Source organism: Leuresthes tenuis, unplaced genomic scaffold (assembly GCF_036924035.1).
Source record: "Leuresthes tenuis unplaced genomic scaffold, fLeuTen1.0.hap1 SCAF_24, whole genome shotgun sequence".
NCBI classification, from domain to species: Eukaryota; Metazoa; Chordata; class Actinopteri; order Atheriniformes; family Atherinopsidae; genus Leuresthes; species Leuresthes tenuis.
The window spans coordinates 287364-573681 of record NW_027325378.1 but is presented as its reverse complement, the minus strand read 5'-3'; the positions used below and the strand labels follow the sequence as shown (position 1 = coordinate 573681).

General features: G+C 46.4%; 10 protein-coding genes across 13 annotated transcripts; 4 read left to right on the top strand and 6 right to left on the bottom strand.

The window, feature by feature from the left end:
* Nucleotides 1-5111: 5111 nt before the first annotated feature.
* acvr2ba (activin A receptor type 2Ba) lies at nucleotides 5112-34059 on the bottom strand. Its single transcript, XM_072379003.1, has 11 exons — nucleotides 33634-34059; nucleotides 18732-18939; nucleotides 17109-17215; nucleotides 15567-15715; nucleotides 14575-14718; nucleotides 12370-12513; nucleotides 12032-12180; nucleotides 11841-11955; nucleotides 9857-9995; nucleotides 8199-8329; nucleotides 5112-8118 (listed from the first exon to the last, which is right to left on the bottom strand). The coding sequence occupies exons 1-11, from the start codon at nucleotides 33683-33685 to the stop codon at nucleotides 7897-7899; spliced, it is 1560 nt and encodes a 519-aa protein (XP_072235104.1). The 5' UTR covers nucleotides 33686-34059; the 3' UTR covers nucleotides 5112-7896.
* Nucleotides 12520-13458, bottom strand: LOC140284976 (uncharacterized; the record flags this gene model as incomplete). Its single annotated transcript, XM_072379036.1, has 1 exon — nucleotides 12520-13458. A coding segment is annotated over exon 1 (939 nt), but the record flags the coding sequence as incomplete, so codon positions are not given.
* Nucleotides 34060-78823: 44764 nt separating the features above from the next.
* On the bottom strand, nucleotides 78824-104933 carry xylb (xylulokinase homolog (H. influenzae)). The gene is made up of 19 exons (XM_072378924.1): nucleotides 104766-104933; nucleotides 104305-104387; nucleotides 104137-104206; nucleotides 103936-104016; nucleotides 103493-103579; nucleotides 103288-103416; nucleotides 101133-101198; nucleotides 100946-101018; nucleotides 100745-100863; nucleotides 99140-99221; nucleotides 92567-92607; nucleotides 92382-92497; nucleotides 91373-91488; nucleotides 91223-91296; nucleotides 91060-91156; nucleotides 90753-90811; nucleotides 90208-90295; nucleotides 86166-86260; nucleotides 78824-79202 (listed from the first exon to the last, which is right to left on the bottom strand). Exons 1-19 carry the CDS (start codon nucleotides 104820-104822, stop codon nucleotides 79134-79136), a joined length of 1602 nt encoding a protein of 533 aa, XP_072235025.1. The 5' UTR covers nucleotides 104823-104933; the 3' UTR covers nucleotides 78824-79133.
* A 6966-nt stretch (nucleotides 104934-111899) lies between these two features.
* nub1 (negative regulator of ubiquitin-like proteins 1) lies at nucleotides 111900-131075 on the top strand. Its single transcript, XM_072378923.1, has 15 exons — nucleotides 111900-112046; nucleotides 113012-113133; nucleotides 114765-114932; nucleotides 115013-115077; nucleotides 115174-115238; nucleotides 115489-115647; nucleotides 115734-115822; nucleotides 117425-117531; nucleotides 118673-118859; nucleotides 119323-119430; nucleotides 119514-119666; nucleotides 127824-127970; nucleotides 128149-128229; nucleotides 128304-128490; nucleotides 130523-131075. Exons 2-15 carry the CDS (start codon nucleotides 113017-113019, stop codon nucleotides 130663-130665), a joined length of 1776 nt encoding a protein of 591 aa, XP_072235024.1. The 5' UTR covers nucleotides 111900-112046; nucleotides 113012-113016; the 3' UTR covers nucleotides 130666-131075.
* Nucleotides 131076-132096: 1021 nt separating this feature from the next.
* On the bottom strand, nucleotides 132097-136663 carry crygn2 (crystallin, gamma N2). The gene is made up of 4 exons (XM_072378936.1): nucleotides 136459-136663; nucleotides 135802-135958; nucleotides 135235-135380; nucleotides 132097-132277 (listed from the first exon to the last, which is right to left on the bottom strand). The coding sequence occupies exons 1-4, from the start codon at nucleotides 136590-136592 to the stop codon at nucleotides 132142-132144; spliced, it is 573 nt and encodes a 190-aa protein (XP_072235037.1). The 5' UTR covers nucleotides 136593-136663; the 3' UTR covers nucleotides 132097-132141.
* A 2113-nt stretch (nucleotides 136664-138776) lies between these two features.
* rheb (Ras homolog, mTORC1 binding) lies at nucleotides 138777-145811 on the bottom strand. Its single transcript, XM_072378935.1, has 8 exons — nucleotides 145702-145811; nucleotides 144370-144441; nucleotides 144230-144297; nucleotides 144071-144153; nucleotides 142930-142986; nucleotides 142406-142453; nucleotides 140320-140401; nucleotides 138777-140252 (listed from the first exon to the last, which is right to left on the bottom strand). Exons 1-8 carry the CDS (start codon nucleotides 145751-145753, stop codon nucleotides 140160-140162), a joined length of 555 nt encoding a protein of 184 aa, XP_072235036.1. The 5' UTR covers nucleotides 145754-145811; the 3' UTR covers nucleotides 138777-140159.
* A 223-nt stretch (nucleotides 145812-146034) lies between these two features.
* Nucleotides 146035-154817, top strand: eci2 (enoyl-CoA delta isomerase 2). 3 transcript variants are annotated; one of them, XM_072378931.1, is made up of 11 exons: nucleotides 146035-146181; nucleotides 147758-147816; nucleotides 147905-148008; nucleotides 149889-149987; nucleotides 150104-150295; nucleotides 150370-150439; nucleotides 150548-150650; nucleotides 150879-150999; nucleotides 153647-153736; nucleotides 153817-153960; nucleotides 154044-154817. In XM_072378931.1, exons 1-11 carry the CDS (start codon nucleotides 146126-146128, stop codon nucleotides 154197-154199), a joined length of 1194 nt encoding a protein of 397 aa, XP_072235032.1. In that variant the 5' UTR covers nucleotides 146035-146125; the 3' UTR covers nucleotides 154200-154817. The 3 variants fall into 3 exon arrangements, with proteins under 3 accessions (XP_072235032.1, XP_072235031.1, XP_072235030.1); XM_072378930.1 differs by having other exon boundaries at nucleotides 147755-147816; XM_072378929.1 differs by lacking the exon at nucleotides 146035-146181 and adding an exon at nucleotides 146804-147018.
* A 1746-nt stretch (nucleotides 154818-156563) lies between these two features.
* gal3st2 (galactose-3-O-sulfotransferase 2) lies at nucleotides 156564-159487 on the bottom strand. The gene is made up of 3 exons (XM_072379035.1): nucleotides 159447-159487; nucleotides 158873-159239; nucleotides 156564-157390 (listed from the first exon to the last, which is right to left on the bottom strand). The coding sequence occupies exons 1-3, from the start codon at nucleotides 159485-159487 to the stop codon at nucleotides 156566-156568; spliced, it is 1233 nt and encodes a 410-aa protein (XP_072235136.1). The 3' UTR covers nucleotides 156564-156565.
* Nucleotides 159488-174997: 15510 nt separating this feature from the next.
* sugct (succinyl-CoA:glutarate-CoA transferase) lies at nucleotides 174998-265643 on the top strand. 2 transcript variants are annotated; one of them, XM_072378927.1, is made up of 14 exons: nucleotides 174998-175173; nucleotides 175936-175987; nucleotides 176073-176146; nucleotides 176230-176315; nucleotides 176411-176461; nucleotides 177175-177295; nucleotides 181844-181935; nucleotides 182870-183013; nucleotides 190594-190689; nucleotides 198377-198448; nucleotides 198925-199022; nucleotides 199868-199970; nucleotides 256971-257034; nucleotides 265330-265643. In XM_072378927.1, exons 1-14 carry the CDS (start codon nucleotides 175041-175043, stop codon nucleotides 265491-265493), a joined length of 1350 nt encoding a protein of 449 aa, XP_072235028.1. In that variant the 5' UTR covers nucleotides 174998-175040; the 3' UTR covers nucleotides 265494-265643. The 2 variants fall into 2 exon arrangements, with proteins under 2 accessions (XP_072235028.1, XP_072235029.1); XM_072378928.1 differs by lacking the exon at nucleotides 176411-176461.
* Nucleotides 238242-240572, top strand: LOC140284649 (uncharacterized). The gene is made up of 2 exons (XM_072378569.1): nucleotides 238242-238615; nucleotides 240114-240572. Exons 1-2 carry the CDS (start codon nucleotides 238242-238244, stop codon nucleotides 240565-240567), a joined length of 828 nt encoding a protein of 275 aa, XP_072234670.1. The 3' UTR covers nucleotides 240568-240572.
* Nucleotides 265644-286318: the final 20675 nt, after the last annotated feature.

Below are 286318 nucleotides of genomic sequence, written 5' to 3'. Positions count from 1 at the left end.
TTTAGTTTTTTCTCCATTTGATTTAAGCTTTTGTTTTGGCGCGGATGACATAGACAGGAAGTTGGACTTGTGAAACGCAAGAAAATCCGGTTGTTTTTCAAAATAAAACGACTTCCTGCGAGCGCGACGGCTCTGACTTGCTTCCGTTAGATCAAAATGAACACGGTCCCTTTGTACTCTGGTTGTTAATAATTACGATGTAATGGTGAAAATACTTGAAATAGTTTAGGTTTGTTACTATTCTCAGTTAGAGGCTAACGTCTGGAGTCATTTGGCATTTTAACAGTGAATTCTCTCGATACCCACCGTATACCGTCTGAAAGGGAAGAAGAGGGAACGCGTTGCTCTGCAGTTCACCGCCATGCCTCTGGGGGGCGTGGCTGGGTGTTTGTGTGGTTTCTGGTTAAAGCCGAATCCTTTTTCCTTCAGGTCACAGTTAACAGCAGTAACCAACGGCAACTGAGGTGGAGCAGCTGTATTTGCAGCTGGAGATCATCGATACTGAAGAACAAATGCTTAAATTATAAATGTTGAAGCAGGAGACAGAGGAGATATTTGCTGGGGGGGGGTCTGCAGGACCGGCCGAGGCTGAAGGGGTGAATTTACAACCTGGATGAACAAATGCATTTTAGATCATTTCGAATGTCAACGAGCTTCTTGGCCGTGTTCAGCACCTAACCCTAACGAAATGACGTTCTGAGTGGACCAATCACAGCCCTTATTCAGAGGTCAGAGAGGTCCACGGCGACGCAGAAGCATAAACTGGGCTTTACGGGGGGAGGGGTCCACGGCGACGTCGAAATGTCGGAGAAGCATAAACTACGACTTAAGGGCCGCTGCGATGGCTCTGTGAGCTTGATGATGTCACAGTGCGTCACACATACCGGTGCGAGTCGACACGCCAGCAGTCACAATCTTCTCGTGAAGGTTTAGGCTAACTACTCTAAAACGACGAAAGTGGAGAAGAAAACGATGCCCCCGTCAGTTAGAGTAGAGTGTCATCAGTGATCAATGATCAGCTTTCATCAGTGATCAGTGATCAGTGATCAATGATCAATGATCAGCTTTCATCAGTGATCAATGATCAGCTTTCATCAGTGATCAGTGATCAGCTTTCATCAATGATCAATGATCAGCATTCATCAGTGATCAATGATCAGCTTTCATCAATGATCAGTGATCAGCTTTCTCACCTCTGCTTCCATCACAGCCTGCAGAAGCTGAAACGTCAGCAGTTTTCAGCATCATAGTCTGATCTCGTCCTTAGAATATTGTTGCAGGACTTTCAGCGAGTTTCCTTTTCTTTGTTTGTGATGAAATATCTTCAGTGGAATTATCGCCGCGCTGCTTTTTCGATGGCGTGCGCCAGGCGGAAATACGTCATTTTGACATCACGCCATGAGCAACAAGATGCTTCAGTCGGCTCTGAACAGCTGAGGCTGACACCCACGTAAAAACCTCCAGAAAATACACTGAATTCTGTCCGCTGTTGTGAAATGTGCCTTCTTATGTTCTTAATTCTAATTTATCAGACTTATTTCTACCATTAAGTCAGTAATTAAGGAAATGATTGTGAATCTCAAAGTTATGACCTACGAATAACGAACCAAACCAACGTTATTTTCCTTAAATAACGTTAAATAACACGGAATACAAGAAGAAACATCGGTTAACAGTTGCATTACTTCATATAAACGTCCAGTTACTGACTTCATTGGGTTTAAACATTCAGTCTACGGACCACTAGGGGGCAGTGTGGCTCCATGGGCAGGTCAGTCATTTCCCAAAATAATTCCTTCTTCGGTATTCTTCCGAGTACGATCGTGAAAAAGGTCTGAAAACGCAGCTCGTGATTTCTCTGAGAACCTGAAAGAACTTGTACAAAGATACGAAAAACATTTAATACAGTTTCAAGATTGGTTTTAAGTCATTTTGAGATTTCCATCAGCCTTTGGTTTGCTTTTGTCCAGATAAAGTAGTTCAGCACCAAGTCCTTAATGCCGCCGTTTATGGTGCAGGTCTGTGGAAAGAGGGGCTGAGAAAACTCCCCCAAAATGCTTTCATAGGGCAAAGGTTGGTGTAAATTAGACGATCTGGTCTCGTCCCGCCTGGTGAAGAAGGCCCAACTGAGGCTGAAAGGCCTGAACTAAGGCTCTTCTTCCTGAGGAAGCTGAAAAGGCCTGAACTCCCCCCTCAGCCTCTGACAAAGAGCCACAGCAGAGAGCCTCCTGTCTCAGACAGGAAGGACGTGGCCCGTGTGGTCAAGACGGCGTTGTGGGAAGTCCTTTCCCACACCTGGACTGGGACAGCCGGGTCCAAAGGAGGGCCAGAACCCACCAGAACACGACCTGTTTGTGGCTCCCAGAGCTGTAAAACCCATAGACTGATTATTAAAACCCTGCAGACAGACACTCGCAACTTAACTTTTACTATTTTTATTTCATTTAGTTGTCTTTATGTGAAGCTGTGGTTTCAGAGCGGCTGTTCTCCTCTTTCAGCTTCATTTGAACGCATCACGACGGTGAGCAAAGCCTCCAAAGTGTTCCTGCAGGATGAGGCGAGCGTCCCTTCATCTGGGAGGAAACCAAGGTTACAGAAAGATGAGTGGAGGAATAAACTCAACACAGAGGCGGCGTAAAATGATCTGACAGCATTTATTTCCATGTACAAAAAGGTTCAACTGAAATAACTTTCTCCTACAGTGATTTTTACTCGTTTAACAGCTTGTGTGCGTGTGAGGACTGGAACTACATTCATTCATACATTAATGGTCCTGGCACTGAGCGGAGAGAGAACACAGAAGAGTTTATGAAAATAGGTAAGAAAAGAGACGCCGCACACGCACACAAACACGTTTCTAGGCAGATCTAACCAACTCCACAGCTGGAGTTACTCTCTACAAATCACCACAGTAAAAAACAAAGGACAGCTGGTGGGCGGGAGGTCTCAGTCAGCTGTTAAAAATGAATGGGAGGGTCTTTAATTTGGGTCGATTCTGTTTCTCCATCAGCTCCACTGGATACAAACGTTTAGATTCAGATATTTAACAGCTTTTACCCCAGTTGGTTGTTTTTTTTACAGCAACAGAAACCATTTCTCGTCTTTTTATAGCAGAATATTTAAATCAGTAGTTTGTGTCTGTGTTCTACAACGGCGCTTCGACAGTGAAACGAAGTACAAGATTTACAAGATGGCCGCCGCCCGCTTTGGTCCCCACAGCGCTGACATCGTGGGGAAAGAACTGGGCGTGGGAGCGTGAAGCGGCCACCTGTACAAACACACCTGGGAGCGTTCTAAAGTGCCCCCCTCACACCTGTGCGCCCCCCAGCGAGGACACAGACGTGTTCCCTGGCCTCCTCACATCCTCGGACTGAAGTACGGTAACAATTTCCAGGTCTGGGAGGAGGAAGGATGTCAGGAAGCAAGATGAAAAGCAGCTCTGCTTTCAGGTCAAGAAATAAGAAAGGAGTCGTGCGAGTCCTGTTCAAACGTGCGCGACAGCAGCAGTTTGTTCTCAATGACCCCTGGAAACATGCCCGGGAAACCCCTCAGACGACAGCAGCAGTTTGTTCTCAATGACCCCTGGAAACATGCCCGGGAAACCCCTCAGACGACAGCAGCAGTTTGTTCTCAATGACCCCTGGAAACATGCCCGGGAAACCCCTCAGACGACAGCAGCAGTTTGTTCTTAATGACCCCTGGAAACATGCCTGGGAAACCCCTCAGACGACAGCAGCAGTTTGTTCTCAATGACCCCTGGAAACATGCCTGGGAAACCCCTCAGAATTACAGCAGAGCCGGTGCATTGGTCAGGATCAGAAGTTTCACATCTGTAATGAGCCTAAAGGATTATGTTCAACTCTTCTTCCTTAAAGAACCACCTAAAAGATGATGCAATAAGTGATGACATCATCGGTGATGTAATAAGTCTGACGGTATGTGCGCAGGTGACTTGTTCAGTCGTGGTTTCACACAGTTTTACTTTGGAATCTGAGGTTTCCACAAGTCAAGCGGCAGGTTCTGGACCCATGACTTCATATAGATCAGTTTCAGTGTGTTGGCTGGCGAAATAAAGGGTCCGTTCATCGTTTTCTATGTTCAGGAGGAAGGCAACACATGTCAGTGAAAAGCAGACTTTACCCCAGATGTGGATGTTGTGACAGAATGTGTCACTTAGTGTTCATCCAGTGGTTAAACAGCTGCATCATGTACTAACCTCATGCTCTCTGCAGCGAGCCGTTAGCTCAGCTTCATTCAAACAGCAGGAAAAGGGTGTCTTTAAACCCCAGCTGTGCTGAACCGCTCAACTTATTCCTCCATCAGGGTGGAGGGGGGGTGGTTCACTTTGTGGAGAGTGGCAGCATCAGTGCTATTAGTAATGTGGTCAGTTTTCCTACAGCTTCAATCCCAAATACATCACTGTAGGAACATGACCAGGTCAGTGAAGACAGATGTTGTGTCACAGCTGTTGTACCAGACAGTATTAAACTTTAAAGGCACAGGCCTTTAATTTCATGTTACTGAGATCAACCTAAACTCTGTTGGCTACACAGAATCTGTTCGGTAAGAGCATGAAACCAGAATCCACCATTTACCTCCGCTGGCTGTGCTGAAACAAGCCTGTTTCACATGTTCCAGCTGTTCTGGAGACCAACACATCACAGTTTCATCAAACTGAGCACCGTTATAACACAGCAGCCTGGTTCCCCTCCTACGGCACACTGAAAAGGACAAAATTCAGACTATTGATCAGCTGTAGTTGCCAGATGGCTTCAGGCTGCTGAAGATATTCATCCATCATCTTCCTCTTATCTGAGGTCGGGTCAGAACCAACAGGTCCAGGAGTTAAACCCATCCATCCCTCTCCAGCTCCTCCTGGAGGATCCTGAGGTGTTCCCAGGTCAGCTGGGATATATAATCCCTCCAGTGAGTTCTGGTTCTGACCCGGTTCCTCCTCCCAGGAGGCATCCTAACCAGAGGAACCACCTCAGCTGACTCCTTTCTGTGTGGAGGAGCAGCAGCTCTACTCCAAGCTCCTCCCCCTGATGGTGGAGCTCCTCCCCCCGGATGGTGGAGCTCCTCCCCCTGATGGTGGAGCTCCTCCCCCCGGATGGTGGAGCTCCTCCCCCTGAAAGTGGCTTCAGCTGGAATATAGACCCCAACTACAGGTATGTGGCCTCTGCTGACTGCTAATAGTCTTATTTTTGTCCCATTTATGGTACCATATGTCTTTCCAGGTATGTGGTTCCTCTGCGGGATGCTAACTATGCTAACTATATGCCAGATGGCTAAATGCACTGAGACCCCGTCCTGTTTAGTGAGTTCCTTCAAACCTCGCTGAACCAGGCTTCTGGTGCTAATCTGTCCCTGTGAAAATAAGTCTAATCTTGCCTTTTAAATACATTGTTTCCACCTAGGACACTTTAATGAGGTAATACGTCCCTGAAAACACCTGGATTTAAGTTGTTCTGTTGCCATTTTCTGTCCAATACTTTGTGTGCATCTTGACTGAGGTCAGATCAGTCCGAGAGATAAAAGTGTTGGGAAACAGAAGATAAACAAGGAGATAAAAGAGCAAATGATGCAACTTCAACAGCAGGAGCTGAAAGAAACCGAGGAGATGCAGAAAAGTGAGGGAATCAAAGACAGAAAGGAACCTCACGGAATGGAGGGAAGCTAAGAAGGAAAAGAGAGGAACAAGAGATAAACAGAGGCTGAAGATGAGGAAGGAAGTCCAGCCCAGGTGCTTCTCTGATGTTGGCAGTTTAACAGTTTGGAGAACTGATGGAAAAACAGTAACTTTATGATAAAAAGGGTCAAATCCAGAATAAAAAGGATACAATCAGACATTATGTGACTAACAAAACAACTAATATCATCTAGAAACAGAGGTTTCAACACATAGAAAAGTATTCTGAGGTATTTCTGCTGTATTGAGGTGATCTGTGCTCTATCAGCACTTTTCTTTCCAGCTAGTTTTATTTTACAAATTTACGAGTCGTTCACCAATCAGCGGCCCTCTGCCGGCTCCCCGCGCTGCGATGCAGCCAAAGCAAAACTAACGATACAAAAGGAATCACAGAAATATATTCGTCTTTGAATCTTCATCGTCGTGGTGTCAGCAGCATCGTAGACATTCACCGTTACACGTATGGCATCACAGAGAAAACACAAATACAGCACACGGAAAGCAGGTGTTTGCAGTTCACAGCAACAGATCTGAACCCACACGAGTCTTTCTGAGGCGACTGTCCTCGCCGCGGTTTTGGTCCCGATCGAAGGGAAGTGAACGGAGAGGAAAAGGGAGGGCGGGTGACCTCTGACGCCTGCAGCCTTTCATTTCACAGGAAATGGAGATCAGACGCATTTTAAACTGGAAGAGCGGTGACAAAGTGAGCCGGTTGCAGCACCGCAGTCTGAGCAAAGATCCAGATTCAGCTGCTGATGGATCTGTGGCCAGCAGGTGGCGCCGCTCTGAGAGAAGCCCAAACTAAACCAGTTGGAAACGTTTGTTCTCTGGAAGCAGAAACAGCTGATCGATCGATCAATAAAGCCTCTTTTTTAAAATATGTAGTCATGTCCATCAATCTTTTCTGCTGCGACAGGCTCAGAGCTGAGCTGCGATGGCGTTTGTTTGGCTCGGTGCTTTGCTGCCGACTGCAGTGCTGCAGCTCTACCACAGGTCAAAGGTCACGGCCCTCTCACCGACCTCCAGGTGACACAAAGGCAGACAAATAATCAGACAATCAGCAGGTACAGTAGAAAAACATGAAACAGATCAAACATCCGTCACATCATGTGACTGCTCACGCACACACACACACACACACACACACACACACTGACCTGAATGCATAAACACACTATGCACCGTGAGGTCTTGCACCGTTTTTGAGGGGAACACATGTTTCCTCTTGTTTGGGCACCTTGCAAATGTACATATTCAGGACAGCCAATAGGCCTTAAGCACCCTCAGTTAAGCCCCTCCCACCAAAGGCTTTCTTCAGCCACACCTGACATTAGCTCCGCCCCTTCCAGACAGTAGACACCTGCATCCCATCATCGCCCTGGATCCCCTCCCCACTGTACGCCTGGTTACCTGAGAAGTTTCATTTCAGAGCCAACCAAAACGCTGAGGTTGAGCGCAGTCGGCCAATCAAATCTCTGCATGCAAGACGTCTGCCTCCTGGCAGCCAATCACATCAGAGCTCTCACTTTCAAACCAGAACAGCTGAACAGAAAACACGAAGGGAGGGAGCCAGTTTCTCTGCTTTTCCCCCTGACCTCACTTCCTGTTTGGGTGCGACCCGTTGGATCCGAAGGTAACGCTTGGTCACACGAGAACAACGAGTCCAGAAAAAGGTAGAAAAACTAAAACTTTGAGCGCTCGCTGTGGTTTCTCTTTGCTGTGTAACAGTAGCGATGTTCCTACAAAGGTTCTGCAGCATTGAAGTAAAAAAACGTCCCAGCAGCCACCTGACGACAGCCGGTTGCCAGGGGACACCAGGTAGATGGGTAACCTCCAGATGTCCACGACAGCAGAGGGAAGAAATGAGCAAAAACTGAGAAAAGCGGTCGCTGAGGTACCTGAAGAGCATTCACTGAGTCGGGACCTGAATGCGTTCCAGCGTGGGCTTTCCTCCTAAAACGCACACACCTGTGTGAAAAGACACGAATGAGTCATGACTGACGGAAAACTGAGGGAAACCAAGGACGTGCTGGTAGTCTCCGCCCAGAGGACGAAGACAGGAAACCACTGAAAGAGTTAAAAAATACAAGTCCAAAGAGATAAAATAGCAGCTGCTTTCACGCCGGATTTCTGGTTTGGCCGATAAAATTCCGCTGAGAAAAGATGACCTGGCGTGTGTTTTCGAGTCTTTTAGTCGTCAGACCTCCTCATATACTGGACTCTTTGGCCGGCAGGTCCACGTTAGTTACCATGTTGACGGGAGAGATGGTGGAGACCAGCAGGGCCTGGTGGTCGGAGGTAGGCGGGGTGATGGTGGCGGTGAGGCGGCGGATCTGGGAGATCCTCTCCTCCACGCAGCCGGCCGACAGGCGAGCCTCAGCGTCGTGGTCCCAGCACTCCTCCACCGTCTCGCAGATCTGAGCCAGACCCTGCAGAGGCACAAATGGTAAGTTTGAGAGCCGATTTCCTCCCTGAGGACGCAGGATGGGACCGAGCCGGGGAAACTCACGCTGTGTTTGTGCCACAGCTCCTTAAAGACCGGCCGCAGCTTCTTATGGACCACGACTTCCTGCAGGTCCTCCAGTGACGGATGCTGACCGACCTCCTCCTCAAACGGCAGCATGTACTCATCCACCGGACCTGAACACAACCAGAACCCACTTTAACACACACACGCTTTCCTGTGCACGACATCTGCAGTACAAGCTGCAGTTAAAACGGAGCTGATGGGGGATGAATGAGATAATAAGGTTTTAGACTTCATGTATGTTCATAACTGGTTTGAACTGGTCAGAACTGGTTTGAACTGGTCAAAACTGGTTGGAACTGGATTGGAACTGGTTGGAACTGGTTGGAACTGGATTGGAACTGTTTAGAATTGGATTGGAACTGGATTGGAACTGGTTGGAACTGGTTTATAACTGGTTTGTTTACACACAAACCAGTTTTGACTTTGTTTAATGAACAGCTGAAGAATTTCTTTGTGTGACAAACTGGATAACTTGGAACTGGACTATAACTACTGGTTAGAACTGGTTTATAACTGGTTGGAACTGGATTATAACTAGTTGGACACTGGTTTGTAAATGATTGGAACTGGATTATAACTGGTTGGAACTGGATTAGAACTAGTTGTAACTGGTTTGTAAATGATTGGAACTGGTTTATAACTGGTTGGAACTGGATTATAACTAGTTGGACACTGGTTTGTAAATGATTGGAACTGGATTATAACTGGTTGGAACTGGATTAGAACTAGTTGTAACTGGTTTGTAAATGATTGGAACTGGTTTATAACTGGTTGGAACTGGATTATAACTAGTTGGACACTGGTTTGTAAATGATTGGAACTGGATTATAACTGGTTGGAACTGGATTATAACTAGTTGAACAATGGTTTGTAAATGATTGGAACTGGATTATAACTGGTTAGAACTGGATTAGAACTAGTTGTAACTGGTTTGTAAATGATTGGAACTGGATTATAATGGGTTAGAACTGGATTGTAACTGGTTAGAGCTGGTTTGGAACTGGTTGGAGCTGGTTTATAACAGGTTAGAACTGGTTTGTAAATGATTGGAACTGGATTATAACTGGTTAGAACTGGTTTATAATGGGTTAGAACTGGATTATAACTGGTTTGTTTACACACAAACCAGTTTTGACTTTAATGAACTGGCCCCTCACTCATGTAGAACAGCTGAAGACTGAAATGGTGAAGAATTCTTTTGAGTTTAGTTTGTATCAGATACTTGGAACTTCTCTTTAACACAAACCCACATCAGACCAGCTTCTGCCAGTTGGAACAAAAAGTATTTTCCCACTTTGTAACGTTTCCTTCTCCCAACACTTAGAGACGTTCTGACACTGAGGATACCGAGTGATGAAGAGTTGCAGCTGTTATTTTGGTGTACAATCACCTGCTGACACCAGCTATTTGAAATATCAGGAGGATTTTTATGTCATTAAACGCATTAAACTGCCCCTTCCTGACTTTTATGGGACGTGTTGCAGGTCTGAAATGTAAAAATGATGTTTGCTAACAGATGAAATGAAGCTGTTGGGGCACAACAGGAAATATGTTGACTTCAGACTGTATGACAGGAAGTAAAGATCCAGACGTTTTATTTATTCTCCACATGCTTTGTGTGCAGGTGTGTGTGTTACCGTCCACAGCCTTGCAGCGGGACACCAGCTCCCACAGCACCAGGCCCAGGGCGTACATGTCGATTCGCAGGAAGGCGTCTCGCTGGAAGTTGATGGCTCCCTCTAAAACCTCTGGAGCCATGTAACGCCAGGTGCCCACCTGCAGAGCGCACACACCTGTTCACCCACCTGTTCACACACCTGTTCACCCACCTGTTCTCACACCTGTTCACACACCTGTTCACCCACCTGTTTTCACACACCTGTTCTCACACCTGTTCACACACCTGTTCACACACATGTTCACACACACCTGTTCGCACACCTGTTCGCACACGTGTTCGCACACGTGTTCGCACACCTGTTCTCACACCTGTTCACACACCTGTTCACACACCTGTTCACACCTGTTCACACACCTGTTCACACACCTGTTCACACACCTGTTCACCCACCTGTTCACACACCTGTTCACACACCTGTTCACACCTGTTCACACACCTGTTCACACACCTGTTTTCACACACCTGTTCGCACACCTGTTCGCACACGTGTTCGCACACCTGTTCGCACACCTGTTCACACACCTGTTCACACACATGTTCACACACCTGTTCACACACCTGTTCACACACCTGTTCACCCACCTGTTTTCACACACCTGTTCACACACCTGTTCTCACACCTGTTCACACACCTGTTCACCCACCTGTTTTCACACACCTGTTCTCACACCTGTTCACACACCTGTTCACACACATGTTCACACACACCTGTTCGCACACGTGTTCGCACACGTGTTCGCACACCTGTTCTCACACCTGTTCACACACCTGTTCACACCTGTTCACACACCTGTTCACACACCTGTTCACACACCTGTTCACCCACCTGTTCACACACCTGTTCACACCTGTTCACACACCTGTTCACACACCTGTTTTCACACACCTGTTCGCACACCTGTTCGCACACGTGTTCGCACACCTGTTCGCACACCTGTTCACACACCTGTTCACACACCTGTTCACACACCTGTTCACACACCTGTTCACCCACCTGTTTTCACACACCTGTTCACACACCTGTTCACACACCTGTTCACACACCTGTTCACACACCTGTTCACACACCTGTTTTCACCCACCTGTTCACACACCTGTTCACACACCTGTTTTCACACACCTGTTCACACACCTGTTCACACACCTGTTCGCACACGTGTTCGCACACGTGTTCGCACACCTGTTCTCACACCTGTTCACACACCTGTTCACACACCTGTTCACACCTGTTCACACACCTGTTCACCCACCTGTTCACACACCTGTTCACACACCTGTTCACACCTGTTCACACACCTGTTCACACACCTGTTTTCACACACCTGTTCGCACACCTGTTCGCACACGTGTTCGCACACCTGTTCGCACACCTGTTCACACACCTGTTCACACACCTGTTCACACACACCTGTTCACACACCTGTTCACACACCTGTTCACACACATGTTCACACACCTGTTCACACACCTGTTCACACACCTGTTCACACACCTGTTCACCCACCTGTTCACACACCTGTTCACACACCTGTTCACACACCTGTTCTCACACCTGTTCACACACCTGTTCACCCACCTGTTCACACACCTGTTCACACACCTGTTCTCACACCTGTTCACACACCTGTTCTCACACCTGTTCACACACCTGTTCACACACCTGTTCACACACCTGTTCACACACACCTGTTCTCACACCTGTTCGCACACCTGTTCACACACACCTGTTCACACACATCTGTTCACACACATCTGTTCACACACATCTGTTCACACACACCTGTTCACACACCTGTTCGCACACCTGTTGGCACACCTGTTCACACACCTGTTCACACACACCTGTTTTCACACACCTGTTCACACACCTGTTCACACCTGTTCACACACCTTTTCACACACCTGTTTTCACACACATGAAGCGTTCGGCTGCAGCTCACCTGTCCGTGCGTCTCTCCGGGCGGTTTCCCCGGCTCAAAGCAAACGGAGAGGCCAAAGTCTCCGATGACTGCGGTGAGGTCTGAGCGCAGGATGATGTTCTTACTCTTAAAATCCCTGGAAGGAAGAGAAAGGTTGTGAGTCCGGTGTGAGGAAGAATCGGTGGAGATGTTTGAGACGTTCGGAGGCCAACCTGTGAGCAATGGCAGGTTTGTGTTTCTCTCCTTTCAGCCGGGGGATGTCTTCATGCAGGTACGCCAGGCCGCACGCCATCGACTCGGCCATGTGACACAGCTCAGACCAGCTGATCACGTTCCCCTTCAGGAAGTCCGACAGCGAGCCCTGCAGAGACAGAAGGTCTGCGGTCAGTAACCGGCTCACCTGAGAGACACCTGAGAGTCACCTGAGAGAGCTTCACTGTCCAAACTCCACAGGGTCAGCTGTCCAATCAACGAGTCAGTGAACGCATCTCAGCCCCCCCCTCTTCCTCCCCCTCTCCCCCCCCCTCCTCTTCCTCCCCCCCCTCCTCACCCTCTCGTGGAACTCGGTCATGAGCCACAGCTCGGCCTCCAGGTGGCTCCCCCGCCGCTCGGCTCCCATGTACCGCAGGATGTTTTCGTGCCTCATGCCCGGCGTCATGAACACATCTCTCTCGTTCTCCCACGACTCCTTATTCTGTGAGGAAGAGGAGGAGGAGGAGGAAGAGGAAGAGGAAGAGGAGGAGGAAGAAGAGGAAGAAGAAGAAGAGGAAGAGGAGGAGGAAGAGGAAGAAGAGGAGGAGGAGAAGGAGGAGGAGGAGGAAGAAGAGGAGGAGGAGGAGGAGGAGGAGGAAGAAGAGGAGGAGGAGGAAGAGGAGGAGGAGGAGGAGGAAGAAGAGGAAGAGGAGGAGGAGGAGGAAGAAGAGGAAGAGGAGGAGGAGGAGGAAGAAGAGGAAGAGGAGGAAGAAGAAGAGGAGGAGGAAGAGGAGGAAGAAGAAGAGGAGGAGGAAGAGGAAGAGGAGGAGGAAGAAGAGGAGGAGGAGGAGGAGGAGGAGGAAGAAGAGGAGGAAGAAGAAGAGGAGGAGGAGGAAGAGGAGGAGGAAGAAGAGGAAGAGGAGGAAGAAGAGGAGGAGGAGGAGGAGGAGGAGGAGGAGGAAGAGGAGGAGGAAGAGGAGGAGGAAGAGGAGGAGGAAGAGGAGGAAGAAGAGGAGGAGGAAGAGGAGGAAGAAGAGGAGGAGGAGGAGGAGGAGGAGGAGGAAGAAGAGGAAGAGGAGGAAGAAGAAGAGGAGGAGGAGGAGGAGGAGGAGGAGGAAGAAGAGGAAGAGGAGGAAGAAGAAGAGGAGGAGGAGGAAGAGGAGGAGGAAGAAGAGGAAGAGGAGGAAGAAGAGGAGGAGGAGGAGGAGGAGGAGGAGGAAGAAGAGGAGGAGGAGGAGGAGGAGGAAGAAGAGGAAGAGGAGGAAGAAGAAGAGGAGGAAGAGGAAGAGGAGGAGGAAGAGGAGGAGGAAGAGGAGGAGGAAGAGGAGGAAGAAGAGGAGGAGGAAGAGGAGGAAGAAGAGGAGGAGGAAGAGGAGGAAGAAGAGGAGGAAGAAGAGGAGTGAAGTGGAGACACAACAACAACAGGCCGGAGCACCAAATGTGCCATAATCCAAGAAACTTAAGAAAGGCTAAATAAACAAGGTTATATGACTGTAAAAGCTCCTTAAACTCCTTTATTAAATCTAATAATATAGAATGAAGGAAATCATTTTTCTGCTTTCATTCTAAATTGCATTAATTTAAGTTTGTGTAAATGTTGATATTTATTTACTAGTTTTCAGTTTTATTCATTTCTTTGTTTATTTGTTATTTCTGTATTTATTTCCTGAACATCTTATCGATCTATTTATTCCCTGCAAATTATCTATTTCTCTAATTTCAATTTGATTTCAACATACATGTTTGTAAATTACATTTTAGTACCCAATTTAATTCACAGATGGATTTACTTCTGTTAGTTCCCCCTACTTAGTTCCCCACGCCCATATATTTCTACATTTGGGCTTCATTATGCAAATGAGGGGGCGGGGTTTCAGACTGTCACAGGAAGTGGGAAAGGGCTAACAGCATTAGCAGCTAGCTTAACTTGCAGTCAGAACAGCGCAGCCCACATTGTTGCTCAAACTTTAAAGATAACCGTTAGATTTTAATCAGACCAATCAGAGACTAAAGGAACTAAAACTGTCTCAGTCTGTATTTTAGCTTCGATACTGAAAACCACTTTAGGTTTCAGGAACTATCCTCTGAAACCTGATCTGTTCTGATCAGCCCGATAATGCTGAGCTGAGCTCATCACACTCTTTGAAACCCCGCCTTCTTATTAGCATATTGAGGCTGAAAGTAAAACAGAAACATGGAAATAAATGGGCTTAAGGTAATAAACGGGGACAAAATGCAAAAAACAGAAAAGTAAATACATCCATAAATAAAATTAAAAAATGATGGTGGATTCAAAACAAAGAAATAAATAATTTGGAGGGAATAAATAGATTAATATGATGTAACATAAAATAACGCAGAAATAAATAAACAAAGAAATTTAAAAAATACACTAAAATAAGAAATTAAGCTGAAATCTGAGTTTCAGACAAAATAAATGAACACAAACTTAAACAAATGCAGTTTAAAATGAAAGCAGAATTAACATTCTTCTTTTAATTTAAGCAGAATTCATCATCTTATACATCTTTCTATATTTATTCACTCAGAGAGGGAACTCTACCTGGATGGGGAAGATCTTAACGGCCACGTATTCGTTCAGCATCTGGGCCTTCCAGACGCAGCCGAAGCGCCCCCTGGCTTTCACCTCCAGCAGCTGCAGGGGCTTCAGACCCAGCAGGGGGGAGGCCGGGGGAGGGCCGGGATCCTGGAAATATCACCCAAACGACTCAAATAAAGATCACGAGGAGCAGCGGCCCCTGCTGAGGCAATCTGCTGCGTTTCCATGACTCCCACAGGAGCAAAAAGCTGCGTTTTCAAACATGAACACAACATGAACACAGATTTTTTCTGCTGAAGAGGACGCCACCATCCTACAGAAAATAACATCTAGCTGTCAGCCAGAACCGTCTCATGCTGGTTCCTCCTTAGTCCAAAGTATTCACTTTCACCATCTTCCTCTTTCAGTGTTTTCATGTCTGAATTCACATGGAAATGCTTCAGATTCAACTTTAGACACAAACTGAATATTTAAAAGCAGAATATCAAATTAAACTTGGATTGAATGTAAAACTGAAGGATTGAAATGTGTAATTAGACCTTATAAATGAGTAAAAGACATCATAGTGTTTGACTCCTGAGCTGAGCGTCTGCTTTTAAAGATGTTTGGTCATGAAACATGTTGAGATCACCAGAAGAAGTTCCTCCTTATTGCAAAGTATTCACTTTCACCATCTTTCTCTTTCAGTTTCAGATTCAACTTTAGACACAAACTGAATATTTAAAAGCAGAATATCCCATTAAACTTGGATTAAATGTAAAACTGAAGGATTGAAATGTGTAATTAAACCTTATAAATGAGTAAAAGACATGTTGATGAGACCCTGGAACTGGATCACAGTGTTTGACTACAGATGTTTGGTCATGAAACGTGTTGAGATCACCAGAAGAAGAACGACTGGTTCTGCTGCTTTACCACCAGGCAGCCACCAGATGGCGCCCTGACACCACGTTTCCCAGTGAAATGGCAGAAAGGTGTGAGTGTGGCAGCTGCACCTCGGTGACGTCCACATGTCCGTACGGAGGTTTCCGGTGTCGGTACATCCAGACGGCGGTGAGCAGAACGACGGACAGCATCGTGACGGGCAGCAGGCAGTAAATCAGCACGTTTAACGCTTCCACACGGGTGGGCGGGGCTTTGATCACTAACAACACAGAGAACATTGCTTCAGGACAAGCTTCAGTGTCTGGAAACTTCGCTCCTGCTTTTCTTAAATCTGCACAGTTTCACGCACCGGATCAAACCAGAGTTCACAGAAACAGTCACCTGCTTGTCTGAGGGACACCTGTGGGCTCAGGTGTAACTCGCAGTGGTTTCCCACCGAACCTGAAGCCTACAGGAGTTTATAAAATGATGTTAGCTACAAAGAGCTTAATGGAACGGCTCCATCTGCTTGAATGCTTTTGCAAAGGCTTCTGTCCCAACTGGGTCCCTCCGTTGGTCCCAGGATTGTCGTCTAGCAGCTCCTACACCACGCCTAAGACAATCCAAACTCTGTTCATGTGTCGTCCCACGATGGTGGAATGACCTACCGAGCGCTACCAGAACAGGGGCGTCCCTGTCTGTCTTCAAGAAGCTCCTGAAAACCCAGCTCTTCAGAGAGCATCTCCTATCCCAGCACTTACCTTGTACTTCCCTCCCCCCTCTATCTCTGCACTTTATCTTTCTGCACTTCCTTCTATGCCTGCACCCTATCTCTGCTCTGTCCCCTCTGACAGAGTCGGACTCCTGGGTTCCTTCTATGGAGCTTATTGTTAGCTTATTGTTAGCTTATTGTTAGCTTTTTATATAGCTTATTGTTAGCTTATTGTTAGCTTTTTATATAGCTTATTGTTAGCTTATTGTTAGCTTATTGTTAGCTTGTTATAAAGCTGTTATATCTTCATCTGTAAGTGGCTTTGGATAAAAGCGTCTGATAAATACAGAAACACAACGTAAACATAAAATGGTCAAAGATCATTAAAACTAGCGGCTGTGCAGCTGGGCGATCTGTTTGGTTTGATCTATTCATTCAATCAAACTCAGAGAGCAGCAGTCTTATGATGAGCTGAAGAGACGCTTTTTACACTTAGAAACCAAGAAAAATACTTTTTACAGGCCTAGTGTACATTTTCATATCCATACATATGGAGACAAACTGTTGTACTAACAACCGTACAAATGATGATATGAAGACCTCAGAACTCTTATTCCACTCCTTTAACTGCTGTTTTACCAGAGTTCTGCTGAGATCTAACAGCAGAGATCATGTTTCTCCAGTTTTAGCTTCTCTTCATTGGCTCCCTGTTAGATTCAGGATAGAATTTAAGGTTCTTCTCCTCACATATAAAGCTCTTAATGACCGAGCTCCATCACATCTGAACATTTTCTCTGAAACTGGCAGATTTTTAGAAAATAAGGAAGTTTCCTGGAAATGATGCAGAAAAAGTTTTATTCAAAATATACAAACGCTGCTGAATATTTGCACAGAAGCAGTTTGTTTGGAATAAAACTGGAAATGATTCACAGATGAGCTGAACCCAAACACTGAAACTCACCTGGTCTGCTGACATCCGGCAGGTGTGTGAACCTCTCATTGCAGAAGTTTCCTTCGCAGCAGCAGAAGAACACCTGAGGACTCTTCTCTGTCGCCACACAGTCCTGCCTGAGACACAGGAGCAGAGTTTAACATCAAACCTTCCCACGTCTCATCCGTTAAAACGCAGTCAGAGCCTCGGAGCCTCGGAGCCTCGGATCCTCGGAGCCTCGGAGCCTCGGATCCTGAGAGCCTCGGATCCTGAGAGCCTCGGAGCCTCAGAGCCTCGGATCCTCGGATCCTGAGAGCCTCGGATCCTGAGAGCCTCGGATCCTCGGATCCTCGGAGCCTCGGATCCTGAGAGCCTCGGATCCTGAGAGCCTCGGAGCCTCGGAGCCTCAGAGCCTCGGATCCTCGGATCCTGAGAGCCTCAGAGCCTCGGATCCTCGGAGCCTCGGATCCTGAGAGCCTCGGATCCTCGGATCCTCGGAGCCTCGGATCCTCGGATCCTCGGAGCCTCGGAGCCTCGGAGCCTCGGAGCCTCGGAGCCTCGGAGCCTCGGAGCCTCGGAGCCTCGGAGCCTCGGAGCCTCGGATCCTCGGAGCCTCGGAGCCTCGGAGCCTCGGAGCCTCGGAGCCTCGGAGCCTCGGAGCCTCGGAGCCTCGGATCCTCGGAGCCTCGGATCCTGAGAGCCTCGGAGCCTCGGATCCTCGGAGCCTCGGAGCCTCGGAGCCTCGGATCCTCGGATCCTCGGAGCCTCGGAGCCTCGGAGCCTCGGAGCCTCGGATCCTCGGAGCCTCAGAGCCTCGGAGCCTCGGAGCCTCAGAGCCTCAGAGCCTCGGAGCCTCGGATCCTGAGAGCCTCGGATCTTCGGAGCCTCGGAGCCTCGGAGCCTCGGATCCTCGGAGCCTCGGAGCCTCGGAGCCTCGGAGCCTCGGAGCCTCGGGACGGTTTCAGACCGATTCTGTCAACTGCTTCATCACAACAGAGCAGAGGCTCCACAGCATTTATCAACCCAACACAGCCCAAACAGAACCACTGAATGTGAGGATCCAGCATCAGCCACTAGGAGGAGCTGCAGGCAAAACAGCCTCAGAATCGAGTGTTTCTGTCATGAAGGTGGAAGCATTCAAAGATCTGTGCTTCCAGGTCTGTTTTCCTCCATCTCATCTCCACCAGATAGAAACTTTAACCCTTTTATCCACCGTCCCCCTCATTTCAGGCCTTAATGTTTGGGACAGGTGGCTTCCAGGTGTGTTCCACTGCCTGTTTAAGGAGGAATGGGACAAAATAACAGCTGGAACTCAGCATCACCTGGTTTCCTCAGAGTCAGAACGGCTTTAAGTTTAGGCAGAAGGAGACAAAGTGGGAAAAGGTTCACTGACTTTATGGGATGCTGCAGGTCTGAGGTGTAGAAATGATGTTTGTTACCAGATTAAATGAAGCTGAACAGGAAATCTGTTGAGTTCAGACTGACTGACAGGAAGTAAACTGAACTTTTTGTGGTTTGGGGTCGTAGAATTGAGTGAACCAGTCAGGAAAATGTCTGGTTCTGAAGCTCATTGGAGGACTTTAGAGTTCATGAAGGGATTAAACTCATATTAAAACATATTCCTGAAACAGAAACATCTCTGTGAGTTTGTACCTGTCGTAGCAGTTGAAGTCATCCAGCCAGCATCCTTTCTTCACCAGCTCGATGGAGCCTGAGTTGTTCCTCCAGGAGGCGTAGCAGTGCGAGCGTTTGTCCGTCTCGCCCTCGCAGCGCTCCAGTCCGCTCTGATTGGTCTTCTCGATCTCGTAGTTGACGTTGTAGTACAAACACTCGCTGGTGTCGGCCTCCCCGTTGCTCAGCCCTGCAGAAAGAGTCAGAAGAGCTGATGAGTCTGAACAGCAGGGGGCGGAGCCTCAGGCTCTGACCTCAGGCTCTGACCTCAGGCTCTGACCTCAGGCCCTGACCTCAGGCCCTGACCTCAGGCCCTGACCTCAGGCCCTGACCTCAGGCTCTGACCTCAGGCCCTGACCTAAGGCTCTGACCTCAGGCCCTGACCTCAGGCCCTGACCTAAGGCCCTGACCTCAGGCTCTGACCTCAGGCTCTGACCTCAGGCTCTGACCTCAGGCCCTGACCTCAGGCTCTGACCTCAGGCCCTGACCTCAGGCTCTGACCTCAGGCCCTGACCTCAGGCCCTGACCTCAGGCTCTGACCTCAGGCCCTGACCTCAGGCCCTGACCTCAGGCCCTGACCTCAGGCTCTGACCCCTCACCCCATGCAGCGAGCAAAAACAGCAGCAGGAATAAATCACACCGAGAGGGAGGCTCAGTTCTGTCTGGTTCTGATCGCTGAGCTCAGAGGAAGCTGCGTCTCACTGAGAGAAACGTGATGCGAGGTCAGAGGTCAGAGTCAGATCCAGAGTAATCGCTGTAACGCTCCTGCCCTCCTCCTCCTCAGAGAGGAAGAGGATTTTCAGGTGAGCAGCTTTCTGTCCCTGACTCTGAAACCTGAAACTGAACCTTCAGGCACCAGATGTGACCTCTGACCTCTGGGGTCATACATGAATGATTCTTCATCAGAAACGGAGGGAAGAACCTTCCTGATGGAGACACATATCGAGCAGCTTTTGGCAGCGGTTACCACAGATGTTACAATCTATGCATTAACGGTTTCTAGGCAACACAAATGTTGGGACAGGACATCCCAAAGCAAACATGAACATAAACCCAGAATCTGAGGCAGAAACAGAGTTTTTTCTCAGTTCTCAGCAGCTTTAAAGTGAATTTCTGGTCTGAGCTCCTTTATTCTCCAACACAGCCTGAACCCTCTGAGACAAGCTTTCTGTCATTTCTTTAAGGAGTCTTCAGGAATAGTTCTCCAGGCTTCTTGAAGGACATCCCAAAGCTCTTCTTTGGATGTGGGCTGCCTTTTGTTCCGTTCTCTGTCAGATGATCCCACACTGCTTCAATAATGTTGAGGTCCGGGCTCTGGGGAGGATTCATCCCTCCATAAGACCTGTTGCCACTGATTTTCAGTCCACTTCTTGTGTCATTTGGCACAGCTCAGCCTTTTCTCCCTGTTTCCCTTCCTTAAGAACGGCTTCTTGACAGCCACCCTTCCATGGAGCCCATTTCTGATGAGGCTTGGGCCAACAGTAGATGGATCAGCTGAAGGTCCAGATGCATCTCTCAGGTCCTGTCAGGTCACAGCTGGATTTTTTCCTCTTTCTTAAGGACATCACTTTCAGATCCTGTTCATCTGCTGGAGATAGTTTTTTAGGCCTGACACTTCTTCTTTTGTCCTCCACTTGTCCAGTTTCCTCAAATGTTTTAAGGACACACTGCACACCATGCTGAGATATGCCAAGTTTTCAGCTAATAGCTCTTTGGGAATCACCTTGTTGCTGCAGAAATCCTATTTTCTGTCTGTCAAACTGTGTTTTCTTTGCTGTTTTTCATAGATGCAGCTAAAGAAATGGGAACAAATGATGTGTCTTTGTGACAGGCTGCTGGTAACAAAGTGCCTAAAGATCCAGTTTAAAATGGCTTCTTTGCTAAGTTGTCTGTTCTGTGTCGACACAACACTGGTTCATCCCTTGAGTTAGGAGCCTTTTTTCTGCCTGAAGGGTTCATAGCTCAGAGTTAAGTGGCTGAACAAAGAAAAACCTCTGAAAATGTTCAGGTACAAGGACTGAAGATGAGTGAAAAAGCAGAAAATGTCCAAAGAAAAACTGTGAAGAGCTTCAGAAAGCTGCAGAACTGTTGATCAGGACACTTTAAAGGTTTCAGAAAGCTGCAGAACTGTTGATCAGGACACTTTAAAGGTTTCAGAAAGCTGCAGAACTGTTGATCAGGACACTTTAAAGGTTTCAGAAAGCTGCAGAACTATTGATCAGGACACTTTAAAGGTTACAGAAAGCTGCAGAACTGTTGATCAGGACACTTTAAAGGTTTCAGAAAGCTGCAGAACTATTGATCAGGACACTTTAAAGGTTACAGAAAGCTGCAGAACTGTTGATCAGGACACTTTAAAGGTTTCAGAAAGCTGCAGAACTGTTGATCAGGACACTTTAAAGGTTACAGAAAGCTGCAGAACTGTTGATCAGGACACTTTAAAGGTTTCAGAAAGCTGCAGAACTATTGATCAGGACACTTTAAAGGTTACAGAAAGCTGCAGAACTATTGATCAGGACACTTTAAAGGTTTCAGAAAGCTGCAGAACTGTTGATCAGGACACTTTAAAGGTTTCAGAAAGCTGCAGAACTGTTGATCAGGACACTTTAAAGGTTTCAGAAAGCTGCAGAACTGTTGATCAGGACACTTTAAAGGTTTCAGAAAGCTGCAGAACTATTGATCAGGACACTTTAAAGGTTTCAGAAAGCTGCAGAACTGTTGATCAGGACACTTTAAAGGTTACAGAAAGCTGCAGAACTGTTGATCAGGACACTTTAAAGGTTACAGAAAGCTGCAGAACTGTTGATCAGGACACTTTAAAGGTTACAGAAAGCTGCAGAACTGTTGATCAGGACACTTTAAAGGTTTCAGAAAGCTGCAGAACTGTTGATCAGGACACTTTAAAGGTTTCAGAAAGCTGCAGAACTGTTGATCAGGACACTTTAAAGGTTTCAGAAAGCTGCAGAACTGTTGATCAGGACACTTTAAAGGTTTCAGAAAGCTGCAGAACTGTTGATCAGGACACTTTAAAGGTTACAGAAAGCTGCAGAACTATTGATCAGGACACTTTAAAGGTTACAGAAAGCTGCAGAACTGTTGATCAGGACACTTTAAAGGTTACAGAAAGCTGCAGAACTATTGATCAGGACACTTTAAAGGTTACAGAAAGCTGCAGAACTATTGATCAGGACACTTTAAAGGTTACAGAAAGCTGCAGAACTGTTGATCAGGACACTTTAAAGGTTACAGAAAGCTGCAGAACTATTGATCAGGACACTTTAAAGGTTACAGAAAGCTGCAGAACTATTGATCAGGACACTTTAAAGGTTTCAGAAAGCTGCAGAACTATTGATCAGGACACTTTAAAGGTTACAGAAAGCTGCAGAACTGTTGATCAGGACACTTTAAAGGTTACAGAAAGCTGCAGAACTATTGATCAGGACACTTTAAAGGTTACAGAAAGCTGCAGAACTATTGATCAGGACACTTTAAAGGTTTCAGAAAGCTGCAGAACTGTTGATCAGGACACTTTAAAGGTTACAGAAAGCTGCAGAACTGTTGATCAGGACACTTTAAAGGTTTCAGAAAGCTGCAGAACTATTGATCAGGACACTTTAAAGGTTACAGAAAGCTGCAGAACTATTGATCAGGACACTTTAAAGGTTTCAGAAAGCTGCAGAACTGTTGATCAGGACACTTTAAAGGTTTCAGAAAGCTGCAGAACTGTTGATCAGGACACTTTAAAGGTTTCAGAAAGCTGCAGAACTGTTGATCAGGACACTTTAAAGGTTTCAGAAAGCTGCAGAACTATTGATCAGGACACTTTAAAGGTTTCAGAAAGCTGCAGAACTGTTGATCAGGACACTTTAAAGGTTACAGAAAGCTGCAGAACTGTTGATCAGGACACTTTAAAGGTTACAGAAAGCTGCAGAACTGTTGATCAGGACACTTTAAAGGTTACAGAAAGCTGCAGAACTGTTGATCAGGACACTTTAAAGGTTTCAGAAAGCTGCAGAACTGTTGATCAGGACACTTTAAAGGTTTCAGAAAGCTGCAGAACTGTTGATCAGGACACTTTAAAGGTTTCAGAAAGCTGCAGAACTGTTGATCAGGACACTTTAAAGGTTTCAGAAAGCTGCAGAACTGTTGATCAGGACACTTTAAAGGTTACAGAAAGCTGCAGAACTATTGATCAGGACACTTTAAAGGTTACAGAAAGCTGCAGAACTGTTGATCAGGACACTTTAAAGGTTACAGAAAGCTGCAGAACTATTGATCAGGACACTTTAAAGGTTACAGAAAGCTGCAGAACTATTGATCAGGACACTTTAAAGGTTACAGAAAGCTGCAGAACTGTTGATCAGGACACTTTAAAGGTTACAGAAAGCTGCAGAACTATTGATCAGGACACTTTAAAGGTTACAGAAAGCTGCAGAACTATTGATCAGGACACTTTAAAGGTTTCAGAAAGCTGCAGAACTATTGATCAGGACACTTTAAAGGTTACAGAAAGCTGCAGAACTGTTGATCAGGACACTTTACTCTGGATGCAACAGCATTCGGACTCAGTTGGATCAACATTCTTCTTCAAACGTGTGCCTTTAAGAATGAGGTCATCTTCTTTAAGGCAACAAGCATTATTACATCCATGTTTGGTTCTGCAGAATCTAAACAAAATTCATTTATTTCCAGAAAAATACAAACATAGTTTAAAACACTTTAAAAAAAACGATCCTGTTACTGATCTGAGTTTTTATTCATGTTCCAAGCTGCACATTCAGGCATTACAACAGGAACTGATGAAGTGTTTCAAAGCCAAAGCAGGTCTCAGGTGAGAGCTGCGAATGAGATCAGAAAGGAGGCTGCAGCAGGTGGAGTCCTGCACTGGGTTTCTGATGTATGGAAACTCATTCATGCTCCAGTTTTATATCAGAGCAGAAGCAGGATGTGCTGGAAAGCTAAAAAGGAGCCGATGGATTATCACAGTTGGACTCATCAACAGGAACCATGACGCAGAGCCTGGTGAATGATGGGAAACTCCACATTCCACTGCTGCTACTTCTACTCCAACAGTTAGCTGCCGGCTCAGAACCAGCTGGTGACTCACGTCATTTCAACCAGATTCAAGCAGCTGTTTCCATCCATACTGATGAGTCGAAAGCCCCGAGAGGAGATGATCAACTTTCTTAACATCAGTGGAAGATTTTTAGGTCTTTTCCTTTTCTTCTTCTCAGCAGTTTCCCTTCACCAGAAGCAAGAATGGAAAACAACTGCAGAGCAGCTCGGTGTGGGATCATTCGACCCTGCATGTCAACGCATACTCAGGAACACAATATAAATGCTAATCAGCCCTCTGTGTTGGTGGAAGAACAGCTGAGCTGCTGCACATTGCTGCCAGATGTTGTTGCTTTAATCATCTGCTGCTCCACAACCAGCTCATTAATCCACAAGATTATCAAAGTGATATTTGGAGCTTCGACTCGAGCACATACACCGCGTGACTAAACCGTTCCCAGGACCCTTGACCTTTATTTTGTAGTTAAGGTGGTGCTCTGTGGGTGAAGTCTCACATAAATCTGGGCTCCTCAGGACTACTTCATCACCATGAGGAACAGAGCTGAGTAAAGACTACTTCATCACCCTGAGGAACAGAGCTGAGTAAAGACTACTTCATCACACTGAGGAACAGAGCTGAGTAAAGACTACTTCATCACCATATTCAGTTCTCTGGACTGAAAAACCTTTTAGTTTCTACAGCTGAAACTGTTCCTTCAGCTCAGCTTCACTGTTTGCTGAGGATGAAGTGACCATTATGGTCTGTCGGGCATCACAGTCCTACAACATTATTGTGACTTATATTCTGAGGGCATTCGCACCTGATTTAAACCAAAACGTGCCGCTGGCTGCTAATAACGTTCAGGTTTTTCTGTAAACAAATTTTCAGATCAATCAGAGACTAAAAGAACACAAACATTAAATTAACAAGCTGTCGTAACTTCGTTTTTGCTGCCCGATAATCAACCAATAGCTGAGCAGCTGAGCCGGCGACGCACTTTGAAACCCCGCCTCCTTATTTGCATAATGAAGCAGGAACACATGACGAATGTAAAAAGAAAAGTAAATAAATAGAGCGAGAGATGCAAAAGGGAAATAAGAGAAGTAAATACAGCAGTAACAGATAAACAAAGACAAACAAATTCAACTGAAAACTGTCAGAAGTATCAACATTACTCAGTAAAAGTTGTTCTGGAGTCAAAGGAGACGTTTGTGGAACCAACAGCAGCAGCGTTCTCCAAACAGGAAGAAGAGTCCAGGTGAAGTCAGTCGTCCTGAGCGAGGACAGCTGGAGCGCCGCCGTGACGAGTGTGGGAAAGAGCAGAGGCTGACACATCATGCCATCTCCACATTAACATGTCTATGCTGCATATGTGTGAGAGTGTGTGACCTCTGACCTCCTGTGTGTGAGGCAGACGTGAGCGCCATGCAAACGCTCGTGTGTGCGAGCGCCACACTTTCTGATGCAAAACACCAGTTATTAAGAGGCTTTGTGTGGAGCAGACACGGGTCAGAGGTCAGCCTCTCTGATAAAAACGCACATATATGAATATGTAGACACATGCACGCACACATGCACACACACACACACACACGCAGGCATCTGGCAGGCCAACTGTGTGTTAGTGACATCACAGGGCGCCACATGAGAGGCAAAGCCATGGGAACCGTGCACAGACACATCCACACCATTAATTACCTTTGTGATGGTCACACACACACACACGTGCACACACACGTGCACACACACACTGAACGGATGTGATTCGCAGACATTGCTGTGATCATTTGGACCAGTCCAAGGTTTGATGACTGAGGTTCTGACTCTGATGTGAAAATGTTCCACTTCAGACTGAAATGCTGCCGTTTGCGACTCTTTTCTCTTCTCCAGCAGAGTCCTGGCCCCCATCCAGCTGGAAACCCAGCGGGTTTCCCCCTCCCCAAACCCACATTTATAAGCCTGCGCACAGGTCCACCTCAGCTCTGCTGGGCCGTCCTCTCCGAACATGACCAGAAGAAGAGGAGGAGGGGAACACGGGGCTCGTAAAGCCAACACCTTCATGCAGACACTCAGCAGCAGCCATCAGTCAGAGCCTCCTCGGGTCTGACGGCTGCACACAATAGAGCTGACCTCCACCAACAAAGACTCTTCTTCTTCTGCTCATGGAGCACACATCTGAGCCAGTTAAACACTGAGCTGCTGGGTCGGAACCAGAGAGAGGCCGACCGGGAGTTCAGGAAACATCCGAAGAGTGAAGAAAAGTCTGAAGCAAACCAATAACCGATCATTCCATCAGGTCATCGATTGAAACTGATCAGAAAAGCTTTTAAATCACCTTTTAAAAGAGAAAAACTGACATCATGAACCAGCTTTTAGGGCTTAAAATACATATTTATCTCCCTCATATTAATAACATATAGAACAGTAGCTATTAGCTTGCTAGCTAACACCCAGCTGTGTTAACATCTGTTTGCTGCCGTCTCTGAAATCCAAATCCATCCCAACATGGCCGCCTTCTCTAACCAAAGCCTAACCAAAGGCAAACCAAAGGCAAACCAAAGGCTAACCAAAGCCAAACCAAAGGCTAACCAAAGCCAAACCAAAGGCTAACCAAAGGCTAACCAAAGGCAAACCAAAGGCTAACCAAAGCCTAACCAAAGGCTAAACAAAGGCTAACCAAAGGCTAACCAAAGGCTAACCAAACCGGCTTCCTGCTAACATGCAGCCAGCTGTGACCTTCTCTGTAGGAAAAGTCTTCTCGCCAACCTGCAACAGCTGAAAAGTAAAGAACTACGGCGTCCTTTAAAGAAGATGGGGTTTCTCTTTAACTTCCACCTCTGCTATTCAGTTTAAAAACAATTTTTTTCTGTGGGCAGTGAAGGCAGCACGGGAGCAGAGTGTGTTTCTGTGGGCAGTGAAGGCAGAACGGGAGCAGATGTGTTTTTCTGGCAGCAGTGAAGGCAGCACGGGAGCAGAGGTGTTTTTCTGTGGGCAGTGAAGGCAGCACGGGAGCAGAGTGTGTTTCTGGGGGCAGTGAAGGCAGCACGGGAGCAGACGTGTTTTTCTGTGGGCAGTGAAGGCAGCACGGGAGCAGAGTGTGTTTCTGGGGGCAGTGAAGGCAGCACGGGAGCAGAGTGTGTTTCTGTGGGCAGTGAAGGCAGCACGGGAGCAGAGTGTGTTTCTGTGGGCAGTGAAGGCAGCACGGGAGCAGAGTGTGTTTCTGTGGGCAGTGAAGGCAGCACGGGAGCAGCAGGTTCTGCTGATACTGGACAGAAACACAGGTCCATTCGGAAACCTTCAGACTGATCAGTTTCACTGCTGAAATGAGCTGAAAATGATCAGTTTTCATCCAAACATTTCATGGCTTTAGGGTTTGAGTGTAAGTTTCACTCTGAAAACATGAAAATAAACATTTATTGTGTCACTTCCTGTCAGCATCTGCAGCAGGAAAACTAATCAATCTTTAATGAAACACATCAGGTTTATATCCAACTGCTCTCAGTGGTTTTAACTGTTTTACACGGTGCTGATAATGCAGTAAAATGCTCTGAATAGAAGCAGAACAAAGTGTTGCCTCCCCACATCTCCTCCACCCCCCCTCCCCCGGCTCCTTTACAACCCCCCACTCGTAAAGCGGCAGTGACAGCTCGACTCTTCCTGCCGTCTGAGCACAACAAGCCACATAAATCCAACAGATCCAGGGTCGGGACCACCTTTTGGTGCAGTTATTGCAGCTGACGCATCACTGCTGCAAACCCAGACCTGATGTGAAGTTCTGGGTCCTGACAGAACCACCTTAAACCAGAGGAACATCGTGTTGGTGACACACACCTCAGCTGGACTCAGGCTTATTGATCGCTGAGGAAGCAGCTCATCTGAGCTTCTGCCGTTCATTAGATCAATGACTGAAACGCTGCCTGGAAGCAAACAGCCGACCCGTAACAACCCGTAACGACTGGTTCAGATCCAACAGAAGCAGGAAAATCTGAGCTTCAGACCGTTTCTGTGGAGGTTTGATCACCACATGGACTTTATTCCCACTGTACTGGTTGCAGTTTCCCTGCACAGAGACCGGCTCTAAAGGGGCGCCCCATGGCGCTGTGCTCGGACCACTTCTTTTTACTTCCAGGTCACGTTTCACTGCACTGAGCGAACAAAACACTGAAGAAGAAGAAGAAGTTTGAGCGAACATACCTGCAACATGTTGGCTGAACATCTGGATTCACCTCAGATGTTTATGGATCAGATAGATGCAACCAGAATCAGAATGTAATTCAGCAGCTCATGCTAACCCAACAACCAATGAGGTGCTGTCAGCTGAGATCTGACCAATCTGAAGCCATCCTAACCCTGACCCAACCCCAGCTTTACAGAAATGTCTGCTGTAAAGACAAACTGGAGCCGAACTGAGGCCCAGTTTGTCCAGAACTCATTCAGACTGACAGCAACAGAAGGAGGTCAGACGCCATCTTTTAGCTCTGTGCTCAGATTCATTTGACTGGTATCGGGCCCAGTTACAGCATTATAACGCTCCGTCAGAACTGGACCTGAGCGTAATACCGTCTAACCTGGGAGGGTTTACTGTTTAATCCACATTTCCAAGCAGGAAGCCATCTGAGCCTCTGCAGCTACACATTTAGCAGCATTTCTGTCTCACACAGAGGTTTGGAAATGTGTCGGAACGTTGGAGGATGCAGGAGCAGGAATCCAGCGCTCCGATGCCCCCCCCCCGGATCTGCCGCTGGCCCTGTGACTCCCCCTCCTCCTCTTGACCCCATGTCATCAATCTTATGGAAGAAAAAAGGCCCCGGCCCCCTCAATCTGGCCTGTAGCTGAGAGAAACCCATCCCCCACGCTGCACCCTGCCCCCCAGCCTCCTCTGCTGGTGTTCAGGCCCGGTGGGGGGGGGGCAACTCAGAAAAAACAGCAGCAGAGTTTACACTGAGCAGAGGAAGAAACCCAGGCCCAAACGGCCCCGTTCAGCTCAGAATCACTTCAACAGATGCAGATTCACAGCAGGCTCAGCAGAACCTGGTTCTGGAACCGCTGGAGTTCAGTCGGTGTTCTGTTGGTCCAAAATCCAACAGCTCCTCTGTCTAACTGGGACTAAAAAGCTTGATTTTCAGATTTCATTGCTCACTTTCAGGTTCTAAACGGACCGGCACCATCCTCCCTGAACAGCTGATCCAAGTTAATGATTCTTAAAGTTTCTACTGAAACGTTTTACTTTGAAAACACCGGATTTCTGCTTGCTGCTGGATGTTTCAGCTGAGAAACGTCAGTAATACGTCTCACCAGCCCTGAATCCATCCATTTCTTTTAGTTAAAAACCTTTGTTTAGTCTCTGAATGAATCTGGAGCCGCTGACTCTATAAATAATCTAAAATAGTCACTTCAACATCTCCTCACATCTACTTTAAAGGGACAGAAAGAGCTTCATGTTCAGCTGTAACTTCACTGCTATTCTAACACATTAAAGTTAAGATAAAAACAATATCCTGCAAAATAAAGGTGTTAAAAAGGTTTTAAGAGGATAAACCTCACGGTTCTGATGTCCTCCTTCAGAGGTTCTGCAGACAGACGAGAACAGGAACAAAGAACCTTCACTTTTGTTTTTCAGAAGCAACAAATGCAAAGAAAAGCTGAGGCTGCAGAGGCCAACAACAGACTGCAGGAAACACATGTTAAAGTGCTGCAGTGAGAGTCTGACAGAGAACATGAAAACTGACCTGAGAACTGTCTTTAAGATGATCTTCAGAGGGTTTTTGTCCTGATCCAGAGTCTTTAAAGTGTCCTGATCAATAGTTCTGCAGCTTTCTGTAACCTTTAAAGTGTCCTGATCAACAGTTCTGCAGCTTTCTGAAACCTTTAAAGTGTCCTGATCAATAGTTCTGCAGCTTTCTGAAACCTTTAAAGTGTCCTGATCAATAGTTCTGCAGCTTTCTGAAACCTTTAAAGTGTCCTGATCAACAGTTCTGCAGCTTTCTGAAACCTTTAAAGTGTCCTGATCAATAGTTCTGCAGCTTTCTGAAACCTTTAAAGTGTCCTGATCAACAGTTCTGCAGCTTTCTGAAACCTTTAAAGTGTCCTGATCAACAGTTCTGCAGCTTTCTGAAACCTTTAAAGTGTCCTGATCAATAGTTCTGCAGCTTTCTGAAACCTTTAAAGTGTCCTGATCAATAGTTCTGCAGCTTTCTGAAACCTTTAAAGTGTCCTGATCAATAGTTCTGCAGCTTTCTGTAACCTTTAAAGTGTCCTGATCAATAGTTCTGCAGCTTTCTGAAACCTTTAAAGTGTCCTGATCAACAGTTCTGCAGCTTTCTGAAACCTTTAAAGTGTCCTGATCAATAGTTCTGCAGCTTTCTGAAACCTTTAAAGTGTCCTGATCAATAGTTCTGCAGCTTTCTGAAACCTTTAAAGTGTCCTGATCAATAGTTCTGCAGCTTTCTGAAACCTTTAAAGTGTCCTGATCAATAGTTCTGCAGCTTTCTGAAACCTTTAAAGTGTCCTGATCAATAGTTCTGCAGCTTTCTGTAACCTTTAAAGTGTCCTGATCAATAGTTCTGCAGCTTTCTGAAACCTTTAAAGTGTCCTGATCAACAGTTCTGCAGCTTTCTGAAACCTTTAAAGTGTCCTGATCAATAGTTCTGCAGCTTTCTGAAACCTTTAAAGTGTCCTGATCAATAGTTCTGCAGCTTTCTGAAACCTTTAAAGTGTCCTGATCAATAGTTCTGCAGCTTTCTGAAACCTTTAAAGTGTCCTGATCAATAGTTCTGCAGCTTTCTGAAACCTTTAAAGTGTCCTGATCAATAGTTCTGCAGCTTTCTGTAACCTTTAAAGTGTCCTGATCAACAGTTCTGCAGCTTTCTGAAACCTTTAAAGTGTCCTGATCAATAGTTCTGCAGCTTTCTGTAACCTTTAAAGTGTCCTGATCAACAGTTCTGCAGCTTTCTGAAACCTTTAAAGTGTCCTGATCAATAGTTCTGCAGCTTTCTGAAACCTTTAAAGTGTCCTGATCAATAGTTCTGCAGCTTTCTGTAACCTTTAAAGTGTCCTGATCAACAGTTCTGCAGCTTTCTGAAACCTTTAAAGTGTCCTGATCAATAGTTCTGCAGCTTTCTGAAACCTTTAAAGTGTCCTGATCAACAGTTCTGCAGCTTTCTGAAACCTTTAAAGTGTCCTGATCAATAGTTCTGCAGCTTTCTGTAACCTTTAAAGTGTCCTGATCAACAGTTCTGCAGCTTTCTGAAACCTTTAAAGTGTCCTGATCAATAGTTCTGCAGCTTTCTGAAGCTCTTTCACAGTTTTTCTTTGGACATTTTCTGCTTTTTCCCTCATTTTCAGTCCTTGTTCCTGAGCATTTTCAGTGTTTTTTCTTTGTTCAGCCACTTAACTCTGACCTTTGAACCCATTCAGGCAGAAAAAAGGCTCCTAACTCAAGGGATGAACCAGTGTTGTGTCGACACAGAACAGACAACTTAGCAAAGAAGCCATTTTAAACTGGATCTTTAGGCTCTTTGTTACCAGCAGCCTGTCACAAAGACACATCATTTGTTCCCATTTCTTTAGCTGCATCTATGAAAAACAGCAAAGAAAACACAGTTTGACAGACAGAAAATAGGATTTCTGCAGCAACAAGGTGATTCCCAAAGAGCTATTAGCTGAAAACTTGGCATATCTCAGCATGGTGTGCAGTGTGTCCTTAAAACATTTGAGGAAACTGGACAAGTGGAGGACAAAAGAAGAAGTGTCAGGCCTAAAAAACTATCTCCAGCAGATGAACAGGATCTGAAAGTGATGTCCTTAAGAAAGAGGAAAAAATCCAGCTGTGACCTGACAGGACCTGAGAGATGCATCTGGACCTTCAGCTGATCCATCTACTGTTGGCCCAAGCCTCATCAGAAATGGTCTCCATGGAAGGGTGGCTGTCAAGAAGCCGTTCTTAAGGAAGGGAAACAGGGAGAAAAGGCTGAGCTGTGCCAAATGACACAAGAAGTGGACTGAAAATCAGTGGCAACAGGTCTTATGGAGGGATGAATCCTCCCCAGAGCCCGGACCTCAACATTATTGAAGCAGTGTGGGATCATCTGACAGAGAACGGAACAAAAGGCAGCCCACATCCAAAGAAGAGCTTTGGGATGTCCTTCAAGAAGCCTGGAGAACTATTCCTGAAGACTCCTTAAAGAAATGACAGAAAGCTTGTCTCAGAGGGTTCAGGCTGTGTTGGAGAATAAAGGAGCTCAGACCAGAGATTCACTTTAAAGCTGCTGAGAAGATAACTGGGAATCTTTCTGGAGAAAACCTGGTCTGATGAGGCGGCATCCATCCCACTTTGGAAGGAGCGGCTCTCAGTCAGAAGAGGTTGGCTCCTTGGTATAATTCACAGCTGCTTTAAAGCAGACTGAAGAAAGCTGGAGAGACATGTATTCCTTTAACTCTCAGTTAACGCCAACATTTAAACGATCGGTGCAAACAAAGCTGGGCCCAGAGCAGAACCCTGAGGAACACCACAGGACAAAGCTGCTAAAGGTGAGAAGGAAACCGATGTGGCGCTGATCCAGAGACCTCCACCCATGTCCTTAACCTGTCAATCACAATGCCGGCTGTCTCAGACGTGCAGATTCTCACTCTTTCAGGTCCTGGTGCTCCTTCGACTGGACTTTTAGGTTCTTAAACCATCCTCTGATGTGACCCACATTTTCCTGAGTTCATACAAAGGAACAGCACCAAGTCGGACCAAACCAGAGAAGCTCAGGAGAACAGGTGCAAACACACTGTAACTCCATCTGTAGCAGGAGTCTCAAAGGATCTGCTCCAAACACACCAGAACCAGAACCTCAGGTCCAGACTCAGTGGTTCACCTGCAGGAGAAGGGACTCTGAGGACTAAAGTCCACATTCTGGTTCCAAAGAGGAGTCAGAGAAGCATCTGAGTTAAACTGGATCTCTGAACAGGTCTCAGGTATCACCTTGGATCATGTGACCAAAACATCCTCTTTCAGACAGGTAAACACAGGTGAGAATGACCCACAGGTTGTCCAGGTGCTGATCAGCTGATGCTCAGAGCTGAAGAACCTTTCAGATGAGATGTCTTCAAGAGTCAAGAAGAAGAACCTCACTCAGCTGCGAGGGTCAGTAAAAGCTGCAGTTAAATCCACAGAAGAAGAACACTTTTCACCTGCGGTGACCGAACCCAAACTGTGACGTAACCAGAGCATAATGAGAGGGGGGGGGGCATCATCCACCCACAGAGCGCGCACTGTCACCTGCTCCAGGTGAGAATCTCACGCAGACAGATGCGTTCACATGCCTGCACGTGTGAGTATCCGCGTAGTATCTGTCCGGCGAGCACGCGTGCACGCCCCCTCTGCCTACTACGAGGCCGTTCATTCATTCATTCATTCACACGCCCGCGTGTCGTAGTAAGAAGCTCGTGCGTAAAAAGGAGTAAAAATTAAGCGGTAAAAAGAGAGCATGTGAGGCGCGCGCGCGCGCGCTACTGATCGGTTATTGATCCGGATGCAAGCCAGAGCAGACAATGGAGCGGCAGCCTCCGTGCACGCGCGCACGCACGCATACCGAATCCGATTGAAGGCAAATAGCGGGCTGGGTTCAGGTGCCGCTCTCACAAAGGCTGAGAGGGTGCGCGAGGACACGGAACCATCCCGAACAGAACCAGAACCCCGCTGCGTGCGTTCTGAGGTTCGGAGATGATTCTGGTTCCTGCAGAGCAGCAACAGCTCCAATAAACACACAAATGTCCAGAACCTCTCCCCAGCCGGACCCCCCGCCGCGCACACGCGCACACGCGCACAGAGCGGCTCCTCACCTGCACACAGAGCCGCCAGCAGCAGCGCGCAGCTCAGCCGGGACAGCCTCATGTCCTCTGCTCTACTTGGAGGCGCCGCCAGCCTGCCTCGTGCTGTCCTCCGGATCCTCCTCCAACATTTACAGACGGGTCCAACAGGTCCGGGACGCTGCGCGGAACCGCGACCCGCAGAACCGCGACCCGCAGCCAGGCCCCGGGGGTCCGCCGGGCTGCTGGAGCGCGGTGCGGTGTGTAAGTGTGTGTGTTGTAATCCAGCCAGCAGCCTCCGCCTCCCGTTCCTGCAGAACGCAGCAGCTCCGCGGGGAAGTCCTCACCGGGTCGGAACCGCGCAGGGCGGCAGAAGCGGCAGCTCAGCCCGGTCAGGGTCACAGTCTCAGCTCTCCTGCTCTCCTGCTCTCCGGCCTCCGTGCAGCTCTCTCCGCCGCCTCGTCCTCTCTCCCCTCTCTGCTTTGGGCTGCCGGGGAGGAGCAGGCTGGAGGAGTTAGTCAAGCTGCGGCGGCCTCCCGCGCGCCTCCTGCTTCCTGTTTCAGAACAAAAGCCCAGCGGGCGGTGCCGGAGCAGTGGAGCCTCACATGGAGGCTGGTTGTTCTGCTCAGAGACCGAGCATCAGCTGGGGTTCGTCTCCCTTTAACCAGCTGATGTGAGACACCATCGGTGCTGTTCTCAGTTACATTTTAAAAACAGACCACATCGATTTCTAAAAGCAGCACCGTGATCCGTCTCCTTCACACCTCGGTTCCGTCCAGGTGTTGAGACTGATTTCATCTAACCTGAAATCCTGCTGGGTTTGGACCCTGTGGGCTCATTCAGATCCACTCAGACCAAAAACCAAGGTCAGACCTGCAAACTCCCCGTTGGGTTCTGGTCCCGGTCCAGTTCCTCACAGGAGACACATAAATGGGGGCTACTTTTGGACCAGGAATGGCACCGGTGAAAGCTGTGAGAACTGGGTGGATTTACGCTATTTGGGTTGGATCTGAGGCTGAGTTTTGGCATCATTCGAGCTTAATTATGGGCCTCATTCAGAGCAGAGCGGAAAATAACAGAAGAACATTATTAAAGTGGAAATGGAGATAAAACAGGTGTCAGTGAGTTGAAGAAAGAAGTAAAATAAAGCAGAATTCTACATTTAATACGCCAGAGTGAAAGTGTCCCCTGTTGTGTTCACATTTACCTTCAGAAGGTCTCTGCCTGTGAGCGTCATGAGATCAGCTGCTTTTATTTTGATACGCTTGACCGGAAGTTGCAGCTCAGCGTTTTTAAAACTTGACCGTTTCGGTGCAGCCAGCTGAACCGAGTCCAAAATGGCTCCTAAAGAGAGAGACTGGATGTCTAAAAGGCAGGAATGTCACGAAAGAGGAGACATTCTGCTGAGGTCCGCTCACAGACGGCTCGGTTCTGAAAACCGTTCAGCACGTCAGCACAAACCAATCAGAACCGAGTGTTCAACATATCAAGTGTTCTGAGATTCAGCACCACAGAGGAAACAACAGCAGAATGAGAATTACAGTAACAGCATTTCAGCTGCTTTGAACCCTAAAACTGTCGGTGTCTGACTCACACAGAGACTAGGTTTAGGAAAAGGGTTACAGTTAGAGTTAGGGTCACATCAGAGGGTTAGGGTCAAATCAGAGAGTTAGGGTCACCTCAGAGGGTTACAGGGTTAGAGTTAGGGTCACATCAGAGGGTTAGGTTTAGGGTTAGGGTCACCTCAGAGGGTTAGGGTCATATCAGAGGGTTACAGGGTTAGAGTTAGGGTCACATCAGAGGGTTACAGGGTTAGGGTTAGGGTCACATCAGAGGGTTACAGTTAGAGTTAGGGTCACATCAGAGGGTTAGGTTTAGGGTTAGGGTCAAATCAGAGAGTTAGGGTCACCTCAGAGGGTTACAGGGTTAGAGTTAGGGTCACATCAGAGGGTTACAGGGTCACATCAGAGGGTTACAGGGTTAGAGTTAGGGTCACATCAGAGGGTTAGGTTTAGGGTCACATCAGAGGGTTACAGGGTTAGAGTTAGGGTCACATCAGAGGGTTAGGTTTAGGGTCACATCAGAGGGTTACAGGGTCACATCAGAGGGTTACAGGGTTAGGGTTAGGGTCACATCAGAGGGTTAGGGTCACATCAGAGAGTTACAGGGTTAGAGTTAGGGTCACATCAGAGGGTTACAGGGTTAGGGTTAGGGTCACATCAGAGGGTTAAAGGGTTAGAGTTAGGGTCACATCAGAGGGTTAGGTTTAGGGTCACATCAGAGGGTTAGGTTTAGGGTCACATCAGAGGGTTACAGGGTCACATCAGAGGGTTACAGGGTTAGGGTTAGGGTCACATCAGAGGGTTAGGGTCACATCAGAGAGTTACAGGGTTAGAGTTAGGGTCACATCAGAGGGTTACAGGGTTAGGGTTAGGGTCACATCAGAGGGTTAAAGGGTTAGAGTTAGGGTCACATCAGAGGGTTACAGGGTTAGGGTTAGGGTCACATCAGAGGGTTAAAGGGTTAGAGTTAGGGTCACATCAGAGGGTTACAGGGTTAGGGTTAGGGTCACCTCAGAGGGTTACAGGGTTAGGGTTAGGGTCACCTCAGAGGGTTAAAGGGTTAGAGTTAGGGTCACATCAGAGGGTTACAGGGTTAGGGTTAGGGTCACATCAGAGGGTTACAGGGTTAGAGTTAGGGTCACATCAGAGGGTTACAGGGTTAGAGTTAGGGTCACATTACAGGGTTACAGAGTTAGAGTCACATCAGAGGGTTACAGGGTTAGGGTTAGGGTCACCTCAGAGGGTTACAGGGTTAGGGTCACCTCAGAGGGTTAGGGTCACATCAGAGGGTTACAGGGTTAGAGTTAGGGTCACCTCAGAGGGTTACAGGGTTAGAGTTAGGGTCACCTCAGAGGGTTACAGGGTTAGGGTTAGGGTCACCTCAGAGGGTTACAGGGTTAGAGTTAGGGTCACATCAGAGGGTTACAGGGTTAGGGTTAGGGTCACATCAGAGGGTTACAGGGTTAGAGTTAGGGTCACCTCAGAGGGTTAGGGTCACATCAGAGGGTTACAGGGTTAGGGTTAGGGTCACATTAGAGGGTTACAGGGTTAGAGTCACATCAGAGGGTTACAGGGTTAGGGTTAGGGTCACCTCAGAGGGTTACAGGGTTAGAGTTAGGGTCACCTCAGAGGGTTAGGGTCACATCAGAGGGTTACAGGGTTAGGGTTAGGGTCACCTCAGAGGGTTAGGGTCACATCAGAGGGTTACAGGGTTAGAGTTAGGGTCACATCAGAGGGTTACAGGGTTAGAGTTAGGGTCACATCAGAGGGTTACAGGGTTAGAGTTAGGGTCACATCAGAGGGTTACAGGGTTAGGGTTAGGGTCACATCAGAGGGTTACAGGGTTAGGGTTAGGGTCACATCAGAGGGTTACAGGGTTAGGGTTAGCGTCACATCAGAGGGTTAGGGTCACATCAGAGGGTTACAGGGTCACATCAGAGGGTTAGGTTTAGGGTCACATCAGAGGGTTACAGGGTTAGAGTTAGGGTCACATCAGAGGGTTAGGTTTAGGGTCACATCAGAGGGTTACAGGGTCACATCAGAGGGTTACAGGGTTAGGGTTAGGGTCACATCAGAGGGTTAGGGTCACATCAGAGAGTTACAGGGTTAGAGTTAGGGTCACATCAGAGGGTTACAGGGTTAGGGTTAGGGTCACATCAGAGGGTTAAAGGGTTAGAGTTAGGGTCACATCAGAGGGTTAGGTTTAGGGTCACATCAGAGGGTTACAGGGTTAGAGTTAGGGTCACATCAGAGGGTTAGGTTTAGGGTCACATCAGAGGGTTACAGGGTCACATCAGAGGGTTACAGGGTTAGGGTTAGGGTCACATCAGAGGGTTAGGGTCACATCAGAGAGTTACAGGGTTAGAGTTAGGGTCACATCAGAGGGTTACAGGGTTAGGGTTAGGGTCACATCAGAGGGTTAAAGGGTTAGAGTTAGGGTCACATCAGAGGGTTACAGGGTTAGGGTTAGGGTCACATCAGAGGGTTAAAGGGTTAGAGTTAGGGTCACATCAGAGGGTTACAGGGTTAGGGTTAGGGTCACATCAGAGGGTTACAGGGTTAGAGTTAGGGTCACATCAGAGGGTTACAGGGTTAGAGTTAGGGTCACATCAGAGGGTTACAGGGTTAGAGTTAGGGTCACATCAGAGGGTTACAGGGTTAGAGTTAGGGTCACATTAGAGGGTTACAGAGTTAGAGTCACATCAGAGGGTTACAGGGTTAGGGTTAGGGTCACCTCAGAGGGTTACAGGGTTAGGGTTAGGGTCACCTCAGAGGGTTAGGGTCACATCAGAGGGTTACAGGGTTAGAGTTAGGGTCACCTCAGAGGGTTACAGGGTTAGAGTTAGGGTCACATCAGAGGGTTACAGGGTTAGGGTTAGGGTCACATCAGAGGGTTACAGGGTTAGAGTTAGGGTCACCTCAGAGGGTTAGGGTCACATCAGAGGGTTACAGGGTTAGGGTTAGGGTCACATTAGAGGGTTACAAGGTTAGAGTCACATCAGAGGGTTACAGGGTTAGGGTTAGGGTCACCTCAGAGGGTTACAGGGTTAGAGTTAGGGTCACCTCAGAGGGTTAGGGTCACATCAGAGGGTTACAGGGTTAGGGTTAGGGTCACCTCAGAGGGTTAGGGTCACATCAGAGGGTTACAGGGTTAGAGTTAGGGTCACATCAGAGGGTTACAGGGTTAGGGTTAGGGTCACATCAGAGGGTTACAGGGTTAGAGTTAGGGTCACATCAGAGGGTTACAGGGTTAGAGTTAGGGTCACATCAGAGGGTTACAGGGTTAGAGTTAGGGTCACATCAGAGGGTTACAGGGTTAGAGTTAGGGTCACATCAGAGGGTTACAGGGTTAGGGTTAGGGTCACATCAGAGGGTTACAGGGTTAGGGTTAGGGTCACATCAGAGGGTTACAGGGTTAGGGTTAGGGTCACATCAGAGGGTTACAGGGTTAGGGTTAGGGTCACATCAGAGGGTTACAGGGTTAGGGTTAGGGTCACCTCAGAGGGTTACAGGGTTAGGGTTAGGGTCACCTCAGAGGGTTACAGGGTTAGGGTTAGGGTCACATCAGAGGGTTACAGGGTTAGGGTTAGGGTCACCTCAGAGGGTTAGGGTCACATCAGAGGGTTACAGGGTTAGAGTTAGGGTCACATCAGAGGGTTACAGGGTTAGAGTTAGGGTCACATCAGAGGGTTACAGGGTTAGGGTTAGGGTCACATCAGAGGGTTACAGGGTTAGGGTTAGCGTCACATCAGAGGGTTAGGGTCACATCAGAGGGTTACAGGGTCACCTCAGAGGGTTAGGGTCACATCAGAGGGTTAGAGGAACATGGTTGGACCGCTCCCCCGAAGTGAGACGGTAGGTGCACTCTCACCCCTGCCTTTCACTACAGTGTCCCTATAAACATAATTGGGTTTCCATAGGTGATATAGTTATACTCTTTTACTTTCCCTTACTTTCCTTTAATTAGTTTCAAATTAGCATCGATTTAGCTTATTAGCATAGTTTAGCTTTCACACACTTCCTTGGCAACGTTTCGACTGTTCTGTGTCTTCATCAGGCCCCAGTGTGCTCCCCTTTGTTCCGCTTGTTCTCAATTTCCAACTTAATTTAGTTTAGGCACCCCCTGAACTCTCCATTCATATCCACTATAATTAGGGTAGGGGTATAGGTAGGGGGGGAGGTGAGGTTTAGGAATTAGATGGGGATAATTGGGTTAGGGTTAGGGTTACCTCAGAGGGTTACAGGTACCTCAGACCCAGTTACGTCACAGGGTTAGGGTCATATCAGAGGGTTATGGGGTTACCTCAGACCTTTGTTCTGCATATTCCAGTCTGAAAGTGACCCGGAGGCCTGGAGGCTGAGATACAGCAGTTCAGAACATCAGTTTACGTTACGGTACCACAGAACTTACCAGAACCAAGGTGAGAAGACACTCTTGCTGTCATAAACAAGCTAAAAAGGAAAAAAGGATGCCGTTGTCCTGTCTTTTATGTCTGTGGCAGAGTTAGCAGCTCGACTTAATGAGATGCCATTTTATAATGTTAAAACTGGCTAAAATGTTGCTGAACGCTTATTATAAAGTAATGTGAGTTTTAAACAGCTGGATACAAACCAGCTGAAGCATTGAGAGAAAAATGTCAAACAAGAGAGTTTTTGTTTTCTCATTTTCGGTTGGATGATAACTAAAAACAATGAGAAACCTGCTCGTACTTATGAGTTTAATCTTTAACATCACCCAACAGCTGCTGTTTTAAAAGGAAACTTTATAACTTATGTTGCATAAACTGATATAATTTACAGTGGAAACAAACATGCCTGCAGCTGACGCTCATGTTTGGTTTATATTAAATTTAGATTAGATTAAACTGATCTGAGGCAGTTTGGATGTTGTGTTTCCTGCAGGATGAGTGCTTTAAAGCTTCTGGTGCTGACAGCAGCTGTTCCACATCTGTTCCCGCCTCTGATAGGTGGATGGCAGCGTTTATTCTTTATTGATTACTCTGAAGTTATGGCTATAAAATGAGTTTGTGGATAGTTTGATGTTCATGCTGATGAGGGCCACTTGGAGCTGTGGGGTGGGGCCCTTTTGCAGGTTTATGCATTTAGCATTTTATCCAAAGCAGCTTACAGGTAGGCAGATAGGGTAAAGGACCCCTACTGGAGGTAATACCTTTCATGCAGGTGATTTGAACCCAGGTCTCCCACATGAAAGGTGCCAATCTTACCACAGTCCAGGTTAGGGCCCTTAAAATACCGTGCACGCCCCTGCAGGTGAGTGCCACTGATGCAGAGTAAAGGAGAACAGGAACCTCGCAGCTGAGCTGCTACATGAGTTCAGATGAGCAGACATGAAGCAGACAGCTGTGTTATTCCTGGCTCTGCATCAAACGCTCGTATTCACGAGCGTGTCTGAACGCTCCCACTCAGACGTGTGCGGACACCTCCAGCGTGAGGTCGGACTCCTCGTATCGTCGAGCCTCTGCAGAGTCGTCGTCTCAGAGCTGGGACAGGAGAACAGGATTCTCCCTTTTCCTTTGACTTTATCTCCTGTCAGACGGCCTTAAAGACGAATCTGTGACAGACTTTAATGTTTCTCATGTCTGAAAAGAACAAAAGTTACTGAAACCTGTAAAAACTGTGAGCTGCAAACACTGTGTGTGTCAGACAGAGGATTCAAACTCCCAGCAAGCTTTTACTACTGATGGAATCATAATAAGTCAGTCTGACACAACAGCCTGCAGGCATCCTAACAGCCGACACACTCCTACACGTGTACACACAGAACGTAGGAGTGTTCCTAATTCTGTCGGGGAAACAGTGTCTGAATGTGTGTGTTTTCCTGCTGCTTCAGAGCCAGTTCTGGGCTCTGTTTGGACTCCGGTTCAGGTTCAGACAGATGAATGATCGGCTGGATGCTGGGCTCGAAATCTCTGGAAACTTCTGTTTTTATGACCCATCAATGAAACATTTATATCTATTTTTGCTTCCTTTCACACCGGAGAACCATGTTTCTGCCTTAAAATCCTCGTAGAAGAAGAGAAACCTTCAGAGAGATGAAGAAGAAGAAGAAGAAAGTGGAGATTTAACCTGGAAATGTGACGGGAGCACAGTCCCTGTCGGGCCCGGCAGAATATCTGGAGCTCGTTGATGCTGACCTATGACCTCACAGAACAAAACATTTGACCGATAGTTTATTAGATACAGTTCAGTCTGCAGAATCTCCCAGAACTTTGACTCCAGAGCAACTTTTACTGAGTGTGTTGCTGCACCAGATTCTGCATTTGGTTCAAAACAGAGAAGAAAATCACTTCTTTCGACTGTTAAATAAACTAATTACACAACTCTGTGGTAGACAGATAGCTTTACTCATCGCTTTACTCTCATTCTGCCTGATTTGCTCTCAATTTCGTAGACTTTTTGGTCCCGTTTTTGCCTTTTTGTTCACTAAAACTAAAGCTTGGACTTTCGCCCTGTGTGTCGTGTCACTTTCAGTGTCACCTTCCTCCTGAGAGGGATTCAGCCTGTTTGACCAAACACACACATGTGAGAGTTTGACCAGTTTAATCTGTGTCAATATTGAACAGAATGGAGGAAATAATTCCAGCCAAACTAAAAAGATCCTGGCAACCTGCCAGCTAATCACACAAGCTGCTGAAACCCACTTTCCCTGTGCTGTCCAAAAATAAAACGTGTGTGATAGTCTGTATAATGTGCTAAATTCCCTGTAAAGCAGCACAACTTTCAGCCCATCCTGTCTGATGTTGACACCTGTCGACATCTGTTGTGACGCCCCAATGAACGGAGAAGTGAACGTGTCCCTGAATGCAGCATTTTCACTACATGACGCCACATGTCGTGAAATCCTTTTTTCAGTTGAGTATCGTCCAAGAAAGATTGAGTCCAGAGCAGATCCAGAAGAGCAGCAGATGGTGGAAGGAGGTTCCAACCCACCAAAGACCCTCAAAGGAGGAGTGATCTGGATTTTGTCCTGATTGTGGATCAGTGCCGGCTGCTAAAACCTAAGCAGGAACTCAGGGTCTCTGCCGGCTTGTAGACATCTTAGAGTTGCTTCCTTGTGGATGACACTGGCTGAAGTGAGCAGTTCAGGACAATCAGAACATCCCAGTCTGAAGATGTCTCCGGATTCAAAATGACTTGTTGCCTCACGTAAAGGAATCCAAGCATCCTGGTGTTTTATGGCACAAATGAAGGTGGAGGGCCACTTTTAGGGTAATTTTTTATGTAAAACTGTCATTATAACAGCAGTCAAAGGGAGAAAACTAGCTGTTTTCAGCGTGTATCTAACACCTGACCCAGTTCCCTCTCTGGACTGCTGGGATAAGGCTGTCAAAAAATGATTTCCTCTCCATAAGTTACTTTTGTACCCGATGGGCTAATAGTTTGTTTCAATCCAGGAGGATAATGTTAACAATTGAAATCTTGTGATTTCACTGAACAGTTTCTTATGAAATAACACGAACCTAAAGCCTAAAAAGGCTTTTTTTTTACATTTAGCCTACTTCGGGTAAGAGCAAATGCCATTTATCAATGCCAGACTAGCTGGGCTACTCAACCTTACAAAAGGATTCTAGCCTACTTACATTGTTTAAAAACGCTCTGATTCTCTTCTGTCTCATCATTTTGTTTCTTTTTTTCTTGAATTGAAATCATGCAACAACACGTTCCTCTTTAGGAGGATAACCCTAACCCTTTAGGACCCTGGGGAGTCCCTTTGGCGTTCATTTACAGTAAAACTCGGACCTTGGAGCTCGGAACAATGTGACCCAAAGTTCCCAGCCTGACAAACAGACAAAGGCTGGTAAGATTAACCCGACTTTCTGAGCCGGATCCGACTTCACCTGGGGTCCAGATTAAAAATCTGACTTGGATCTAGGAAATTCCGACCTCCGTGTCCAACTGGAACGCATCATTAGTTATACACACAAACGCCTCGATGCAATGTCAATTAGTCAAAGGACCGAGACAGTAATCATTGGTTCGATGTTTGCCCCCTTAAGTACGGACAGATCGGGGTCTCTATGAATCTGGGGGTCAGGTCCCCTCCGTCCCCTCCGTCCCCAGCGGCCCTGAGGACCTGAGGACCTGAGGACCTGAGGACCTGAGGACCTGAGGACCTGAAGACCTGAGGACCTGGGCTGCTTGTTCATAACTGAAAACACTTTGTGATTTTCTCAGAGCTGCAGCTGGAACATCGAAGTTCAGAGGAAGCCGATCCTGAGGTCTTCAGCTATACTGGGTGAGCTATGTTCCAATCCTCCCAACATCCCTGCAGGAATCTCCCTCCACTGAGCTTCAAAGTGTGACCTGGTCCTCCTGGGCGCCTTCCACCGGGGGCTTTGGGCTCATGTTGAAGAGTCGGTGACCAGAGAACGCTGGATGGATTATTCAGTGTATCTCCTCTGGTCTGGGAACACCTCCAGGTCCTCCTGAAGGAGCTGGAAAACATTTCAAAACTTGCCTTCTGTGTGCGTGTGGGTGTGTGCACGTGTTTGGGTGTTTTGGGGGGATTCGAGGTGACTGCAGCATTGTGTTGGTGCAGCTTCACTAATCTTCATTTCTGTAGTGTTTCCTCTATCTGCCATAAAACCGAAGGATTGATGGCAGCAGCAAGATGAACCTGGAGGAGAGTGCATGTACACATGCACGTACACATGCACGCACACATGCACGCACACATGTACACACACACGTCTGTATCCCTGCTGTTAAAATGAATAATAATAATAAGGAGTATCAGGAGTCAGAAATGATGATTGGAGCATTAGACTCCATCACTGAATATAAATGTTTGAGCGATAAACAGACGCACTGAGACACATTTTTACACAACCACAGACAGATATATACATATATATATATATATATATATATATAGCTCTGACTTGTGCAGACGGTTAAACTTTCTCACTCTCTGAAATCCTGATATAGAGTATGATGTGAGATGTAGGAGGCAGGTCTTGGTCAGATTACCTGTAACAAACAAAGTAATGTGGGAACAATAATGTTCATCTTTCAGAAAGGAACAGCAGGAACTCCTTAGAAGTTGGTGTACGTCATCTTCATTAGCTAAGCTGTTAGCGTTAGCTTCAGCTAAAGGAAGAAATAAATCAGTAAATAAACCATGAGGAGTTATTTCATTAGCTAAGCTGTTAGCGTTAGCTGCTGCTAAAGGAAGAAATAAATCAGTAAATAAACCATGAGGAGTTATTTCATTAGCTAAGCTGTTAGCGTTAGCTGCTGCTAAAGGAAGAAATAAATCAGTAAATAAACCATGAGGAGTTATTTCATTAGCTAAGCTGTTAGCGTTAGCTGCTGCTAAAGGAAGAAATAAATCAGTAAATAAACCATGAGGAGTTATTTCATTAGCTAAGCTGTTAGCGTTAGCTGCTGCTAAAGGAAGAAATAAATCAGTAAATAAACCATGAGGAGTTATTTCATTAGCTAAGCTGTTAGCGTTAGCTGCTGCTAAAGGAAGAAATAAATCAGTAAATAAACCATGAGGAGTTATTTCTTCATTAGCTAAGCTGTTAGCGTTAGCTGCTGCTAAAGGAAGAAATAAATCAATAACTAAACCATGAGGAGTTATTTCTGCATTAGCTAAGCTGTTAGCGTTAGCTGTTAGCATTAGCTGCTGCTAATGGAAGAAATAAATCAATAACTAAACCATGAGGAGTTATTTCTGCATTAGCTAAGCTGTTAGCGTTAGCTGTTAGCGTTAGCTGCTGCTAAAGGAAGAAATAAATCAGTAAATAAACCACGAGGAGTTATTTCATTAGCTAAGCTGTTAGCATTAGCTGCTGCTAAAGGAAGAAATAAATCAGTAAATAAACCACGAGGAGTTATTTCATTAGCTAAGCTGTTAGCGTTAGCTGCTGCTAAAGGAAGAAATAAATCAGTAAATAAACCATGAGGAGTTATTTCATTAGCTAAGCTGTTAGCGTTAGCTGCTGCTAAAGGAAGAAATAAATCAGTAAATAAACCATGAGGAGTTATTTCTCAGATGCTTCCATTTCCCTGCTCTGAAGCTCAGGCTCTGAGAGCTGGAACTGATCCTCTTTGTGGCTCAGTTCCTTCAGTCCAGCGTTGAACTGGACCAAGTTGTTAAAACAGTGGGATGAAAAGTGTTTGCTGCACATTCACAGTCTTTAGCTAACTCTGCTGGAACATTAGCCTCAGATATAGTTTATCCACTGGGCTCTTATATCCTCTGAGGCTGCTGCTGGATGGAAGATGCATGCTCCTCAGTGCAGCTGACAGCAGAACATTTCCACCAGAAGCTGGCTTCATCCGTCCAGCAGGGTGGGTGTGAGGGGGTGGGGCTTAGCAGAGGAGGCGGAGCCAACTCTGCAAAGAGTTTTCTTGTTTGTTTAGGTAAGATCCGATTGCTTCCAGCAGATTTCCTGAACATCATACGATGATTTGCTTCCAGACGTCATAGCTCACCGTTCCCAAGCCAATCACCTCTCAGTGTTTTCTGAAACAGTAGATTTCAGGAGCAATAAGATTGTGTTGCCTCCCTTAAACAAAGGAAGAAGCTACATGCAGCAGACTGACATAATGGGAAGAATTAAGATGAAAATGAAAACTTAAAACAAAGGAAGCAGAACAGTAAATATTTCACTGTAAAGTAGAAGAGCCAAAGTGGAAGCACTGATTGTTTTCTCTTCCTCCTCATCGTGTTCAGGCTTCATCGCTGTGTTCTGTCTCTGAGAGATGATGATGATGATGTCACTCCGACTCAGAAGAGAAACTTTTACATCAAAACATCTGTGGGAAACTAAATTAAAATCTTTTTTCAGGGAGCAAAGCATCACTCAGATGTGACCACAGCTTCTGATTCACTTGGCTGAATGAACGTGTTTTTAAATGAACTGCCTGTGGAGGTCCTCAGGGCTCCGTTCTTCACCCCTTTTCATTCTATAATCACAGGATTTATGTCACATAGGCTTTTAATTTTAGTTTAGATGTAAGGAGCTGGATGTCACAACACTTTTTTACAGCTTAACCAGGACAAAACAAAGCTTCTAATAACTGACGACACTTTTTTTACTGAACCAAGAAATTTCACAGTGATTTTTGACATGGATCTAAAAGCTCACTTCTGTAGTGGGAGTTAATGAATCAGCTAATTAAAAGCTCAGCTTTTTTATTTTACATTTCTTTAACTTGTTTTAACAGCTTTGAAATGAGCTGATGAACTGTTAATCCATCCAGATCAGATCCTCATTTAAAGCTCCTCACAAACACTTTTCTGCTTTCATCTTAAGGTTAGCAGAATAATCACAGTCTCTGTGCTGGAGAATAACTTTGTAACGATGCCTTAATTCCAGTTTAAATTAGTCATAAAGTTCCATAAAATTTCCAGTTGCTGCAAACAGCCTGAAAAGATAAAAAGAATTAATGTTTAAATGTGACATTAATTATTATGTTGGTGAGAACCAGCCGAGTGCGGCGTTAGCGATGTTCCATCAGCTGTGAGCAGAAAGCTGAGCTGATGACTAATGCATGGCTTCTCCTCACCAGGACACGTGCACACACGTGCACACACGTGCACACACACTGATTTAAGTTGCCCGGGGGTGCAGAAAGCGAGCATCTTCCACCCACTCATGGTGACAGATGCGTCCGACGGGATGATTGTGGCGTTGTTTTAAAGCTCGTCTGACTTCCTGTCTGCGGAGCAGCAGGTGGAACGTGGAGCTTGGACCTCTTTCAGCAGCGGTTTCTGAGCTTTTTTCAGGAATGTTCCTCCTGTGATGTTTTTATAAGCCAAGGACCCCAAACAGAGCATATCATTTTGGAGGGAAAAGGCTGAAAGAAAAGACTTCAGTGTCTGATTTATTTAACTTTTTAACTAAAAAAAACACTTTTAAATTCCAAATATGAGACATAAAAACCTATTTGATGCTTTTTAAAGGTTAACTGAGTAACCTTGACTTAACGAAGCTCATCTCCTCGCTGCTGTTGTAACATCATGTGACACAGGACCCATTTCCTGGATCTCAGCGCCTCCCAGTGTGTGACATGTTGGGCTTTTCTGTTTTAATGGACCCCCCCACGGCCCGTCACTGATATCCAGAAGAAGAAAAATGTCTTCTCCTCTGGTTTTCCCCTCCAGACTTTTGCAGAATAGTTTGTGCTCATAAATAACAACAAGTTGTGTTTCCACTGAAATCTGAGGATTCATCCAGCAGGAGAAACAAACAACTTCCCATTAGATCTATATTTATATCAGTCAGTGGGTCCACATGATGAGATTAACTGAAGCTACAGTTGGGTCCTTATCTGAGGGTAATTATCCTTGGATATATGGCGGTGAATGAATGGAATCACTGGCACAAAGCATGTCATACCCCGGTACCATAGGTGGCGCTGTCCCCATTTCAGCTATCGCTAATAGAGCCACTTCCTGTTGACGTCTTCACCACCAACAACAACAAACTCAGGCATTCAGAAAAATGGCGAACGCAGAGCGACGTGAAGCTGCGTCCCTCTCCATCTGTGATGAGCTGGTTATGGAACAGACGATGCACAACGGCGCATTCTCCATCGCCTTGTTTCTTTCTTTCTGACGACAGCAGGAATATCGTCTCCTTCCACTTCCGGGTGACGATCGCGGGAAAAATCTAGGAGCATGCGCAGAACGCTCGATGCGATCCGCTGTCGTCTGTTTGGATGGAGTTTTCTCGGGATTTTAACCCGATCCGATCTGTTTTTTTTGTCAGATTAAGCTTGTTACATGAGCTGAATAACTCAGTTTTATCATAATTTAGCCTTTAATAAGTGTTTGATTGATAAATGCAGCAGAAGTCAGCAGGAAGCAGCTTTTCTCGCTCCAGCTGGAAACAAAGACTCCACATAAGAAGCCTCCAGGGCTTCGGCTGATAATCCAACTATGATACAGTCAAATGAGTGATTTAAAAAAGAAAAAGGCTCATTCATAAAAACTGTGATCCTGACATTACTTTTGACTTTATATCAGCTGATAGAAGCACATGGACAAGGGATTACTGTGGAAACCTTTGTCCAGCACCACAATACAGAGTTCCATTCACAAGCTTTACTGTGCAGGAAAGAAGCCTGATGTTAACCTCGTCCACTTCTCTGGGCTCGGAGGCGTCTGGGATGGACCGTCACACTTTAGGTGTTGGGAGAAGGAAACATTATGATGAGTTCAGACTGTCAGACAGGAAGTAAAAGCAAATGGAGGAATATCTGTGGATGTTTCAGACATGAGGATTAACTCCAAACTCACATCAGTTCTCAGACACAGTCTCATCCCTGAGGTCCTCCATCGTGTTACAGAACATTTCTGTGTCACTGAGTCTGGGTTTCGATGACGCCGCACTGCCACCATCAGGCCACACTGTGAATTACACCAGCAGCTCATGAAATAACAACTTCTCCTCCCTCAGGTTTACAACGACTCTGTGATCCCAAAGAGCTGAGTTTTTATTAGTTTTTGGACTTAAAACACAGTTAGAATAAAGAATCCAGGTTTTAGGCTCAGTCAGTCCTAAAGGAAGCAGGTTACTGCAGAAAGATGATGATTTTTCCTCCCTTTCACATCCTCCTGTGTCCTCCTCTTCCTCACCTCCCCCCCCTCTCTTCATTCATCCTATAGCTCCTGTCAGCTGCTTATATAACAGCTTTATGTAACAGCATATAAGATGCTGGCCTTGTGACAGCGACAGATAGGGAGGAAGATGAAGTGTTCCCATTAAGCTGTGAAGATCAACAGACACATGAAAAGAAACACTCATCTCCCCAAGGACTGAGGGTCCAGAAAGTGGACCTGAAACAGCAAAATGTGACTTTTAATATAAATCTGACTCCCTGAACGTCACAGATATGAAAGATCTAATGAGTATTTTCCATGTGCTGATACTGAGGCTGGTCTCCTGCCTTGACCTGATTACCGCCTCTGATTCGCTCTTTAATGTGAGCGTAAACGCCGCAGCAGACGCCACGTTTCCACAGGAGCAGCAGCTCGATGAAGAGCTGCATGTGGAGGCCTCCAAACACAGATCTGCGGTATTAAAGCGCCTCGGCGGGGGGTCTGATCATCAGAATCCATCCTGCAGCTGGACCCGGACATCCATCCTCAGGCTGAGCCCAACATTCACCTGAATACGGCGGCGTTTTCATCCAAGAATACGGCGGCGTTTTCATCCAAGAAGAAGAGACCAAAAGTGGAGGAGGCCAAAACTAGAGCCCAAGGACAGACTGTTTTACCACAGCTCTGAGGTACGTGTGACCAAAGCTCTCTTCTTCTACTCTTCTATACCCGCTGAATCCAACTCATCAAACCCTCACTTATGGTCATGAGCTGTGAAAGAAAGAAAGAAAGAAAGAAAGAAAGAAAGAAAGAAAGAAAGAAAGAAAGAAAGAAAGAAAGAAAGAAAGAAAGAAAGAAAGAAAGAAAGAAAGAAAGAAAGAAAGAAAGAAAGAAAGAAAGAAAGAAAGAAAGAAAGAAAGAAAGAAAGAAAGAAAGAAAGAAAGAAAGAAAGAAAGAAAGAAATTCAACTTTATTTATAAAGCGCCAGATTACAACAATTGTCATCTCAAGGTACTTAAATAATAAAGTCCAATTCAAGCCAATTAGAATTCAATTCATTGTAATCATAATCCAATTAATTCATATAGAGCCAATTCAAAAATAATATCCGAGCTAAGGAAACCAACAGATTGGACCAGAACTTGTCTTCAGTCCAATCTCCCGTCCTGAGCCTGAGGGACTGTGGAAAGGAACGACTCCCTTTTACAGGAAGAAACCTCTGGCAGAACCAGAACCAGGAAGAAACCTCTGGCAGAACCAGAACCAGGAAGAAACCTCTGGCAGAACCAGAACCAGGAAGGAACCTCTGGCAGAACCAGGAAGAAACCTCTGGCAGAACCAGAACCAGGAAGAAACCTCTGGCAGAACCAGAACCAGGAAGAAACCTCTGGCAGAACCAGGAAGAAACCTCTGGAAGAACCAGAACCAGGAAGGAACCTCTGGCAGAACCAGAACCAGGAAGAAACCTCTGGCAGAACCAGAACCAGGAAGGAACCTCTGGCAGAACCAGAACCAGGAAAAAACCTCTGGCAGAACCAGGAAGAAACCTCTGGAAGAACCAGAACCAGGAAGAAACCTCTGGCAGAACCAGGAAGAAACCTCTGGAAGAACCAGAACCAGGAAGGAACCTCTGGCAGAACCAGGAAGAAACCTCTGGCAGAACCAGAACCAGGAAGAAACCTCTGGCAGAACCAGAACCAGGAAGAAACCTCTGGCAGAACCAGGAAGAAACCTCTGGAAGAACCAGAACCAGGAAGGAACCTCTGGCAGAACCAGAACCAGGAAGAAACCTCTGGCAGAACCAGAACCAGGAAGGAACCTCTGGCAGAACCAGAACCAGGAAAAAACCTCTGGCAGAACCAGGAAGAAACCTCTGGAAGAACCAGAACCAGGAAGAAACCTCTGGCAGAACCAGGAAGAAACCTCTGGAAGAACCAGAACCAGGAAGGAACCTCTGGCAGAACCAGAACCAGGAAGAAACCTCTGGAAGAACCAGAACCAGGAAGGAACCTCTGGCAGAACCAGAACCAGGAAGAAACCTCTGGCAGAACCAGGAAGAAACCTCTGGCAGAACCAGGAAGAAACCTCTGGCAGAACCAGAACCAGGAAGAAACCTCTGGCAGAACCAGAACCAGGAAGAAACCTCTGGAAGAACCAGAACCAGGAAGGAACCTCTGGCAGAACCAGAACCAGGAAGAAACATCTGGCAGAACCAGGAAGAAACCTCTGGCAGAACCAGAACCAGGAAGAAACCTCTGGCAGAACCAGGAAGAAACCTCTGGCAGAACCAGAACCAGGAAGAAACCTCTGGCAGAACCAGAACCAGGAAGAAACCTCTGGAAGAACCAGAACCAGGAAGGAACCTCTGGCAGAACCAGAACCAGGAAGAAACCTCTGGCAGAACCAGAACCAGGAAGAAACCTCTGGCAGAACCAGGAAGAAACCTCTGGCAGAACCAGAACCGGGAAGAAACCTCTGGCAGAACCAGGAAGAAACCTCTGACAGAACCAGACTCAGGAAGAAACCTCTGGCAGAACCAGGAAGAAACCTCTGGCAGAACCAGAACCAGAACCAGGAAGAAACCTCTGACAGAACCAGACTCAGGAAGAAACCTCTGGCAGAACCAGGAAGAAACCTCTGGCAGAACCAGAACCAGGAAGGAACCTCTGGCAGAACCAGAACCGGGAAGAAACCTCTGGCAGAACCAGAACCAGGAAGAAACCTCTGGCAGAACCAGAACCAGGAAGAAACCTCTGGAAGAACCAGAACCAGGAAGAAACCTCTGGAAGAACCAGAACCAGGAAGAAACCTCTGGCAGAACCAGGAAGAAACCTCTGGCAGAACCAGAACCAGGAAGAAACCTCTGGCAGAACCAGGAAGAAACCTCTGGCAGAACCAGAACCAGGAAGAAACCTCTGGAAGAACCAGAACCAGGAAGAAACCTCTGGCAGAACCAGAACCAGGAAGGAACCTCTGGCAGAACCAGAACCAGGAAGAAACCTCTGGCAGAACCAGGAAGAAACCTCTGGCAGAACCAGAACCAGGAAGAAACCTCTGGCAGAACCAGGAAGAAACCTCTGGCAGAACCAGAACCGGGAAGAAACCTCTGGCAGAACCAGAACGAAACCTCTGGCAGAACCAGAACCAGGAAGAAACCTCTGGCAGAACCAGAACGAAACCTCTGGCAGAACCAGAACCGGGAAGAAACCTCTGGCAGAACCAGAACCAGGAAGAAACCTCTGGCAGAACCAGAACCAGGAAGAAACCTCTGGAAGAACCAGAACCAGGAAGGAACCTCTGGCAGAACCAGAACCAGGAAGAAACCTCTGGCAGAACCAGGAAGAAACCTCTGGCAGAACCAGAACCAGGAAGAAACCTCTGGAAGAACCAGAACCAGGAAGGAACCTCTGGCAGAACCAGAACCAGGAAGAAACCTCTGGCAGAACCAGGAAGAAACCTCTGGCAGAACCAGAACCAGGAAGAAACCTCTGGCAGAACCAGGAAGAAACCTCTGGCAGAACCAGAACCAGGAAGAAACCTCTGGAAGAACCAGAACCAGGAAGAAACCTCTGGCAGAACCAGAACCAGGAAGGAACCTCTGGCAGAACCAGAACCAGGAAGAAACCTCTGGCAGAACCAGGAAGAAACCTCTGGCAGAACCAGAACCAGGAAGAAACCTCTGGCAGAACCAGGAAGAAACCTCTGGCAGAACCAGAACCGGGAAGAAACCTCTGGCAGAACCAGAACGAAACCTCTGGCAGAACCAGAACCAGGAAGAAACCTCTGGCAGAACCAGAACGAAACCTCTGGCAGAACCAGAACCGGGAAGAAACCTCTGGCAGAACCAGAACCAGGAAGAAACCTCTGGCAGAACCAGAACCAGGAAGAAACCTCTGGAAGAACCAGAACCAGGAAGGAACCTCTGGCAGAACCAGAACCAGGAAGAAACCTCTGGCAGAACCAGGAAGAAACCTCTGGCAGAACCAGAACCAGGAAGAAACCTCTGGCAGAACCAGAACGAAACCTCTGGCAGAACCAGAACCGGGAAGAAACCTCTGGCAGAACCAGAACCAGGAAGAAACCTCTGGCAGAACCAGAACCAGGAAGAAACCTCTGGAAGAACCAGAACCAGGAAGAAACCTCTGGCAGAACCAGAACCAGGAAGAAACCTCTGGCAGAACCAGAACCAGGAAGAAACCTCTGGCAGAACCAGAACCAGGAAGAAACCTCTGGCAGAACCAGGAAGAAACCTCTGGCAGAACCAGAACCGGGAAGAAACCTCTGGCAGAACCAGAACGAAACCTCTGGCAGAACCAGAACCAGGAAGAAACCTCTGGCAGAACCAGAACGAAACCTCTGGCAGAACCAGAACCGGGAAGAAACCTCTGGCAGAACCAGAACCAGGAAGAAACCTCTGGCAGAACCAGAACCAGGAAGAAACCTCTGGAAGAACCAGAACCAGGAAGGAACCTCTGGCAGAACCAGAACCAGGAAGAAACCTCTGGCAGAACCAGGAAGAAACCTCTGGCAGAACCAGAACCAGGAAGAAACCTCTGGCAGAACCAGAACGAAACCTCTGGCAGAACCAGAACCGGGAAGAAACCTCTGGCAGAACCAGAACCAGGAAGAAACCTCTGGCAGAACCAGAACCAGGAAGAAACCTCTGGAAGAACCAGAACCAGGAAGAAACCTCTGGCAGAACCAGAACCAGGAAGAAACCTCTGGCAGAACCAGAACCAGGAAGAAACCTCTGGCAGAACCAGGAAGAAACCTCTGGCAGAACCAGAACCAGGAAGAAACCTCTGGAAGAACCAGAACCAGGAAGGAACCTCTGGCAGAACCAGAACCAGGAAGAAACCTCTGGCAGAACCAGGAAGAAACCTCTGGCAGAACCAGAACCAGGAAGAAACCTCTGGCAGAACCAGGAAGAAACCTCTGGCAGAACCAGAACCGGGAAGAAACCTCTGGCAGAACCAGAACGAAACCTCTGGCAGAACCAGAACCAGGAAGAAACCTCTGGCAGAACCAGAACGAAACCTCTGGCAGAACCAGAACCGGGAAGAAACCTCTGGCAGAACCAGAACCAGGAAGAAACCTCTGGCAGAACCAGAACCAGGAAGAAACCTCTGACAGAACCAGACTCAGGAAGAAACCTCTGGCAGAACCAGGAAGAAACCTCTGGCAGAACCAGAACCGGGAAGAAACCTCTGGCAGAACCAGAACCAGAACCAGGAAGAAACCTCTGACAGAACCAGACTCAGGAAGAAACCTCTGGCAGAACCAGGAAGAAACCTCTGGCAGAACTAGAACCAGGAAGAAACCTCTGGAAGAACCAGAACCAGGAAGGAACCTCTGGCAGAACCAGAACCAGGAAGAAACCTCTGGCAGAACCAGGAAGAAACCTCTGGCAAAACCAGGAAGAAACCTCTGGCAGAACCAGAACCAGGAAGAAACCTCTGGCAGAACCAGAACCAGGAAGAAACCTCTGGCAGAACCAGAACCAGGAAGAAACCTCTGGCAGAACCAGAACCAGGAAGGGTGTCCATCCGCCTGGACCAGCTGGGGTTTGAGAAGACAGAAAAGAGGGAAAAGAGGGGGGAAAAACACCATAACACCATTCAAAGGATACCTGCTGGAACAGGGAAACACAAGTTAATAACCACAATAATGTCACAGGGACAGAAAATCATTTGAGAAATTAAACGGGGAAAAAAGAGAGGAAAGTGAGGAAAGGTGTGACAGATGAGCTCCCCCAGCAGTCTGGGCCTATAGCAGCAGAACTATGGGATGTTTCAGGGTCATGAATACAAGCAGCAGAAATGTTTCCTTTGGTTTGAAGGGAGCTTCCTGCTCCTCCATCACAGGTTGAGGAGGTTTCAGAAGGCCTCGGGTCCAGGACCTGCTTTACAGCCCGGATTAGAGGCATGTTTCTAACATACGACTTCTTACCTCAGTGATCTGTTTCTGTCTGAATAAATGGCTGCAGAAGATGATGAGTGGGAATCACCTCAAGCAGTCTGACCTCTGTGAGCCTCAGACTCTCCTCTGAATTAGTCTGAAGGCATTTCTGCTTTTATTGAACAGTTTGGATCTCAGAGGGAGGAAGAGTGGGTGTGCTGAGCCCATCCATCCTCTGATGAATGAGGGCGAAAGAGAATATAATGGAGGTGAGAGGAAAGGGAGCAGAGGAGGGACAGAAAAGGAGATTAAAGGGAAGCGAAAGAGGGAGGATGGAGAGGAAATGTGAACATGTGACGTTAGCGTTTATAAAGTAAAGATGAGAAGAGAAAGCTCCTGGATAGACTTCAGCCAAAGACTCCCATGCAAACAGGACATGGAACTGGTTCATTGGTTAATTATTCTGTTGGAAACATACTGAACCATTGACCACAGCAGGAGACGGTGTAAAACGGACATATTAACAGTGGTTTGGGGGGGAAAAGGCTCAGTGGAATTGGTTCTCATTGACTTTTGTGTTTCTTCATAGACAGAATTTCATGTAAATGGTTTTCTAAACTGAGACTGTTCCTAAACAGGCTCTAAACCATCCAACATCCACAGAGGCAGATCAGAAAATACCATAAATCTGTTGAGATCACAAATTTAAAGCTTCCATATTGTATAAAAACCCTCTTTCTGTTCCTGGGAGCATATATCAGGGCGTCTGAAGTCACCAATAAGTGTAAAACTCGTTCTGATTTTCATTCCTAAAGTACGTCGCTCCTTAAGTTGGCTCCGCCTCCTCTGCTAAGCCCCGCCCACTCAGATCCACCCTGCTGGGCGGATGAAGCCAGCTTCTGGTGGAAATGTTCTGCTGTCAGCTGCACTGAGGAGCATGCATCTTCCATCCAGCAGCAGCCTCAGAGGATATAAGAGCCCAGTGGATAAACTATATCTGAGGCTAATGTTCCAGCAGAGTTAGCTAAAGACTGTGAATGTGCAGCAAACACTTTTCATCCCACTGTTTTAACAACTTGGTCTCCGGCTTGGTCCATTACTGCTGATGAGAAAGCATTGTTTGCTAGCATCTGCTGCTAACTTACAGCTAACTGATAACTTACAGCTAACTGCTAACTTACAGGTAACTGCTAACTTACTGCTAACTGCTAACTTACAGGTAACTGCTAACTTACTGCTAACTGCTAACTTACAGCTAACTGCTAACTTACAGGTAACTGCTAACTTACTGCTAACTGCTAACTTACAGGTAACTGCTAACTTACTGCTAACTTACTGCTAACTTACAGCTAACTGCTAACTTACAGGTAACTGCTAACTTACTGCTAACTGCTAACTTACTGCTAACTGCTAACTTACTGCTAACTGGTTGGTTAGTTAATATATAACTTATAACGCAGTAATTAACGGTACACATGCATTACTACGAGCTACGCTGTGCACCCTTCACCAACGTCCTGTTGAAGCTCTGATGGTCGAACCTCAGCAGGAGCTCTTTCTTCTTCAGGGTTTGACTCTGGTTCACACTGACAGAGATGCTCTGTTCAGTGAAACTCTTTCTGTTTGCCAAGGCTCTTCCTCCCCTGATGTTTGCACAGCTGTTGTCATGGTAAAGAAGGCATGAAGAACCCCAGGCAGCAGGGGGGTGGGCAGAGTGAGTTTTGCTGTTTCAGTTTGGCTGAGAGAAGGACCACAGCTTATAAACAGGTAATCTGAGGAAACTCTGTCTCATACATACAACCGGACCTCAGGGAATAGTTTAAATGATTTAACAAAGAGCACAAAAAGTACTGGAGGAGCATTATGATCATGCTCGATAACATCAAGCCAAAAGCAAGAACTAAAGAGTTAAAACCGATGTACAGTGAAAGCATCATCACCTGCAGCTGAAGTCAGGTGGAGATCCAGATGGAGGAAGTTTTTTCACTTGCAGTAAGTCCATCATTTGTCCCCATTAACCCTGAGCCTGGGCTCACATCCTTCCTGATTTAGGGCTCAAATCCTTCCTGATTTAGGGCTCACATCCTTCCTGATTTAGGGCTCACATCCTTCCTGATTTAGGGCTCACATCCTTCCTGATTTAGGGCTCACATCCTTCCTGATTTAGGGCTCACATCCTTCCTGATTTAGGGCTCACATCCTTCCTGATTTAGGGCTCACATCCTTCCTGATTTAGGGCTCACATCCTTCCTGATTTAGGGCTCACATCCTTCCTGATTTAGGGCTCACATCCTTCCTGATTTAGGGCTCACATCCTTCCTGATTTAGGGCTCACATCCTTCCTGATTTAGGGCTCAAATCCTTCCTGATTTAGGGCTCACATCCTTCCTGATTTAGGGCTCAAATCCTTCCTGATTTAGGGCTCACATCCTTCCTGATTTAGGGCTCACATCCTTCCTGATTTAGGGCTCACATCCTTCCTGATTTAGGGCTCAAATCCTTCCTGATTTAGGGCTCAAATCCTTCCTGATTTAGGGCTCACATCCTTCCTGATTTAGGGCTCACATCCTTCCTGATTTAGGGCTCACACCCTTCCTGATTTAGGGCTCACACCCTTCCTGATTTAGGGCTCACATCCTTCCTGATTTAGGGCTCACATCCTTCCTGATTTAGGGCTCACATCCTTCCAGATTTAGGGCTCACATCCTTCCTGATTTAGGGCTCAAATCCTTCCTGATTTAGGGCTCACATCCTTCCTGATTTAGGGCTCACATCCTTCCTGATTTAGGGCTCAAATCCTTCCTGATTTAGGGCTCAAATCCTTCCTGATTTAGGGCTCACATCCTTCCTGATTTAGGGCTCACACCCTTCCTGATTTAGGGCTCACATCCTTCCTGATTTAGGGCTCACATCCTTCCTGATTTAGGGCTCACATCCTTCCTGATTTAGGGCTCACATCCTTCCTGATTTAGGGCTCACATCCTTCCTGATTTAGGGCTCACACCCTTCCTGATTTAGGGCTCACACCCTTCCTGATTTAGGGCTCACACCCTTCCTGATTTAGGGCTCACATCCTTCCTGATTTAGGGCTCAAATCCTTCCTGATTTAGGGCTCGAATCCTTCCTGATTTAGGGCTCGAATCCTTCCTGATTTAGGGCTCACATCCTTCCTGATTTAGGGCTCAAATCCTTCCTGATTTAGGGCTCAAATCCTTCCTGATTTAGGGCTCACATCCTTCCTGATTTAGGGCTCACACCCTTCCTGATTTAGGGCTCAAATCCTTCCTGATTTAGGGGTGTAGGAGTGAAACATGTTGTGTCTCTGAGGATATGAAGAGCTTCCTGGGCAGCCGGAGCTGAAACTGACCGGATAAAGCAACATAAATCTGACAATTTTCTCTCTGGGAACCCACTTCTTCCTCTCTGTGACCTCACAGATGTGGGATCTGTGCAGCGTTTGAGTTCAGGGAAAAGGAAGAACTGAGTAACTTTACCCATGGACGAAGATGTTTTCATCCAAATTGTAACAAACCTCTCAGTTAGGAGTGATAAATAAAAGCAGAACTACATCATTTCACTGAAGTGTGAGAGGCTGACCGATGAGGAGCAGCTGGGATCCAAGTCCAGACCAGGAACCGTTCCAGATGAAGTTCTGTTGGGGTTCTCGGGTTACGCTGAGTGGTTCGCGTTGGTTTCAGCGCCCACGCTCTGCCTCAGCCTCCTGAGTGATGTGGAGCAGGTCAGGCTGGGCTGATTACTGCTTCGTCTTCAGGCAGCACCACCGCACACTGATTGCTGATTGCATTAAAATACTCAGCTCATATTTAGCAACACTTGATGCTGAGAGGTAAATGAGTCAGAAGGAGGATGCTCTCACAGAAAGGTGGAAGCAAACCAAACGTTGGCTCCGGTCTGATTAGCACGAAAACCTTCTCCTTGACTTTTTACCGTGTGCTGGAAGCTCTGATGGAGAGATTTGATTTGTTTAGGTTGAAAAGGAGTAAAAAATAAAGCTTAATTCCTCTGAAAAGGTCCAATCTGATGAGTCTGAGGGGAAGACACTGGACTTCCATCACAAACACATGAACTCTGCCAGCTCCCAGCTGTGATGCAGCGCTGCAGCCACACTTCATGCTTCTGGCTGTTTTTAAAGTCTTCTCACATACAAAGACATCGGAAAGCTTCATTTAAATCGACTGGAAATGTTTACAGGCGGCATGAAGTGGGTCAATAGGAGTTTTAAAAAGAGGCTCATCTGGATGCCATCAGACTTCAGGGTCTGTTAGATAAAGTTCAGACAAACCAGGAGCTGCTGGAGCTGCTCAGTCCAAACAGCAGCAGGTGGTACTGAAACATTAAAACTGTCCCCCAAAGTCCTTGAAACCTTTGGAAAGTAGGTCTCTGGGGTCCAACAGCTGGCTCTCGTGTCTTTCCTCTTTTTCTTTAAAGGTGTGAAATGATGCATGAGGACTGGTTTGAGATCATTGTTTCTTTTACTGACAGTTTAGTTGGTTTCAGAATCCCTTCTCCTCATTTGGGTTGAGGGTTTCTGTCTTGTTTTCATAATCTGATGCTTCAGTAAAGACCGTTTCACCGTGTTTATCAGGCATGTTGGAAAATGCTGCTAAAGACCAGATGAAATGACCCCATCAGAGCTGAAACTTCAGGTTTCAGAGCTGAAACTTCTGGTTTCAGAGCTGAAACTTCAGGTTCCAGAGCTGAAACTTCTGGTTTCAGAGCTGAAACTTCAGGTTTCAGAGCTGAAACTTCTGGTTTCAGAGCTGAAACTTCTGGTTTCAGAGCTGAAACTTCAGGTTTCAGAGCTGAAACTTCAGGTTTCAGAGCTGAAACTTCAGGTTTCAGAGCTGAAATTTCAGGTTTCAGAGCTGAAACTTCAGGTTTCAGAGCTGAAACTTCAGGTTTCAGAGCTGAAACTTCAGGTTTCAGAGCTGAAACTTCAGGTTTCAGAGCTGAAACTTCAGGTTTCAGAGCTGAAACTTCAGGTTTCAGAGCTGAAACTTCAGGTTTCAGAGCTGAAACTTCAGGTTTCATGATTTCAGTTTGATGGTTCGGATCCATATTTTGCTTTAAAGTCAGTGATAACTGAGGATGAAGAGGCAGATTTGTGATATAATGCCAGGTTAGAATGGTCTTTAGAATCAAACCTTGAGAAAACTCCAGCAGCTGCTTTAACGTTGAATCATTTGTTACAGATTTAAATGTTGCTTTCACCCAAGATGATGGAAAAATGTCAAAGATCCACTGAAAAAAAGCACAAAAAGTCCTGTGTTTGACGGCCACTGTACAAACATGAGCCCTCTTGCCCTGGGGTCCTCTCCATCCTCTCATTCCTCCATCATTCGACCCGGCACTCTGCAGATGAACCCATTTTCTCTGTTTGTTCGAGCTGTAAAAGTTTAATGTGGGTTTTGGTGTTCTGTTTGCAAAGGGTCGAACGAAGAATGAGAATCAAACAGGACGGTTAACAAGGAGAAAAGGATGGAAAGAAGCAAAACTTTCAGGGAACATGAGTCAGACTCAGAAAACTGTGTTCATCCCAGAGCTCAGACTGGCAGGAAGTCCTCAGTTAAAATTAACATCTAAATTCATAATAAAGACTAAAAAAACATCCCCTATACATATACAAAGGAAAGTTCATATTTATTAGGTTACTACCTTGTGTGAAGTCTGTATTGTTTGTGGTTGTCACAGCAACCGTGCCTGTACTCCACTTCCTGTTTACACTAAACCTATGTTGTCTGATTCCTGTACGTCTCTCATTACTGGCGCTGGATCAGTCACAGCAAGCCTTTCTGCGTCCTCTCTGTACACTTTACGTTTGGCGTTTTAGCCGAGCTGACAGGCAGAAGAGCAGACGAGTAAATGGAAATCCGTTGTTAGCGCCCAGATAAGCACAGTATGGCTCGACACAAATTGCTCTCTAACTATGTCAGGAGACTTACAACAGAGCCACCAGATGCAGCCGGACCGGCGACATCACATCTGTCAGCACCTGCTCCGGCTAGGCAAGCTATAAGCTAGGCAAGCTATAAGCTAGGTAAGCTATAAGCTAGGTAAGCTATAAGCAAGGCAAGCTATAATATAGGCAAGCTATAAGCTAGGCAAGCTATAAGCAAGGCAAGCTATAATATAGGCAAGCTATAAGCTAGGTAAGCTATAAGCAAGGCAAGCTATAAGCTAGGTAAGCTATAAGCAAGGCAAGCTATAAGCTAGGCAAGCTATAAGCAAGGCAAGCTATAAGCTAGGCAAGCTATAAGCTAGGTAAGCTATAAGCAAGGCAAGCTATAATATAGGCAAGCTATAAGCTAGGTAAACTATAAGCAAGGCAAGCTATAAGCAAGGCAAGCTATAAGCAAGGCAAGCTATAAGCAAGGCAAGCTATAATATAGGCAAGCTATAAGCTAGGTAAGCTATAATATAGGCAAGCTATAAGCTAGGTAAGCTATAAGCAAGGCAAGCTATAAGCAAGGCAAGCTATAAGCAAGGTAAGCTATAAGCAAGGCAAGCTATAAGCAAGGCAAGCTATAAGCAAGGCAAGCTATAATATAGGCAAGCTATAAGCTAGGTAAGCTATAAGCAAGGCAAGCTATAAGCAAGGCAAGCTATAAGCAAGGTAAGCTATAAGCAAGGCAAGCTATAAGCAAGGCAAGCTATAATATAGGCAAGCTATAAGCTAGGTAAGCTATAAGCAAGGCAAGCTATAAGCAAGGCAAGCTATAAGCAAGGTAAGCTATAAGCAAGGCAAGCTATAAGCAAGGCAAGCTATAAGCAAGGCAAGCTATAAGCAAGGCAAGCTATAAGCTAGGTAAGCTATAGGCAAGGCAAGCTATAAGCAAGGCAAGCTATAAGCAAGGTAAACTATAAGCAAGGCAAGCTATAAGATAGGCAAGCTATAAGCTAGGTAAACTATTAGCTAGGCAAGCTATAAGATAGGTAAGCTATAAGCTAGGTAAGCTATAAGCAAGGTAAGCTAGGTAAGCTATAAGCAAGGTAAGCTATATGCTAGGCAAGCTATAAGCTAGGCAAGCTATAAGCTAGGTAAGCTATAAGCAAGGTAAGCTAGGCAAGCTATAAGATAGGCAAGCTATAAGCAGCCCACAGCATGATGCTGCCGCCCTCGTACTTCACACTTGGGATGGTGGTTTGAGGCCTTCGAGCTTCTGCCTTTTCCTCCAAATATAGCTGTAGGGTTGCTGGTGGTGAAGCTTGCTGGTCACCGGCAGGTAAAACTGAGAGCTGCTGGTCACCGGCAGGTAAAACCGAGAGCTGCTGGTCATCGGCAGGTGAAACTGAGAGCTGCTGGTCACATAAAGTCACATAAAGAGCATTTGATTAGAAAATTACAGTGAAATGAACACATAGACACATCCAGACTTTGAAAGAGAAAATGATTATTAACCTCGAATGAAAGAAGAAGAGCAGAAGAAGAGCAGAGAAACACTGAGTGAGGCTGAGTGAACACAATGCTGCCGGCAGCTCTGACAGGATGTATGCCAGCAAGAAACTAAAGCTCATCGTGTTGCAGCACAGTTAGTTTGTGTTGCAGTTAGTTTGGATGATGGATGGATGGATGGATGGATGATGGATGGATGGATGATGGATGGATGGATGATGGATGGATGATGGGTGGATGGATGGATGGATGTTGGATGGATGATGGATGGATGATGGATGATGGATGGATGGATGATGGATGGATGATGGGTGGATGGATGGATGGATGTTGGATGGATGATGGATGGATGATGGATGATGGATGGATGGATGGATGGATGATGGGTGGATGGATGGATGGATGGATGATGGATAGATGATGGATGGATGGATGATGGATAGATGATGGATGGATGGATGATGGATGATGGATGATGGATGATGGATGGATGGATGGATGGATGATGGATGATGGGTGGATGATGGATGGATGGATGATGGATGATGGATGATGGATGGATGGATGATGGATGGATGATGGATGGATGATGGATGATGGATGGATGGATGATGGATGGATGATGGATGATGGATGATGGATGATGGATGGATGATGGATGGATGGATGATGGATGATGGATGGATGGATGATGGATGGATGGATGATGGATGATGGATGATGGATGGATGGATGATGGATGGATGATGGATGGATGATGGATGGATGGATGATGGATGATGGATGATGGATGGATGGATGATGGATGGATGATGGATGGATGATGGATGATGGATGATGGATGATGGATGGATGGATGGATGATGGATGGATGATGGATGATGGATGATGGATGGATGGATGGATGATGGATGGATGATGGATGATGGATGATGGGTGGATGATGGATGATGGATGGATGGATGATGGATGGATGGATGATGGATGATGGGTGGATGATGGATGGATGGATGATGGATGATGGATGATGGATGATGGATGGATGGATGATGGATGGATGATGGATGGATGATGGATGGATGGATGATGGATGATGGATGATGGATGATGGATGATGGATGGATGGATGGATGATGGATGGATGATGGATGATGGATGGATGGATGATGGATGGATGGATGATGGATGATGGGTGGATGATGGATGGATGGATGATGGATGGATGATGGATGGATGATGGATGGATGGATGATGGATGATGGATGATGGATGGATGGATGATGGATGGATGGATGATGGATGATGGATGGATGGATGGATGATGGATGATGGATGGATGGATGATGGATGGATGGATGATGGATGATGGATGGATGATGGATGGATGATGGATGATGGATGGATGGATGATGATGGATGGATGATGGATGGATGATGGATGATGGATGATGGATGGATGATGGATGATGGATGGATGGATGGATGATGGATGATGGATGGATGGATGATGGATGGATGGATGATGGGTGGATGATGGATGGATGGATGATGGATGATGGATGATGGATGATGGATGGATGATGGATGGATGATGGATGATGGATGGATGGATGATGATGGATGGATGATGGATGGATGATGGATGGATGATGGATGATGGATGATGGATGGATGATGGATGATGGATGGATGATGGATGGATGGATGATGATGGATGGATGATGGATGGATGATGGATGGATGATGGATGGATGGATGATGGATGGATGATGGATGGATGGATGATGGATGGATGGATGATGGATGATGGATGGATGGATGATGGATGGATGGATGATGGATGATGGATGATGGATGATGGATGATGGATGATGGATGGATGGATGATGGATGGATGATGGATGGATGGATGATGGATGATGGATGATGGATGATGGATGATGGATGGATGGATGATGGATGGATGATGGATGGATGGATGATGGATGGATGGATGATGGATGGATGGATGGATGATGGATGGATGATGGATGATGGATGATGGATGATGGATGATGGATGGATGGATGGATGATGGATGGATGATGGATGATGGATGATGGGTGGATGATGGATGATGGATGGATGGATGATGGATGGATGGATGATGGATGATGGGTGGATGGATGATGGATGATGGGTGGATGATGGATGATGGATGGATGGATGATGGATGATGGATGATGGATGATGGATGGATGGATGATGGATGATGGATGGATGGATGATGGATGATGGATGATGGATGATGGATGATGGATGGATGGATGATGGATGGATGATGGATGATGGATGGATGGATGATGGATGGATGATGGATGGATGATGGATGGATGGATGATGGATGGATGATGGATGGATGATGGATGGATGATGGATGGATGATGGATGGATGGATGATGGATGATGGGTGGATGATGGATGGATGGATGATGGATGATGGATGATGGATGATGGATGGATGATGGATGGATGATGGATGATGGATGGATGGATGATGATAGATGGATGATGGATGATGGATGATGGATGGATGGATGATGGATGGATGATGGATGATGGATGATGGATGATGGATGATGGATGGATGGATGGATGATGGATGATGGATGATGGATGGATGATGGATGGATGATGGATGGATGGATGGATGATGGATGGATGGATGGATGATGGATGATGGATGATGGATGATGGATGGATGATGGATGGATGATGGATGGATGGATGATGGATGATGGATGATGGATGGATGGATGGATGATGGATGATGGATGATGGATGATGGATGGATGATGGATGGATGATGGATGGATGGATGATGGATGATGGATGATGGATGATGGATGATGGATGGATGGATGGATGATGGATGATGGATGATGGATGATGGATGATGGATGGATGGATGATGGATGGATGATGGATGGATGATGGATGGATGGATGATGGATGATGGATGATGGATGATGGATGGATGGATGATGGATGGATGGATGATGGATGATGGATGGATGATGGATGGATGGATGATGGATGGATGGATGGATGATGGATGGATGATGGATGGATGATGGATGATGGGTGGATGATGGATGATGGATGGATGGATGATGGATGGATGGATGATGGATGATGGGTGGATGATGGATGGATGGATGATGGATGATGGATGATGGATGATGGATGATGGATGATGGATGGATGGATGATGGATGGATGATGAATGGATGATGGATGGATGGATGATGGATGATGGATGATGGATGATGGATGATGGATGATGGATGGATGGATGGATGATGGATGGATGATGGATGATGGATGGATGGATGATGGATGGATGATGGATGGATGATGGATGGATGATGGATGGATGGATGATGGATGGATGATGGATGATGGATGGATGGATGATGGATGGATGATGGATGGATGATGGATGGATGATGGATGGATGGATGATGGATGATGGATGATGGATGATGGATGGATGATGGATGGATGATGGATGATGGATGATGGATGATGGATGGATGGATGGATGATGGATGATGGATGATGGATGGATGGATGGATGATGGATGATGGATGATGGATGATGGATGATGGATGGATGATGGATGGATGGATGATGGATGATGGATGATGGATGATGGATGATGGATGATGGATGATGGATGATGGATGATGGATGGATGGATGGATGATGGATGATGGATGATGGATGATGGATGATGGATGGATGGATGGATGATGGATGATGGATGATGGATGATGGATGATGGATGGATGGATGATGGATGGATGATGGATGGATGATGGATGGATGATGGATGGATGGATGATGGATGATGGATGATGGATGATGGATGATGGATGGATGATGGATGGATGGATGATGGATGATGGATGGATGATGGATGGATGGATGATGGGTGGATGATGGATGATGGATGGATGGATGATGGATGGATGGATGATGGATGATGGGTGGATGATGGATGGATGGATGATGGATGATGGATGATGGATGATGGATGGATGGATGATGGATGGATGATGGATGGATGATGGATGGATGGATGATGGATGATGGATGATGGATGATGGATGATGGATGGATGGATGGATGATGGATGGATGATGGATGGATGGATGATGGATGGATGATGGATGGATGATGGATGGATGGATGATGGATGGATGATGGATGATGGATGGATGGATGATGGATGGATGATGGATGGATGATGGATGGATGATGGATGGATGATGGATGGATGGATGATGGATGATGGATGATGGATGATGGATGGATGATGGATGGATGATGGATGATGGATGATGGATGGATGGATGGATGATGGATGATGGATGGATGGATGGATGATGGATGATGGATGATGGATGATGGATGATGGATGATGGATGGATGATGGATGGATGGATGATGGATGATGGATGATGGATGGATGATGGATGGATGATGGATGATGGATGATGGATGATGGATGGATGGATGGATGATGGATGATGGATGGATGGATGATGGATGATGGATGATGGATGGATGGATGGATGATGGATGATGGATGATGGATGGATGATGGATGATGGATGATGGATGATGGATGATGGATGATGGATGGATGATGGATGATGGATGATGGATGGATGGATGATGGATGGATGATGGATGATGGATGATGGATGGATGGATGGATGATGGATGATGGATGATGGATGGATGGATGGATGATGGATGATGGATGATGGATGGATGGATGGATGATGGATGATGGATGATGGATGATGGATGGATGATGGATGGATGGATGATGGATGATGGATGATGGATGATGGATGGATGGATGATGGATGATGGATGGATGTTGGATGGATGGATGGATGGATGGATGGATGGATGGATGGATGATGGATGGATGGATGGATGGATGATGGATGATGGATGGATGGATGGATGATGGATGATGGATGATGGATGGATGGATGGATGATGGATGATGGATGATGGATGATGGATGATGGATGGATGATGGATGATGGATGATGGATGATGGATGGATGATGGATGGATGATGGATGGATGATGGATGGATGATGGATGATGGATGATGGATGATGGATGATGGATGATGGATGGATGATGGATGATGGATGATGGATGGATGATGGATGATGGATGATGGATGATGGATGATGGATGGATGATGGATGATGGATGATGGATGATGGATGGATGGATGGATGATGGATGATGGATGATGGATGGATGGATGGATGATGGATGATGGATGATGGATGGATGGATGGATGGATGATGGATGATGGATGATGGATGGATGATGGATGGATGGATGATGGATGATGGATGATGGATGATGGATGATGGATGGATGGATGATGGATGATGGATGGATGGATGGATGGATGGATGGATGGATGGATGATGGATGGATGGATGGATGGATGATGGATGATGGATGGATGATGGATGATGGATGGATGATGGATGATGGATGGATGATGGATGGATGGATGTTGGATGGATGATGGATGGATGGATGATGGATGATGGATGGATGGATGATGGATGGATGGATGGATGGATGGATGGATGGATGGATGGATGGATGATGGATGGATGGATGGATGGATGATGGATGATGGATGGATGATGGATGGATGATGGATGATGGATGGATGATGGATGGATGGATGTTGGATGGATGGATGGATGGATGGATGGATGGATGGATGATGGATGATGGATGATGGATGATGGATGATGGATGGATGATGGATGATGGATGATGGATGGATGGATGGATGATGGATGATGGATGGATGATGGATGGATGATGGATGATGGATGATGGATGATGGATGATGGATGGATGGATGGATGATGGATGATGGATGATGGATGGATGGATGGATGATGGATGATGGATGATGGATGATGGATGATGGATGGATGATGGATGGATGGATGATGGATGATGGATGATGGATGATGGATGGATGATGGATGATGGATGATGGATGATGGATGATGGATGATGGATGATGGATGGATGATGGATGATGGATGATGGATGATGGATGGATGGATGGATGATGGATGATGGATGATGGATGGATGGATGGATGATGGATGATGGATGATGGATGATGGATGGATGATGGATGGATGGATGATGGATGATGGATGATGGATGATGGATGGATGATGGATGGATGATGGATGGATGATGGATGATGGATGATGGATGATGGATGATGGATGGATGATGGATGATGGATGATGGATGGATGATGGATGATGGATGATGGATGATGGATGATGGATGATGGATGGATGATGGATGGATGATGGATGATGGATGATGGATGATGGATGGATGATGGATGATGGATGATGGATGGATGATGGATGATGGATGATGGATGGATGATGGATGATGGATGATGGATGATGGATGGATGATGGATGATGGATGGATGATGGATGATGGATGATGGATGATGGATGATGGATGATGGATGGATGATGGATGGATGATGGATGATGGATGATGGATGATGGATGGATGGATGGATGATGGATGATGGATGATGGATGGATGGATGGATGATGGATGATGGATGATGGATGGATGGATGGATGATGGATGATGGATGATGGATGATGGATGGATGATGGATGGATGGATGATGGATGATGGATGATGGATGATGGATGGATGGATGATGGATGATGGATGGATGTTGGATGGATGGATGGATGGATGGATGGATGGATGGATGATGGATGGATGGATGGATGGATGATGGATGATGGATGGATGGATGGATGATGGATGATGGATGATGGATGGATGGATGGATGATGGATGATGGATGATGGATGATGGATGATGGATGGATGATGGATGATGGATGATGGATGATGGATGGATGATGGATGGATGATGGATGGATGATGGATGATGGATGATGGATGATGGATGATGGATGATGGATGGATGATGGATGATGGATGATGGATGGATGATGGATGATGGATGATGGATGATGGATGATGGATGATGGATGGATGATGGATGATGGATGATGGATGATGGATGGATGGATGGATGATGGATGATGGATGATGGATGGATGGATGGATGATGGATGATGGATGATGGATGGATGGATGGATGATGGATGATGGATGATGGATGGATGATGGATGGATGGATGATGGATGATGGATGATGGATGATGGATGATGGATGGATGGATGATGGATGATGGATGGATGGATGGATGGATGGATGGATGATGGATGGATGGATGGATGGATGATGGATGATGGATGGATGATGGATGATGGATGGATGATGGATGATGGATGGATGATGGATGGATGGATGTTGTATGGATGATGGATGGATGGATGATGGATGGATGGATGGATGGATGGATGGATGGATGGATGGATGGATGATGGATGGATGGATGGATGGATGATGGATGATGGATGGATGATGGATGATGGATGGATGATGGATGATGGATGGATGATGGATGGATGGATGTTGGATGGATGGATGGATGGATGGATGGATGGATGGATGATGGATGGATGGATGGATGGATGATGGATGATGGATGGATGATGGATGATATATAGATGGATGGATGATGGATGGATGATGGATGGATGGATGATGGATGGATGATGGATGATGGATGGATGATGGATGGATGATGGATGGATGATGGATGGATGATGGTGAATAAATTTACTGTACGATCAGCAGGTGTAATTTTCTCATCATTTCGCTCTGAATCCTTGCTGCTCTCATGCTGAAGTGATGGTGTTTCCTCTCTTCTGGGAGGATACTGAGAGGAAGGTCTGCTCCACCTTCAGGGTGTGGAGCCGGTCAGACTGATAGTAGCTTTAACCCCAGAGGACGATGAAGACAGTAATGAAAACATCTGCATGTTATTTCCCGTCCATCGCGGGCGTCTCAGTTCGCCCTTCCTGCGTCTTTCAGCTGCTGCACTCAGCAGGTCGGATGAAAGTCAGGGTTCAAAGGAGCTGAGGGGCTGTAAATCTTCATGGAGGACACGCTAAGGTCAGCAAACACACAGGTAACCGTGGTGACGCACCGCCCTGCATGCAGCTGTCGATGGAGATCACCTCCGTGTGAGTTAGTCAGTTCATTCCTTAACGAGCTGCTTTAATTAAATCATCCATCTGCTTGTTAATGTGTGTGTTTGGCAAATGACATCCACCCAATTAGCACCAGCCACCCCCAACTCACCCCCAGATGATCAATTAGGCTTAATTAGACAAATGCACAAAGCGTTTTAATTGAGAACATTTACAGTGTCCTAATTGACCAAATTAGGATCCGACTCTGACGGCTGCAGGCGGTCAGCCGGGTGGAACAATGTTTCTGCCTCTGTGGAGGAAGTGTGGCTTTCTGTGAGTGTGTGGAGGTGGGAGGCAGCAGCAAGTGGTTGTTGCTAGGCATCCAGAGTCATCCTCATCGTCTCATTTAGGCTGTAATTTCCTGAGCTGAGGTCTAATGGACTCCACAGGAGCAAACAGCAGACGACTGAAGGACAGACACGCAGGAGGTGGCTTTTTAATAATGGCAGCTAATAATCTGGGACATTTTTCACACAGAGGAGAGCTGTCCTGCGGCCTGCAGATGAACCTGAACACATCACGCACGAAACCTGCCAGCAAGCAGGTGGTAGAACACCTAGAGTCAGACAAAAGAGTCAGAACGCCTGAACTCAGCACCAAAAACTGCCCTCAGGAGAAAATCAGGGCACAGACAGAACATTTCAGGGTTTAGCTTCACATACTTTGGAAAATATTATTTATTTCAGCAGTTTTTATGAATAAATTTCAGTTTTAGTTCTTTTGCATCAATCTGCATGTTTCGCTTTTCATGTTTGGACGTTTTTATTCAAAATGTTTTTGATATTTTTCTTTTCTTTTGCAAATTATTTTGCAGGTTTGGACTATTTTCTGAAAAAAATGTAGCTTTGTTTGCATTATTTATTCATTTAATTTACACATTTAAGTTCTTTTGTTTCATTTATCTCTTCTGTAAATAAGTCTTTTAGTCAGTCGTAAGTATTCTGTGAGAAACTTTCTCTCATTTAGTGATGAAACGTACCGAGGCTCGTCTCTGAGGTCTTTAACATGTTAGCAGCACGATGTCAAGGTGTCGGGTCAGAAAACCTTTACTAAACCAAACTGTTACAGCATGTTTAAACAGGCCTGAAGTCATTCATCAGAGCATTTGTATCAGAATCAGAATCCATTTACCCCAGTGATGATGTTACGATTCATTGCAATTCTTCATTATTACTTATTAATGTGCAAACTGTCTGTAATGTTAATGGATCGGCTGTTTTCACAGATAAATCCACATGAATTACACCGGACCATAAGACCAATAAGTCTAAGAAAAAGATAAAGATCAATTCTGTCAAAAGTCCCAGAACTCAAGACAAGGACAAGTCTAAATCCTGGGTCAGGTACCAGGAGAAAAAACCCACGAGAGAGGAGGGAATCAAGTCAAAGTCTCCTGAGACTGAGAGGAGTTTGAGTTAGGATCTGAGAATAGAGTCAGACCAGTCAGGCTGAGATGACTTCGAGTGACGAAGGAGCCACAAAACTGAGACAAGTTGGAGATAAAAGAGCTAAAATGCCCACAGGTCCAGCTCCATCCCGGTCAGAGTGAGTCTGAACCCAGGAGTTGCTGCTCTGCAGACAGGTTTCTGCTGTATGACTCAAAGGTTGTGAACCTGAACGCCTCTTATTCACAGCCAGCTCTGGAAAAGCTTTTTATTTTCACTTATCTCCTCTGAATGGTTACAGAAGGCGGAGAGGTCACCGAGCTGAGAGCCTCAAGCTCACAAAACACACGGAGAGCTCTCACATTCACTATTCTGCCTGCATCCTCCTGCTTTTTGCATGTTCTGGAGCTGCAGGATCTCACATATCAGAGATAAAACTTTATTCTAAAGCTCATTCCTTTGGTCCACATCTTTATCCAGAGGAATCACCGTCAGTACGACCTCATAAAGGAGATCATCCGGTGCGTAATCTGGGAGTCCAGACGGGTCAGATTGGAGCTTGGACCAACGCCTTCTGCCCACCGCCCCAGTGTGTGACCCTGTGCACGTGCACGTGCACGTGTGTGTCACCTGGATGGGTTAAAAGGACAAATTTCACGTGTATGACAATAAATCTGATCTTAATCTTACTCTCTTCGTGCTTTTCTTTCTTCCAGATTGACTGTTTTCACAGGTCTCAGCAGCACATTTTGGGCATAAAGCTGCCAACAGAACCATCAGAACCATCAGAACCATCTCAAAGCTCACATCTTTACACGGCTTCATGGTCCAGTTTCAGCTGGTGTCCTCCTGCACAGAGCCCAGATGGTCGGGCTCCTGCTGATCTTCTGAACTTTTAAAGCCAGACCACAGCAGCTGGACTCTCAGGTCCTCTGATCAGGGTCTGCGGGTTGGACTGAGCTCCAGAATCAGAACCAAAGGGGACTGAGCGGTCAGGTTCTAGCTCTGGAACTGTGTTTGTATCCGTGCCTGTTTAAGGTCGGACCTGCTGTCGTTAAGCTGCTTTTAGATCGACTTTACTCACTTCACTGAACCAGAGAATCTCAGCGATCTCAGTCTCAGAACCAGTGGATCTTCTGGACTTTCACCACAGCAGAGCTGACCCTGAATGAGAAACCTCCAGCGAGCTGCAGTTCAGCTCTGAGGTGGATGGACAGCAGCAGCTGAGGCCACGCCGACCTCCGGCGCCGTCAGCCGGGAGCAGGAATCTGAGGCTGCTTCACAGGAAACTGGACGAAATGAGCCTGATGACCTGCCCTCCGGCAGCAGTCCAGCCTGCTGCTGTATTTTCCTCCTCCTTATTTTAACTTTAGTTTAAACAAACAGAATGAGTACAGAGGTTCATTCAATGCCCAGAGACGGCTCAACAGCTGCAGTCAGTTCTGCTGGAATGACAGCAGCCCGGCTGAAAGGCTGAGTTTACTGATCCAACCGAGAAAAACAGGGTTCAGCTGGGGTGAATTAAAAGGATGAAGAAGACTCCAATACAGCAAGCAGCCATGTGTGGATTAGTAATCACTGATTAACCGGTTTATCTGCTTTATTTTAGCCCCATTTCCAACTAAATAAGAGTGTTATGTAAACCTTTTCAGGTTTTATTTAAGTGAAAACGATGCAAATAAAAGAATATCAAATGTTGAAACTGCTTTTGTTCTCCATCAGAACCAGAACCAGGAAGAAACCTCCATCAGAACCAGAACCAGGAAGGGTCCATCTGCCTGGACCAGCTGGGGCTGAGAGGACAGGAAAGAGGGGACAACAAGCAGCGTAACACCAGGCCAGAGACACCTGCTGAGAGAGAGAAACACAAGTTAATGACAGCAATGATGTCATCTGTACATGGAGGGAGGAGAGGTGCATCATGGGATGCATCTGGGGTGTGACATCATATATGGGGTGTGACATCATATCTGGGGAGTGACATCATATCTGTGGTGTGACATCATATCTGTGGTGTGACATCATATCTGGGGTGTGACATCATTTCTGGGGTGTGACATCATATCTGGGGAGTGACATCATATCTGTGGTGTGACATCATATCTGTGGTGTGACATCATATCTGGGGTGTGACATCATATCTGGGGTGTGACATCATATCTGTGGTGTGACATCATTTCTGGGGTGTGACATCATATCTGGGGTGTGACATCATTTCTGGGGTGTGACATATCTGTGGTGTGACATCATTTCTGGGGTGTGACATCATATCTGGGGTGTGACATCATTTCTGGGGTGTGACATCATATCTGGGGTGTGACATCATATCTGGGGAGTGACATCATATCTGGGGTGTGACATCATTTCTGGGGTGTGACATCATATCTGGGAATACTCCGGTCCGTCAGTTTATACCTGAAACAGCTGCTGAGTCACATCATTTTAATCAGATTCAGAGTTGTTTCCACTCTGATGTGCATCAAGTCTTCTTTGAAACAGACAAAGAAACCTACATATACACATTTATCTTTATTATTTCTATTGGTCTTTTCTTATTCCCATTCCTCAGAATGAGTGCACGAGAACGGAAACCGTGGAAGTGTTTTCCAGTGATGCACATGCAGGAGCTGCACCGGGGTTTATGGGGATTTGTGGGGATACAGAAGGCATCCGAGGACAAGTGGAGGCCACGCCCACTTCCACTCGCCACCAGCAGCTTTACTGGGTGAGCAGCTCAGGACAGAGCCCCCCCCCCCAGCCTGTAAACACACCGAATACACACTGATCCCGTCGCTGCAGTGCCCGAATCCTCGCGTGAACCCGTTCTTCTGTGCTGCATTAAACCCACACACGTGCACGTGCACGTGCACACACACAGGTTTCAATAAAAGTCAATCTCTCATGTCTGAGGCGTTCGTTACCAGGGAGAAAGTGGCGTGCACACACAGCCGCTGACCTTTACCAACCTCTGGTCATAACTCTGATGACGTCACTGAGTGTAAAGACAGAGTGGAGGAGGGAGAGAAAGAGATGAAGAGTAGACCGAGGAAGAAGAAGGACACTGTCCTCCTCCAAAAGCATCTGTGAGGCGTCTGTTCATGTTTCATTTAAAAGAATCAACCTCGAGCATTGTGCGAACATGTGCACGTGAAATTTTATGATACATGAGAAGTTTTCTGTGGTTAGTGTCAGTTTAACTTAGATCTATAAGACCAAGATACTGGTTATGTGTATTACATCACATCTATGGGGAATTTTTATGGAAAAATCTAATTTTTTCTGCTCCTGGGAGCAGATATCAGGGCGTCTGAAGTCACCAGCAGGTGTAAAACTCCCCAAAAACACAACCCTGGGGTTTATTTAGTTCCCTTTGTGTGAAAGTTCCTCATTTAACGAGCCGTTCTGATTTTCATTTCTAAAGTACGTCACTCCTTAAGTTGGCTCCGCCTCCTCTGCTAAGCCCCGCCCACTCACATCCACCCTGCTGGACGGATGAAGCCAGCTTCTGGTGGAAATGTTCTGCTGTCAGCTGCACTGAGGAGCATTCATCTTCCATCCAGCAGCAGCCTCAGAGGATATAAGAGCCCAGTGGATAAACTATATCTGATGCTAATGTTCCAGCAGAGTTAGCTAAAGACTGTGAATGTGCAGCAGACACTTTTCATCCCACTGTTTTAACAACTTGGTCCAGTTCAACGCTGGACTGAAGGAACTGAGCCACAAAGAGGATCAGTTCCAACTCTCAGAGCCTGAACTTCAGAGCAGGGAAATGGAAGCATCTGAGAAATAACTCCTCCTGGTTTATTTACTGATTTATCTCTTCCTTTAGCAGCAGCTAACGCTAACAGCTGAGCTAATGAAATAACTCCTCATGGTTTATTTACTGATTTATCTCTTCCTTTAGCAGCAGCTAACGCTAACAGCTTAGCTAATGAAATAACTCCTCATGGTTTATTTACTGATTTATTTCTTCCTTTAGCAGCAGCTAACGCTAACAGCTTAGCTAATGAAATAACTCCTCATGGTTTATTTACTGATTTATTTCTTCCTTTAGCAGCAGCTAACGCTAACAGCTGAGCTAATGAAATAACTCCTCATGGTTTATTTACTGATTTATTTCTTCCTTTAGCAGCAGCTAACGCTAACAGCTTAGCTAATGAAATAACTCATGGTTTATTTACTGATTTATTTCTTCCTTTAGCAGCAGCTAACGCTAACAGCTAACGCTAGCAGCTAACGCTAACAGCTTAGCTAATGAAGAAATAACTCCTCATGGTTTATTTACTGATTTATTTCTTCCTTTAGCAGCAGCTAACGCTAACAGCTGAGCTAATGAAATAACTCCTCATGGTTTATTTACTGATTTATCTCTTCCTTTAGCAGCAGCTAACGCTAACAGCTTAGCTAATGAAATAACTCCTCATGGTTTATTTACTGATTTATTTCTTCCTTTAGCAGCAGCTAACGCTAACAGCTAACGCTAGCAGCTAACGCTAACAGCTTAGCTAATGCAGAAATAACTCCTCATGGTTTATTTACTGATTTATTTCTTCCTTTAGCTGAAGCTAACGCTAACAGCTTAGCTAATGAAGATGACGTACACCAACTTCTAAGGAGTTACTGCTGTTCCTTTCTGAAAGATGAACATTATTGTTCCCACATTACTTTGTTAGCAGAAGCTAACGCTAACAGCTTAGCTAATGAAGATGCTTTTCTCAGTGTCCACCTCTCCGAACAGACTGATCTAAGCAATACTGTTTCAGTGTAGCTGAGAGGAGGACCGCTGTGTTTAAACTAACAGGTATTCTGACCAAAGTTTGTCTCAAAAAATTGTGTCAACTTGTTAAGAAAGGGCAGAATATGTCATTTTGAACCATGCTAACAGCACAAGAAGTTCCCCAGCTAAAACAATCCAAAGGTCGTTAGGTCATAGGTTCAAATACGACCCATTACAAAGTCCTTTAAACCTCCGTTCCTACGGTGGAGCTAAAGTATCACCCGCATTAAATGCAAAATGTGTAAAAAAACGCTCTAAACAAACACAGGATAAAGCATAAATACATTCCTGTCCTAATGACAGCTTTTTCAACACTTTGTATTCGGTTAATTGGGTTTGAGGACTTGAAAAACACACAATAAGAGCTGAAAAGGAAGCTGCGTTTGTTTGGTCCTTCTGCTGCTGCAGGGTGATGGAAACAAACAGCTGCTGAACCTCAGCAGGAGAAGTGTGTGCGTGTCCTGCAGCTCAGACAGAGTTCAAATGAGGTGATGTGTTAATCCGCCAGGAGTGAGAATTACAGTTTGTAGCTGACTGCAGCTGCACAGCTCTGCAGGGAGACCAGGAGCTCACTATTTAAGCAAATCATGTAACCTTGGTGAGGTCAAGGTTTCTAATGTTCAGAGGCATGTTGTTATTGATCAAAAGTTGCATCACAGTGATGAAATATTGGAGAATGAGTGGATGGAGGTCGCGTTTCTGGATGTTTTAGGCAACAAAAGCTCAATTCTTTACAATCTTACGGGTCCAAAGTCCCATTGAGATACAAGATCTCTTCTTCCAGGAAATCCTGGTCGAGATGGCAGCATAAAAGAGGATTTTACCTTTCCAACCATTTCTAAAACCCTGTTTTCGCTTAGTCATTATGGGTTAGTGAGTGAAGATTAATGAGAAATAATGATTTAAAGTGTTGTAGCAGCAGGCTGCAACACTTTAAATGATGCAGTTTTCTCCATCTGATGGAAACTTTAATAAAAGTGGAAACTGCTTTCTAATTAATTCTATCTGTAAGATCTGAATGAGAGAAAAACCTCACAGCAGCAGGAGTTAACCTGACTAACTTTAACCTCCAAACACACATCTAACCTCAACAACAATAAACACAAGAAAAAGAATCCTTTAGTCCTCAATGAGACACTTTATTGAAATGAATAGTTGAAGTTGTGCCTAATTAATCAGTGGAATGAGCCTCGAGGCTGCAGGTTATTATCATTCTGCACACAGAACACAAATGAGTGACTTTAGCTGGAAAAAGTGTTTGTTTCTCTTAAAACTAATTTATGAAAATAATCTCCTGAAATCTGCTGCTTTTTTGGCATCTTTCAGCTTACAAAGTAGATAGAAATGCATCTGAAAAGAGCTCAACACCCCCATCGTGCTTTTATTTTGAAGAAATGCAGCCACATCACGAGCTGATTGGTCCGTACCCCCCCCCCCATCCTCCAGTCCTCTGGTGGTTAAATCTGATCCAGCTGTTTCCTCTCTGGGTCAAATGTCTGCTTCCCTCGTCTCGTGCTCAAACTTTTTCATTCTCCGTCTTATTCTACGTCTATATCTACGATCCAACTTAAAAATGGGGGTTTGTCCGGGATCTGTTGAGCTTGTGGAAGATTTAATTTAAATAAGATTTAATAAAAGAGAAGAATTACATCAGTCAGTTTATCTGAACTATTCAGACTCTAAAAATGAAAATTCAAACTACTTTTCTTTAGTGAAGATCAGTTTTAACAGAGCTTTTAGAGTTAATCTGTTCCAACATCAGCAGTGAAACCATAGAAACATGCATTAAATAATACTGAGTGGTCTCAGTTCTGGTGTTAAAGCTCTGAAACTTTAAGGTTTAGTTCAATTCAAACTAAAAATGAAGTTAACCGGAACATGAAGTCAGTAAAGAGCAAAGATATCCAAACCTACAGAAGCTGATTGTTTGATTTAAAGCTTCGAGAGTTCTTCCGGTGAGATGCTGACGTCCAATCAGAGCGTCCCTGAGCAACGTGCTGCCGTTAAACTGCTGGTTTCTGAGCCTAATATTCAGCATAATAAAAAGCTCCAAAATAAATGTGGGTCTTACTATTTGGTTCCAGATCTGCGTCGTTTAGATTTAAATATGAAGGTTTAGGCGCTCCAAGAGTTTATTTTCCACCTTTCTTCAGTGGGTGAGAATGAAGGATTTTAGTGAAAGTTGATGATTCTGTCAAATCTTCCAGGAAACTCTCAGGATTTGGAACATTTTTCAAAAGGCACAAATGTTAGTGGTATAATACGATGTTTGGCTTTGTGGTCTTTCTGCTTCCAAATATCTTAAAATCTGATTGAGATTAAAATACAACAGCTGATTCTCATAGATCGTTTAACTTTAATTTAACTTTTGAATTAATTTCTTAAAAAGAAAACCGACTGCAGTTTGTTGTTTTATACGAACTGACATTAATTCATTAAAATTCAAATCAGAGGTCTTTACAATTCAAGTAAAAGTAAAATGATCAAAAGAATATGAAGTGATTGTGTTTCCGTCTCATTCTGCAGAAACCATCACCGAGACGAGGCCTGGTGTAGTCAAACATGAGTGAGAAATGCTCTGCCAGAAGGCGAAAGACTCTTCGTTCCTTTACATTTGATCGCCTCAGCTGATTGGTCGGCAGCAGCTCAGGTGCAGGCCTTCTGCAGGACTCTGTCCTCCAGTCGGGCGAAACGCTTCAGCATCTGATCGTACACCTGCAGAACAGGCAGAGGAAGACATCAGCAGCCTCGTATCGTTTGATTTCCTATTTTCTAAGGTGTGAAACATCCAGCTGATCCACCAACCCCAGTGTGACCTTAAGCCCCGCCCCTTTCCTGATGCTAGTGGATCATCAGAGAGACTTTCCTCATTCGACTTCATTTGAAATAAAAATAAGAAAAACACTTTATTCTCCCAGCCTGTGAAACCTCTGCAGATGGTCCAGAACGCGGCGGGGCGTCTGGTCTTGGATCAGCCTAAAAGAACACGCCCCCCCTCTGTTCATTGAGCTCCTCTGGCTGCCCTTAGCCGCCCGCATCAGATCCAAGTCCCTGATGTTAGCTACAAAGAGCTTAATGGAGCGGCTCCATCTACTTGAATGCTCTTGCAAAGGCTTCTGTCCCAACTGGGTCCCTCCGTTGGTCCCAGGATTGTCGTCTAGCAGCTCCTACACCACGCCTAAGACAATCCAAACTCTGTTCATGTGTCGTCCCACGATGGTGGAATGACCTACCGAGCGCTACCAGAACAGGGGCGTCCCTGTCTATCTTCAAGAAGCTCCTGAAAACCCAGCTCTTCAGAGAGCATCTCCTATCCCAGCACTTACCTTGTACTTCCCTCCCCCCTCTATCTCTGCACTTTATCTTTCTGCTCTTCCTTCTATGCCTGCACCCTATCTCTACTCTGTCCCCTCTGACAGAGTCGGACTCCTGGGTTCCTTCTATGGAGCTTATTGTTAGCTTTTTATAAAGCTGTAATATCTTGATTTGTAAGCCGATTTGGATAAAAGCGTCTGATAAATACAGAAATATAAACTCTATGCTTGATCGAGTAGTTCATAACACATTTTTCTGCAGTTATTTCAGTTTTACTCTGACTTTAAGGTCAATATTGAGAATCCTGGCACCCAAAAGAAAATCCTCGGTGCAAGTAGGACCCGAAAATTAGCCAAAATTCTACAAGAAAAGGTCACATTTTGTCTAAAAATGGATTTATCAACCAACATTTAACAATGATGTGGTTGATGATGCGCCTTTATGACAACATCTGCACTTAAATTAACCAAATAACAGCTAAAACGTGAATAATAAAGTCTTTCTGCTCTTCCTTCTATGCCTGCACCCTATCTCTACTCTGTCCCCTCTGACAGAGTCGGACTCCTGGGTTCCTTCTAAGGAGCTTATTGTTAGCTTTTTATAAAGCTGTTATATCTTCATTTGTAAGTCTCTTTGGATAAAAGCGTCTGATAAATACAGAAACAGAAACGTAAACATAAACTTTATTCATCTCAGAGGTTATAACGTAGCAGTACTGTTTTTCATTAACCATCACAAGCTTTCGTTATGAAAATGCTGGCAGGAAGGACCTCCTGCATCTCTCTGTGTTACGGTGGTGCTAAAGACAGCTCTGACTGAGCACATTCTGGTGTTTCTTTACTGCGTTTACACTGAAGGACCTGAGCTTCATTAAAAAGCAGCCAAGACAACCTCACAGAGAAGGAGGGATCAGCTGCAGCCACCAACACTGCAGCACCTCTGGTTGCTCTGGACCTGTGAACCGTTTCAGCCGAACTCCCAAAAAACCAAACCTGAAGCCAAACCTTCTTCAGCCTGATGAAGAGGGCGACCCTCAGACCTCTTCAGGTTAAGGTGGTTATTCAAAGGAGGTACTCGGGTTTTTGGACTTAAACGTTTGTTCTTTTAACAGTAAATTTTGGTTTAATGTTTTCATATTCTGTGTAAACCACCAAGTTGTTAAACTGTACAACATAAATACATTTGTGTTGCCTTGTGCCTGTTAAATAAAGGTTTTTCAGTGATTTTCAGTGAGTATCTTCCACATATTCAGAGGAAAACATTTAGATTATTCTCATCACACGGCTGAGAACATTCTGTCGCCTGTTGTTTCATATTCAATCCACTGCTGCAGAGTCAGAATAAATAGAACACCAGCAGAGTGCATGTCCTCCTCAGAGGTGTTCCTGCAGAGCTCGTTATCTATTTACAGGCATTATAAAGCACAAACATGGCTTCAGTGCACACACAGCTCCATCAGAATAACATGGACCCCTGCAGAGTGACACTAATGAAGATAACGGGACCTTGATGATACCCGAGAGCTGAAATGTCTGAAAGAAACATCCCACTCAGAAACTAATGGATGTAGACCTAATGCTGTCGGTTCTTCCATCGTACCTTCCTTCTTTCTTTTAATAATTGCAGTTTTTGAGTCCGTTTTGTGTTGTTTATCATAAAGTTGTTCCAGTTCCACCGGGTTCAGATCCAGTTCCACCGGGTTCAGATCCAGTTCCACTGGGTTCAGATCCAGTTCCACCGGGTTCAGAGGTGGGTTGGTGGACATAAAGTTGTTCCAGTTCCACCGGGTTCAGAGGTGGGTTGGTGGACATAAAGTTGTTCCAGTTCCACTGGGTTCAGATCCAGTTCCACGGGGTTCAGAGGTGGGTTGGTGGACATAAAGTTGTTCCAGTTCCACTGGGTTCAGATCCAGTTCCACGGGGTTCAGAGGTGGGTTGGTGGACATAAAGTTGTTCCAGTTCCACCGGGTTCAGAGGTGGGTTGGTGGACATAAAGTTGTTCCAGTTCCACCGGGTTCAGAGGTGGGTTGGTGGACATAAAGTTGTTCCAGTTCCACCGGGTTCAGATCCAGTTCCACTGGGTTCAGATCCAGTTCCACCGGGTTCAGAGGTGGGTTGGTGGACATAAAGTTGTTCCAGTTCCACTGGGTTCAGAGGTGGGTTGGTGGACATGCAGTTGTTCCAGTTCCACTGGGTTCAGAGGTGGGTTGGTGGACATAAAGTTGTTCCAGTTCCACTGGGTTCAGATCCAGTTCCACGGGGTTCAGAGGTGGGTTGGTGGACATAAAGTTGTTCCAGTTCCACCGGGTTCAGAGGTGGGTTGGTGGACATAAAGTTGTTCCAGTTCCACTGGGTTCAGAGGTGGGTTGGTGGACATAAAGTTGTTCCAGTTCCACCGGGTTCAGATCCAGTTCCACTGGGTTCAGATCCAGTTCCACCGGGTTCAGAGGTGGGTTGGTGGACATAAAGTTGTTCCAGTTCCACTGGGTTCAGAGGTGGGTTGGTGGACATGCAGTTGTTCCAGTTCCACTGGGTTCAGAGGTGGGTTGGTGGACATAAAGTTGTTCCAGTTCCACTGGGTTCAGAGGTGGGTTGGTGGACAGAAAGTTGTTCCAGTTCCACTGGGTTCAGAGGTGGGTTGGTGGACAGAAAGTTGTTCCAGTTCCACCGGGTTCAGAGGTGGGTTGGTGGACATAAAGTTGTTCCAGTTCCACTGGGTTCAGAGCGTTTGGAAAGCATCAGTTAATGAAGCTGAAGACAATCCCCACAGTCACTAAATCTTTCTTTAAGGCTGAACAATGTTGGATCATAACTGGGACTCATGGTGACTTTTTATCTGGTTCCAACCTCACAGAACCATCACAACGTTTGTTCAGGAGCTATGTTTCGGGGTCCGATGTGGTTTTAGCTGATATCCTGCTCTCTTCCACTGGATTTTAGCAGGTTTTAGGAACAATCCTTGGGTCCGGTCTTTACTCGATTTTACTTAAATATCACTGACAACAACCTGACCTTTAATTCAGTCTCACGCCTCTGTTTTTAAATCACAAGCTTTGTGGTTTTAATGTCAGGCTTTTATGAGAATATTTTCCTGTTTTATTGAATCTGGTCTTAATTCTCCTTTGTTGGCAGATTTGGGTTATTGTCTCTTCCTGCAGGGAACTGGATGTGCCGTAAAACTTCTCGTATATCCCTTTATGATCCTCCTCGTGTTTATATGGCTCAGCCTGTGCTGTACGGCCATCAGCTGCAGAGCTAACAGAACGTGTTCCTGCTGGCTTCGGACTTTTAAATGATTCTATGTGCTTTTTATCGTTGTTTTTGTTCTGGACCCTCGTCTTCATCACCTCAGTTTCTCTCCTCTTATGTTTGCAGACAGCAGCCTTTCATTAGTGGTGCAAACCCCAGAGAAACGAAGTGTGGAAACGAGTCAAAATTAGACTTTTGATTTGAAGTGTGAATAAATCCAACCACACAAGCTGATGTGATGACAGTTTCTAAAAAGTTGTCTTTAAATTCTATCTTAGATTTAACAGGGAGGACATTTCTCTTCATTGGATGCTGTGCTGCTGGCAGACAGAAACCTGCTCAGAGGAGTTTTAACCATTAACACCGAAAGGTTGGAAGTTAGGAAGCATGTACAACACCATCCAACCGTGTCACCACAGAAGAAGATGTTTGGGTTTAAACCCTTTCTTTGTCTGATCATCACAGGAAATGTGAGTAAATCATCAAAGTCGAACAATGTGTGTGTTTGATGAAGTTCATGTTGTGTTGTTGTGTTATTAAACCCTCCTGCTGCCTGCTCTTATGCATCCTGACCTGTAAGATCTGCCTTCCGAAGCCTGGGCTGAGAGAGAGCCGCTGTGCCCGTCTCATACATCTCAAAAAGACCTCAGAAAACTGGCTCACATTGTTAAAAAGAGCCAAATATGTCCTGTTTAAAGATCCAGCTTCACATTTCTCTGCCTCACAGACTTAAACATTCATCCAGATGAAGCCGCTGACATTTTTACGAGGTGGACGTCTGACACGAACTAATCAGACAAACAGCTGCTTATCTACATGAAGAAGTTTGTTCTTCTCCACCTGACCCTTTGTTTCCCACCTGAGACTCAACAGTTGCAGTTATTTTCATTGCAGAAGAACGGCAGGAGCTGCTGCTTTAATAATACCCACAGGTGTCTCTCATTAACACTCTCATTGAGGCTAAAAGGCCTGAGATCAGTCCCGCCCACACACAAGCCTTCACAACCTCTGGAGTGATGAGCCCAGCGTCTGTGAGTGTGGGAGGGAACACTGCAGGGAAATATGAGGCTCCATAAACCAGTAAAACAAACGCTCACTGTGACTAATTTAATAAATACTAATTATACTGCTGAAGAACAAAGTGTGTGGGTTTAAGTGTTTGTGTGGACAAACGGTGGCAAGAAAAGAGAAAAGGCGTTTCTGCACTTTGGGTTTAAGGTTCAGAGTTATGAGATTCTTTCAGACATCAACCCTAAGAGAGAAGGTTGGGATAATAAAACAGATATTCTTCCATTTCTTTTTACTTCACTTCCTGTCAGACAGTCTGAAGTCAACATGTTTCCTGTTCAGCTTCATTTAATCTGGTAACAAACATCATTTCTACACCTCAGACCTGCAGCATCCCATAAAGTCAGTGAACCTTTTCCCACTTTGTTTCCTTCTGCCAACACTTAAAGCCGTTCTGACTCTGAGGAAACCAGGTGATGCAGAGTTCCAGCTGTTATTTTGTCCCATTCCTCCTTAAACAGGTCTTAAGGTGTGCAGCAGGGCGGGGGGGTGGTTGTTTCTCTGCTGGGGACAGGTCAGGACTGCAGGCAGCCAGTCCAGCACCCGTACCTCTTCTTCCTCAGCCAGGCCTTTGGACTGTGGCAGAATGTGGTTTTCCATGGTCTGCTTGAACAATGCTGGGACGTCCCAGGAAAAGATGTGGCCTTGAAGGCAGCATATGTTGCTGTAAAATCTCAGGGAGCTTTTCTGCATTAATGCTGCCGTCACAGAAGTGGAAATGAGCTTTGCCCCCTGATCCAACCCCATACCATCACAGAGCCTGGCTGCAGGGACTGGTTGCTGACAGCAGGCTGGATGCTGCTTTTGCTCTTTGCTCCATTTCTTCCAGCAAAGATGTGGAATACTGATGGGTCTGACCACAGCACACGTTTCCACCGTGTGACGGTCCATCCCAGACGCCTCCGAGCCCAGAGAAGTGGACGGTCCATCCCAGACGCCTCCGAGCCCAGAGAAGTGGACAGTCCATCCCAGAGGAATCAAGTTTGCTGGACTAATGGATTGTATATTTAATTACTTTGAAGCAATCCCAGATAAATATATACATTATACCCCATAATTATGCTGATATTATTCTGTTTAACTTAAATTATGCACTAACTGAAGGTGACTCTGCTTATAACAAGGCCAATGCCTGGACTGCTGAACATAACCGGAGCTCCAGACTGCACACATATAAGCGTCAAAGGGTTTCTGCACAATACTGCCCTGATCGAGGGTCTCCCACCACCTGAACCAGCCCAGGCAGACCAGAAGGTGCCAGAAGACCCCCGTGGACCATCTAAGTGCCTTCATGATGAGGCAACAGCTGATTGGGCTTTAGCTGCAGCCATCGAGCGTCTGGCCATGGCGAGACGTTTTTTTAAGCCATTTTCATATCAAAGCACCAAGAACTACAGCTGACAGGGATTAACTCGTAACTGCTTTCTTTGCTTCAGCAGGTCCTGTAATTCCTCTGCTGACACTGACAGATTTCCCTTTTTGTCTCTGAAAGCAGAACTTCAGTCTCAGAAAGTTGGTCTTTCTGCACCTTGATGCTGTTCTCAGGACTCAACACTTCCTGGCACAGCAGAGAGGAAGCGTGGCCTTATATGGTGTGATTGTGGGCGTGGACTATGCAAATTTGTTGAATCTGACGCGGCGTGTTCATACTTACAAAGAAAGTGAGAGAAATTTAGAACTGAAATAGGAAAATAGTTCTGCAGGAACAATGTTTTTAACACATTTGTGGACAAACTGGAGATCCTCTGAACATCTTTGCTGCTCAGACACTCATGGTTGCATGGTTACAGTCGCCTGCTTTAAATATCTCATTACTGGGGCTAAATTGTCCCATTATATATGTTATAATATATATATTTATATAGAATTATATTTAGCCTGAAATGTAACAATGGATGCATAAAAACAGAAGAACTGAAGCTGACGAGACAAAAATCAGCATAAGGAGATAAAAGTTCAAGGGAAAGCTTCTTTTGTTATTGTTGGTTTCTTGTCAGAATAAACTTCTTTCTTATCTTGGGTCGTAAACAAAAATCAGCAGGTCTACCTGCTTCGCTGCCGGGTTCGGGGTGACGGCGAGTTGTGGTTCTGGAGCGTTCTTCACCGCCTCAAAGAAGGAGACTCCAGATTCTGCCAACACGCCTGAAAAAACAATGAGCCAATCAGAGAGTTAGGTTCATGCAGCGCTAAAACAATGAACCAATCAGAGAGTTAGGTTCACGCAGCACTGAAACAATGAACCAATCAGAGAGTTAGGTTCACGCAGCACTGAAACAATGAACCAATCAGAGAGTTAGGTTCACGCAGCGTTAAAACAATGAGCCAATCAGAGAGTTAGGTTCAGGCAGCGCTAAAACAATGAACCAATCAGAGAGTTAGGTTCACGCAGCACTAAAACAATGAACCAATCAGAGAGTTAGGTTCACGCAGCACTGAAACAATGAACCAATCAGAGAGTTAGGTTCACGCAGCGTTAAAACAATGAACCAATCAGAGAGTTAGGTTCACGCAGCACTAACCAATGAGATGGTGAGATTGACAGGGTCATCTGGAGTAAATCTGAAGATTTTCTTCCCTCAAACTGCTGTTATCAACATGTAAAGAGTCAGTAACTAACAGTACACAGTAACTAACCCAACAGCTGGTGAGATAACCAGTGAGGTGGTCACTATAACCATTAGATGAGTTATGACCAATCAATCGATCTTGAGATCTTGTTGTACTGTTGTTAACCTGTTAGTTAACTAGAAGGTAATTTGCTTATCGGATAATCTGTGTTGTTGGGTTAGTTAACTGGTAACAGGCTACTGAACCAGTTCCCACAATGTTAACCAAACAGCAACTTTTACCAGCTAATGACTCTCTACTGTTACGTTAGATTATCGCCAATCAGAAGACTGGTTCAAAGGTTAATTACCTTTAAACCAGGTTCATTAGTTACTTACTAATTAACCAGTAATACTTTTCATTTCAGCACCACTAACCAATCAGTACTTTAGAGATTTATGTGTTGATAACTAACCCAGGTTAGTTCTCTGGTACATTAACTGACCAGAGGATGTTAGTAAGAGACTCATTAACCAGTCAAAATGAGTTTTTTTTCCATTTTTAACCAAACAGATGATTAGTTGTTGGGTCAATAAAAGCAGGAGTTTCCTCTCCTTCCATTAACCAAACAACAAGCATCATTCCCAGTTTGGTCCTTAACTCATCAGAGGTGTAACAACTGGTTCATCCGGTCAAAGAGGCCATTTATTAATCTGTAAACCAGTAACTCAGTTGGTTAGTTGTATCAGTGACTGAACAATTGAACCATTAAGTTTAGTCGCAGAGTTGTGAATGGTTTCCACGCTGTTAATCAGTCTGTTACTCAGCAGGTTAATGAGAGAATCCTCAGTCAGAAAGTTATTGATTTTAACAACTCAGACGGTTCATTTGTTCTTTGGTAACCAAAAGACATTTAGTTTCTGGGTCATTAACAAGTGATGCAGCAAAATTGGCCGCATCACTAACCAGTTAGTTAGTTAGTTAGTTAGTTAGTTAGTTGGTTAGATAGTTAGTTGACCAGGCAGGACATTTAGTCACATTATGGAAAGAAAACTAACCTGTGCTGAATCTTTAGCTTCCTTATAAGAGGAAGGCGTTTTACATTTCTAACATGGTTTAAGTTTGGTTAGTCACAGGCGTAAGTACTGGGGGGACGTGCCCCCCCCACAATATTAAACTCATTCCTAAGCCCTTGTGGGTAGTTTATGTGTAAGTCAGTCAAGAAACAGGAAAGCATGCACACATATTCACACATGTGAGAGTTAGACACTCAGTTTCTGCACAGTTGTCCAATCAGATTATCAGAAGACTGTCAAATATCATGAAGTAATCTTCAGATGATCAATAATTCCTGTTTGTTAATCAACCAGAGCAGTAAAGCAGCAACACAACAGCCTCCTGAGTTCAGCCACCTCCAGTCAGACTGAACTTTCAGCTCGTTCCATCCGTGCTCACTTCCCCTATAACCGTTAGCATTTGTAAGCTAAACAGGCTTTGTACGAAACAAAGAGGATCGCCTTAAAGCCAAGGTGCAGCTTGTTTCTGTGCCTGGTTACCAGTTCCAGACACACAGCGAGGCGGCTGAATGTGAAGCGAAGGTCAGGACTGCTGAGGAAGCTGAGCAACATAAATAAAAAGGTCGACGGGAGAACTTTGTGTCGCGCCCTCACGCAGCAGAGCGCCGTCTTCCCATCATGCACTCTGTGTAACCTGCCTCACCTCCTCTGAGCACAAAGCACACTGAGGCAGGGCTCTGAGGCCGCTTTCACGCCCCTGCATCCCCTTTCTGATGCAGCTGCATCGATCCTGAGCAGACAAATCATCCAGCGACAGCCGCAGCCTCGTTAGCGCCGCTGAGTTTTAACAGCGGCGGGCAAAAGCACTCCTGAGAGGTCAAAGGTTTTCACTTCCTCAAGGTCACGTTGTGGAAAAAACTTTTTTCTGTTCTTGGGAGCATCTGTTAGAGCTGCCCCCCCCCCTTTGCTCCATAAGATCATCTTTTAATAAATAACAAAGCGCCTTCACAGCGTTGGCTGCAGAGTATTAATTCCTCTGCTGCAGCTTTTAGGGAACTTTATGTGAGGCGACACAGCTTCAGTAAAGAATTACTGCTGAGCACAGCAGTTTTTGTCTGATAAACTCAACCGGTTTGTCTTTGTGGATGTTTTGTGACGTCTTTGCTTATTCGGCTTCAGGCTGTCACAAAGAAAGCCAGCGCTTTAAGGCAGAGAACCACGGCCCCCCCACCCACCGCTGTGCAGGTAAAGCCAAAGACAAGGTCTTCCTTTCTTTGCCATGGAAGGAAACTGCTTTGGATGCTTCAGCCTCTGCTTTGCGTTTACTGGGAGCCCCATTAAAAACTTATCCATGTTAGCAGAGTCATTTATTGATCGATTCATTCCCCCAGTTTGGGAAACACTGGGTTAGAGTTTCTGAGGTCACCAGCAGGTGTAAAACTCCCCAAAAACACAGCCCTGGTATTTATTTAGTTCCCTTTGTGTGAAAGTTCCTCATTTAACGAGCCGTTCTGATTTTCATTCCTAAAGTACGTCACTCCTTAAGTTGGCTCCGCCTCCTCTGCTAAGCCACGCCTCCCCTGCTAAGCCCCGCCCACTCACCTCCACCCTGCTGGACGGATGAAGCCAGCTTCAGGTGGAAATGTTCTGCTGTCAGCTGCACTGAGGAGCATGCATCTTCCATCCAGCAGCAGCCTCAGAGGATATAAGAGCCCAGTGGATAAACTATATCTGAGGCTAATGTTCCAGCAGAGTTAGCTAAAGACTGGGAATGTGCAGCAGACACTTTTCATCCCACTGTTTTAACAACTTGGTCCAGTTCAACGCTGGACTGAAGGAACTGAGCCACAAAGAGGATCAGTTCCAACTCTCAGAGCCTGAACTCCAGAGCAGGGAAATGGAAGAATCTGAGAAATAACTCCTCATGGTTTATTTACTGATTTATTTCCTCCTTTAGCAGCAGCTAACGCTAACAGCTTAGCTACTGAAATAACTCCTGGTTTATTTACTGATTTATTTCCTCCTTTAGCAGCAGCTAACGCTAACAGCTTAGCTAATGAAATAACTCCTCATGGTTTATTTACTGATTTATTTCTTCCTTTAGCAGCAGCTAACGCTAACAGCTTAGCTAATGAAATAACTCCTCATGGTTTATTTACTGATTTATTTCTTCCTTTAGCAGCAGCTAACGCTAACAGCTTAGCTAATGAAATAACTCTTTATTTCTTCCTTTAGCAGCAGCTAACGCTAACAGCTTAGCTAATGAAATAACTCTTTATTTCTTCCTTTAGCAGCAGCTAACGCTAACAGCTTAGCTAATGAAATAACTCCTCATGGTTTATTTACTGATCTTTCCTTTATCTGAGTTGTTGCTGCTCAGTTTGAGTCCTAAAGTTTTATTTCCTTCTTCTTTCCTGCAGCTGATCTAAAATCTGTTTGATACAAACTGAGCTGAACTTAAACCAGGAGGGAGTCTCTGGGCAGGTGTCAGTGGTGGTATCAGTGGTGCTGGTGAGGGTGTGTTACCATGCAGAGCTCTGTAGGCTGATCCCAGACAGGCGGAGTTGGACACATCAATGGTGTAAACCGGGACACCGAACACATCAGACAGAACCTGGCGAGGAATCACACGACAGACACATCAGCCGACTGTGGATCTGCGGCAGATTCCCAAAGAACCGTTAATGAAGCCGTTAATGAAGCAACAGCAGACTGTGAGGATCACGTTATTGCAGTTTGAGCACTTTGATGTTTGGTTGAATAATCATAAAGAAGATTATAGCACACACAGGTAAACTCTTCCACCTTTATCTGACTCTTTTTCCTTCTACAGAAACCAAAGGTGACGTCTGACCTCAGAAAGGTCGACCAATAAAACGTCAGCATCAGAGACTTCCCTGCCAAAGGTTCGTGTGTTTAAAACTAAAAAGATCAACTAATTATTCAAAGTTTTACATGTTTTTTGGACAAACTGAAAACACAACAAATGATAAGAAAACAAGCATTTAGGAAAGTGGAACAATGAGAAAAGTAAAGCTGTTAATATTAGATCAGATTGGATCAGAACCGACCTGCAGGATCTCTTTATTGGACGAAGCTCCTCCAGTGGCCAAAACTCTGCTCCCTGAAACTGAAAACACACCGGATGCTTTACACCAGCAGCCAGAGCTCAACCCGTGAGCACTTCTGTTGTTTTACAGTGAGTTCTGTTCCTTTAACGATCACTTTCCTGTTTATGTGCCGTTTTCAGGTCCATGTAAAGGTTCTGCTGCAGATTGTGAAGCTCTTTCTGAGTTAAATGTTCTGTATTTCCCTCTGATGGATGCACAGCTCTTTATGAAATCTAACCGCCAATAAAAAGCTAGACGGTGGTCTTACTGATGGAGTATCCCAGCCTCTCAGCGTGAAGCCTCCTGGACAGAAACTGACCCTCCACCAGAGCCCGGACCTCCACCCGAGGACTCCAGGACTCCACCTGCAGGACAGGTGAGACACATTCAGTCTGACGCTCTTCAGCTGACGTTTAAAACAGCGAACTGACCTCACTGTCGCCTGAGTCGAAGCGGTGAACGCCCACCGCAGGGGGGGTGATCTCCATGGTGTCAAAGTAGAACCCTGGAAACATGATCCACCAATCAGAGAGAGGAAGGAGGGAGGGAGGGACAGAAGTCAGGAAGAAAGGAAGATTCACCGATGTTTCCGCCGTTTCCGAGCGGCGTCTCTCTCAGAATGGCAGAAAAAGTCTCCCATGATCCTCCAGCACACTGGTTCCTGATCCGTTCTCTGGTCAAAGATCCGTTCTTGAAGCTGCGGGCGAAAAGACATCTGAACACTTTGGGTTCTGAGCAACAGAGCGGACCGGCTTTCATTTTAAATTTTACCTGATGGGACAGTAACAAACAGAAAGAACGCATCTGTTCCCATCCCTCATTTCCTGCTATTACCAGGAAAACAGATCAGCTTCTGCTGCACCTGTGCTGTGAGGAGGTTTGAGATTTAACTGCGTTTAAACGCGTTAAAATAGGTTTTAAACACCTTAGATGCTTTTAGGCTAAAAGAAATGATGCATGTTTCAGTATTTCAAAGCATAAGGAACTCATTTTATCCTGACAAACACTAAGAAATGAGTGATCCGTTCATACGTTTCTTGGTTTTTGCTTCAAAGATGAGTTAAAGAACATGTTTTTGGTTGTGAACGTTGGCCCTCCTCAGCCTCCCCAAAGACGCAGCTGTCAGAGGAAAAGGTTCGGATGTGTTCGCTAAGCTTCACAGACTTAAAAACAAGAACCAGCCCGACTCTGGCGCTGCTGGGAGGCTGGAGCTGAAAGTCGAGGCTGTTCCAACACTAAAAGGACACGAGTCTGAGCTGTGAGAGGAACTGCTCCAAACATCTGTGTAGAAACATGGATAACCATGGCAGCTAAAGGGGAGAACGGTACGTCAGAAATGTATCCAGAAGACCGCTGAACGTGTCCTTTTGTTGCTTCCATCTCAGAGTTACTGAATGAAAGGCTGGCTGCCTTCATGGCTGAGCTGACGCACTTTTAGCTCAGAGAGTCGCTGACAGTGACACTGAAACTCTGCAGATGTTTCTGTTGGACAATAAGTCCAGAGAGGAACTCTTTCTGATTTATTAACGTGTTAAAGGCTCCAGCTGAACAACACTGAGGAGGAAACAGAAAACCGGGGGGGAGTTGTACCACAGCAGAGCCATGAACGCCTGCAGGTCCACTGGGCTGCAGAAGATGTGGCCCTCGAGGGCCGGCCGAGGCTCCTGGATCCACAGAAACACCGTGTCACTGGTCCCCAGACTCACCTGCAAACACACACACCCTCAGCGTGACGCACACACACCGACGCCAAGCTGCGAGGGGGCGGGACTTACTGCCACGTCTCCCTGCTGGAGCCTCATCCCCGCCAGAGACGCTGAGGAAGACAAACACTTCTTCATCACTTCTGAAGCGGCGTGGAAACGTCACAGAGCGACACAAACGTCACAAACATCACAGAGCGACACAAACATCACAGAGCGACACAAACGTCACAGAGCGACACAAACATAGAGCGACACAAACGTCACAGAGCGACACAAACGTCACAGAGCGACACAAACGTCACAGAGCGACACAAACATCACAGAACAAAACAAACGTCACAGAGCGACACAAACATCAAAGAGCGACACAAACGTCACAGAACAAAACAAACGTCACAGAGCGACACAAACGTCACAGAACAAAACAAACATCAAAGAGCGACACAAACATCACAGAGCGACACAAACGTCACAGAGCGACACAAACGTCACAGAACAAAACAAACGTCACAGAGCGACACAAACGTCACAGAGCGACACAAACATCACAGAGCGACACAAATGTCACAGAACAAAACAAACGTCACAGAGCGACACAAACGTCACAGAGCGACACAAACATCACAGAGCGACACAAACGTCACAGAACAAAACAAACATCACAGAGCGACACAAACATCACAGAGCGACACAAACGTCACAGAGCGACACAAACGTCACAGAGCGACACAAACATCACAGAGCGACACAAACGTCACAGAGCGACACAAACGTCACAGAGCGACACAAACGTCACAGAACAAAACAAACATCAAAGAGCGACACAAACATCACAGAGCGACACAAACGTCACAGAGCGACACAAACGTCACAGAACAAAACAAACGTCACAGAGCGACACAAACGTCACAGAGCGACACAAACGTCACAGAGCGACACAAACGTCACAGAACAAAACAAACATCAAAGAGCGACACAAACATCACAGAGCGACACAAACGTCACAGAGCGACACAAACGTCACAGAACAAAACAAACGTCACAGAGCGACACAAACGTCACAGAGCGACACAAACGTCACAGAACAAAACAAACGTCACAGAGCGACACAAACATCACAGAGCGACACAAACATCACAGAGCGACACAAACATCACAGAGCGACACAAACATAGAGCGACACAAACATCAAAGAGCGACACAAACATCAAAGAGCGACACAAACGTCACAGAACAAAACAAACATCACAGAGCGACACAAACGTCACAGAGCGACACAAACATCACAGAGCGACACAAACATCACAGAGCGACACAAACATCACAGAGCGACACAAACATAGAGCGACACAAACATCAAAGAGCGACACAAACGTCACAGAGCGACACAAACATCACAGAGCAACACAAACGTCACAGAGCGACACAAACATAGAGCGACACAAACATCAAAGAGCGACACAAACATCAAAGAGCGACACAAACATAGAGCGACACAAACATCAAAGAGCGACACAAACATAGAGCGACACAAACATCAAAGAGCGACACAAACATCACAGAGCGACACACACGTCACAGAGCGACACGAACGTCACAGAGCGACACAAAAAGAGCGACACAAACATCACAGAGCGACACAAACATAGAGCGACACAAACACAGAGCAACAAAAACGTCACAGAGCGACACAAACGTCACAGAGCGACACACAAAGAGCGACACAAACGTCACAGAGCGACACAAACGTCACAGAGCGACACACAAAGAGCGACACAAACGTCACAGAGCGACATAAACATCAAAGAGCGACACAAACGTCACAGAGCGACACAAACATCACAGAGCAACACAAACGTCACAGAGCGACACAAACATCACAGAGCGACACAAACGTCACAGAGCGACACAAACAGAGCGACACAAACATCACAGAGCGACACAAACATAGAGCGACACAAACATCAAAGAGCGACACAAACATCAAAGAGCGACACAAACATCAAAGAGCGACACAAACATAGAGCGACACAAACATCAAAGAGCGACACAAACATAGAGCGACACAAACATCAAAGAGCGACACAAACATAGAGCGACACAAACATCAAAGAGCGACACAAACATCAAAGAGCGACACAAACATCAAAGAGCGACACAAACATCAAAGAGCGACACAAACATCAAAGAGCGACACAAACGTCACAGAGCGACACACACGTCACAGAGCGACACGAACGTCACAGAGCGACACAAAAAGAGCGACACAAACATCACAGAGCGACACAAACACAGAGCAACAAAAACGTCACAGAGCGACACAAACGTCACAGAGCGACACAAACGTCACAGAGCGACACAAACGTCACAGAGCGACACAAACGTCACAGAACAAAACAAACATCAAAGAGCGACACAAACATCACAGAGCGACACAAACGTCACAGAGCGACACAAACGTCACAGAACAAAACAAACGTCACAGAGCGACACAAACGTCACAGAACAAAACAAACGTCACAGAGCGACACAAACATCACAGAGCGACACAAACATCACAGAGCGACACAAACATCACAGAGCGACACAAACATAGAGCGACACAAACATCAAAGAGCGACACAAACATCAAAGAGCGACACAAACGTCACAGAACAAAACAAACATCACAGAGCGACACAAACGTCACAGAGCGACACAAACATCACAGAGCGACACAAACATCACAGAGCGACACAAACATCACAGAGCGACACAAACATAGAGCGACACAAACATCAAAGAGCGACACAAACGTCACAGAGCGACACAAACATCACAGAGCAACACAAACGTCACAGAGCGACACAAACATAGAGCGACACAAACATCAAAGAGCGACACAAACATCAAAGAGCGACACAAACATAGAGCGACACAAACATCAAAGAGCGACACAAACATAGAGCGACACAAACATCAAAGAGCGACACAAACATCACAGAGCGACACACACGTCACAGAGCGACACGAACGTCACAGAGCGACACAAAAAGAGCGACACAAACATCACAGAGCGACACAAACATAGAGCGACACAAACACAGAGCAACAAAAACGTCACAGAGCGACACAAACGTCACAGAGCGACACACAAAGAGCGACACAAACGTCACAGAGCGACACAAACGTCACAGAGCGACACACAAAGAGCGACACAAACGTCACAGAGCGACACAAACGTCACAGAGCGACACAAACATCACAGAGCAACACAAACGTCACAGAGCGACACAAACATCACAGAGCGACACAAACGTCACAGAGCGACACAAACAGAGCGACACAAACATCACAGAGCAACACAAACCTCACAGAGCGACACAAACGTCACAGAGCGACACAAACAGAGCGACACAAACATCACAGAGCAACACAAACCTCACAGAGCGACACAAACGTCACAGAGCGACACAAACGTCACAGAGCGACACAAACGTCACAGAGCGACACAAACATCAAAGAGCGACACAAACATCACAGAGCGACACAAACATCAAAGAGCGACACAAACATCACAGAGCGACACAAACATCAAAGAGCGACACAAACATCACAGAGCGACACAAACATAGAGCGACACAAACATCAAAGAGCGACACAAACATCACAGAGCGACACACACGTCACAGAGCGACACGAACGTCACAGAGCGACACAAAAAGAGCGACACAAACATCACAGAGCGACACAAACACAGAGCAACAAAAACGTCACAGAGCGACACAAACGTCACAGAGCGACACACAAAGAGCGACACAAACGTCACAGAGCGACACAAACGTCACAGAGCGACACACAAAGAGCGACACAAACGTCACAGAGCGACACAAACATCAAAGAGCGACACAAACGTCACAGAGCGACACAAACATCACAGAGCAACACAAACGTCACAGAGCGACACAAACATCACAGAGCGACACAAACAGAGCGACACAAACATCACAGAGCAACACAAACCTCACAGAGCGACACAAACGTCACAGAGCGACACAAACAGAGCGACACAAACATCACAGAGCAACACAAACCTCACAGAGCGACACAAACGTCACAGAGCGACACAAACGTCACAGAGCGACACAAACGTCACAGAGCGACACAAACGTCACAGAGCGACACAAACATCAAAGAGCGACACAAACATCACAGAGCGACACAAACATCAAAGAGCGACACAAACATCACAGAGCGACACAAACATCAAAGAGCGACACAAACTTCACAGAGCGACACAAACATCACAGAGCGACACAAACGTCACAGAGCGACACAAACGTCACAGAGCGACACAAACGTCACAGAGCGACACAAACATCAAAGAGCAACACAAACATCACAGAGCGACACAAACGTCACAGAGCGACACAAACGTCAAAGAGCAACACAAACGTCACAGAGCGACACAAACGTCACAGAGCGACACAAACATCAAAGAGCGACACAAACATCACAGAGCGACACAAACATCAAAGAGCGACACAAACATCACAGAGCGACACAAACATCAAAGAGCGACACAAACTTCACAGAGCGACACAAACATCACAGAGCGACACAAACGTCACAGAGCGACACAAACGTCACAGAGCGACACAAACGTCACAGAGCGACACAAACAGAGCAACACAAACGTCACAGAGCGACACAAACATCAAAGAGCGACACAAACATCAAAGAGCGACACAAACGTCACAGAGCGACAAACGTCACAGAGCGACACAAACATCAAAGAGCGACACAAACGTCAAAGAGCGACACAAACGTCACAGAGCGACACAAACGTCAAAGAGCGACACAAACGTCACAGAGCGACACAAACGTCAAAGAGCGACACAAACATCACAGAGCGACACAAACGTCACAGAGCGACACAAACGTCACAGAGCGACACAAACGTCACAGAGCGACACAAACGTCACAGAGCGACACAAACGTCAAAGAGCGACACAAACGTCACAGAGCGACACAAACGTCAAAGAGCGACACAAACATCACAGAGCGACACAAACGTCACAGAGCGACACAAACGTCACAGAGCGACACAAACATCACAGAGCGACACGACCACCGCCTTCAAACAGCTGGTCGTCTCACAGCTAAATGAGTTAGTTTATGTAAGTTTAATCTTATTTTACATCTAATTTAATAACCTTTTTATTTCTGCTTCATAAGAAATCAAATTATTTTTTAAAAATGATTTCATTCTAATCGGTTATTCTGTTTTATTATATTTCCTTATAGTTTTAGTAAGCTTTTGTTTGATTTGACCTTTATTAAGATGATTAGTTGGTCCTCTTACAGTTTTATTCAGGTTAAAGCAGCAAACTGATGTGGAAAAACAGACGATTTCATGTTTAATTTACAACGAAATGCCAAAATATTATGGAAGGATTTGAGCATTAATCCCTGCATTATGATCCAGCTTCAAAGTAAGTGTTTAACTTCAGTATCACAGCTGTTCCAGCTGTTCCTCAGCCTGTTTAAAGGGAACAAACATGCTGCTGTGACCTTTGCTTTAACCGCTCTGATCACGGACCAGAGGAAGGAGACGGGAGATGTCCGTGTTAAAGGCTGAAAAACCATCTAGGAGCAGCTTCCTGTTCCTGTGAGCACAGCAGCCAGTTTTATTAAAACGTATAGAGCTGGTGGGACTGTGGCCGAGGAAATAAAACCCAGGCTGATCAGAGGGAAAGTGGATGGAAGAAAGAGATGAACGTCAGGGGAAGAACTCCCAGGAACAGATGAGAGAATATTCCTAAATTACCCTCCATGAACCGATCTGATGAGGATCAAACTTCCTGCTGGATGACACAACACCTTTTTATTCAATAATTCAACATGAATAATATATCTGTGATAAATATGGAACAAACAATAAGGGGCAGTAACAGGTTTATTCCACATTATCTCCATCTTCAGCCACTGTTTCCTGGGTGTGATGCAGACAGAAGTGAAGCCCCCGGCCCTCCTTACAGATAACCCCCCCCCAGACCCCTGATCACACAGTGAACCCAAACTCCAGCTCACTTCTTTCAGCTCTGAAACTCCTCTTCAGATACAGGAGAAGTCTCTTTAAGCTGTTTAACCGAACACAGCAGATGGATAAAATACATCTGTGTGTCCAGAACAAGATTCTTTTTCAGTCCAACATGTAGTTTTCACACAGTGAGTGTTTGAGGCTCTCATTTCATTTAATCTGTGTCTGAATTCTTCTTCACTTCCAAAGGTTGTTTCTTCAGTAGAAAAGAGAAACCTTTCAGGCTGCTGTTGAGATTCTCTGTGAGGAAACTGATGGCTTTAATGGCTTTAAGGTGTGATGAAGAGTGTTACAGGCAGCAGGAAACTGGACTGACTGAAGGAAACAGCAGAAAACTGAATGAAAGAGGTCCATTAAGGTGGATTAACTGAAGAGGGAAAGAGTGAAGCAACAGCACCATCTAGTGTTCACGCTGTAGACACACAGGGTTAAAAATACAATCACATATTTGGGAATAAATCAACTACATTTTTCCAGTATTTACTCCTGTCAGCTCAAAGTTACACCTGGGAAATAAACCTGATGTTTAATGTTTTATAACATTATAAGTTATTTCCTACCTGGGTTGTCTCCAGTGAAAGCCACCACCCTGCAGCTCTCAGAAAAACCATAGCGACGCACAAAGTAGGAGGAGACAGGACCCTGCAACAGCAGAGGACCAGAATGAACCGGTACAGGCTCCACAGTTATAGACCAATATCGACAAGTAGGAACCAGTATCGAACAGTAGGAACCAGTATCGAACAGTAGGAACCAGTATCGACCAGTAGGAACCAGTATCGAACAGTAGGAACCAGTAGGAACCAGTATAGACCAGTCGGAACCAGTATCGACCAGTAGGAACCAGTATCGACCAGTAGGAACCAGTAGGAACCAGTATAGACCAGTCGGAACCAGTATCGACCAGTAGGAACCAGTATCGACCAGTAGGAACCAGTATCGACCAGTAGGAACCAGTATCGAACAGTAGGAACCAGTAGGAACCAGTATAGACCAGTAGGAACCAGTATCGACCAGTAGGAACCAGTATCGACCAGTAGGAACCAGTATCGACCAGTAGGAACCAGTATCGACCAGTAGGAACCAGTATCGACCAGTAGGAACCAGTATCGACCAGTAGGAACCAGTATCGACCAGTAGGAACCAGTAGGAACCAGTATAGACCAGTCGGAACCAGTATCGACCAGTAGGAACCAGTATCGACCAGTAGGGACCAGTATCGAACAGTAGGAACCAGTAGGAACCAGTATAGACCAGTCGGAACCAGTATCGACCAGTAGGAACCAGTATCGACCAGTAGGAACCAGTATCGACCAGTAGGAACCAGTAGGAACCAGTATCGAACAGTAGGAACCAGTAGGAACCAGTACAGGCTACAGTCCACAGTTACAGACCAGTATCGAACAGTAGGAACAAGTATCGACCAGTCGGAACCAGTACCGACCAGTAGGAACCAGTATCGACCAGTAGGAACCAGTATCGACCAGTAGGGACCAGTATCGAACAGTAGGAACCAGTAGGAACCAGTATAGACCAGTCGGAACCAGTATCGACCAGTAGGAACCAGTATCGACCAGTAGGAACCAGTATCGACCAGTAGGAACCAGTAGGAACCAGTACAGGCTACAGTCCACAGTTACAGACCAGTATCGAACAGTAGGAACAAGTATCGAACAGTAGGAACCAGTATCGACCAGTCGGAACCAGTACCGACCAGTAGGAACCAGTACCGACCAGTAGGAACCAGTATCGACCAGTAGGAACCAGTAGGAACCAGTATCGAACAGTAGGAACCAGTAGGAACCAGTATCGACCAGTCGGAACCAGTATCGACCAGTAGGAACCAGTATCGACCAGTAGGAACCAGTACCGACCAGTAGGAACCAGTAGGAACCAGTACCGACCAGTAGGAACCAGTACCGACCAGTAGGAACCAGTACCGAGCAGTAGGAACCAGTACCGAGCAGTAGGAACCAGTACCGACCAGTAGAGACCATCAGAAACCGGTAAAGACCAGTATGGACCACTTGAGATAAGAATGGTTCAGTCCCATATGGACCGGTGTGAACCAGCATGGTTCCGTACAGACTATGATTCGAGCTCGGACCAGTACAGAATCCTTTATCCATACGAATCGATAATGAACCATTATGGATTAGTCTCACCAGCACAGACATGGATGGCACTGGAGCTCCCAGGAGTTGGTCCAGATGAGGAGCAGTGGCTTCCAGGCAGATCTCAGACCAGCTTCTCCTCCTGATGTCCAACAGATTCATCCCAGAACCTGAGCACCGATCAGTCAGTGAGTTCATGGATCGGCTGATTGATCCGGTTTATTTTAGCAGAAAATGGATCACAGAACAAACCGTCGCTGTAGTCGATGGCAGCGTAACCACCGAGAAAGAGGGAGGCTGCGAAGCTGCTGACCAGCGAGATCCTCTGAAAGCAAACACACAAACTCACGTTGATGGAAAGTGAGAGAACACCTGAGCAGGTGGAGGCTGCAGGTGGAGGCTGCAGGTGGAGGCTGCAGGTGGAGGCTGCAGCTCTGACCTCAGTGCTGTCGAAGTCTTCCTCTCTGGTCCCACGCAGTTTGGAAATCTGGTTTCCTGTGAAGCGCTGCACAAAGAACAAAGAACGGTTCTTCAGAGGTGCTTTAAAAGACAAATGATAGACAGGTGGACAGACAGGTGGACAGACAGGTGGACGGAGAGGTGGACAGACAGGTGGACGGACAGGTGGACAGACAGGTGGACGGAGAGGTGGACAGACAGGTGGACGGAGAGGTGGACGGACAGGTAGACTGACAGGTAGACGGACAGGTAGACGGACAGGTGGACGGACAGGTAGACTGACAGGTAGACGGACAGGTGGACGGACAGGTAGACGGACAGGTGGACGGACAGGTAGACGGACAGGTGGACGGACAGATGGACGGACAGGTAGACAGACAGGTGGACGGACAGGTAGACAGACAGGTAGACGGACAGGTAGACGGACAGGTAGACGGACAGGTGGACGGACAGATGGACGGACAGATGGACGGACAGGTGGACGGACAGATGGACGGACAGGTGGACGGACAGGTAGACGGACAGGTGGACGGACAGGTAGACGGACAGGTGGACGGAGAGGTGGACGGACAGGTAGAAAGACAGGTGGACGGACAGGTAGACGGACAGGTAGACGGACAGGTGGACGGACAGGTGGACGGACAGGTAGACAGACAGGTGGACAGACAGGTGGACGGACAGGTGGACGGACAGGTGGACGGACAGGTGGACGGACAGGTGGACAGACAGGTGGACGGACAGGTGGACGGACAGGTGGACGGACAGGTGGACGGACAGGTAGACGGACAGGTGGACGGACAGGTAGACGGACAGGTAGACGGACAGGTGGACGGACAGGTGGACGGACAGGTGGACAGACAGGTAGACGGACAGGTGGACGGAAAGGTGGACGGACAGGTGGACGGACAGGTGGACGGACAGGTGGACAGACAGGTAGACGGACAGGTGGACGGACAGGTGGACGGACAGGTGGACGGACAGGTAGACAGACAGGTGGACAGACAGGTGGACGGACAGGTGGACGGACAGGTGGACGGACAGGTGGACGGACAGGTGGACGGACAGGTGGACGGACAGGTGGACGGACAGGTAGACGGACAGGTGGACGGACAGGTAGACGGACAGGTAGACGGACAGGTGGACGGACAGGTAGACGGACAGGTAGACGGACAGGTGGACGGACAGGTAGACGGACAGGTAGACGGACAGGTGGACGGACAGGTGGACGGACAGGTGGACAGACAGGTAGACGGACAGGTGGACGGAAAGGTGGACGGACAGGTGGACGGACAGGTGGACGGACAGGTGGACAGACAGGTAGACGGACAGGTGGACGGACAGATGGACGGACAGATGGACGGACAGGTGGACGGACAGATGGACGGACAGGTGGACGGACAGGTAGACGGACAGGTGGACGGACAGGTAGACGGACAGGTGGACGGAGAGGTGGACGGACAGGTAGAAAGACAGGTGGACGGACAGGTAGACGGACAGGTAGACGGACAGGTGGACGGACAGGTGGACGGACAGGTGGACGGACAGGTAGACGGACAGGTGGACGGACAGGTAGACGGACAGGTGGACGGACAGGTAGACGGACAGGTAGACGGACAGGTGGACGGACAGGTAGACGGACAGGTAGACGGACAGGTGGACGGACAGGTGGACAGACAGGTAGACGGACAGGTAGACGGACAGGTAGACGGACAGGTGGACGGACAGGTGGACGGACAGGTGGACGGACAGGTGGACAGACAGGTAGACGGACAGGTGGACGGACAGGTGGACGGACAGGTGGACGGACAGGTGGACGGAAAGGTGGACGGAAAGGTGGACGGACAGGTGGACGGAAAGGTGGACGGACAGGTGGACGGAAAGGTGGACGGACAGGTGGACGGACAGGTGGACGGACAGGTAGACAGACAGGTGGACAGACAGGTGGACGGACAGGTGGACGGACAGGTGGACGGACAGGTGGACGGACAGGTGGACAGACAGGTGGACAGACAGGTGGACGGACAGGTGGACGGACAGGTGGACGGACAGGTGGACGGACAGGTAGACGGACAGGTGGACGGACAGGTGGACGGACAGGTGGACGGACAGGTGGACAGACAGGTGCGTGCCAGGACCTCGTAGGCCCTGGACCCGGTGATGTCCGCCAGCCTCAGGGCGCCCCCTGCTGCCGCCTGCAGGGCCTGACACTGCTGGCTGCTGCTGGAGTCCATCCACACCGGACCGTCCGGCACCGAGAAGCCGTCCTGCGGACAGATCAGCGCGGCTGGGTGAGCCGGAGCGTGGAACCACACCGGGTTAGTTACTGAGACCCAAACCCACCTGCAGCAGCTGGTGCAGGCTCTGCTCCGGGTCCAGCTGGTTCAGAGTCTGAGACGCTCCTCTCCTCCAGAACACGCTGCCATGTTGCTGAGAGGAGCAGAATCTGTGAGTGTCAGCATCAAACAGCCCCCCCTGCAGGCCAGGTGTCGGCACCTGGCAAACCGGGACTTTTACTCTGAAAGAGCCTTTCCAGGTAGTTTCAGGTCGTTTTTCACTGTTGTTATAAACCTGAAGTGACTTTCTTCAGCTCTTTTTCTACACATTTTCCTTTCCACTGACAGCTGTGACAGTTTCTGTTTCATGGAAACTGAATATTACTCAGATTCTGTCAGTTTTGTCCTGACGACTCGATCCTAAATCTAAGCCTTTGATTCGTCTCTGTTCATTTTGTTCTGATTCTAGCAGGAAATAAAAGCTGAAGGTGAGAAGAAAGCAGGCCTCACCTGGCCACTGCCCGACAGCGCTTTGACCCGGGAGAAGTCAAGCCCCGCCCCCTTCATCTTGTCCAGCAGCAGGTCCAGAGCCTGAAGACGGCCAATCGTGAGCCAGAACATGTGATTAGTCAGAGGTCACATGACGACCCTCCCAGTGAGTTAATATGTAAAGTTAGAGAGTGAAGGAACAGCTGCATCATCATGACTCACCTTCACCCACATCAGCACAGGTGAGGTGACCGTCAGCCTGTCAGCGTGGATGTGAACTCCTCCCTGGGTCCTGAACGCAACAAACAAACAAACAAACAAACAAACAAACAAACAAACAACAGGTTCAAAGAGCCCGGCTCAGCCCATGCTAACACAAGTAAAACTCACCTGAATTCTGGCAGGTCAGAGTCAAACAGCACCGCGTCCTGATGGACCACCCGGAGGTTTCCATCCACGGCCACCACCTTCAGCTGCACGTGCACGCGCACGCGCACACACACACACACACACACACACACACTGTGAGCAGGTTAAAGACACAGCAGCACAACAACAGCACAGGAGCCTGTGGCTGCAGTAACTGGATCAGAACCAACATGAAACATGAGTCACTGGATCAATAAGCTGATTGATCCGATCCATCAGAGATCTGATCACTTCCGGTGTCCACAGACAAACCTGCGCGCGCTTTTCAGTTCCACAACCACAGAAAAACAAACATCACAAAGTCTTGTTCCGCGTCTGCGCAGTACCGTCCGCGTGCACGCGAGCCTCGCCGTACAGCACGCCACGCGGAGGCGGCGGCCGCGGCGCAGGTGAGCGGAGGGCCAGGACCGGTTCTGCTTTACCTGCTGAGTGCTGAAGTCCAGGCCCAGGTAGAGAGGAGAGTCCGGAGCGGCGGCCATGACGAGAAACACGCGCGCGCGCGCACACTGAGCGTAAGAGGAGGGGCGGACATTTAAAGACACACGCGCTCAGGACGGGTTCCGCTCCACAGGTGGTTGAACCACGAGGGCGACCTTCTGAGCCCGAAAATAATTCGACCAATCAGTGAGCAGAGATTCCCTTTTCCGGCTGGTCTTTGAACGCACCGTTTTTGGGACTTTAACCTGTGTTTGATCAGGAAGAACGGATAATAATCGGATCTTCTCTGCAGAAAAAGTAGAAGAAACTCATTTAATAACATGTGCAAAGTGGCCTGTTAGCTTTAAATTAGCTTTTTATTGATAATCTGTTGTTTTAACTGTCCTCATGTAAAGTTTATCTTATTTTTTATTTTATAGATGTGGAACTATGGAGCTCATTATAATAAACTACCATCAGCTTTCTCTTTTCTATTTCCACCCTATCAGAGCCTGACTTTCCTTCTTAGCTTATTGTCCCATTTGTAAGCTGCTTTGGATGAAACCATAAAGAAAGACACCAGACATCTTTCATTAGTGCAACCGACAGCAAAGGGAGCACAAAGAATAAAATATATGACAAATGTCCTGAAGGTTCGGGAGGGTGGTTCTGAAGGTCCGCTCAGCTGAGCCGGGGGCAGCTAAAAAAAGGTAAAAATGTCATATTTTATTCTTCTTTTTGAACAGAGGCTGTTTAAACAGATTTAATTACCAGAATCATACAATAAAATAACCTGCAACACAGAACTCATTTAGATTTTTGTTAAAATAAATGTCAGAAAAGACTTTTCACCCCCAAACACTTCGGATCAGTTCTGACCTCCTTAACTTCTTCAGATACACTGATTTAGTTGGAGGAAGAGAGTTTTCTCCAGTCCAGTTGGTGGTACTGTGCCTTTAAGCAGAGGCAGTGAGATGGACCCGTTCCAAAGAGCAGAACATCAGCAGAGATTCGTCTGTTTTCTCCCTGTTTATGGAGTTTTTCTGGAGATTTGAAGCAGCGATGGAAGTTTGCACCACAGGTGAGTTTCCATCCTCAGAGGGTCCGGTTCAGTCGTCCCGTTTGGACCGACATGGTCCACACGAAGCGGTGTTGGTGGTCCGGTTTGATGTGTTGGTGGGAGACCTGAGCAGAAGATCAAGGAGCTGATCTGAAGCAGGAGTCATTGAGCTCCAGAGGTCCTGGTCCGGAGGAAAGATGGAACCCGGATGACAGATGCTTTGCTGTGGCTGAATCAAACCTGGAGAAGCTGGAAGGGTTACAGTTTGTTCTAGAGCCCTGAGAACATCTCCAGTATAGAATATTCTGCCAGGCTGCTGGGAGCAGAAACTTGGTGAGTGTTGGTGATGCAGAAAGTGCTGAATTACACCATATTACCAAAGATAATCCATCCAGATGATTAAATCCAGGTGTTTCAGTCACTTTCATGACCACAGGTGCAGAAACTAAAGCACCTCAGCTGCAGAGCTGCTACGAACATCTGAGAAAGAACGGCTCTCAGCAGCTCAGTGAATCCCAGCCTGGTGCCGTGACTGGAGGCCACCTGGGCAACAAGTCCAGTCCTGAAACGTCCTGCTAAATGTTCCACAGCCAGCTGTCAGCGGGATTATAACAGAGTGGAAACGACTGCAGCTCAGCCAGGAAGTGGAAGGTCAGGTAAGATGACAGAGCGGGGTCAGAGGTCGCAGAGTTTCTGCAGAGTCGGTCGCTGCAAACCTCCAGCCTTCATGTGGCTTCAGATCAGCTCCAGAACAGAGCGTAGAGAGCTTCATGGAGTGGGTTTCCATGGTAACTGCATCCAAGCCACACGTCACCAGGTGCAAAGCGTCAGTAAAGCCGCCGCCGCTGGACTCTAAAGCAGGTGAGACGCGTTCTCTGGAGGGACCAATCACGCTTCTCCACCTGGTAAACTGATGGAGGAGTCTGGGTTTGGCGGTTGCCACGGGAACGGTGCTCATCTGACTGCATTGGGCCGAGTGTAAAGTTTGGTGGAGGTGGGATTATGGTGTGGGGCTGTTGTTCAGGAGCTGGGCTCGGCCCGTTAGTCCCAGAGAAAGGAACTAAGAAGGAACCGAGAGATGGAATCTATTCACTGCAGTTTATAAACTTTTAGCTCGAGTTTTTGAGGTTGTGAATATCTCCAGTCTCTGGTAGAACCTGTTCACTGCAAAGCAGAACAACCTGAGGGCATTAAGAAAGGAACCTGAACACATTCCATCTGAATCCTGCTGCGGAGCCTTTATTGATCCGTCCTGACAGCATTAGTTACATTTTTATCTCTAAAGCAGGTTTAAAGTGGAAAAGAAACTAGATTCAGCCCCACAGACTCATCTGAATGATGCAGCTCGACCCATTCAGGCTCATCAGGACTTAAGCATTGATCTCTGTCTGTGTTACACATTTCTGACGTTGTTCTGATTCTTTACTCCGGCGGCTCGGACCTCTGGCCCCGCCGCGCCCCGCGCCCCTCAGCAGAGTACATTCCCAGCCTCCGGGCGGCCTCAGAGATCCTTGGCGTCTTCCTGCTGGGGAAGGGGAAGTGGTTCTGGGAGGGCGAGCTCAGCTGCCTGCTGAACCTGTCGGTTCTGCTCTCTGCAGACCGGTTCTGCTCCCGGTGGAGGCGGCTGCCGGGGGCCTCGGGCCCCTGAGAACCCCTGACCGGGCTCTCTGTGGTCGTCCTGGAGGCGCCACCAGGAGGATCCTCCCTCAGGTGTAGCTCAGAGGGACTCTGGACCTGAGCCACCCTGCGGGTTCTGGAGGAGCCCCCACTTGGACCGTCACAGTCTGGATGAGGATCATCTTCTCGTTCCTGTTGGGCGCCGCGGACCTCGGGGGACGACCTGCAGAGAAACACAACAGACCTTCTTCTACCGCCCAGAGATGGAAGCACAAAGTCCAGAAAACACCAAGAAACCGGCAGCTTTCAGGGAGGAAAAACACTGAAAATGCTCTTTATCGTGTGGTGACGCCAGCAGTTTGAGGACCAGTGGGTTCTCCCTGAAAAATAAATAATAACTCGTCTGAAAAATAAAAAATAACTCGTCTGAAAAATAAATAACAACTCGTCTGAAAGCTGGTTGGAGGAGCTTCTGAACGGCTTTACCAGCGAGGGGCGGAGCTGCTGCTCTGGGTGGAGCGCCGGTGGAGGTCCAGGTGGACGTGCCACGGGTCGCACATCCTCCGGTCCGGGTCAAATGGGTCGGTCGGGGTGTTTGGCACACCTGGTGACGTCACACCGGATGACGACACACCTGGTGATGTCACACCGGATGACGTCACACCTGGTGATGTCACACCGGATGACGTCACACCTGGTGATGTCACACCTGGGGACGTCACACCTGGTGATGTCACACCGGATGACGACACACCTGGTGATGTCACACCGGATGACGTCACACCTGGTGATGTCACACCGGATGACGACACACCTGGTGATGTCACACCGGATGACGTCACACCTGGTGATGTCACACCGGATGACGTCACACCTGGTGATGTCACACCTGGGGACGTCACACCTGGTGATGTCACACCGGATGACGTCACACCTGGTGATGTCACACCGGATGACGTCACACCTGGTGATGTCACACCTGGGGACGTCACACCGGATGACGTCACACCTGGTGATGTCACACCGGATGACGTCACACCTGGTGACGTCACACCTGGTGACGTCACACCGGATGATGTCACACCTGGTGATGTCACACCTGGTGATGTCACACCTGGTGATGTCACATCCTGAGCGACGGGGACGGTCCCGATGGCTCTTTGGAGACTGCAAACAGAGTTTAAACTCAGTTTAGCATTGGACCAGCAGGCAGTTTTTACAGGAAGTGCTTATCATATGCGTCGATTATCAAAATAAAAGCTCTGTTTCATAAAAAAAAAAAAAAAAAAACAATCTTTACAAAAAGATAAAACCAGATTTTAAAAGCTTGGAGCCATGAGATGCAGGACCCGTCTCAGCTGGTATTCTTTAGAATTCTGTTACTTTAAAATGTTTTCAACATGAAGTGAGAGCTAAGCAAATAAAACACTGATGATGAATAAAGGCACTTCCGGAAGCCGAGGACTCAGCTCAGACTTAGTTTCAGGTGTTAATGAGACAGTGGAGCAGCTGGAAACCCAGAGAAACAGCGCCCCCTGCTGCCAGGATGAGGTTTCTGTTAATCAGAGGAGTTCAAATGTCTGGAGACTGCAGCCAGAGTTCAGAGACGGAACCAAGAGTCCAATTCATTCAGGAACCTTCTTACTGAGTGAAAGGAGCTGGAAGAATGTGACGATCAGAGCTGCCTGAATCCTCCAAAACAAGGAAATGAGCTGCGATGCTTCCTTAATGAGCTCCTTCAGCAGGAGATGCATCTTTAATTAGAGTATCCGTGATTATAAACACTTTACAGCCCTTTATTCACCTTTAAATCTTTGCTCTGATGATAAATATTCTGTTTTACCTGAGATATATATATATATATATATATATATATATATTACCTGAGATAACCTTCCTGTACCAACAGGATCAGATCCAGCTGCAGCTGTTTCTGCAGAATATTTACCGAACATCTGGAGTTTCAGACCCAGCTGTTCGCCTTCCCTCCATCTGACTGTAAAACTGCTTTTTTAATTCTTCCACCTGCGTTTCATTTCTCAATACTTATCGACCCGCTGTTTAAGGGTTCGTTGTTCTCCGGACCTCGTGCCTCTGAGCAGGTAACCGAACAGGTTCTGGTTCCGCTCACCTGCGCCGAACAGCAGCAGCTGCGCGTGTCTGCTCTGCCTCTCTCTGCTGCTCCTGTACTGCTCCCTCAGCAGAGACACGTCCATCTTCCTCCTCTGAGAACAGCCGCGGCTTCTTCCGGATGCACGCGCGAGCAGACGGACACGCGGCGGCTCCGATCAGCTGAGCTCCAGTTCCTGATTCTCTCTGATCAAGGCGTCATTTCAAATGAACTGAGAGGAAACACGAAGCAGTGTGAAAAAGGCAGCTGAGCACGTTCAGAGGAATGTGTTTCTGAACTCTGACCTTTGACCCATTCAGGCAGGAAACAGACTTTATTCTATAATATATGAGAACTATTCCTGAAGACTCCTTAAAGAAATGACACAAAGCTGGTCTCAGAGGGTTCAGGCTGTGTTGGAGAATAAAGGAGCTCAGACCAGAGATTCACTTTAAAGCTGCTGAGAACTGATAAAAAACTCTGGTTCTGCCTCAGATTCTGGGTTTATGTTCATGTTTGAACACGTTTCAGTGAACTCTGACCATGCATGGGTCAAAGGTCAGGGTTCAGGCTGTGCTGGAGGATAAAGGAGCTCAGAGCAGAGACTCACTTTTTGACTTATTTGCTGTATTTTATTCATGTTTGAGGATGTTTTCCTGCAGGTTTGTTTAATGAGCTGTAAGATGCATCTGAATATGTGAAACTTTAAGGTTTCATCTGCATCTGTCGGCCCTTTTTGATGAAAACTGCAGTCTTTGCTTCATTTAAACTGAAGTTAATCAGACAGATGAGATATTTAACCTTTGATTCTGACTCAAGTTTAAGGAGGCAGTGAAATAGAATGAAAACCTTCAGAGTATTTAACATGAAAACATGCTGACTGCTGTATCCTCTGATGCTTTGGTGGTTAAATAAGGAGAAGTCGGCTTCTGTTCCCTGAAGCTATCAGCTGAACGACATTCAGGTGTGTTATCTTCCAGCAGCAGGAGGAGCAGGACATCCTGTTGGCAGCAGCTCACCTGCTGCAGGTGTGATGGAAACACACAACACTGCGTTATTCCCTGGCTTTTATATGACTTTAGACATATAAAGTCATATATACCCAGCATCAACTCTGCTGCCAAATACTGGATAAATCTGTAATTTCATATAAAAACTCCATTTTCAACCCAAAGAAGGTCGTCACAGGTGTCCAAAAATGTGTTTTCATTGGTGGTCTGTGAGACCCGTTTGGGTCTGAGTGTAACTTTTAAACTGTGAAGGTGTCAGGAGGTGAGGCATGTGTGACAATAACAAGGATTTATGAGAAAAAATGATTCAAAACAGTTTCTATTAGTATCTAAAAGCTTTGCTGAATGGTTTTATTCCTGTAAAATGGAGCATATTACACAGATTACACAGTGAGTGGACTGTTTTTGAGAAGACTGCTATCCCAGCTCTGACCACCAGGTGTCAGTATTTCAACAACGTTTCTCAGCTCGGGTCACTTTTGCTGTCTTTGGTGATCTTTGTATCTTTTGGTCTGATGAGGTCCCTGAAAGTCTTTGGGTGCTGCAGTGAGACTGTGATGCTGGACCCGGTGAAAACTAATTTTATATTTTTATTTTTTGTTTGTAGCAGCTTATGTATTTTTGATTTTAAATGGTTATGGATCATGATGTGAAAATATGTTTTATTTAATGTGGAGGATGCATTATGGCTGGAAAAAAACCCATTTGACTCTTCAGGGATGGTTTTGTTTGTCCTAAAAGTCTAAACTGTCTAAACATGACATTTAGACACAATATTTGGGGTTAAACTCTACTGTAAATAAATCCATACAATGAAAGTAGAATTTTTTTCACTGGATGACTCCATTTTTGTCCTTTTTATTTGTGTTTGACTTTATTTAGTCTGACTGTTTGATGATTTTTAAGTTGATGCTTTTTAATATTTTGTTGTCATATCGTCTTCATTTCTGTTTATTGCCGTTTAATTTGTTTAATTTCATTACTTTTTCTCGTCATGTTTTTATTTCTTTGTTCTATCGCTGTCTTTTATTTTCATAAATTTTACTTCATCATATTACATTTTATTCTTTTCTTTTCAATTTTATATTTATTTCATAATCTTTGAATAACTGTCTTTTTATTTTCATAAATATGTAAAATTTTACATTAATTCATGTCATTATTTCCTCTTCTTCGCCATATCTTTCAAAGAGGATCCGCGTGACTTTTGACCCTCGTAAGGCACCGTCTTGCAGCAAAGATCGTCTATTTACAGAAAGATGTCTTTACATTGACGTTCCGCCTGGTTCCGATGAGCTTCCGGATCCCTTTCATTAGCTTCAGTTCCTCGGATCGTGAAAACAAATCAGAGTGAGACCTCTTCACCTCCTTCAGAATTGCCTGATTCATGAAAACAACAACATCGAGCTCCAGACTCGGAGTCTTTAACGGAGATTTAACGACATTTGTCGCCGCACAGCTCTTCGTCATCGAGTTGTATCGCATCAAGGTAACTCTCAAACAGTTTGGACACCAACAGCAACCGATATCAGCATTTAGCAGCTGTCAGAAAGCTTCGTGCAGCTAACTGAGCTGTTAGCCGACTCTGCTGCTTAATTTCTACCTTAACACGCTTTAATTTCTACCTTAACACGTTTTAATTTCTACCTTAATACGTTCTGTTAAACGCATTAAACACTTTCACAGTCCGCTGCAGCTGATCGACCTTTCCAAAAACTCAAACTGTGACCCGGAAACCTGTCATTTAGCTCGTTAGCAGCTGGCGGTGCGACACCAGGCAGGTTCCGGTATTTATTAAACTGTTCCGGACACTCCTGAGCGAACAAAAGTGGGTAAAATCAGGTGACATTTACTGCTGTGCGAGTCCCCCCCACAGTACACCGGATCCTACATTTCCCAGAATGCACCGGGACTGTCTTCCACCTTTTTGTTGTTTGTTTTTTTTAAATTTAAGTAAAGTTTCTGATAAAAATGATCCAATGAGAGCAGGATCAGATATGAAACTTAACCGGGGGATAATCAACAAAAATGGAAGGTTTATTTGTTTATTCATGTTTAGACCAAAAATATGTCCCTTAGATCATTCTGTGAAGAATTGAGAGCTTAGATTAATGTTGAACCAAAACCTCCTGAAACACTTTAAAGGAAGTCTTCTTCAGAGGGAAACGGCTCCTCCAAGCTCCGCCCAGCTGGGGTTTAGCTCCGCCCAGCTGTGGTTTTAGCTCCGCCCGGCTGGGATTTAGCTCCGCCCAGCTGGGGGGGGGGGTAGCTCCGCCCAGCTGGGGGTTAGCTCCTCCAAGCTCCGCCCAGCTGGGTGTTAGCTCCGCCCAGCTGGGGGTTAGCTCCTCCAAGCTCCGCCCAGCTAGGGTTTAGCTCCGCCCAGCTGATGGTTTCCTCCGGCTGTTCGCAGCTTTCCCTCCGGCTCCCTTTGAGTTGTGTTGCTGCTGTTTTCAGACAGGATGGCCCAGCAGAACACGGAGGCGAAGCTGAAGAACCTGCTGAAGCAGGAGAAGATCCAGCTGTGGAACCCGCCGTACACCGACGAGCAAAACCAGTCGGGACAGCAGCACATGCAGGTATAACTGAACATTTATATCACGGGTTCTTTCTAAATTATATCGGTTTCACGGTATCTGACAGTATCTATTTTTCTGAAGCGGGTGTTAACCTAAATTTCTAATAATTTCGAATAATTACTGCAGTAAATATTTTACTGTCCTGAGGAGTGAATATTGTAGAAAAATATTAATGTCCACCTGAGTATTAATGAAGTGAAGGAATCAGACTGAAAAAACTGAACAAAAGAACTGAACATCCATCAATAATATTGAAACGAATAAATAGAAAAGGTTCAGCTTCATGCAGATTAATGGAGCCGGTTACTTATGTCTTATGTAATATAAACAGAGCAGGTGATGCATATCAGTAACATGCAGAAATAGTTTTTTACAGGTTTAACTTGAAAGATTAATTTTCATGCAGGAGCCAAAAAGCATCTGGAAAGTATGATGAAAATATGACTAAAATACAGAAACACAGTAAAAGTGGGTGATAATGATAAATATAAATGAATAATAAGTAAAGAAAAGGTTATCAACACAAGGTTTAGGGTCAATTACCCAAATACATTTTTACATATTTTTGTTGATATATCAGTTTACTTTGAGACATTTTCTGTCTTTAATTTGTCAGTTTGGGTCCTTCAGCCGTGGATTTATTATCCTGTCGATTATTATTATTTAGTATTATTTATTATTATGTTTATGATGTTTATGTTTATGCACATAACAACATATGTAATGAAGAAGTATTTATAAGTTGTACAAATACATTAATAATGATAAAGAAAGGCTTCAGTCTCGTGGTTCCTTACTTCAGTCTCGTGGTTCCTTACTTCAGTCTCGTGGTTCCTTACTTCAGTCTCGTGGTTCCTTACTTCAGTCTCGTGGTTCCTTACTTCAGTCTCGTGGTTCCTTACTTCAGTCTCGTGGTTCCTTACTTCAGTCTCGTGGTTCCTTACTTCAGTCTCGTGGTTCCTTACTTCAGTCTCGTGGTTCCTTACTTCAGTCTCGTGGTTCCTTACTTCAGTATCGTGGTTCCTTACTTCAGTATCGTGGTTCCTTACTTCAGTATCGTGGTTCCTTACTTCAGTATCGTGGTTCCTTACTTCAGTATCGTGGTTCCTTACTTCAGTCTCGTGGTTCCTTACTTCAGTATCGTGGTTCCTTACTTCAGTCTCGTGGTTCCTTACTTCAGTCTCGTGGTTCCTTACTTCAGTCTCGTGGTTCCTTACTTCAGTCTCGTGGTTCCTTACTTCAGTCTCGTGGTTCCTTACGTCAGTCTCGTGGTTCCTTACTTCAGTCTCGTGGTTCCTTACTTCAGTATCGTGGTTCCTTACTTCAGTATCGTGGTTCCTTACTTCAGTATCGTGGTTCCTTACTTCAGTCTCGTGGTTCCTTACTTCAGTCTCGTGGTTCCTTACGTCAGTCTCGTGGTTCCTTACTTCAGTCTCGTGGTTCCTTACTTCAGTCTCGTGGTTCCTTACTTCAGTCTCGTGGTTCCTTACTTCAGTCTCGTGGTTCCTTACTTCAGTCTCGTGGTTCCTTACTTCAGTATCGTGGTTCCTTACTTCAGTCTCGTGGTTCCTTACTTCAGTCTCGTTCAGCTGACCCTGACAGATTTAACCGTGTTGTGGTTCTGCCGTCAGGAGCTGGCGGAGCGCTACGCCCCGCTGGTGTCTCTGCCGGCGGCGGAGGTGGCGGGCGCCCTGGAGACGATCCGAGCTCAGGCGGTGAACAGAGGCAAAGGAAACAAGACGTTCAGGGAGACGAGCGTCGCCACGCTGGAGCTGCTGCTGCCCAGAGACAGCAAGAAGGTGGAGGCTCAGCCCGCCGCTCAGAGCTGGTGAAATGTTGTCTTTTACTGTTCCTCACAAAGGCAGCTTTTCCTTTTCAGGACCCCAAGAGGAAGAACTACCTGGAGACCAGGCTGGACGTGCCGGTGCAGCAGGTGGTGGACAGGTAACCGCATCCAGCAGCCGCGGCGCCACGTTTTCAGCGTTTTCAGGCTGCAGGCGGCGTGCTGAGCGGCGTGCTGAGTGTGTTTGTGTGCTGCAGGATCGGGGAGGAGTTCAGTCTGAAGCACATCAAGCTGATCCTGAACGGGAGGACTCTGTGTGCAGGTCAGCGCAGGTTCTGCTTCATTTAAAGCTGTTTCTGAGGCCTCAGAACCTGTTGCTTTCAGCACAGCGTTCGGACTCCTCTTTCTTAACAGGTGGAGACTCAGCAGGAGCTCAGCTCCACCCTTTCTGTCAGCTTCTGCTCCTGCAGTCAGACCAAAAACAGCCTTTTTTATCCCCATTCTGTCCATAAAGCTAAGAATAAAGCCACTGCTGCTGTTCTGAGGGCATGTTTTATGTCTGCTCCCTGCAGACCAGCGCCTGGACCAGCAGGGCGTGAAGAACCACAGCAAGATGATGGTGCTGAAGGTGAGTGACGCCGAGCAGGTGAGCAGGGAGGAGGAGGAGAAGAAGAACCAGAGTGAGAGCCTGCAGAGGACAAAGAAAGGCTTCCAGATCCTGTCTGAGAGAGGTGCTCACTCTGCTTTCCCATCTCTGTCTGTCATGGAGCTTTTCTGCTGCACACGATTAATTTTTATGAACCGATCTGTTTGTCAGACGGCAGCGAGGATCCAGACACCACGCCTTACCTGGAGATCGCAGACCAGAGGGGAAACCCTCTGAAGATCCCCCACCAGGAGAAGAAGGTAGAACAGCTGAGTGGCGTCTTTCTACTTTAGATTCATTAACTTTAACACCAGGAAGAAGACGGTCCGCTGGATTGGGTCGAGCTCCTGGAGGTCTGTGTGACGTTCTAGTTTCCTTTTAGACATCTGATCGTACTACGGGCCACTTTGGGCTGAACTGAAGCCAAACTGGCAGCTGGTTCCACAGAGAGGCGCCTGATAACTGAAGGCTCTGCCTCCCATTCTGCTTTTAGGGGCCTGATAACTGAAGGCTCTGCCTCCCATTCTGCTTTTAGGGGCCTGATAACTGAAGGCTCTGCCTCCCATTCTGCTTTTAGGGGCCTGATAACTGAAGGCTCTGCCTCCCATTCTGCTTTTAGGGGCCTGATAACTGAAGGCTCTGCCTCCCATTCTGCTTTTAGGGGCCTGATAACTGAAGGCTCTGCCTCCCATTCTACTTTTAGGGGCCTGATAACTGAAGGCTCTGCCTCCCATTCTGCTTTTAGGGGCCTGATAACTGAAGGCTCTGCCTCCCATTCTGCTTTTAGGGGCCTGATAACTGAAGGCTCTGCCTCCCATTCTGCTTTTAGGGGCCTGATAACTGAAGGCTCTGCCTCCCATTCTGCTTTTAGGGGCCTGATAACTGAAGTCTCTGCCTCCCAGTCTGCTTTTAGGGGCCTGATAACTGATGGCTCTGCCTCCCATTCTGCTTTTAGGGGCCTGATAACTGAAGGCTCTGCCTCCCATTCTGCTTTTAGGGGCCTGATAACTGAAGGCTCTGCCTCCCATTCTGCTTTTAGGGGCCTGATAACTGAAGGCTCTGCCTCCCATTCTGCTTTTAGGGGCCTGATAACTGAAGGCTCTGCCTCCCATTCTGCTTTTAGGGGCCTGATAACTGAAGGCTCTGCCTCCCATTCTGCTTTTAGGGGCCTGATAACTGAAGGCTCTGCCTCCCATTCTGCTTTTAGGGGCCTGATAACTGAAGGCTCTGCCTCCCATTCTGCTTTTAGGGGCCTGATAACTGAAGGCTCTGCCTCCCATTCTGCTTTTAGGGGCCTGATAACTGAAGGCTCTGCCTCCCATTCTGCTTTTAGGGGCCTGATAACTGAAGGCTCTGCCTCCCATTCTGCTTTTAGGGGCCTGATAACTGAAGGCCCTGCCTCCCATTCTGCTTTTAGGGGCCTGATAACTGAAGGCTCTGCCTCCCATTCTGCTTTTAGGGGCCTGATAACTGAAGGCTCTGCCTCCCGTTCTGCTTTTAGGGGCCTGATAACTGAAGGCTCTGCCTCCCATTCTGCTTTTAGGGGCCTGATAATTGAAGGCTCTGCCTCCCATTCTGCTTTTAGAAACTCTGGGAACCACAAGGAAACCTGCAGCCTGAGAGCAAAGTGCTCTGTTGGGGAAATATCCAACTGTGAGATCTTTAAGATGTGATGGAGCTCGGTCATTAAGAGCTTTATATGTGAGGAGAAGAATCTTAAATTCTATTCTGAATTTAACAGGGAGCCAATGAAGAGAAGCTAAAACTGTTTAAAGTAGTTTTACATTAGAAAGTAGAGTCAGAATCACAGGAATAAGGTGGGGGGCGCTGCTGGCTGTCTGACTTCCCTTTGCTGTGTTCAGGCGCTGATTCTGGCCATGGGCTTCCACGAGAAAGGCCGCTCTCTGATGAAGAGGAAGCAGTACGACAACGCGCTGTGTCACCTGCTGCAGGCCGACCAGCAGTTCAGGTACAGCTCTGTCTTTAGGTTAGAAAGTTCTGCTCCAGAACCGACTCTTTGAGCTGCCATGATCCGAAATAAATAAAAAAAATATGGAAATGACTGAATAAATAACTAATTTAATAATAACTAATAATAAATGATCGTAAATGCGACTGAAATTAAGTTAAAAACATTATTTATGCAAAAATAATTCAGTAGAAAGTTAAATAAATGCTTTTTTCTGCTGTGATTTTCATCCTTTAAAGTTTTTATTTAAATTTAATTATTTAAATTCTTTGTTTATTTATTTTTGTATTATTTTTCTTTCCATCATATTGATCTATTTTTTCACTAAACATTTCAGAATAAAATTATGTATTTTCTTTGCTCTTTGCATATTCTCCTCCAGTTTATTACCTTTTTATTTCCATGTTTTCATGCATTTTGTTCTGCTTCTTTATGCAAATGAGGGGGCGGTCTTTCAGAGTGCATCATTGACTCAGCTCCTCACCTATTGGCTGATCATCCGGCTGCAAAAATCATATTTTAAAACCTGGGGATTGATTCCCGGATTATTTAAAAAGACGGTAACAGTTTGTTCTCTTCGTCTCTGATTGGTTTCCCTAAAATTTCGCACTTTCTTTATAAAGTTTGAACAAAAAGCTTCGCTAACTTGATTTAGTTGTTGTCCTGGCAGTAAGTTAAGCTAACCGCTAACGCTGTTAGCCACTTCCTCAGGTCTCCATGGCGACACAATACAATAAATAGAACAAATTACCCAAGTTAAATACAAACTGTATGATGAAATCAAACGATGTAAAGGAAAGTTACGCAGAAATAAAAAGTAAAGACATTAAATGTTAAATAAAATGAAAAACTGAGTTGCAAAGTAAATAAACGGCAACGTAAAATATACTAAATAAAAATGAATCCAGTTTAAAAGTAAAGCAGAAACATGAATTTTAGTCGCATTTATTCTCATCTTAACTTATTTGTTCGGCCATTTCTATATTTTTGTATCTATTTCAGATTATTAGGTCAGATGTTTGGAGTGTAAACTCAGATTAAAGCTGCAGAGACCTTCTCTGTAGCGATTAGAGCGAGTCAGCGTTGTTGTGGCGGCTCCCAGCAGCCGGTCAGTGATGCGTTGGCGTCTCTGTGTGGGCAGTAAGTGCGGCTCGGCGCTGCTCAGCTCGGTGGATAACTTCGCCGTGCTGCAGCTGGACATCGTGTGGTGCTACCGGGCGCTGGAGGCGCTGTCCTGCCTGGACGACAGCCGCAGCCGCCTGCAGAGGGCCGAGGACGGCTTCCTCAAGTGTTACGGCGAGCAGCAGCAGAGGCTGCTCATGATCAAGGTGAGGCGAGTGATTTCAGGCAGTTTCACATGTTTATTCACTTTGTCATTTAATATTTATTCATTCAAAATGCAAAATGATACCAAATAAAATCATCTAAATGAATGCATTTGATGTGTTTTCTTTATTTAACACATTTTAATGTGAAAATAAGGCACAAATGAAACAAAAAGAATGCATAAGGCTTAAAATTAGAGCAGAAATATAAACTCATGTCCCGTTTAACACTGTTTGCTGGTTAATTGAATATATTTCTATGATTTATTGACATATCTGTGGATGAAATCCACATAGCTTCAGTTAAACTCAGTTTAAATTGATTATCAGTGACAGGAAACGCTCTTAAATAAACCTTTAGCACCTGAAGTTGAGGAGGTTACGCGTTCTTTGAGCGCTGCAGTACCAGGTTCTGCCACCAGGTGCTTAAAAAGACGTCCTCAGGTGTGTTGACGCTTGTTTTCAGGGTAACTCGGGCAGAGAGGAGGTGCTGTTCCTCCGGCTGTACCTCCTGCAGAGCCTCCTCTCATACGTCGAAGGAAACGACTCTCAGGCTCGACTGCAGCTGTCCAAAGTACGTCCAGATGTTCGGTGAAGGAGCACAGCTGCACAGCTCCTCCTGCAGCCTGAGCTCACCTGTTCGTTGTCCTCCGTCAGGTGGAGTCTCTGTACGGCCGTCTGTGTCTGGACTCGGAGAAGATGGCTCAGCTGATGGCACTGGGTTTCACCGAGAGAGAAGCTCGGCTGGGACTCAGGGCGTGTCAGGGAGACCTGCAGGAAGCCGCCATCCACATCAGCAACCGCAGACAGGTGACGCTTTCAGCCTTTCAGCCTATAAAAGTCTTACTTTATCGCTCTCAGGGGGGAAATGATGGATGGTAATGAGTGGGGGGGTAGACATTCCTGATGTTTCACAGCAGTTCAGAGACTGTTTTCTTCTGTTTTCTTCTGTCATTTTAACGGCTCAGTTGGGCTCCCCCTGGTGGCAGAGAACAGAATCACAGAAACAAACACTAAATAAACCTTTATTTTTTTAATTTGTCAGACTTAGTCTGACTAATCAGATCAGTAACTGTGAGGTTTTGGTCCACGTTAGGACCTTGTTAGGACCTTGTTAGGACCTTGTTAGGACCTTGTTAGGACCTTGTTAGGACCATGTTAGGACCTTGTTAGGACCTTGTTAGGACCTTGTTAGGACCTTGTTAGGACCATGTTAGGACCTTGTTAGGACCTTGTTAGGACCTTGTTAGGACCATGTTAGGACCATGTTAGGACCATGTTAGGACCATGTTAGGACCATGTTAGGACCTTGTTAGGACCGTGTTAGGACCGTGTTAGGACCATGTTAGGACCGTGTTAGGACCGTGTTAGGACCTTGTTAGGACCGTGTTAGGACCGTGTTAGGACCATGTTAGGACCTTGTTAGGACCGTGTTAGGACCTTGTTAGGACCTTGTTAGGACCTTGTTAGGACCATGTTAGGACCATGTTAGGACCTTGTTAGGACCGTGTTAGGACCGTGTTAGGACCGTGTTAGGACCGTGTTAGGACCATGTTAGGACCATGTTAGGACCTTGTTAGGACCTTGTTAGGACCTTGTTAGGACCTTGTTAGGACCATGTTAGGACCATGTTAGGACCATGTTAGGACCTTGTTAGGACCGTGTTAGGACCATGTTAGGACCATGTTAGGACCGTGTTAGGACCGTGTTAGGACTGTGTTAGGACCGTGTTAGGACCGTGTTAGGACCTTGTTAGGACCGTGTTAGGACCTTGTTAGGACCATGTTAGGACCTTGTTAGGACCATGTTAGGACCATGTTAGGACCATGTTAGGACCTTGTTAGGACCTTGTTTGGACCTTGTTAGGACCTTGTTAGGACCTTGTTAGGACCATGTTAGGACCTTGTTAGGACCTTGTTAGGACCTTGTTAGGACCATGTTAGGACCTTGTTAGGACCATGTTAGGACCATGTTAGGACCTTGTTAGGACCTTGTTAGGACCTTGTTAGGACCATGTTAGGACCATGTTAGGACCTTGTTAGGACCTTGTTAGGACCTTGTTAGGACCATGTTAGGACCATGTTAGGACCTTGTTAGGACCTTGTTTGGACCTTGTTAGGACCTTGTTAGGACCTTGTTAGGACCATGTTAGGACCATGTTAGGACCTTGTTAGGACCGTGTTAGGACCTTGTTAGGACCATGTTAGGACCTTGTTAGGACCTTGTTTGGACCTTGTTAGGACCTTGTTAGGACCTTGTTAGGACCATGTTAGGACCATGTTAGGACCTTGTTAGGACCATGTTAGGACCTTGTTAGGACCATGTTAGGACCTTGTTAGGACCTTGTTAGGACCTTGTTAGGACCATGTTAGGACCATGTTAGGACCTTGTTAGGACCTTGTTTGGACCTTGTTAGGACCTTGTTAGGACCATGTTAGGACCTTGTTAGGACCATGTTAGGACCATGTTAGGACCTTGTTAGGACCTTGTTTGGACCTTGTTAGGACCTTGTTAGGACCTTGTTAGGACCATGTTAGGACCTTGTTAGGACCGTGTTAGGACCGTGTTAGGACCATGTTAGGACCGTGTTAGGACCGTGTTAGGACCGTGTTAGGACCTTGTTAGGACCGTGTTAGGACCATGTTAGGACCATGTTAGGACCTTGTTAGGACCGTGTTAGGACCTTGTTAGGACCTTGTTAGGACCATGTTAGGACCATGTTAGGACCATGTTAGGACCATGTTAGGACCATGTTAGGACCTTGTTTGGACCTTGTTAGGACCATGTTAGGACCATGTTAGGACCTTGTTAGGACCTTGTTTGGACCTTGTTAGGACCTTGTTAGGACCTTGTTAGGACCATGTTAGGACCTTGTTAGGACCTTGTTAGGACCTTGTTAGGACCATGTTAGGACCATGTTAGGACCATGTTAGGACCATGTTAGGACCTTGTTAGGACCTTGTTTGGACCTTGTTAGGACCTTGTTAGGACCGTGTTAGGACCGTGTTAGGACCGTGTTAGGACCTTGTTAGGACCGTGTTAGGACCATGTTAGGACCATGTTAGGACCTTGTTAGGACCTTGTTAGGACCTTGTTAGGACCTTGTTAGGACCATGTTAGGACCATGTTAGGACCATGTTAGGACCTTGTTAGGACCGTGTTAGGACCGTGTTAGGACCGTGTTAGGACCGTGTTAGGACCGTGTTAGGACCGTGTTAGGACCGTGTTAGGACCGTGTTAGGACCTTGTTAGGACCGTGTTAGGACCTTGTTAGGACCATGTTAGGACCTTGTTAGGACCATGTTAGGACCATGTTAGGACCATGTTAGGACCTTGTTAGGACCTTGTTTGGACCTTGTTAGGACCTTGTTAGGACCTTGTTAGGACCATGTTAGGACCTTGTTAGGACCTTGTTAGGACCTTGTTAGGACCTTGTTAGGACCATGTTAGGACCTTGTTAGGACCATGTTAGGACCATGTTAGGACCTTGTTAGGACCTTGTTAGGACCTTGTTAGGACCATGTTAGGACCATGTTAGGACCTTGTTAGGACCTTGTTAGGACCTTGTTAGGACCATGTTAGGACCATGTTAGGACCTTGTTAGGACCTTGTTTGGACCTTGTTAGGACCTTGTTAGGACCTTGTTAGGACCATGTTAGGACCATGTTAGGACCTTGTTAGGACCGTGTTAGGACCTTGTTAGGACCTTGTTAGGACCATGTTAGGACCATGTTAGGACCATGTTAGGACCATGTTAGGACCTTGTTTGGACCTTGTTAGGACCATGTTAGGACCATGTTAGGACCTTGTTAGGACCTTGTTTGGACCTTGTTAGGACCTTGTTAGGACCTTGTTAGGACCATGTTAGGACCTTGTTAGGACCTTGTTAGGACCTTGTTAGGACCATGTTAGGACCATGTTAGGACCATGTTAGGACCATGTTAGGACCTTGTTAGGACCTTGTTTGGACCTTGTTAGGACCTTGTTTGGACCTTGTTAGGACCTTGTTAGGACCTTGTTAGGACCATGTTAGGACCTTGTTAGGACCTTGTTAGGACCTTGTTAGGACCTTGTTAGGACCATGTTAGGACCTTGTTAGGACCATGTTAGGACCATGTTAGGACCTTGTTAGGACCTTGTTAGGACCATGTTAGGACCATGTTAGGACCATGTTAGGACCTTGTTAGGACCGTGTTAGGACCATGTTAGGACCATGTTAGGACCTTGTTAGGACCTTGTTAGGACCTTGTTAGGACCATGTTAGGACCATGTTAGGACCTTGTTAGGACCTTGTTAGGACCGTGTTAGGACCGTGTTAGGACCATGTTAGGACCTTGTTAGGACCTTGTTAGGACCTTGTTAGGACCATGTTAGGACCATGTTAGGACCTTGTTAGGACCTTGTTTGGACCTTGTTAGGACCTTGTTAGGACCTTGTTAGGACCATGTTAGGACCATGTTAGGACCTTGTTAGGACCGTGTTAGGACCTTGTTAGGACCATGTTAGGACCTTGTTAGGACCTTGTTTGGACCTTGTTAGGACCTTGTTAGGACCTTGTTAGGACCATGTTAGGACCATGTTAGGACCTTGTTAGGACCATGTTAGGACCTTGTTAGGACCATGTTAGGACCTTGTTAGGACCTTGTTAGGACCATGTTAGGACCATGTTAGGACCTTGTTAGGACCTTGTTTGGACCTTGTTAGGACCTTGTTAGGACCATGTTAGGACCTTGTTAGGACCATGTTAGGACCTTGTTAGGACCTTGTTTGGACCTTGTTAGGACCTTGTTAGGACCTTGTTAGGACCTTGTTAGGACCATGTTAGGACCATGTTAGGACCTTGTTAGGACCGTGTTAGGACCGTGTTAGGACCGTGTTAGGACCTTGTTAGGACCGTGTTAGGACCGTGTTAGGACCATGTTAGGACCTTGTTAGGACCTTGTTAGGACCTTGTTAGGACCTTGTTAGGACCATGTTAGGACCATGTTAGGACCATGTTAGGACCTTGTTAGGACCTTGTTAGGACCTTGTTAGGACCATGTTAGGACCATGTTAGGACTTTGTTTGGACCTTGTTAGGACCATGTTAGGACCATGTTAGGACCATGTTAGGACCTTGTTAGGACCTTGTTAGGACCTTGTTAGGACCTTGTTAGGACCGTGTTAGGACCGTGTTAGGACCGTGTTAGGACCTTGTTAGGACCGTGTTAGGACCGTGTTAGGACCATGTTAGGACCTTGTTAGGACCATGTTAGGACCATGTTAGGACCTTGTTAGGATCGTGTTAGGACCGTGTTAGGACCGTGTTAGGACCGTGTTAGGACCGTGTTAGGACCATGTTAGGACCATGTTAGGACCTTGTTAGGACCTTGTTTGGACCATGTTAGGACCTTGTTAGGACCGTGTTAGGACCTTGTTAGGACCGTGTTAGGACCTTGTTAGGACCGTGTTAGGACCTTGTTAGGACCATGTTAGGACCTTGTTAGGACCGTGTTAGGACCGTGTTAGGACCATGTTAGGACCTTGTTAGGACCGTGTTAGGACCGTGTTAGGACCGTGTTAGGACCTTGTTAGGACCATGTTAGGACCATGTTAGGACCATGTTAGGACCTTGTTAGGACCTTGTTTGGACCATGTTAGGACCTTGTTAGGACCTTGTTTGGACCGTGTTAGGACCTTGTTAGGACCTTGTTAGGACCGTGTTAGGACCTTGTTAGGACCGTGTTAGGACCTTGTTAGGACCGTGTTAGGACCTTGTTAGGACCGTGTTAGGACCGTGTTAGGACCGTGTTAGGACCTTGTTAGGACCGTGTTAGGACCGTGTTAGGACCTTGTTAGGACCTTGTTTGGACCGTGTTAGGACCTTGTTAGGACCTTGTTCGGACCATGTTAGGACCTTGTTAGGACCATGTTAGGACCATGTTAGGACCTTGTTAGGACCATGTTAGGACCATGTTAGGACCTTGTTAGGACCATGTTAGGACCATGTTAGGACCTTGTTAGGACCTTGTTAGGACCTTGTTAGGACCTTGTTTGGACCATGTTAGGACCTTGTTAGGACCTTGTTAGGACCATGTTAGGACCTTGTTAGGACCATGTTAGGACCATGTTAGGACCATGTTAGGACCATGTTAGGACCATGCTAGGACCTTGTTAGGACCTTGTTAGGACCATGTTAGGACCATGTTAGGACCTTGTTAGGACCGTGTTAGGACCTTGTTAGGACCATGTTAGGACCTTGTTAGGACCTTGTTTGGACCTTGTTAGGACCTTGTTAGGACCTTGTTAGGACCATGTTAGGACCATGTTAGGACCTTGTTAGGACCATGTTAGGACCTTGTTAGGACCATGTTAGGACCTTGTTAGGACCTTGTTAGGACCATGTTAGGACCATGTTAGGACCTTGTTAGGACCTTGTTTGGACCTTGTTAGGACCTTGTTAGGACCATGTTAGGACCTTGTTAGGACCATGTTAGGACCTTGTTAGGACCTTGTTTGGACCTTGTTAGGACCTTGTTAGGACCTTGTTAGGACCTTGTTAGGACCATGTTAGGACCATGTTAGGACCTTGTTAGGACCGTGTTAGGACCGTGTTAGGACCGTGTTAGGACCTTGTTAGGACCGTGTTAGGACCGTGTTAGGACCTTGTTAGGACCTTGTTAGGACCTTGTTAGGACCTTGTTAGGACCATGTTAGGACCATGTTAGGACCATGTTAGGACCTTGTTAGGACCTTGTTAGGACCTTGTTAGGACCATGTTAGGACCATGTTAGGACTTTGTTTGGACCTTGTTAGGACCATGTTAGGACCATGTTAGGACCATGTTAGGACCTTGTTAGGACCTTGTTAGGACCTTGTTAGGACCTTGTTAGGACCGTGTTAGGACCGTGTTAGGACCGTGTTAGGACCTTGTTAGGACCGTGTTAGGACCGTGTTAGGACCGTGTTAGGACCATGTTAGGACCTTGTTAGGACCATGTTAGGACCATGTTAGGACCTTGTTAGGATCGTGTTAGGACCGTGTTAGGACCGTGTTAGGACCGTGTTAGGACCGTGTTAGGACCATGTTAGGACCATGTTAGGACCTTGTTAGGACCTTGTTTGGACCATGTTAGGACCTTGTTAGGACCGTGTTAGGACCTTGTTAGGACCGTGTTAGGACCTTGTTAGGACCGTGTTAGGACCTTGTTAGGACCATGTTAGGACCTTGTTAGGACCGTGTTAGGACCGTGTTAGGACCATGTTAGGACCTTGTTAGGACCGTGTTAGGACCGTGTTAGGACCGTGTTAGGACCTTGTTAGGACCATGTTAGGACCATGTTAGGACCATGTTAGGACCTTGTTAGGACCTTGTTTGGACCATGTTAGGACCTTGTTAGGACCTTGTTTGGACCGTGTTAGGACCTTGTTAGGACCTTGTTAGGACCGTGTTAGGACCTTGTTAGGACCGTGTTAGGACCTTGTTAGGACCGTGTTAGGACCTTGTTAGGACCGTGTTAGGACCGTGTTAGGACCGTGTTAGGACCTTGTTAGGACCGTGTTAGGACCGTGTTAGGACCTTGTTAGGACCTTGTTTGGACCGTGTTAGGACCTTGTTAGGACCTTGTTCGGACCATGTTAGGACCTTGTTAGGACCATGTTAGGACCATGTTAGGACCTTGTTAGGACCATGTTAGGACCATGTTAGGACCTTGTTAGGACCATGTTAGGACCATGTTAGGACCTTGTTAGGACCTTGTTAGGACCTTGTTAGGACCTTGTTTGGACCATGTTAGGACCTTGTTAGGACCTTGTTAGGACCATGTTAGGACCTTGTTAGGACCATGTTAGGACCATGTTAGGACCATGTTAGGACCATGCTAGGACCTTGTTAGGACCACGTTAGGACCACGTTAGGACCGTGTTAGGACCGTGTTAGGACCATGTTAGGACCGTGTTAGGACCTTGTTAGGACCGTGTTAGGACCTTGTTAGGACCATGTTAGGACCATGTTAGGACCGTGTTAGGACCGTGTTAGGACCATGTTAGGACCTTGTTAGGACCATGTTAGGACCATGTTAGGACCTTGTTAGGACCTTGTTAGGACCTTGTTAGGACCATGTTAGGACCGTGTTAGGACCATGTTAGGACCATGTTAGGACCTTGTTAGGACCGTGTTAGGACCTTGTTAGGACCGTGTTAGGACCTTATTAGGACCTTGTTAGGACCATGTTAGGACCATGTTAGGACCATGTTAGGACCTTGTTAGGACCTTGTTAGGACCTTGTTAGGACCATGTTAGGACCATGTTAGGACCTTGTTCGGACCATGTTAGGACCTTGTTAGGACCATGTTAGGACCATGTTAGGACCTTGTTAGGACCATGTTAGGACCATGTTAGGACCTTGTTAGGACCATGTTAGGACCATGTTAGGACCTTGTTAGGACCTTGTTAGGACCTTGTTAGGACCATGTTAGGACCTTGTTAGGACCTTGTTAGGACCATGTTAGGACCTTGTTAGGACCATGTTAGGACCATGTTAGGACCATGTTAGGACCATGTTAGGACCATGCTAGGACCTTGTTAGGACCATGTTAGGACCACGTTAGGACCGTGTTAGGACCGTGTTAGGACCATGTTAGGACCATGTTAGGACCTTGTTAGGACCGTGTTAGGACCTTGTTAGGACCGTGTTAGGACCTTGTTAGGACCTTGTTAGGACCATGTTAGGACCATGTTAGGACCATGTTAGGACCTTGTTAGGACCTTGTTAGGACCATGTTAGGACCACGTTAGGACCTTGTTAGGACCATGTTAGGACCATGCTAGGACCATGTTAGGACCATGTTAGGACCTTGTTAGGACCATGTTAGGACCTTGTTAGGACCTTGTTAGGACCATGCTAGGACCATGCTAGGACCATGTTAGGACCTTGTTAGGACCGTTCCTCTGCCTGTGAAAGTGATGCCGTTGTGTTTGCTGCGTTCAGGAGCGTCAGGAGCTGATGAACCGCGAGAGGCAGAAGAGGAGGACCAGGATGGACGCCATCTCCACCCTGATGGAGCTGGGATTCTCCCGGAGAGACGCTGCCAGAGCTCTGCACCACGCCGAGGGAAATGTGGACAAAGCTTACGCCGTCAGTGGCTTCCTGTCTTCATACTTTCCTTCAGCTCATTCATAAATCAGTGTTTCACAGAAGGGAAAGGCAGATAATCAGAATCTGTAGAAGAAGCAGTATATTTGACACTTTGAATGTAGTTGTTCAGTATTTTCCTGCCTCTCGGGGGACTCTGACGCTGTGTCACTGTTCTCAGATCCTGCTGGACTCCAGCCAGGCTGCTCAGGCCACCAACAACAACACCGAGGGGACGGTCAGTCCAGAGAAGGTGGAGCAGGTGGGACTTCTTTCCAGATGCTGTGTTCCCTGTTAAAGCTAGCTGTGCTCATCCAGCTGTTTGTGTGCCTGCAGCTGCTGTATTTGGGTTTCGAGAGGGACTCGTCTGAAGCGGCGCTCAGACTGACAGCCGGAGACGTTCCATCTGCAGCTCAGCTGCTGCTGGACAACCAGGGGGTGCTGTCCTCCGAGCTGCTGTCCCCACCCTCCACCTCCTCCTCCCCATCCTCCGAGGAGCCCAGCACCTCCTCCAACTCCCCAGGTGAAGCGCACACCTGAGCGGCTTCTGTGCATCCATCAAACTTTCTTCATAGAAACCTTCATCAGGCTCGTCTCCATCACTTTGTAGTAAATAAGTGTTTCTGTACCGCGAGCAGCAGGTGGCGCTGTGGGCTGCGTCTCACATGTCTGTACAGGAAACTGAAAAAAAAACAGTCCAGACGCACTTTTATCGTTCCAACCATGTGTTCTGGTTTAGTTGATCAGTAGCACAGGCCAGAGGACAGCCAGAACCAGAACCAGGCCCAGACCCAGAACCAGGCCCAGGCCAAGACCCAGAACCAGGCCCAGAACCAGGCCCAGAACCAGACCCAGAACCAGAACCAGGCCCAGGTCAAGACCCAGAACCAGGCCCAGGCCCAGACCCAGACCCAGACCCAGAACCAGGCCAAGACCCAGACCCAGAACCAGGCCCAGACCCAGACCCAGAACCAGGCCCAGACCCAGACCCAGACCCAGAACCAGACCCATAACCAGACCCAGAACCAGAACCAGACCCAGAACCAGGCCAAGACCCAGACCCAGAACCAGGCCCAGGCCCAGGCCCAGACCCAGACCCAGAACCAGGCCCAGGCAAAGACCCAGGCCCAGGCCAAGGCCAAGACCCAGAACCAGGCCCAGAACCAGGCCCAGACCCAGAACCAGACCCAGAACCAGACCCAGACATCAGGAAAAATAAAATAAAAAAATGTATTCCTAAAAATGATTAAAAAAACAAACAAATTAATAGAAAATTAAATAAATAAACACACTCAAACAGCTCATGCTCCTCCTCGGCACACGGTCAGCAGCATAGCGGTGGTCCATAAAAATTCTGAACAGACTGAAGTTTCAGGCTCATAAAGGGCCTGAAACCTGATTATCGCTGAGAGGAAAATGTCTGTGGTAACATAGACCGATAACTTGCTACTTAACTTGCGACCGAAGCGTTAACTTGCTGCTTACTCATATTGCTAGCTGTAAATGCTAACATTAGCGATGAATTAGCCTTAGCACAGATATTTCATGTGTTTTCTGTAACGTTATAAAACTGATGTGTTTGAATAGGAACGCTAATGTTTTCTAAAGCTAAAAACTAACTTTCATCTTCAATGGACGGCTTTGTTTCAAAGCTAGCTACATGCACACCTCAGCAAGCAAATCTCCTGACTGAGTCCAAACTGAACATGTTGCTGTTCTATTCGAGTCAGTGAGACCAAAACCTTTAGTGAATAATTCCTTAGTTTCAGGTGCCTCATCTGATTTAAATGTGTTTGATGCCAGAGACGAATGAAGGAAAGAAAAACCTAAAAAACCTTAAGTATTTATTTTTGTGTGTTTGCTTCACAGTTAAATAACTGTTTGTTGCAACAAGCTACATATTTAATCAAAGGATTAATGAACTATGATATTAATTGTCTTTTTTTTAGTTAGCATCTACCTTAAACACTCCAAGCAAGCTGAAAGCTAATGATGGTTATATAAGAGCAGCTGCATCCTGGTGCGATAAGCTGCATGTTTTACATTCGATATACGATCCGATTAGTCGACTATTAAAATAATAGTTTGTGGCAGCCCTAATGGAAACGCCACCCTGTATGACCTCATTATTATTCGGTTATTACAGCATTTATGGCACCATATTACCATTGTTCTTATTTCTACAGTGTTACCACATCACAGCTCTTTATTCCCGTTACTTCTGCCCTCTTATGCCTCGATGTAGCCTGGTTTGGACCTGGTTATTACTTTGTTATTACCTGGTTATTACCTGGTTATTACCTGGTTATTACTTTGTTATTACCTGGTTATTACCTGGTTATTACTTTGTTATTACCTGGTTATTACCTGGTTATTACCTGGTTATTACCTGGTTATTACCTGGTTATTACGTTGTTATTACCTGGTTATTACGTTGTTATTACCTGGTTATTACCTGGTTATTACCTGGTTATTACCTCGTCACTTGGTGTAATTCAAAGTGCAGCTTTTGTTTATCGATTTGTGTGACAGAAATGTTCCTGTTTTGCCTTCAGAGGACAACGAGTTGGTCAACGAGGTGTTGGAGGACATTTCCCGCCATGAGGAGGACTATCTGGACCTGACGCTGGAGGAGGAGAGCGAGCTCATCGCCGTCATGAAGACCTACCTGAACCGAGAGCCCAGCCACACCGTGTGACACGCTCACCGTGGAGGACCCTCATCGACAGAAGGCCTTTAACCAGCACCCTGTTCCAGCCTAAAGCCAAATCTGAACCCCTAAAAACTCCTCACATGCAGCTCCAGTGTTCTGACCCTCTGCAGGTGTTTCAGTGCAGAAGTTAAACAGTAAAGTGCCAAAGCAGGCCTCAGAATAACCACCAATAACTCTGAAAGCTTGTTTCTTCCTGTGGTTGGAGGGTTTAAACTGTTCAGACTGATGAGGCATGAACAGATGATCGGCTCTGTGTGCCAGATGTTGTGCTCTGGGTCGACCACAGGAGGCGACGTTGTTTTATTGCTGGAAGCGAAGCCGCGTTTTCTGTTGATTTCCTTTCAGGCTGAGTTTTGTGTCTCGTGCTGCCAATAAAAAATTAAGGTTTTTGTTTAGCTGATTTGTCTGAGAAGCTGAAATGTGTTCAGAGTTGGCCCAGTTGGCCCAGTTGGCCCAGTTGTTTGGTCACAGCTGGAGCAGCTGAACGGTTCCAGTTCGGAGCTCCAGGCTTATTCTGTGTCCTCAGAGAAGTTTTTAAAACCTTTTAAAAAAGTCTTCACTGGTTAAACTCAACCAAATGAGCACTGAAAGCCTAATAAATACTGGCTGCTCCCTCAGGTGTGTTGGACACGAACAACACGTCCGACGCCATGACAGCAGAAAATATTCTGTTTCCACGGCGACCAGGTGGGGATGCAACCAGAGCCCCTGAACAGCAGCAGGTGATGCTGCTTAAATGTACATCAGATTGTTTGAGGAGAAATGTTTTAAATGAGCATGTGATGGAGTTCCACAGCTGGTGTTCGTTAATGAGCCTCTTTAAACTCTTTAAACCAGCGGAGCTGAGCCTGAACTCTAACTCTTTCAACTCTTTAAACCCTTTCAACCCTTTCAACCCTTTAAATCCTTTAAACTCTTTCAACTCTTTCAACTCTTTCAACCCTTTAAACCCTTTAAACCCTTTAAACTCTTTAAACCCTTTAAATCCTTTAAACTCTTTCAACTCTTTCAACCCTTTCAACTCTTTCAACTCTTTCAACCCTTTAAACCCTTTAAACCCTTTAAACTCTTTCAACTCTTTTAACTCTTTAAACCCTTTCAACTCTTTTAACTCTTTAAACCCTTTAAACTCTTTCAACCCTTTAAACCCTTTAAACTCTTTTAACTCTTTAAACCCTTTCAACTCTTTAAACCCTTTTAACTCTTCCAACTCTTCCAACTATTTTAACTCTTTCAACTCTCTGCCAGCGGAGCTGAGCCTGAACTCTAACCCTTTTAAACCCTTTAAACTCTTTCAACTCTTTCAACTCTAACCAGGAACATGTGTTGGGTGTGTCTGGGTGAGGTGTGGCCACACAAATCAACGCTCACAGTGTTTGATAAAAAACCTCTTTTCTTATCTCGGGGTTTATTTATTGTACATGATTAGGCACTGGTCACCGGGGGGGGAGCCCACGGGGTTTAGAAGTAGTTGACGACTCTGCGGATGGACTGGATGTTGGGGTTCTGGGCCTGCCACTCGTTGTGGCTGCAGTAGTTTCCACGCTCCACGATGTACATGCGACCACGGAAGTTTGGCTCCTCGTACATCACCCAGCTGAGGAGGGAAGACATGTGGCTTAATGACGGTTTGATGCTTCACTTCAGCACAGAAAACATGCTTCTGCTTCGGTTTTTAAAGCACATTCACTTTTAATCACTGTTTTTCTCTGAGCCTCTCTGACCTTCCTTTAAATGATAGAAACATCTTCCTGATGACCTTCCTTTAAATGATAGAAACATCTTCCTGATGACCTTCCTTTAAATGATAGAAACATCTTCCTGATGACCTTCCTTTAAATGTCAGAAACATCTTCCTGATGACCTTCCTTTAAATGTCAGAAACATCTTCCTGATGACCTTTAAATGATAGAAACATCTTCCTGATGACCTTCCTTTAAATGTCAGAAACACCTTCCTTTAAATGTCAGAAACATCTTCCTTTAAATGTTAGAAACATCTTCCTTTAAATGTTAGAAACATCTTCCTGATGACCTTCCTTTAAATGTCAGAAACATCTTCCTGATGACCTTCCTTTAAATGATAGAAACATCTTCCTGATGACCTTCCTTTAAATGATAGAAACATCTTCCTGATGACCTTCCTTTAAATGATAGAAACATCTTCCTGATGACCTTCCTTTAAATGATAGAAACATCTTCCTGATGACCTTCCTTTAAATGATAGAAACATCTTCCTGATGACCTTCCTTTAAATGTTAGAAACATCTTCCTGATGACCTTTAAATGATAGAAACATCTTCCTGATGACCTTCCTTTAAATGATAGAAACATCTTCCTGATGACCTTCCTTTAAATGATAGAAACATCTTCCTGATGACCTTCCTTTAAATGATAGAAACATCTTCCTGATGACCTTCCTTTAAATGATAGAAACATCTTCCTGATGACCTTCCTTTAAATGATAGAAACATCTTCCTGATGACCTTCCTTTAAATGTCAGAAACATCTTCCTGATGACCTTCCTTTAAATGTCAGAAACATCTTCCTGATGACCTTCCTTTAAATGTTAGAAACATCTTCCTGATGACCTTCCTTTAAATGTCAGAAACATCTTCCTGATGACCTTCCTTTAAATGTCAGAAACATCTTCCTGATGACCTTCCTTTAAATGTTAGAAACATCTTCCTGATGACCTTCCTTTAAATGTCAGAAACATCTTCCTGATGACCTTCCTTTAAATGATAGAAACATCTTCCTGATGACCTTCCTTTAAATGATAGAAACATCTTCCTGATGACCTTCCTTTAAATGATAGAAACATCTTCCTGATGACCTTCCTTTAAATGATAGAAACATCTTCCTGATGACCTTCCTTTAAATGTCAGAAACATCTTCCTGATGACCTTCCTTTAAATGTTAGAAACATCTTCCTGATGACCTTCCTTTAAATGACAGAAACATCTTCCTGATGACCTTCCTTTAAATATCAGAAACACCTTCCTTTAAATGACAGAAACATCTTCCTGATGACCTTCCTTTAAATGATAGAAACATCTTCCTGATGACCTTCCTTTAAATGATAGAAACATCTTCCTGATGACCTTCCTTTAAATGATAGAAACATCTTCCTGATGACCTTCCTTTAAATGATAGAAACATCTTCCTGATGACCTTCCTTTAAATGATAGAAACATCTTCCTGATGACCTTCCTTTAAATGATAGAAACATCTTCCTGATGACCTTCCTTTAAATGATAGAAACATCTTCCTGATGACCTTCCTTTAAATGATAGAAACATCTTCCTGATGACCTTCCTTTAAATGATAGAAACATCTTCCTGATGACCTTCCTTTAAATGATAGAAACATCTTCCTGATGACCTTCCTTTAAATGATAGAAACATCTTCCTGATGACCTTCCTTTAAATGATAGAAACATCTTCCTGATGACCTTCCTTTAAATGTCAGAAACATCTTCCTGATGACCTTCCTTTAAATGATAGAAACATCTTCCTGATGACCTTCCTTTAAATGTCAGAAACATCTTCCTGATGACCTTCCTTTAAATGATAGAAACATCTTCCTGATGACCTTCCTTTAAATGATAGAAACATCTTCCTGATGACCTTCCTTTAAATGATAGAAACATCTTCCTGATGACCTTCCTTTAAATGATAGAAACATCTTCCTGATGACCTTCCTTTAAATGATAGAAACATCTTCCTGATGACCTTCCTTTAAATGTTAGAAACATCTTCCTGATGACCTTCCTTTAAATGTCAGAAACATCTTCCTGATGACCTTCCTTTAAATGATAGAAACATCTTCCTGATGACCTTCCTTTAAATGTCAGAAACATCTTCCTGATGACCTTCCTTTAAATGATAGAAACATCTTCCTGATGACCTTCCTTTAAATGTCAGAAACATCTTCCTGATGACCTTCCTTTAAATGATAGAAACATCTTCCTGATGACCTTCCTTTAAATGATAGAAACATCTTCATGATGACCTTCCTTTAAATGATAGAAACATCTTCCTGATGACCTTCCTTTAAATGTCAGAAACACCTTCCTTTAAATGATAGAAACATCTTCCTGATGACCTTCCTTTAAATGTCAGAAACATCTTCCTGATGACCTTCCTTTAAATGATAGAAACATCTTCCTTTAAATGTCAGAAACATCTTCCTGATGACCTTCCTTTAAATGTTAGAAACATCTTCCTTTAAATGTCAGAAACATCTTCCTGATGACCTTCCTTTAAATGTTAGAAACATCTTCCTGATGACCTTCCTTTAAATGATAGAAACATCTTCCTGATGACCTTCCTTTAAATGTCAGAAACATCTTCCTGATGACCTTCCTTTAAATGTCAGAACACATAAAAACTGCTGCTTCTTCCTGTTTTATGTGAAGGTTTTGTCTAAATGAAACGAGGAACCTTCCCAACAGGAATGTTCTCGGTTCTTTTCAGGATTATCTGGATTATCTCAGGTGAGTTTCAGTGAAAGCTGAGTGAGTGAAGTGTGTCGCTGTGTGTGCTGCACTCACGCTCCGTCTCCATAGACCCTGATGGAGTTGATGCAGTTTGAGGGGTAGCCGCGGCTCTGCAGGAAGGGACAGTCGTCGCAGATCTCCACGCACTGACCGGAGTAGTTGCAGCTCTCGAACAGCTCAATGCGGTAGTGCTCTCCGTGCTGGGGGCAGAAACAGGAGGACAGGGGGTGAAGTTTCTGACTCAACAGGTTCCAGCTGGAGGTAAAAACTCATCAAAACTAAGGATTCATTTCCTGTTCTTTTGGGTTTTGTCTGACTTAAGTTTAAACTTTGGTCCAAACTGAGTGCAAACATTAACCAAAGCTGCAGAAATGTGTTTGCAGCCCATCCGGCTGCATGTAAGCAGACTTTCATTTGACCCACGAACACAAACGCAGGCCTGAAGGAACTCTTTCATGCTGTGCTTTTGGTCATTTTGTGTTGCTCTAATGTTCCTGAGGCAGAGCTGAACTCAGGACAGACGGCGAGCTGCTGCTCGGTGTTTAAATCTGAACAGCTGATCCTCTGAGGAGCATCACACAGTTCCTGCTGTGTTGGCTGAAAACGGTACGAGGGGTTTACCATGCGGATAGGCTTGCAGGATCCCATGTGGTCGTTGTGGGAGTTCCACCTCTGGAATTCTGGGTACTCGCCATGCTCCAGGATGTACTGCTGGCCCCTGAAGTCGGGGTGGTCAAAGCAGATCCAGGCGCCGCTCTCCACACGGATGGAGTTCACTCTGAAACACACAAACGTGACACTTTAGCGCTTTTCAAACACTGGCAGCTTCTTATTCCCGCCGTCAGACGCATCGAACAGCGGCGTCTCAGCCTGGCATCAGCGTGTGCTGATGAGTTCGATGCCGCCGGCTTAGAGAAGCCGTCCCTTTCTGCCGATGCACAGCAGCAGATTCAGCTCGACCCACATGGATGAGCTGACTGTCGGCCGTGATAATGAGCCACGGTTAGCGTTTCTTCCTCTTCTGTGAGCAGAACTCTGCTTCCAGCCACACTGAGCTACACTCCTGCTGCTTCTCCCCAGAACCAAGCTGCTGATCCTCAGTCCGATAAACTCTCTGTGAGCATAAAGAGGTTCTAACAGGATGAACCAGCAGGGCCCTGCTGTCTCTGCCTGTTTAAAGGACTCCTTTTAGCTTAAATTCTGTCAAAACTCGATGTGCCTCAGCAGAAGGTCTTTGTGTGGGTTCATGGGTGAAAGTGAACATAAACTGAGCTTTACCTGTTCATGAAGCCACGGTCCTGGAAGTTATCACAGTCACCTCTGACCTCCAGCTTCCTGCCGGTGAAGCATTTCCCCTCGTAGAAGGTAATCTGCAGAGAGAACAGAGGCATTATTCCACATGAAACCCACATGAGAGATGGAAATGTTAAAGGCTTTGGCCTCGATGTGAGTCAGAAACGATGCCGAGACACTTTGGGTTCGACCAGTTTGACGCCTTCTCAAACAAACATCTACTCCAGCTGTGCTGAACATCTGCGTCGAGCTGCAGTTCGTTTAAAACAAAGCCAAGAAACGTCTGATTTTAGCAAGTTATCAGAAACAAATGTGTGAAATGGGAAGTTTAAAGTGCAGCTCAGTTCAGTTCCTGAGAATTAAAAAGACATAAACGCTGGGTCCAGTCATCTGAAAGTGTAAAATAAAGACTTCACACAGATTTAAAAAGAAAATTAAATAGAAAAAACCTATTTCAGTGATTATAAATTAATTATAAATTAGCCAACCTCCCCAGTCTTAAACGACTAACTCGTTTGTTTTAAAGTTAAAGCATTCGTCATGAAATTGATTAGAAGACAAATCCATAAAGTTTCCACCCTGTAAAGAAATAAGATTCATCTCAACAAACCACAGAAGCTACACATTACTTAGCTTGTTGCTTAAAATAAGTAATCATCAACAGCATCAACAACCATTTTATCACTGAAACTGAGAAAAAGATCAGCGATTTCGCTCATTAGTGCTGTTTGTCACAAATATTTTAACGTTAGTCCCGCCCAAAAGGCTCAGCCTGCTCTGATTGGTCAGCTCCAGTGGCCTGATCAGGCCCCGCCCACATTCTTTAAATATCTAATTGGTTATAAAGTTAGTACACCCTGCTGAGTTGGATAAAGCAGGTAAAGAAATGAATGGATGGACTTTCAAACGCATTTAAAACACCTACAAACGGTTTTTCTGTTTGGTTTGTGACACAGAATGCAAATAAAAACCTTTTAAACACTTAAATCTAAAAACGACGAGAACAAAAAAAAGTATTTTTCTTTATGTTCGTGTCTTTGGCTTCTCAGAATTTAAATGTAAGAAGATAAACCCTGGAAAGCTAAAGCTAAAAGCTGCTGATTTCTTTTTAAAACTCCAGATGAGCCGAACTTCAGCCTTCAGTCTACTCACCTTTCCAGAGTACTGCGACATTTTAGCCCACTGGATGTCGTCCAAGCTGTCCCACAACCACACACACAGTGTAACAGAGAGAAAGTTGGACACCCCAATATATACGGCAGGGGGGCCAGCGCCCGGCGGGGCACAAAGCAGGCGGCTTTAAAGCTTTCTGCTGCCTCGGCGCTTTGCCTTCATCCCGATATGTCTGCTGATTCTGCTGCATGTGTGTGTGTGTGTGTGGTCTCAATGGAAAGTGCTTTGGCCACAGCTTTGCAGGTCAATGGTAATGCACATGCCACGTTTCTGCAGGACAAACAGGCGCTGAAAGGCAGCACCTTCACCGCAGTGTTCAAACGCTCTGACACAACAAAGAAGTTTCATCAGGACCGTTTAAATCAGCTGATCGATCATTTATCCCAGAGTTATGGGAGCAGACTGAAATATGATGAAACCTTCAGCTGTTTCCTCTTATTTTTATACATCTGAATTATTAAATTAACTCAAGAATGGACAGTTTGTCATGAGCTGAAGTGAAAAGTGACATAAAAACAGGTTAATTCATGTAAAGAGTGAGTGAGAGAACAGATATTAACAATAAAGAATCGTCATCCTGGTGGGAGTCATGGGGGCGGAGCCTATCTAATCCGCGGTGGATGACCTCTGATCGCTGCCCCAGTGGTCGTCTGCTGTCTTTGTTAAAGTGTCAAATGTTCTGATTTTTAAAACATTTCTAAATTATTTAAATGATCTTTTACACTTTTATTTCGACCCATAAAGTAAGAACTAAGCAGTCCTCACTGGTACAGATGGAATAAATGAGACTTATTCTGATAAAACATGAAAGAATAACATATTAGTGACATATTGCTTTAATATTAGCGGCACTTTTTCTTTTAAAACAAAGTAAGTGAACTTTATTTACTGATCAAACATGTAAATTAGTTCATACATTTACTTATCAGCAGAGTTCCGTCTCATTTCTTCACCATTTACAGGGGATTTAGAGGGAAATCTGAATGTCTGAGTCTTTTTAATGGTGCAGAAACAGTGAAACATGAGCAATAAATGAGGTTTTACCCTGAAGTGAAGTCTGCTGCTGCCCCCTGGTGGATGTTCCAGCTTTAACAACTTTATTAAACAACTGAATGTTTGGATTATTTGTAAGTTCTTGATTAAGAAAAGTCCAAAACGGTTCTGCTTCTTAGTCGAAGAAGCAGATTAATGTGCAGCTTGTCTTTGTGTTTAGTGACAAAATACTGAAGATGGACAGAAAACGAGAGAAATCAGAACCACAGGTTTCTGAGTTTATGTTTCAGGCTGCAGGTTTAACACAGATCAGGTGAAAATGACACATTCAGAGCCTGATTATAGCTAAAGGTCCTGTCCTCCAGGTGCGTCTTCAGCCAGAAAATGTCCCAGGTTTTTAGCACAGCTTTACTGATTCAATCATAGAAACAGAAATAGTTGTTCTTCACATATAAAAAGGTGGGATCAGCTGAGGGTTCAGGCAGCAGCTCTCACAGAATCCAACAGTCAGGTTGGATCAAAACCAAAGGGTCAAAGGTCTTTTATTCATGCAAAGAAAAGTACTTCCAGGCCACGTTTCACTGCAACAAAACACAATTCATTGGGATGTTTCAGCTCACGGTGGGTCAGAGGAGGCAGAATGCGTTAAACATGAAGAGCTTTGGGGTGTTGGTCCTGTGATGGAGGTTTGGAAAAGTAATGAAAATGATTCTTAAAGAAAATAAGAGCAAACATGCAAACTTTCTGTCTCTCATCATGTCTCAGGTTGTATCTGCCTCCAGCTCCTGGTATAGTTGTCCTGTTACGAACATCCACGTGTCACAGATTCTCTGTGGGGTGCCCCAAGGCGCCACACTGGGCCCCCTCTCTTTGTAAGATACACCACTCTGGTGATAGTCTCTCTGAGGAAGCTGCTGTGGATAAAAGCATCAGCTGAGCGAATGTGAGTCCAACAGCTCCCAAATGTGCAAAGAAAACAGTTAAAACACACACAGATTGAATCTCGTACACTCAGTGAACCCCACGCTGATGTTTTCTTATCATGTTCTGGTTCCACTGATGGGACAAACGTCCGATTCCAGTTCGTTCTGAATATAGAGCTAACGTCACCAAACTCCATTTGAAAATCTGTTCATTTAAAGTTTTCTTGCAATTTGCCACTAAAACCAGTTTGACTGTTTGCCTCCGACAGTCTAACAGAGAATGTAGCTTAACAGTAACACCGAATAAACGTTTTATTACATTAAAACTGTCTTTTCAATCTACTTACGAACAGCTTTGGGTGTTTATTCAGGGAGGGACAAGTTTAAACACCAGAAGCGTCGCCCCTAAATGTCTCAGCTGAGCTGCAGCAGACCCTGAGCTCATGTGTCCAGGATCGTTCTCTTGGAGTTTCCACGACGACAGAAAATCTCAGGATTTTTTGGAAAGCCAACGTTAAATCTACAGATTTGTGAACAGAGTCTTGTGTGACCTGAGGAGGAAACAGAACGGCAGGAGTCTCCGGTCGGTGGGAGGAGCTACATCATGGAGCAGGGGGGCCGGACCTGTGGCTGGCCTGCCTCCATCTTCTCCACCTCCAGGATCATCCTCCTGAACACCTCCACCGCCGTCTGAGGGGGCAGCAGAAGGTTAGAGGGAGCGTCCTCGGGCCTCGACTGTGTGAATTTTTGTCCTCACCTGGTTTTCTTTGGCTGAAGACTCCAGAAAGGCAGCGTTCCACGACTCCGCCAGAGCTTTCCCCTCCTCATAGCTGATCACTCTAATCAACAACAACAACAGAAAAGATGTGTTCGTCCTCCTCTTTGCACCTCAGTCTGTAAACCTGAGCATCAGGAGGTATTTCCTAACATCTTCCTACAGATGGACACGGACAGATAAATCTGAGGCTCAGAGCTCTGAGCAGAACATGCTGGTGGGATTTAAACTAAATTATTTATCTGAAGAGCCCTAAATTGAGTAAAATGGAGACTGATGGTCACACTGACTGAGCTGGAGTTTCCACCATCACTGGAAGCCTCTCTTCAGTGCCAAACACATGAAAGCCTGCTTGGAGTTAGCATCTGAAGGACTCAAACTGTGAGACACAACATTCTCTGGTCTAATGAAACCAAGATTTGTTTTGTCTCAAACATTAAAAATCCTGAATAAATATTAACATCTGATGTGTTTTATCTGAATTATCCCTGAATTAAGGTGTCTTCATACTCAAAACGTTCCAGTAAACTGATGAATGAAATAAAACACTGTATCAGTGACGCCGTTAGCTCACAGCTAACAGGAAGTGTTTGGCCGTTAGCTTATGCAGCTAACAGGAAGTGTTTGGCCGTTAGCTCATGCAGCTAACAGGACGTGTTTGGCCGTTAGCTCATGCAGCTAACAGGAAGTGTTTGGCCGTTAGCTCATGCAGCTAACAGGAAGTGTTCGACCGTTAGCTCATGCAGCTAACAGGAAGTGTTCGGCCGTTAGCTCATGCAGCTAACAGGAAGTGTTCGGCCGTTAGCTCATGCAGCTAACAGGAAGTGTTTGGCCGTTAGCTCATTCAGCTAACAGGAAGTGTTTGGCCGTTAGCTCATGCAGCTAACAGGAAGTGTTTGGCCGTTAGCTCATGCAGCTAACAGGAAGTGTTCGACCGTTAGCTCATGCAGCTAACAGGAAGTGTTCGGCCGTTAGCTCATGCAGCTAACAGGAAGTGTTCGGCCGTTAGCTCATGCAGCTAACAGGAAGTGTTTGGCCGTTAGCTCATTCAGCTAACAGGAAGTGTTTGGCCGTTAGCTCATGCAGCTAACAGGAAAGTGTTTGGCCGTTAGCTCCTGCAGCTGACAGGAAGTGTTTATATGGAAGATGTCCGGGTGAAATTTAGAGCCTGATGAAGTGAACCAGGGGGATCAGACACTCTGATGTTGGCTGTCAAGGAGACAGATGTGAGAGATGCTGAGCCCACTGAGCTGTTGTTCCTCTTCCTAACTGATGATTTCTAACAGATGAAACTAACAGATATGAACACCAGTTCTTGGCCACTCAGACACTGAAGCCAGAATCTGACTCATCTTGAACAGATCAAGATTCTGACTTTGCTCAGAATATCTGTTGGTTTAAGCTCTCTGTCCATTTCTTCCATTTCCTGCTCTGAAGTTCAGGCTCTGAGAGCTGGAACTGATCCTCTTTGTGGCTCAGTTCCTTCAGTCCAGCGTTGAACTGGACCAAGTTGTTAAAACAGTGGGATGAAAAGTGTTTGCTGCACATTCACAGTCTTTAGCTAACTCTGCTGGAACATTAGCCTCAGATATAGTTTATCCACTGGGCTCTTATATCCTCTGAGGCTGCTGCTGGATGGAAGATGCATGCTCCTCAGTGCAGCTGACAGCAGAACAATTCCACCAGAAGCTGGCTTCATCCGTCCAGCAGGGGGGATTGGAGTGGGCGGGGCTTAGCAGAGGAGGCGGGGCCAACTTAAGGAGTGACGTACTTTAGAAATGAAAATCAGAACGGCTCGTTAAAGGAGGAACTTTCACACAAAGGGGAACTAAATAAACCCCAGGGTTGTGTGTTTGGGGAGTTTTACACCTGCTGGTGACCTCAGACGCCCTGATATATGCTCCCAGGAGCAGGAAGAAGGAGTTTTACACTTCAGACGCCCTGATATCTGCTCCCAGGATAATATATTATGACACGAGTCAGAAGCACATAGTTTTATGGTTCTCAAACTTCTTGAGTCTTGTTTTAGGAACTAGAAAATAAAGGTAAGTGTGATCAGGTGCCTTACCTCTCCATGTGTAAGTCTTTCTTGTTCCCAACCAAAATAATCGGGACTCTGAAGAGAAATAGAGAGGATGTCTGTTAACCTCCGAGTTACAGATGCACATCAGCATCCTCTCACAGATTTAAGTTTGGTTAATAAATGAATATGTATGTTACGTCGGACTGAATTAAAACGAGATTTGGGTCGTAAATCACTGAGTGTTCAGTCATAAGAAAGGAAACCTTTGTCCAAAATAAATAAAAAAGTTAATAATTAAAAAGCAAACATGCCTATGAGATGATTAAAGGTATCAGGTAACAGAACAACACCTGTAAGGAAGGTGTAATACCACTAGCTGCCACTAGGTGCTGTTTATAACGTGTTTATAATAATTCTATAAATTCATATGTTTTACATTTGTTTTAAGTGTCTCTCTCCAGGACGGCTGAAACGATTCCTCAAATAACTCGATTATAAAAAAATGTTTCTAAGAAATAAACAGTTCAGTCTGTGTGTGCACGTGTGTGTGCACGTGAGTGTGCACGTACTGGACGTTTCCCACCATGTCCAGCAGCTTCTCGTGGATCACTCTGACCACCTCGAAGCTGAACACAGACACAGAAAAACATTCAAAGACATTTCAAACTCACTGGTGCAAACAGAATAAAGCAGAAAGTGATTTAATGGATAGTTTTTACAACCAGGAACTCATTTGAGTTACATTCAGAGGTTTGACTCGAACGTTTCACTTAAAGGGAAGAAACCACGAGTCAAATCCGAGAGAAGTTTGATCTTAGGGAGGCACAATTAATCAAGCTTTAATCTCGATCTTGATTCTGAATTCCTACGATTAAACAAACGCGATCATCCTGTTTAAAATGCAACGCAAAGCAAAAGTAGGTGAAGCGCTGCCTGCTGACCACGAGCCTGCATGAGCCAATCAGAGCTGGTCCTGACCCAGAGCAGGAAGAAGGTTCCTGGATGAAGTTTGGACGGGCTGCAAAATGAGGATCAAACATCTGGCACAGCGGAGCTGGTTCTGTCATCTGTTGGTTGGATTCAGGGCGAGTGAAGCTAACCAGGAACCAGAGTTACTGAAGCATCTGAAAAGCAGTCCGATGGCTTTGAACTGAACGGTCCAACATCAGCCAGCACCGACCCTGTTTCCTACAGCTTTGAGTCCTTTAAACAGGCAGAGACAGCAGGGCCCTGCTGGTTCATCCTGTAAGAACCTCTTTATGCTCACAGAGAGTTTATGGGACTGAGGATCAGCAGCTTGGTTCTGAGGAGAAGAAGCAGGAGTGTAGCTCAGTGTTTTATGGAAGCAGAGTTCTGCTCACAGAAGAGGAAGAAACGCTCTGAATAACCGCGGCTCATCCCCACCGAGGTAAACAGAAACCCTTTTAAAGGTTTGCTGTGGTGAGAAAGTACCGAAGTTAATATGCTGCTGGATGGATGCCAGAACCTCAAGTTAACACCGGTGCTTCTACAGCCTACAGGGACCATTTGTGGACTGATGTCTGGGCGATCTGAGCAGGAAGCCCCCCCTCCGGCCGTGGTGGATGAGCGTCTACACCCTGAGGATCTTTGTAATGAAAGCAGAAGGTTGGAGATCCTCCTCGTATTCTGTCGTCTTTCAGCTCAGAGTTTGACTGAGGAAGTAAACTGGAAATAATGAGGAAAGGTTACCTTTTGTAGGACGTTACAGAGTAGATGAGGATGTACCCATCGACGTCGATGGTGTAACTCTGAGGAAAGATGGAGTACTCGTCCTGCAACACACAGACACCGATTAACAGCTTCTCTTCCAGCACAAACTGAGGATTTCAGGAAGGAAGGTGGTCTCACCTGACCGGCCGTGTCCACCAGCTGCAGGTTGTACTCCTGACCATTTACGGTCATCGTCTTGGTAAATGCTGACGAACACAAAGAAGGAATCGTTAGAGCAGAAGTCGTGCAGGGTGGCAGGAGGACTGAGGCAGACTTACTGTTCTCTATGGTGGGATCGTAGGAGTCGACAAACTGGCCCTCCACAAACTGGATGGTGAGGGAAGACTTCCCTGAAAGCACACACAGAGCAGAGGTTAGGCATCGTAACTCTCCGGTCTCCGTAACCCTCAGAGATGGTTTAGAGCCGTTCAGTCTGATACGTTTAAGGCTTTCAGACCGAACAGTTCTGAGGCTTTTGAGGACAGGGAGTTCCTGAAGGACGATGTTCTATCAAGGGATTTTTCTACGGTTGCCTTCAGGTGATCCATAAAGCCTGAGACAGCTGCTCCAGGCAGATGGACCCTTCCTGGTTCTGGTTCTGATGGAGGTTTCTTCCTGGTTCTGATGGAGGTTTCTTCCTGGTTCTGGTTCTGATGGAGGTTTCTTCCTGGTTCTGGTTCTGATGGAGGTTTCTTCCTGGTTCTGGTTCTGATGGAGGTTTCTTCCTGTTAAAGGGAGTTTTTTCTCTCCACAGTCGCCTCCTGCAGCTCAGGATCAGAGAGAAGTTTCAGTGGAATCTGTTGGTTTCCTGAGCTCAGAAACTGTTTTAACTGGTTCTGTATGAATTGGACTCGCTCCACCTGTCAGTGATGTTATAACTGATCAGTTAGATGATGTCACTGATGTTCAGAAATGGAGAATAACTTCCCTCAGGACGGGTTTTGTTGCATCCTGTTGGTTTCCTTAGCTGGGATCCTCTGTCTTTAATTGGCTCTGTATGAATTGGACTCATTTGAAATGGAATTAATTTGATTGTATTACAATGAATTGGACTGTAGCCTTGAGATGACATTTGTTGTGATTTGGTGCTATATTAATAAAACTGAACCGACCTAATTGCAGCCTTTATTAATGCTGCAGAAAGCAGGTTCTGTTTGGGCTGAAAAGCCAAACCTTAAACTATTTTCTATCCTTTAAGTTGTTTTGAACAGATTGGTGTTCACTCCTGATTTAAAGTGATTTCTGCAGCACTGTGGGATCCAGGTAAAACACAGCAGCCATGATGCTCCCAGCCCAGCATCAGGACCACACCTGCCACATCACCTGATTGGCTGTCTGTTGACCAATCCCAGCTTTAAGCCAATTATAGTTTTAAGTTTTAAGCTTTAAGTTTGGTTTAAACACATTTAGTCACATACTTATGATCCACAGCCAGATGGTGACGACTGAGAGGCGTTTAAGCCTCATGTGAAGTTGTGAGAGAATGTACAGACAGATGTTCCTGCTGCAGAACAACCTGACAGGAGGCTGGCCTCAGACGGACATGCGCCTGAGGGAATCACCGCCCAATGCGGCTATTTCTGGCTGGTTATAATATGACGAGGACTTACCCACCGACCTGTAGCCCAGCACAGCGATTTTCCGGGATTTGGGCTGCGGCATGTTCTTATTTCCAGCTTCCAGACGGGTGGACGGAGTCTTACAACCTCTGCATCATCTTTCCTCGAAGCACTGCGTTATTAATGAACCCTCAACGCTGATTGGATACGCACACGTTTGGAGGCGGGATCTCGTTGCCACCGCTTGTTCCGTTTGGTTTAAAGCAGACAGCTGCTCCATAACCCTCCAATCATTGGACACATTAGAATATGATGCTCCCTTTCGACCAATAGGAGAGCAGAAGGTGGAGTGGGCGGGACCAGAGGTGTAAACAGCAGCTCCGCCGATCTGAACGTTTTGTAGCCGAAGCGGAGAAGCTAGTTTCCGGATCTCTGACCGTCCTTCCGATCTTCGGACCTCCCAACTTGTGATTAAATGGCCGGCGTCGTCCTGAAGTTGTCCGCGTCCTGGCGTTTGGTGAAATTAAGAAGGTGATATTTGAATATTTAGTGTGCCAATGAACGTTATTGCTGTTATCGCGATACTTCAGAAACCAGGGAAGAAATGTATGTAGCAGTTAGCTGTTAGCATCCAGAAGAGTTTAATTACTTTTAACCTTCGTGAAATTGGACTGAAACATCAGCCAGACTGTGTTGAACCGTTATATGTCTAAATCTTAGCTTAGTGTTAAGCTTTATTCTTCTCTTGGTTTATCACTGGAGTGGAGAACTTTGAAAATATAAGCAGTTTAAGTTAGCTGCGACCTTTGCTCCAGATTGGCAGAGCAGCCTCAGAGCTGACACGACCCGTCAGGATATAATGATTAAAAAGAATAATATCAGGTGTTAAAACTCAGTAAATCCAGCCTCAGATGGACATATGACATATTACACTGTGTTATTATTTATGGACAAAACACAGAAGCAGTGTGTGAGAAACTAAGTGAACCCTTCCTGCTGCCACAGGAACTAAGAAGCAGCCAGGAGCTGCTGATCAATACTCTGATTAACTGATCAATGCTCTGATTAACTGATCAATGCTCTGATTAACTGATCAATGCTCTGATTAACTGATCATCAGTCAGTGTGAGCAGCTCCATAAAAGCAGGAGTTCTGTCAGTTTAACACGATGCCAAGGAGGAAAGACACCAGCAATGATCTCAGAGAAGCAGCTGCTGCTGCCCATCAGTCTGGGAAGGGTTATAAGGCCATTTCCAGACTATCTGGAGTCCATCATTCTACAGAGAGAAAGATTATTCACAAGTGGAAAACATTCAGGACAGCTGTCAATCTTCCCAGGAGTGGACGTCCCAGCAAGGTCACCCCAAGGTGAAGAAGCCCAGAGCTACATCTCAGACTCTACAGGCCTCAGTTAGCATGTTAAAGGTTAAAGGTCACCCCAAGGTGAAGAAGCCCAGAGCTACATCTCAGACTCTACAGGCCTCAGTTAGCATGCTAAAGGTTAAAGGTCACCCCAAGGTGAAAAAGCCCAGAGCTACATCTCAGACTCTACAGGCCTCAGTTAGCATGCTAAAGGTTAAAGGTCACCCCAAGGTGAAGAAGCCCAGAGCTACATCTCAGACTCTACAGGCCTCAGTTAGCATGCTAAAGGCTAAAGGTCACCCCAAGGTGAAAAAGCCCAGAGCTACATCTCAGACTCTACAGGCCTCAGTTAGCATGCTAAAGGTTAAAGGTCACCCCAAGGTGAAGAAGCCCAGAGCTACATCTCAGACTCTACAGGCCTCAGTTAGCATGTTAAAGGTTAAAGTTCACCCCAAGGTGAAAAAGCCCAGAGCTACATCTCAGACTCTACAGGCCTCAGTTAGCATGTTAAAGGTTAAAGGTCATGACAGCACAGTTAGAAAAAGACTGAACAAGGATGGCTTGTTTGGAAGGGCTGCAGGAGAAAGCCTCTTCTCTCTAAAAAGAACAAGGTTTGCAAAGGTTTGAGACTAACAGACTTTATCGGTGGGTCGTCTGATTGTTTTGGTGAGTTTGTGAATCCGACGGCTTCACAGCAGGTCGGTGGTTCTTCAGAACCTCTGAATGTCTCCTTCTCTGTCAGCAGTTTGGTCAGATCCAGTGTTTCCAGTCTGAAGTTCCACACCGCAGCGTCTCCTCTCATGGGTGAGTTTCTGCTGGAAAAAGGTGTTTTCAGTAGCTGCGTTTAGTGATGATCTGATTGGCTGGTGATGATGATGTCACGTGTTTGCAGGTGTGACGGTGGAGCAGTTCGAGCAGGCGAAGAGCCAACTGTCGGCGCTGCAGAACGACCCGGGAAACGAGGTCAAACTGAAGATCTACGCTCTCTTCAAACAGGTGGGAGGACCTTTGCCTGGATTCACATGTTAGGATTCACATGTTAGGATTCACATGTTAGGATTCACATGTTAGGATTCACATGGATTCACACGTTAGGATTCACATGTTAGGATTCACATGTTAGGATTCACATGTTAGGATTCACATGTTAGGATTCACATGTTAGGATTCACATGTTAGGATTCACATGGATTCACATGTTAGGATTCACATGTTAGGATTCACATGTTAGGATTCACATGTTAGGATTCACATGTTAGGATTCACATGTTGGGATTCACATGTTGGGATTCACATGTTAGGATTCACATGTTAGGATTCACATGTTAGGATTCACATGTTAGGATTCACATGGATTCACATGTTAGGATTCACACGTTAGGATTCACATGTTAGGATTCACATGTTGGGATTCACATGTTAGGATTCACATGTTAGGATTCACACGTTAGGATTCACATGTTAGGATTCACATGTTGGGATTCACATGTTGGGATTCACATGTTAGGATTCACATGTTAGGATTCACATGTTGGGATTCACATGTTAGGATTCACATGGATTCACATGTTAGGATTCACATGTTGGGATTCACTTGTTAGGATTCACATGTTAGGATTCACATGTTGGGATTCACATGTTGGGATTCACATGTTAGGATTCACATGTTAGGATTCACATGTTAGGATTCACATGTTGGGATTCACATGTTGGGATTCACATGTTGGGATTCACATGTTAGGATTCACATGGATTCACATGTTAGGATTCACACGTTAGGATTCACATGTTAGGATTCACATGTTAGGATTCACATGTTGGGATTCACATGTTAGGATTCACATGTTAGGATTCACATGTTAGGATTCACATGTTAGGATTCACATGTTGGGATTCACATGTTGGGATTCACATGTTGGGATTCACATGTTGGGATTCACATGTTGGGATACACATGTTAGGATTCACATGGATTCACATGTTAGGATTCACAAGTTAGGATTCACATGTTAGGATTCACATGTTGGGATTCACATGTTAGGATTCACATGTTAGGATTCACATGTTAGGATTCACATGTTAGGATTCACATGTTAGGATTCACATGTTAGGATTCACATGTTAGGATTCACATGTTAGGATTCACATGTTGGGATTCACATGTTGGGATTCACATGTTGGGATTCACATGTTGGGATTCACATGTTAGGATTCACATGTTAGGATTCACATGTTAGGATTCACATGTTGGGATTCACATGTTAGGATTCACATGTTAGGATTCACATGTTAGGATTCACATGTTAGGATTCACATGTTAGGATTCACATGTTGGGATACACATGTTAGGATTCACATGTTAGGATTCACATGTTGGGATTCACATGTTGGGATTCACACGTTGGGATTCACACGTTGGGATTCACATGTTAGGATTCACATGTTAGGATTCACATGTTAGGATTCACATGTTAGGATTCACATGTTAGGATTCACATGTTAGGATTCACATGTTAGGATTCACATGTTAGGATTCACATGTTGGGATTCACATGTTAGGATTCACACGTTGGGATTCACACGTTAGGATTCACACGTTAGGATTCACATGTTAGGATTCACATGTTAGGATTCACATGTTAGGATTCACATGTTGGGATTCACATGTTGGGATTCACATGTTGGGATTCACATGTTGGGATTCACATGTTGGGATTCACATGTTAGGATTCACATGTTGGGATTCACATGTTAGGATTCACATGTTAGGATTCACATGTTAGGATTCACATGTTGGGATTCACATGTTAGGATTCACATGTTTGACTTTCAGTGTTCCAACCCTTCTCCTCTTCTTCCTCTTCTTCCCTCCTCAGGCCACTCAGGGTCCCTGCAACACCCCCAAACCAGGGATGCTGGACTTTGTCAACAAGGTTAAGTGGGACGCGTGGAAGTCTCTGGGCGCCATTTCTCAGGTGTTGTTCTGCTTCTGTTCTTTTCTGAAACTAAAACTAGCAGCTGGAAGCCCTGATCTCTTCTTTCCCAACCCCTTCTCCTTCAACATCTGTAAACAAACATCTGCATCTCTCAGGATGAAGCCAGGCAGCAGTACTGCGACCTGATTGGCTCCCTGGTGGCAGCAGAGGGTGGGAGCTCCGCCCAGGTTGCAGCAAAGCCTGCTGGGGGCGCAGCGACGTACGAGACACTCTTGGTCACCACGGAGGATGACATCACCACCATCCAACTGAACCGCCCAGCCAAGAAGAACGCCATCACGACAGAGGTGGGCGTGCGCCCGAGGTGCCGGAGCGAAACAGGAAGTCGGGTTAAAGTGACATCATCCGTGTTTTCTTTCAGATGTACAACGAGATCATCGCTGCTCTGGAGCAGGCGGCGAAAGACGACTCGGTCATCACCGTGTTTACTGGTATGGAAACACTTCCTGTTCACCGGAACAGTTTTTAAAAACAGACCTTGGTCTTTCATTGAGTCCGTGTTTGAACACGAATAAAAGCGTCGCGTTTGTTCGCTGCAGGTGCCGGCGATTTCTACTGCAGCGGAAACGACCTCACAAACTTCACCAAGATCCCCGAGGGAGGGGTGGAGGCGATGGCCAAGAGTGGAGGAGAGCTGCTCAGGTGACTGATTGAGTTATTGGTAAAAGAAGCAGCTGAAACGCTCTGTGCTGTCGTCAGACATTAGCCAACAAAGCCAGTCTGAAGGTAATGAACTCGGCTCCCTGGTGTCACCACAGGGGGGCGCTACAGGCTGTCAGTGATTCAGCAGAAGAAGTAGTTGTCCTGTGGAGCAGGAGGAGAAACAACGAGCGAAGCCTGGTTTCTGAAGGATGTTTTTCTCCTCTACAGGAAGTATGTGAAGGCTTATATCGACTTCCCAAAACCGCTGGTTGCCGTGGTGAACGGACCGGCTGTCGGCGTCTCCGTCACCGTGTTGGGACTCTTTGACCTGGTCTACGCCACAGAGCGGGTACAAACACACACATTTTCTGGGTCTCTGCCATCATGTGGCGTCTGTCTGCGACGGCGCTCACTCTGATTGGCTACAAACACTCTTTGGTCTCCTTTACGTACGCACTACCGCCCCCTGCTGCACGGGAGAGTTCTTCTTCCTGTGCAGGTGTGGCTCGTTTGTCCTGTTCGGCTGTTTGTTTGGTGTCATGTCTGCCTGGTTTCTACGAGCCTTTAAAGGTGACATAATGTGTAAAAACCCGTCTTCCTGACCCTGGGAGCATAAATCAGGGCGTCTGGAGTCACTAAGTCGTGTAAAACTCCCCAGAAACACAACCCTGGGATATGAAATTGGGAAAAAAGGCAGAATATGTCACCTTTAAACTGAGCTGGACTGGAACGCCGGCTGTAAAGGAAGCTTCTGTCAAACAGGAGATAATAAAGCTTCGTGTTCTGATGCAGATTTTAATCAGAACAAAACCACCAGCTGTTAGCTCCAGCTGTGAGCTCCAGATGTGAGCTCCAGCTTTGAGCTCCAGCTTTGAGCTCCAGCTGTGAGCTCCAGATGTGAGCTCCAGCTTTGAGCTCCAGCTTTGAGCTCCAGCTTTGAGTTCCAGCTGTCAGCTCCAGCTGTGAGCTCCAGCTGTGAGCTCCAGCTGTGAGCTCCAGCTGTTAGCTCCAGCTGTGAGCTCCAGCTGTGAGCTCCAGCTGTCAGCTCCAGGTGTGAGCTCCAGGTGTGAGCTCCAGCTGTCAGCTCCAGCTGTGAGCTCCAGGTGTGAGCTCCAGCTGTGAGCTCCAGCTGTCAGCTCCAGATGTGAGCTCCAGCTGTCAGCTCCAGCTGTCAGCTCCAGATGTGAGCTCCAGCTGTCAGCTCCAGCTGTGAGCTCCAGCTGTTAGCTCCAGCTGTGAGCTCCAGCTGTGAGCTCCAGCTGTGAGCTCCAGCTGTGAGCTCCAGCTGTTAGCTCCAGCTGTGAGCTCCAGCTGTGAGCTCCAGCTGTGAGCTCCAGCTGTGAGCTCCAGATGTCAGCTCCAGATGTCAGCTCCAGCTGTGAGCTCCAGCTGTCAGCTCCAGCTGTGAGCTCCAGCTGTCAGCTCCAGCTGTCAGCTCCAGCTGTCAGCTCCAGCTGTGAGCTCCAGCTGTCAGCTCCAGCTGTGAGCTCCAGCTGTCAGCTCCAGCTGTCCTGCTCCAGCTGTGAGCTCCAGCTGTGAGCTCCAGCTGTCAGCTCCAGCTGTCAGCTCCAGCTGTCAGCTCCAGCTGTCCTGCTCCAGCTGTGAGCTCCAGCTGTCAGCTCCAGCTGTCAGCTCCAGCTGTGAGCTCCAGCTGTGAGCTCCAGCTGTCAGCTCCAGCTGTCAGCTCCAGCTGTCAGCTCCAGCTGTCCTGCTCCAGCTGTGAGCTCCAGCTGTCAGCTCCAGCTGTCAGCTCCAGATGTGAGCTCCAGCTGTCAGCTCCAGCTGTCAGCTCCAGCTGTCAGCTCCAGCTGTCAGCTCCAGCTGTCAGCTCCAGCTGTGAGCTCCAGCTGTGAGCTCCAGCTGTCAGCTCCAGGTGTGAGCTCCAGGTGTGAGCTCCAGCTGTCAGCTCCAGCTGTGAGCTCCAGCTGTGAGCTCCAGCTGTGAGCTCCAGCTGTGAGCTCCAGCTGTCAGCTCCAGCTGTCAGCTCCAGCTGTCAGCTCCAGCTGTGAGCTCCAGCTGTGAGCTCCAGCTGTCAGCTCCAGCTGTCAGCTCCAGCTGTCAGCTCCAGCTGTCAGCTCCAGCTGTGAGCTCCAGCTGTCAGCTCCAGCTGTCAGCTCCAGCTGTCAGCTCCAGCTGTGAGCTCCAGCTGTGAGCTCCAGCTGTCAGCTCCAGCTGTCAGCTCCAGCTGTCAGCTCCAGCTGTCCTGCTCCAGCTGTGAGCTCCAGCTGTTAGCTCCAGCTGTGAGCTCCAGCTGTGAGCTCCAGCTGTGAACTCCAGCTGTCAGCTCCAGCTGTGAACTCCAGCTGTGAGCTCCAGCTGTCAGCTCCAGCTGTCAGGTCCAGCTGTCAGGTCCAGCTGTCAGCTCCAGCTGTGAGCTCCAGCTGTGAGCTCCAGCTGTTAGCTCCAGCTGTCAGCTCCAGCTGTCAGCTCCAGCTGTCAGCTCCAGCTGTGAGCTCCAGCTGTCAGCTCCAGCTGTCAGGTCCAGCTGTCAGCTCCAGCTGTGAGTTCCAGCTGTGAGCTCCAGCTGTGAGCTCCAGCTGTGAGCTCCAGCTGTGAGCTCCAGCTGTGAGCTCCAGCTGTCAGCTCCAGCTGTCAGCTCCAGCTGTCAGCTCCAGCTGTGAGCTCCAGCTGTTAGCTCCAGCTGTCAGCTCCAGCTGTGAGTTCCAGCTGTGAGCTCCAGCTGTCAGCTCCAGCTGTCAGCTCCAGCTGTGAGCTCCAGCTGTCAGCTCCAGCTGTCAGCTCCAGCTGTCAGCTCCAGCTGTGAGCTCCAGCTGTCAGCTCCAGCTGTGAGCTCCAGCTGTGAGCTCCAGCTGTCAGCTCCAGCTGTCAGCTCCAGCTGTGAGCTCCAGCTGTGAGCTCCAGCTGTGAGCTCCAGCTGTCAGCTCCAGCTGTCAGCTCCAGCTGTGAGCTCCAGCTGTCAGCTCCAGCTGTGAGCTCCAGCTGTCAGCTCCAGCTGTGAGCTCCAGATGTTCATTCCTGTCGTCTTTGTCTCTCAGGCCACCTTCCACACTCCCTTCAGCCAGCTGGGTCAGAGCGCCGAGGGCTGCTCCTCCTACACCTTCCCCAAAATGATGGGCAACGCCAAGGTACCCGCCCCCCGCCCCCCTCAGGTTGCACGATCTGCTGTGAGCAGGAACTTTCTCTGATACTGACGCCGTCTCCTCAGGCCAACGAGATGCTGCTGTTCAACAAGAAGCTGACGGCGGTGCAGGCCTGCGAACTCGGGCTGGTCACCGAGGTTTTCCCCGACAGCAGCTTCCAGTCGGAGGTCTGGACCCGGCTGAAGGCCTACGCCAAGCTGCCCCGTGATGTACGTGTTCTTCTTCTGTTGTTGAGGCTTCCTGGGGTGCAGCGCTGCAGCGTTAAATGAAACCGTTTCTGTGTCCCTGTCAGTCTCTGGCTCTGTCCAAGCAGCTGATCCGATCCCTGGAGAAGGAGCGCCTCCACGCTGTGAACGACGCCGAGGTGGAGCGCCTGATGGAGCGCTGGACGTCAGAGGAGTGCTTCAGCGCCGTCATGAGCTTCTTCCAGGCCAGGGCCAAGCTCTGACCGACACATGAAGAGGGGTGAATCAGAACCTCTGGGGTGGAAACCTAAAGTGCTTTTCATTGTGTTCTCATCTCAGAATCCCGTGGAAATATCCCTGGTTTCAGCACCTGGCTGAGGCCTGTGAGCAGAATGAAAAGCACTTTGGATCTCCTGACGGGAGCAGCTGGGATCACAGGGAGAACCGAACTCGTGTTCGGATCCTCAGGCTCGTTCTGACGCCGCTGAACACCTGAAATCTGGGGCCGGGTGAACGAAACGCCTCAGGTTTTCTGCTCCTGTGACGGTGGACGATTCCTCCGGGACATCAAATCATGACATAAAAAGTAGATTTCCTTAAATCACACCAGAAACATTCGGTTAGAGGAAGATTAATTTTATCGTTGTTCAACTCTCACAAATAGTTGTTAAAGTAGTTTCAGGGATTTTTGGACAGAAACAGCAGAACCTGCCTTCGCTTCTCTTCCTTCGGACCGAACTCTGATCTGAGGCTTTTCGGTCGGGACAACATAAAAACACTCTGGACTTAAAGTGCCTTCGACTCACAGAAAAAGGTTTAGGTCGACGCTGCTAATCACATTTGTTCTTCTGCTGTTGACTTTAATAAAAACACCTTCATAATTTAACGGTTTGTCCAGTTTGTTTGAAAGAGAGTTTGGATCAGTGTCTCTGACGATGAGATCTGCATCTTCAAGATAAAGGTGACAATCAGGAGCAAAATGGCCTTTTAACAGGAAGAACCCTGATAACTGGCTCCGCCTCCCGTTCTACCGAAAGTAAGCCTGCATACATCCAGGTCTGATAGAGAGAAAATGTTTAAACGCAGTAATTAACGGTTCACATGCACTACTACGAGCTACGCTGTGCACATCTCCGGCTTGGTCCATTACTGTTGATGAGAAAGCATTGTTTGCTAGCATCTGCTGCTAACTTACAGCTAACTGCTAACTTACAGCTAACTGCTAACTTACAGCTAACAACTAACTTACTGCTAACTTACAGCTAACTACTAACTTACAGCTAACTGCTAACCTACAGCTAACTGCTAACTTACAGCTAACTGCTAACTGCTAACTTACAGCTAACTGCTAACCTACAGCTAACTGCTAACCTACAGCTAACTGCTAACTTACAGCTAACTTACAGCTAACTGCTAACTCACAGTTAACTGTTAACATACAGCTAAATGCTAACTTACAGCTAACAGCTAACTTACTGCTAACTTACAGCTAACTTACAGCTAACAGCTAGCTAACTGCTAACCTGTTTCCCTCTGGGATCAGTAACTATCTGTATCTACAGAGCTGGAGTGTTTCTGACTGCAGGAACAGCTTCATTCTGTCTGTGTTTCTGCATTAAATCTCAGCAGGTGTCCAGCTGTTGATGAGGTAACGTACAGAAACACACCTGAACGCTCCACAGCAGCATGACGGCGTGTCCTCAGCTAACGGACAGAAACTGACCCGTCACCAACGTCCTGCTGGAGCTCTGATGGTTGAACCTCAGCAGGAGCTGCTTCTGGTTCTGAGGAACTCTCTTCCTTCCCTGCAGGTGTCATGATGAGGAGAAGCAGACGAACCTCAGGAAGGGAGGTTGGTCTGGTCTGAGCAGTAGGACTGAGCCACTGACCAAAGCCTGTTTCAAACAGTAAGACCTCAGGAAACGTGTTAACTCGTTAAAAAAGAGCAGAATACGTCACCTTTAAGTCCTAAAGTTCCTGTGTAACTGTCACAGTTCAGGTGAGAAAGAGGATTAAATGCAGGTGAAGAAATAATATTTAACAGAAACAAAAATGCAAAGAGGCAGGAGTAGAAATATTCTGAACAGGTTTAACTCGGCTGTCTGAACGCAAGCTAATGCTAACTGAGGCTGTACAGAGCAGGAAAGTGAATAAGAAAAAGTCCAGCCTCAGAACCAGAGAAACATCCCAGAACCACAGCTGATAGAAAGATTTAATATTTAATAAATGATTCAAATCCAAACTGAACATCCTCAGCATGCTCTGCACCAGCCTTCACAGCCAGCACCAGAACCGGGTTTGAGTGGACTTTATAATGCTTCCAGCCTTCACAGCCAGCACCAGAACCGGGTTTGAGTGGACTTTATATTACTTCCAGCCTTCACAGCCAGCACCAGAACCGGGTTTGAGTGGACTTTATAATGCTTCCAGTCATCTGAGCAGCTCTTACAGTTACTCCGGTCTGGTTCTTGGTTCCTGCCTCAGAACCCGGTGAAAAGCACCGAGGTTCATTTAAAGGAACCGGGTTGAAAAGGCTGCATCTTACAGAGGGTCAGAGGTCAGAACCGCAGCCGGGAACCCAAAGTTTCTGGACTTAATCGCCTTCCTCTCTGCTGGAGGCGTCTGAGCATCAGGCCGAGGCTTTGGCTCCCTGGCCGAGCCTCGCCGCCACCTCTGGGAACTGCCGTGTGAACAGCTGATTTGTGTACTGCAGCTCAGGAGTTATGAGCCTCTGACATCTGGTCCTGGTGGGTCCGTCCAGCTGTGGCTTCAGGTTATAGCCCTGAATCACAGCTGCTCCGTACTGGAACGGCTTCAGCTCTGCGTCTTCCACCCTCGACGGGTCCACTGCTCCCCCATCTGTAAGGCAAGTGTTTGCCAGCCTGGCCTGCAGCCCTCTGAGCTGAGACACCTCCCGCTTCATCTGCTCCTGCCCCACCAGGAGCTCCACTTTGTGCCAGAAGCTGGTGTTGAAGTGCAGGTAAATCCTCCAGTCCAAAGCGTTCCACCTCTGGATTTTCTCCGCCGTCTCTGGGGACGGTTGGCGGCGAGTTCGTTGGCTGCGACTGTTCAGCCTGAAGGAAACGACGTCTTCCAGCGACCAGCAGAGGGCGTGCCTGAGCAGGACCACGGACTCCTCGAAGTAGTCCGAGATGAGAACAAGGTGGAAGTCCCGCTCTATGGCTGCTATGGCGGCGCTGGCGCTCTCCTCCAGGTCTTCCTCTGCCACGTTGTTGTCAAAGCCGAAGTCGAAGGCCAGAACGTTGTGGGCGTAGTGGTTGTTGCTCACCGAGGAGTTGAAGGTCCTCCAGCTGCTGTCCAAGAAGCTGTCCAGGCTGGGAGTCTTACGGAAGGCCGGGATGCTCTTGTAGTAAGTGAAGATGGACTCCATCATGGCCGCCGGATGTCTCAGAACCGAAAAGTAGAAGGCGTCCCGAGGCATCACTTTTTCCACCTGAAAGAGAAAAAGCTGAAGTTGAGGAACATTTTCAACATTTCACTGCTGACAACAGACTGTTTGAACTCATCAGCTTCATTTGATCTGTTAGGCATCAGCGTAGTTCAGGGGTTAAAGTTCACAGCGGGCTGCCGGCCAGAACACCAACATAAGCCCAATCAGACTGGGTCCAAATGAAGAGAACAGTTCAGCTGGTTTATTGCTTTCCTGAGCAGGCAAACAGGTCATTTCTATCAAAAGAACAAGAACAAATGAAGGAATGAAGCTCTTAATCTCTAATAAACATAATATAGGAGTGAAATCATTCTCTATTGGGCTCTAATTCCCTCTGGGATGGACCGTCCACTTCTCTGGGCTCGGAGGCGTCTGGGATGGACCGTCACACGGTGGAAACGTGTGCTGTGGTCAGACCCATCAGTATTCCACATCTTTGCTGGAAGAAATGGAGCAAAGAGCAAAAGCAGCATCCAGCCTGCTGTCAGCAACCAGTCCCTGCAGCCAGGCTCTGTGATGGTATGGGGTTGGATCAGGGGGCAAAGCTCATTTCCACCTCTGTGACGGCAGCATTAATGCAGAAAAGCTCACTGAGATTTTACAGCAACATATGCTGCCTTCAAGGCCACATCTTTTCCTGGGACGTCCCAGCATTGTTCAAGCAGACCATGGAAAACCACATTCTGCCACAGTCCAAAGGCCTGGCTGAGGAAGAAGAGGTACGGGTGCTGGACTGGCTGCCTGCAGTCCTGACCTGTCCCCAGCAGAGAAACAACCACCCCCCCGCACTGCTGCACACCTTAAGACCTGTTTAAGGAGGAATGGGACAAAATAACAGCTGGAACTCTGCATCACCTGGTTTCCTCAGAGTCAGAACGGCTTTAAGTGTTGGCAGAAGGAAACAAAGTGGGAAAAGGTTCACTGACTTTATGGGATGCTGCAGGTCTGAGGTGTAGAAATGATGTTTGTTACCAGATTAAATGAAGCTGAACAGGAAATCTGTTGAGTTCAGACTGACTGATATGTAACAAATGTATTTAAAAATCACTGCGTTATTTGGACCCGTTTGGACCCATTTGGACCCGTTTGGACCCGTTTGGGCCCCTTTGGACCCGTTTTGACCCATTTGGGCCCGTTTGGACCCATTTGGACCCGTTTGGGCCCCTTTGGACCCGTTTTGACCCATTTGGACCCGTTTGGACCCATTTGGACCCGTTTGGACCCGTTTGGGCCCCTTTGGACCCGTTTGGACCCGTTTGGACCCGTTTGGACCAGTTGTTTGGACCCATTTGGACCCGTTTGGACCCCTTTGGACCCGTTTGGACCCATTTGGACCCGTTTGGACCAGTTGTTTGGACCCGTTTGGGCCCGTTTGGACCAGTTGTTTGGACCCGTTTGGACCCCTTTAACACCGTTTAACACTGTTTTGCTCTGATAATCTCGGCTGTAACTGACCACACAGACAGACACAACCTGGATCCTCACCTCAGACTTTCTGAACCTCATGTGGTTGCACATGATGTGGAAGCGTCTGAGGCTCCGGCTGCCGGCGCCTTCAACGAAGTGAGAGGCGAAGAAGAGCGGGTAGAACAGCTGGCTGTGCTTTTTCACCGGCAGGGCGAAGGTCAGGTTCCTGCTCTCGCCGTACCGGTACAAAATGTTCAGGATGCTGCTGCTCGCCGTTTTGTGCGTCTTCAGGAAAACGATGTGAGACTTTGGGCGGCAGGTTGCTCTGCTGTCGCCGGTTCTTTGGCTTTGTGTGGATCCCGTGTTCTGATTCGCTGAGTTTGGAAGAGTCGGACTCGGCTTCTGTTTGCTGACCCAAGACGTCAGTCCCAGCAGCTTCACTCCCCTGGAAAAAAGCCCAGAACACAGTCAGTGTGAGAGCCTCTAAACACTCGTTCAGAAGCTTCAGGATCGATATAAAATGAGCTTTTAAAGAAGCTGCTGGAGGAGACGACTCCATGCCACTTATTCTGGAAGAAACACCTCAAAGATGTGGCTAAATGTTGAAAAAGATCTTTATTTTCATGGCACTCTGACGGTTTCAGCTCATTACAGAGCGACTGGAGTCCAGTTCCACTTTACACCTGCAGTCATTGTCCCCCCCCCCACAGCAAACTTAAATAATGAATACATTAACGCAGCAGGTGGCGTCGTTTAGCCCACAATATTAGTCAAAAACAACCATCTAATGACAAGAAATGTCATTAAAAACCCAAAGCCTGCCTCATACATCTCAATAAGACGTAAAACAGAGAAATGTGTCTGTTCAGAGACTAAAAACAACACAAACGGATTCTTTCCATGAGTCACAGGAAAAGCTGCTGTTTTTAGTTAACGTTTCAGCTGGCGAACAGATCCAAGATTAGCCTCAGAGGGTCTGTGTTTGAGGAAGAGTGACCTCACCTGGCATGGCGGATGAAGAAAGCCTGGATGGTGATGCAGACGACCAGCAGGATGAGCAGCATCCACAGACAGTGGCGCCTCCTGGTGGACCTGCAGGGGGCGCCACACCCGCAGACAGACAGGGGAAGGGAAGCAGTTTGATTGATGAAAACAGTCAGATAAATATATTTTCCATCGGCTTCACCAAAAAGAGCTGAACAATGAATGTTCTGAACATATTTTGGGATGGAAAGCTTCTCCATCACAGCTGCCTCTGAGTGGACAAATAAGGCTTTTTTCCACCTCTGCCGTCTTTATTCTGATAACTTTGCATGCTTCAGGTTGAAAAAATGCTCTTGTTTACTTTATGTGACGCTGGCTCATTCAGCCACGCTCCCTTTGGGCCAAAAGCAAGTGGAGCTGGTTCTTAATAAATCAGGCCAAAGTTAAGGAGTTGCAGATTCCTGGAGGAGAGGATCCGGTCCAGAAGTCAGGCTGTGTCTGAGCAACAAAACAAAAACTCTCCAACTATTAGTGTGGTTAAAGACATAAAAATAGGCTTAAACAGCAGGAATATCTCAGGACAGATGTGGATTCGGATCCAGGAGGTTTGCTCCAGATAAAGTCTGAGACAGATCACTGTGAAGATATTTCATGTTCCAGACATTCAAAGTGACTGATCTCACAGTAAAGTGAGCCATGACAGAGTCGGTCAGTAATCTCCTCCTCATCAACCGTGAAACAAACCAGATCTAACTTTCCTTTGACTTCTATTTCCCTGCAGACAGTCTGAACTCAACATGTTTCCGGTTCTGCTTCATCAGCTTCGTTTAATCTGTTGATAAACATCCAGATTTCAGACATTTTCACCGAGTGATGAAGAGTTTCAGGTGGACAGTCCGGTCTGGCACCTGCATCCTCTGCTTCCTCACAATAATAACGATGGATTATTCCCTGGAAAGTGTCACAGAGAGAAGCAACCGACCCACTAATGGTGCCACTGTGTCAGTAAGAGAGACAGGAAACCTCCCCGTGACACTGAAAATAACAGATATCACCTGAATCTGTCTCCATGGCGGGCTTCACCCTCAGTATTCAGGCTCAAACCGAGGCTGTGGTGAAGTGCAGTAGAGCTTTTCTGCTTACTTTCTATCTTCTGAAGCAGAAACTCGCCAGAAAACATCAGGAGATTTCATTTCTAATGTGAAGCATCTGAGCAGGAAGAGCTGAGTTTCTTATTTATTATAAGTCTGTTTCTTCTTCCAACAATAACCTCACTGAACCGAATCTGAACTGAACCTTGAATTATCTCCACCAGGACTGGAGTTATTTCCAGTTTCAGCTGCACAGAACTATCGCTATCGGACTGATTCATCTTTCCTTTTATGGCCAGTTTTCCAGCTGAATTTCTTTTCTTTCTTATGTATTCAAACATCCATCTTCTATACCCGCTTAATCCGTTGGTCGGGTGGTGGGGGGGTGGAGCCTATCCCAGCGGGGTGGAGCCTATCCCAGCGGTCATCGGGCGAGGAACCCGGAGAGAACCCACGCATAAACGGGGAGAACATGCAGACTCCACTCTGACAGAACCAGCCGGGGTTGAATTAAACTAAATCAGAGTTTAGTATCTCAAACAGCAGAAGTTTACAGTTATCAGACCAACCACCTTATATAGACATAAGAAAACAAAAGCTTTATACAGGTAATGCCTTCATTTTCATACCTAGACATGTGCTGGGAACCTTACAGCCTGAAATCACTTTATTTTGAAAGTCCACTGCTTCCTTTCCAGCTGGCCACTCCCCCAAATTTCCACATCAAACCAGTGTTTTGACAGCAGTGGTCCTGAGATCGATCCCTGAGGAACTCCACATGTAACAGTTTTGAATTGTGTGTAAATATCCTTCCTTTGTCCAACCTGCTTTAGTTGTTTAAGATAACAGGTGGTAAGGATCTTTGATGTGCCTCCATCCTTAGATCTGATATAAAAACCAGATGAACCGCAGCAACGAGACGCCAAAACCAGAGTGAAAGGGAATGAATGCAGTCTGGTGATGTCACTTCCTGCCAGAAAAAATAAGGTTGACATATATTTTATATCAGAGGCAGTTTTAAAACACTTTTTACTCTCGTATTTGGTGAATTACTGTTTGTTAATTGATATAAACATGATGATTGAGCATCATATCGATGACATATTGCTTTAATATTAGTGGGAAGTAAGTAAACTTTCTTTTACTGATCAAACATGAATTAGTTCATACACAACCTGAATACTTTAAGTCCTTCCACTCTGACATAAAAGTACAATAAATACACTTTTTATTTACATTGAAATAGGCTGAGAACAGTAAACTTTAAGTGAACTGGTCATTCGGTCTGACTTCAGGTTCACTGTGAAATGGAGCTGCTTTTGTTTGCCTTAATGTTGATTTAAAAAGCTTCTGCTTTATATTCAGAAGGTGTTTTTTACAGTATTAGTTCCTCAGTGCGTTTAATACCAGCTTTCCATTACAGTTCAGTGTATTTTCATAGTGTTTGTTGCTTCATGCCACATCTGATCCGCTTTTTCTTTTCATCATTAATGTCATTTTAATCCGTTTACTTGCTTCTGCTCCAGCTCTGAACTAAACACCCATGTAGTAGTACCTGGTAGATGAACGGACAAATCTGTAATTCTGACTATGATACCAGGAAGAAAACATCTGCTGCTTCTGTGGATGATTCTTCACCTGCTTTTATAAAAGGGTGACCACAGGTTTCCCTCTGAATTCGGTCCAATTCAGTCCTGACTGAGCTCAAACCTGTACTTCTGAAACCAGATATTTCACAGATTTCCTAAAGAAAGTCGCTGCTCTCCACAATATTAGCAAAGTAACGCAGAGTTTAACAGGAGTGGATGAACTGAGCTCAAACTGATGCATGTTAAAGTACTGATTTATTTACACAAACACTCTCAGACACTTTAGGAGAATCGTGGTGAAACCTGAGCATGGATCGATCCCAGTTCTACACTAAAAGCTTTTTTCAGTTCAGAGCTTCATTGATTTTTCCTTTCAGTCCAGAATCAGGTTTGATTTATGTCTGAGACTGGCTGCATGTGTCAGATAGATGAACCACATACAGGGTTAAGTATCATGACCAGTTAGAGACACCCTAACAGAAAGCGTTTCTACAAGGTGAAGAAGCCCAGAGCTACATCTCAGACTCTACAGGCCTCAGTTAGCATGCTAAAGGTTAAAGGTCACCCCAAGGTGAAAAAGCCCAGAGCTACATCTCAGACTCTACAGGCCTCAGTTAGCATGTTAAAGGTTAAAGGTCACCCCAAGGTGAAAAAGCCCAGAGCTACATCTCAGACTCTACAGGCCCCAGTTAGCATGCTAAAGGTTAAAGGTCACCCCAAGGTGAAAAAGCCCAGAGCTACATCTCAGACTCTCCAGGCCTCAGTTAGCATGTTAAAGGTTAAAGGTCACCTCAAGGTGAAAAAGCCCAGAGCTACATCTCAGACTCTCCAGGCCTCAGTTAGCATGTTAAAGGTTAAAGGTCACCCCAAGGTGAAAAAGCCCAGAGCTACATCTCAGACTCTACAGGCCTCAGTTAGCATGCTAAAGGTTAAAGGTCACCCCAAGGTGAAAAAGCCCAGAGCTACATCTCAGACTCTACAGGCCTCAGTTAGCATGTTAAAGGTTAAAGGTCACCCCAAGGTGAAAAAGCCCAGAGCTACATCTCAGACTCTCCAGGCCTCAGTTAGCATGTTAAAGGTCAAAGGTCATGACAGCACAGTTAGAAAAAGACTGAACAAGGATGGCTTGTTTGGAAGGGCTGCAGGAGAAAGCCTCTTCTCTCTAAAAAGAACATGGCAGCACAGCTTAGGTTTGCAAAGCTGCATCTGAACAAAGCTCAAGACTTCTGGAACAATGTCCTTTGGACAGACCAGAGCAAAGTGGAGATGTTCACTTAGCACAGCTTGCAAAAGCAGCGAGTTCACATATCGAGTCCAAACACAAGGGAACATTTCACGTTAGCATTTTAATGGAAACCAGTCGGCTTGTTAGCTGCGAAGGATTCTAATAATGATGGGATTATCGATAGAATACAGGAAGTGGAGCTAAATAATCTGCCTGAGATGTGGCGTGGACTGTGATGCAGATTTGAGCTGAATTTTATATGTTTATATGTGTATTTTGGTGCAGGCTGTGGGTTTCCAGTCCAAGTCCAGACTTGTTTGACCTGTAAAAATCCTTCTGCTTCACATTTCCAACTTGTTTCTCTCCTAAGTTTCAGGCTTCTTTTGTTTTGTGAAATCACACTGGAGCAACGCACTGAAATTTTACCAACACTATCTTATATTTTGACTTGATCAGCAGAAAAGTTCATAAAGACTCTTTTGTGTTAGCAGACATCCAGCCGGCTCCTCTCATGGGCCTCTTTCTGCTGCACACACAGACCTCTAACCTCTCTGTGAAAGGTAAGATGCAGCATGGAGGTAGAATTTCAGGTATTCTTCTGTTTGCCCTGGACACAGATCCACAGGCCCTGTGAGCGCAGGTTTCAATCAGACTTTTAAAATGCACGCTAGTCTGCCTGAAATCATTTCAAATCAACTGTCACATCCAGATAATGGAGCTTCTCCTGCAGGTAAACAAAATAAATGTTCTTAAATTTCAGCATGTCTGAGCCTACCTGCAGCCAACTGGTCCTCAGTCCTAAACTTAAAGTGTGCGAATGATCACTTAACTTAAAGTTTACTATTCTGGAACAACTAGTTTATTCTAGTTGTAGTTAAATGGCAGAAAAGCAGAATTTGAAGTGTATTTATTGCACTTTTATAGTATATTTAGTACACACCACACACATACTTTGTTCTATACTAAACAGTTATTGTAAAGTGCCCCTAATATTCAGACAATATGTCATTAATATGTTCAGATCTTATTAATGTTGTGCTCATTCATCACATTTTTATCAATAAAAAGGAGTTTTTAACCCTAACTCACCAGTGTGCTTTGTTCTTATTTTATGGGTTGAAATAAAAAGTTCCCTTTAAGATAAACTAAAACTTTAAGTTCACTGTTACGATAATAACTCGGAGAATAACATTAATACATATTAGATATGTTTAACAGAAAATACATTTCAGTAACTGCAGATAACTTTAACTTAGAATATATTTTCCTGTGAACTAAAGAAATATTTTAAAGTGTGAAATCAGCATATTTCTTATTTATTTAAATATTTAACAGTTTTTGTTAATAAATTGTTAAAAATGTGACTATAATAAATATGTAAAGTACATAAAGTATATTTAAATTTCAGATGGCCCCAGCTGCTCTGTTCATGCTCAAAACTTCCATCTTTCTGCATCTTTCAGTAAACAGTAAATGTATATTAATCCAGCTGAATTCAGTTGGACTCACAGAATCACAGTTAAAGTAGCTCAAAGACAGCGTCTGCGCAGTGAACTCAGCTGGACTTACAGAATCACCGTTAAAGTAGCTCAAAGACAGCGTCTGCGCAGTGAACTCAGCTGGACTCACAGAATCACCGTTAAAGTAGCTCAAAGACAGCGTCTGCGCAGTAAACTCAGCTGGACTCACAGAATCACCGTTAAAGTAGCTCAAAGACAGCGTCTGCGCAGTGAACTCAGCTGGACTTACAGAATCACCGTTAAAGTAGCTCAAAGACAGCGTCTGCAGTGAACTCAGCTGGACTTACAGAATCACCGTTAAAGCAGCTCAAAGACAGCGTCTGTGCAGTGAACTCAGCTGGACTCACAGAATCACCGTTAAAGTAGCTCAAAGACAGCGTCTGCGCAGTGAACTCAGCTGGACTTACAGAATCACCGTTAAAGTAGCTCAAAGACAGCGTCTGGGCAGTGAACTCAGCTGGACTTACAGAATCACTGTTAAAGTAGCTCAAAGACAGCGTCTGCGCAGTGAACTCAGCTGGACTTACAGAATCACCGTTAAAGCAGCTCAAAGACAGCGTCTGTGCAGTGAACTCAGCTGGACTCACAGAATCACCGTTAAAGTAGCTCAAAGACAGCGTCTGCGCAGTGAACTCAGCTGGACTTACAGAATCACCGTTAAAGTAGCTCAAAGACAGCGTCTGGGCAGTGAACTCAGCTGGACTCACAGAATCACCGTTAAAGCAGCTCAAAGACAGCGTCTGCGCAGTGAACTCAGCTGGACTTACAGAATCACCGTTAAAGTAGCTCAAAGACAGCGTCTGCGCAGTGAACTCAGATGGACTTACAGAATCACCGTTAAAGCAGCTCAAAGACAGCGTCTGTGCAGTGAACTCAGCTGGACTTACAGAATAACCGTTAAAGTAGCTCAAAGACAGCGTCTGCGCAGTGAACTCAGCTGGACTTACAGAATCACTGTTAAAGCAGCTCAAAGACAGCGTCTGCGCAGTGAACTCAGCTGGACTTACAGAATCACCGTTAAAGTAGCTCAAAGACAGCGTCTGCGCAGTGAACTCAGCTGGACTTACAGAATCACCGTTAAAGCAGCTCAAAGACAGCGTCTGTGCAGTGAACTCAGCTGGACTTACAGAATAACCGTTAAAGTAGCTCAAAGACAGCGTCTGCGCAGTGAACTCAGCTGGACTTACAGAATCACTGTTAAAGTAGCTCAAAGACAGCGTCTGCGCAGTGAACTCAGCTGGACTTACAGAATCACCGTTAAAGTAGCTCAAAGACAGCGTCTGCAGTGAACTCAGCTGGACTTACAGAATCACTGTTAAAGTAGCTCAAAGACAGCGTCTGCGCAGTGAACTCAGCTGGACTCACAGAATCACTGTTAAAGTAGCTCAAAGACAGCGTCTGCGCAGTGAACTCAGCTGGACTTACAGAATCACCGTTAAAGTAGCTCAAAGACAGCGTCTGCGCAGTGAACTCAGCTGGACTCACAGAATCACTGTTAAAGTAGCTCAAAGACAGCATCTGCGCAGTGAACTCAGCTGGACTTACAGAATCACTGTTAAAGTAGCTCAAAGACAGCGTCTGCGCAGTGAACTCAGCTGGACTCACCGAATCACCGTTAAAGTAGCTCAAAGACAGCGTCTGCGCAGTGAACTCAGCAGGACTTACAGAATCACCGTTAAAGTAGCTCAAAGACAGCATCTGCAGTGAACTCAGCAGGACTTACAGAATAACCGTTAAAGTAGCTCAAAGACAGCGTCTGCGCAGTGAACTCAGCAGGACTTACAGAATCACCGTTAAAGTAGCTCAAAGACAGCGTCTGCGCAGTGAACTCAGCTGGACTTACAGAATCACCGTTAAAGTAGCTCAAAGACAGCGTCTGCAGTGAATTCAGCTGGACTTACAGAATCACCGTTAAAGCAGCTCAAAGACAGCGTCTGCAGTGAATTCAGCTGGACTTACAGAATCACCGTTAAAGTAGCTCAAAGACGGCGTCTGCGCAGTGAACTCAGCTGGACTTACAGAATCACCGTTAAAGTAGCTCAAAGACGGCGTCTGCGCAGTGAACTTAGCTGGACTCACAGAATCACCGTTAAAGTAGCTCAAAGACAGCGTCTGCGCAGTGAACTCAGCTGGACTCACAGAATCACCGTTAAAGCAGCTCAAAGACAGCGTCTGCGCAGTGAACACAGCTGGACTTACAGAATCACCGTTAAAGTAGCTCAAAGACAGCTTCTGCGCAGTGAACTCAGCTGGACTTACAGAATCACTGTTAAAGTAGCTCAAAGACAGCGTCTGCGCAGTGAACTCAGCTGGACTTACAGAATCACTGTTAAAGTAGCTCAAAGACAGCGTCTGCGCAGTGAACTCAGCTGGACTTACAGAATCACTGTTAAAGTAGCTCAAAGACAGCATCTGCGCAGTGAACTCAGCTGGACTTACAGAATCACTGTTAAAGTAGCTCAAAGACAGCATCTGCGCAGTGAACTCAGCTGGACTTACAGAATCACTGTTAAAGTAGCTCAAAGACAGCATCTGCAGTGAACTCAGCTGGACTTACAGAATCACTGTTAAAGTAGCTCAAAGACAGCATCTGCAGTGAACTCAGCTGGACTTACAGAATCACTGTTAAAGTAGCTCAAAGACAGCGTCTGTGCAGTGAACTCAGCTGGACTTACAGAATCACCGTTAAAGTAGCTCAAAGACAGCGTCTGCAGTGAACTCAGCTGGACTTACAGAATCACCGTTAAAGTAGCTCAAAGACAGCGTCTGCAGTGAACTCAGCTGGACTTACAGAATCACCGTTAAAGTAGCTCAAAGACAGCGTCTGCGCAGTGAACTCAGCTGGACTTACAGAATCATCGTTAAAGCAGCTCAAAGACAGCGTCTGCGCAGTGAACTCAGCTGGACTTACAGAATCACCGTTAAAGTAGCTCAAAGACAGCGTCTGCGCAGTGAACTCAGCTGAACTTACAGAATCACAGTTAAAGTAGCTCAAAGACAGCGTCTGCGCAGTGAACTCAGCTGAACTTACAGAATCACCGTTAAAGTAGCTCAAAGACAGCGTCTGTGCAGTGAACTCAGCTGGACTCACAGAATCACAGTTAAAGTAGCTCAAAGACAGCGTCTGTGCAGTGAATTCAGCTGGACTTACAGAATCACCGTTAAAGTAGCTCAAAGACAGCGTCTGCGCAGTGAACTCAGCTGGACTTACAGAATCACCGTTAAAGTAGCTCAAAGACAGCGTCTGCAGTGAACTCAGCTGGACTCACAGAATCACCGTTAAAGTAGCTCAAAGACAGCGTCTGCGCAGTGAACTCATCTGGACTTACAGAATCACCGTTAAAGCAGCTCAAAGACAGCGTCTGTGCAGTGAACTCAGCTGGACTTACAGAATCACCGTTAAAGTAGCTCAAAGACAGCGTCTGCAGTGAACTCAGCTGGACTTACAGAATCACCGTTAAAGTAGCTCAAAGACAGCGTCTGCAGTGAACTCAGCTGGACTTACAGAATCACCGTTAAAGTAGCTCAAAGACAGCGTCTGCGCAGTGAACTCAGCTGGACTTACAGAATCACTGTTAAAGTAGCTCAAAGACAGCGTCTGCAGTGAACTCAGCTGGACTTACAGAATCACCGTTAAAGTAGCTCAAAGACAGCGTCTGCGCAGTGAACTCAGCTGGACTTACAGAATCACTGTTAAAGTAGCTCAAAGACAGCGTCTGCAGTGAACTCAGCTGGACTTCCAGAATCACCGTTAAAGTAGCTCAAAGACAGCGTCTGCGCAGTGAACTCAGCTGAACTTACAGAATCACCGTTAAAGTAGCTCAAAGACAGCGTCTGTGCAGTGAACTCAGCTGGACTCACAGAATCACAGTTAAAGTAGCTCAAAGACAGCGTCTGTGCAGTGAATTCAGCTGGACTTACAGAATCACCGTTAAAGTAGCTCAAAGACAGCGTCTGCGCAGTGAACTCAGCTGGACTTACAGAATCACCGTTAAAGTAGCTCAAAGACAGCGTCTGCAGTGAACTCAGCTGGACTCACAGAATCACCGTTAAAGTAGCTCAAAGACAGCGTCTGCGCAGTGAACTCATCTGGACTTACAGAATCACCGTTAAAGCAGCTCAAAGACAGCGTCTGTGCAGTGAACTCAGCTGGACTTACAGAATCACCGTTAAAGTAGCTCAAAGACAGCGTCTGCAGTGAACTCAGCTGGACTTACAGAATCACCGTTAAAGTAGCTCAAAGACAGCGTCTGCAGTGAACTCAGCTGGACTTACAGAATCACCGTTAAAGTAGCTCAAAGACAGCGTCTGCGCAGTGAACTCAGCTGGACTTACAGAATCACTGTTAAAGTAGCTCAAAGACAGCGTCTGCAGTGAACTCAGCTGGACTTACAGAATCACCGTTAAAGTAGCTCAAAGACAGCGTCTGCGCAGTGAACTCAGCTGGACTTACAGAATCACTGTTAAAGTAGCTCAAAGACAGCGTCTGCAGTGAACTCAGCTGGACTTCCAGAATCACCGTTAAAGTAGCTCAAAGACAGCGTCTGCGCAGTGAACTCAGCTGGACTCACAGAATCACCGTTAAAGTAGCTCAAAGACAGCATCTGCAGTGAACTCAGCTGGACTTACAGAATCACTGTTAAAGTAGCTCAAAGACAGCGTCTGTGCAGTGAACTCAGCTGGACTTACAGAATCACTGTTAAAGTAGCTCAAAGACAGCGTCTGTGCAGTGAACTCAGCTGGACTTACAGAATCACCGTTAAAGTAGCTCAAAGACAGCGTCTGCAGTGAACTCAGCTGGACTTACAGAATCACCGTTAAAGTAGCTCAAAGACAGCGTCTGCGCAGTGAACTCAGCTGGACTTACAGAATCACTGTTAAAGTAGCTCAAAGACAGCGTCTGCGCAGTGAACTCAGCTGGACTTACAGAATCACCGTTAAAGTAGCTCAAAGACAGCGTCTGCGCAGTGAACTCAGCTGGACTTACAGAATCACCGTTAAAGTAGCTCAAAGACAGCGTCTGCAGTGAACTCAGCTGGACTTACAGAATCACCGTTAAAGTAGCTCAAAGACAGCGTCTGTGCAGTGAACTCAGCTGGACTTACAGAATCACTGTTAAAGTAGCTCAAAGACAGCATCTGCAGTGAACTCAGCTGGACTTACAGAATCACTGTTAAAGTAGCTCAAAGACAGCGTCTGTGCAGTGAACTCAGCAGGACTTACAGAATCACCGTTAAAGCAGCTCAAAGACAGCGTCTGTGCAGTGAACTCAGCTGGACTTACAGAATCACCGTTAAAGTAGCTCAAAGACAGCGTCTGTGCAGTGAACTCAGCTGGACTTACAGAATCACCGTTAAAGTAGCTCAAAGACGGCGTCTGCGCAGTGAACTCAGCTGGACTTACAGAATCACCGTTAAAGTAGCTCAAAGACAGCGTCTGCAGTGAACTCAGCTGGACTTACAGAATCACCGTTAAAGCAGCTCAAAGACAGCGTCTGTGCAGTGAACTCAGCTGGACTTACAGAATTACCGTTAAAGTAGCTCAAAGACAGCGTCTGCGCAGTGAACTCAGCTGGACTCACAGAATCACCGTTAAAGTAGCTCAAAGACAGCGTCTGCGCAGTGAACTCAGCTGGACTCACAGAATCACCGTTAAAGTAGCTCAAAGACAGCGTCTGCGCAGTGAACTCAGCTGGACTCACAGAATCACCGTTAAAGTAGCTCAAAGACAGCGTCTGCAGTGAACTCAGCTGGACTTACAGAATCACCGTTAAAGTAGCTCAAAGACAGCATCTGCAGTGAACTCAGCTGGACTTACAGAATCACCGTTAAAGTAGCTCAAAGACAGCGTCTGCGCAGTGAACTCAGCTGGACTCACAGAATCACCGTTAAAGTAGCTCAAAGACAGCGTCTGCGCAGTGAACTCAGCTGGACTCACAGAATCACCGTTAAAGTAGCTCAAAGACAGCGTCTGCGCAGTGAACTCAGCTGGACTCACAGAATCACCGTTAAAGTAGCTCAAAGACAGCGTCTGCAGTGAACTCAGCTGGACTTACAGAATCACCGTTAAAGCAGCTCAAAGACAGCGTCTGCGCAGTGAACTCAGCTGGACTTACAGAATTACCGTTAAAGTAGCTCAAAGACAGCGTCTGCGCAGTGAACTCAGCTGGACTCACAGAATCACCGTTAAAGTAGCTCAAAGACAGCGTCTGCAGTGAACTCAGCTGGACTTACACGCACCAGGACCTCCCACAGAGGAGGTTAGAGGCAGCAGGATGTCTGGAGGCTTTTCTCTCAGAGTCCACAGCATTCGTCATGGTTTGGTTAATAACTGACACACTTCACTGTTCAGATGAGAAAATAAGTCCCACTTCTTCAAACTTAAGGAGTGAAAAGCGCAGCAGTGTCACAGGACCGGTGCACTAACCTGGAACACTTCCAGTATCCAGTCCAATGAGCGGCGGGGATCTGATTCGGACATTTGACACTTCTTGTTACCTGAGACGTGATCAGCATCAACCTGGTTCATTTGAGGATGGACTCAGATAGTCTCAAGGCTCCATTAAGGATCTTAATTCATGTCACTGAGCAGAAATATATCAGTGGGATAAAAATCCTGAACACAGTTTATGCTGGGAGAACAACAGAGATGGAGGGTGGGTGTTGGACTCAGACGGGTCAACACCAGAACCAGATCAGGAGTAAATGTTACATTTCAAACTCAATTTCGCTTTAATATGGCTGTTTTCAGCCGTGGGTTATGTGGGAATAGTTCACATGAATTCATGCTACTTTTATTCAACTCTCCGAGCATCAGAACTGAAGTCCAACTCTTAGCTTTGAACACTGAACAGAACCAGCACACAGACCCTCATGATCCTTTAAAACATGATAAATATCTCATATTAATACAGTTAAAACAGAGTTAAAACTGAGCCTCCTTTATATGGATGTGCACGTTGTAAAAATCACATTTTTCTCCTTATCGAACATCTGGTTCCGTGCACCTTCCTCTGAATGTTCTCTCGTTACAGAAGCTCGTGTTGATCAGCACCGGAACCAGAGTCTTTATTCACATTTTCATGGGGAATGAAGTGAAATCCGTGTGATGACGCAGTTCTCCACCTGCACCCAAAACCAGCTGCATTCATGGGTGTGAGACATCCACAAGCCTGACAGCAGTCTCAGAGCTCCGCGCACACGCACGCACGCACGCATGCAATCGATCCCTGTGCGCTGTAACCCGATCCGTGCGTGTCAGGCCGTGCACAGAGAACTTTTCCAGACTGAAAATATTCCCATCTGTGAGGTCGGAGATAAAAATCTGTGTCTGATGGGTTCAGCCTCTATTAAAATCATCTGTTAGAGGAACTTTTCTTAATTTCTGTGCGACCTGAATCATTTCAGGGGATAAAATGCGGACTTCAGTCAGATCAGAGCGCAGCAGCAACATAAGGTGGACTTACGGGGTGATGAAGCTCGGAGGAAACTTCCTGATCCATCTCCTCGGCGCTGGCAGCATCTCCCCGAACCATCCGACGCAACTTTCGCTCCGATGGCCTCTGGTCTGCTCTGCTCCCCCAGAGCTCCGCGAAGCTGTCCGGACTCCTCCCACCGAACCCTCCTCAGCCGCGGACACAGGACATCCAGTGCTGGGCCGGACACCTGACGCACCGGGGATTTCACCCGGTTATTCCCTGGTTCAGCTGTTATTACTGTCGGCTTAAAACTAATCATGACGTTCATGGAGCGCATTTCATCACGTTCTGTGCAAAATAAGGTTTCATCTCAGAAGGCATCAGTGGGTGTTTCTGCAGTCAGATTGATCCTGAATAAAGTGTGATCACAACTGATCAGGTTTATCAGACAAAAAGACAAGAAATATCGGAAGAACTTCTTTTACATTTCTTATTTCAAGAAGAAAGTACAAATACTTCCAGAATAAAGTAAAAATACTTTAGAAATACTCCCAGAATAAAGTAGAGATACTTCCAGAGTAAAGTAGAAATACTTCCAGAGTAAAGTAGAAATACTTCCAGAGTAAAGTAGAGATACTTTAGAAATACTTCCAGAGTAAAGTAGAAATACTTCCAGAGTAAAGTAGAGATACTTTAGAAATACTTCCAGAGTAAAGTAGAAATACTTCCAGAATAAAGTAGAAATACTTTAGAAATACTTCCAGAATAAAGTAGAAATACTTCCAGAGTAAAGTAGAGATACTTTAGAAATACTTCCAGAGTAAAGTAGAAATACTTCCAGAATAAAGTAGAAATACTTTAGAAATACTCCCAGAATAAAGTAGAAATACTTTAGAAATACTTCCAGAATAAAGTAGAAATACTTCCAGAGTAAAGTAGAGATACTTTAGAAATACTTCCAGAGTAAAGTAGAAATACTTCCAGAGTAAAGTAGAGATACTTTAGAAATACTTCCAGAGTAAAGTAGAAATACTTCCAGAGTAAAGTAGAGATACTTTAGAAATACTTCCAGAGTAAAGTAGAAATACTTCCAGAATAAAGTAGAAATACTTTAGAAATACTTCCAGAGTAAAGTAGAGATACTTTAGAAATACTTCCAGAGTAAAGTAGAAATACTTTAGAAATACTCCCAGAATAAAGTAGAAATACTTCCAGAGTAAAGTAGAGATACTTTAGAAATACTTCCAGAGTAAAGTAGAAATACTTCCAGAATAAAGTAGAAATACTTTAGAAATACTCCCAGAATAAAGTAGAAATACTTTAGAAATACTTCCAGAATAAAGTAGAAATACTTCCAGAGTAAAGTAGAGATAAATGTTCAAACCAAACCTAACTTTATGAGCGATGTTACGTCAGATCAAGTTGACCTAAATGAAACAACCTTTTCCCAGGTTAATTGTAATTTTGACAGGGTTCCTTTTCTTTTGAGCTCTTTTATTATTCACATAGTGTTGGTTTTTTCTGTGATAGCTGTACAGTTGCCTGCTGAGAAGGGATCTCTTGTAAGACTGAAATACTTGGACTCAGGGGGCAGATGGAGACAGAAACCTCTTTAAAGATGTTCAGTGTGATTAAAAATGTAGAAAACCAGCCGGAGAAGTTGAAGCCACTGGGATGCAAACTGGAAATGATGATATTCAACAGAATTTTGGCTCCAGGCCCAGAAATGTGCAGAACAAGGTTCAGTGTACTGCAAATCGAGTCAGAAACACATCGTTTTAAGGTTCACAAACTTCTCTAATGTTGCTTCATACTTTCCCAAAGCAGCTCTTCTTTTACAGAAGAGTGAAAAATGACTGAAAGTCAACTAAATTCTTGTTTCTTTTGGAGTTCTGAGCCCAAGTTTTAATGGACTGACGTCAGTATTAAACCACTTGGTCCAGTTCTGAGCTGCTGCTCCCAGTTTAGCATCAATAATGACGGATCTCTTTGGGGCGTTTTAAGGTTCACAAACTTCTCTCGTGTTGCTTTCCCAAACCTCAACTCTTCTTTTACAGAAATCTCAGGGGGCGTTTCACCTCTCCTCTGAGAGGCTTCTTCAGGCCTGACTGATTGCAGTGAAATGCATACTTTGTAGATGTCACATGAGTCATTCTGAAGGTCATTTTTGTCACCTGTGAGTTGTTTGTCAACATGTTGGTCACGTGACTCCAGGTGTGAATCTCCTGAGGAGGGGGGTCATTGTAAGTGTTGGGAAGCTGATACCTTCTGTTGAAAGTGCTGCTCGGTGTGTGTTTGGGGGACTTTGAACTGCTTTCTTGACGTGCTTGTGTTTTTCAGCCATCTCCATCTTTTACTTTGAAAGAGCCGCCCGGATGTACATTTGCGGTGGTTTTAGCTTGAAGCTAACAGGTGGGACGATGTCGGCGACTTTTAGAGTTTTAAACAGCCGCCTCACGGCTCTCTGTCCAGCTGGTTTAAAGTCGCTGCTACAGAGAAATCAGCCGACGAAGAGTCCAGTCTGCGGCCGCTGGATGTCCAACACAAACACAGGTAGCGTCCCGCAGCGACAGCTAGCAGGCTAATGTTAGCCTCCTGCTGCGTGAGGGGATCGATCAGCTAATCGATAAAAAGAGTACACACCGCGTGTATCCTCGCAAGATAATAACTCAGTCTGTTTAACACTTAATTAAATGCATATCCCAGGCAACACGACTCACATTTAACACTTTAATTATGTGTTTAATATTTAACCAACGTGTTGGTCAAAGTCTTCTTCGTGTAAGTCAAGTTACCGGAAACAGTTGGCTTCAAACCGGAAGTGGGTTTACGGTCAGATTTAAACTCAAATTAGCTTTGTGTAGTCACGGACTAACGTTAAAACAACCAACACAGTCACCAAATGAATCATTTCTGTGGAAATAAGAGATTTTTTTAAATACATATGCGTGTTTCCTGATTACAGAGTTCAGTTCATGTTTGTCACGGCATCGAAACATTTAAATGTAGAAGCAGTGACGTATTATCAGTAGAAAAAGAGAGTTAAATGGCTAACTTCAGCTGTAAGGATGGCAGTTAATGATCGTGACAGTCTCATGCATAATTTGACTCGTTGTTCAGGGTTCAGATGACATCAGAGAGCTGAAAACATCCATAATCAGTTGAAAAAGGGGAACATCTTTAACTCCAGCTGTGTCAGACTCTGTCAGGTTTCACATCTGCACAGATATTATCTTTAAAACCACTACATTTTGAGACAGTGAGTCAGAAAAAGTTTGAATTGTCCTTATTTCTGCCCTCTGAATCTAATTTCAGAAGCAGAAAGTCTTCGGCCACTAGAGGGCGTCAGAGTCTTAGACCTGACGAGGTGAGTCTTTCTCTGGAGGATTCCTCGCTGCTCGTGTACTTTTCATTCCTCTGGATTGAAGGTAAAGTTTTCTGTTGGTTTGCAGAGTTCTGGCGGGTCCGTTCGCCACCATGATCCTGGGAGACCTGGGAGCCGAGGTGATCAAAGTGGAGAGACCGGGTGAGTTCACGGCTCGTTCCTGCCCAGCTACGAGTGAAGGATTGTGGGAAACCTGACGCTTTTCGGTTGGATTTGTTGAGCAGGTGCAGGCGATGACACCAGAGCCTGGGGTCCTCCGTTTGTCGGCTCAGAGAGCGTCTACTTTCTCAGCGTCAACCGGAATAAGAAGGTGAGCTTCCACCTCCACCCTGGAAAGAACCAGTTAAAGAGAAACAGAAATATGAGCGTTTGGTGGTAACTTTCTGATGAACTGTGTGGTTTCAGAGTATTGCTGTGGACCTGAAACATCGTAGAGGAGCAGAGGTCATCCAACAGGTACGGAGCTCAGAACATCACGCCAAATCAGGCCTTTTTCAAAGTACAAAAGTGCTCCTCGATCAGGTTCCAGTGTGATCAGATTGGTTTAATTTCACCTGAGGTTCTGACTGGGTTTGAACAGATCTGCTGGCCCTGAACACATCATCAGTCTTCTGAAAGCCTCCTGTTCACAGTTATTTTGGGACATTGTGCAGCAGCACAGGCAGGGACCCCCTTACTCTGAGTTAGTGTCAGTTTTAGCTAGTTTCACTGGATTTTCTTGTTGTTCTGAGTTATTTCCTTTATCCAGCTGAGCAGCACTAACATATCAGACCAGGATTGATGTTAAATTCAGTTCCTTTCTGCCAGGATATGAGGCTGGAAGCAATCAAAGAAAACTCGATGACATCACAAGCGCTAACACCTTCAATATGAGTCAGAACCGAATTCAAAGGAGAGCGGTGGTTAAAAACAGATGTGGAAAAACAAACATCTGATAGTGAAATAAATCCTTAACAAGGATGGGGGATGGATTCCAAAGTAGATGTGATGCAGGCTGACCTCACAGGTGAAGGTGGGATATCATTGGCTCCATAAAGCCTGTCTGAAACCCAGAGGAGGGCTAAAAACTTATTCATGCCTTCAGGTTTCTTTATATTCGCCTTTATGCCTGTTCCATCGACTGATTTAAGAAGAACCGGACCGGGTTTCACAGTCCTGTTGTGTTTCAGCTTGCAGGAGTGTGTGACGTGCTGGTAGAGAACTACCTGCCGGGGAAACTCCCTCAGATGGGTTTAGGATACGATCAGCTGAGCCGAGTGAACCCGGGGCTCATCTACTGCTCAATATCAGGTACCGCTTCACCTCTGAGTGCCGACAACAGGTCTTTAATGTCATTATCACAGGTAAACAATGAGGTTAAAGTGCTCTGCAGTCAGTGCATCGTTCAGTGTTTGCATGAGAATATCAAATAGATAAATAATAAATAGAAACATAAAGCAACCTAAAGACAAACAGTATGAACATCTGCAGACATTCATACTTTCTGTCACATTCAGATTCCATTTTGCACATTATTATCATGTTTCTGCAGCACTGAGGTGCAGTGACCGTCACCTGTCTGTGAAATCACTTTAAATAAAAGTTACTTTACCAGGGAACATACAGGAGACTCAAATCTGAATCATTTTCATCAGAATCTTCATCAAACTCCGGCTCAAACACATGAAAACAGTGGTGGGCCAGTGGCCTCCTGCAGTTCTGCCCTTTAACCACTAGATGTCGTCGGACTCCACGGTAACTCGGCTCTCCTCCTCGCTCTGATGGTCGGGTCAGAACTCTGCTTTGGGTTTGTTGAGGTTCGCTGCCAGAAACACTCGTGGTTCAGTCTGGGTTTGATACGGCCTCAACATCCAGAGGAGGCTCCGCCCCCTTCGCACGACCCCCACCTTTGTCCAAGGTTGTATTTGTTGTCCCTGACCTGGCCTCCAGCCACCTTTTCACAGTAAAGTCTGAGGAAAGATGGAAGAAACGGTGCTTGAGGAGCTCTCAGCTGTGATGTGGCTCTGAAACTCCAGATGTTCGGTAAATATTCTGCAGAATATTCTGCAGCTTCGTGGTCAGCAGAAAGCTCAGTTTCAGTAGAGGCTGTCGGGTAATTAGAATATTTAATGGTTTCCATCCAAACTGCCATTAACTTTGCACCTTTAAAGGGAGATTTTTTAATTTCACTCCCAGCTGGAAGTTTTCCTTTAACCTCAGTTTTAAATGGCGCTGATCCAACACATTCCTGCTGATCTCCTCCAGAAGAATCAATAAGCTGCTAAGAAAGACAACATATAAGCCCTAATGATGTGTGAATGTGTGGCGTTTAAAGCTTCAGATGCAGGGAAACTGTTCAGGCTGTGAAACCCACAACATTAAAGGCCTTAAACACCAGATCTCACCATGAGACCCAAACACATGTCAGACTTTGGTTTCATGGTCCTCCCGCAGAATTCTTCCCTCTGTTCCCTTTCTTCTTCTTTCCTCATCATTTATTCATCCAAAGTGTTCTTTCAGCCCTTGTTTAAACTCACTGCTGTAAGTTTTCTCTACCTGGTCTGAAAGTGTCCGTAAAGACTGTAGCTTACAGCTGAAAGGACACATGTGAAGCAGCAGTTTCTGCAGGCGGGCAGCAGATTATAGTCATCTGTCAGAGAGGAACCGTGAGAGCAGGGGTTTGCTCTGCGTCACAGGAAATGATTTATTTATTTTTCAGGGAAAATTTACTGTAAAACAATGAGATTTGATTCACTGATTCAAACAAACAGCTTTTTGTTGATAGAAACTTTAAAATGACACCAAACCTGCTCAGTTACTGTGATTAAAAAGAAAAACTCTCAGATTCTGTATCTTTCCTGCTGTTAAACACCTCTTTGGGATTTCATCACAGTTTTTAATGCAGAAATCCAACAAACAGCGACTGAAATCACAATGAAACAGCAGCTGAAACCTAAAGAGACGTCTCAAAGTCACGTAAAACGTTGGCTGGAATGGGGTCAGACCACCACCCAAACATTTAGAAATGTGATAAATGTGTTTCTGTTTTCATTAACGGAGGAAATCATGTTTCTGGGCAGAAATCAGCTGTTGGTGATAAACTGTAAAGCACCTGAAACGCAGGCATCATGGCCTCTGGTCTCTAATACAGCGTTATTTACTAATATATGGATTTTAACAGCATTCTGTAAGTATAAGAGATGAGAAGGAAGGCTGAGACAGCTGCTGATTGGTCGAAGGCTGAGACAGCTGCTGATTGGTCGAAGGCTGAGACAGCTGCTGATTGGTCGAAGGCTGAGACAGCTGCTGATTGGTCGAAGGGTGAGACCGCTGCTGATTGGTCGTCACCTGTCTGAAACCACAGCAGCCGGTTCTGGGTTATTGGAAGCAGCTGAGAGCTCAAACAAAGAGTTTTCTTGTGGAATGAAATGAGTCACATTTGATTAAAAAAGGATTAAAGCGCATCAAGTTCATCAATGAAATCATTTCACAGATGCCTGCTCTGATAGTTCAGTTGCATTTTGTTGTGGCGGCCAGAGACGTGTTGAACGCAGATGGTGAATCCTGTACCTCCTATGCCTCCTGTACCTCCTGTACCTCCTATGCCTCCTGTACCTCCTGTACCTCCTATGCCTCCTGTACCTCCTGTACCTCCTATGCCTCCTGTACCTCCTGTACCTCCTATGCCTCCTGTACCTCCTGTACCTCCTATTCCTCCTGTACCTCCTGTACCTCCTATGCCTCCTGTACCTCCTGTACCTCCTATTCCTCCTGTATCTTCTGTACCTCCTATGCCTCCTATGCCTCCTGTACCTCCTTTACCTCCTGTACCTCCTGTACCTCCTATGCCTCCTGTACCTCCTGTACCTCCTATGCCTCCTGTACCTCCTGTACCTCCTATGCCTCCTGTACCTCCTGTACCTCCTATGCCTCCTGTACCTCCTGTACCTCCTATGCCTCCTGTACCTCCTGTACCTCCTATGCCTCCTGTACCTCCTGTACCTCCTATTCCTCCTGTACCTCCTGTACCTCCTATGCCTCCTGTATCTTCTGTACCTCCTATGCCTCCTGTACCTCCTTTACCTCCTGTACCTCCTGTACCTCCTATGCCTCCTGTACCTCCTGTACCTCCTATTCCTCCTGTATCTTCTGTACCTCCTATGCCTCCTGTACCTCCTTTACCTCCTGTATCTCCTGTACCTCCTATGCCTCCTATGCCTCCTATCATCCTGTACCTCCTGTACCTCCTATGCCTCCTATGCCTCCTGTACCTCCTGTACCTCCTGTACCTCCTATGCCTCCTATGCCTCCTGTACCTCCTGTACCTCCATTCCTCCTGTATCTCCTGTACCTCCTTTACCTCCTATGCCTCCTGTACCTCCTTTACCTCCATTCCTCCTGTATCTCCTGTACCTCCTTTACCTCCTATGCCTCCTGTACCTCCTTTACCTCCTATGCCTCCTATGCTTCCTGTATCTCCTGTATCTCCTGTACCTCCTGTACCTCCTATGCCTCCTGTACCTCCTTTACCTCCTATGCCTCCTATCATCCTGTACCTCCTGTACCTCCTATGCCTCCTATGCCTCCTGTACCTCCTGTACCTCCTGTACCTCCTATGCCTCCTATCATCCTGTACCTCCTGTACCTCCTATGCCTCCTATGCCTCCTGTATCTCCTGTATCTCCTGTACCTCCTTTACCTCCTATGCCTCCTATGCTTCCTGTATCTCCTGTATCTCCTGTACCTCCTTTACCTCCTATGCCTCCTGTACCTCCTTTACCTCCTATGCCTCCTATCATCCTGTACCTCCTGTACCTCCTATGCCTCCTATGCCTCCTGTACCTCCTGTACCTCCTGTACCTCCTATGCCTCCTGTACCTCCTGTACCTCCTGTACCTCCTATGCCTCCTATGCTTCCTGTATCTCCTATGCCTCCATTCCTCCTGTATCTCCTGTATCTCCTGTACCTCCTTTACCTCCATTCCTCCTGTATCTCCTGTACCTCCTATGCCTCCTATGCCTCCTATATCTCCTGTACCTCCTATGCCTCCTATGCCTCCTATATCTCCTGTACCTCCTATGCCTCCTATGCCTCCTATCATCCTGTATCTCCTGTACCTCCTTTACCTCCTATGCCTCCTGTATCTCCTTTACCTCCTTTACCTCCTATGCCTCCTATGCCTCCTGTACCTCCTTTACCTCCTGTACCTCCTGTACCTCCTGTAACTCCTGTACCTCCTATGCCTCCTGTACCTCCTGTACCTCCTGTACCTCCTATGCCTCCTATGCTTCCTGTATCTCCTATGCCTCCTATGCCTCCATTCCTCCTGTATCTCCTGTATCTCCTGTACCTCCTTTACCTCCATTCCTCCTGTATCTCCTGTACCTCCTTTACCTCCTATGCCTCCTGTATCTCCTTTACCTCCTTTACCTCCTATGCCTCCTATGCCTCCTGTACCTCCTTTACCTCCTGTACCTCCTTTACCTCCTGTACCTCCTTTACCTCCTTTACCTCCTATGCCTCCTATCATCCTGTACCTCCTATTCCTCCTGTATCTCCTGACAGTTTTCTTTCCTCTCCTGTTTTATTATTTTCTGAGCTTTTCTGGGGATTTAGTCCTTATTTGGATGAAGGAGTCTTTGCAACACTCTGAGTTCCTCCTCAGTTTCAGTATCTCTGGCTAAACATGATGCTGACAGCAGAGAGTCGGTGGGAATGTTTTTATGAGCTGAACTCTTCAGGTAATCAGTCAGGTTGTTTAGTCAGAGTTAGACTCAACACTTAGCTGGAATGTAATATTTCTCCTCAGGTCAGATCAGCCCAGCACCCCCCAGGCAGTAACCTGTGTTTGTGTTCAGGTTATGGACAGACCGGGCCTCAGTCCCAGAGTCCAGGCTACGACTCCATCGCTTCAGCAGTGTCGGGGATGATGCACATCACCGGCCCAGAGGTCAGAATCTCTCCGTCTGTCACTCTGTCCGACCAGCCTGAGCTTTGCCTTTAGCACCACCTTCAGGATAAAAGTCTCATTGTTACAAGAAGATCCATCTGTGGCCTGTTAGATGTCAAATTAAAACAAGTCACACACACAGTTTTTGGAGGCAGAACTGGTCTTTCAGCCTCGCAGATTCTGACAGATCATATGATCTGGAAGTTTCTATTTGGCACACAGATCATTTGGGAATCTTTATTTCAGGGTTTTATGAGATGAGATGAAGCCACAGCTCTGCGTCAGGCTCATTGAACCAGTGTTATCTGACTGAGAGGAAACTAAATCTGCCCTCAACTCCCAGCTCATTATCACTTGTTTCTGTCTCATTCTGTCTCATTCTGTCATTTGGAAAACTTCACGTTACGCCACTGTTGAATCGGATTGACTTTGGTATTAATTACTGTCGTATGAATGAATTTCTGAGGTTGCTCTCCACCCAAAAACATGTTTAATGAGAGAACTATGAGCACACATAAAGAAGCGATGCTGGCCTGTGTGGAGACGGTACTTTAGAGCTTCCTGTCTCAAGCATTGTTGAAAAAAGGATGGATATGAGCGGCTGAGCTGCTCCCAGACATCTGGAGGGAAGTGTAAGAGACACCTGACCAAGGATCCACCTTCTGACGCCTTCTGCTGTTTCAGATATTGCAACAGAAGCATTTACTCCTCCATAGTGGAGTAAAAACTCCAAACAACACACTCCTGGGTTGCCATTACAGCTGTAAACATGAAAGCTTGTACCAGAGAGTCCTCCGCCAAGTTTAGACTCTTTAAAAACACAACCAAGAACACCTACAAGGGCCAATCGGATTTCTTTAATACTGAATCAACAGACAACTCGATCTCCACAGTTTTATCTGAACCTCCCATAATGCACTGCTTCTGCCAGCAGGACGGAGAGCCGGTGCGTCCAGGTGTTGCCATGACGGACCTGGCAACGGGGCTGTATGCACACGGAGCCGTCATGGCTGCCCTGCTGCAGCGACACAAGACGGGGAGAGGAGTTCACATCGACTGCAACCTGCTGTCCTCACAGGTGAGTTGGTGATGTCACGCAGAGAACCGGCCAATCAGCTCACAGTCTGCCCTACAACGCTGACAATGTTGAGATTACATAGGTTTATTTACTGATTTATTTCTTCCTTTAGCAGCAGCTAATGCTAACAGCTTAGCTAATGAAATAACTCCTCATGGTTTATTTACTGATTTATTTCTTCCTTTAGCAGCAGCTAACGCTAACAGCTTAGCTAATGAAATAACTCCTCATGGTTTATTTATTGATTTATTTCTTCCTTTAGCAGCAGCTAACGCTAACAGCTTAGCTAATGAAATAACTCCTCATGGTTTATTTACTGATTTATTTCTTCCTTTAGCAGCAGCTAACGCTAACAGCTTAGCTAATGAAGATGACGTACACCAACTTCTAAGGAGTTACTGCTGTTCCTTTCTGAAAGATGAACATTATTGTTCCCACATTACTTTGTTAGCTGAAGCTAACGCTAACAGCTTAGCTAATGAAGATGACGTACACCAACTTCTAAGGAGTTACTGCTGTTCCTTTCTGAAAGATGAACATTATTGTTCCCACATTACTTTGTTAGCTGAAGCTTTCTAGCTGAACGGTTCCGTTCTGTAACTCAGACAACCTGCAGCTGTGTTTAAGGTGTGTTTCCAACACAACACCGGTCCTCTCCTCACTCTCGCTGTGCTAACGTTACATTATCAGCATGTTTCTGATAAAGATGGAGGTCTCCAGGTACAACTGTTTAATGAGGTTAATATATCCAAACTGTTTAAAAGCAGTAATTAACGGTTCACTTGCATTACTATGAGTTACGCTGTGCACATCTCCGGCTTGGTCCATTACTGCTGATGAGAAAGCATTGTTTGCTAGCATCTGCTGCTAACTTACAGCTAACAGCTAACTTACAGCTAACAGCTAGCTAACAGCTAACTTACAGCTAACTGCTAACTTACAGTTAACTGCTAACCTGTTTCCCTCTGGGATCAATAGAGTAACAAACCAGCAGAATCCTGCCTGAAACTCTCAGGCTGGGAAGATGACAGAGGAGTCGAGCCACCTTTAAGTCTTCAGCTCAACCCTCTAAAACTGAGCTGATGTGGATTTATTTCTGAGTTTGTTTTCAGTCTCGCTGCTGAATTTTCTACAATTTGGACCCAATAAAACCTCATTAGATTAATCCAGCAGTCAGGAAGTAACAGCATCATCTAATTGGTTATCAGTTATCTTCATCATCACAAAGAAACGAGACAAACCAGGTTCAACTTCAGTTTTGTGTCTGACACGGCAGCAGCTGATCGTTAATTATAGGATCCCAGATAACAGATGGAAACCAGCAGCACTTTACTGTGATGTCAGAGATAAACAGACAAGAAAAACAACAGCATTTAACCATCAGAATAATCAATCAACTGAATCTCTGAGAAATGAATCAAATCAGATAAGTTCAGCAGAGTAAAAAGAGGGATGATTACTGATAAAATCTGTAAATCAGCTGGAATTAGGACCTGAAACCTTTTTAAATGCATTTTTGGAGCTTTCCTCACAGACTTCAACTCATAAGTTCTGGAGGAATTTTCTTCTGTTCATAACGAACACGTTTTTCTTTAATCTCATAAAAATGAGCCTCAGCTCCCTGAGAGCGGAATAAACCAGCCACAGGTTTGTCCCTGAATGCACCACCACTGCAGCTCCTTGTGCTGATTCAGTGTTGTGTTTGGTGTCTGCTGTAAATCACAGCACTGAGGCCGAGTGTCCGGTTCCATGTAGATCAATGAGATGTTTTTGTCTGCAGATAAAAGCAGGAGTCTGTTACCAAACCAGAAAACCTGCAGGTATTCAAACAAGCTGCTGCTTCATCCTGAAAAGCACGGCGGCTGTAAACACGGCCAACGGTATTTCTCTGAGAGTTTAAACAAATCAGCGATTTGAGACCCTAAAACTGTCAGCGGTTCAGAGACAGATGGGACCAGGTGTGGTTTTGGACTCTGAAGACTCGGGGTGCGTTTGATTTGCTGTGTCAGGACATGCTGCTTGTGTGACAGTGTTGCCTTTAAACCTGTTTTATGTGTCTCCTTTCCTTATTCCTCACCACTGTGGCTGCGACATGACGGCTCGGCTCATTTAGCAACTTTACTGCCTCCGGATAGGAATTCAGTTTATACACAGAGCTTAGAATGAAAACCCAGAAGCCACTGACTGATGTGGGAAACGTTGCAGCAGCTCAGAGGGTCGTGGAAGAAGTCTGAACTCCAGACGGCTGGGAAACAGACAGATGAAGATGCAGCGATAGGTTAAATCGAATAAGATGAACATTTCTGGGTAGAGTCACAGATTAAAGATGGATGATAGATAGATAACACAGACCTGGACCTGGAAACTAAAAGCACTGCCTCCCAATCTGGTCAGAACTCTTAGAATGAAGCCACCTGATTGGTCGGAACAGTTAGGTTACTGATATAAAAGCTCCATATAAGGGGCTCCATATGAGCAGCATTTTGGATCAACCAAAAGGTTTTAATGGGATTATTGGGACATCTAGCTGAAATGCTACAGCAGTAATCCAGACGAGACGTTTTTAAGCATCTCTTTGGGACAGGATGCACCGGATTTTGGTGATTTTCTGCAGATGAACATTAAATATCTGAAGTAAAAGACAGTGCGGGTCAACAATGACTCCAAGGCTCCCCACAGTATTTCTGGAAACCAGTGTGATATCATTCAAGGTTACTGAAAAAATGTTCTAATAAGCTTTTTTCCTGCAAAGAAATGCAGCCTTTAAAACATTTTACTTGTTACATTGGATGCTGAGCTGCTGGAAGGACTTCTGCAGGTCGTGTTTTACATCTGTTATGATGCGTAACCATGGCAACGGGGTAGTTGTTTGCATGTTGGAGCATCTAACTGAGCTTTTTAAAGCCCAAGTATTGCCTGGAATCAGAGCCCAAATCCAGATTAATTGAAGAGGAGACATCTTGCCATCATTTCAAGCATTTATAGTTTATATTTATAGAAAACAAAAGTGGTCCCAGTCCAGAACCATGTGGAACTCCACAGCTAACCCAGGTTGGTTTACAAACTGGAACGTGGCTTAAATCGTTCTACAGCAGGAATCTCGATCCAGATGTTGTGGACAGTTTTGTCAGATGCAGCTCGAACAGAACCAGAGAACATGTCCATGGTGGACTCCAGAGTGAAACTGCAAACCATCCATTTTAAAATACCTTTTTTCTGTTAAATATGGGTGTGTTTGACCCACATTGTGCTTTTTAAACAGTGGATTTGTTAACAGCTGCTTTAGAGGAACATATCCAGTCAGAGACGGATTGACCCGATCGGTACTCCAACACAAACCGTGAAGTTGTTGCCTGCGATTGCTTTTCCAGGCTGAAAAGGTCTCGATCCCTGCGGTCGACTCCTGGAGCTGCTGCACACAAGTTACCCACAATCCACCTCTCCTCCCTCCCCACGCAGCCACAGGCATGCCGGCACAGTGCGAATCCACCAGGAGGCCACATGTGGACGGCTTTGAGCTGAGTTTGGGTTGAGCATCAGGGGAAATCTGATGGTTTCGGCTCCACACTGAAGGATGATTGTGGTGTGTCAGCGAGTCAGAAGAAGGGAAATACTTTTTTAATACTTTGAGACGTTCTGGGTCTCCTCTGCGATGGTTCAGATTCTGAACTGTTCCACAGGCGGAGCCCTGCTGGGCCTCCAGTTTAAACAGTATAATGTTGGTTTCTAAACAGAGAGGAGATGGACAGCACCGCCCATTCCTCTGATGTTCTGCTCCTTCTTCCTCTTCTCCATCAGCACCATTTTACTCTGAATTAGTCTGAGTTTAAAGCTTCAGGTCGGACTGTTTCCAGTTGTCAGATTAAGACATCAAGGTACCTAAAAGTCTGGGATCTTGGGTCCACATTGCTGAGAGTTTATTGAAGCCGACGTCACTCTTGATGAAGGATTCGTGTTATTTAGTCTGGGAGCAGGAAAGTAATCACTGACGTCTGTAACTGGGGCAGAACCACAGTGGTTTTCCTGGTTCTGCAGAACAAAATCATCCAGAACTTTGAAGAAATGTTCTGTTTGATTCATGTCAAGAATTATGAGTAAAAGGTTTATTTATAAAAGCTCATTCTGGGTCTTTACATGGTTTTACATGTTAATACTAAAATAAATTAAATTCAACATCAAGATTACAAACAAATTAACTTTAAAACCATTTTAATGGGAAAATAAATGCATCTTACAGAAGAGTTTTCAGCTCCTCCGACAGAACGTCGAGTAAAACGGTGCAGGGCTGGAAACCGAAGCTGAAGAAGGGCGGTTTCAGACTGACTGAGACCTCCATCTTTATCAGAAACATGCCGATAATGTAACGTTAGCACAGCGAGAGTGAGGAGAGGACCGGTGTTGTGTTGGAAACACACCTTAAACACAGCTGCAGGTTGTCTGAGTTACAGAACGGAACCGTTCAGCTAGAAAGCTTCAGCTAACAAAGTAATGTGGGAACAATAATGTTCATCTTTCAGAAAGGAGCAGCAGTAACTCATCTTCATTAGCTAAGCTGTTAGCGTTAGCTTCAGCTAACAAAGTAATGTGGGAACAATAATGTTCATCTTTCAGAAAGGAACAGCAGTAACTCCTTAGAAGTTGGTGTACGTCATCTTCATTAGCTAAGCTGTTAGCGTTAGCTGCTGCTAACAAAGTAATGTGGGAACAATAATGTTCATCTTTCAGAAAGGAGCAGCAGTAACTCATCTTCATTAGCTAAGCTGTTAGCGTTAGCTTCAGCTAACAAAGTAATGTGGGAACAATAATGTTCATCTTTCAGAAAGGAACAGCAGTAACTCCTTAGAAGTTGGTGTACGTCATCTTCATTAGCTAAGCTGTTAGCGTTAGCTTCAGCTAACAAAGTAATGTGGGAACAATAATGTTCATCTTTCAGAAAGGAGCAGCAGTAACTCCTTAGAAGTTGCTGTACGTCATCTTCATTAGCTAAGCTGTTAGCGTTAGCTTCAGCTAACAAAGTAATGTGGGAACAATAATGTTCATCTTTCAGAAAGGAACAGCAGTAACTCCTTAGAAGTTGGTGTACGTCATCTTCATTAGCTAAGCTGTTAGCGTTAGCTTCAGCTAACAAAGTAATGTGGGAACAATAATGTTCATCTTTCAGAAAGGAACAGCAGTAACTCCTTAGAAGTTGGTGCACGTCATCTTCATTAGCTAAGCTGTTAGCGTTAGCTTCAGCTAACAAAGTAATGTGGGAACAATAATGTTCATCTTTCAGAAAGTAACAGCAGTAACTGCTTAGAAGTTGGTGTACGTCATCTTCATTAGCTAAGCTGTTAGCGTTAGCTTCAGCTAACAAAGTAATGTGGGAACAATAATGTTCATCTTTCAGAAAGGAATAGCAGTAACTCCTTAGAAGTTGGTGTACGTCATCTTCATTAGCTAAGCTGTTAGCGTTAGCTGTTAGCGTTAGCTGCTGCTAAAGGAAGAAATAAATCAGTAAATAAACCATGAGGAGTTATTTCATTAGCTAAGCTGTTAGCGTTAGCTGCTAGCATTAGCTGTTAGCGTTAGCTGCTGCTAAAGGAAGAAATAAATCAGGAAATAAACCATGAGGAGTTATTTCATTAGCTTAGCTGTTAGCGTTAGCTGCTGCTAAAGGAGGAAATAAATCAGTAAATAAAGCATGAGGAGTTATTTCATTAGCTAAGCTGTTAGCGTTAGCTGCTGCTAAAGGAAGAAATAAATCAGTAAATAAACCATGAGGAGTTATTTCATTAGCTTAGCTGTTAGCGTTAGCTGCTGCTAAAGGAGGAAATAAATCAGTAAATAAACCATGAGGAGTTATTTTATTAGCTAAGCTGTTAGCGTTAGCTGCTGCTAAAGGAAGAAATAAATCAGTAAATAAACCATGAGGAGTTATTTTATTAGCTAAGCTGTTAGCGTTAGCTGCTGCTAAAGGAAGAAATAAATCAGTAAATAAACCATGAGGAGTTATTTCATCAGCTAAGCTGTTAGCGTTAGCTGCTGCTAAAGGAAGAAATAAATCAGTAAATAAACCATGAGGAGTTATTTCATTAGCTAAGCTGTTAGCGTTAGCTGCTGCTAAAGGAGGAAATAAATCAGTAAATAAACCATGAGGAGTTATTTCATTAGCTAAGCTGTTAGCGTTAGCTGCTGCTAAAGGAAGAAATAAATCAGTAAATAAACCATGAGGAGTTATTTCATTAGCTTAGCTGTTAGCGTTAGCTGCTGCTAAAGGAGGAAATAAATCAGTAAATAAACCATGAGGAGTTATTTTATTAGCTAAGCTGTTAGCGTTAGCTGCTGCTAAAGGAGGAAATAAATCAGTAAATAAACCATGAGGAGTTATTTTATTAGCTAAGCTGTTAGCATTAGCTGCTGCTAAAGGAAGAAATAAATCAGTAAATAAACCATGAGGAGTTATTTCATCAGCTAAGCTGTTAGCGTTAGCTGCTGCTAAAGGAAGAAATAAATCAGTAAATAAACCATGAGGAGTTATTTCATTAGCTAAGCTGTTAGCGTTAGCTGCTGCTAAAGGAAGAAATAAATCAGTAAATAAACCATGAGGAGTTATTTCATTAGCTAAGCTGTTAGCGTTAGCTGCTGCTAAAGGAAGAAATAAATCAGTAAATAAACCATGAGGAGTTACTTCATTAGCTAAGCTGTTAGCGTTAGCTGCTGCTAAAGGAGGATATAAATCAGTAAATAAACCATGAGGAGTTATTTCTCAGATGCTTCCATTTCCCTGCTCTGAAGTTCAGGCTCTGAGAGTTGGAACTGATCCTCTTTGGGGCTCAGTTCCTTCAGTCCAGCGTTGAACTGGACCAAGTTGTTAAAGTTAAAGAGAGCTGGTTAAACGAGGAACTTTCTGTCGAACCTTCTTGAGTTTTTCTGTGAGTTAAATTGGTAAAAACTCAAAAATCTCCTGCATTTCTCCTCCTTTCTGAACAACATAACTCTGGATCTGATTCTGACATAATGCTAATAAGTGTGGAGCTCACAGGGTGACACTGAGGGGAGTAAGAAGTAATTAATGTTATCATGACTTAATTTACGATGATGTCGCCGCAGAACTGTTCCAGATGTGGAAGTTGTTCACTTTATCCAACAGATCCATAAAGGTTCTTATGCTGAAAACAGAGAAAACTACCAATAATATTAGTTTAAATGTGCAGCTTTGACTGTAGAAACCCATCCATCCATCCTCTTTCTGCAGGTTTCATCCTGTTCAGGGTCGTTCCCTCTGATCTAAAGACACTTAAAGGGCTTTTATCTGAAAGCAGTGACTCTTAAACACTGACAGCAGCTGATAAACAGGCTGAACTGTGAGCTAACTGATCATTTCCTGTTCATCCTGTCAGGATATCTGACACAATAAAACGATGTTTAGCAGAAGCTGAGCTGCCCGGGAGGCTGTGAGCTTCATCCTATGAGCCGTATGGCAGCCTGTCGGGCTCAGAATGTGGAGCACGACTGGTCAGAACAGGGTCAAAGGTCAGCCTCTGGTCCTTCTGCAGCTCAGATTAACAGCTCAGTCTCACCTCTCCCCTCACTGCCAGGTTTCCTGCCTCAGCCACATAGCTGCCAACTACCTGAACGGCGGGAAGGAGGCGAGGCGCTGGGGGACGGCCCACGAGAGCATCGTACCTTACCAGGTAACCAGGTAACCAGGTAACCAGGTAACCAGGTAACCAGGTAACCAGGTCCCGACTGTCCATCCGAGCCTCTGAGCCGACAAAGGGAAGGAAAAGCCTCCAAATGGACGAAGTCACAGACAGTAAAAGCATCAAACTGGCTCATCTGAACCTATTTTAGTCACTTTTTGGTGTTTTTTAATGATATAAAGCAGGAAAGGTTCCCACATCAGAAGGGAAGCGTCTGAAGTCACATTCACACAATTATACGACACTTAGAGCCGATTAGTGTCAGACAGGCTGACGGTTGTGATGTGGGACGCCGGGTTCCTCTGAGTTTCCTTTAATCGCAGACGTTTGCGGCTGTTAATCGTTTTCATCCATTCAGAAACAGACGATCGCTCGGATGCAGATAAGTTCATTAAAGCTGGAGTTAAACACGTCTCTGTGGCCTCGTTAAACATGAGTTATCTGCTCTCTGCACGGCACAAACTCAGAGGGCGTCGCCTGGAAGTCTGACAGGAGTTTCCCCGGCCTCGGGTTCTGCTGCTCTGCTCCACGCCGCGGCGGCCGGGTCGTGCTGATCGAGCTGGAACGGGTCAGAGATGCATCCAACAGGTCTGAGGCACACTCTCTGGACTGTTTGAGTCTGAATAAAAACTCTGAGGAGCAGAGAAGGAGCTCAGAGGAAGGGCAGCCTGGTGTATCAGGGCCTTAGACCTAAAGCAGCAGGATGGACCTTTATCTGGAGGAAGTGACATCATGAAGCTGCAGCTGAGACCCCAGGTCTGTTGGAGCTGACTGAAGCCGACTAACAGAAACACTAAGTGCAGACAGCTGTGTTTGTGGCAGACAGGAAGAAGGTGGCGGTGCGTTTCCTCCCCTCTTCTTCTTCTTCTGTTCTGTCTGAGAGCTTCATTCCAGGGAAATGAACATTTCAATCTTCTGCAAATGGAAACAAGAAGTTGGCTCCAGCGTCTGCTTCAGATTACCCAGAGGGAGCCTGAGGGAGATGTTCCCGCTGAGGTTCATGACTCACATGTGGACTTCAAACACGCTGCTCCTGATGCCTGCCTTCTTCCTTCGGTGTCAACGCCGCGGCGGCGGCTCCATTCTTGTGGTCCCGGCCGCAGCTTTATTGTCCCACGTTGGGATGTGATCCTCATGTGGACGGCGCTCCCTCCCCTCCACCCCGTCCTCACCCCCCGGCCACGGCAGATGAAAGCCGGGCGGACGGGTTCGCCGGAGATCGGCACAGTCCAAACAACAGAATTAGCGGCGCTGCGGTCGCAGCTTTGGGAGGACGATGCTGGAGCTGAGGGAGGCGATCCCTCAAACTGAGACATCCACCGTGTCAAAGAGGAGGCACATGAGAGGCCTGATGGCTCAGAGCCTGGAGATGGAGCAGCTCGGCTGTTTCAACCCAAACCCACATTAACACAGATCTTAATCCGTGTCATCAGACAAAAGAGAACCGGCCTGTCCACGCTTCCCTCTCTGACCGGCACAGAACAAGAGCCTCCAGAGGAAGAAGAAGAAGAAGAAAGTTTACTACAGGGGCGTCTCTGGGATGTGGGGTCGGGGGGGCTTAGCCCTCAGGAGATGGATCTTAAAAATAACAGAATCATTTCTACATCTCAGACCTGCAACACGTTCCTTTTCCCACTTTGTTTCCTTCTGCCAACACTTAAAGCCGCTCTGACTCTGAGGAAACCAGGTGATGCAGAGTTCCAGCTGTTATTTTGTCCCATTCTTCCTTAAACAGGTCTGAATACCAATAATGACCAAATTACACCAAATAATGACCAAATTATACCAAATAATGACCAAATTATACCAAATAATGACCGAATTACACCAAATAATGACCGAATTACACCAAATAATGTCCGAATTACACTAAATAATGACCAAATTATACAAAATTATGACCAAATATACCAAATAATGATCAAAATATACCAAATAATGACCAAATATACCAAATAATGACCAAATTATACCAAATAATGACCAAATTATACCAAATAATGACCGAATTACACCAAATAATGACCAAATTACACCAAATAATGACCAAATTACACCAAATAATGACCAAATTACACCAAATAATGACCAAATTACACCAAATAATGACCAAGTTACACCAAATAATGACCAAATTACACCAAATAATGACCAAATTACACCAAATAATGACCAAATTACACCAAATAATGACCAAATTACACCAAATAATGACCAAATTACACCAAATAATGACCGAATTACACCAAATAATGTCCGAATTACACTAAATAATGACCAAATTATACAAAATTATGACCAAATATACCAAATAATGACCAAATATACCAAATAATGATCAAAATATACCAAATAATGACCAAATATACCAAATAATGACCAAATTACACCAAATAATGACCAAATTACACCAAATAATGACCAAATTACACCAAATAATGACCAAACACTTTGTTTCCTTCTGCCAACACTTAAAGCCGTTCTGACTCTGAGGAAACCAGGTGATGCAGAGTTCCAGCTGTTATTTTGTCCCATTCTTCCTTAAACAGGTCTGAATACCAATAATGACCAAATTACACCAAATAATGTCCGAATTACACCAAATAATGACCAAATTACACCAAATAATGACCAAATTACACCAAATAATGACCAAATTACACCAAATAATGACCAAATTACACCAAATAATGACCGAATTACACCAAATAATGTCCGAATTACACTAAATAATGACCAAATTATACAAAATTATGACCAAATATACCAAATAATGACCAAATATACCAAATAATGATCAAAATATACCAAATAATGACCAAATATACCAAATAATGACCAAATTACACCAAATAATGACCAAATTACACCAAATAATGACCAAATTACACCAAATAATGATCAAAATATACCAAATAATGACCGAATTACACCAAATAATGACCGAATTACACCAAATAATGTCCGAATTACACTAAATAATGACCAAATTATACAAAATTATGACCAAATATACCAAATAATGATCAAAATATACCAAATAATGACCAAATATACCAAATAATGACCAAATTATACCAAATAATGACCAAATTATACCAAATAATGACCGAATTACACCAAATAATGACCGAATTACACCAAATAATGTCCGAATTACACTAAATAATGACCAAATTATACAAAATTATGACCAAATATACCAAATAATGATCAAAATATACCAAATAATGACCAAATATACCAAATAATGACCAAATTATACCAAATAATGACCAAATTATACCAAATAATGACCGAATTACACCAAATAATGTCCGAATTACACTAAATAATGACCAAATTATACAAAATTATGACCAAATATACCAAATAATGACCAAATATACCAAATAATGATCAAAATATACCAAATAATGACCAAATTATACCAAATAATGACCAAATTATACCAAATAATGACCAAATTATACCAAATAATGACCGAATTACACCAAATAATGACCAAATTACACTAAATAATGACCAAATTATACAAAATTATGACCAAATATACCAAATAATGACCAAATTACACCAAATAATGATCAAAATATACCAAATAATGACCAAACACTTTGTTTCCTTCTGCCAACACTTAAAGCCGCTCTGACTCTGAGGAAACCAGGTGATGCAGAGTTCCAGCTGTTATTTTGTCCCATTCTTCCTTAAACAGGTCTTAAGGTGTGCAGCAGTGCGGGGGGGTGGTTGTATGTGTTGATTTTCAGCCTTTACTCATTCTGTCAACCCCATAAACAGACTAAACTGATCAGTTTTACATGTTATAACATTCCTAAAAGGCTTAAAATAACTTTTACAGCCACAAATTGGAAAAACTTGGGATAGTTTTCTGCAAAAGCAGATGAAGAAAACAGTTATTTTGATCTTTTCTCTTACTTTTACTTCCTGTCAGACAGTCTGAACTCAACAGATTTCCTGTTCAGCTTCATTTAATCTGTGAACAAACATCATTTCTACACCTCAGACCTGCAGCATCCCATAAAGTCAGTGAACCTTTTCCCACTTTGTGTCCTTCTGCCAACACTTAAAGCCGTTCTGACTCTGAGGAAACCAGGTGATGCAGAGTTCCAGCTGTTATTTTGTCCCATTCCTCCTTAAACAGGTCTTAAGGTGTGCAGCAGGGCGGGGGGGTGGTTGTTTCTCTGCTGGGGACAGGTCAGGACTGCAGGCAGCAGTGCGGGGGGGCGGTTGTTTCTCTGCTGGGGACAGGTCAGGACTGCAGGCAGCCAGTCCAGCACCCGTACCTCTTCTTCCTCAGCCAGGCCTTTGGACTGTGGCAGAATGTGGTTTTCCATGGTCTGCTTGAACAATGCTGGGACGTCCCAGGAAAAGATGTGGCCTTGAAGGCAGCATCTGTTGCTGTAAAATCTCAGGGAACTTTTCTGCATTAATGCTGCCGTCACAGAAGTGGAAATGAGCTTTGCCCCCTGATCCAACCCCATACCATCACAGAGCCTGGCTGCAGGGACTGGCTGCTGACAGCAGGCTGGATGCTGCTTTTGCTCTTTGCTCCATTTCTTCCAGCAAAGATGTGGAATACTGATGGGTCTGACCACAGCACACGTTTCCACCGTGTGACGGTCCATCCCAGACGCCTCCGAGCCCAGAGAAGTGGACGAGGTTAACATCAGGCTTCTTTCCTGCACAGTAATCCCTTGTCCAGGTGCTTCAGAGGTTGTTTTTTACCTCATTACAGCTCTTAAGTTGTACTTTTCAAACTGTTTTTGGAACGTGTTGCAGGTCTGAAATGTAAACATGGAGGTTTATTTATAGATTAAATGAAGCTAATGAGACAGAACAGAGTTCAGTTTGTCTGACAGGAAGTAAAAGTCAAAGTTTTAGTTTTTTTTGTCCAATGAGGTTGGAGGCATTTACTGGAGCTGGAGCAGATGTTTCGAAGGACGAGTTTCCGCTCTGCTCTCGTAGATCTGACCTCCCGTCGCTTCTCTCAGCCTGGATCAGCTGTGATTGGTCAAGCCTGATTGACTTTAGCTTTGGGATCACGTTGGATGGAGTTGGTTTGGGCGTTGATTCCAGTTTCCACCACCATCAGAAAAATCGGGTTAGGGTTTGAAATGAAGCTTTGATGCTTTGAAATGAGCTTTAGAGGAAATGTTTGATTCTGGATCCACTCGGGCGGCGCTCCAGGTGTGTTACAGCCGAGCGCCTCCTGCCTGAGCAGCTGAGGTCTCCGTCAGCTGAGGTCTCCATCAGCTGAGGTCTCCATCAGCTGAGGTCTCCATCAGCTGAGGTCTCCACCAGCTGAGGTCTCCGTCAGCTGAGGTTTCCATCAGCTGAGGTCTCCGTCAGCTGAGGTTTCCATCAGCTGAGGTCTCCACCAGCTGAGGTCTCCATCAGCTGAGGTCTCCATCAGCTGAGGTCTCCGTCAGCTGAGGTCTCCATCAGCTGAGGTCTCCGTCAGCTGAGTGGCGAGCTGCTGGAGGTGATTACAGCCAGCAGGGGGCGGCGGCCTCCCTGCTGGGACCTGACCGCTCAGCGCGCCCTGCCCCAGGACGGTTGGGGGTTTGTGGCTGAAGCCCCCGTGAGGACGGCGTTACCCACAGTTCCCCGAGGCGGGGGATGAAAGCGAGGCTGCGGTCGGAGCGCAGCGCTGAGAGCCGTGTGACCGCGGGGTTAGCGGTCTGAGCCGAGTGTGTGTGGCGCTGCTCTGCTTTCATGTGGCGAGGAGTTTTATCACCAGCAATTGTGAGAGAGGAAGAAAGAAATGTGACTGGAGGGAAGGAAAGATGAGGAGGAAAATTAAGGAGGAATTAGCCGTGGCCTTTCAAGCAGGCTTCCTCTGGAGGACTTCAGGTTATTAAACCTAAACCCTCATCATCTCACCCTGAACTCGCCTGGAAGATGGGAATAAATCTCATATCTACCTGCTGGGAGGGATCAAGCTAATAAAAACGATTCTAAGCCCCGAGGTCCACAGCACGAAGCCAGCCTCTCTGCTACCTCTCAGCTGCAGGAGTCAGATTTCCATCTAAATCCGCTGCAGATGTCCAGGAAGGTCTGTGTGAAAGAATGCTTGTTGACTGCTGGATGGAGATAAAGCAGGTGCTAACTCTCCAGGCAGCGCGGCGAGACCACCACAGAAGAAGAGCCAGCAACAGATTTAAAGCTGAGGCGGTGAAAATAAGAGTTTCCTCACCACATCTGATGTTTTCAGGCCTTCACTGGAAGCTTCTGAGGCACCAGATTCATGCTGGTTATCAGTTACTCTGCTGGGTTGAAGCGGTTATGAGCTGCAGGCTGCTTTCTTTAAAGAGAAGAAGAAGAAGTTCAAACTGCTTTTAGGCTGATAAAAAGAAACGTCACATTTATAATATAGTTATGTGGAGGAGCTGCTTTCTTTAAAGAGAAGAAGAAGAAGTTCAAACTGCTTTTAGGCTGATAAAAAGATGAAAAATCACGTCAGATTTATAATTCTGGAACGACATCACAGCTCAGAGTAAATGAATCAGTTCTACTGTCAAATAAAGAGTGAAGTCAGAACTCATCACAGTTACTTTTGTGATTTTTATCCGGCTGTCAGAACCCTCCAGAACTTATTTAGGAGCAGAACTGCTCCAGATAACACAGTCGCTTCTGGATGAAAGTGTCCAGAAGTCCTGATCAGCCTCATTTCTTTATTTAGTTCCATAAAACCAGGAAGCAGCTGCAGAGATTCACTGAAACATGTTAAACCTGAACATAAACCCAGAATCTGAGGCAGAAACAGAGTTTTTTCTCAGTTCTCAGCAGCTTTAAAGTGAATCTCTGGTCTGAGCTCCTTTATTCTCCAACACAGCCTGAACCCTCTGAGACCAGCTTTCTGTCATTTCTTTAAGGAGTCTTCAGGAATAGTTCTCCAGGCTTCTTGAAGGACATCCCAAAGCTCTTCTTTGGATGTGGGCTGCCTTTTGTTCCGTTCTCTGTCAGATGATCCCACACTGCTTCAATAATGTTGAGGTCCGGGCTCTGGGGAGGATTCATCCCTCCATAAGACCTGTTGCCACTGATTTTCAGTCCACTTCTTGTGTCATTTGGCACAGCTCAGCCTTTTCTCCCTGTTTCCCTTCCTTAAGAACGGCTTCTTGACAGCCACCCTTCCATGGAGACCATTTCTGATGAGGCTTGGGCCAACAGTAGATGGATCAGCTGAAGGTCCAGATGCATCTCTCAGGTCCTGTCAGGTCACAGCTGGATTTTTTCCTCTTTCTTAAGGACATCACTTTCAGATCCTGTTCATCTGCTGGAGATAGTTTTTTAGGCCTGACACTTCTTCTTTTGTCCTCCACTTGTCCAGTTTCCTCAAATGTTTTAAGGACACACTGCACACCATGCTGAGATATGTCAAGTTTTCAGCTAATAGCTCTTTGGGAATCACCTTGTTGCTGCAGAAATCCTATTTTCTGTCTGTCAAACTGTGTTTTCTTTGCTGTTTTTCATAGATGCAGCTAAAGAAATGGGAACAAATGATGTGTCTTTGTGACAGGCTGCTGGTAACAAAGTGCCTTTATTGCTTTTATGAATTGTCCCTTTAAAATAAACTCCTAATAATCCACATGTTTTGGTTCTTGCAGCAGTTTCTCAGATGGTGTTTGATGTTCGGTTTCTGTTTCTGTTTCAGGGCTTCAGAACCAAAGACGGACACATTGTTGTAGCTGCAGGAAACGACAAGCAGTTTGTCGAAGTGTGTCGAGTAAGTCGAGCTTCACAGACGATCGTGTTGTTACCTGAAAGCATGTTTCAGAGATCTGGGGTGTCCTGGTTCTCTTAAGGTTTCCTATCAGTCACCGACACCTGGGAAAAAACTAGTTTAGCTGGTCTGAAACCTTCCAGATGCCTTCCAGATGTTTTCCTGGACATGGTCCACTGGGAGGAGACCAGACCAGCAGAGATTATATCAGTTCTGGCTGTAGAGATGATGATCTATGGATCAGACGTTCCTCTCCAGTTCTGGCAGAAAGCAGGTGGATGGAAACAGTGAAGTTGGACACTGAAAATCTTCTTCTTGTTCTGATAGAAAAAGGCCCAAAATCTACAAATTAAAAATTTTTTTGACAAAAAAACCCCCAAAACTTCCCAACTTTTTGGGTTTATTGGGTTTATAGTGGATCATCAGTCTGGGTTGGAGACGCAGTTCTGTACATAAAGTGCTGTTGGTACTGTGTTCAGGTTCTGGAGCTGAAGGATCTCACAGAGGAGCCACGATACAAAACCAACCAGCTGAGAGTCCAGAACCGCAAAGAGCTGCTGCAGACACTGTCACAGAGGTACACACCATCCCAGATCCTGACCGGATCCTGAAGGGATCCTGAACCGGATCCTGAACCGGATCCTGAACCGGATCCTGAAGGGATCCTGAACCGGATCCTGAACTGGATCCTGAACCGGATCCTGAAGGGATCCTGAAGGGATCCTGAACCAGATCCTGGAGGGATCCTGACTGGATCCTGAACTGGATCCTGAACCAGATCCTGAAGGAATCCTGAAGGGATTCTGAAGGGATCCTTAACCGGATCCTGAACCGGATCCTGAACCAGATCCTGGAGGGATCCTGACTGGATCCTGAACTGGATCCTGAACCAGATCCTGAAGGAATCCTGAAGGGATCCTGAAGGGATCCTTAACCGGATCCTGAAGGAATCCTGAAGGGATCCTGAAGGGATCCTTAACCGGATCCTGAACGGATCCTGAAGGGATCCTGAACCGGATCCTGAACCGGATCCTGACCGGATCCTGAAGGGATCCTGAACCGGATCCTGAACCAGATCCTGAACGGATCCTGAAGGGATCCTGAACTGGATCCTGAACTGGATCCTGAACCGGATCCTGAAGGGATCCTGAACTGGATCCTGAACCGGATCCTGAACCGGATCCTGAACCGGATCCTGAACGGATCCTGAAGGGATCCTGAACCGGATCCTGAACCGGATCCTGAAGGGATCCTGAACCGGATCCTGAACCGGATCAGGATACGATCCACAAACTCACAGCTTCAGGGATGTTTCTCATGATTTTCTCAGTCGTTTATAGAAAATATTTGCAAACACTTCTGACTGGTTTCTTGTCTAAAAATCCAAAATTTGATCGTAATTAATCATCATGTTGCTATCAGGTTCCTGCAGGAGAAGACAGCTGATTGGCTGAGAAGGTTTGAGGCGTCAGGTGTTCCTGTTGGACCAATCAACAGCATCCAGGAAGTGTTCTCCGAGCCACAGGTCAGTCCATGTTCATGACAGATGTGTAAGGTTCATCCTGAGCCCTGAGTCGTGTCTGGTTCCCTGGTTCCCTGGTTCCATGGTTCTCTGGTTCCATGGTTCTCTGGTTCCCTTGATTCCCTGGTTCTCTGGTTCCATGGTTCTCTGGTTCCCTGGTTCCATGGTTCTCTGGTTCCATGGTTCTCTGGTTCTCTGGTTCCCTTGATTCTCTGGTTCTCTGGTTCCATGGTTCTCTGGTTCCCTGGTTCCATGGTTCTCTGGTTCCATGGTTCTCTGGTTCCCTTGATTCCCTGGTTCTCTGGTTCCATGGTTCTCTGGTTCCCTGGTTCCATGGTTCTCTGGTTCCATGGTTCTCTGGTTCCCTTGATTCCCTGGTTCTCTGGTTCCATGGTTCTCTGGTTCCCTGGTTCCATGGTTCTCTGGTTCCATGGTTCTCTGGTTCCCTTGATTCCCTGGTTTTCTGGTTCCATGGTTCTCTGGTTCCCTGGTTCCATGGTTCTCTGGTTCCATGGTTCCATGGTTCTCTGGTTCCATGGTTCTCTGGTTCCCTGGTTCCCTGGTTCCATGGTTCTCTGGTTCCATGGTTCTCTGGTTCTCTGGTTCCATGGTTCTCTGGTTCCCTTGATTCCCTGGTTCTCTGGTTCCATGGTTCTCTGGCTCCCTGGTTCCATGGTTCTCTGGTTCCCTTGATTCCCTGGTTCTCTGGTTCCATGGTTCTCTGGTTCCCTGGTTCCATGGTTCTCTGGTTCCATGGTTCCATGGTTCTCTGGTTCCCTTGATTCCCTGGTTCTCTGGTTCCATGGTTCTCTGGTTCCCTGGTTCCATGGTTCTCTGGTTCCATGGTTCCATGGTTCTCTGGTTCCATGGTTCTCTGATTCCCTGGTTCCCTGGTTCCATGGTTCTCTGGTTCCATGGTTCTCTGGTTCTCTGGTTCCATGGTTCTCTGGTTCCCTTGATTCCCTGGTTCTCTGGTTCCATGGTTCTCTGGCTCCCTGGTTCCATGGTTCTCTGGTTCTCTGGTTCCATGGTTCTCTGGTTCCCTTGATTCCCTGGTTCTCTGGTTCCATGGTTCCATGGTTCTCTGGTTCCATGGTTCTCTGGTTCCCCTGATTCCCTTGATTCTCTGGTTCTCTGGTTCCCTGGTTCTCTGGTTCCCTTGATTCTCTGGTTCTCTGGTTCCCTGGTTCTCTGGTTCCCTTGATTCCCTTGATTCTCTGGTTCCCTGGTTCTTTGGTTCCGTGGTTCTTTGGTTCCATGGTTCTCTGGTTCCCTGGTTCTCTGGTTCCCTGGATCTCTGGTTCCATGGTTCTCTGGTTCCCTGGTTCTTTAGTTCTCTGGTTCCCTGGTTCTCTGGTTCCCTGGTTCTCTGGTATTCTATACTATCAGTTTCTGGTCTCAGAGTTGAGTTATTTTCAGAACATCTAAACTTTTCCTCCTCAGACTGGTGAAAATGGAGTCCCTCAGAGGTCGATACAGGAGCTCCTTTTATTTCTGAGAATTGATTTTTATTTAAACTGTAACACAAATATTAAAGACGTGGACATCAGATCATCTAATGAGGTTTTATTGGGTCCAAATTGTAGAAAATTCAGCAGCGAGACTGAAAACAAAACTCAGAAATAAATCCACATCAGCTCAGTTTTATTGATCAATCATGACGGATCCGTCTGCTGTGAGGACAGGAAGCTGCAGGTTCCACGACGGCCGGCCTGCTAAATGGACAAAAGGTCGCCCACACTGAAGAAAATGAGGAATAAACTGAACAGTGTGGCTTTGCCAGCTGTGTACTCCTGTCACTGTTCTATCTGACTGTGATCATAACTAAAAACACGACTTCCTCCCCCTGATTCTGATCTTTGCTCTGGAGCTGAATTCCCAGCAATAAATCCCAGCAGCTGCTGCAGCCTGAAACATCTCCTGATCCTGTGATGTGACTCAGTGGCTCTACAGCTTGGGTTAATGGGCTGAGACGTGTAAACCCAGCAGTGTGTCCCTGTAACGCTGTAAAGCTGCAGCTTTGTGCCACACAGCAGCTCTGAGTGCGTATCTGAGAGCTGGAAATCATTTGGAAAAACTCGCCTCACATCTGTCTCACTGCTTATGCTGTAATATCATAATCTCGCTGCCATTTTCCGTTTGTTTGAGATCTAAAGTCGGACAGCTGCTGAGTCCTGAATCTTTATTCAAACATGCAGCAGTGCAGCGATGCCAAAGGCTAACGGCTGAGTGAAGCTAACCAGTCGGGTCTCCCTGTTACTTCGCTGTTTAGCTGCATTTCCACTGCAGGACCTCAGGACTAAAGACCTGGAGTCTCTGGTTCAGCCTGAACCGACTGAGCTTTAAGACTTTCTACTTGTTTATGAAAGTTTGTGGCGATGACAGTACTCCTGAAATGAAGTATTTCTGCCTTCATGGAGGCGTTCTGCAGCATTCTCAGCCTCCGCTCAGCTACCAACGCACAGGCTCTGCAGATGAAACGAAGCACACAGTAAATATATATGGATACAGTCATTGTCCCTTTCCAACATCAGTAAATGTTCCGGTTGTATCTGACTCCTCTGGTTCTGGTTCATCCCTACAAACAAAGCAGTCCCAGTCCAGAATGTTCCAGCGACCAAATGTGTTTGTATGTGTGTTTTTTCTTTGTTCAGCCACTTAACTCTGACCTTTGACCCATTCAGGCAGAAAAAAGGCTCCTAACTCAAGGGATGAACCAGTGTTGTGTCGACACAGAACAGACAACTTAGCAAAGAAGCCATTTTAAACTGGATCTTTAGGCTCTTTGTTACCAGCAGCCTGTCACGAAGACACATAATTTGTTCCCATTTCTTTAGCTGCATCTATGAAAAACAGCAAAGAAAACACAGTTTGACAGACAGAAAATAGGATTTCTGCAGCAACAAGGTGATTCAAAGAGCTATTAGCTGAAAACTTGGCATATCTCAGCATGGTGTGCAGTGTGTCCTTAAAACATTTGAGGAAACTGGACAAGTGGAGGACAAAAGAAGAAGTGTCAGGCCTAAAAAAACTATCTACAGCAGATGAACAGGATCTGAAAGTGATGTCCTTAAGAAAGAGGAAAAAATCCAGCTGTGACCTGACAGGACCTGAGAGATGCATCTGGACCTTCAGCTGATCCATCTACTGTTGGCCCAAGCCTCATCAGAAATGGGCTCCATGGAAGGGTGGCTGTCAAGAAGCCGTTCTTAAGGAAGGGAAACAGGGAGAAAAGGCTGAGCTGTGCCAAATGACACAAGAAGTGGACTGAAAATCAGTGGCAACAGGTCTTATGGAGGGATGAATCCTCCCCAGAGCCCGGACCTCAACATTATTGAAGCAGTGTGGGATCATCTGACAGAGAACGGAACAAAAGGCAGCCCACATCCAAAGAAGAGCTTTGGGATGTCCTTCAAGAAGCCTGGAGAACTATTCCTGAAGACTCCTTAAAGAAATGACACAAGAAGTGGACTGAAAGTCTTGTTGAAAGAAAGGAGAGAGAAGATGAAGAAGAATAAAACTTCCAGAGATGCACAAAAAGAACGAGGATGAAAAGAGAAGAAGAGTAAAGGAGGAGGGGAAGGGAAAGAGAGAATAAAACAGCAGCAAAAAAGAGGTAAAACACTAAAAGAAGAAGGAAAGTCATGGAGGGAAAAAACAGGAAGAAAACAGAGAAAAGAGGAGTGGAACTGAGGGAAGGAAAGGAGGAAAAAGGAGGACTCTCCCTGTCTCTGACTACCAATAAAACCTCGTATCTGTGTCCTCAAACAACCTCACAGCGACTGAAGCTGACTTTTACTTTCTCTGAACACCTGACAGCTCAGCGTCCGCGGCTCTGACTCTGGAGCTGCTCTCTGAGCGGCGTGGAGCTGCTGGCCTTCCATCGTAACCCGCCTCAGCGCAGTGTTTCCGTCTCTCTGAGCGGCGTGGAGCTGCTGGCCTTCCATCGTAACCCGCCTCAGCGCAGTGTTTCCGTCTCTCTGACACAGCGGCGTGGAGCTGCTGGCCTTCCATCGTAACCCGCCGTGGAAGCCAAACATTTCCAGAGAGCCTCAGAAACTCCTTCAGCTCTGATGCACGGTGAACACGGCGTGGCGGGGACAGCGCCGGCAGCTGCAGTAACGCTTGGACCGTGTTGGATCTCCTGATTCCTACCAGCAGGACACGGAGCTGCATGCTGTCTTTGTCCCACTCTGATAACATTTGTGGTGACAAACAGAGCTGAAAAGGCTTCATTCAAGGCTTCGGAGGCGTTTAAAGCGATCAAAGCTCGCAGGTGGAACCCATCAGGCTCAAATGAATGATTTACTGTGAGTCTGTGCAGCTAGAAGTGATTGATGAGTCTGACTTGGAACGATTGTGCAAGAAAAACCGACAAGAAACATGGAGTCTGGGAGAATGGTGCAGAAATATTCCACAAGGCCTCCGCCTTTGTAACTCAATCTCTTTCATACTTTTCAGGCTCTGTCATGTCTTGGTTATTATTTCCTGCTTTTTATTGTTGTTCCCTGCTACATCCTCACTGTTTTTTCTATCTTTCGTGTCTTTTTTTACACACGTTTTCACATCTTGAAGTTCTCACAGTCGTTTCTCCGCGTCCAAATCCTTGTTTTTACAACCTCAGACCCCCCTGGGCAGCGTCCAGGCCCTGTGAGGATATCCAGCCGAACATGGCTTTAATATCCTGACTACTGGAGGTGCGCTTGATCTGTCCCAGCCGAGGCCGGACCCGCCTCTGAGGTGGATACCCAACATGTGCGACCAGGCTGAAGCCGCCTCGCTCCACCTCTAACAGGGAGAATAATGGGCTCTGTCTTGTTGTACTGGAAGCTGGGAGTTGAACTCTCAACCCTGGTGACTTAGAGCACTTATCTGACAGTTAAAGCTTCTTTAATCTTTTCTTTGCATCATATTTAACTTCTGTTTAAGTTTGGAGCTGAAATAAAACTGTTTGAATGAGGATTTAATGCTTTGATGCTAATACCTGCTAATGCTAACGTCTGAAAGTGCTGCCTCTCATTCAGATGATTTAAATTTATTCAATTCAGCACCAAATCACAACAAATGAAGTCATGTGGAGAGAAAAAACTCCCTTTAACAGGAAGAAACCTCCATCAGAACCAGAACCAGGAAGGGTCCATCTGCCTGGACCAGCTGGGGCTGAGAGGACAGGAAAGAGGGGACAACAAGCAGCGTAACACCAGGCCAGAGACACCTGCTGAGAGAGAGAAACACAAGTTAATGACAGCAATGATGTCATCTGTACATGGAGGGAGGAGAGGTGCATCATGGGAGCTCCCCCAGCAGGCTGGGCCTATAGCAGCAGAACTATGGGATGTTTCAGGCTCACCTGAGCCATCCCTAACTATAAGCTTTATCAGAAAGGAAAGTTTCAGCCTGATCTTAAAGGTAGAGAGGGTGTCTGCTTCCTGAAGCCAAACTGGCAGCTGGTTCCACAGAGAGGGGCCTGATAACTGAAGGCTCTGCCTCCCATTCTGCTTTTAGGGGCCTGATAACTGAAGGCTCTGCCTCCCATTCTGCTTTTAGGGGCCTGATAACTGAAGGCTCTGCCTCCCATTCTGCTTTTAGGGGCCTGATAACTGAAGGCTCTGCCTCCCATTCTGCTTTTAGGGGGCTGATAACTGAAGGCTCTGCCTCCCATTCTGCTTTTAGGGGCCTGATAACTGAAGGCTCTGCCTCCCATTCTGCTTTTAGGGGCCTGATAATTGAAGGCTCTGCCTCCCATTCTGCTTTTAGGGGCCTGATAACTGAAGGCTCTGCCTCCCATTCTGCTTTTAGGGGCCTGATAACTGAAGGCTCTGCCTCCCATTCTGCTTTTAGGGGCCTGATAACTGAAGGCTCTGCCTCCCATTCTGCTTTTAGGGGCCTGATAACTGAAGGCTCTGCCTCCCATTCTGCTTTTAGGGGCCTGATAACTGAAGGCTCTGCCTCCCATTCTGCTTTTAGGGGCCTGATAACTGAAGGCTCTGCCTCCCATGATAACTGAAGGCTCTGCCTCCCATTCTGCTTTTAGGGGCCTGATAACTGAAGGCTCTGCCTCCCATTCTACTTTTAGGGGCCTGATAACTGAAGGCTCTGCCTCCCATTCTGCTTTTAGGGGCCTGATAACTGAAGGCTCTGCCTCCCATTCTGCTTTTAGGGGCCTGATAACTGAAGGCTCTGCCTCCCATTCTGCTTTTAGGGGCCTGATAACTGAAGGCTCTGCCTCCCATTCTGCTTTTAGGGGCCTGATAACTGAAGGCTCTGCCTCCCATTCTGCTTTTAGGGGCCTGATAACTGAAGGCTCTGCCTCCCATTCTGCTTTTAGGGGCCTGATAACTGAAGGCTCTGCCTCCCATTCTGCTTTTAGGGGCCTGATAACTGAAGGCTCTGCCTCCCATGATAACTGAAGGCTCTGCCTCCCATTCTGCTTTTAGGGGCCTGATAACTGAAGGCTCTGCCTCCCATTCTACTTTTAGGGGCCTGATAACTGAAGGCTCTGCCTCCCATTCTGCTTTTAGGGGCCTGATAACTGAAGGCTCTGCCTCCCATTCTGCTTTTAGGGGCCTGATAACTGAAGGCTCTGCCTCCCATTCTGCTTTTAGGGGCCTGATAACTGAAGGCTCTGCCTCCCATTCTGCTTTTAGGAGCCTGATAACTGAAGGCTCTGCCTCCCATTCTGCTTTTAGGGGCCTGATAACTGAAGGCTCTGCCTCCCATTCTGCTTTTAGGGGCCTGATAACTGAAGGCTCTGCCTCCCATTCTGCTTTTAGGGGCCTGATAACTGAAGGCTCTGCCTCCCATTCTGCTTTTAGGGGCCTGATAACTGAAGGCTCTGCCTCCCATTCTGCTTTTAGGGGCCTGATAACTGAAGGCTCTGCCTCCCATTCTGCTTTTAGGGGCCTGATAACTGAAGGCTCTGCCTCCCATTCTGCTTTTAGGGGCCTGATAACTGAAGGCTCTGCCTCCCATTCTGCTTTTAGGGGCCTGATAACTGAAGGCTCTGCCTCCCATTCTGCTTTTAGGGGCCTGATAACTGAAGGCTCTGCCTCCCATTCTGCTTTTAGGGGCCTGATAACTGAAGGCTCTGCCTCCCATTCTGCTTTTAGGGGCCTGATAACTGAAGGCTCTGCCTCCCATTCTGCTTTTAGGGGCCTGATAACTGAAGGCTCTGCCTCCCATTCTGCTTTTAGGGGCCTGATAACTGAAGGCTCTGCCTCCCATTCTGCTTTTAGAAACTCTGGGAACCACAAGAAAACCTGCAGCCTGAGAGCTCAGCTTTGAGCTCGTTTTCTGACTTTTTAACAAACAAAACAGTCCGTTATTTGAGAAATAGACCTTCAAAGATTGAAATGATGTGACTCAGCGGCTGTTAAACTAAACTCCTGATAGGATATAATATCCCAGATATTCCTCAGAAAGAGCTCTCTCCTCTTGTGGATGTCCACCACAGTTGTTGTTTTTTTTAATTTCCTGTTAGATCAGCTACTTCTTCTGCTGAATTCCAACTAATAACGCAGCCTGGAGCGCCCCCCTGTGGTGACCCCACACAGCGGAGTTATTTCACTCTGGTCTGGTTTCAGATTCCCTTTGTTAGTGGAAACAAACTCGACTGCATCTCATGTGAAGTTCGACCTCCCAGCTGTTGGAATAGTGTCTGATGACTTGATCCGAGGGACAAATCAAAGGTTGATTGTTGCTGCGTTCGGTTATTTAAACTAAACAGATGCTTATCAGTCAGGACAGGACTCGGATCACGCTGTAGTTTTACCTTTGGACAGTTGGGGTCTCGTATCCTTAGCAGACAGAGTTTGGCTTCTTCTGTGCTGTTGCACCGGGGCGTCACTGTGGATTTGAAACCTCGAAACTTGGCAAGCTAGCTGCTCTTTGAGGGTTTCTGAACACTGGACTCCTTGTCTTGGCTTCTTTTCTTGGGAATTCACCTTAAAACTCTGGCTGCGTTCATCTATCTTCTGTCTTTGTCCATTTTATTGATGAAATACGGCCCTTTTTGTCATCTTTAGAGACTAAAGTGTCTTTGTTTGCTCAAAGGTTGTGTAAATAACCTTTATTGCTGTCTGGAAAGTGTCAAGTGGAAGCCGGACGACGCCACTTTTCCAGCTAACTGCCAGGAGCTCCCGCTGTCTGCTGGAAAGTGAGCCTGAGCCACGTCTGAGGGCTGAAGGTGTGAAGGTTTGAGCTTCATCCATCATCTCAGGACACCCAGACTCTTCTTCAACCTGTCAGCTGTTTGACAGGAAGATAATGTGCAACTCCTGCATGTCAGATTTGTTCCATACTTATAAAGCGTGGCGGTGTTTCTGCCTCTGAGATGGATCTGACAGGTTCTGCCGGTCCGGACTCATCCTCTGAAGTGCAGAAGGTTCGCTGCACCTGATGTGATTGAGTTTTCCCCACAGAGCGGATGAGCCGCCTGCAGGGAGGATGGATGGCTGAATGGGATGAGAAACCTTTAAATCTCAGACAGTTTAAGTGTCAATATTCAGTCATATCAAGAGCAGATTTGTCAGATTTGGCTCATAAATACCAGCAGTGGGCAGCATCACCGTTCCACATCCAGAGATCCATCATCTGCAGCTCAGAGTGGAAAACAGAGAGCTGTCAGAGGTTATCTTCAAGGTGGGCTGGATTTAGAGTCAGGTTGACAGACTCCATAAAGCCTCCAGGTCACGTAAACCCGTTTGTTCCCAGATAACCCAGAGGAACCGCAGGCTGACAGCTGAGCGCAGCTCCGGGGAAATCTGTTTCTGCTCCGGATGAGTGACGAGCTGAGCTGATGAAGGTGGAGGTGTGTCGGGGATTGATGACTCACTTTCTCTTCAAAATGAGTTTTCCACTGTTCACCTCTGCTTGATATAACAGCATCTGCTGACTTAAACTGGTTCCTGTGAATGTTTCACAGAAAAACTGAACCTTTCTCTGCTGCCTGTTTACTTTGCTGTTGTTCTCACTTACTTTTAAGTCTAAATTCTTACTGTAGTCTGTTCTTTTGGGGTTGCAGTCTGTGTGGGTCATTATATCAAAAACTTAAAGGTGTCATATTGTGTAAAACTCCTTCTTCCTGTTCCTGGGAGCAGATATCAGGGCGTCTGAGGTCACCAGCAGGTGTAAAACTCCCCAAAAACACAACCCTGGGATTTATTTAGTTCCCCTTTGTTTTAAAGTTCCTCATTTAACGAGCCGTTCTGATTTTCATTCCTAAAGTACATCACTCCTTAAGTTGGCTCCGCCTCCTCTGCTAAGCCCCGCCCACTCACCTCCACCCTGCTGGACGGATGAAGCCAGCTTCTGGTGGAAATGTTCTGCTGTCAGCTGCACTGAGGAGCATGCATCTTCCATCCAGCAGCAGCCTCAGAGGATATAAGAGCCCAGTGGATAAACTATATCTGAGGCTAATGTTCCAGCAGAGTTAGCTAAAGACTGGGAATGTGCTAATAACGCAGTAATTAACGGGTTCACATGCATTACTACGAGTTACGCTGTGCACGTCTCCGGCTTGGTCCATTACTGCTGATGAGAAAGCATTGTTTGCTAGCATCTGCTGCTAACTCACAGCTAACAGCTAATTTACAGCTAACTGCTAACTTACTGCTAACTGCTAACTTACAGCTAACTGCTAACTTACAGCTAACTGCTAACTTACTGCTAACTGCTAACTTACAGCTGACTGCTAACTTACAGCTAACTGCTAACTTACAGCTAACTGTTAACTTACGGCTAACTGCTAACTTACAGCTAACAGCTAACTTACAGCTGACTACTAACTTACAGCTAACTGCTAACTTACAGCTAACTGCTAACTTACAGCTAACTGTTAACTTACGGCTAACTGCTAACTCACAGCTAACTGCTAACTTACTGCTAACTGCTAACTTACTGCTTACTTACAGCTAACTGCTAACTTACGGCTAACTGCTAGCTTACAGCTAACCGCTAACTTACAGCTAACAGCTAACTTGCAGCTAACTGCTACCTTACAGCTACCTGCTAGCTTACAGCTAACAGCTAACTTACAGCTAACTGCTAACTTACAGCTAACTGCTAACTCACAGCTACCTGCTAACTCACAGCTAACTGCTAGCTTACAGCTAACCGCTAACTTACAGCTAACAGCTAACTTGCAGCTAACTGCTACCTTACAGCTAGCTGCTAACTTACAGCTAGCTGCCAACTTACAGCTAACAGCTAACTTGCAGCTAACTGCTAGCTTACAGCTACCTGCTAACTTACAGCTAACTGCTAACCTGTTTCCCTCTGGGATCAGTAACTATCTGTATCTATAGAGCTGGAGTGTTTCTGACTGCAGGAACAGCTTCATTCTGTCTGTGTTTCTGCATTAAATCTCAGCAGGTGTCCAGGTGTTGATGAGGTAACGTACAGAAACACAGCGTAACGCTCCACAGCAGCATGACGGCGTGTCCTCAGCTAACGGACAGAAACTGACCCTTCACCAACGTCCTGCTGGAGCTCTGATGCTGGAATCTCAGCAGGAGCTCTCTGACTGACTCAAACTGATATAAATCGATGGTTTTGTCAAAGAGGTCAGAAACTTTCTTTGTTGTGTAGAGAGCAGCTGATTATCAGCTGGGAAGGTTTGGTATGGTAAGGTTTGGGTGAGTAACTACCAGCCTCATCACTTCAAATGAAGAGCCTGAAGTGCTTGAACCAGCAGCTAATTTAACCAAAGCCTGCCTCCTGCAGCTCAGTCAGACCTTATATGAACATATGGCACAGTGTCTGATCTATATGTGTCAGACCTGCAGCCCCCGGCCCAGCTAAACCCTGCTCTGTTGATTTTGCTCATTGTAACTGCTGATATCAGCAGCTGTTGGCAGCAGCTTCCGGAGGTCTCTGAATAAAACTCACGTCAGCTCTGCTTCGTTTGTGCTCTCTGGGAGTTTTGGTGGTCTGGAAGTGGCCCAGTTGGTCTGTTCTGCAGCAGATAAACGGTCAGACGATGAATCGCTGTTATCAGAAGGACTGCTGAGTCGGCTCCTCATAACTCTGCCGTGAGGGAGGTTTGGCTGCACGGCAGCATTCTTGTGTAATAAACCCAACGAGGAGAATTAATCACAAAGAGAAGTGATGAGGAAGCTCGCATGTAGGTAAACGCTTTGCTGAGACTTCCTGCTCTGGTTCTTCTCCTGGGTGGGAGATCCATCACTTCAAATAGAAATCACAGACGATGAAGAGCAGCCTGACCCAAACACAGAGCAGCTTTATGGCGGCATCTTAAAGTCCAGAGTAGAGTTCAGCAGCCCGAGAGGCTCCACGCGACCTGAGGAAGAACTTATTCTCACAGAAAAAGATCTTTGAAAGATGTTCTGTGGGATTCGGCCGATATTAAGACAGAGATCAGCTGATCTGCTGCTTACTGGCACTGTGGTGAAATCACTGGACCTCCAAATGAGAAACATGATTCTTTTTTTAATTTCCCGTGGATCACAGCTGGCTGTTTATAAAGTGTAGCTGCAGCAACATTATTTGCTGTAATCTCGTTACTAATTTCTCATTTCTGGAGTAATAAACAGAGTTTATTCCACTCAGCCTGTAAGTTCCTGCAGACTGAAACTGTGTCCAGAGGCTCATCTCAGTCAGCTGTTCGGTGCTGTTGGTCCTCTTTAAAGGAAGGTCATGTGACCAAAACATTTAAATACAGCCACCTAAGAAGAATTGTCTGGGTCAACAAACAATAAACTCTGATTATATTTAGCCCAGATATGGCCGTAATTCCACCACAATCCTCCAGATTAGTTTCCTGGACGACTGAAATCTGCTCTCTGATCACAGCCTTAAAGAACTTTGACTGAGCACAGGTAGAAGTAGCTCCTCCAGCTTCCTCAGTATATCCAACGGTGTTCCTCAGGGCTCAGTCCTTGGGCCACTTCGTTCATTTTCATATACAAACAATCTCAAAATGTAACAAATGCCAGAGTCTATTTTTTTCTATTTAATTTCCCGTGGATCACAGCTGGCTGTTTATAAAGTGTAGCTGCAGCAGCATTATTTGCTGTGGTCTCGGCACTAATTTCTCATTTCTGGAGTGATAAAAAGAGTTTATTCCACTCAGATTGTAAGTTCCTGCAGACTGAAACATGGCTCATCTCAGTCAGCTGTTCGGTGCTGTTGGTCCTCTTTAAAAGAAGGTCATGTGACCAAAACATTTAAATACAGCCACCTAAGAAGAATTGACTGGGTCAACAAACAATAAACTCTGATTTTATTTAGCCCAGATATGACCGTAATTCCACCACAATCCTCCAGATTAGTTTCCTGGACGACTGAAATCTGCTCTCTGATCACAGCCTTAAAGAACTTTGACTGAGCACAGGTAGAAGTAGCTCCTCCAGCTTCCTCAGTATATCCAACGGTGTTCCTCAGGGCTCAGCCCTTGGGCCACTTCGTTCATTTTCATATACAAACAATCTCAAAATGTAACAAATGCCAGATTCTATTTTTATGCTGATGATACGGTGATGAACTGTTCTTCATCTTCACCTGAAGAGGCCCTCTGTGGGCTCCGACCTGTTTAACTGTTTTTTAATGCCAAGGAAAGAAAACTCACGCCTGGTGTCGTCACACAGGGTCCCAATACAGACATGCAGGAATCCAAGTGGAGGATTATCTCTCCTTTATACATCAAACCTGGCAACCTGAAGTTGAATGGGTTATTTTGAGGCCTAGAAGAAGCCTGCCGCCACCATTTTTCCGTGATTAACTGGATGAGGTCTACAGAGCTCCACCGTGTGCTCCAGCTGGGTGGCTGACCTCGTCCTTTCAAAGATTCAAACATCGCCTTATTCTCATTTCTATTCTTGGTCAGAACATCTTTCAGAAAAGTACAGGAAGTTATTGTCTCCGTTTAAAATAATGATTCCTTTTATCTGAGGTGGGGAAAAGGCCTCATTATAGCAATTTAAGCACATTTTAAACCTCGTAGAGGCAGATATATCCGACCGTCCTGCCCCTGACTGGCCTGTTATGTCTGTGAGTTTAAGATGTTTTAAAATATGTTACTTATATTACTTCTGGAGTAGAGTGTGTGTGTTGTTGGTCTATCTTGCCCAGATGCTCTTGGAGAAGAGATAAAGAGTTTTATTCCTGGTTAAAGACAGGTTTGAATGAATGAACGAGCCTGTCAGCGCGTCCTTTCAGAGATGCTGAGTGATCTCAGCTCGTCCTCCTTCATTCACAGCCAAGTGTTGCCTCTGATGCTCGCTGCTGCACACTTTGTTCCCTCTTCACAGTAATTGGCCTCCATTTATTTCTGAACACACTTGAAGTTTGAGTAACTTGTCATGGAGCATCGGTCATGGTTTCCATCAGAAACAGCTCGCAGTAAAGAACCTCTGAGTTCTGATGGCGTTTCCTGCTGTTTTTAATCATCACAGCACGTAAATGCTGTTGTAATTCTTCTCGTGAAGGATTCATTAGAGGCTAAAGATGGGAAGCTGCAGGAGCTCCTCTGCTATTTTTTCCTAAAGATGTCATATTCTGCCTTTTCTAAGTATGTATGAGACAGACTTTGGAGCTCTTTGGGGGACAGAGATCACTCTTGCCAGCAGATCGACACCTAGCTGTTAGCAGTTAGCTGTAAGTTAGCTGTAAGCAGTTAGCTGTAAGTTAGCTGCAAGGTGTTAGCTGTAAGCAGTTAGCTGTAAGTTAGCTGTTAGCAGTTAGCTGTAAGCAGTTATCTGTAAGTTAGCTGTAAGCTGTAAGCAGTTAGCTGTAAGTTAGCTGTTAGCTGTAAGCAGTTATCTGCAAGTTAGATGTAAGCAGTTAGCTGTAAGTTAGCTGTTGGCTGTAAGCAGTTAGCTGTAAGTTAGCTGTAAGTTAGCTGTAAGTTAGCAGTTAGCTGTAAGCTGTTAGCTGTAAGTTAGCTGTAAGCAGTTAGCTGTAAGTTAGCTGTTAGCAGTTAGCTGTAAACTGTAAGCAGTTAGCTGTTAGCAGTTAGCTGTAAGCAGTAAGCAGTAAGCAGTAAGCAGTAAGCAGTTAGCTGTAAGTTTGCAGTTAGCTGTAAGTAGTTAGCTGTTAGTTAGCTGTAAGCAGTTAGCTGTAAGTTAGCTGTTGGCTGTAAGCAGTTAGCTGTAAGTTAGCTGTTAGCAGTTAGCTGTAAGCAGTTATCTGTAAGTTAGCTGTAAGCTGTAAGCAGTTAGCTGTAAGTTAGCTGTTAGCTGTAAGCAGTTAGCTGCAAGTTAGATGTAAGCAGTTAGCTGTAAGTTAGCTGTAAGTTAGTTGTTGGCTGTAAGCAGTTAGCTGTAAGTTAGCTGTAAGTTAGCAGCAAATGCTAGTAAACACTGCTTTCTCATCAACAGTAATGGACCGAGTCTTCCTGTGAAAGACCAACGGTTTCTCTCAGTTGGTGTCGAAGCACAGATTGTGTTCGGCTGAGGAAGAACGGCGATAAATATGAGTCGATTAATTTATCGATTGTTGCTTTGCAGCTCTCTGAATCTCCCGTCATGACAGCTGTTTAAGTTTGAAAGCAGGCCACAGGAGGGGGATCCCTTCCTGGAAACACCTGCAGCACTTGAATTCTTTTATGTGGCTTTCCAGGAATGAAGACTTCAGAATTTATAGGTCCCAGAAATGAAATGTTTTGATACTTTGGTTCCAGTTAAAATGAAAGACTTTAGTTTTATTTGCTTCTGTCCTCCCTTTCCTTCCTCTCCATCAGCTGGTCCTTCAGTGGTTCAGTTTCTTCCTCCTGAGGACAGCAGTCTGACATGGAGCAGGATTATTGATGGTAGTTCCCTCATCCAGGGTCCAGGGCGTGTGCACGTTGCCTCTGAGCTCTCTTGTCGGATTCGTCAGCGGTCGAAGTTCGCGCTCCGATTGCAGGCGACCGGCCAACGGCCTGAAGACGCAGCCGCTTTTTGATGAAACTTTATTTATCCAGGGAGGGCTGACAGGGCTCTGCTCTGCTTCAAACGCCCACATGTTGAAGGGGGAGCTGACCACTGTTTCCACTGAAGCTGAGGTCGCTAACGAGAGGAAACCCGGGAATTACCAACTCTGAATTGTTTGATTGCTTCCTGGAGCGCAATGTTCAGATACCAGGGTCAGCCTGTGAGAGCCTGACCTCCTGAGACTCTCCCTTTCCACTTCTTGGATTCAACGCCAGCAGGTTGTAGCTCCCGGGGGGGACCCGAGGACGGCCTGGATACAGCATCGGGAATCCTGCTCCGTAGATATGTTGGTTATCTGACCCTCTCTGACACGACCGTCAGATTGGATCTTTAAAAAAATCTCTATTCTGAGAAGTGAGACACTGTCAGTCGCTGGCATTTAAGAAGTTAAGGCTGTATGTTGATCAGGTGGATCCCTGCTGGAATTACAGGTGATGAAGAAATATCTCAGTCGATCGACTACAGCTGAAAACAGTTGTAGCTCCACCATCCAGGGGAGGAGCTTCACCATCCGGGGGGAGGAGCTCCACCATCCAGGGGAGGAGCGCCACCATCCAGGGGGAGGAGCTCCACCATCCAGGGGGAGGGGCGCCACCATCCAGGGGGAGGAGCTCCACCATCCAGGGGGAGGAGCTTCACCATCCGGGAGGAGGAGCTCCACCACCCAGGGAAGGGAGGAGCTCCACCATCCAGGGGGAGGAGCTCCACCATCCAGGGGGAGGAGCTCCACCATCCGGGGGGAGGGGCGCCACCATCCAGGGGGAGGAGCTCCACCATCCAGGGGGAGGAGCTTCACCATCCGGGAGGAGGAGCTCCACCATCCAGGGGGAGGAGCTCCACCATCCGGGGGGAGGAACTCCACCATCCGGGGGGAGGAGCTCCACCATCCGGGGGGAGGAACTCCACCATCCAGGGGAGGAACTCCACCATCCGGGGGAGGAGCTCCACCATCCGGGGGAGGAGCTCCACCATCCGGGGGGAGGAGCTCCACCATCCAGGGGAGGAGCTCCACCATCCAGGGGAGGAGCTCCACCATCCGGGGGGAGGAACTCCACCATCCGGGGGAGGAACTCCACCATCCAGGGGAGGAACTCCACCATCCGGGGGAGGAGCTCCACCATCCGGGGGGAGGAACTCCACCATCCAGGGGAGGAACTCCACCATCCGGGGGAGGAGCTCCACCATCCAGGGGAGGAACTCCACCATCCAGGGGGAGGAGCTCCACCATCCGGGGGGAGGAGCTCCACCATCCAGGGGAGGAGCGCCACCATCCAGGGGGAGGAGCGCCACCATCCAGGGGGAGGAGCTCCACCATCCAGGGGGAGGAGCTTCACCATCCGGGAGGAGGAGCTCCACCACCCAGGGAAGGGAGGAGCTCCACCATCCGGGGGGAGGAACTCCACCATCCGGGGGGAGGAGCTCCACCATCCAGGGGAGGAGCTCCACCATCCGGGGGGAGGAGCTCCACCATCCAGGGGGAGGAGCTTCACCATCCGGGAGGAGGAGCTCCACCATCCAGGGGGAGGAGCTCCACCATCCGGGGGGAGGAACTCCACCATCCGGGGGGAGGAGCTCCACCATCCGGGGGGAGGAACTCCACCATCCAGGGGAGGAACTCCACCATCCGGGGGAGGAGCTCCACCATCCGGGGGAGGAGCTCCACCATCCGGGGGGAGGAGCTCCACCATCCAGGGGAGGAGCTCCACCATCCAGGGGAGGAACTCCACCATCCGGGGGGAGGAACTCCACCATCCGGGGGAGGAGCTCCACCATCCGGGGGAGGAGCTCCACCATCCGGGGGGAGGAACTCCACCATCCAGGGGAGGAACTCCACCATCCGGGGGAGGAGCTCCACCATCCAGGGGAGGAACTCCACCATCCAGGGGGAGGAGCTCCACCATCCGGGGGGAGGAGCTCCACCATCCAGGGGAGGAGCGCCACCATCCAGGGGGAGGAGCGCCACCATCCAGGGGGAGGAGCGCCACCATCCAGGGGGAGGAGCTCCACCATCCGGGAGGAGGAGCTCCACCACCCAGGGAAGGGAGGAGCTCCACCATCCGGGGGGAGGAACTCCACCATCCGGGGGAGGAGCTCGGAGTAGAGCCGCTGCTCCTCCACATAGAAAGGAGTCAGCTGAGGTGGTTCCTCTGGTTAGGATGCCTCCTGGGAGGAGGAACCGGGTCAGAACCAGAACTCACTGGAGGGATTATATATCCCATCAGACCTGGGAACACCTCAGGACCCCCCAGGAGGAGCTGGAGAGGCTCGCTGACCTTCTGCCCTTAAATTGATGATGATGGATGGAAAAGTCACTGAGTTGGTGAAGGCTGAGCAGACCAAGAAGTAAAAACGGCAGCGTGGTTAGGTTCTGAAATACTTTAAAACTGTTCATATAATCAAAGTTTTCCTGACATTAAAGACAAAAACAATCTGTATCAAACGGTCAGTGCGGCGCTTAGTTTTAAAGTAATTCCACAGTCCCTGAAGCCCTGATAATTACTCATCTTTACACTGTCTGCAGGAATGATCCATGGGGCTGTTTCTGAGAAAAGCTTCATCAGATTTCATAAAGACCCACAAACGTGATGGTTGGTCCGCCGTAGGGAGGCTGAGGTTTGTGTGGGTCTGCAGACCAGCCCTTAGAGTGCAGTTACTGTTAGTAAAGAAGGGTACAAATGAAAGTTTAGGAATATCCGATTCAGGCAAAGTGTTCAAGAAGCTTCGACCCTTCAAGGCTTTACAGGCTAATTCCATTAAAGAGGCTGCAGAACATGTCTGTTCTTCATCTGATCAGGATGCAACATTTATTAGACCTTTTATGGTGAGTGGGTCAGATGTGTGGAACTGTGCTGTGGCCTCTGAATGACCGAATGGAGGTGGAATGGACTTTGGTTGATGATAATCGGAGTGGGTGGAGGATGTGATGGAGCTGGGGGGGAGTGATGTCAGGAAACAATCAGAAGAAAGCCCCAGTGGTCGATGGAAGGGAGCTCTGACATCTGGGAAAGTTAAAGAGGCGGGTTTGATAAAGTCCAGGTACGCTGTACAGTACAATGGAAATATACGACTAAAAGTAGCAGCCTCATGTCATAAAGAATGAGTCTGAGCAGCAAAGATGTTCAGAGGAGCTCCAGTTTGAGTTTAAAACAATGTTCCTCAGAGAAAGACTGGAAGGGATCTGCATATTTCTGCCTCTACAGAGCAGAATATCATCAAAGCATTCAGGGAACCTGGAGGAGTTTCAGTGTAAAGGACGAGGGAGCAAGCCTGAGCTGGACCCCGTGACCTCTGACCCCTCAGATGCTGCATCAAGAACCGTCCTTCATCAGCAGCTGATAGAAGCACATGGACAAGGGATTACTGTGGAAACCTTTGTCCAGCACCACAATACAGAGTTCCATTCACAAGCTTTACTGTGCAGGAAAGAAGCCTGATGTTAACCTCGTCCACTTCTCTGGGCTCGGAGGCGTCTGGGATGGACCGTCACACGGTGGAAACGTGTGCTGTGGTCAGACCCATCAGTATTCCACATCTTTGTTGGAAGAAATGGAGCAAAGAGCAAAAGCAGCATCCAGCCTGCTGTCAGCAGCCAGTCCCTGCAGCCAGGCTCTGTGATGGTATGGGGTTGGATCAGGGGGCAAAGCTCATTTCCACTTCTGTGACGGCAGCATTAATGCAGAAAAGCTCTCTGAGATTTTACAGCAACATATGCTGCCTTCAAGGCCACATCTTTTCCTGGGACGTCCCAGCATTGTTCAAGCAGACCATGGAAAACCACATTCTGCCACAGTCCAAAGGCCTGGCTGAGGAAGAAGAGGTACGGGTGCTGGACTGGCTGCCTGCAGTCCTGACCTGTCCCCAGCAGAGAAACAACCACCCCCCCGCACTGCTGCACACCTTAAGACCTGTTTAAGGAGGAATGGGACAAAATAACAGCTGGAACTCTGCATCACCTGGTTTCCTCAGAGTCAGAGCGGCTTTAAGTGTTGGCAGAAGGAAACAAAGTGGGAAAAGGTTCACTGACTTTATGGGATGCTGCAGGTCTGAGGTGTAAAAATGATGTTTGTTACCAGATGAAATGAAGCTGAACAGGAAATATGTCGACTTCAGACTGTCTGACAGGAAGTAAAAGTCAAAGAATTTATAAGAATCACCAAATATTCCACACACTCCCAACTTTCTCCGATCTGGGCCATAAAACAGAACAATTGACCTAAAACGTACTGCTAATGCTAATGCTAATGCTAATGCTAATGCTAACCTGAGCAGGTGCATCGTTAACCATATTCACCGAGTGAGTCCGTCTGTTTCATTTATGCAGAGCAGAGGGGCCCTGAGCCTTTTCATCACCCCTACCTACATGACCTGTAGTCATGGTAACAACATAAAGGTGAGAGAGCTCTTTAATCATAGTTTCAGCAAAGTCACCTGCCTCAGGTAAGAAATGGGATCCGACTGTGTGGCACAGAAACAGAGCGTTTGTTACCTCGCCAGCTTCCTTTCATAACTTTAAACATGATTTAAGAAAACAATCCCACCTTTTGTTACGGTTGGTTCAGACCTCTGCTAAATCAGACAGAAACGCTGTGGGAAATGTTTGGGAACGTTAACAGAGACGAGGAGATAAGAGACGAGAGGCCGTCGGATTATTTTCACAAAGTCACTTAAACGAGAAGTGAAATCGTTCCTGGAAGACAGAAATGATTTCCTGGAGCCTGATTGTGTGAAGGCCTGATCACTTTCCTGCCAAAACAACCAGAACTTCATCTTCTTTGTTAGTCCAAGCAGAAGGTTGACATGTTTCTGTTTGACACTGATAACCACAACAAGATAGTTCTCAGAGCGGCTGTAATCTGATGCAGAAAGGTTCAGTCTGAGCTCACACTCCCAAACCTCTCACCGCACCGAGGCAGTTTAAAGGAGGGGATAAAACATGAAATCAGCCGATAAATCACAGCATCAACAGCATTTACAGGACAGGAACCAGGAAACAAGCCTGAGTAACAGTAACAGGTGGGAGAGTTTGGATGATGAAGAGGCACACGGCTCTGAAATAGTTTGTAAGACGGCCAAAGAACAAGTTATTAAACCACATAGATCCAGATATCTGACTGGATTACCGCCACCGATGCTAACTGTAATGAAAGGTTGGTCCATAGGTCCAAAGATAAAGTCGGTTCATGTTCCCTAAACGCACAGCTTCAGTTTGTATCCATGAGGATGTCGAGGTCTCCATGTTTATCTAAACGATGCACATCTCTGTAGAGCTTCTTCTGAGGGCGAAGGTGGTCCAAAGCGTGGTGATGTCCCGAATAACAACAGTTTCCTATTGTTTTTACAACCTCAGCTGCGTAAACGGTGAATAAAATCATTATTTTATCCACAATATGACTTAGAAAACATATCAACAGCTGAGATGTTTTCCTCAAAAGAGTTGGGACAACAAAAGCACTCAGCTGGCGAATCAGCAACAGGTCAGGAACGTGATTTTACCCAAGTAGAACTGTCTCAACGGACCTCAGGTCCAGCAGAACCAGGCAGTCACTGCATGGGCTCAGGAACCCAGTTCGCTGTTCTGGGGCAGGTTTGTTTAGCTCCACCCATCATCCCCTCAGTACTGACCAACTTCCTGATGAAAACCGTCCCGACAGCATGATGCTGTCACCACCGTGCTTCACTGCTGGGATGCTGTTCTTGCTGTTTCCCTAAGTTCAGTTTTAGTCTAATTTGACCAGAGGACCTTCTCCCAGGTGTTTGGACCGTCTCCCAGGTGTTTGGCCCTTCCCCCAGGTGTTTGGACCTTCTCCCAGGTGTTTGGACCTTCTCCCAGGTGTTTGGACCGTCTCCCAGGTGTTTGGGCCGTCTCCCAGGTGTTTGGACCGTCTCCCAGGTGTTTGAACCTTCTCCCAGGTGTTTGAACCTTCTCCCAGGTGTTTGGGCCTTCTCCCAGGTGTTTGGACCGTCTCCCAGTTGTTTGGACCTTGTCCCAGGTGTTTGGACCTTCTCCCAGGTGTTTGGGCCTTCTCCCAGGTGTTTGGACCGTCTCCCAGGTGTTTGGGCCTTCTCCCAGGTGTTTGGACCGTCTCCCAGGTGTTTGGACCATCTCCCAGGTGTTTGGACCTTGTCCCAGGTGTTTGGACCATCTCCCAGGTGTTTGGACCATCTTCCAGGTGTTTGGACCTTGTCCCAAGTGTTTGAACTTTCTCCCAGGTGTTTGGACCGTCTCCCAGGTGTTTGGACCTTGTCCCAGGTGTTTGGACCGTCTCCCAGGTGTTTGGGCCTTCTCCCAGGTGTTTGGACCTTCTCCCAGGTGCTTGGACCGTCTCCCAGGTGTTTGGACCGTCTCCCAGGTGTTTGAACCTTCTCCCAGGTGTTTGAACCTTCTCCCAGGTGTTTGGGCCTTCTCCCAGGTGTTTGGACCGTCTCCCAGTTGTTTGGACCTTGTCCCAGGTGTTTGGACCTTCTCCCAGGTGTTTGGGCCTTCTCCCAGGTGTTTGGACCGTCTCCCAGGTGTTTGGGCCTTCTCCCAGGTGTTTGGACCGTCTCCCAGGTGTTTGGACCATCTCCCAGGTGTTTGGACCTTGTCCCAGGTGTTTGGACCATCTCCCAGGTGTTTGGACCATCTTCCAGGTGTTTGGACCTTGTCCCAAGTGTTTGAACTTTCTCCCAGGTGTTTGGACCGTCTCCCAGGTGTTTGGACCTTGTCCCAGGTGTTTGGACCGTCTCCCAGGTGTTTGGGCCTTCTCCCAGGTGTTTGGACCTTCTCCCAGGTGCTTGGACCGTCTCCCAGGTGTTTGGACCTTGTCCCAGGTGTTTGAACCTTCTCCCAGGTGTTTGGGCCTTCTCCCAGGTGTTTGAACTTTCTCCCAGGTGTTTGGGCCGTCTCCCAGGTGTTTGGACCGTCTCCCAGTTGTTTGGACCTTGTCCCAGGTGTTTGAACCTTCTCCCAGGTGTTTGGACCTTCTCCCAGGTGTTTGGACCTTCTCCCAGGTGTTTGGACCGTCTCCCAGGTGTTTGGACCGTCTCCCAGGTGTTTGGGCCTTCTCCCAGGTGTTTGGACCGTCTCCCAGGTGTTTGGGCCGTCTCCCAGGTGTTTGGACCGTCTCCCAGTTGTTTGGACATTGTCCCAGGTGTTTGGACCTTGTCCCAGGTGTTTGGACCTTCTCCCAGGTGTTTGGACCTTCTCCAAGGTGTTTGGACCTTGTCCCAGGTGTTTGGACCTTCTCCCAGGTGTTTGGACCGTCTCCCAGGTGTTTGGGCCTTCTCCCAGGTGTTTGGCCCTTCTCCCAGGTGTTTGGACCTTGTCCCAGGTGTTTGAACCTTCTCCCAGGTGTTTGGACCTTCTCCCAGGAGTTTGGCCCTTCTCCCAGGTGCTTGGACCGTCTCCCAGGTGTTTGAACCTTCTCCCAGGTGTTTGAACTTTCTCCCAGGTGATTGGACCGTCTCCCAGGTGATTGGCCCTTCTCCCAGGAGTTTGGCCCTTCTCCCAGGAGTTTGGCCCTTCTCCCAGGTGTTTGGACCGTCTCCCAGGTGTTTGAACCTTCTCCCAGGTGTTTGAACTTTCTCCCAGGTGCTTGGACCGTCTCCCAGGTGTTTGAACCTTCTCCCAGGGGCCTTTTGGTGAACTTTTCTGGAAGCAGTGGCTTGTTTCTGGCCTCCCTTCAGTAAAGCCCAGCTCTGTGGAGCTTTCCAGCTCCTTCAGAGTTACCTTTGATCCATATATATATATATAAATCTCGCCTGGGTTCAGACTCGGTGCTAACCTTTAGCTGCTCGGGCCTCACCTGACGGCTCCTTCCAGGCAGCATCAATGAGCTTCCCTTCTCATTAACTTGCTGCACACAGCACACCATGCTGAGATATGCCAAGTTTTCAGCTAACAGCTCTTTGGGAATCACCTTGTTGCTGCAGAAATCCTATTTTCTGTCTGTCAAACTGTGTTTTCTTTGCTGTTTTTCATAGATGCAGCTAAAGAAATGGGAACAAATGATGTGTCTTTGTGACAAAGTGCCTAAAGATCCAGTTTAAAACGGCTTCTTTGCTAAGTTGTCTGTTCTGTGTCGACACAACACTGGTTCATCCCTTGAGTTAGGAGCCTTTTTTCTGCCTGAAGGGTTCAAAGGTCAGAGTTCAGTGGCCCTGACTCTTTCACCTGTTTTTGAATCCTCTCCATAGTTTCAGCAGGTTGAACTCATTTTGTATTCTCACACTCTTTAACCCTCCTGATCTGGAGAATAATTCTCATGAATTAAAACAGTTATTTGTGTAGGGACACCGGCTGCCTGTAGGGGGCGTCTGTGCACCTCCTCTGCACTGACACACACTGAGTTTGATTGGCTCATTAACTGTCTGAATGTGCAGAGTCCTGAAGATTTCCTGTGCGTAACGAGCTGAGCGAAAAACAACCTGTAAGGTTGGTGGAAGCTTGCATCCAGCCCTCCGCCCTGCGCTCCTCACATCGTCTGTTTGTCGGAGCAGGAATGCAGCGAAGCATAGTTTGGTTTGAGAGCCATAATCAAATCAAAATGTGTCTGCATACTTTCCCATGGGGACGGAGGAGGAGGAGCAGGGGCGTCCAATTAAACAGTGACACTCCGAGCCGGAGAGATAAACAGACGGATAATAATCAGGAATGGACAGAGTTTCAAACAAAAGCAGGGCGCAGGAAGGAGGGAAATATGTGGGCAGCCGCTGGTATTTCATGTTATTTTTGGATGGCTTTAGGAGCCGAAACGTGTTTTTGTGTAACTCTTCATAAAGCAGCAGCTAACGAGCTAAAATGCCAAAATGCATTTGAAAGAGGAGATCAAACGGAGAGTTTAATCTGAAGCTCCATCTGCGGCTCATTACGCAGACAACACCTTTTAATTCCACCTCTCATTACCGGCCGCCGCCGCCACACTTTGTGTCATTAGAGTCAGGAAAATGTTTATATTTACTTTACTTGATGATGTTGAATGTTTCAGGGTCAGATGGATAATTATGGCAGCTCTGGTTTAACATGAAGCAGACTAATTGAGTGTGTGAGGGTCGCTCTGTTCACACAAGCTAAATGTTCGGTTTCTGAGCCCACTCTGAGCTCTGATTGGTCGGGAGCTGAGGCCAGCCAATCAGAGCTCAGAGTTCGTGTCGTTAATAAATAGCTGATTAATAAAGGTTTGTCCAGAGCAGCTTTCCAGGGCGCCTGCAGATGAAGTTCACTTTGTGGGGAAGGAATTTTTATTGCTGTCTGAGTCTCATCCAGAAAATCACTCGTCCGTTCACAGATTTGTCTCGTTGGCTGTCTGAGCTCGCTGTTTTATTTCCTTTACGGGTCACATGTGAAGACGACCCGGGCCTCTAAATCACTCCAGTATATGTTGCACGAGAGATGAGTAAAAACACGATGTGGAATCCACTTTAAACACGACTCGGAGCTGTTTGCTGCCATGGTTTCACATGTTGTTCCTCACAGCTTCTCCTATCCTTTAGCTTTATTATGTGAGTTTTACTCTGTTTCATCTGCTGTTAAACGTTCAGAAAGCATGCAAACATGCAACAAAAACCTGAATCAGTAACTTTAGGTAAGTAAGAACCCTAAAATATATTTCCTCACCTGAGGAAGGTGCTTCTGTCCCATGTGGTCAGTACAGATCAGCAGTTTTTTCCAGAAAGGTCGGTAATCCTATGAAATTAAATCTGTAAGATGATTTTTTGTGTTTTTCTGACTAATTTAATTGTATTTAGAAACAAATCAGAGTCCGACGCAGCATCAAATTTAGTAAAAGTCTAGTTTGTGGTTCAAAACTTGACGTAAAATTCACTTTAAACACGACTCGAAGCTGCTTTTCAACTTATTATCATATTATGTTCCTCACAGCTTCTCTTATCCTTTAGGTTTATTGGACATATATGTGAGTGTTACTCAGCCTGGTTTCATCTGCTGTTAAACGTTCAGAAAGCCCTCAAACATGCAACAAAAAGCTGAATCAGTAACTTCTTCATTAGTTTGAACCTTTATGTAACAAACAAGAACCCTAAAATATATTTCCAGCCTCTTTTTTTCCAACCTCCCGGAGCTCACCTGAGGAAGGTGACTCAGCAACTTTTCCAGAAAGGTCGGTAATCCTATGAAATTAAATCTGTAAGATGATTTTTAGTGTTTTTCTGACTAATTTAATTGTATTTGGAAACAAATCAGAGTCCGACGCAGCATCAAATTTAGTAAAAGTCTAGTTTGTGGGTCAAAACTTGACGTAGAATTCACTTTAAACACGACTCGAAGCTGCTTTTCTCACCACAGGGATGAACAAACAACTTATTATCAGGTGTTCCTCACAGCTTCTCTTATCCTTTAGCTTTATTATGTGAGTTTTACTCTGTTTCATCTGCTGTTAAACGTTCAGAAAGCCTGCAAACATGCAACAAAAAGCTGAATCAGTAACTTCTTCATTAGTTTGAACCTTTATGTAACAAACAAGAACCCTAAAATATATTTCCTGCCTCTTCACTGACCAACAGAACCAAAAGTAGAATCTGAAGCTGTTCTGGAGCCAAAGAAAGACAGAAAGTTTATAGAATCTACAGCAACAGCTTCTGGAGCTTCTCCAAGCAGCAGGTTACCTGCTGACAGGTGAGGGTGTCAGGATTGGGTATAAAAGCAGCTTCCACCAAAGGTTCAGCCTCTCCAACAAGGATGGGTCGTGGCTCACCGCTTTGGGCCAAACTCCATCAGAGAATCATCAATAAGTTCAGGAAATATTCCTCAGAGTCAGACTGTAAAGAACTTTGGTCTTTCAGCATCTACAGAGCAGGATATTGGGAACAGATTCAGGGAGTCTGGGGAAGTCTCAGTGTGGAAAGTTGCTGTGAAACTCACCCACGGCTGCTCAGATGTGTGTTTTATTACTTTGGTTTCAAGCTTTAATTTGCTTTAAACGCCAACAACGAGATAAAAACCCTCAGAAACACAGTTAAAACAGTTAAAACAGTAAAAAACAATCAAAAATCAGCCCCAGAGTCAGACACAGCAGCAAGAAAAGTGTCACAGGAAGTGAAGAAGAAGAGAAGGAAGACAACAGGAAGTGAAGAAGAAGAGAAGGAAGACAACAGGAAGTGAAGAAGAAGAGAAGGAAGACCAGAATAAGCATCAGATGCTGGAGAGATCAGAGGAAAAGACAGAAGCAGAGAGAAAGAATTCTTTCTTCTAACATAAGCTGGAACCTTATCGTCTGTTAGCTCCAGTTTTATCTCATTTCACTCAGAAATCTAGTTTTCAGCCTTTCAAAATGTTCTTTCCAATCTCACACTGACACATATCGAATGAGAGAAAAACATTTCATCCTCCTGTTTTGTCTTTTCTGAGCAGGTTTAAGCTGCTTCACTGACCAATTTTTATGTATTTGGAAAATCAAAAGAAATCTAGTTTAATGCAGCAAAACACTCTAAAAGCTGCTGTAGAGTCAAAGAAAGACAGAAAGTTTATAGAATCTACAGCAACAGCTTCTGGAGCTTCTCCAAGCAGCAGGTTACCTGCTGACAGGTGAGGGTGTCAGGATTGGGTATAAAAGCAGCTTCCACCAAAGGTTCAGCCTCTCCAACAAGGATGGGTCGTGGCTCACCGCTTTGGGCCAAACTCCATCAGAGAATCATCAATAAGTTCAGGAAATATTCCTCAGAGTCAGACTGGAAAGAACTTTGGTCTTTCAGCATCTACAGAGCAGAATATTGGGAACAGGTTCAGGGAGTCTGGGGAAGTCTCAGTGTGGAAAGGCCAAGGACAGAAAGCCCTGCTGGATGAGCTCGGAGCCCTCAGGCAGCACTGCAGGAGAAACCGTCAGGCCACCATGATCCATACAGCCACATGGGCTCAGGAGGAGCTGGGAAAAGCATTTCCACTCAACACAGTCCACGGCTGCATCCAGAAATGTGAGCTGAAGCTGCATCACACCAGGAGGAAGCCATATATCAGCTCTGAGCAGAACCACGGCCCAGTTCTCTGGACTCCAGCTCATCTCAGAGGGACAGAAAGACAGTGGACACGTGTTCTGTGGGCAGATGAGTCCACGTTTCAGCTGCTTCTGGGGAAAACTGCTGAGAAAGAGCATCCAGCTGTTCTCAGAGGAAGGTTTAAAGCCAGCGTCTGTGATGGTCTGGGGCTGCAGCAGAGTCCAGGGCATGGAGGGCTTCATCTGGGTGAAGGTACCACTGATGCACAGCTGGATGTTGGAGTTCTGGAGAGACAGATGCTGCCATCAAGGTGCCGTCTTTTCCCGGGAGGTCCGTGGTTATTTCAGCAGGACGATGCCAGACCTCATTCTGCAGGACTTCCAGCAGCTTCAGACACACAGAGTGTGTGAGCTCGGCTGCTGCCTGCAGTCCACATCTGTCTCCTGCTGCAGATGTTGGAGCATCATGAAGAGGAGAACCAGACACCAGCAACCAGGGACTGCTGAGCAGCTGGAATCTGGGATTCAGCAGGAATGGACTCAGATTCCTGTGAAAAACTCAGTTCAAAGCATTAAAAAGCGTCATTAAAGGAAGCTGAAGGATGGAAACATGAGTCTGGAGCAGCTTCCACTGAGTGGTGCTGCTGCAGGTTCTGGTTCTGGTTCTGAAGGTCAGAGGAGATGCTGGAAATCATCTGTTGTTGCAGCTGTTCAATAAAGGTTGAACCTTTCTGAAGATGCTTTACTCTCAGGTTGTTTTAAGGAGCTGAGGCACAGATTAAATGTTTCTCAGCTCAGGAGCATCGGCCCAACAAAGAAGAAGAAAACTTTATTTAAAGTAGAGAAGCGCAGTTTCAGCTCTGCTCTGAAAGTCATTATATCGGATTTATTTGCTTATAGCCTGAACTAAACTGTTTTTCACAGAGGGGATGTGGTCACATGATGCATGTCAGCGTGTTTGTTTGGGCAGATGGAGACACACAACAGCTGCTTGCTTTGGCCAAACCTGGTTTTAATGATCCGGAGGATTCATCAGATCCTTCCTCAGCTCTTTGTGCATCCTGGACGCCGTTGAATGGCATTCTGGGAGATGGAGGAGAGGATTTGCTGCAGTTTGAGGGGGAATGATGTCAGTTAATGTCGGTGGGAACTGAGGATGGAGAACCTGGTGCTGCCTCTGGCTCTTCCTGGTTCTCCGTTGTTCTTCAGCTCTTCCTGGTTCTCCGTTGTTCTTCAGCTCTTCCTGGTTCTCCGTTGTTCTTCAGCTGGTGCTGCCTCTGGCTCTTCCTGGTTCTCCGTTGTTCTTCAGCTCTTCCTGGTTCTCTGTTGTTCTTCAGCTGGTGCTGCCTCTGGCTCTTCCTGGTTCTCCGTTGTTCTTCAGCTCTTCCTGGTTCTCTGTTGTTCTTCAGCTCTTCTTGGTTCTCCGTTGTTTTCCAGCTGGTGCTGCCTCTGGCTCTTCCTGGTTCTCCGTTGTTCTTCAGCTCTTCCTGGTTCTCTGTTGTTCTTCAGCTCTTCCTGGTTCTCCGTTGTTCTTCAGCTGGTGCTGCCTCTGGCTCTTCCTGGTTCTCCGTTGTTCTTCAGCTGGTGCTGCCTCTGGCTCTTCCTGGTTCTCTGTTGTTCTTCAGCTGGTGCTGCCTCTGGCTCTTCCTGGTTCTCTGTTGTTCTTCAGCTCTTCCTGGTTCTCCGTTGTTCTTCAGCTGGTGCTGCCTCTGGCTCTTCCTGGTTCTCCGTTGTTCTTCAGCTGGTGCTGCCTCTGGCTCTTCCTGGTTCTCCGTTGTTCTTCAGCTGGTGCTGCCTCTGGCTCTTCCTGGTTCTCTGTTGTTCTTCAGCTGGTGCTGCCTCTGGCTCTTCCTGGTTCTCCGTTGTTCTTCAGCTGGTGCTGCCTCTGGCTCTTCCTGGTTCTCTGTTGTTCTTCAGCTCTTCTTGGTTCTCCGTTGTTCTTCAGCTGGTGCTGCCTCTGGCTCTTCCTGGTTCTCTGTTGTTCTTCAGCTCTTCCTGGTTCTCTGTTGTTCTTCAGCTGGTGCTGCCTCTGGCTCTTCCTGGTTCTCCGTTGTTCTTCAGCTGGTGCTGCCTCTGGCTCTTCCTGGTTCTCTGTTGTTCTTCAGCTCTTCCTGGTTCTCCGTTGTTCTTCAGCTGGTGCTGCCTCTGGCTTTTCCTGGTTCTCCGTTGTTCTTCAGCTGGTGCTGCCTCTGGCTCTTCCTGGTTCTCCGTTGTTCTTCAGCTGGTGCTGCCTCTGGCTCTTCCTGGTTCTCTGTTGTTCTTCAGCTCTTCTTGGTTCTCCGTTGTTTTCCAGCTGGTGCTGCCTCTGGCTCTTCCTGGTTCTCCGTTGTTCTTCAGCTCTTCCTGGTTCTCTGTTGTTCTTCAGCTCTTCCTGGTTCTCCGTTGTTCTTCAGCTGGTGCTGCCTCTGGCTCTTCCTGGTTCTCCGTTGTTCTTCAGCTGGTGCTGCCTCTGGCTCTTCCTGGTTCTCCGTTGTTCTTCAGCTGGCGGTGCCTCTGGCTCTTCCTGGTTCTCTGTTGTTCTTCAGCTCTTCCTGGTTCTCTGTTGTTCTTCAGCTGGTGCTGCCTCTGGCTCTTCCTGGTTCTCTGTTGTTCTTCAGCTCTTCCTGGTTCTCTGTTGTTCTTCAGCTCTTCCTGGTTCTCCGTTGTTCTTCAGCTGGTGCTGCCTCTGGCTCTTCCTGGTTCTCCGTTGTTCTTCAGCTGGCGGTGCCTCTGGCTCTTCCTGGTTCTCTGTTGTTCTTCAGCTCTTCTTGGTTCTCTGTTGTTCTTCAGCTGGTGCTGCCTCTGGCTCTTCCTGGTTCTCCGTTGTTCTTCAGCTCTTCCTGGTTCTCTGTTGTTTTCCAGCTGGTGCTGCCTCTGGCTCTTCCTGGTTCTCCGTTGTTCTTCAGCTCTTCCTGGTTCTCCGTTGTTTTCCAGCTGGTGCTGCCTCTGGCTCTTCCTGGTTCTCCGTTGTTCTTCAGCTGGTGCTGCCTCTGGCTCTTCCTGGTTCTCCGTTGTTCTTCAGCTCTTCCTGGTTCTCCGTTGTTCTTCAGCTGGTGCTGCCTCTGGCTCTTCCTGGTTCTCCGTTGTTCTTCAGCTGGTGCTGCCTCTGGCTCTTCCTGGTTCTCTGTTGTTCTTCAGCTCTTCCTGGTTCTCTGTTGTTCTTCAGCTGGTGCTGCCTCTGGCTCTTCCTGGTTCTCTGTTGTTCTTCAGCTCTTCCTGGTTCTCCGTTGTTCTTCAGCTGGTGCTGCCTCTGGCTCTTCCTGGTTCTCCGTTGTTCTTCAGCTGGTGCTGCCTCTGGCTCTTCCTGGTTCTCCGTTGTTCTTCAGCTGGTGCTGCCTCTGGCTCTTCCTGGTTCTCCGTTGTTCTTCAGCTGGTGCTGCCTCTGGCTCTTCCTGGTTCTCCGTTGTTCTTCAGCTGGTGCTGCCTCTGGCTCTTCCTGGTTCTCTGTTGTTCTTCAGCTCTTCTTGGTTCTCTGTTGTTCTTCAGCTGGCGGTGCCTCTGGCTCTTCCTGGTTCTCTGTTGTTCTTCAGCTCTTCCTGGTTCTCTGTTGTTCTTCAGCTGGTGCTGCCTCTGGCTCTTCCTGGTTCTCTGTTGTTCTTCAGCTCTTCCTGGTTCTCCGTTGTTCTTCAGCTGGTGCTGCCTCTGGCTTTTCCTGGTTCTCCGTTGTTCTTCAGCTGGTGCTGCCTCTGGCTCTTCCTGGTTCTCCGTTGTTCTTCAGCTGGTGCTGCCTCTGGCTCTTCCTGGTTCTCTGTTGTTCTTCAGCTCTTCTTGGTTCTCCGTTGTTTTCCAGCTGGTGCTGCCTCTGGCTCTTCCTGGTTCTCCGTTGTTCTTCAGCTCTTCCTGGTTCTCTGTTGTTCTTCAGCTCTTCCTGGTTCTCCGTTGTTCTTCAGCTGGTGCTGCCTCTGGCTCTTCCTGGTTCTCCGTTGTTCTTCAGCTGGTGCTGCCTCTGGCTCTTCCTGGTTCTCCGTTGTTCTTCAGCTGGCGGTGCCTCTGGCTCTTCCTGGTTCTCTGTTGTTCTTCAGCTCTTCCTGGTTCTCTGTTGTTCTTCAGCTGGTGCTGCCTCTGGCTCTTCCTGGTTCTCTGTTGTTCTTCAGCTCTTCCTGGTTCTCTGTTGTTCTTCAGCTGGTGCTGCCTCTGGCTCTTCCTGGTTCTCCGTTGTTCTTCAGCTGGTGCTGCCTCTGGCTCTTCCTGGTTCTCCGTTGTTCTTCAGCTCTTCCTGGTTCTCCGTTGTTCTTCAGCTGGTGCTGCCTCTGGCTCTTCCTGGTTCTCCGTTGTTCTTCAGCTCTTCCTGGTTCTCTGTTGTTCTTCAGCTCTTCCTGGTTCTCCGTTGTTCTTCAGCTGGTGCTGCCTCTGGCTCTTCCTGGTTCTCCGTTGTTCTTCAGCTGGTGCTGCCTCTGGCTCTTCCTGGTTCTCCGTTGTTCTTCAGCTCTTCTTGGTTCTCTGTTGTTCTTCAGCTCTTCTTGGTTCTCCGTTGTTCTTCAGCTGGTGGTTCTGGGCTCCACTTTGGACCCATTTTAAACTAAACCTGATGAACTGCAGCAGCATTTTCTTCCGCAGGAGTTAATCCTCTTGGTTTGTCGTCCTTTGACTTGTGTTTCTGTGGTTTTATCGACCTGCAGTCTCGGTGATGCGTTCAGTAACCTCCGGTGGGTCAGAACCAGCCCCAGAGATGGGCGGCCTGGGCAGGGCACGTGCACACGTGCACATTTACAGTCTCCCTGTGAAATGATCCTGCTCTTACTCTTTGGTTTGTTCGACTGGAACCTTCTGATCAGGAGGTGTTTGTCTGGTGCTGATGGTGTCGGCTTTGAACCCATCAGAACCAGAACCAGCAGGCTTTGAACTGGCTTCATGTTGGTGTGAGAGCAGAGGCTGATGCGGCGTTTCCTTTATGTAAAGATGTTTCTGTAACCATTAGAAGTTTGGATGCTGCTCAGTAATGTAATCTTCTCCTGATTTAACTAGACAGCAGCAGTCATGCAAATCTGCAGCTCAGTGTCTGATCTTCGCTCATCAGCAGCAGCTGGCAGATGAGGCTCGGCCCGGAGAACCAGCAGAAACATGATGCTGCAGGTGGAACCGGAGCCGCTGCTTTCAGAACATTTATTCTGAGCTGGCGTCTGCACCCAGAAAATATGAATAAATTACAGCTGGAAGACATTTGGGACCAGAGTGGACCCCCAGCCGCGGGTCGGATGGATCGATCCAGCGTAGGGATGGGTTCCAAACAGAACCGGTGTGAGTCAGGGTTCTGGATCGGATGGGTTCCAAACAGAACTGGTGTGAGTCAGGGTTCTGGATCGGATGGGTTCCAAACAGAACTGGTGTGATTCAGGGTTCTGGATCGGATGGATTCCAAACAGAACTGGTGTGATTCAGGGTTCTGGATCGGATGGGTTCCAAACAGAACTGGTGTGATTCAGGGTTCTGGTTAGGATGGGTTCCAAACAGAACCTGTGTGAATCAGGGTTCTGGTTAGGATGGGTTCCAAACAGAACCTGTGTGAATCAGGGTTCTGGATCGGATGGGTTCCACACAGAACCGGTGTGAGTCAGGGTTCTGGTTCGGATGGGTTCCAGACAGAACCTGTGTGATTCAGGGTTTTGGTTTGGATGGATTCCAAACAGAACTGGTGTGATTCAGGGTTCTGGATCGGATGGGTTCCAAACAGAACTGGTGTGATTCAGGGTTCTGGATCGGATGGATTCCAAACAGAACTGGTGTGATTCAGGGTTCTGGATCGGATGGGTTCCAAACAGAACTGGTGTGATTCAGGGTTCTGGATCGGATGGGTTCCAAACAGAACCAGTGTGAATCAGGGTTCTGGTTCAGATGGGTTCCAAACAGAACCTGTGTGAGTCAGGGTTCTGGTTTGGATGGGTTCCAAACAGAACCGGTGTGATTCAGGGTTCTGGTTAGGATGGGTTCCACACAGAACCGGTGTGATTCAGGGTTCTGGTTAGGATGGGTTCCACACAGAACCGGTGTGAGTCAGGGTTCTGGTTCGGATGGGTTCCAGACAGAACCTGTGTGATTCAGGGTTTTGGTTTGGATGGGTTCCAAACAGAACCTGTGTGAGTCAGGGTTCTGGATCGGATGGGTTCCAAACAGAACCTGTGTGAGTCAGGGTTCTGGTTAGGATGGGTTCCAAACAGAACCGGTGTGATTCAGGGTTCTGGTTAGGATGGGTTCCAGACAGAACCGGTGTGATTCAGGGTTCTGGATCGGATGGGTTCCAAACAGAACCGGTGTGATTCAGGGTTCTGGTTAGGATGGGTTCCACACAGAACCGGTGTGATTCAGGGTTCTGGATCAGATGGGTTCCAAACAGAACCGGTGTGAGTCAGGGTTATGGATCGGATGGGTTCCAAACAGAACCTGTGTGAGTCAGGGTTCTGGTTCGGATGGGTTCCAAACAGAACCTGTGTGAGTCAGGGTTCTGGATCAGATGGGTTCCAAACAGAACCTGTGTGAGTCAGGGTTCTGGTTAGGATGGGTTCCAAACAGAACCGGTGTGATTCAGGGTTCTGGTTAGGATGGGTTCCAGACAGAACCGGTGTGATTCAGGGTTCTGGATCGGATGGGTTCCAAACAGAACCGGTGTGATTCAGGGTTCTGGTTAGGATGGGTTCCACACAGAACCGGTGTGATTCAGGGTTCTGGATCAGATGGGTTCCAAACAGAACCGGTGTGAGTCAGGGTTATGGATCGGATGGGTTCCAAACAGAACCTGTGTGAGTCAGGGTTCTGGTTCGGATGGGTTCCAAACAGAACCTGTGTGATTCAGGGTTCTGGATCGGATGGATTCCAAACAGAACTGGTGTGATTCAGGGTTCTGGATCGGATGGGTTCCAAACAGAACTGGTGTGATTCAGGGTTCTGGTTAGGATGGGTTCCAAACAGAACCTGTGTGAATCAGGGTTCTGGTTAGGATGGGTTCCAAACAGAACCTGTGTGAATCAGGGTTCTGGATCGGATGGGTTCCACACAGAACCGGTGTGAGTCAGGGTTCTGGTTCGGATGGGTTCCAGACAGAACCTGTGTGATTCAGGGTTTTGGTTTGGATGGATTCCAAACAGAACTGGTGTGATTCAGGGTTCTGGATCGGATGGGTTCCAAACAGAACTGGTGTGATTCAGGGTTCTGGATCGGATGGATTCCAAACAGAACTGGTGTGATTCAGGGTTCTGGATCGGATGGGTTCCAAACAGAACTGGTGTGATTCAGGGTTCTGGATCGGATGGGTTCCAAACAGAACCAGTGTGAATCAGGGTTCTGGTTCAGATGGGTTCCAAACAGAACCTGTGTGAGTCAGGGTTCTGGTTTGGATGGGTTCCAAACAGAACCGGTGTGATTCAGGGTTCTGGTTAGGATGGGTTCCACACAGAACCGGTGTGAGTCAGGGTTCTGGTTCGGATGGGTTCCAGACAGAACCTGTGTGATTCAGGGTTTTGGTTTGGATGGGTTCCAAACAGAACCTGTGTGAGTCAGGGTTCTGGATCGGATGGGTTCCAAACACAACCTGTGTGAGTCAGGGTTCTGGTTAGGATGGGTTCCAAACAGAACCGGTGTGATTCAGGGTTCTGGTTAGGATGGGTTCCAGACAGAACCGGTGTGATTCAGGGTTCTGGATCGGATGGGTTCCAAACAGAACCGGTGTGATTCAGGGTTCTGGTTAGGATGGGTTCCACACAGAACCGGTGTGATTCAGGGTTCTGGATCAGATGGGTTCCAAACAGAACCGGTGTGAGTCAGGGTTATGGATCGGATGGGTTCCAAACAGAACCTGTGTGAGTCAGGGTTCTGGTTCGGATGGGTTCCAAACAGAACCTGTGTGAGTCAGGGTTCTGGATCAGATGGGTTCCAAACAGAACCTGTGTGAGTCAGGGTTCTGGTTTGGATGGGTTCCAAACAGAACCGATGTGAGTCAGGGTTCTGGATCAGATGGGTTCCAAACAGAACCAGTGTGAGTCAGGGTTCTGGATCAGATGGGTTCCAAACAGAACCTGTGTGAGTCAGGGTTCTGGTTCGGATGGGTTCCAAACAGAACCTGTGTGAGTCAGGGTTCTGGTTTGGATGGGTTCCAAACAGAACCGGTGTGAGTCAGGGTTATGGATCGGATGGGTTCCAAACAGAACCAGTGTGAGTCAGGGTTCTGGTTAGGATGGGTTCCAAACAGAACCTGTGTGATTCAGGGTTCTGGATCGGATGGGTTCCAAACAGAACCGGTGTGATTCAGGGTTCTGGATCGGATGGGTTCCAAACAGAACCTGTGTGAGTCAGGGTTCTGGTTTGGATGGGTTCCAAACAGAACCGGTGTGATTCAGGGTTCTGGTTAGGATGGGTTCCACACAGAACCGGTGTGAGTCAGGGTTCTGGTTCGGATGGGTTCCAGACAGAACCTGTGTGATTCAGGGTTTTGGTTTGGATGGATTCCAAACAGAACTGGTGTGATTCAGGGTTCTGGATATGATGGGTTCCAAACAGAACCTGTGTGAGTCAGGGTTCTGGATCGGGGGTTCCAGACAGACCCTGTGTGAGTCAGGGTTCTGGTTCGGATGGGTTCCAAACAGAACCTGTGTGAGTCAGGGTTCTGGATCAGATGGGTTCCAAACAGAACCGGTGTGATTCAGGGTTCTGGATCGGATGGGTTCCAAACAGAACTGGTGTGAGTCAGGGTTCTGGATCGGATGGGTTCCAAACAGAACTGGTGTGAGTCAGGGTTCTGGATCAGATGGGTTCCAAACAAAACCGATGTGAGTCAGGGTTCTGGATCAGATGGGTTCCAAACAAAACCGATGTGAGTCAGGGTTCTGGTTCGGATGGGTTCCAAACAGAACCTGTGTGAGTCAGGGTTCTGGTTCGGATGGGTTCCAAACAGAACCTGTGTGAGTCAGGGTTCTGGATCAGATGGGTTCCAAAGAAAACCGATGTGAGTCAGGGTTCTGGATCGGGGGTTTCCACATAGAACCGGTGTGAGTCAGGGTTCTGGTTTGGATGGATTCCAAACAGAACCGGTGTGAGTCAGGGTTCTGGATCGGATGGGTTCCAAACAGAACCTGTGTGAGTCAGGGTTCTGGTTTGGATGGGTTCCGAACAGAACTGGTGTGAGCCAGGGTTCTGGATCGGATGGGTTCCAAACAGAACCTGTGTGAGAGGGTTCTGGTTTGGATGGGTTCCAAACAGAACCGATGTGAGTCAGGGTTCTGGATCAGATGGGTTCCAAACAGAACCAGTGTGAGTCAGGGTTCTGGATCAGATGGGTTCCAAACAGAACCTGTGTGAGTCAGGGTTCTGGTTCGGATGGGTTCCAAACAGAACCTGTGTGAGTCAGGGTTCTGGATCGGATGGGTTCCAAACAGAACCGGTGTGATTCAGGGTTCTGGATCGGGTGTTTCAACACAGAACCAGTGTGATTCAGGGTTCTGGATCGGATGGGTTCCAAACAGAACCAGTGTGAGTCAGGGTTCTGGTTCGGATGGGTTCCACACAGAACCTGTGTGAGTCAGGGTTCTGGTTTGGATGGGTTCCAAACAGAACCGGTGTGAGTCAGGGTTATGGATCGGATGGATTCCAAACAGAACTGGTGTGAGTCAGGGTTCTGGTTTGGATTGGTTCCAAACAGAACCTGTGTGATTCAGGGTTCTGGTTCGGATGGGTTCCAAACAGAACCGGTGTGATTCAGGTTGGAATCACACCGGATGGGTTCCAGACAGAACCGGTGTGATTCAGGGTTCTGGATCGGGTGTTTCCACACAGAACCGGTGTGATTCAGGGTTCTGGTTTGGATGGATTCCAAACAGAACCGATGTGAGTCAGGGTTCTGGATCGGGTGTTTCCACACAGAACCGGTGTGATTCAGGGTTCTGGTTTGGATGGGTTCCAAACAGAACCGGTGTGATTCAGGGTTCTGGATCGGATGGGTTCCAAACAGAACCGGTGTGATTCAGGGTTCTGGTTTGGATGGGTTCCAAACAGAACCGGTGTGATTCAGGGTTCTGGATCGGGTGTTTCCACACAGAACCAGTTTGATTCAGGGTTCTGGTTTGGATGGGTTCCAAACAGAACCGGTGTGATTCAGGGTCCTGGATCGGGTGTTTCCAAACAGAACCGGTGTGATTCAGGGTTCTGGTTCAGATGGATTCCAAACAGAACCGGTGTGAGTCAGGGTTCTGGATCGGGTGTTTCCACACAGAACCAGGCTATCCTTTTTAAAGCGAGTTGTCGTCGGCGCCTGCAGGTTCTGGGTTTGAACTGGAGGCCTGTGGGCGCCGGGCTTTCCGGTCCAAACCGAAGCTTTTGGCTGCTCCTGTGTTTCTGCAGCCGGAGCTCGTCTTTCTGCTCTGAAAGCCTTTTGTTTACAGAACTCTGGTGACAGATCGCATTCTGAGGGAAATGCGATGCAAACGCGGTCCACAGGAACCGTGTCTCCGGGCTTGTTTGAATACAGCAGATGTAACCTCAGACTCCGCTGCCCCTCATGCAAATCCGCAGGTGGGTCCGGTTTAAAAGGAGCGTGTGGTGAGAAAGGAAAAGCCCAAATTACAACCAGCAGAGCCGCTCCGCTGCAAACCACGGCAGGATTGATGGTGTTTAGCAGCCAGTGGGATCAGGGGAAAACATCTTTCTTATTAGATTAGTTTGTTTAGAGGCTCGCTCTGATTGAATCTCTTTAAAGTGAAGGAGCGACCAGCTGCCTCGCCTTTAGCTCAGATTGCTTTATGCTAAACAGAAGCGGGAGCATTGAATCTGACTCTCAGGAGCTCTCAGGAGCTCTCAGGAACTCTCAGGAGCTCTCAGGAACTCTCAGGAACTCTCAGGGGCCCTCAGGAACTCTCAGAAACTCTCAGGAACTCTCAGGAGCTCTCAGAAACTCTCAGAAACTCTCAGGAACTCTCAGGAACTCTCAGGGGCTCTCAGGAACTCTCAGGAACTCTCAGGAACTCTCAGGGGCTCTCAGGAGCTCTCAGGAACTCTCAGGAACTCTCAGGGGCTCTCAGGAGCTCTCAGGAGCTCTCAGGAACTCTCAGGGGCTCTCAGGAACTCTCAGGAGCTCTCAGGAGCTCTCAGGAGCTCTCAGGAACTCTCAGGAGCTCTCAGGAACTCTCAGGAACTCTCAGGAGCTCTCAGGAACTCTCAGGAGCTCTCAGGAGCTCTCAGGAACTCTCAGGAGCTCTCAGGAGCTCTCAGGAGCTCTCAGGAACTCTCAGGAGCTCTCAGGAGCTCTCAGGAGCTCTCAGGAGCTCTCAGGGGCTCTCAGGAACTCTCAGGAACTCTCAGGGGCTCTCAGGAGCTCTCAGGAGCTCTCAGGAGCTCTCAGGAGCTCTAAGGAACTCTCAGGAACTCTCAGGAACTCTCAGGATCTCTCAGAAACTCTCAGGAACTCTTAACTGTGGATCCACTCCTGCAGGCTCCTTTCACAGCAGAATCTGCTGAAGATGAGTTCGTTGGGAGCGAACTACACCCAGACATTTGACTATACCTTCTTCTTTGATGGAATAACGGCGTTGCTGGCGTCCAACGTGCTGGTGGGTTTGCCGGCCAACCTGTACGTGGTGTGGCTGATCGCCAGCGAGGCGGGCGGCTCGCTGGCGTCCGAGCTCTTCGCCCTCAACCTGGCCGTGGCAGAGATCCTGTGCTGCTGCTCCTCGCTCTACGTGGCGGCGCACCTCCTGCTGCAGATGCCGCTCTCGGTCGGCGTGCTGGTGCTGCAGCTGTTCCTGCAGCTCATGCTCATATCCCGGCCCCTCTTCCAGACCTGCATCTGCCTGGAGCGCTACCTGGCGGTGGTGCACCCCACGCTCTTCATCAGGTAACTCAGGGACTGACGGACAGCTTCCAGCTTAGCTTTGAATATGTCTCTAATCGAGGGAAGGTTGAATTCGTCCAGACTGCTCAGAGTTAGGTGCAAACTGGCCTCATGGGGTGGGACAGGTGGGCCAGGGGGGCCCATGGCCCCGTGCACACAGAACCGGAGAGGCCTTCAGAAGAAACCCGGCTGTTATCTTCCCACTGAGAACAGGGATAGAACTTCTCGTTTGTAGCGGACCAAATCACATCTTTGTCAGTGAATTTTGTTTCTGTGAAAGTAGGAAAAGTCTTTTTGGGGGAATCAATGAAACCCCTAAAAACTACTACATACCCCTCCGTTTTGGAGAGGTCAGGGGTCAGAAGATGGTGATCATCTTTCCATCTGAATGGACCAGAACCCCCCCATAGCCAGAGGAATGTGTACAGCTGCCCAACCTAAAAGTCTAAATGCAGGCAAAGAGTAGAAATGCTTGATATTCCCGCCTCACGCCACGTTTCCCACACGGAGCAATAACCTGAGAAAAGTGTTTAAGCATTTTATCCAGTTTAGCTAGGCTGTGAGTGCGGTTTAGCTCGGCTGTGAGCGCAGTTTAGCTCGGCTGTGAGCGGTTTAGCTCGGCTGTGAGCAGTTTAGCTCGGCTGTGAGCAGTTTAGCTCGGCTGGCTGCAGTTTAGCTCGGCTGAGCGCGGTTTAGCTCGGCTGGCTGCGGTTTAGCTCGGCTGAGCGCGGTTTAGCTCGGCTGAGCGCGGTTTAGCTCGGCTGAGCGCGGTTTAGCTCGGCTGTGAGCGGTTTAGCTCGGCTGAGCGTAGTTTAGCTCGGCTGAGAGTGGTTTAGCTCGGCTGAGAGCGGTTTAGCTCGGCTGAGAGCGCGGTTTAGCTCGGCTGAGAGCGCGGTTTAGCTCGGCTGTGAGTGTAATTTAGCTCGGCTGTGAGCGCGGTTTAGCTCGGCTGTGAGCGCGGTTTAGCTCGGCTGAGGGCGGTTTAGCTCTGCTGAGGGCGGTTTAGCTCGGCTGAGCGCGGTTTAGCTCGGCTGAGCGCGGTTTAGCTCGGCTGAGCGCGGTTTAGCTCGGCTGAGCGCGGTTTAGCTCGGCTGAGGGCGGTTTAGCTCGGCTGAGGGCGGTTTAGCTCGGCTGAGCGCGGTTTAGCTCGGCTGAGCGCGGTTTAGCTCGGCTGAGCGCGGTTTAGCTCGGCTGAGCGCGGTTTAGCTCGGCTGAGCGCCGTTTAGCTCGGCTGTGAGCGCCGTTTAGCTCGGCTGAGCGCCGTTTAGCTCGGCTGTGAGCCGTTTAGCTCGGCTGTGAGCAGTTTAGCTCGGCTGTGAGCCGTTTAGCTCGGCTGTGAGTGCGGTTTAGCTCGGCTGAGAGCAGTTTAGCTCGGCTGAGCGCCATTTAGCTCGGCTGAGGGCGGTTTAGCTCAGCTGTGAGCGCAGACACGTGCTGAATGTGAGCTGTTGGGAGTGTGTCCAGCTTCAGTTTCTCGGTTCTGTTCTCTTCCTGTTTGCAGGTTCAAACCTCTGCGCTACAGGCTGCTGTGCTGCGGCGTGGACTGGCTGCTGATTCTCACGGACTTCACATTCCCTGCCTTCGCGCCTTCTTTCGAGCTCTCCGGCTTGCTCTTCATATCCAAGTCCCTGCTCTTCCTGACCGTCCTGTCGTACTGCGGCGTCCGCGTTCTGCTGGTGCTGAAGCAGCCGGGGCCCGGCGACGGGGGCCGCGGCGCCGAGAGCTGGAACAGCATGAAGAGGAAGGCCTTCAAGGTGATCGTGATCACGCTGGTGTTCAGCAGCTGCACGCAGCTGCTGCAGATCATGGTGATGGGTCCGGCGCTGCTGCGGGCGTCGCTGCAGCTCATCCTGCAGGCCACGCTGGTCGGCCTGGCCGTCAGCATCATCAGCAGCTTCATCACGCCTCTGCTGTACCTCCACAGAGCGGGAAAACTGCCCTGCATCGAGTTCTGAGCGCCGCCGCCGCCGCCGCCTCCTGATGCGAGCTGCAGCGAGTCACGCAGATGTTAGATCTGCTTTAGATGTGTTTTCACTGCTTTACTCTTCAAAGTTAGAAACAAAGATCTCTCCATTATTCATGTCATGTGCTGGAATCATGAAGAAAAGGCCCCCGGGAAGCTCCAGGCCTCAGTTTTATGTAGCGCGCCTTTAAACGCTGCGAGGCCGTGCACGGCGGCCACGATGAGCTCCGACACTTCACAGGAATGAAAACGGCGGCGTGCTTTGATTGTGGAGGTCAGACAGAGAGCAGCAGGTTCACCAAAGCTCAGATCTGCACACGCACGCGCCCACGTGCACGCTCCTCCTCCCCTTGATGTTGCTGTAACACGATGTAACAGCGGGCCGCATGGCTCCCACGGGTGCTGCTTAGTCGACTTAATGGACTGCTACAGCTAGCTTCAAAGACTCTGGGGGGGTGGGGGGGAAGAGGAGGCGTTAAAAGAGACGGGAGCAGTTTTTTCACCTCTCAGGAAGAGGTCGGTAGCATCTGTAAAGCTGTCGGTGGGTAGCTGCAGCTTCTAACTAAGTGATCGTCTGAAAGGCCCCACAGCAGCGCAGATCAATGCCTGTTCAGGGGCTGATTTATCTGTCTGACCTGTGGCTGCTGAGGAAGAGGCGTCATCATTCAGAAACACTCTGTCAGAGTCAGAGAAGCAGCTCTGAGGGACCAAATCCATCTGCAGCCCGCAGAGAGTTAGATCAGCAGCAGCCAAACCTCTCTAAAGAGGAGCTAATGGAACACGATGCGTGTAGCTTTCAGTCGGACGGGTTTCATGCCGCTGTCAGAGGGAACCAGTGAGTTCGGATTAATGAGGACAGGCGGGTATGTGAATCTTCCTCCAGATGTCGGCCGAAGAAATATGGCTGAAGTGCTGGAGCAGTGCAAACATTTGGCTTCTTCCCTCAGCAGAGAGAGTTACTGCCTCCTCTGACTGATGCTGACGTTCAGCTTTGAGACGCTCGTTGGGTTCAGGGTGAGAAAACAAAGCTTTCAGATCCTCTCCAGCAGCTCCAAACTGAGTGTCTGCCCCAGAAAGGTTTCCTGCAGCGCTCAGCCTCGTCCTGAAGCGTCGTCTGTGGCAGGAAGCGTGAGACCTGCCGCTGCTGCCGCCGGGGTGAGAGGTCAGGATCTGATCAGAGCTGCAGCCCCGAGATTCTTTCATACATTAAAAATAGGGCAGCTATCAGGCAGCTATCAGGCAGCTATCAGGCAGCTATCAGGCAGCTATCAGGCAGCTATCAGGCAGGTATCAGGCAGGTATCGGGCAGCTATCAGGCAGCTATCAGGCAGCTATCAGGCAGCTATAGGGTGGCTATCAGGCAGGTATCGGGCAGCTATCAGGCAGCTATCAGGCAGCTATCAGGCAGCTATCAGGCAGCTATCAGGCAGCTATCAGGCAGGTATCGGGCAGCTATCAGGCAGCTATCAGGCAGCTATCAGGCAGCTATCAGGCAGCTATCAGGCAGCTATCAGGCAGCTATAGGGTGGCTACCAGGCAGCTATCAGGCAGCTATGAGGCGGCTATCGGGCGGCTACCGGGCAGCTATCAGGCAGCTATCGGGTAGCTACCGGGCAGCTATCAGGCAGCTATAGGGTGGCTACCAGGCAGCTATCAGGCAGCTAACGGGCAGCTATCAGGCAGCTATCAGGCGGCTATCAGGCAGCTATCAGGCAGCTATCAGGCAGGTATCGGGCAGCTATCAGGCAGCTATCAGGCAGCTATCAGGCAGCTATCAGGCAGCTATCAGGCAGCTATCAGGCAGCTATAGGGTGGCTACCAGGCAGCTATCAGGCAGCTATGAGGCGGCTATCGGGCGGCTACCGGGCAGCTATCAGGCAGCTATCGGGTAGCTACCGGGCAGCTATCAGGCAGCTATAGGGTGGCTACCAGGCAGCTATCAGGCAGCTAACGGGCAGCTATCAGGCAGCTATCAGGCGGCTATCAGGCAGCTATGAGGCGGCTACCCGGCAGCTATCAGGCAGCTATCAGGCAGCTATCGGGTAGCTATGAGGCAGCTATCAGGCAGCTATCAGGCGGCTATCAGGCGGCTACCGGGCAGCTATGAGGCAGCTATCAGGCAGCTATCAGGCAGCTATGAGGCAGCTATCAGGCAGCTATCAGGCAGCTATCAGGCAGCTATGAGGCAGCTATCAGGCAGTTATCAGGCAGCTATCGGGTAGCTATGAGGCAGCTATCAGGCAGCTATCGGGTAGCTATCGGGTAGCTATGAGGCAGCTATCGGGCAGCTATCAGGTAGCTATCGGGCAGCTACCGGGCAGCTATCAGGTAGCTATCGGGCAGCTATCGGGCAGCTACCGGGCAGCTATCGGGCAGCTACCAGGCAGCTATCGGGCAGCTACCGGGCAGCTATCAGGTAGCTATCGGGCAGCTATCGGGCAGCTACCAGGCAGCTACCGGGCAGCTATCGGGCAGCTATCAGGCAGCTATCAGGCAGCTATCGGGCCCGGATCTGCCCTGCGAGGTCAACAGACAAACTGTGGCTCGTTTCAGTTCCTCCAGAGGCAGCCGTGCACGCCTGAAACCAGTTTAACATCAGCAGTCAGCACAGAATGTGTCTTTGCACTGTGGGAAGGAACCAGATGAGGCAGAATAGCAGTTCACCATGATGGAAACACCAGTTTGGGGTAGAATTGATCAGTTTATACCCGATGGAGTGGACGGATGAAGAGAGGGACCCGGGGAGAGAAATAAAGCAGATGAGAGGAGGAAGCAAGCAGAACAGGAAGTGAGGAGGAAGAGGCGGCGCGTGGCTGAAAACCACAAAGCTGCTCTGTGATCAGTGTGTCTTTGATCAGGCTGGTAACTGCCCACAGATTCCTTCTGGTTCTGGCTTTTCCAGCTCTTTTGTTCTGCTGCTGCTCCCCCAGCTCTGCTAAATCTGACCCAACCTGAACCCTGAGACGGAGTTTTGGGTGTCTGACATCAGTCGGAACAAATTAGAGTCAAACACTCGAAGACGTGACTCTGCTGCTGCAAACTGATCCATAAAAAGCCCAAAACCAGAACCAAACAGTCCAAAAACGTCTATTAACCAGTCCAAAACTGTGAGAAACAGACTGAATCTGCTGAATCAGGTCCAAAACCACCTTGATTCAAGCCAGAATCCTCCCCTGAATATGGATCTGATCCAGGTTCTGTTCTGTACTCTTTATCTGGACCGTACCATCAGCTGCAGCGTTTCAGGGTGTAGTTCTGACACGGCCCGGGTGTGGTGGCGCACGCTTCTTTGATGGCGTTAATGGTCGGCGCGGCGGCCACGAGCAATTTTCTCACAGTTCTTCACGGCTGAATGAGGGCCCGTTTCAGCGGTTCAGATATAACGAGTGGAAAATAAAACCATGATTCTGACCGCTGGAAACTGTGTGTGTGATGAGCATATGGAGGTAATGATACCCTGCAGATAGGCTCACGTGCACGCTCACGTGCACGCTCACGTGCACGCTCACACGCTTGTAATCATGCTGTCGGGCTGTGGGGGGGCGGAGCCTCTTTGCCTCCTTGCTTCCTCACACACGAGCTTTTCTGTCCAGACTTCTGCTCTTGTGGCGCGTTTGAAAGCCGAGGTTCTCGTGGTCGGGCTGATGAGAAGATCCAGATGTTCCTCCAGCTGCAGGTGCTCGTGTAACACCTGGAGACCACCTGATCAGCTCCATCTTTAAGCTGCAGATGGACTCTTTGTGTCTCTTTTATCAGAACTCTGTTTCCCTGAGTTTCAGCATGCTGTCGGGTTTTCATCTTGGGTTTTCTAAAGATATAATTTAATTTCTACTGATTATTTCTCCTTTTAAACAGCTTCAGGATATAAAGTGGTAAATTCTGTGCTTTGGACAGTGATGTTATCAGTGTATGAAAGTGAATAAATGATGGCTTTGCTGGCTTCAGTTCTTTTGGCTTTTCTTTGGTGGTGAAACAGATGAAAAAAGTCACATTTTTTCTCCTTTAAGCCTGGTTTCATGTGAACATTCTCCACACAGTGGTTTCAGAAAAACAAAGCGTCTTCTTCTGTTGTGAAGCAGCTTCTTGTCCCGACCCGGGCTGCAGGAACCAACCACAGAGCTTTAAAGGTCCGTTAGACTGGACCGATCCGGAGCTCTGGAGCTGCTGTGTTCCCGTCTGAGCGGGAGGTTCCTAAGGTCAGATGGTTCTGCAAAACAAATGAGGGCAGAGGCGTTGTGAATGTGTCCTGCGTCCGTCCTGAGCGCGCTCACACGTGCGCTCGCAGCCGTGCACCGGCACCAGATATGAACAGGGCCCAGAACAGTTCTGCTCCAGCAGAGCTACTGGGGTGTGCTATGAGTGATGGACTGTAATTGGTTTAGCTGAGGTGGACTTCCTGCACAGTTTGATGTTTAAATTAAAGCCATCGATCAGTTTGACTTTTATTAAAGCTTCCCCCCGCAGATGTGTGTGTGTGTTACGTTTTGCTGTTATTGCTCAGTGGTCAAACTGCTCCCGTCCTGCTGTTCGTTGGAACCGGAGTGAAATAAAACACACTGGTGTTGGACTTTCATGTTTATCTTCTCAGGGATGATAAATACCACGTTTTTACGGTCTTAAACATTCATTTCTTTTCTATTTTAAAGTTTTTTTTGGGTTATTTGACAGCAGATAAACAGGCTGGGACTCGGACCCTCAGTCTGATCCAAAACTGATCCAATAGAGGCACAAAACCAGGACCAAATCACTCCAAAAAAGTCCGAATCCACATCTAAAACCGGTCCAAAACCAATCCAGTGGAGGCACAAAACCAGGACCAAATCACTCCAAAAAAGTCCAAATCCACATCTAAAACCGGTCCAAAACCAATCCAGTGGAGGCACAAAACCAGGACCAAATCACTCCAAAAAAGTCCAAATCCACATCTAAATCTGGTCCAAAACTGATCCAGTGGAGGAACAAAACCGGGACCAAATCAGTCCAAAAAAGTCCAAATCCACATCTAAAACTGGCCCAAAACCAATCCAGTGGAGGCACAAAACCAGGACCAAATCAGTCCAAAAAAGTCCAAATCCACATCTAAAACTGGTCCAAAACCGATCCAGTGGAAGCACAAAACCAGGACCAAATCAGTCCAAAAAAGTCCAAATCCACATCTAAAACTGGTCCAAAACCGATCCAGTGGAAGCACAAAACCAGGACCAAATCAGTCCAAAAAAGTCCAAATCCACATCTAAAACTGGTCCAAAACCGATCCAGTGGAAGCACAAAACCAGGACCAAATCAGTCCAAAAAAGTCCAAATCCACATCTAAAACTGGTCCAAAACCGATCCAGTGGAAGCACAAAACCAGGACCAAATCAGTCCAAAAAAGTCCAAATCCACATCTAAAACTGGTGCAAAACCGATCCAGTGGAAGCACAAAACCAGGACCAAATCAGTCTAAAAAAGTCCAAATCCACATCTAAAACTGGTCCAAAACTGATCCAGTGGAAGCACAAAACCAGGACCAAATCACTCCAAAAAGTCCAAATCCACAACTGGTCCAAAACCGATCCAGTGGAAGCACAAAACCAGGACCATATCACTCCAAAAAAGTCCAAATCCACATCTAAAACTGGTCCAAAACCGATCCAGTGGAAGCACAAAACCAGGACCAAATCAGTCCAAATCCACATCTAAAACTGGCCCAAAACCGATCCAGTGGAAGCACAAAACCAGGACCAAATCAGTCCAAAAAAGTCCAAATCCACATCTAAAACTGGTCCAAAACCGATCCAGTGGAAGCACAAAACCAGGACCAAATCAGTCCAAAAAAGTCCAAATCCACATCTAAAACTGGTCCAAAACCGATCCAGTGGAAGCACAAAACCAGGACCAAATCAGTCCAAAAAAGTCTGAATCCACATCTAAAACTGGTCCAAAACCGATCCAGTGGAAGCACAAAACCAGGACCAAATCAGTCCAAAAAGTCCAAATCCACAACTGGTCCAAAACCGATCCAGTGGAAGCACAAAATGAGGACCAAATCACTCCAAAAAAGTCCAAATCCACATCTAAAACTGGTCCAAAACCAATCCAGTGGAAGCACAAAACGAGGACCAAATCAGTCCAAAAAAGTCCAAATCCACATCTAAAACTGGTCCAAAACTGATCCAGTGGAAGCACAAAACCAGGACCAAATCAGTCTAAAAAAGTCCAAATCCACATCTAAAACTGGTCCAAAACCGATCCAGTGGAAGCACAAAACCAGGACCAAATCAGTCCAAAAAGTCCAAATCCACATCTAAAACTGGTCCAAAACCGATCCAGTGGAAGCACAAAACCAGGACCAAATCAGTCCAAAAAAGTCCAAATCCACATCTAAAACTGGTCCAAAACCGATCCAGTGGAAGCACAAAACCAGGACCAAATCAGTCCAAAAAAGTCCAAATCCACATCTAAAACTGGTCCAAAACTGATCCAGTGGAAGCACAAAACCAGGACCAAATCAGTCCAAAAAAGTCCAAATCCACATCTAAAACTGGTCCAAAACTGATCCAGTGGAAGCACAAAACCAGGACCAAATCAGTCCAAAAAAGTCCAAATCCACAACTAAATCTGGTCCAAAACTGATCCAGTGGAAGCACAAAACCAGGACCAAATCAGTCCAAAAAAGTCCAAATCCACATCTAAAACTGGTCCAAAACTGATCCAGTGGAAGCACAAAACCAGGACCAAATCAGTCCAAAAAAGTCCAAATCCACATCTAAAACTGGTCCAAAACTGATCCAGTGGAGGCACAAAACCAGGACCAAATCAGTCCAAAAAAGTCCAAATCCACATCTAAAACTGGTCCAAAACCGATCCAGTGGAGGCACAAAACCAGGACCAAATCAGTCCAAAAAAGTCCAAATCCACATCTAAAACTGGTCCAAAACTGATCCAGTGGAGGCACAAAACCAGGACCAAATCACTCCAAAAAAGTCCAAATCCACAACTAAATCTGGTCCAAAACTGATCCAGTGGAAGCACAAAACCAGGACCAAATCAGTCCAAAAAAGTCCAAATCCACATCTAAAACTGGTCCAAAACTGATCCAGTGGAAGCACAAAACCAGGACCAAATCAGTCCAAAAAAGTCCAAATCCACATCTAAAACTGGTCCAAAACCGATCCAGTGGAAGCACAAAACCAGGACCAAATCAGTCCAAAAAAGTCCAAATCCACATCTAAAACTGGTCCAAAACCGATCCAGTGGAAGCACAAAACCAGGACCAAATCAGTCCAAAAAAGTCCAAATCCACATCTAAAACTGGTCTAAAACCGATCCAGTGGAAGCACAAAACCAGGACCAAATCAGTCCAAAAAAGTCCAAATCCACATCTAAAACTGGTCCAAAACTGATCCAGTGGAAGCACAAAACCAGGACCAAATCAGTCCAAAAAAGTCCAAATCCACATCTAAAACTGGTCCAAAACCGATCCAGTGGAAGCACAAAACCAGGACCAAATCAGTCCAAAAAAGTCCAAATCCACATCTAAAACTGGTCCAAAACCGATCCAGTGGAAGCACAAAACCAGGACCAAATCAGTCCAAAAAAGTCCAAATCCACATCTAAAACTGGTCCAAAACCGATCCAGTGGAAGCACAAAACCAGGACCAAATCACTCCAAAAAAGTCCAAATCCACATCTAAAACTGGTCCAAAACCGATCCAGTGGAAGCACAAAACCAGGACCAAATCAGTCCAAAAAGTCCAAATCCACAACTGGTCCAAAACCGATCCAGTGGGGGCACAAAACCAGGACCAAATCAGTCCAAAAAAGTCCAAATCCACATCTAAAACTGGCCCAAAACCGATCCAGTGGAGGCACAAAACCAGGACCAAATCAGTCCAAAAAAGTCCAAATCCACATCTAAAACTGGTCCAAAACCGATCCAGTGGAAGCACAAAACCAGGACCAAATCACTCCAAAAAAGTCCAAATCCACATCTAAAACTGGTCCAAAACCGATCCAGTGGAAGCACAAAACCAGGACCAAATCAGTCCAAAAAGTCCAAATCCACAACTGGTCCAAAACCGATCCAGTGGAAGCACAAAACCAGGACCAAATCACTCCAAAAAAGTCCAAATCCACATCTAAAACTGGTCCAAAACCAATCCAGTGGAAGCACAAAACGAGGACCAAATCAGTCCAAAAAAGTCCAAATCCACATCTAAAACTGGTCCAAAACTGATCCAGTGGAGGCACAAAACCAGGACCTAATCAGTCCAAAAAAGTCCAAATCCACATCTAAAACTGGTCCAAAACCGATCCAGTGGAAGCACAAAACCAGGACCAAATCAGTCCAAAAAAGTCCAAATCCACATCTAAAACTGGTCCAAAACCGATCCAGTGGAAGCACAAAACCAGGACCAAATCAGTCCAAAAAAGTCCAAATCCACATCTAAAACTGGTCCAAAACCGATCCAGTGGAAGCACAAAACCAGGACCAAATCAGTCCAAAAAAGTCCAAATCCACATCTAAAACTGTCCCAAAACCGATCCAGTGGAAGCACAAAACCAGGACCAAATCAGTCCAAAAAAGTCCAAATCCACATCTAAAACCGTCCCAAAACCGATCCAGTGGAAGCACAAAACCAGGACCAAATCAGTCCAAATCCACATCTAAAACTGGTCCAAAACCAATCCAGTGGAAGCACAAAACCAGGACCAAATCAGTCCAAAAAAGTCCAAATCCACATCTAAAACTGGTCCAAAACCGATCCAGTGGAAGCACAAAACCAGGACCAAATCAGTCCAAAAAAGTCCAAATCCACATCTAAAACTGGCCCAAAACCGATCCAGTGGAAGCACAAAACCAGGACCAAATCACTCCAAAAAAGTCCAAATCCACATCTAAAACTGGCCCAAAACCGATCCAGTGGAAGCACAAAACCAGGACCAAATCAGTCCAAAAAAGTCCAAATCCACATCTAAAACTGGTCCAAAACCGATCCAGTGGAAGCACAAAACCAGGACCAAATCAGTCCAAAAAAGTCCAAATCCACATCTAAAACTGGCCCAAAACCGATCCAGTGGAAGCACAAAACCAGGACCAAATCAGTCCAAAAAAGTCCAAATCCACATCTAAAACTGGCCCAAAACCGATCCAGTGGAGGCACAAAACCAGGACCAAATCAGTCCAAAAAAGTCCAAATCCACATCTAAAACTGGCCCAAAACCGATCCAGTGGAGGCACAAAACCAGGACCAAATCAGTCCAAAAAAGTCCAAATCCACATCTAAAACTGGTCCAAAACCGATCCAGTGGAGGCACAAAACCAGGACCAAATCACTCCAAAAAAGTCCAAATCCACATCTAAAACTGGTCCAAAACCGATCCAGTGGAAGCACAAAACCAGGACCAAATCAGTCCAAAAAGTCCAAATCCACATCTAAAACTGGTCCAAAACCGATCCAGTGGAAGCACAAAACCAGGACCAAATCAGTCCAAAAAAGTCCAAATCCACATCTAAAACTGGTCCAAAACCGATCCAGTGGAAGCACAAAACCAGGACCAAATCAGTCCAAAAAAGTCCAAATCCACATCTAAAACTGGCCCAAAACCGATCCAGTGGAGGCACAAAACCAGGACCAAATCAGTCCAAAAAGTCCAAATCCACATCTAAAACCGGTCCAAAACCGATCCAGTGGAAGCACAAAACCAGGACCAAATCAGTCCAAATCCACATCTAAAACTGGTCCAAAACTGATCCAGTGGAAGCACAAAACCAGGACCAAATCAGTCCAAAAAAGTCCAAATCCACATCTAAAACTGGTCCAAAACCGATCCAGTGGAGGCACAAAACCAGGACCAAATCAGTCCAAAAAAGTCCAAATCCACATCTAAAACTGGTCCAAAACCGATCCAGTGGAGGCACAAAACCAGGACCAAATCACTCCAAAAAAGTCCAAATCCACATCTAAAACTGGCCCAAAACCGATCCAGTGGAAGCACAAAACCAGGACCAAATCAATCCAAAAAGTCCAAATCCACATCTAAAACTGGTCCAAAACTGATCCAGTGGAAGCACAAAACCAGGACCAAATCAGTCCAAATCCACATCTAAAACTGGTCCAAAACTGATCCAGTGGAAGCACAAAACCAGGACCTAATCAGTCCAAAAAGTCCAAATCCACATCTAAAACTGGTCCAAAACCGATCCAGTGGAAGCACAAAACCAGGACCAAATCAGTCCAAAAAAGTCCAAATCCACATCTAAAACTGGTCCAAAACCGATCCAGTGGAAGCACAAAACCAGGACCTAATCAGTCCAAAAAGTCCAAATCCACATCTAAAACTGGTCCAAAACCGATCCAGTGGAAGCACAAAACCAGGACCAAATCAGTCCAAAATAGTCCAAATCCACATCTAAAACTGGCCCAAAACCGATCCAGTGGAAGCACAAAACCAGGACCAAATCACTCCAAAAAAGTCCAAATCCACATCTAAAACTGGTCCAATACCGATCCAGTGGAAGCACAAAATCAGGACCAAATCAGTCCAAAAAAGTCCAAATCCACATCTAAAACTGGTCCAAAACCGATCCAGTGGAGGCACAAAACCAGGACCAAATCAGTCCAAAAAAGTCCAAATCCACATCTAAAACTGGTCCAAAACCGATCCAGTGGAGGCACAAAACCAGGACCAAATCACTCCAAAAAAGTCCAAATCCACATCTAAAACTGGTCCAAAACCGATCCAGTGGAAGCACAAAACCAGGACCAAATCAGTCCAAAAAAGTCCAAATCCACATCTAAAACTGGTCCAAAACCGATCCAGTGGAAGCACAAAACCAGGACCAAATCAGTCCAAAAAAGTCCAAATCCACATCTAAAACTGGTCCAAAACCGATCCAGTGGAAGCACAAAACCAGGACCAAATCAGTCCAAAAAAGTCCAAATCCACATCTAAAACTGTCCCAAAACCGATCCAGTGGAAGCACAAAACCAGGACCAAATCAGTCCAAAAAAGTCCAAATCCACATCTAAAACCGTCCCAAAACCGATCCAGTGGAAGCACAAAACCAGGACCAAATCAGTCCAAATCCACATCTAAAACTGGTCCAAAACCAATCCAGTGGAAGCACAAAACCAGGACCAAATCAGTCCAAAAAAGTCCAAATCCACATCTAAAACTGGTCCAAAACCGATCCAGTGGAAGCACAAAACCAGGACCAAATCAGTCCAAAAAAGTCCAAATCCACATCTAAAACTGGCCCAAAACCGATCCAGTGGAAGCACAAAACCAGGACCAAATCACTCCAAAAAAGTCCAAATCCACATCTAAAACTGGCCCAAAACCGATCCAGTGGAAGCACAAAACCAGGACCAAATCAGTCCAAAAAAGTCCAAATCCACATCTAAAACTGGTCCAAAACCGATCCAGTGGAAGCACAAAACCAGGACCAAATCAGTCCAAAAAAGTCCAAATCCACATCTAAAACTGGCCCAAAACCGATCCAGTGGAAGCACAAAACCAGGACCAAATCAGTCCAAAAAAGTCCAAATCCACATCTAAAACTGGCCCAAAACCGATCCAGTGGAGGCACAAAACCAGGACCAAATCAGTCCAAAAAAGTCCAAATCCACATCTAAAACTGGCCCAAAACCGATCCAGTGGAGGCACAAAACCAGGACCAAATCAGTCCAAAAAAGTCCAAATCCACATCTAAAACTGGTCCAAAACCGATCCAGTGGAGGCACAAAACCAGGACCAAATCACTCCAAAAAAGTCCAAATCCACATCTAAAACTGGTCCAAAACCGATCCAGTGGAAGCACAAAACCAGGACCAAATCAGTCCAAAAAGTCCAAATCCACATCTAAAACTGGTCCAAAACCGATCCAGTGGAAGCACAAAACCAGGACCAAATCAGTCCAAAAAAGTCCAAATCCACATCTAAAACTGGTCCAAAACCGATCCAGTGGAAGCACAAAACCAGGACCAAATCAGTCCAAAAAAGTCCAAATCCACATCTAAAACTGGCCCAAAACCGATCCAGTGGAGGCACAAAACCAGGACCAAATCAGTCCAAAAAGTCCAAATCCACATCTAAAACCGGTCCAAAACCGATCCAGTGGAAGCACAAAACCAGGACCAAATCAGTCCAAATCCACATCTAAAACTGGTCCAAAACTGATCCAGTGGAAGCACAAAACCAGGACCAAATCAGTCCAAAAAAGTCCAAATCCACATCTAAAACTGGTCCAAAACCGATCCAGTGGAGGCACAAAACCAGGACCAAATCAGTCCAAAAAAGTCCAAATCCACATCTAAAACTGGTCCAAAACCGATCCAGTGGAGGCACAAAACCAGGACCAAATCACTCCAAAAAAGTCCAAATCCACATCTAAAACTGGCCCAAAACCGATCCAGTGGAAGCACAAAACCAGGACCAAATCAATCCAAAAAGTCCAAATCCACATCTAAAACTGGTCCAAAACTGATCCAGTGGAAGCACAAAACCAGGACCAAATCAGTCCAAATCCACATCTAAAACTGGTCCAAAACTGATCCAGTGGAAGCACAAAACCAGGACCTAATCAGTCCAAAAAGTCCAAATCCACATCTAAAACTGGTCCAAAACCGATCCAGTGGAAGCACAAAACCAGGACCAAATCAGTCCAAAAAAGTCCAAATCCACATCTAAAACTGGTCCAAAACCGATCCAGTGGAAGCACAAAACCAGGACCAAATCACTCCAAAAAAGTCCAAATCCACATCTAAAACTGGCCCAAAACCGATCCAGTGGAAGCACAAAACCAGGACCAAATCAGTCCAAAAAAGTCCAAATCCACATCTAAAACTGGTCCAAAACTGATCCAGTGGAAGCACAAAACCAGGACCAAATCAGTCCAAATCCACATCTAAAACTGGTCCAAAACTGATCCAGTGGAAGCACAAAACCAGGACCTAATCAGTCCAAAAAGTCCAAATCCACATCTAAAACTGGTCCAAAACCGATCCAGTGGAAGCACAAAACCAGGACCAAATCAGTCCAAAAAAGTCCAAATCCACATCTAAAACTGGTCCAAAACCGATCCAGTGGAAGCACAAAACCAGGACCAAATCACTCCAAAAAAGTCCAAATCCACATCTAAAACTGGCCCAAAACCGATCCAGTGGAAGCACAAAACCAGGACCTAATCAGTCCAAAAAGTCCAAATCCACATCTAAAACTGGTCCAAAACCGATCCAGTGGAAGCACAAAACCAGGACCAAATCAGTCCAAAATAGTCCAAATCCACATCTAAAACTGGCCCAAAACCGATCCAGTGGAAGCACAAAACCAGGACCAAATCACTCCAAAAAAGTCCAAATCCACATCTAAAACTGGTCCAATACCGATCCAGTGGAAGCACAAAACCAGGACCAAATCAGTCCAAAAAAGTCCAAATCCACATCTAAAACTGGTCCAAAACCGATCCAGTGGAGGCACAAAACCAGGACCAAATCAGTCCAAAAAAGTCCAAATCCACATCTAAAACTGGTCCAAAACCGATCCAGTGGAGGCACAAAACCAGGACCAAATCACTCCAAAAAAGTCCAAATCCACATCTAAAACTGGTCCAAAACCGATCCAGTGGAAGCACAAAACCAGGACCAAATCAGTCCAAATCCACATCTAAAACTGGTCCAAAACTGATCCAGTGGAGGCACAAAACCAGGACCAAATCAGTCCAAAAAAGTCCAAATCCACATCTAAAACTGGTCCAAAACCGATCCAGTGGAGGCACAAAACCAGGACCAAATCAGTCCAAAAAAGTCCAAATCCACATCTAAAACTGGTCCAAAACCGATCCAGTGGAGGCACAAAACCAGGACCAAATCACTCCAAAAAAGTCCAAATCCACATCTAAAACTGGCCCAAAACCGATCCAGTGGAAGCACAAAACCAGGACCAAATCAGTCCAAATCCACATCTAAAACTGGCCCAAAACCGATCCAGTGGAAGCACAAAACCAGGACCAAATCAGTCCAAAAAAGTCCAAATCCACATCTAAAACTGGTCCAAAACCGATCCAGTGGAAGCACAAAACCAGGACCTAATCAGTCCAAAAAAGTCCAAATCCACATCTAAAACTGGCCCAAAACCGATCCAGTGGAGGCACAAAACCACATAGAAAAGCAAAGCCTGTCTGGATCAGATCAAATTCCATGACATCGTGTTTTTTAGACCCCCACAGAACCCCAGCAGCACGCTCCAACCAGTAAGCTTCAGTAAGCTACAGTAAACCCAGAACCAAAACCAGTCCAGAGGTCCAAAAGAGTAACACATTTGTCTCAAACAGAGTCCAAATCCACCTAAATCCATCAGTCACAAAGTGGGTCAGAAATGAGCCAGAACGATGAAGTCTGTGCACGTACAGAACCAGAACATCTGTACGCAGGTCGGCCCAACCAGCTGTTTTACTTTACTTTAAGATTTACTTTAAGATCACTAAATTTATTGTCTGCTGTTTTCTTCTTCTTCTTTCTTTTCTGTCTTCTTCCCTCGTCAGAAATGATTGCCGCCACCTGCTGTGTTACTTCCTGCTTTGCTCTCAGGTGCGTCAGTAGAGCCGGTCGGAGCAGACGGCAGTTTGTCGTCAGCCTCCCGACTGGGATGTTCTCTTTTTAAGCTCCCTGTTGAAAGATTTCCTCAATCTGTCAGCACTTGTCAGGACTTCCAGGTCACAGAGTCCTGAGGTCAGGTCAGGATGACCCTGCGGCGGCTGCAACTTTGTGGTTCTGATGTCGACGTCTGTCTAACTTCACGAAACCACGGCGCTGCCACAACATCTGTAAATGTTAGAAGTGTGTGAGGGCTGACTTTTTTAGCTCTGTTGATGTGTTTTTTCAGCTCAACCTGATGAAAAGTGTCTGCTGCACATTCCCAGTCTTTAGCTAACTCTGCTGGAACATTAGCCTCAGATATAGTTTATCCACTGGGCTCTTATATCCTCTGAGGCTGCTGCTGGATGGAAGATGCATGCTCCTCAGTGCAGCTGACAGCAGAACATTTCCACCAGAAGCTGGCTTCATCCGTCCAGCAGGGTGGAGGTGAGGGGGTAGGGCTTAGCAGAGGAGGCGGAGCCAACGGAGTCCATTAGCTAAGCTGTTAGCGTTAGCTGCTGCTAAAGGAAGAAATAAATCAGTAAATAAACCATGAGGAGTTATTTCTCAGATGCTTCCATTTCCCTGCTCTGAAGTTCAGGCTCTGAGAGTTGGAACTGATCCTCTTTGTGGCTCAGTTCCTTCAGTCCAGCGTTGAACTGGACCAAGTTGTTAAAACAGTGGGATGAAAAGTGGCTGCTGCACATTCACAGTCTTTAGCTAACTCTGCTGGAACATTAGCCTCAGATATAGTTTATCCACTGGGCTCTTATATCCTCTGAGGCTGCTGCTGGATGGAAGATGCATGCTCCTCAGTACAGCTGACAGCAGAACATTTCCACCAGAAGCTGGCTTCATCCGTCCAGCAGGGTGGATCTGAGTGGGCGGGGCTTAGCAGAGGAGGCGGAGCCAACTTAAGGAGTGACGTACTTTAGAAATGAAAATCAGAACGGCTCGTTAAATGAGGAACTTTCACACAAAGGGACTCACACCTGCCCATCTGTCTGATTGTCTTCCCTGATCCCAAAGAGTTTCCACCTGTTCCTCGTGGCTGCTCATGTGTTCAAAGTCTGCGTCTCCCTTGTCTTGGGCCAGTGTGTCGTAACTATCCATGTTCTTCACTCTCGCGCCTTTAAACCACAGAATCCACAGCCTTGTTTCCTCGAGCCTGCAGTTGAGCGATCCTCCTACAGAGCGAGATTTCTTTGTAATTTATTCCATAGTTTTCCCACAGTAAGTTCATAGCCTGTTTTGTTTCCTCCATTAAGGAGTGTTTTTGTTTCTTGTAATGTTTCATAGTACCTCCCATAGAGGAGAGCTTTTCAGTTTTTGTGTTTTGATCATTTTCACCCTGCACCCTCCCCAACATAGTTACTGAGCAGAGAGCTCTCAGAGAGTTTCTCAGCCCCTTGTTTTGCTCTGTCTGGAGATACTCGACTTGTTTATTGCTTGGAAAAGACCCTGCACCTGTGTCCTCGGTCCTCACGGTCCGTGACACTTTAGCTCACAAAAATACAGTAAATACACTTCAAATTCTGCTTTTCTACAGTGTATTCAAACTGAGCTCTAAACTAGTTGTTCCAGAATAGCAAACTAAGTTAACTGATGGTTCAGGTACACTCAGGGGGGCTGAAGATCCAGAGATTTTTCTCCATCCCGCAGGTTTGATCTGTCATCATGCTAACAGAGACGACCCTGCTGAGCTTCACAGAGCGAACAAAGAGCTCGTTCTGCACCAGTGTCAAACTAGAGTTGTTTGTTTGTTTGTTTACAGGTGAAATACAACGGCCTCATACAGGAGATGGACCATGTGACCGCAGGACGCATCGCCATACCGGGTCAGCGCAACCACACACACACACACACTGCTGTCCTCTCTGTAACCCCTCACTTTTTGACACCAGCTTGTTAAATGATTGTGTTTGTGCGTTTGTGAGTTGGTGAGTTGGTGCGTTTGTGAGTTTGTGCGTTGGTGAGTTTGTGCGTTTGTGAGTTTGTGCGTTGGTGAGTTTGTGCGTTTGTGAGTTGGTGCGTTGGTGCGTTGGTGCGTTGGTGAGTTGGTGAGTTTGTGCGTTTGTGAGTTTGTGCGTTGGTGAGTTTGTGCGTTTGTGAGTTGGTGCGTTGGTGCGTTGGTGCGTTTGTGAGTTGGTGAGTTGGTGCGTTTGTGAGTTTGTGCGTTTGTGAGTTTGTGCGTTTGTGAGTTGGTGCGTTGGTGCGTTGGTGCGTTGGTGAGTTGGTGAGTTGGTGCGTTGGTGAGTTGGTGCGTTGGTGAGTTTGTGTGTTGGTGTGTTTGTGAGTTGGTGAGTTGGTGCGTTGGTGCGTTGGTGAGTTGGTGCGTTGGTGAGTTTGTGAGTTGGTGCGTTTGTGAGTTGGTGCGTTTGTGAGTTGGTGCGTTTGTGAGTTGGTGAGTTGGTGAGTTGGTGCGTTGGTGCGTTGGTGAGTTGGTGCGTTGGTGAGTTGGTGCGTTGGTGAGTTGGTGAGTTGGTGAGTTGGTGAGTTGGTGCGTTGGTGAGTTGGTGCGTTGGTGAGTTGGTGCGTTGGTGAGTTGGTGCGTTGGTGAGTTGGTGAGTTTGTGTGTTGGTGAGTTAGTGTGTTGGTGTGTTTGTGAGTTGGTGCGTTGGTGAGTTGGTGCGTTTGTGAGTTGGTGCGTTTGTGAGTTGGTGAGTTGGTGAGTTGGTGAGTTGGTGCGTTTGTGAGTTGGTGAGTTGGTGCGTTTGTGAGTTGGTGAGTTGGTGAGTTGGTGAGTTGGTGAGTTTGTGAGTTGGTGAGTTTGTGAGTTTGTGAGTTTGTGAGTTTGTGAGTTGGTGAGTTGGTGAGTTTGTGAGTTGGTGAGTTGGTGAGTTTGTGAGTTTGTGCGTTTGTGAGTTGGTGCGTTGGTGAGTTGGTGAGTTGGTGAGTTGGTGAGTTGGTGAGTTTGTGAGTTGGTGCGTTTGTGAGTTGGTGCGTTGGTGAGTTGGTGCGTTGGTGAGTTGGTGAGTTGGTGAGTTGGTGAGTTGGTGCGTTTGTGAGTTGGTGAGTTGGTGAGTTGGTGAGTTGGTGAGTTGGTGAGTTTGTGAGTTGGTGCGTTGGTGAGTTGGTGCGTTGGTGAGTTGGTGCGTTGGTGAGTTGGTGCGTTGGTGAGTTGGTGAGTTGGTGTGTTGGTGTGTTTGTGAGTTGGTGCGTTGGTGAGTTGGTGCGTTTGTGAGTTGGTGCGTTTGTGAGTTGGTGAGTTGGTGAGTTGGTGAGTTGGTGAGTTGGTGAGTTGGTGAGTTTGTGAGTTGGTGCGTTTGTGAGTTTGTGCGTTGGTGAGTTTGTGCGTTGGTGAGTTGGTGAGTTGGTGAGTTGGTGAGTTGGTGAGTTGGTGAGTTTGTGAGTTGGTGCGTTTGTGAGTTGGTGCGTTGGTGAGTTGGTGAGTTGGTGCGTTTGTGAGTTGGTGAGTTGGTGAGTTGGTGAGTTGGTGAGTTGGTGAGTTGGTGAGTTGGTGAGTTGGTGAGTTGGTGAGTTGGTGAGTTTGTGAATTGGTGCGTTTGTGAGTTGGTGAGTTGGTGAGTTGGTGAGTTGGTGCGTTGGTGCGTTGGTGAGTTGGTGCGTTGGTGAGTTGGTGCGTTGGTGAGTTGGTGAGTTGGTGAGTTGGTGAGTTGGTGCGTTGGTGAGTTGGTGCGTTGGTGAGTTGGTGCGTTGGTGAGTTGGTGCGTTGGTGAGTTGGTGAGTTTGTGTGTTGGTGAGTTTGTGTGTTGGTGTGTTTGTGAGTTGGTGCGTTGGTGAGTTGGTGCGTTGGTGAGTTGGTGCGTTTGTGAGTTGGTGCGTTTGTGAGTTGGTGAGTTGGTGAGTTGGTGAGTTGGTGCGTTTGTGAGTTGGTGAGTTGGTGCGTTTGTGAGTTGGTGAGTTGGTGAGTTGGTGAGTTGGTGAGTTTGTGAGTTTGTGAGTTTGTGAGTTGGTGAGTTGGTGAGTTTGTGAGTTTGTGAGTTGGTGAGTTGGTGAGTTGGTGAGTTTGTGAGTTGGTGCGTTTGTGAGTTGGTGCGTTGGTGAGTTGGTGAGTTGGTGAGTTGGTGAGTTGGTGAGTTTGTGAGTTGGTGCGTTTGTGAGTTGGTGCGTTGGTGAGTTGGTGCGTTGGTGAGTTGGTGAGTTGGTGAGTTGGTGCGTTTGTGAGTTGGTGAGTTGGTGAGTTGGTGAGTTGGTGAGTTTGTGAGTTGGTGCGTTGGTGAGTTGGTGCGTTGGTGAGTTGGTGCGTTGGTGAGTTGGTGCGTTGGTGAGTTGGTGCGTTGGTGAGTTGGTGAGTTGGTGTGTTGGTGTGTTTGTGAGTTGGTGCGTTGGTGAGTTGGTGCGTTGGTGAGTTTGTGCGTTGGTGAGTTTGTGCGTTGGTGAGTTGGTGAGTTGGTGAGTTGGTGAGTTGGTGAGTTGGTGAGTTTGTGAGTTGGTGCGTTTGTGAGTTGGTGCGTTGGTGAGTTGGTGAGTTGGTGCGTTTGTGAGTTGGTGAGTTGGTGAGTTGGTGAGTTGGTGAGTTGGTGAGTTGGTGAGTTGGTGAGTTGGTGAGTTGGTGAGTTTGTGAGTTGGTGAGTTGGTGAGTTCGTGAGTTGGTGCGTTTGTGAGTTGGTGCGTTGGTGAGTTGGTGAGTTGGTGAGTTTGTGAGTTTGTGAGTTTGTGAGTTTGTGAGTTGGTGCGTTTGTGAGTTGGTGCGTTGGTGAGTTGGTGAGTTGGTGAGTTGGTGAGTTGGTGCGTTGGTGAGTTGGTGAGTTGGTGAGTTGGTGAGTTGGTGCGTTTGTGAGTTGGTGCGTTTGTGAGTTGGTGCGTTTGTGAGTTGGTGCGTTTGTGAGTTGGTGCGTTTGTGAGTTGGTGCGTTTGTGAGTTGGTGCGTTTGTGAGTTGGTGAGTTGGTGAGTTGGTGCGTTGGTGCGTTTGTGAGTTGGTGCGTTTGTGAGTTGGTGAGTTGGTGCGTTGGTGAGTTGGTGCGTTTGTGCGTTTGTGAGTTGGTGTGTTGGTGCGTTTGTGAGTTTGAGTTTGTGAGTTGGTGCGTTTGTGCGTTTGTGAGTTGGTGTGTTGGTGCGTTTGTGAGTTTGAGTTGGTGAGTTGGTGCGTTTGTGAGTTGGTGAGTTGGTGCGTTTGTGCGTTTGTGAGTTGGTGAGTTGGTGCGTTTGTGAGTTGGTGCGTTTGTGAGTTTGTGTGTTTGTGTGTTTGCTCACACGGACTCTGGGACTGTTATTAATTTACCCTCCGATACACAAACAAATGTTTCCCTGGAAACCACGAGGCTCAGCGCTGTGGTCCGGGGGGACGTCCTGCTGGGCCGGTTTGATGGATCTCAGCGTTTTTCCACTAAGAGGAAGCTGTTTGTCCGCCGCTGTGTGTTCACAGTGTCATCCGTCTTCTAACCTGTGTGTGTTTAACCCAGCAGGAAGACATCCATAACCACCAGGGTCAGCTTGTTGTGTGTTTTACCAACATGTACGAACGCCACATAAAGACGTTCAGCTGGGAGGTTATTTGTTGGCTCTCAGGACGGCTCTGATGTTACCCTCGTCTTCTCGGCTCTCAGTTTAACCACTGCAGGAATCCCCGCTGAATAATTACAGATGTGGACAGACATCACGAAGGCTTTATTGATGACCTGTTACCGCCTCAGACTGGAGAAAGCGTGTGTTCAGTAGCAGAACTGATGAATGTGTCATATCTGATCAGATCTGTGCATGAAACTCAAACCCGAGCTGCTGTGGTCGCAGTCGCCTCAGGGCCTTTTCACTTCAGTAAACTGGACCCGCACACAGGTACTGTTACACGCCAGATGTTTGGCTCCGGTTGTGTTTGTGCTACAAAATCATACTTGACAGAGTTTTGAAAGCAGAGCGCCACTTTTTGGGAAAATCAAAAGGCAGCCAAAACATGTTGGAGAGCTTTTCTTTCTTTAGTTCTGTGTCGGTTCTTTCTTTCCTCGGGTGGAAAATGTGACATTTAGCCTCTGAAGGTGGGTCAGACACCCGAACTCAGGTTTCTTCTACTCAAACATGCTTTATAGCCGTGGAAACTGTGTCACTTACTGTGACAGATTGTCTTCAGGAATCCTCCTGTGGTTGTAGGTAGACCCAAAAGCATCTGAGCCCTCATGTCAGGAACACCTAGCTGTTTGCTAACGGCTAAGCTGTGTCTAAACCTTTATGTTGGTTGGGAACGTTAGATATTGTTTCTCGTTGCCAGATGGGAATCATGAATTCCCTTTCAACCCAACCAGTGACAGCAAGTATGCAGGACCTGGTTCACAGCCGGGTGATTGGTTTAAACCAATCTCGTTGTTTATCGGCTGAACGGTTGCATGTGTGCAGGGTTCGCAGCACGAAGTGAACTGCAGGCAGAGGTGGAATCCGGCGCTTCTGGTTGGGATCAGAGAGACAGTGACTGGCAGCAGGGGGGGGTGGTTTCCATCTGATGGAGTCACAGCACCGGGCGAGTCATGTTTCTGTCACTTTGCAAGATGCCCTGAAACGAGTCCTGGCCTGAAATGTCAGGCTGCAGATGTGCTTTTTGGCCCTAAAGGCAGCTGAGAAGCCACCGTGTTGCTGTGTGATACGACTTCCACGCACACAGCTCCGTGCACAGACACTCAACATGTAACACGACATCCCGTGAGGCTCCATTTTCCTGTGATTTACACCATTCAAAGAGAGGAATCTGTGTGTGTGTGTTTCTGTGCATTCACAGCCCTAACAATATCCTTTTCTTTGCTCTGCACTTCCTGCTCTGTTCATCTCTGTTTAGTAAACAACACCATTTGTCTGAGTGTGTGTTGTGTGTGTGCACGTTTTGCACGGTGAGTGTGTGTTGTCTGTACCTCGGAGGTTAATTGAGCATAAAAACGTGCAGCTCAGAACATTCATTGGCTGACCTGTTGAGGCATTCCTTTGTTTGTGTGTGTGTTTGCTGCTTCGGAGCCAGAAAATAACTCAGAACAAACAGTAGCAAGAGTGTGTGTCCATTAATAGGCTGCAGCTGACGTTATATAAGTGAAACCACTGAGAGCGGATCATGAAGCCCGACTGACACTGTCAGAGAGGCCCGACCAACCCAGGAGAACCCGTTACCCGTCACTAACTAACGAGCCACAGAAGCCTGTAACTAACTGTTCCAGATAACCCAATGGCAAGTAACCAAGATAACCTGAAAGTAACTATTAAGGGTAACCAGTAACTCATCATCAAGGATAATCTAACTATCTAGGTTAAGTATGTAAGATTAGTCATATTAACTATCCAAGGTAACCTGTAACTAACTGTTCCAGATCACCCAATGGCAATGAACCAAGATAACCTGAAAGTAACTATTAAGGATAACCAGTAACTCATCATCAAGGATAATCTAACTATCTAGGTTAACCTAACTATGTAAGATTAGTCATATTAACTAGCCACAGAAGCCTGTAACTAACTGTTCCAGATAACCCAACGGCAAGTAACCAAGATAACCTGAAAGTAACTATTAAGGATAACCAGTAACTGATCATTAAGGATAATCTAACTATCTAGGTTAACCTAACTATGTAAGATTAGTCATATTAACTAGCCACAGAAACCTGTAACTAACTGTTCCAGATCACCCAATGGCAAGTAACCAAGATAACCTGAAAGTAACTATTAAGGATAACCAGTAACTGATCATTAAGGATAATCTAACTATCTAGGTTAACTATGTAAGATAATCCATAAACAACTGACCAATAATCATCAAGGTTAATCTGTAACTATCCAAGAAAATCTATCATAAATTACCCAAGTTAACCTGTAACCAACTATGTCAGATTCATTGTTAACTATTCAAGATAACCTGTAACTAACTATTCAGGATAACCTGTAACTAACTATCATTTTCTGTCTTTTGGCCCACATGTCAGTAACTAATCAGGATAACTTAGAACTTAACTACCTCTCCTTTTTATTTAATTCTTTTCCTTCCTTCCCTCTGATCCTTTTACTTCGTTTTTACTTCATTTAATAATTCAATATTCCTTCCTTCCTTCCTTCCTTCCTTCCTTCCTTCCTTCCTTCCTTCCTTCCTTCCTTCCTTCCTTCCTTCCTTCCTTCCTTCCTTCCTTCCTTCCTTCCTTCCTTCCTTCCTTCCTTCCTTCCTTCCTTCCTTCCTTCCTTCCTTCCTTCCTTCCTTCCTTCCTTCCCTCATCTCCTTCCTTCCCTCATCTCCTTCCTTCCTGCTCCTCCTTGTCCTCTCACTTTGAGCTAAGTGCTCTACACCTACATTTGTAATTAAATTAGTATAATTTGAAGCCAGCACATGACCTCAAATCTTCTTCTTTAGAGTGAAAGGCTTCATTTCATCTCAGCCTTAAAGCTGTTGCACACACTTAAATGTCTCTTATTTGAGGTATTTTACAGCAACAGGGTTCTATGCCTTCTCTTATTCACTCTTATTCACTCTTATTCACTCTTGGCATGACTGTTGTTGCTTTAAACTGGCCAAAATAATTTTAAAAATCTGATAATTCTTCATTTTGAGATTCATGGATTCCATTTTCCTGCGATCAGAACATAATATCATCAAAAGAGTCACAGCTGAACATCAGGCTGGATGTCTGTGACCTTCAGGCCTGGATGTCTGTGACCTTCAGGCTGGATGTCTGTGACCTTCAGGCCTGTCTGTGAGCTCAGATGCAGGTTAAAGCTCCATCAGGCAGAGAAGAAGCCACATGATCCAGAACCAAAGCTCATTAAAATGGACTGAAGCAGAGTGGGGAAACTGTTCTGTGGTCAGATGGATCAGAACCTGCACATCTGGAAAGGCTCCATCACTGCTGAAAGGTATCAACGGGTGTTCGAGCAACATCTGCCTCTTCTCCAGGGAAGGCCTGAAATATTTCAGCAGGACAGAGTTAAACCACATCCTGCATCTGCTCCAGTCCAGCTGCTGCAGTCCAGATGTTTCAAGAGTCCAGCTGCTGCACTGACCTGCTGCAGTCCAGATGTTTCAGGAGTCCAGCTGCTGCTCTGACCTGCTGCAGTCCAGCTGCTGCTCTGACCTGCTGCAGTCCAGCTGTTTCAAGAGTCCAGCTGCTGCACTGACCTGCTGCAGTCCAGATGTTTCAGGAGTCCAGCTGCTGCTCTGACCTGCTGCAGTCCAGCTGCTGCTCTGACCTGCTGCAGTCCAGATGTTTCAGGAGTCCAGCTGCTGCACTGACCTGCTGCAGTCCAGCTGCTGCACTGACCTGCTGCAGTCCAGATGTTTCAAGAGTCCAGCTGCTGCACTGACTGCTGCAGTCCAGATGTTTCAAGAGTCCAGCTGCTGCACTGACTGCTGCAGTCCAGATGTTTCAGGAGTCAAGCTGCTGCTCTGACCTGCTGCAGTCCAGATGTTTCAGGAGTCCAGCTGCTGCACTGACCTGCTGCAGTCCAGATGTTTCAAGAGTCCAGCTGCTGCACTGACTGCTGCAGTCCAGATGTTTCAGGAGTCCAGCTGCTGCACTGACTGCTGCAGTCCAGATGTTTCAAGAGTCCAGCTGCTGCACTGACTGCTGCAGTCCAGATGTTTCAAGAGTCCAGCTGCTGCACTGACCTGCTGCAGTCCAGATGTTTCAAGAGTCCAGCTGCTGCACTGACTGCTGCAGTCCAGATGTTTCAAGAGTCCAGCTGCTGCTCTGACCTGCTGCAGTCCAGATGTTTCAGGAGTCCAGCTGCTGCTCTGACCTGCTGCAGTCCAGATGTTTCAAGAGTCCAGCTGCTGCAGTCCAGATGTTTCACCACCTGAAAACATCTAAAACACAGCAAAGACCCAGAATCCTCTCTCAGACAGGAAGGGGACAGCGTTTCTCTGCCAGAGGTCCAGCTGCTGGTCTCCTGAGCTCCAGATGTTTACAGATGTTATTAAAGGAAGAGGGGATGCTGCACAGGGGGAAACATGGAGCTGTTCCAGCTCTTATGGAGCCGGGTTAAATGTGATGCGACTGCTCTGTGGCTTTAAAGATTTAAATGATGTAATAAATATTATTACAACACAGGAAGAAGATTAAAAACATTTAAATAAAGTTAAGATGTTAAAGAATGAAAGAAATCGTATTTCTGGCTTTCCTCAGACGGCGGTCGAGGTGAGGAAGGTGCCGCCTTCGCACTGATGATGTCAGAGTCGTGGAAACCCTCTGACCGCAGTTTGTTTGGTTGTGTTCAGGTCCAGCTGTTCGGTTCAGCAGCTTCTCCCCGACCGGGCCGGCGCCCCCTCCTCTGATTGGCCAGCACACTGTGCAGGTGCTGCGGGACACGCTGGCATACGGCGATGACCTCATCAAAACGCTGCTGGAGTCCGGGGCGGTGGCTCAGAACGAAGTGTCCTGATTGGCTGAGCGATGAGGACTGAACTGAGCAATACAACTCCACTGTGTTATAACTGTGTTATAACTGTGTTATAACCAAACTGTGAAATAACTCCAGCCATTTTAGATTTGGAAACATTGATGGCGTTCCTCACAAAGCACTCCCTTTGCTTTCTCTGAACAGATGTTTTTGAATAAAACATGTCAGTCACTCGTACATATTTCTGATTAATTACACAGATCAATAATTCACTTTAACATTAAAGATCCCACCGTGGATCAGATGTCATGAACTGGTCGATGACCTCATTCCACCGTTAATGTTAATGTGACTCAGTCACAAAGTCAGAACTTTAAAACATCTGCAACACATTTAAACAGCAGCAAATCTAACATCTGTCGATCATCTGCACACAGATGTGGAAGTTGGAGAAAATGACTTTAATATAAGTTTCTGATGAGTCTTCAGGAATAGTTCTCCAGGCTTCTTGAAGGACATCCCAAAGCTCTTCTTTGGATGTGGGCTGCCTTTTGTTCCGTTCTCTGTCAGATGATCCCACACTGCTTCAATAATGTTGAGGTCCGGGCTCTGGGGAGGATTCATCCCTCCATAAGACCTGCTGCCACTGATTTTCAGTCCACTTCTTGTGTCATTTGGCACAGCTCAGCCTTTTCTCCCTGTTTCCCTTCCTTAAGAACGGCTTCTTGACAGCCACCCTTCCATGGAGCCCATTTCTGATGAGGCTTGGGCCAACAGTAGATGGATCAGCTGAAGGTCCAGATGCATCTCTCAGGTCCTGTCAGGTCACAGCTGGATTTTTTCCTCTTTCTTAAGGACATCACTTTCAGATCCTGTTCATCTGCTGGAGATAGTTTTTTAGGCCTGACACTTCTTCTTTTGTCCTCCACTTGTCCAGTTTCCTCAGATGTTTTAAGGACACACTGCACACCATGCTGAGATATGCCAAGTTTTCAGCTAATAGCTCTTTGGGAATCACCTTGTTGCTGCAGAAATCCTATTTTCTGTCTGTCAAACTGTGTTTTCTTTGCTGTTTTTCATAGATGCAGCTAAAGAAATGGGAACAAATGATGTGTCTTTGTGACAGGCTGCTGGTAACAAAGTGCCTAAAGATCCAGTTTAAAATGGCTTCTTTGCTAAGTTGTCTGTTCTGTGTCGACACAACACTGGTTCATCCCTTGAGTTAGGAGCCTTTTTTCTGCCTGAAGGGTTCAAAGGTCAGAGTTAAGTGGCTGAACAAAGAAAAAACACTGAAAATGCTCAGGAACAAGGGCTGAAGATGAGGGAAAAATCAGAAAATGTCCAAAGAAAAACTCTGAAAGAGCTTCAGAAAGCTGCAGAACTGTTGATCAGGACACTTTAAAGGTTTCAGAAAGCTGCAGAACTATTGATCAGGACACTTTAAAGGTTTCAGAAAGCTGCAGAACTGTTGATCAGGACACTTTAAAGGTTACAGAAAGCTGCAGAACTATTGATCAGGACACTTTAAAGGTTTCAGAAAGCTGCAGAACTGTTGATCAGGACACTTTAAAGGTTACAGAAAGCTGCAGAACTGTTGATCAGGACACTTTAAAGGTTACAGAAAGCTGCAGAACTATTGATCAGGACACTTTAAAGGTTACAGAAAGCTGCAGAACTATTGATCAGGACACTTTAAAGGTTTCAGAAAGCTGCAGAACTATTGATCAGGACACTTTAAAGGTTTCAGAAAGCTGCAGAACTGTTGATCAGGACACTTTAAAGGTTACAGAAAGCTGCAGAACTGTTGATCAGGACACTTTAAAGGTTTCAGAAAGCTGCAGAACTGTTGATCAGGACACTTTAAAGGTAACAGAAAGCTGCAGAACTGTTGATCAGGACACTTTAAAGGTTTCAGAAAGCTGCAGAACTGTTGATCAGGACACTTTAAAGGTTACAGAAAGCTGCAGAACTGTTGATCAGGACACTTTAAAGGTTTCAGAAAGCTGCAGAACTGTTGATCAGGACACTTTAAAGGTTACAGAAAGCTGCAGAACTGTTGATCAGGACACTTTAAAGGTAACAGAAAGCTGCAGAACTGTTGATCAGGACACTTTAAAGGTTACAGAAAGCTGCAGAACTGTTGATCAGGACACTTTAAAGGTTTCAGAAAGCTGCAGAACTGTTGATCAGGACACTTTAAAGGTAACAGAAAGCTGCAGAACTATTGATCAGGACACTTTAAAGGTTTCAGAAAGCTGCAGAACTATTGATCAGGACACTTTAAAGGTTTCAGAAAGCTGCAGAACTATTGATCAGGACACTTTAAAGGTTTCAGAAAGCTGCAGAACTATTGATCAGGACACTTTAAAGGTTTCAGAAAGCTGCAGAACTGTTGATCAGGACACTTTAAAGGTCATAAGAAACATGAAACACATGAAGAGTTTTCCACTTTTTGAAGTCTTTTGTTTCTGACATTTCAAACTCATTTGGTCCATAATTGACATTAAAGTATTGATTAATGCCGTTTCCTCTCACCACAGGGAACTCTCAGCAGATCTCATCTGAAGGAGCCCTGACATCATCTGATATTGTTCTGGGAAACGTGAGAACGTGCTGCAGCTCGGCTTATTTATGACGTTAATCTTTTCTGAACGTCCCTCACAACACGGGCAACATGTCAGGAGTGAAACTCCCAGCAGATGGGTTCATCCTGAAGGAGGTGGGATGCTGCTGTAGGAAAGGCTGAGCGTGTTGCTGAGCTCTTGGAAAGCGTTGGTGGAAGGACGTCAGGCAGGTTGACAGTTTGATTAATGGGGAATAAATCCTCTGGTGGAAAGTGGATTAATCGAACAAACGTGATGTTTATTGAATTGGAGGAAATGTGACGCATTTGGACAGTCGCCGGGGGAGATCCAGACTGACATGTTTGTTTGAGTTTTGGGGGAGGAAGGGAGGACAGGGGAGGTTCAGGTGTGATTCATCATAAACAAGGGACTTACTGTATCCTCAGCGTCCAAAAACACTGCTGATGCCTCCTGCAGAACGTCATGAAACCAAAACACATGAAACCAAAACACAGACTGGAGAGAAGTTTAACTTCTCTCTCTTTTTCTAACTGTGCTGTCATGACCTTTAACCTTTAACATGCTAACTGAGGCCTGTAGAGTCTGAGATGTAGCTCTGGGCTTCTTCACCTTGGGGTGACCTTTAACCTTTAACATGCTAACTGAGGCCTGTAGAGTCTGAGATGTAGCTCTGGGCTTTTTCACCTTGGGGTGACCTTTAACCTTTAGCATGCTAACTGAGGCCTGTAGAGTCTGAGATGTAGCTCTGGGCTTTTTCACCTTGGGGTGACCTTTAACCTTTAACATGCTAACTGAGGCCTGTAGAGTCTGAGATGTAGCTCTGGGCTTTTTCACCTTGGGGTGACCTTTAACATGCTAACTGAGGCCTGTAGAGTCTGAGATGTAGCTCTGGGCTTTTTCACCTTGGGGTGACCTTTGACCTTTAACATGCTAACTGAGGCCTGCAGAGTCTGAGATGTAGCTCTGGGCTTTTTCACCTTGGGGTGACCTTTAACCTTTAACATGCTAACTGAGGCCTGTAGAGTCTGAGATGTAGCTCTGGGCTTTTTCTCCTTGGGGTGACCTTTAACCTTTAGCATGCTAACTGAGGCCTGTAGAGTCTGAGATGTAGCTCTGGGCTTTTTCACCTTGGGGTGACCTTTAACCTTTAACATGCTAACTGAGGCCTGGAGAGTCTGAGATGTAGCTCTGGGCTTCTTCACCTTGGGGTGAACTTGCTGGGACGTCCACTCCTGGGAAGATTGACAGCTGTCCTGAATGTTTTCCACTTGTGAATAATCTTTCTCTCTGTAGAATGATGGACTCCAGATAGTCTGGAAATGGCCTTATAACCCTTCCCAGACTGATGGGCAGCAGCAGCTGCTTCTCTGAGATCATTGCTGGTGTCTTTCCTCCTTGGCGTCGTGTTAAACTGACAGAACTTCTGCTTTTATAGAGCTGCTCACACTGACTGAGGATCAGTTAATCAGAGCATTGATCAGTTAATGAGAGCATTGATCAGTGAATCAGAGCATTGATCAGTTAATCAGAGCATTGATCAGTTAATCAGAGCATTGATCAGTTAATCAGAGCATTGATCAGTTAATCAGAGCATTGATCAGTTAATCAGAGCATTGATCAGTTAATCAGAGTATTGATCAGTTATTCAGAGTATTGATCAGTTATTCAGAGCATTGATCAGTTAATCAGAGCATTGATCAGTTAACCAGAGCATTGATCAGTTCATCAGAGCATTGATCAGTGCAGGAGGAGAGGAAGTGTTCAGGTGGTTTGTTAGTTGTTACAGAACCTTAGTTCTGAAGAAGATTAATGAGTCGTGGTTAATCAACTCTGGCTGATTTACAGCCTTTAGGAACACAGATCAATGATATTAAGTTTATAGAAAACTGATCTGTGAGAACAAACTGACTGGAGGGTCCTCGTGGGTTGAAGGAACATTTAAATGATGATGTCATTTTCTTTCAAACATTAGCAGTGCTGAGATGTTTGGAACTTTTGGGCCTTTTTTTAGGCCTTTTTTGTGTTATTTTACAGCTGAGAAGAGGAGGATCAGAGCTGCTGCTGCTGCTTTTTGGGACGTTTTTTCTTGCTTTTTTGCACCTATTGTGTCTGTTGCTGTGATTCTTGTTGCTGCCTTCATGTGTGACCAGTGATCTCTGTTCCTCTGTCTGCCTCTCGGCCGCCCAGTTGGCTGCCTCTGTGTTGAACTCGGTGTGTGAGAGAAAAATTCGGATGTACGTAACTCACCAGCTCTTTAAGCGTCTCTTATTCCCTAACATCTGGTGTGTGTGTCTGTGTGTGTGTGCAGGAAGCTGCAGCCTGATGTTGAACACAGACGCAGATATAAGCGGGGGGAGACTCCGATTTTACGTTTGGTAACAGTTTGACCTCCCATCAGTGGACATAAGTGATACTTTTCTTATTCTGAGAGTAACTGCAGCGTGTTCCACCTGTTCAGGTGCTCAGCGCCTCCTGGACACACAACAGAGCACCATCTGAACCTCTGGAAACCAGCGGTTCCTGTTCAGAGGTTGTAGTGTTTACCTTGAACTTTCCTACTGTAGCTCCATCTTTACCGTCTTTAGCAGCTCGGCTGCAAACAAAAACTCTCCAACAACCTCAGTTTCCTTCCACTGAATTGATTTCAGAGTTTGTTTATTGGAGGCTCTGCTGGGATATGTGCAGTTCGAGTTGCTGGTTTGATTAATGCCAACAGTTTATTTTAATCAATTAACCAAATGCAGTGAATGAACAGAAGAGAAATGGAAGTCATCAATATTTGTTGAGACCACCATTTGCCTTGTGAACAGATGAAATGGAACTCTTCAAAAGATTGTTCAGTTCTGCCAAAGCCTGAATCAGTTGTGCTGAAGCAGGGAAACATCTAAAACCAGCAGGACATCCCTGGTTTAGACCAATCAGATTGTCCCACTGAGCTCAGCATTCTGTAGGTAGTTTTATCTTTTTGATGCAAACGTTTGACTGCCAGGCTGTGGATTATATCAGCTGTGCTGTAATCTTGATTCAGGGCATGTTAATGGACGTTTCCACCACCATTGCCTGGATCATTTTGGTGTGAATAACGCTGGGATTTGTGTTTAAATCTGTGGGGAAGCCTGTTAATTCCTGACAGCTAGTGTCATAAGTCACATAAGGACTGGATAGTTTAGTGGTGTGATTACCACCTTCCATCTGAGTTCAAATCATGAAAGGGGTCCTTAGGCAAGACCCCCTTACCCTACCTGTCCATCTGTAAGTTGCTTTGGATAAAAGCTTCTGATAAATGCATAAACATAAGTCAGGTTTTGTGCACCTACTGGAGGACTGAGCACTCCTTAAAAAGCCACTTATTTTCCTCCATAGCAAAGGAAACCAGACTGGTTGGAACGCATCAAACTTCCTCATGGTGGGGGGGTGAGGTGCTGACTGACCATCCTCTGGACATCATCTTAACTGCCTCGTGTTGTTACTCAGATTCACAACTCGTTATACTGACAACCAACATGTGTTTAGAGTCAAGTTTCCACCACTTTAGAGGACCTTAAGACACGTTTATTCGTATCCTGAAGACTTCACACTGAAATCTACGGTTTATTTGATGGGAACTCTATATTTGTCACCATGTAAACACACTCATGTAACGCGTGGAAACACACAGACACACACGGTTTGCCTGTAAATTGGAGGTGACAGCGATGACATGCCGGTTCAGCTGCAGCCAGCAGAGTGTGCGAGGTGTTTATGGTGGAAGCGCACACACGCATGCAGAAAACACAGATGTGCACACACCCGGGTCTCCCTCATATGACGTCCAGCGGGAATTTCTTAGGAAACCACTTCCTGATGTGAGCTGGAGGGAGAGACAGAGCGAGATGGAGAGGTGTCGAGCAGCTGCAGCAGCTGGATTTCACATTAAAGCTGCCTTTTCCGCCTGTAGCCAATAGGAAGGCAGCCCTCTCACACACACACCTGTCGTCTCCTGTCTGGGCAGGATGTGTACTCTCCGTTGCCATCGCAGCGGCCTTATATTTTTCCTTTCCCTCTTGTTGTGTTGCTCATTTTGTCTGAAGAAACTTGAAAAGAGATGGATTCAACAGAGACGTTTGAGTCAGATATTCTGGGGGAAAAAATCATTCAGACCAAGAGATTCAACATTTAGCAGCGACTGATCATGTTCTGAAAGTGTTCAAAATGTCCTTAAAGCTGTACTGAAACAGACGGTTCAGGGGTAATATGAATTATACTGAGTGAACCAAAACAATCAAACAATAAAGAGCTGATAACTAACCACAGTATCATGCATAGGACCACCTTCAGCTATTTAAGATCAAGTCAGAAATTAAAACTGAAGTCTGAGCCACCAAACTCTAGTCAAGAACAGCCCTCAGACACTAACAGGGTAAGTAGCCAACTCAGGGTTAGACTCAGGGTTAGACTCAGATACCAATGGGTTAGGGTCAGATACAGATGGGTTAGGGTCAGATACAGATGGGTTAGGGTCAGATACAGATGGGTTAGACTCAGATACCGATGGGTTAGGGTCAGATATCGATGGGTTAGACTCAGATACCGATGGGTTAGGGTCAGATACCGATGGGTTAGGGTCAGATACAGATGGGTTAATGTTAGATACCGATGGGTTAGACTCAGATACAGATGGGTTAATGTTAGATACTGATGGGTTAGGGTCAGATATCGATGGGTTAGACTCAGATACCGATGGGTTAGGGTCAGATACCGATGGGTTAGGGTCAGATACTGATGGGTTAGGGTCAGATACCGATGGGTTAGACTCAGATACCGATGGGTTAGGGTCAGATACCGATGGGTTAGGGTCAGATACCGATGGGTTAGACTCAGATACAGATGGGTTAGGGTTAGATACCGATGGGTTAAAGCCAGATACAGATGGGTTAGGGTCAGATACTGATGGGTTAGGGTCAGATACCGATGGGTTAGACTCAGATACCGATGGGTTAGGGTCAGATACCGATGGGTTAGGGTTAGATACCGATGGGTTAGGGTCAGATACCGATGGGTTAGGGTTAGATACCGATGGGTTAAAGCCAGATACAGATGGGTTAGGGTCAGATACTGATGGGTTAGGGTCAGATACCGATGGGTTAGACTCAGATACCGATGGGTTAGAGCCAGATACCGATGGGTTAGGGTCAGATACCGATGGGTTAGGGTCTGATACCGATGGGTTAGACTCAGATACCGATGGGTTAGGGTCAGATACCGATGGGTTAAGGTCAGATACTGATGGGTTAGGGTTAGATACAGATGGGTTAGGGTCAGATACCGATGGGTTAGACTCAGATACCGATGGGTTAGGGTTAGATACAGATGGGTTAGACTCAGATACAGATGGGTTAGGGTTAGATACCGATGGGTTAGGGTTAGATACAGATGGGTTAGACTCAGATACTGATGGGTTAGGGTTAGATACAGATGGGTTAGGGTCAGATACCGATGGGTTAGACTCAGATACCGATGGGTTAAGGTCAGATACTGATGGGTTAGACTCAGATACTGATGGGTTAGGGTTAGATACAGATGGGTTAGGGTCAGATACCGATGGGTTAGACTCAGATACCGATGGGTTAGGGTTAGATACAGATGGGTTAGACTCAGATACCGATGGGTTAGACTCAGATACAGATGGGTTAGGGTTAGATACCGATGGGTTAGGGTTAGATACAGATGGGTTAGACTCAGATACAGATGGGTTAGACTCAGATACCGATGGGTTAGGGTTAGATACCGATGGGTTAGACTCAGATACAGATGGGTTAGACTCAGATACAGATGGGTTAGGGTCAGATACCGATGGGTTAAAGCCAGATACCGATGGGTTAGACTCAGATACCGATGGGTTAGGGTCAGATATCGATGGGTTAAAGCCAGATACTGATGGGTTAGGGTCAGATACCGATGGGTTAGGGTCAGATACCGATGGGTTAGGGTCAGATACCGATGGGTTAGGGTCAGATACAGATGGGTTAGGGTCAGATACAGATGGGTTAGGGTTAGATACCGATGGTTAGGGTTAGATACCGATGGGTTAGGGTTAGATACAGATGGGTTAGACTCAGATACCGATGGTTTAGGGTCAGATACCGATGGGTTAAAGCCAGATACCGATGGGTTAAAGCCAGATACTGATGGGTTAGACTCAGATACAGATGGGTTAGGGTCAGATATCGATGGGTTAAAGCCAGATACTGATGGGTTAGGGTCAGATACCGATGGGTTAGGGTCAGATACCGATGGGTTAGGGTCAGATACAGATGGGTTAGGGTTAGATACCGATGGTTAGGGTTAGATACCGATGGGTTAGGGTTAGATACAGATGGGTTAGACTCAGATACCGATGGTTTAGGGTCAGATACCGATGGGTTAAAGCCAGATACCGATGGGTTAAAGCCAGATACTGATGGGTTAGACTCAGATACCGATGGGTTAGGGTCAGATATCGATGGGTTAAAGCCAGATACTGATGGGTTAGGGTCAGATACCGATGGGTTAGACTCAGATACCGATGGGTTAGGGTTAGATACCGATGGTTTAGGGTCAGATACCGATGGGTTAGACTGAAATACAGATGGTTTAGGGTCAGATACTGATGGGTTAGGGTATTTGGGTTATGGGTATTTCAATGATACAGTTTCGTGTTAAGTTAATTGTCCTTAATTTGTTTATCATTTTGTGAAAACTAAGGCATTTAATTAGTTTAGGCAGGAAAAGTAAAGAAAGTAGTTGAAGTTAAATTTGAAGTTTTATTTACTGTCAAACCTTAGAGCAGCTTAGGCTCACTTCCTGTGTCTGTGGCTGTGATACAACTGTAAGTACGTGAATAATGACGCTAACAGCAGAGCTGGGGATAAAAAGCATGCTTATTCTGATCTTTGGGATGCCTCCTTTCCTTTGGAGGTTTTAGGGAACAAGGCCATGTGTCAGACTGCGGGGATTACATATCTCATCTGGCCTGGAACTGTTTTGGGATGGATGTTTACAGCATAAAATAGAGATGAGACTGAAGTTTGAGTCATGAGAAGCATAAATTCTCTGTGTTTTAATGATGCTGTGACAAAACAAAGCTTCTCCAGCTGTTTTCAGCTGAAAACCCCACCCTCCTCTTGTCATCCACATTCATTTCTCACAGCTCTTTTCTGTCTTTTTAACCATCTTAATTAGTTTCAGTGAAGATTAAATGAAGGAAAGTCATTTTCAGCTGATGAAGTGTTTTCTGTCGCTGTTAAAGCCACAAACTGTATTTTACACCAACAGTCAACACTTTTCTGCTGTGATTAAAAAGAATAGCGTGTGACTGCCGGTGATTAAAAGCTGTGTAACCAACTGTTTACTCAGCTGATTATTGGGTTTAAATTGTCTCTCAGAACTTTCCGAGGCCACCTGCTACGACGTGAATAAAATGGATCTGTTGCATAATGTCTTCAGTTTAAACGCTGACTCGCTCTTATAAGACGTTTTTCTCTATAATTTTGATTACATGGATGTTGAAACGCTCTTTTTCTGCAGGAAGTTTTCGGATTTCACCCTCACAACAGCTGTTCTGTTCATGTAAAAAAAAAAAGCTTCCCCCCATTTTTCCACAATAATTAGTCTCTGTGAAGTAGAATTTTGACACAATTCAGTTTTTCTCTTTCGGGTTCAGTTCACACAACACACAGACCGCCATCAGTTACAGCCTCTTTTCTGTCTTTGAGTCCCGATCATCAGCCGTGACTCTCAGTCCAATTATAAACCTCCAGTCTTTACATCCTGACCCCCCCCTCCCGTTCTGAACTCTGCCAGCGAACGTTCAGGATCAGAAGCGACGATCCTCGGATGAACAATGGCGAGCTTGTGACCTGACCTTCGTGTGCCTGGCTGCAGCGTTCATCCCCGCTGAGCACGGTCACGTTTCTGCCCGTCCTCGGTGACTCTGCTGGGACACTAAGTGGGACACATGTCCTCCTGATTCACTGTGTCACAGTCAGATTGCTGACCAGGAACCAGCCACTGAGGCCGGTTCCATTGTGACCTCCAATGGGCTCATTTAAAATGGCTCAACCAGAACTCATGAATGCATAAATGTTCCGTCGACCGCTGATCAGATGCTCAGTCCACTCCTTCGGTTCAGACATAGCTCCACCTTTGTTGGACAGAGGTCAGTTGGAGGTCAAAACTATTTGCGGGGACTGTAAAAGTCTGGAAAGAAAACTGGAACCAACACATGAAGTTGCTTTTACAGCATGGTGGTTTGGGAGGAATATGGGAAGGATCCAGAAGGACGAACCAGTCCAAGGCCACGATGATGAGAGACCATCAGAAGCTGTCTTTTAATCCAACTCGGCTGAAGAGGAAGCTTTAAAAGGTTTGTCAGTAAAATCACAAACTCAAAGAACTGAAAGTAAAATCATGTCACAGACGGATTCGGTTGGTTTATGTTTCTGTGTTTCTGTTTCTGTATTTATCAGACGCTTTTATTCAAAGCGACTTACAAATAAAGATATAACAGATATAAAAAGCTAACAATAAGCTAACAATAAGCTACATGGAAGGAACCCAGGAGTCCGACTCTGTCAGAGGGGACAGAGTAGAGATAGGGTGCAGGCATAGAAGGAAGAGCAGAAAGATAAAGAGATAGAGGGGGGAGGGAAGTACAAGGTAAGTGCTGGGATAGGAGATGCTCTCTGAAGAGCTGGGTTTTCAGAAGCTTCTTGAAGATAGACAGGGACGCCCCTGTTCTGGTAGCGCTCGGTAGGTCATTCCACCATCGTGGGACGACACATGAACAGAGTTTGGATTGTCTTAGGCGTGGTGTAGGAGCTGCTAGACGACAATCCTGGGACCAATGGAGGGACCCAGTTGGGTTCTCAGTCATTCGACTGGTTGATTAAGCTCCCTGGAAGCAGTGAGGAAGGCTGTGATGGAAATCTAAAACCCAGACTGAAGGGATTCTTTGGCCAAACTTTGCTCCTGAAGCACAAAACTTCCCTGGCGCTCTCAGTCCGGTTGGTGGATGGTTCAAACAGAGCCTTTTACAACTTTAAGTTTACACGGTACAAAGTTTTTGGGTCTCTACTGACTGGTTGTAGCTCAGTCACCTCAGAGATCGACACCCAGAGTGATCTCACCTCATTTTTCACCTGAGACCAGATCCCATGGATCATAACTATGTTCAAAGAACATGTGGCTGCATGTAAAGGGTCCAAATGGCATCCATTAGGTGAAGGATGTGCAGCATAATGAAAGTGTTTTAGTCTGCTGTGTTAAAGATGTTGTTGTTTTATTAACTGAACATAACTCAGAGGTAGAAAAACAGTTATTGTAGGTTGGTCCTGAACCTTTATTTCTCAGAGGAAACCTCCCAAGGGATCAATAAAGTTCTATCTATCTATCTATCTATCTATCTATCTATCTATCTATCCATCTATCCATCTATCTATCTATCTATCTATCTATCTATCTATCTATCTATCTATCTATCTATCTATCTATCTATCTATCTATCTATCTATCTATCTATCTATCTATCTATCTATCTATCTATCTATCTATCTATCTATCTATCCATCTATCTATCCATCTATCCATCTATCCATCTATCCATCTATCCATCTATCTATCTATCTATCTGGTTTCCAGCGGTTGTTGAAGGTGCCACCTTTATGGCTTCTTTGTCATATTTCTGATGTTTGTTGACACCATAAAGGCTCAGAATGAAGAAGACGAACAACATTCGGATCAATAATCTTCATGCTAACAGCAGCAGATCAGCAGGATCTATAGCTACAAACCAACAAGCTGCCACTCAATTTCTGAACCTGATGAGCCGTGAAGCCTCCAGCTGATCTGTCTGATGCTCCACAGCATCCTGGACTCCGAACAGAACCATCCAAAACCAGCAGGTAAACCCAACGACTGACAGGCACAGAGGATTATGGGTAAACAGTTCCTGCAGCGTAACAACAAGCTTCAGAGTTATTGAGACTTTCTGAGACTTTAAATCGACCACATCCATCTGAGAGTCTTCACCGGGTCGGAGGCTTGTCACTACGATGGAAACAAGATGGTGGAGAGCAGGCGGCGCCGGTCAGCCAACGTTTCTGCAGCTGTCTGAAGGAAATGCACGAAGTGCTTGAAGAAATGGGTCGAACTGAGGTCTGTTGTGGGAATAATCCGGAACACATTGCTGAGCTGAGGCCTAATGGAACGCAGAGAGATGTTTTATCTGATATCAGTAGCATATTCGCCTGGAACGATTTTAAACGTCTGTTTTAGATTCAGGCCGGACCTGATGAGTCGTCCCTCTGGAACGGAGGGAAATGCGGTGAATAAGAAACCCGGTTCTGGACAAACACAAGAAAGTAGTGCAGCAGACTCTGTGAGAGTCGAATGTTCAGAAAGAATCATTTAAACCATTTTCCATTTTTTAAGCATTAAAAAGCAAAAAAAAACTAAGAATAACGAATAATGAAGCTGTTCCTCCAGTCAGAAACACTCCAGCTCTATAGATACAGATAATTACTCTGATCCCAGAGGGAAACAGGTTAGCAGTTAGCTGTAAGTTAGCAGTTAGCTGTAAGTTGGCAGTTAGCTGTAAGTTGGCAGTTAGCTGTAAGTAAGCAGTTAGCTGTAAGTTAGCAGTTAGCTGTAAGTTGGCATTTAGCTGTAAGTTGGCAGTTAGCTGTAAGTTAGCAATTAGCTGTAAGTTGGCAGTTAGCTGTAAGTTGGCAGTTAGCTGTAAGTTAGCAGTTAGCTGTAAGTTGACAGTTAGCTGTAAGTTAGCAATTAGCTGTAAGTTGGCAGTTAGCTGTAAGTTGGCAGTTAGCTGTAAGTTGGCTGTTAGCTGTAAGTTAGCAATTAGCTGTAAGTTGGCAGTTAGCTGTAAGTTAGCAATTAGCTGTAAGTTGGCAGTTAGCTGTAAGTTGGCAGTTAGCTGTAAGTTGGCAGTTAGCTGTAAGTTAGCAGTTAGCTGTAAGTTAGCAGTTAGCTGTAAGTTAGCAACAGATACTAGCAAACAATGCTTTCTCATCCACAGTAATGGACCAAGCCTGAGATGTGCACAGCGTAACTCGTAGTAATGCATGTGAACCGTTAATTACTGCGTTAATTACTTAGTCATATAGTCTTTAGCTAACAGACCAGCAGGGTGGATGTGAGTGGGCGGGGCTTAGCAGAGGAGGCGGGGTCTACTTAAGCACTTAATCAGAGCAGCTCGTTGAATAAAGAACTTTCAAACAAAGGGGAACTAAATAAATACCAAGGTTGTGTTTTTGGGGAGTTTTACACCTGCTGGTGACTCCAGACGCCCTGATATATGCTCCCAGGAGCAGGAAGAATGAGTTTTAGGAGCTTTTCCCTCAAAATTCAAGCAGATATAAATATGTGATACATTGTCTTAATGGGCTGATTTTCAGTCCCAGTTTCTGACAAAAGAAACAGGAGAATATGTGCCTGAGAGCAGCTTTATTTGGATTTCACCTGTTTTTATCAACTCTTCTACATTACTGTTTTACTACGAGATGCAGAAAGATGTAAGTTTGGAGCCTGAAAAGCACCTCGGATCACCTGAGTCCAGCCCTGTGTTTGCAGGAAGCAGGGATTCAGCCTGCAGCTGCATTTACTGGGTCCAGTTTGGCTCAAACTAACACAACCATTAGTTTTTTTTTCAACACCTCGATTGTTGGAGCCCTTAAAAAGATATTTGAAGTTGTTTAGATGAAACTGAAACGTGTCCACGCACTCATTTGTCCATCACAGCAGTGGAAATGGATGAGGACTGTTTCCATCCAGCTAACAGCTGACCTTTGACCTCCCAGCTGGTGGTGTGTCAGTGTGTGTTTATTGGTTTGTGTCCCCTGCAGCTGCAGAGCACACATGGAGGCCGTTAACACACACAGATGGAGCACATTTTCACTGTGTAACTGATATTGTAAATACATTGATCACACTGCTGTTATATAAGCAGACATGTTCACACACACACCCTCGGGTCAGCGGTTCTGCGCTTTGAAACTTCCTCTCAGTACGTGGGGCACGGGGATGAGTTCAGGAGGTCGGTGACGAGGAAGAGGAGGAAGCTCTGTGATTCTTCACAGCTGGTGTAAAAGTAAGTGAGAACGGGACGGCGTGCCACGCAGCTGCAGCTCAGCGCCCGTTAAAGCGCCATTTAGAGGTCTTCTGAATCCGACTCACATGTTGGATCGGTCTGTTCGCAGTGCATGAGTTTTAAAACCATCAATTAGCATGATTAAAACCATCGATTAGCATGATTAAAACCATCGATTAGCATGATTAAAACCATCGATTAGCATGATTTCCCCGTTTAAGTTGAATGAAATGATTTGACTCACATGTTGGATCAGTCTATTCGCAGTCCATGAGTTTTAAAACCATCGATTAGCATGATTAAAACCATCGATTAGCATGATTTCCCAGTTTAAGTTGAATGAAATGATTTGACTCACATGTTGGATCAGTCTATTCGCAGTCCATGAGTTTTAAAACCATCAATTAGCATGATTAAAACCATTGATTAGCATGATTAAAACCATCGATTAGCATGATTTCCCAGTTTAAGTTGAATGAAATGATTTGATTCACATGTTGGATCAGTTTATTCGCAGTCCATGAGTTTTAAAACCATCGATTAGCATGATTAAAACCATCGATTAGCATGATTAAAACCATCGATTAGCATGATTAAAACCATCGATTAGCATGATTTGCCAGTTTAAGTTGAATGAAATGATTTGACTCACATGTTGGATCGGTCTATTCGCAGTCCATGAGTTTTAAAACCATCGATTAGCATGATTTCCCCGTTTAAGATGAATGAAATGATTTGACTCACATGTTGGATCAGTCTATTCGCAGTCCATGAGTTTTAAAACCATCGATTAGCATGATTAAAACCATAGATTAGCATGATTAAAACCATCGATTAGCATGATTTCCCAGTTTAAGTTGAATGAAATGATTTGATTCACATGTTGGATCAGTCTATTCGCAGTCCATGAGTTTTAAAACCATCGATTAGCATGATTAAAACCATCGATTAGCATGATTAAAACCATCGATTAGCATGATTTCCCAGTTTAAGTTGAATGAAATGATTTGACTCACATGTTGGATCGGTCTATTCGCAGTCCATGAGTTTTAAAACCATCGATTAGCATGATTAAAACCATCGATTAGCATGATTAAAACCATCGATTAGCATGATTTCCCAGTTTAATTTGAATGAAATGATTTGACTCACATGTTGGATCGGTCTATTCGCAGTCCATGAGTTTTAAAACCATCGATTAGCATGATTTGCCAGTTTAGGTTGAATGAAATGATTTGACTCACATGTTGGATCAGTCTATTCGCAGTCCATGAGTTTTAAAACCATCGATTAGCATGATTAAAACCATCGATTAGCATGATTAAAACCATCGATTAGCATGATTTCCCAGTTTAAGTTGAATGAAATGATTTGACTCACATGTTGGATCAGTCTATCCGCAGTCCATGAGTTTTAAAACCATCGATTAGCATGATTAAAACCATCGATTAGCATGATTAAAACCATCGATTAGCATGATTTCCCAGTTTAATTTGAATGAAATGATTTGACTCACATGTTGGATCAGTCTATTCGCAGTCCATGAGTTTTAAAACCATCCATTAGCATGATTTCCCAGTTTAAGTTGAATGAAATGATTTGATGGAAACACTTTCCATTCATTAAAACGAGCTGCTGCTGTTTGTCTGGCTGTTGGCAGGATTACTGTGGAATGTTACCAGCAGGTTGGGATCAGATTTCTGGGTCAGATCCAGGATTTTCTGTCTGGCTGGATGGATGGAAGCAGCGTTCAGTCTGTAATAAAGCCTCATTAGATAAGAAATCAGCTGAAGATCCACAGCCCTCCATGAAATGTCAGCTCAGGGAAACCTTTCTGGCTTCTGCTGCTAACAGAAACCGACCCTTCACCAACGTCCTGCTCATATATCGCAGTAAGAGCTCAGAAACCGGTTAAAAAGGGTGTCAGCTGTGCAGTGAATTCAGCTGAACCCACTTGGGCCCGGATCAGAGGAGGTTGGAGGCAGCAGGAAGGCTGAAGGTTTGCTTCCACATGCTGTCAGTTACCCAGCAAAGACGCCTTTTTATCTTATAATTCTTCTTATTTTCTGCCTTTATATGTCCAGAAGTCTCTTCTCTTCATGTTTTCTCTTCATATGATCCCCCATTTCTCTCCAAACAGCCCCCCCTCCCCCACTTTCTTCTTCTTCACCTCCCTCTGAGCAGTCCTCTTCTTCTGCTTGTCTTATAATGCGACCGTTCTCCCATCAGAAGTCTTCATCACACAGTTAAACAGATACTAAGCTAAAGGTAGATGTGAATAAACTCTTGAGTAATTCTTTCCAGTTCACAGCTGGTTCTACGATGGGAACAATGAGACCCGAGCTGACAGAAATACCAGAGAAGAGATGGAATATGACCACAAAGAGACACAACAAGCCTCTCTCTGTTGTCTCATTCTGAGTCTTTTCTTTGCCTGATTTTTCATATATTTCATCTGGAAACGTTGCTGTTGTTAAACTCAACATTTATTTCTTTGGTTCATCCTGATGATTCATTTAATTCTGCTGGAAACAGTCTGTGAAAAAGAGGGTAATGGTTGAAATGTGTGTGTTTCAGCTCTCTCTGGAGAAATAAAACTTTAAAGCAGATCGGATTTTTCCTCATTGTCTTCCTGAGTGTGAAAGATTTCCCGTCCTTCTCCCTCAGGAGTTGGCGGTTGGCTTCGTCCTTTTGAAGTGCCCTCGAGCGAGATGCTGAACCCCCACCTTTGAGAGACGTTCGTGGAAACTTTTAGCTCTGTGGCTTTGAATGCAGACAAACCAGTGACTAAAGTAACATGATTTGAACTTTTGGAGGATCTGAGCCGACAGCTGACTGATGTGAAGCTGATGCCAGGACGACTTCTTCTGTTTCAGAGCAGCTTTTTACTGCGACTTTGGGCCGTTGTGCCCTCAGTCTGTTCTGACAGGCTGGTCACAGCTGCTACATATTAAACATTAGAGCCTCTATTGTTTCCCAATCCAACTGTCCTTTGTTTTTACAGAGTCTACGCAGTTCAAAAATTTACTGCAGTCAGCTATTGTCTGTCCTTCTTTCTCAAAGTTTACTTCTGAGTGCATTTATTAGCCTCTGGGACGGTGGTCAGACCATACTGTACTCCAGAGATTTATCTCCATGTGCTCCAGAACAGGCTCTGACAGTTTCAAAGACCAACGGTTACATCCTGATTATTCAACTCGACCTCCGTCCTTGTCCCAGAATACCTGCAAACAAGCAGAATCCGAGTGAGGCTGAGGCTGTGAGAGAAAACCTTCCCGACATCCTGCTGCCTCCAGCCTCCTCTGTGGGAGATCATGTGAGTTCAGACGCTGTCTTTCAGCTACTTTAACGCTGATTCTGTGGTTATAAAATCAGATTTTATTAGAGCAGAGCGACTGTCTGGAATGGGCTGATTTTCAGTCCCAGTTTCTGACAAAAGAAACAGAAAAATACGTGAATGAGAGCAGCTTTATGGGGAATTCTGTGACCAACAGGCAGGTAAATATCTCACAAGTTACAGCTTAGAAAAGTTTAACTCCAGCAGCCGGTTGGAGCTAAGCCTTTCAGATAAGAGCTGAAAGGCTTCTTTACCAGGAGCAGCAGTCATTTTACCTTCTTTTCATCAAAAACATGCATGTAGGTGAACAAATGAAACGAGGTCGATGGGACAGAAGCATTTGGGCTTCAGGATGTCTGAATAAAAGTGAAAAGAAATGTAGAAATATGTGTTTTTTTATTGTTTGGGGTTGTATCTCCACCCAAAGCTGCACACGTGGGTTCTGATCCGGAGCTTCAGTCTCATGTGAACTCCAGGCTGAGTGGAGTAAACTGTGTTTTAAACTGAAATGTGTTCATCGGGGGAGTCGTTTGGACTTCAAATGGAAAGAGTCTGAACACGGCGGCTCTGCTCCAGCGTAGAAACTGTAAATAAGAGCTGCTTTCTGTGTGAAAAGCTTTACGTTCGCCCACATGAAAGCCTGTGGCTGCGTAACCTTCTGCATTTCTACTGTTTTTACCGTCTGACGGCAGGTTCTGGAGCTGGCCGAGCCCCCCCACAGTCCGACAGAAAGCAGAATCCCTCCAATAAACCTGGATCGATTGCTTTGTGTTGGATGTTGCATGAGCAAATCACCAGAATGACACATTTTCTTTGTCTTTTAGGCTCTTTTTCTGCGGCTGGAGACCCACAACACGACAGTGTGTGAGTTCATGTGACCGGGCTGGATAATGAGGAAAGAGCCTCGCCGGACCAAATAAAAGTGTTGATCATGTGTGTGAGTTACGGCTCTGAGAGGGATTTCTGACACCGATTGCATCATCGCAGCTCATCAGGCCGTTTAAAGCATCTTAATCTCCAGGTTGTGCAGCTCCTCAGCCTCCGGCAGCCTCTCTGCAGACCGGAGCTCAGCGCCTCGTGCAGCCGGGTCAGACTGGTCCTTTAAGGTCAGGAAGCAGACTCCAAACGCTCTGAGGGTCATAAAAGCGCCTGGTTCACATGATCAGGAAGCAGCGTCTGGACGAGCCTCAGCTGTGTCTGAAGTGCTGCCACAGGCGGACGGGTGTGTTCTGTTTACAATGCACCATGGGAAATTAGGGGCGTGATGCTATCTGCGAGCGAGCAGCTGTGTCTGGATGGAGGAGAAATGTCAGACCGCGGGCGTGGACAGATGAGGGAATCTGTCTTTGTTCTCCTGTTTGTTCTCGTCTGGACGTGTTGTTAGAACACAATGTCTTTATTGACAGCTATCTGCCTTCAGGTGGGAGCTCTCAGTCATGAGGGGCCGCGAGCCGTCCCTGGAGCTGATTGGCTGCTGATTGGCTGCTGATTGGCTGCTGATTGGCTGCCCGTCACTCATCATCAGGTAGACACAACGTATAACAGCTTCATTAGAAAGCCAAAACGATTAAATTAAACAACTGACAAGAGGCCAAAACTAACACAGATGAGACAAAAACAATCCTCCAGAGGGAAAAAGAACCACAAAATATAACAAATGCACAAAAGAAAAGAAAACATTCCAACAAAAGACAGAAATATCCTGCAAAAGGAAGCAGAAACGTCTCCAAAGAGAAAAATAATGTAAAGAATGGCACAAAAACGGCAAAACACAGAGAACCGTCACATAGCTGACCCCGACCAACTGGAAAGAAACGCAAAAGACCTCAAATAAGCACAGGATTCGTTCGGTTCCTGATGGTCTCTGGGCTTCGTTCGGTTCCTGATGGTCTCTGGGCTTCGTTTGGTTCCTGATGGTCTCTGGGCTTCATTCGGTTCCTGATGGTCTCTGGGCTTCGTTTGGTTCCTGATGGTCTCTGGGCTTCGTTCGGTTCCTGATGGTCTCTGGGCTTCGTTCGGTTCCTGATGGTCTCTGGGCTTCGTTCGGTTCCTGATGGTCTCTGGGCTTCGTTCGGTTCCTGATGGTCTCTGGGCTTCGTTCGGTTCCTGATGGTCTCTGTGCTTCTTTCGGTTCCTGATGGTCTCTGTGCTTCTTTCGGTTCCGGATGGTCTCTGGGATTCTTTCGGTTCCGGATCGTCTCTGGGCTTCGTTCGGTTCCGGATCGTCTCTGGGCTTCGTTCGGTTCCTGATGGTCTCTGGGCTTCCTTCGGTTCCTGATGGTCTCTGGGCTTCGTTCGGTTCCTGATGGTCTCTGGGCTTCCTTTGGTTCCTGATGGTCTCTGGGCTTCCTTCGGTTCCGGATCGTCTCTTCGTTCGGTTCCTGATGGTCTCTGGGCTTCCTTCGGTTCCGGATCGTCTCTTCGTTCGGTTCCTGATGGTCTCTGGGCTTCCTTCGGTTCCGGATCGTCTCTTCGTTCGGTTCCTGATGGTCTCTGGGCTTCCTTCGGTTCCGGATCGTCTCTTCGTTCGGTTCCTGATGGTCTCTGGGCTTCCTTCGGTTCCGGATCGTCTCTTCCTTCGGTTCCTGATGGTCTCTGGGCTTCCTTCGGTTCCGGATCGTCTCTTCGTTCGGTTCCTGATGGTCTCTGGGCTTCCTTCGGTTCCGGATCGTCTCTTCGTTCGGTTCCTGATGGTCTCTGGGCTTCCTTCGGTTCCGGATCGTCTCTTCGTTCGGTTCCTGATGGTCTCTGGGCTTCCTTCGGTTCCTGATGGTCTCTGGGCTTCCTTCGGTTCTGGATCGTCTCTTCGTTCGGTTCGGTT

Coding starts and splice junctions, on each gene's coding strand:
- acvr2ba (XM_072379003.1), bottom strand. CDS start 33,685: ATGAGGCTGTCCCGGCTGAGCTGCGCGCTGCTGCTGGCGGCTCTGTGT. Junction 14,719..15,566: donor GACATGTGGACGTCACCGAG/GTGCAGCTGCCA, acceptor TGATATTTCCAG/GATCCCGGCCCTCCCCCGGC. Junction 12,181..12,369: donor TGACCGAGTTCCACGAGAGG/GTGAGGAGGGGG, acceptor CTGTCTCTGCAG/GGCTCGCTGTCGGACTTCCT.
- xylb (XM_072378924.1), bottom strand. CDS start 104,822: ATGGCCGCCGCTCCGGACTCTCCTCTCTACCTGGGCCTGGACTTCAGC. Junction 92,498..92,566: donor TCCAGCAGGGAGACGTGGCA/GTAAGTCCCGCC, acceptor GTGTGTTTGCAG/GTGAGTCTGGGGACCAGTGA. Junction 90,812..91,059: donor GAGGCTGGGATACTCCATCA/GTAAGACCACCG, acceptor GTGTGTTTTCAG/TTTCAGGGAGCAGAGTTTTG.
- nub1 (XM_072378923.1), top strand. CDS start 113,017: ATGGCCCAGCAGAACACGGAGGCGAAGCTGAAGAACCTGCTGAAGCAG. Junction 117,532..118,672: donor CAGGCCGACCAGCAGTTCAG/GTACAGCTCTGT, acceptor CTGTGTGGGCAG/TAAGTGCGGCTCGGCGCTGC. Junction 128,491..130,522: donor CACCTCCTCCAACTCCCCAG/GTGAAGCGCACA, acceptor TTTTGCCTTCAG/AGGACAACGAGTTGGTCAAC.
- crygn2 (XM_072378936.1), bottom strand. CDS start 136,592: ATGTGGGTTTCATGTGGAATAATGCCTCTGTTCTCTCTGCAGATTACC. Junction 135,381..135,801: donor CCTGCAAGCCTATCCGCATG/GTAAACCCCTCG, acceptor TTCTGCCCCCAG/CACGGAGAGCACTACCGCAT. Junction 132,278..135,234: donor AGGGTCTATGGAGACGGAGC/GTGAGTGCAGCA, acceptor TTCCCTCCTCAG/CTGGGTGATGTACGAGGAGC.
- rheb (XM_072378935.1), bottom strand. CDS start 145,753: ATGCCGCAGCCCAAATCCCGGAAAATCGCTGTGCTGGGCTACAGGTCG. Junction 144,442..145,701: donor GCTGGGCTACAGGTCGGTGG/GTAAGTCCTCGT, acceptor GTGTGCTTTCAG/GGAAGTCTTCCCTCACCATC. Junction 142,987..144,070: donor TCTGTAACGTCCTACAAAAG/GTAACCTTTCCT, acceptor GTCTGTGTTCAG/CTTCGAGGTGGTCAGAGTGA.
- eci2 (XM_072378929.1), top strand. CDS start 146,819: ATGCCAAGGAGGAAAGACACCAGCAATGATCTCAGAGAAGCAGCTGCT. Junction 147,019..147,757: donor CCCAGCAAGGTCACCCCAAG/GTGAAGAAGCCC, acceptor CTCTGTCAGCAG/TTTGGTCAGATCCAGTGTTT. Junction 150,440..150,547: donor GGTCATCACCGTGTTTACTG/GTATGGAAACAC, acceptor TGTTCGCTGCAG/GTGCCGGCGATTTCTACTGC.
- gal3st2 (XM_072379035.1), bottom strand. CDS start 159,487: ATGACTGCAGGTGTAAAGTGGAACTGGACTCCAGTCGCTCT. Junction 159,240..159,446: donor AACTGGACTCCAGTCGCTCT/GTAATGAGCTGA, acceptor GCTTTTTTCCAG/GGGAGTGAAGCTGCTGGGAC. Junction 157,391..158,872: donor TGAGGTTCAGAAAGTCTGAG/GTGAGGATCCAG, acceptor TTTCTCTTTCAG/GTGGAAAAAGTGATGCCTCG.
- sugct (XM_072378927.1), top strand. CDS start 175,041: ATGTCGGCGACTTTTAGAGTTTTAAACAGCCGCCTCACGGCTCTCTGT. Junction 199,023..199,867: donor CTGCAGACACTGTCACAGAG/GTACACACCATC, acceptor TGTTGCTATCAG/GTTCCTGCAGGAGAAGACAG. Junction 199,971..256,970: donor AAGTGTTCTCCGAGCCACAG/GTCAGTCCATGT, acceptor GTTTGTTTACAG/GTGAAATACAACGGCCTCAT.
- LOC140284649 (XM_072378569.1), top strand. CDS start 238,242: ATGAGTTCGTTGGGAGCGAACTACACCCAGACATTTGACTATACCTTC. Junction 238,616..240,113: donor CACCCCACGCTCTTCATCAG/GTAACTCAGGGA, acceptor TCCTGTTTGCAG/GTTCAAACCTCTGCGCTACA.